Source organism: Balaenoptera borealis (assembly GCF_965194805.1).
Source record: "Balaenoptera borealis genome assembly, chromosome: 2".
Taxonomy (NCBI): domain Eukaryota; kingdom Metazoa; phylum Chordata; class Mammalia; order Artiodactyla; family Balaenopteridae; genus Balaenoptera; species Balaenoptera borealis.
The window spans coordinates 9315642-9570464 of NC_138867.1; the positions used below are offsets into that span (position 1 = coordinate 9315642).

Genomic DNA, 254823 nt, shown 5'->3' on the forward strand with positions numbered 1-254823 from the left:
TAGTGGAAAACAATGCCACTCTTCTTTTTTTGTTTTGGAAAATACAAAAAGTGTACATTAACGTGTGTTCATTATTATTTTAAAATAAATATTTGCCTTAATTTTTTAGTTTTATTTTCTAACACACTAAATGCCAACAGGTGTAACTGACAAAAACATAAGCTCTTGGGAGGAGGGGGAGGGTCCTCAGTAAGTTTTTTTTAATTATTAGCACCTTTAATTATTATTTATTTATTTATTTATTTATTTATTTATTTTTATGGCTGTGTTGGGTCTTTGTTTCTGTGCGAGGGCTTTCTCTAGTTGCGGCACGCGGGGGCCACTCTTCATTGTGGTGCGCGGGCCTCTCACTATCACAGCCTCTCTTGTTGCAGAGCACAGGCTCCAGACGCGCAGGCTCAGTAGCTGTGGCTCACGGGCCTAGTTGCTCCGCGGCATGTGGGATCCTCCCAGACCAGGGCTCGAACCCGTGTCCCCTGCATTGGCAGGCAGATTCTCAACCACTGTGCCACCAGGGAAGCCCTCAGTAAGTTTTTCAGCGCATACAGGGATCTTGAGATGAAAACGTTTGAGAATTACTACATTAGCACCTTAAATCCTCATGATAATGCCGGTCATTGCCAAGAGACGCTGCATAGTTTGCACCATTCACTCATTGAAATAAACTCAAGTTTATACAGTGCTGAAAATCTGCACTTACCAAGACCTATCGTATGATCTTGACCCGTTTCAAGGACAGTTGAAGCTGATAGTGTGGACTTCCAGCTTCTGTCTCCCACCTGTGGCCACCTTGGCAGCCCATCCATCCCCCTCCCTGTGGCAGGCAGGATTCCAAACCAGGGTTCAGTCTGGTTATGCACTCATCCAATCAGATGCTGATCTAGGTGCTGCTGTGAAGGGACTTTGCAGACGGCATGAAGTACTAGTCAGCTGACCTTAAGAGAGGGAGGTGATGCAGCTGAGCCCCGTATCATCACAGGAGCCCTTCATGGTCACAGAAGGGAGGTGCAGGTGAGAAGGACTGGATACCCCCCTGCTGGCCCTGAGATGCAGGGACCGTGTGCAGTCCCTGAAGACAGGCCTGAAGGGGCCGAGGAAGGAAACGGGGCCTCGGTCCCGAACTGCAAGGGACAGCTGTGGCAAAAACTGGGGTGCACACTTGGTCCTTGAACAATATGGGTTAGGGGCGCTGCCCACCTGCGCAGGTGAAGACCCTGAGTGACTTACAGCCGGCCCTTTGGCCCTCCACACACTCGGTTCCACATCCGAGGATTCAACCAGCCGTGAATCGTGTAGCGCTGCAGTGTTTACTGTTGGAAGATATCCACCTGCAAGTGGACGCACGCAGTCCAGGCCTGTTGTTCAAGGGTCAGCTGTATCTGGAAGTGGATCCTTCCCAGACCTCCTGAAGGGAGACTAACGAGCCAGCAGCTGGACTTTGGCCTTGTGAGACCCAGAGCAGAAAAAACAGCTGAGCCGACCTGGCTTCCCATCTACAGAACTGTGGAATAATACGTTTGTCTTTAAGCCACAAAGTTTGTGATCATCTGTCACAGCAGCAGTAGGAAACTCATACACTCCTGTCGTGTGTGTGTGTGTGTGTGTGTGTGTGTGTGTGTGTGTGTGGCGTTACCCTAGATTCCATCTCCTCTCAAGCTTGCTTCCTCAGTTCCCCATCTCGGGTAGCCATGAGTGAGCCTCGCCAACACGTGGCCCTTTCTGGGCACCCGACAGGATCACGCTTCCAGGTTCTGTGACCAGCAGGGCCGTGTGAGCAGCTCAGGCCCGTGAGGGGAGAGAAGCATCGTTTCCAGGCCAGAGCGTTGACTAGCCGTGCAGGGCCCTCCAGGGTGCTCTCCTCTCAGCACAGCCAGGTGCATTATTCCAGGGCGGCCGCTCCAGCCTGGCCGCCTGCAGTGACAGTGATGGGAGCCCCCTCCAGCAGCCGTGGGCTTGGAGCAGGAGTGAGTCAGGGCCCTGGGACAGGTTCACCGTGAGAGCTGAGGTCCCCCTGCCTGACAGAACCTCTCCACTGCACCTTCAACCCCCTCGCACCTGCCACCAAGTAGCTCCCCTTAAAACGCAGAACAAGCCAAGCCCCTCTGGGCCCTGAGGCCTGGGCTCCTCCCTCGTGCCTCTCATTCTCTCCGCAGCCAGCCTGGTTCCCCGCGCCCTCTCACCTCCTCTCCTCTCCTCGCCCACCGCTGCCCGGCCTCTGGCCCCTGGCCCGGCCCTTCCTTCACAGGGAGCTCTGGCCCCTGCTGACTCCCAGGGATGACTTCTCTTGTTCCACACACACCGTGGACTTCTCCCTTCTTTTATTTTTAATTTTTTTAAATTTTTCCCTCCTTTTTGGAACTCTTCCCGACTTTCCTGAACATTCTTTTTTCTCGTTGTCCTCTCACCCCCCCAGCTCCTCACCCCTGCCCTCCCTAGCTCCCTGCTAAGGTTGAGACGGACATTCAGAAACGACTGCAGTTCGCTCCCCACCCTTACCTGATGACACGCCCGCATGAGACCGGGCTGCTTTCGTCCAACTGCAAACTGATGTCATTTCTCCATCTGGTAGACTTCACACTGAGGAAGACCGAGGGTCAGAGCACTGGGGTGAGCTGCCCAAAGCCGCACGGCTGGCTCGACTTGCTGGGGCCTGGGCGCTGGGCCCCTTCCCCGCTTCCCGCCTCCCAGGCTCTTTCCTTGTCCCGCTCTTGCTCCACAGCCCCTCCGCCCACGCCGGCAAGGCCACCTGGCAGTGGGCTCCCGAATCTCTAGGTCCACGTGGGGCTCCTCTAGTGCCCACCCGCCAGGCCTGCACGCCCCTCCTTCACTGGGCCGGCACCGGGCTGAGTCGGGGGCCGATGAGTCCCGGCCGCGGAGCCCCTCGGCTGAGGCTCACTCGGCCTCCTTCGCGGCACGTGCAGGGAAGCCGGTTGGGGGGTTCTGGGAGAGGTCCCTCCCCAACAGAGATCGAGAGGAACGGGAAGAGCGCCCTTCCCTCCCTTCCTGCGTGGCTGGTGCGTTGTGAGGCCAAGACCCAGAGGAGAGGGCCCGGGATGGCGGGCACCTACCACGTCCTCACACAGTGAGGCCCTGAGCCGCTCCTGATCCACTGAAGGGTGTTCGGGAGAGACTTCAACCTTATTCCCTTAGCTCCTGTTCGTCGGGGTTTCACTTACTTGCGGCCCAAGAAAACCTAACTAACTGATCTTCCAGGCTGGGCCCAAACCAAACTCTGTTCCCCACAGCCGCACTTGTCTTGCAGTATTTCCGCTCTGGACCATTCACCGTGTCCTCCCAGCTCGCCTCCAGGTGCTCTGGGGCCCTCCTCTCCCCCCTGTCAGGCCCGCATCCCTGCGCCCTGGCCCCCTGCGCCCTCCCTCTCCAGGGCGGCATCTTGTCCCTCGTGGGCTCTCACAGGAAAAACGACCATCAGCCCGCACCCCTTCCCGGGGCCTCTGCAGGCCCAGCGACCACGGAAGATGAGGGGCGGCTCCCTGAGGCTGCCGGGATCTCCTTGCTCCCCGGCTTCCAGACGAGAAATGTCCCCGATGTCCCTCCCGGAGCCCCAGCCCTGACAAGAAACGGCCCCCAGTCAGCCATGCACGTTGGGCTGAAAGCCCACCCTCCAGCCAGGACCCAAGCCGGCCCCCTCCCTGCAGCCCCACCGGGTGAGGAGCCTCCTGCAGGGCCGGCCCGGTGGGGAGAAAGGCAGCCCTTCAGCGTCTGCAGGGCCTGCGGGCCAGCGGGAGGGACGGCTACCTGCTCTAGTCGTGAGCACTTGGCCAGGTAGAGAGATCCTCTGGGCCGGGACTGAGAAGGACAACCGCTGGGCTGTCACGTGGGGGATGACGGGGTTAGCTGAGCATCAGCAGGATGCAGCTACAGCACGTGAAGTGGCTTGACCAGTGCAGACAAGCACGCCCCATGCGGTTCCCACCCGCCACCCTTGGTTACTGAGGGCTTGACTTGTGAGGGCTGCCGAGGAGCTGGGGCTTTGATTTGATTTGATTTTAATTAATTTAAATGTAAAAACTGAAACTTTACCCTTGACACCACCCTTCTGGTTGAACACAGGAGAGATTTGTGATGCCACCCCAGCCCCAGGGAGCGGAAAATGTCAGTGTCTGAAACACCACTGCCTAGGAGACAGCTGGATGGCAACTCTCAGCCATCGTTTTTTATTAGCTTTTAGAAAAAGCCACAAATTCAAAAACTCAAAAATTAAGTCTTTAGCTTGATATGATTAGGTCAGTCATTAAAACCCTATTTTAATCTCAAAATTTCTCATAGTGCAATATGTGAACATGACAAATTCATCTGTATTAAGACAGAGATAAAAGTCCAGTTGGGCTTCCCTGGTGGAGCAGTGGTTAAGAATCCGCCTGCCAATGCAGGGGACACAGGTTCAAGCCCTGGTCCGGGAAGATCCCACATGCTGCGGAGCAACTAAGCCCGTGCGCCACAACTACTGAGCCTGCACTCTAGAGCCCGCGAGCCACAACTGCTAAGCCCGCGTGCTACAACTACTGAAGCCCGTGCGCCTAGAGCCCGTGCTCCACAACAAGAGAAGCCACCGCAATGAGAAGCCTGCGCACCGCAACAAAGAGTAGCTCCCGCTCGCCGCAACTAGAGAAAGCCCACGCGCAGCAACAAAGACCCAATGCAGCCAATAAATAAATAAATAATTAATTAATTTTTAAAAAAAAAAGTCCAATTAAGGTGGGCTTTACCTGAGTTTACATTTCATGCTCTTCACGGTTTTGCCAAATTATTCGTTTTAGAGGATGTGCTCAATTCAAGGCCGGGAAGGCCATACCCGAGCTGTGAGTTGGTCCCTGGATAGCTCTAGGTTTTTACTCATAGTTAGGACATTACTCTACCATCCAAATTCTTCAGGTCCTGACCTGTTGTTAAAATTTTTATTTATGCACATGTTAAAGGTTAAAGTATTTTATACATTAACTTTTCCTTCTGAATTTGTGTTTCAGATGAATTTCAGGATTCCTTGATTCATCTTCTGTAAAGTGAACATGAAATCAAATGATCTAAGCATTTCAAAGCAAATTTCTGGATGCGAGCTATTTTGAGAAAGTTTGCCCTTGGCCTTGGCTACACGTACTTGTGCAGCCACTCGAGCAAGCTCCTTCTCGCCTCATCAATATAGGGCTTGTCTTCAGGCGAACAATCTTCTCTCTTGCGATGCACGAACCCATGCGTTTGCCCAGAAAACGTTTTAATTTGATATTCCACTTTGCAGTTTTCTTTCAACTTCTGAGTCAGCAAAGAGACCTGGTTGGCAAAAGATTTCATGATGATAGGACTTTAACCCTCTAGCAATATTTTCCATTCTCCAAATCTTCCCTGAATGCTCATCAAAGAGCTTTAACATTTGTGCTTTAAATTAAGTTGCATAGCTATCATGAATTTTTCACTTGTAATTTTACAACCGGCACAGTCCTCACCTCTGGCAAAGGAGAGAATTCAGAGCGATATAAAAATGATACATCAGGGGACTTCCCTGGTGGTGCAGTGGTTAAGACTCCGCGCTCCCAATGCAGGGGGCCCGGGTTCAATCCCTGGTCAGGGAACTAGATCCCACATGCGTGCTGCAACTAAGGAGCCCACGTGCCGCAACTAAGACCCGGTGCAACCAAATAAGTAAAAATAAAATAAATATTTTTTAAAAAGATACATCATCAATTATTTGAAATTGTATTAATATATTTATATATTATTCAATATATACGTCAATCTATTTGCATATACCATATTCAATGTATTCAATATGTAATTCAATAGATTCAAATATAAGTTGTTTAAAACTTATATCAATAAAATGTATCAGTTATGAATAACAACAGTAATTTCTAAACAACTGCTTTTGAACCACAGTTTCCGTCTGCTTTTTCCTTATCAACATACTGGATTTAACATAGCTGTGTCTTCACTACTATATATAAAATAGATAACCAACAAGGACCTACTGTATAGCACAGGGAACTATACTCCATATTTTGTAATAACCTATAAGGGAAAAGAATCTGAAAAAGAAGAGATATGTACATATACGTATATATGTATATATATATATATATATTTTATGTATAACCGAATCACTGTGCCGTACACCTGAAACTAACACCACATGGTAAATCAACTATACTTCGATAAAAAAATGTTTTAATTAAAAAAACAAACAAACAGAGCTGTGTCTTTAAGGACAGAGATCTTATGATAACTCATGGGTTCCACGCGGAGGGGGCACGGGCAGGGAAGTAACCAGCCATCCAGCCATGGCAGGAGCACTTAGAGGGTAACAGTACCCCTCAAAGTCCCTGATAAAACACACCTTTAAAATTTTAATGTTGAAACATATTTGGAGCAACAAATGAATCCTTCGGATGTTTTCCCCAAAATGTCAAGTCGTGCTATTAAACACAGAGACGAGAAGAGTCAAGACGCCAACTTACCTGCTCAAGAGGAATCACAGCATCGTTTTCAGCAAAAATGAACAACGTGGGGTTCTTTAAACTGTACACGTCTTCAGAGTCTTTGATGATGCCTGGAGAATGGGGCGGGACAGGGACACAGGGTATGACCCCCGTACATGTGCCACAGAAAACGACGTGAGTTAGATTTTTCAAAGAAAAACATGTGCTTTGGGGGTTTTCTGTGTCTTCTTTTTAGCAATTGCACAAAAGTGTCCTGGTCTATAAAACTGGCTCAAAGAGAAAGTTACTGAGCCTGAGCTCCCTTCTCTCCACCTCACTCACCAGGAATCAGGCCATTAAATGATGGCTGTAGACCTGGCCGGCTGCTTGGCAGGTAAAGATACGGAGCAGCCTGAAAAATGCTCCCTCTTGGGACACGCCTTCATTTACCAAGAGGTGATAACTTTCTAATCTGGACCATCTGACCACCGCTGTTCTAGAAGTTTCTCACGGTTTACTCAAGCCCCAAGGTTCTGATGTCAGTGTTTGATGGGGTATTTGTGCTCAGAGGAGACCACGTGTGTGAAGTCCCTGGGCACGGCAGCGGGTCCCAGCAGGTCATTCATAATAATTAGCTTTCATCCTTCTAAAGTGCCTTCAGAATTTTAGAGATCATTTAGTCAAAAGCATGTTCAACTTTGGGGATTCAGACAACTTTGAGTGTGCCCGCTCCTATAGGAAAATAAGTAAAAGTTTCAAACTCCATTGTCATTCTGAGATGAGAGGAGTTCTAAAGAAAAGATTATTCTGGGCTTCCCTGGTGGGGCAGTGGTTAAGAATCCGCCTGCCAATGCAGGGGACACGGGTTCAAGCCCTGGTCCGGGAAGATCCCACATGCTGCGGAGCAGCTAAGCCCGTGCACCACAACTACTGAGCCTGCACTCTAGAGCGTGCGAGCCACAACTACTGAGCCCACATGCCACAACTACTGAGCCCACGCGCCACAACTACTGAAGCCCGCGCGCCTAGAGCCCGTGCTCCGCAGCAAGAGAAGCCACCGCAATGAGAAGCCCGCGCACCACAACGAAGAGTAGCCCCCACTCGCCGCAACTAGAGGAAGCCTGCGCTCAGCAACGAAGACCCAATGCAGCCAAAAATAAATAAATAAAATAAATAAATTTATTAAAAAAAAAGAAAAGATTATTCTGACACTTGTCAAAGATGGTAAGGAAGGGAGGGAGATGCAAGAGGGAGGAGATATGGAGATATATGTATGTGTATAGCTGATTCACTTTGTTATAAAGCAGAAACTAACACACCATTGTAAAGCAATTATACTCCAATAAAGATGTTAAAAAAAAAAAAAAGACGGTAAGCAAGATTTTATTCGAGGAGACCACGGCAATGAGGGTTTGCAGTGAGGGAGGGACACCAGACTCAACCCCAAATGCGAGGACAAGTGGGATTTACTGCCAAGGAGCAGGATGGGGGCCGGTGGATGGAAAATTACTAAGGAATCATCGGGGTACGGGGATTCTGGCCAGACAATATTTGACAAAGCCTTTGCTGAAGGCAGGCCAGAGTGACAAGGCATCGAGGGGGGGGACATGAGGACTTTGATCACATATCAAGGGTGGGGAGTTCTCGCTAAACTGACCCAGTGGGCCAAGCAGAGAGCCCAAGGTCGGGACCTCCTCAGAAGGAAGACTCACAGCGGAGCCGGACTCCAGGGTGGTCACAGAGAATCCCAGTCAGTACGGAGGGGAAAAAATTGTTTTCCACTTCCTGTTGGCAGCATAGCAAAGCCAAGTAGCCCGGAGAGCCTCCCCTTAGCTGTAACTCCTCTCTAGCATGCAGGGAGCCACGGGAGAGAGGGCCACGCTTTCCGCCCTATTCTGTGAAGGCCACGTTAGGTGGCTGCACAGCGCTTTGAGGCCCCTGGGCTCCAAGTCCCGCCCGGCTCTGCAGTCGCGCACTGCGCAGCGGCGGCCACGAGGGGGCGCCGGCGAGCAGTCCACTCCGGAGCGCCTTGTGCTAATTCACACAAAGGCGCCGCGAGGGCTGCCAGCCCCGTTGTGCACAGCGGCAACTGGCAGCTTGCTACTGCCTTTGAGTGAGTAAACAGGTAAAGGTTTTTTTAATGCTAAAAGTAAGCGAAAATACCACAGTGAGGAATCATTAAGCCAAATAAGAATCATTAGTATAACTGTTGGATATACTATCACGAAAGAAAGCCGAGGTCGGATGCTTCCATATCCTCACTTAGTAACCATTTCTATACACAGATATAATGTTCTTATGTCACTGGTGTGATACATTTGGTTTGTTTGGATGAAATGTTTATGTTGCTATTTACATTTTAGAGTGGGTTTTCCCTTTCCCTCTTTTCATATATATACACATATGTGCATGTGTATATACATAGTGTGTGTGTGTGTGTGTGTATGTGTGTGTGTGTGTGTGTGTGTGTGTGTGTGTGTGTGTGTGCAGGACTGCACGCATGCATGAGTAGTTGAGAATTAGTCATATCTTGGAAAAATCTTTTCATAGCCGTTGCTCATAAAAATATTGCTTGATATTAACCATTATCACAGAAAGAAAGCTATCCCCTTCATCCTAGGTAAAGAAATTGAGACCTCGGATTAGGGGATTCTCCCAAAGGCACACCGTCAGGACCCGGGTTCCCTCTGGTTAGATCTTACATACTTCCGCCTCTACCTTCAGATTTTTAAAACCAATTCCTTAAGATAGGCCGGCTCTGCTCCACTGGGGTTTGTGTTACACCAGGACCCTCAGTTTGGGAAGAGGCTCGTGGCCTTTGTCACTCAACCCCTCCTCCAGTTTTCATTGTGTAAAAATGCACAAGGCAGATTTACCGTAGATGGACACCCCTGCCCTGAATTCTGGGTATTTCATCATCACGTGATGGACAGCAACTCCACCCCAGCAGAATCCCACGACGCCAATTTTCTTGGCATGACAACGTTGTTTCAGATACTTCAAGACCGCGTCAACTTCTCTAGAATGAAAGAAAAGTTATTCAAGGGGAATTCCCTGGTAGTCCAGTGGTTAGGACTCCGCACTTTCACTGCCGGAGCCCGGGTTCAATCCCTGGTGGGGGAACTAAGATCCAGCAAGCTTCGTGGCACAGCCAAAAAAAAAAAAAAAAACGAGGTATTTTGTGGCCCCTTGAAAGTGCACTGGGCAGCAAGCACCAGTGGTAACAGGGCTTTCTCAGCAGCTGTTCCTTGAGGTTCTGAGATTCCTACTTTCAGAGCTCCGTCCTCACCACCTCCTGCCCGGGGGACGAGTAACAAGTGATATCTCTCCCCGGCAAGTCTCCCTGCCAAGCCCAGCCTCTTCCAACCATCTGACAGGGCGGTACAAGTTAGACCATCTTGAGCAACAGCCTTCCACAGCCTCAGGATAGATCAAGGCCCAAGGCCACAGCACGGCTCTAGGGCTTCATCCCAAGATCCGGCCCCAGGGAGCTCCTCCATCTCCTCTCTCTCAACAGGGACCAGCCTCAACCAGGAGGCAGCTCCTCAGCTCTGTCTGACTCAGCACATTCCATCCCCCTGCCCGACACCCTAACTCTGCATCGCCTGTTTCCTCCCATGCCCAAAGAGCACAACAGTATTTGGAAAGCCACCAGGAAGAGGCAAGCCCGAGGAGACGGGGAACAGTGGCTCTGGCCTTGCAAATTGTTCATTTGCAAATTGGTTGTCTGGAACTCATACAGCTTCTGCAACTAGAAGCACGATGCCAAAATGGAGGTAGTGCTGCAAGGCCGGCCCAGAAAGTTCTGCTGGATCTGATAAGGAAGAAACTCTGTCTGTTTGCAATTAAGAAAAAAAAAAAAGGAGAAAGCAATTCTATTGCACGTTCTTTTTCTTTTAATCGTAAGATATCTTTGAACACATTTAAACATATGTATCATACCATTCTGTGTGCAAGTAGTTACTTTCATAGTGTTAGAAGAGCTGTAATTAAGTAATTCTGCAAAATAAAATGGAGTAAGGAATAGTTTTTGTCATTCTGGTTTTTCAGTTTTTCTCGAATGCTTTGATCTTAAGAATAACTGCCATAATTGGAGGGGACAAGAAGGAAGAGGGCATTTCTATAAACGTTCTTTAACTGACTCGAGTGAACCTATCTTGGCTTTTGTTGCTGAGTATATTCCCCACTTTCCTGGGAACACCAGAACTTAGCTTTGGATGAACCTCCCTTCCCCATGCTCGGTCCATATACTTTGGGGGGCTCAGTTCCAGGAGGGGAGTACGTGGCTCTGGCCTGGCCAATCACAGCATAGCAATCTCTAGCCACAACGATTGGTTCAAGGATGGACTTGTGACCCAGTCATAACCATCAGGACAAAACGAGAATTTTGCTGGGTTGCTGGGAAAGGAGCCAATGGGAGGCTGGAGCTGCTGCAGCCATCTTGCCACCCAGAGGCAGCGTTCTGCCTGACAATGGAGCCAGCATCAGACAAGGGTGCTGCGGGATGTTGGGAGGTCGAATCCTGGGGATACCTTCTGAGCTATAGACCAACCTCTGCTTGAAGCCAGAAATTACCTCTTTTCAGTACTATAAGCCAATAAGTTCCATGACTGCTTAAGCAGTAAGCATTCAAGATGGGTTTTCTTTCAAACAAAAGACACTTGACTAGACACAAGGACTTCAGTCTAATTTCCAAGTTAGTGTCTCCATTTTATGTCTCATTTTGATTTAAAATGTGTGGCTCTCCTTATCCCCTGTGGAGAGGTACCTCTGGGCTGCTCTAATGCCCGCCAGAAAGGATCACCCTGATTTGCGCTCACAAGTAGAAGGCAGCCCCACAAGGCTTTTCCTCAAAATGTCCTAACTATTCCCCTCCATGCAAAGCTGAATTTCATATTCACATCACAGGCTCTCTGGTTCTCTTTGTGTTTCTACTTGTATTTTACTCGTAACTTCTTGCTTCATTTTGTTTTTCCAGGGCTTGCAGTCTGAGTCCCTGGGAGGGAGGCCTGGAAATGGATCAAGGTGCGTGAAGTTGGGTCCCCAGTAATCTCAGAGCCCACCCTGGGGAAGGGAAGGGAGGAAGCAGGGCAGAGAGAGAAGCTGGGCTGTGGTGCGGTCTCCACAAAAGCCTCAACCGGGGAACTTGGAGCTGGGGCGGCCCCCGACTGGGGGTGAAGGAGCCGGGCCTCCACACCCCTGCCGTGAGACTCCCCAGGGTGGGACTTAAGACAAGGCGCTTCGCACCCTAGAGGCCACTCCAAAGAGGGCCGCTGCCCTGGTCTCCCGCCGCCGGCAAGGCCCCGAGGTTCCTACCTGCTGACTGCCCGGCCAGCTGGGAGCCCCCAGGGCAGCCTCCGGCGTCTCCCGGGTCTGCGGGACTGTGCAGAGCCCCGCGGGAGAGCCCGGCCTGCGCCGCGGCGCACTGTCGCTCCGCACAGGCCCGCAGAGAGAGAGTGGCCAGAGCGCGGGGGAGTCTGGCCCGGGGCGCACGCGGACGCAGGTGAGGCCGAGGAGCCGGGAGCCGCGCTCGGCGGCAGAGGCCCCTGCGGGCCGTGGACAGAGGCCCGCCCGGGGACCGCCAGCTCAGGAGCAGGAGGGGCGAGCAGCCCTGGCGTCAGCTCTGGAGGAGCAGAGAGTTCCGGGGACCAAGGGGCCACAGGCAGAGGGCCGTGTTAGCAGCAGCGGCCCCAACCTGGGCTCGGGGGACAGCTTACCAAACACGAGGCTCACGTGCGTGACGCGAGGACATCCGACGATGGGAGAGGACAGCGTCCGGGAGGGTGCCTGGTCAAGGTGAGTCGGGGGCTAGGGCTGGGGGACCCCTTTGCCCTGGGCTCAGGTTTACTTGTTCAGGAGGAGCTTGGCACTGGAGAACATCCCTGCCTCTTTCCCCGCTCCATCCTTGTTCCTCCAGACAAAGCAGAGGGGATCTGAGCGGCACTGAGCCCTCCGGTGCTTGCTTCTGGCCTGGGTGGAGCCACTTTAATAAAAGGCTGCAATCCTGGAGGATCCGCCCTTTTCTTCCCACAGTTCCCTGGACCCTGGCAAGACCGCAGTCCTGGTCTGGTGGGTCTGGTCTAAAGACCCGGTTTCCCCGAGGCGGGGGGTGGGAGGGTGGGTTTTGGGGGGAGGGGCTGGCACTTGGGGCCTCAGTTTCCAATCAGCGGAGTGGAAGTGGGACTGACGTGTTCTCTAGTCTCTCTTCTCTGCCTGTTGTTTCAACTGGTTCTGCAACCAGAGGGGAAGGAGGGAGTGTTGATCTATGGACCCCTATAGCCCAACTGTCAAGGAAAATGGGACCCCCAGGTACTTCAAGGAAGCTCTCTCAGCATCGGTGCCACGAAGCATTTCCCAGAGAGGAAAGCAAGTGAACTTACTGGCCAGCAGGGTACTTGCTGGTTTCTAACCAACCCTCCGCTGCAAAGACTGTGCTAAACGAAATCGGTTTCCTTTACGCCTCAGGAAGCACTCTGCGAGCCGTGGCCTCTGTGGTCATACACGGCGGGAGGGCGGGCAGGTGGGTGACCGTGGAAGCCGGACCCTCCTCTCCCTCCTGCCTCTTGCTCCCGGGGCCCTGGGGCGCCACCAAGACAGCCACGCTGGCTGGTAACGTCCTCGGAACTTACTTATCGATCCTTCTGGCATCTCTTGTCTTCAACCACTCCGGGAAGGTGGACCAGTCCCCTGAGGGGTGCCACGGCTCCTGCCCTACAAAGAAGTCTGGAACAATGGTTCTGTAAAATAGGGACATTCATCCTTCTTAGTTTCGGAGCTGTTGGGACTCCATATTTGCTTATGTTCATTAAGAACTTGTCACGTTGGCGGTTCTGGACCACAGGAGAAGAAAGGTAGTGGTCACAGGGCCAGCTGTGATCGCAGCAAAGAGGCCAACTGGCTCCAGGCCAGAGCATCTCGGATTTCACAACCGAAGGTGCAGGGCCTCTGGCAGCCGGCCGAGAGCCCAGCGCATCTGAAATGCCGAGGCCTGGGTCGTGCACACTCCCCGCTAGCTGTGACGCCCAGGACAAGGATTCCCGGGCGGCGAGGGCCTGGGCGGGTGGACACAGGCTCCCCTCCTGCCCCTGAGGAGTCGCACCTCTCAGCTGGCCTTTCGCATTAGCCTCAGGCCAGAGGGCACACCTGGTGAGCGGCCCAGTCACCATGACCAAGCGATTTCCCAGCCTCCGCCCAGGATGCCAACAGGGCACAGTGTCCTGCCCGGAGGGTTTGGTCTCACGCAGGCTCTAAAAGGCGCCGCGGAGCAGACAAGGCAGCTTGCGGGGTCCGTGTCAACCTTCCTTCCGCATCAACCCCGGGGTGGGGCAACGCGGTCCCGGCCAGAGAGCCGGTTCCTGAAGTAAAGGTCACGGCCATGGACGGAGGAACACAGCCTCTCCTGCAGGGGTGGGGGGAAGAACACTGAAATCTGGGTCAGAAGAATCTAAGTTCAGGGCCCAGTATTGCCCCGTCCTGCCCTGAAACCTTACCAAGTCACTTAATCACTTTTAGCCTCTTTTTCTTGATGATCTAACAGAGCCGTGCACCCTCAGAGGATTATTCTGAAGGCAAAATACTTAGATAAGGGTGAGAGGCTTTGTAAGTCACAGGCATCTTTACTCATTTTTATGTTCTGTCTCCAGCTAATGGACCCACTCAAGACAACAGAAGCCACCGTCCCATCCAGTCTCCTCGCTGCAGCGGGTGACCTGGGGCAACTGAGACCTCTGCCTTCATGCCCCGGTTTCCTGACCATCAAAATGGGAACAGTGACAGCCGCGCCTTGTCGGGGTTGTTGGAAGGATGAAGGGCAATAACCCTGGGAACGCCCTAGTGCCGGGTCTGGCGGAGCCAGAAAGCAATCAGGGCTGGCTATTGTTTTATTACTGGTATTGCCCCTGGAAAGTTAAGTTGCCTCATCTACAAGAAGAAACGTGAGGGCGTGAAAAAGGGAAAACTCAAGTGGACTTCCTCTTTCCAGTCAACAGGAAATTGCATCACACGGCAGTGGGTGTGCTTCCTTTAAATGGGTTTCTCTTTGTAGGAAAATGAGATAGGTGCACCCTTTGGTTTTCAGCTCCTCTTTTTAAGAAAACAAAGGGAATTGGGGTGCACCACACTCGGGGCTCGCTGAGTGTTACGCTTAGTGAAGCCGGAGTGGAAGGAATGGTCCCTCCTCTCTCTCCTCCCTGCTTTACTGAAGCTGCTACCAACACCACAGCGGTGAGAAGCAAACAGGTGACAGCATTCACCAGAGGTGGCCATGGTCACACAATGTGACAAAGAGATAGCCTTTGGGAACTGAGTGAGGTCTCACTCTGCCAGTTCTGGAAGCCAGTCTAATTCAGATCAGGCCACGTAACCATGTGTGCCCTGTGTGTGAAAGCTGACCCCAGGCAGAGATGCTTCAAGGGCCAAGTAATGGATCCATTTCAGAGCTGGCGAGTTCTGCCCCAGGCGTCCTGTACCAGTGTCTGCGCAGGGCCTCACATCGGGAAATAACTCTCTCAATGTCCAACACGTCTACAGGGCTAGCATCCTAGGAGGACCTGAAGCCCAGACATTGGGTTGGGAGCAGTTGGCTTCCACTGGCCACTGACTGTCGTATATGACACTCTCCACTTACCTGCACCCCAGTGAGATAAGAAAACAGATAATGTACATCAGAATATACTCAGGGTTTTTTGGTTTCATTTCCTTTGAAGGGAACAAAATACAGAAATTTACATGAATTTAAGCAAAAAACAAAAAAAAGAAGAATTTTATACGTACGTGTATCCATTTCCTGCAATCATGTCCGCCATATACCTGGTATTGGGCAATTGCCAGCCGAATATATCTTGAATGACGATCACAGCTTTGCCAGCGTCAACGGGGGATTTGGTGAGATAAGCCTTGATGTGCTCAACTTGAACTTCATGCCCCAACCCTCCGTACTCTATTCTATGGCCAATGTCACATGGACAAGGACGAGCTTCGTTAGCCATTGGAGATGTTTATGTCGGGCTACAGAGAGAGACACGTGCATTATACTCTGAGTGGTGCACATCCAAAGATTATAAACAATGAGCAAACTAAAATCAGGAGTACAGGAAAAAATTAATTTTAACTATACTTATAGTGTATTCATGCAAGAAATCAATGATAACTTCTGGTTCTGGGTAATAAGATTAAGCTAATAAGAATCCATTCCCTTTACAAACAGTAGAAATACCAGAATGAATGCAACCAACAAATAAAAATTAAAATGGTGGAGCTCAGAGGAAAAAGGAAGCAACCCCCATCCCCGGGTGAGAGAGGAAACTGGAGGTCAGGGTCAGGGTGGCAGGAGCAGATGTGAGGGAGCCAGGATGCTGGGGACAGGGCCAGACCCAGAGACAGGCTCTCACCTAACCAGTGCTTAGGACTCTGTGTCCAGTGAGGCCTTGGGACCCCTTGAGACAGGGATTTGTAACTGAGACTTTCCCACACAAGGTCTGAGCCCTCCAAGGTTCATATTTAGTGGAGAAAATTAAAAACAAACAACACAAGAAAAAAGGAAAAAGAAAAACTCTGCCAACCAGGTCTAGGAATATGGTAAGGAAGCCCAGGAAAGGAAAAAAGAAACCATAAAAAATAAAATAATAAAATAAAGCCGGAAAATAAATGAATGTAAAGTCTTCAGCGACAACAACAAAAAAACCAATCCCCCAAATTTGCACCATCCTTTTGAAGTAGGAATACCTAGGCTGAGAAACTGACGGAACAGTGGACCCTGGGCAGTGAAATCCCTGGGCACCTGGCAGAAACAAATGCAAGACTTTCACAATCCAGGCCGAAAAATGCTTCCCACTGAAGAGATGCTTACTACAAATAGCTTCACAGGAGGAAGTGCTCCAAATAAACACTCATCAGGAAGACTGATGGTGGGAATGGGGTAGAAATGAGGAAGAGACCCAAACACACTTGACCAAACAAACAGCAGGAAAGGAGAAGAAAAAGAACAGTAAACCTATCAACCATAAAGCAAAAAATAATGTGGGCTGAAATAAATCCAAACAAACATAAATATATTAAATTCACTGTTTGAGACAGATTCTCTAATTAAATTTTTGTTTTTAATTCAAAGAGGTTTCCTTGGAAAGGAAAAACTAGGAAGGCTGAACCCAAAGATAGAGATCTCTTCATTAGCAATTAGAGAATATACAGTCTTTTCAAGCAGATGTGAACAGCTACCAAACTGCCCACATATTAACCCACAACACAAGTCAGCAAAAATTTTATATAAAACGTGCTATATTAGCACAATGAAGAAATTATAATAAACATTCAAAAGGTTTAGAACCGAATTACAATGAAAACACTCTGTAGCAAAAAGTTGAAAAAACACACTGGTACTTAGAGAAATATTGACACCCTAGATTGCAGTCAGAGAGAAAAACACTTTCCCCTACCCTCTTAGGTTCAGCAACTGAGGGCCTGTGAACTTAACCAACAAAAGTCAGATTAACAGGAGAAAAAGCATACACGTTATTAATATTTTTAATTTTTAGCACACAGGGGTTTTGCAGAAAAGAAGTGAAAACCCAAGAAGCAGTTAGACACATGGTTTATACAGCATTTTAACAAAGGGTGATAAATTGTGGAGACATGACTGGGAAATATATGGGGAATCTGGTGATAAGAGTTGCTCCCCTCATGGGGGAGAGGGAATTTATGCCCTAATTTTAGGCAGAAAGGGGGAGGGAGAAAAACTCTTTTTGCATCTGCTTTTTCCTAATTGCCTTCAGCTCAAAATAATCAATATGCCAAAGTGCCATATTTGAGATGGCATCCTTTGATCCTCTTCAACTGCATGTGTTAGACAAAAGGGAAGAATGGAAATAAGTTAAGCATTCAATTCAAGTGAGGGGAAAAATTAGAATAAACCCAAAAGGAGAAAATAATGAGATGAAAATAAACAATGGAGAAACAGAAAGTGATTAAAATCTGATTTTTGAAGTTATAAAATAGGTATATCTCCAGCAAACCCGATCAATAAAAAGGAAAGGATGATAAAGACATAACAACAACAACAACAGCATAACAATATGTGGAATGAAAAAGGTGATTTAAGTACAGATTTTTCCCTTTAAAAAAAATCACAAAAAAATTAGTATAAACAACTTTATGCTAATAAATTTAGAAACAGAAAAAACTGACAAATATGCAGAATGAAAGAGAGGAAAAAATTCCTGGGCTTCCCTGGTGGCGCAGTGGTTGGGAGTCTGCCTGCCGATGCAGGGGACACGGGTTCGAGCCCTGGTCTGGGAAGACCCCACATGCCACGGAGCAGCTGGGCCCGTGAGCCACAACTACTGAGCCTGCGCATGTAGAGCCTGTGCTCCGCAACGAGAGAAGCCACGACAATGAGAAGCCCGCGCACCGCGATGAAGAGTAGCCCCCGCTTGCCGCAACTAGAGAAAGCCCTCGCACAGAAACGAAGACCCAACACAGCCATAAATTAATTAATTAATTAATTTTTAAAAAAATTCCTAATTTCAAAAATCAATATAAAAGAAAAAAAAAGGTGATGAGACAGCTCGAGATTAAAAGAGATTAAAGAGAAATGAAAGCAAATGCACCGTGTGAATCTTGACTACATCCTGGTTCCAAGTTAAGAACTGCTATAAGAGACACTTGGGGAACAAGTGAGGAAGTGCCTATGGATGATAGTTGATATTACGAATTAATATTAATTTTCTACGGTGTGGTAATAGAAGTTATGTAGGAGAATGTTCTTATTTTTAAAATATGTGTGCTCAAGTAAGGGATGAAGTATCAACATCTGCAATTTACCCTCAAATCATTATAAAACACACATGCACAGACATACATAAACATAAAGCAATTATGGCAAATTGCAAACAACTGTTGAATCTAGGTGATCACAAGTGTTCACTTTCTTCCGGTTTTTGAGGAACAACAAGGAACAGTGTAGTTGGAACAGAAGTATCAGGGAGAGAGAGTGGTGGGGAACCCTGCTTTTCCCAGAATCCTCCAGCGGCTTCCATCTCACACCGAAAAAGCCAAATTCTTGCCATGAGAACGGTAATGGTGAAAAGAGCGAGAAAGGTCAGGGTCTAGATAGATTTTTCAGGTGCAGCCAATTGGTTCTGCTGACAGATGGCACCCATGGGATATTTAACAAAAAGGAGTCAGTGGTGACTAGGTCTTTTGCTTGAGCAACAACTGGAAAAGGATGGAATGTCTAAATGAAAAGGGGAGAGTGCCGAAAGAGCAGGTTTGAGGAGACCAGGACTTCAGGCTGTGGCATAAGCAGTTTGAAATGTCTATGAGACATTCATATTCATGTCCAGCGGCCAGCTGGATGACAACACACAAGTTCAGGGCAGGGGTCCAAGCTGAGGATATGCATTTGGGAGTGATCAGCGTACACAGTCGAACCTCACTATTTGCACATTCTGTATTCATGAATTTGCCTACTTGCTAAATTTATTCGTAACTCCAAAATCAATTCTTGCCGGGCTTTTGCATCATCCACAAATCTGTGTAGAGCCACAAAAAATCTGAGTCACTGAGATGCACGTTCCCAGTCAAGGTCGAACAAGGCTGTGCTCTGTCTTCCTGTTTCAGCTCTCATGCTGTAAACAAGTGTCCTTCTCATGGTCTATTTAGTGCCACACCTTTGGTAATTTTGTGCTTTTTGTTGGTGATTTCATGGGCAGCGCTAAAGTGCCATCTAGTGATCTAAGTGCAAGAAGGCTGTGATGTGCCTTATGGAGAAAATACGTGTTAGACAAGCTTTGTTCAGGTGTGAGTCACACTGCTGTTGGCCATGAGTCAATGTTAATGAATCAACAATATATAGTAAATATACATTGTGTTTCTTCATACAGAAACACAAACAAAACAAGGTTAAGTATTGATGAGTTGATGGAAACGTGACCAGAAGCTCGCAGGAACTGACCGCATTTCCCTGTGGTCCACTAGCAGTTAGTTCAGCGTTCACAGCAACTTTACCGAACATAACTTCTGTGAATAATGAGAATCAGCTGAACACAGTATTTACAACCTTGAGAGTGAATCACATCATTCAGGGAATAACAATAAAGAAGAATGCAGAAGGTGGAGCCCTGGGGTCCTTCAGTACTTAAGACTTCCTTTGGGGAGGTAAAAAGGGACTAGTGACTGTGTCTGAGAAGGATGGGCCAGTGAGAGAGGAGGAAACCCCAGGTGTGGTGTCCAGGAGCCAAGCCAAGGAAGGGCTTCAAGAACGGGAGAGTGTAAGCATAATGGAATCACTTTGCTGTACACCTGAAACTAACACAATATTGTAAATCCACTATACTTGAAAAAAAAGAAAAGAAAAAACGTGTATGCACCAAAAATAATTAATTTTTATGAAAAAGAAAGAAAGGGAGAGTGTAGACCGTGCAACATTCTGCAGGAAGACCCGAGGGTGCAGACAGGGTTGCCCACCACGCTCTGCACGGTGGAAGTCAGGCTGAGGGCGTCCAGAACAGGTTTGCAGGAGCGGGGAGGGCGGGACTGCCGGGGGCTGAGACAGAAGAGAGACGGGGAGACAGGAAATACAGAAAGCTCTCTCTAGACTGTTGCCAGCCCTAAAAAAGAGAGTGAGCAAAAGATGGAGGGAAGATGTGGAAACAAGTCTTCTTTTTTTCTTTTTCTTCACGGAAGAAATGTCAGCATATTGGCTTGTGGATGAGAATGTACCACGGAGAGGGAACCACTGGTCTCTGGAGAGAGGGGTGAGGCCAGCACAGCAGAGGAGGCACTGGGCAGGTCCTCCCACAGCCCTGGGAGGGAAGGCAGAGGGTGAGGACACAGACCCAGGTGGGTGGGTGATGCCAGGAGGGAGGTTGCGGATGTTCCCACTTGCATCTGTTTGCTCAGAGAACTAAGAAGCAGAGTCAACAGATCAGGGTAGAAGAAGGAGGAGGTTGGAGGGGAGAAGAGAAGTGGAAAATGAGGGTCCGGGACATAGGCAGGGTCAGCGAGGCCGTGTCCCCCAGCCAGGTCCAGCTGCAGGGCGCAGGCAGGGAGAGGCCGGCAAAGAGACGGGGCTCTGCCGGGTCATGACAGGGGCAGGAGGGCTCTGTGGCTCCTCGGGAGGTGGGATGGACACCAAGCAACCCAGGTGAGAAAACAAACCCCTGTGAGTCACTGCCTATCACACAGAGCGATCCTGTCAGCCTCCTTTAAAGGCATGAATCCCATTATGGGGGCCCCACCCTCAGGACCTCATCTAAACCTAATTGCCTCCCAAAGGCCCCACCTCCCAATACCATCTTCAACGTGTAAATTTAGGGGACACAATTCAGTCCATAGCAGTAGCCAACTGTAAAAAACACTTATAAGAAAATTGGGGAAAATTGAACTGACTGGATATTGAGAATCATTTTAATGGGGGGGGACAGGGAAGGAGGAATAATGTTATAACAGTGATGGTTTTTTTTAACAAGTCCTTATCTTTTATAGCTACATGCTGATGTATGTACTGGGACTTTCCCAGTAGGCTGTGGAGATTGTGGGAGAGTGTCTAAGTACTGACAGTGCTGGAATTGGGTGGTTCAGGAGTGTCCATTGTACTAGTCTCTCGACTTTCTTTTCCTTTTTTTTTTAAATTTATTTATTTATTTTTGGCTGTGTTGGGTCTTCATTGCTGCACGTGGGCTTTCTCCAGTTCCGGCGAGCGGGGGCTACTCTTCGTTACGGTGCATGGTTTCTTACTGTGGTGGCTTCTCTTCCTGTGGAGTATGGGCTCTAGGCGCACGGGCTTCAGTAGTTGCAGCATTCAGGCTCAGTAGTTGTGGCTCGCGGGCTCTAGAGCGCAGGCTCAGTAGTTGTGGCGCACGGGCTTAGCTGCTCTGCGGCATGTGGGATCTTCCCGGACCAGGGATTGAACCCGTGTCCCCTGCGTTGGCAGGTGGATTCTCAACCACTGTGCCACCAGGGAAGCCCCTCTGGACTTTCATACATGCTTGAGATTTCCCACAACAAAAAGCTTTCAAACTTTTATTAAATTTTAAACACTGTAAGATAAAAGTCTCCGTAAAGAAATTGAGAAAACAAGATACAGACTAAAAGAAGAAATTATCTTCAAAGCAGAGGCCGTAGTATCCAGATAAAATATATGAAGAATTCTTAGAAATTAACAAAAAAAGACAGCCCCAATAGAAAATGCTCCAAAGATATGAGGCAATTCACAAAAGGATACACAAAAGGATACACCGTAAACATATGAAAAGATACTCAACCTCACTGGTATTTAAGGAAATTATAACAAGAACAACAACAAGATACCATTTTACCTCTTGCAGATTGGCAATAAGTCTATTAACAACAAGAGATGGTGCCCAAGTACGGAAACGGAAGGGAGTGTAAACTGATACACACTCTGGGAAGCAGTTCAGCAAAGGCAATGATGAACACACCCTGCAACCCAGAAATCCCCCCACTGGTGTATTCCCTAGAGAATTTCACACTCGTGTGTGTGTGTGTTTGTGTGTGTGTGTACACACAGACACATGCAGTGGGTATGCAAGGCTGTTCTTGCCACCAAAATGTGGCAACAATTGCAAGCAATATTACGACCATCAGGAGAATGAGATACGTTGCCATTTAGAATGAGATACGTTGCCATTTATTCATTGTCGTGGGTTGAGCTGTGTCCCCCAAAAAAGATACTGTTCAAGTCCTAACCCACAGAACCTGTGAATGTGGCCTTATTTGGAAATAGGGACTTTGCAGAGGAATCAGGTTAAGACAAGGCCATCCTGATGAAGGTAGGTGCTAATCTAATTAATGGCTGGTGTCCTTAGAAGAAGAGAGAGAAATTTGGATACAGACACAGACACACATGGAGAGATAGCCATGGAAGACACAGGCAGAGTTTGGAGGGGATGCATCTACAAGCCAAGGAATGCCAAGGATTGCCAGCAACCACCAGAAGCCAGGAGAGAGACAAGAAAAAACTCTCCTCTGCAGGTTTCAGGAAGAGCATGGCCCTGCCAACACCTTCATTTCGGATTTCTGGCCTCCAGACAGTGAGAGAATAAATTTCTATTGTCTTAAGTCACCCAGTTTGCGGTAATTTGTTACAGCTAATACATTCCTAAAAAGAACATTACATAGCAGTTCAATGAGCAAATTCCATATATATTTATCAATATGGTAAATCTCAAAAACATAATGCTATATAAAGAGACAATGAAAGAAATGAGATTGAGTTATTTGTAGTGAGGTGAATGGACCTAGAGTCTGTCATACAGAGTGAAGTAAGTCAGAAAGAGAAAAACAAATACCGTATGCTAACACATATATATATATATGGAATCTTAAATAGTGGTTCTGATGAACCTAGGGGCAGGACAGGAATAAAGACGCAGATGTAAAGAACGGACTTGAGGACACGGGGCGGGGGAAGGGTAAGCTGGGACAAAGTGAGAGAGTGGCATGGACATATATACACTACCAAATGTAAAATAGATAGCTAGTGGGAAGCAGCCGCATAGCACAGGGAGATCTGCTCGGTGCTTTGTGTCCACCTAGAGGGGTGGGATAGGGAGGGTGGGAGGGAGACGCAAGAGGGAGGAGATACAGGGATATATGTATATGTATAGCTGATTCACTTTGTTATACAGCAGAAACTAACACAACAATGTAAAGCAATTATACTCCAATAAAGATGTTAAAAAAAGAGAGAGACAATGGTTTTTTGATGCTAAGTAAATACTAAAACCCCCGAATAATACATATTTTTAAATTTATTTATTTATTTATTTTATTTATTTTTGGCTGTGTTGGGTCTTTGTTGCTGCGCGCCAGCTTTCTCTAGTTGCGGTGAGCAGGGGCTGCTCTTCGTTGTGGTGCATGGGCTTCTCATTGTGGTGGCTTCTCTTGTTGCGGAGCAGGGGCTCTAGGCGCGTGGGCTTCAATAGTTGTGGCACGTGGGCTCAGTAGTTGTGGCACGCAGGCTCAGCAGTTGTGGCTCACGGACTCTAGAGCACAGGCTCAGTAGTTGTGGCGCACAGGCTTAGTTGCTCCGCGGCATGTGGGATCTTCCCGGATCAGGGCTCGAACCCGTGTCCCCTGCATTGGCAGGCAGATTCTTAACCACTGCGCCACCAGGGAAGCCCAGGACAAAATGTTAATATCTTTTTTTTAAATAAGTCTGCATCATGTGACTATAGGTGGCTATTACATTATATCCTGTACTTTCCAGAATGTTCTAAATGTTCATAACTAGAAATAACTAAATTGTAAGGAAAGAGAAATTAAGAGCTAGTCATTTGATCAAAGAAAAATTTGACAGTATTTTTCATAGTTTTGTTTCCATAAACTACATTATAGAACTATTATAAGAGAAGTCAGAACAATCCAGTATCAATAGCAGTAAACTTTAGGTCCCACTGCATATTACTTGTTGAGAACCTATTCCTCAGGCTGATTTCTTACCTGGGCTGTCCTATGAGGATGGGAGACCACAGAAAATAAGCAGCCTTGAATCCGAATCTTTTTACTTACCTTCGATTGCTATCCACTTTCCAAAAGGAATGTTTACAGCCAAGACAGCCACTCTCTGAACTGATCCTGAAAGGCTTTTCTCCCTCAGAAAGGGGTGCTGGCTGGGGAGGCCTGGATGTGCCACACAGGAAGGCTGGACTCCTGCCAGACACTTCACGGGGCACAGCAGCCAAGCCCAGCCAGTGTGTCCCGGGCCAAGGCCGCAGTGGGCAGGGCAGACAGTCTCTCTGTGGGCAAGAGCCTTGGGAAACATACCCTTGACACTCTACTGATTGTACTATACGTAAACTTTCTGTGTATATATTTCAAGATTTGGGCTCTTTTCCCTCCCAAATGACACATTTGTTAAAACACAATTTTCAGAAAAAGAAGTAAAACTATGACTCCTATACAGTTACCAAAATGAATTCACATTAAGGATTGTATTTTACTCATATGACAGGAGGAAATAAGGCAGATGTTACAACTGGTTCTAAGGAAATAAGAAAAGAGCACTAATTTATATGGAGTAGAGGGGTGTTGAGATGAATTGTAAATGGAGACAAAACCAATTTTTCCACAGTAGGGGAGGAAGCCAATTAATTCTCCACCAGACAGGACAGAATTTACAAACCTATCAGTTACCCCCAACTTTCACAGAGCTGCAAAACAGCTCAAATACAATGAACAGGGCTAGAATCAGACAGCCCGGAAGGGTGGGCTATAGTGTATGGGTACTTTTGCATTGAAACACAGAGTTTCTTCTATGACATTATAAGGTCACAGTGAGGGATAAGATTTCCTCCTGTAAGGGGATGGGACTGTGGGTCTGACATGTATGGTGGGGTCCTCATAAAATGTACCAAGAAGGGCTTTTCTGTATCACGTCAGGTGGACTTGGCAACACGCTCCAGCCACCCTGAGATCAGATCTGTGGTTTCCACCAGTAACGCCTCCAGAAGTCAGGGTTCTCTTTATGACACGAGGGATGGCCAGGACATGCTCCAGCAGAGGAGACCCTGATGGGCACATTCTTTGTCAATGCCACCCAGGATGCAGCACTAAAGTACATGATTCCCCCATAACACCCATGCAAGATCCCACATAATTGTGAATGACTGTGAGACCCATCCCCTACAGACTGACTTTTCTGGTCCCTTGACAAAGATTCTCTCCTTGACCGAACTCTAGTCAGGATCCTCTGAACTCTCTTCTCAACTAGGCCCTGACTTTTGGGCTTTGTCCAGTTTTAGTAAGAATCCTGCTAAGTCGGTTTAGCAGAACCCCCCAGCCTCCTACCTGATTCGCTTCCTCATCCTCCATCATCCCCCAGGTGATGTCCGATCACCCTGGCTTGTCTTCTGCAAGAATCCTGTTAGGTCAGCTTAGCTGGAATCCCTTTATTTCCATCCATGGACCCTCTACTCTGCCCCTTGGCTGGAAACTCCCACTTTTCCTTATATTCAGAGTTGAGCCCAGTGTCTCTCTCCTACTGCAAGATCCCCCTGGAGTGGTCCCTATCCCTATCACGATGGTCCTGAATAAGGTCTGCCTTACGGTTTTTTTAACAAGTGTCACGAATGAATAATTTTTTCTTTGACACCCTCCTGTTCTCCTTCACGCAGCAAATGCCTCCACAAAATTGTAAGTCAAGACCTATGGGGATCACTGGTGCATGTCTGATCTGCAAATTCCAAGGGGCTGCTGTGCCCTCCCCCCTTTCCTAAGATGTACCATCCAGAGGCATTCTTCTACTCCAAACAAATTTGTGCTTCTTGACTTCTTTTTCTGAACCAGTCATAAGATCTGCCTGGTCCCCTCTTTAATGAATAAAATAGAATCTTTAACACATGCTCATTTTTCTATCTGTATTAGTCATGATTTTGCCTTTCGCTGAAAATTATCTTTTAACTGTGTAATTGAACATTCCCCTTTTCTCACTGGAGGGCAGAAGGCGAGAAATGGGTGGTAAAGTATGGTTGAGCTAGTCTGGTTTCCTGCTTTCATACCCCCAAGGATTTAAATAACTCAGAAGTCACACCTCCCAAAGCAATGAAGATCTCCAAAAGAAATAGGGAAGCAGATTTTGATAAGTGAAGGGGATTGGTGTTGATGGGAATGCAACAAGCAAAGAAGTCTAGGAATAAAATGCTGGCAGCCTCAGATATTTAGAAATGGGAACACCTGAAAGGGCATCGAAAACAACACTAAGAAATAATAATACAGGACCTCGAAGGTGCCTGCAGGGGAAGGCTGGGGGTTTCCTTTACTGGGTAAACACGGTAACTTGCATGGCAATTGATCTTCAATCTTGCAGCAGGGAAGGCAGGGCCCCTCCTTATCCTTAGATGGTTGTGTGAACATCAACTCCTTCAATTATTTTTATTTTTCAGTAATCATGGTTGTGTTTTCCAAAGGGTACACGGTCTTGACAGCATTAATTAGAAAACTAGGTGGGATGAAGCTAGATTGGCCTGTGAACTGCCAATCAGGCAGCTGCCTCTGGCCTTTTCTTGGACAGTTGTGAGGCCTGGATGGCATTCCCCCAGATACCCACAGGGCTCACTTCTGACCACCTTACTTTAAATGGGCTTTGAAAACAACAGGTGGCATTTCCATCAGCAAGTAGCCCTAAATCACAGTGCCCAGTGTCAGCAAGGCCTGGGAGAGGCCACCGCTTCACCTCCTGACCCACATGGCCGAGTGGGAACGGTACAGTCTCTCCTGGCAACACGGACCCAGCATCCAGGACACTACACGCCTAGACGGGACCCTCCTCTCTTAACACCCGTCCTTAATAAATGCTGCAAAATGGGGAGAATGAGCTGGATGCAGATACACTCATTTTTCCCCCATCCTTTCGTATCAGTAGTAAGAACTATACGACCAAACTGTTCAGCTGTAGGAAAACGGTTACAAAGAGTTTTTAATGGCACGGAGGAAAGGATCATGACATAGTGTTAAATGGAAAAAAAGGAAGACAAGTTTATATACAGTATGATTTCCACTATCTATTCAAAATGTATGGCTAAACAATACAGGAAAATATGCCAAAGTAGGAAGGCGGGGTTGCTTTTCTGCAGTGACAATGTACTGCTTTGATAAAAGCAGGTGTTGAAATGGACTTTAATAGGTTCATTACCTGTGCACACAGCAAAGACCTACTTTGCCTCAAGCAAACGCACGCGCAGGTTAGAGCAGAGCGGACCTGCAGCGCGTTCCCGGGCTCGCGAAGCGCACGTACCTCGTCCAACTGCCTGAAGGACGCTGTCCTTACGCGCGGAGGAGGCCGGACCGGAGCGGGCAACGCCGCAGCCCCGCGGGACACAGGGGAGACGGTCAGGGGCAAGCCGAGGGGGAGGCGCCTCCTTCGGGGACGGAAGTGGACGCGGTGACGGAGGGCGGTGGGATCCCGACGGACCAGTGGCTGTCCTGGATTCCCAGCCTCCGGGGAAGGCTGGAGCCGGAGGGAGGGGCAGGGAGGGGAGGTCGGGAGGAAGAGGGAAGGAGGGTAGGAGGGGGAGAGGGAGAGGGGAGGAGAGGGGAGGGAGACGAGGACGGGGGGGAGGGAGACCGGGAGGAGGAAGACAGGCCGCCTATGAAATTTACATGTGCGCCTGGCTCCTGAGACCTGTGACTTCTTTACTGTAAATCAAAATTAGGCTATTTTAAACGGTAGATGACTACATACTCATACTTGACCTCCCTCCCTCCTCCGCCACTCCATATTTTGTCTGGTCACCTAAGATTGTGATAACCAATTCAATTGGCTACAGAGGAGGGTTAAGAAAGAAAACCGGAAGAAATGTTGATTAGGAAAATAAGTGACAGAGGGAAAAGTAGCAGCAGCTTCTTGACGCCACAAGAATTTCACCAAAGATCTCCTGACCCGTGAGATAGAGCCTTACTAATTAAGACGCTTCCAGTTGGAAAAGGTATGAATTCTGATTGAGGGTGACTTTTTCTTAAGAGATCTTTTCTGCAGAGGGATGGCAAATCAATAATATAAAAAGCCTCGAGGGGTAAGGTTTGTGAGACTTAATCTGATTGTTAAAGGGCAATTTTCAGAAAAAGGTAAAATCATGATGCTCACGCAGATATAAAAATGACCTGTGTTGAAAACTTTACAGTACTCATCAATTAATGAGAAAACCAGGCAGATGTTAAAACTAGTTCAAAAGAAAGTTTCTAAAAAGTGCACACATATGGAGTAAAGGAATGGTGAAAGGAAAATGCAGACAGAGGCAAACTGGCTTTTTTTCCACAGGATGGGGAAGGAGGTCAATTTGCTTGTCTATCATCTACCTACAACTTACAGAATTGTAAAGCAGCTACCAGACATTGGAAGACAAGAATCAGATAGCCTGGAGGGTGACCTCTAGGCAAGCATAGGTTTCCATCGAAACACAAAATTGTTTCTATTAGACTGTTTCTAAGCATCTTCCAGCATCTTGGAAGTACCAGTTACATGGAAAGACTAGATGTGACTGATTACACATCATTTTTCTCTATTTGCTAAATTTAGCTCTCCAAGCATCATTCCTGACATTAATTAACACTTATTAACATGAGGGATTTCATATTCGCAACTCTATGCCTTGCCAAAATTTGCCAACTCAGTGTTAAACTTATGCACGTACTTAAAAGTAATTTTTTAAAAATTGCCTCCAAATCAGTCTCAATTGGCAAAGTTGTGCAGTGGATTCCAATATTACGAGACAGCGCTATATTATAAAGTACACCTCTGCTACAACATTCAAAAACAATTTCTATCTACTGTTTTCCCACCTATTTTCCTAAAACTATCTCCCAGATCCCTCCCACAGTCTTCTCTTTGTCTTAACTTGCACCTTCCCCCTGAACCTGGCTGGAATCTTCCTTGTCCTTCCTCTTCCTCCCTGTGGTTTTCCCACTTTGGGGAGAGGGCCGCCCTCTCTCTTTCCATTTATGCAAATCCTTTCCAGCTTTCAGAATTCTTCTTCATGAAGCTTGCTTAAGTGCCACAACTCTTGATTTTCCCTAATCTACACTCCTAAAAAAAAAAAAAATGATTCCTTTGGCATTTTGTACTACAAACTGGGTCACTGGAGCATGTAACATCTTCTAGTTGATGAAAACCTTGCTTTCACAAGTGTAGTAACCTGAGGTTTCTCAAGACAGGCTGTGAGTGTTCTCTGCTCAAAACACCTGAGTGCAAGGAGAGAATGCCTCCTGTGTCCATCTCGTTGCATTAAACCAAAGATGTGTCCCTTCTCCTTAGACTCGTTTTCCTTAACTATGAAATGAGGGATTAGACTAGATTTGGTTCTCAAACTTTAGCACGCATCAGAATCCCCTGGAGGGTTTATTAAATCACAGAGTGCTGGGCTGCAAACAGAGCCTCTGATTCAGGAGGTCCAGGTGGGACCTCAGGAATCTGTGGGTCCAACAAGATTCTGGGTGATGATGCTGGCGCTCCTGGTCCAAGGACCACACTTTGAGAATCACAGTGACTAGCAAACCCACTTGGCTGACCATCAAAACCATCTAGGGAACTTGTAAAATTCAGATGTCCTGGGCTCAGACCTACTGAACCAGAATCTTACAGGGTGGCACTGGGGAAAGCATATTTCAAAAAATCTCCCCAGATGACTCTTACAATGGACCAACTTTAGGACCCAATTGAACTACATAATCTGTATAGGCCATGCCATTGTCAACCTTCCATGATTTTATGTTATAGGTTCAGCAAGGAAAGCCTGGCTGGAGGAAGGCAGGTGCAACTCTCAGGATAAAATAAATCTTATAGCTCCATCAAACTAGAAACATACAAGAAAAGGGAATGCTGGGAAACACAGATCAGCTTAGCCCAGTGGGCACATCGACAAACCATCACACCATGGCTGGGCACCCTTCCAGTCCTCCGCAAGGCAAAGGTGATATCCTGCTAGAGATACACTGGTTTACCATTAAACAGAACCTTTCACGTGCCAGTTTGAAACATCTGCAACTGAATTGCTTCACTGCCTTGGGATTTCTCTAAAATAATGTGTAGGTAATTTTTAAATATCTGAATAAGTCAAAGAAGTCACCAAAGTGTTATCACCCAGAACCAATTGAGGGTGGGCCCTAAACATAAATTCTTGCTTCTATCTTAAAACGAACAAACTGCTTGCAACACCCCAAATGGCATTTTTTTCACCTTCACCAGTTTTAGTTCCAAACTCCTCTGGAGAATTCATCACAAGTTAATATTTAACTCTAAAAAAAAAATTTTTAAAGCTCTATTCTTACAGAAACTCTTAGCATAAGTGAACATTGGGATTTCACAGAGTTCCTTAATAAAGAGCTGTGACTCAGCAGTCACAGCTGGTTATCCCTCCAAAGTTATTTTATTTATTATTATGAAATAAGGAACTAAATTCCAGGAACTGAGTGAACCCAAGCTGAATTAACAAACCAGGCAAAGACTGCAGACTCTGCTAAAGCCCCGTGATGAACACTGACCTTGAAGGCAAGGTCAGGAAAAGAATTCCATGGAACTGCTCCTCTAAAGAAATTTTGGAACAAAATCAGAAGAAGTGCTGGTGTGTTTGAGAACATCTCCCAGCAATACCTGGGGGAGAGTGTATTGTAGTTCATCTGTTCCCAGCCCCACCCCTTGAATGCAGCTGCAGGTAGCCAGCTGGGAAAGCACTGAGTCCTGTGTGCAAGGCAGGCATTGCTGCTGAAGGCAGGTCGGAAGCCTGGGTAGAAAAGAAAGCTGGTTTCTAGACGATTCTTGAGCCATTAAGCCATCTTGTCACCCCCAGACAGAAAGCCTAAATTAGCTTTTTTTCCCACTTTTTACTATGAAACTGTACAAATATGCAGAAAAGTAGAAAGAAAAGCTCAGTAAAGTCCCACATACCCCTGATTTAGATATAATTATTGTGACTATTTTTGCAGTTTACTTCATTTCTTTTTTTTTTTTTTTTGGCTGAAGTATATAGGTTATAGACAACATGACATTTCGCCCCTAAATAACTGTGTGGTTGTCAGCCTCCAAGATGACCCAAAATGCTCCCAGCCTCTGGGATTTCACACCCTCCTACAGTCTCTTTCCACATTGTACAGGGTTGGTCCAGTAGAATACAGAAGTAGTGATGGCCTCTCTTGTCTGGAATTAAGTTACAAAAGACACGTGGCTGCTCCCATCTTGCTTTCTCTCTCTCCCTCTCCCTCTTATCACTTGCTCTGGGGGAAGTCAGCTGCCATGTTGCTAGTAGCCCCATGGAGAGGCCCATGTGGCAAAGAAAGCCTCGTGGACACAGATCCTCAAGCCCCAGTCAAGTGTCAGATGACCGCAAACCCCACCACATCTAGATGGGAGCCTCCTGAGAGACCCTGCGTCAGAACCGCCGGCTAAGCCAGTCCCAGATTCCTGACCCTCAGAAACGGTGCAAGATAATAATTTCTATTGCTTTAAGCTGCTAAATTTGGGGCTAAATTGGTAGTACAGATAGAACACATTTGGATACATTTGCAGGCGGGGTACTGTGACAGAAACCCAAAATGTGGGAGTGGCTTTGGCACCAGGCAGGTGGGCTTTGTTGAGAGCATTGGTGAATGCCTGGAGCACCTTGAAGAAGCTGTGAATAAAAGAGTCAAGGTCGTTAAAGATTCAGGTCAGGGCTTGCAGGAAAGTGAGGGAAATGCTGTCCGAAACTGGAGGAAGGGGTCCTGGCGATGCTGTTGCCTGCAGTCACGTGGACCGAGGAAAATGCACCCAGTGAACTCGTGATCTAGTCGAGGAGATCTGGAGCCAAAGCGTGGCCAGTGCTGCCTGCTTTCTGCTAGTTGCTTATAGTAAGATGCCAGAGGAGAGAGAGAAATGAACGGAAGGGTCGTTAAGCAGAAAGGAGCTGGGACTGGAAGGTTTTCAGCCGGGCCAGAGGACAAATTATGCTAGAATCAAGGAATGGCTTCCAAGCAAAAGTCCACATTCAGGGCCCTGCCAGAAAACCTGTGGTCCAGAGATAGACCCTAGGCTGTGCCTGTAAATCATTTTTAAAAGATTTCAGAAAGATATAAAGCCATACCCCATAGTACTTTTGTCAGACAAAAGGCCGTCTAAGGAGATTAAAGGTGTGCCTCACTGCTGTGGCCCGAATGCTTGTGAGATTAAAGGTGCACCACACATGTGAGGTCACAAGAAGTCGGCAACCTGGAGGAGGGCCCTCACCAGAACCCAACCATGCTGGCACCCTGGTCTCAGAATTCCAGCCTCCAGAACTGTGAGAAATAGATTTCTGTTGTTTATAAATTGCCCAGTCTGTGGTGTTTTGTCACAGCAGCGCCAATGGACTAAGACACTCACAGACCCTCTCAATCAAAGGATAGTGCCCCTAGGACTTCCCTGGCGGTCTAGTGGTTAGGACTCCACCCTTCCACTGCAGGGGGCCTGGGTTCGATCCCTGGTCAGGGGACTAAGATCCTGCATGCCAGCAGCGCGGCCAAAAAAAATAATAGTGCTCCTAGAAGCTTCGGATCATTGCCCCTCAGCTGTCTGCAGAAGCCCCATCTATGTGGAGAAGGTCTCATCTCAAAGAGATTTGGGGGTATTGCCTTTGCCTAATGGAGTAGGTCCCATGGAGATTCGCAGGAAATCCATAAAGTTTTTATGAGAATTATATGTACAGAATCATTACCAACTTGGACTGAAAGGGACAGAGCCAGTACAAAATAAAAAGAGGTCTTTGGACCCTCTAAGTTCTACTGGCAGGAAGCAGGCTGAGAATATTACTCAGCTGCTAACACATGATACCTTTCCTGTTACAGCATGATACCTTTCCTCTCATGAAAAAGGAAGGATGACTCACAGGGAAAAACCAAGAGCCCAGAGGGCGGTCCAAAGCCTTGGAGTATGGTTCCCAAGACTTGAGACATAATTAAGGAACTTAGGACGTTTGCTTGGCTTGGAATCTATATGGACCAGCAACTTCTTCATGCTCTCATCTTATCCCTTTTTGAGCAAGAGTGTCTAGAGTGGTTATTCTGTCTGGCCCCTTGTATGTTCAGTAGGAGAGGGTTTACGAACTGAATATTCATGTCCCCTTAAAGTTCATGTTGAAGCCCTAACCCCCAATGTGATGGTATTTGGAGGTGGAGATTTTGGAGGTAATTAGGTTTAGATGAGGCCATGGGGGTGGGGTCCTCATGATGGGATTCGTACCCTTGTAAAGAGACCAGAGAGCTAGTTCTGTCTGTCTCTCTTCCATGTGAGGATACAGTAAGAAGTCAGCCAAAAAAAAAAAAAAAAAAAAAAAAAGTCAGCCAGATCCAAGCCAGGAAGAGAGTCCTCACCAGAACTCAACCATGTGGGTACACTGATCTTGGACTTCCAGGCTCCAGAAATGGGAGAAATCAATGTCTGTTGTTTAAGCCCCCAAGTCTGTGGTATTTTGGTATAGCAGCCTGAGCTGACTAATACAGAGGGGGTGGGGTGGAGCAGATAACTTGTCAAGAAGAACTGTACTGGAGAAACTGGATTTAAGGAACTATAATAACACCCGGACCTGATTTACATTATGAGGTTCTGGACATTGAGCAGATGCTATAATAGGATGAGACTTCTGGGGACTCTGGAAGGCGTTGACTGTATTCTGCATCTGGGAAGGATATGAACTTTCGGTGGACCGTGGTGGTCTGCAAATTGGCCCACAGTGAACCCCGCCTCCTGGTATTCATACTCTGTGCAGCCCTTTCCCCCACAATGGACCATCGTTAGTCTGTCTGACCAATAGCATACGGCAGAAGTGATGGTATGTCACTTTTGATACTTATTTATTTTTATAAGTGTGGCTTAACTCTCTCACTCACTGTCAGATCACTTGCTCTGGGAGAAGCCAGCCGCCCTCTGAAGAGGCCCACTTGGTGAGGAGCTGAGGCTGCTGGCCAAAGTCAGCAAGGAAGTCTCTTCCAACAGAGAGAAAACAAGATGCCTGGGCCATCTTGGACGCAGAACCTCTGGCCCCAGTCAAGTTTCAGATGACCGCGGTCTGGCCAGCAACTGGATGTTAACCTCCTGAGAGACCCTGAGCCAGAGCCACCTGGCAAAGCCACTCCCAGATTCCTGACTCTCGGAAACTGTATGAAATACTAAATTTTTTAAACTCGCTATGTGTATTAACCATGCGTTTCTGATGTTTTGATCTATGGGGCCTGGAAAGACTGTCCCTCCCAGGGCTAGCCAATTCCCAGGGATAGAACATGACTTTCACAGGCACACATGAAAAGATGCTCAACACTGCTAATCATCAGGGAAATGCAAATCAAAACCACAATGAGATATCACCTGACACCTGTCAGAACAGCTATCATCAAAAAGACCACAAATAGGGGGCTTCCCTGGTGGCTCAGTGGTTGAGAATCTGCCTGCCAATGCAGGGGACACGGGTTCGAGCCCTGGTCTGGGAAGATCCCACATGCCGCGGAGCAACTAGGCCCGTGAGCCACAATTACTGAGCCTGCGCGTCTGGAGCCTGTGCTCCACAACAAGAGAGGCCGTGATAGTGAGAGGCCCGCGCACCGCGATGAAGAGTGGCCCCCACTTGCCACAACTGGAGAAAGCCCTCGCACAGAAACGAAGACCCAACACAGCCATAAATATAAAAATAAATAAATAAATAAAAATTAAAAAAAAAAAAAGACCACAAATAACAAATATCAGCAAGGATGGGGAGAAAAGGGAACACTTGTACACTGTTGATGGGAATGTAAATTGGTGCAGCCACTGTGAAAAACAGCATGGAGTTTCTGAAAAAATTAAAAATAGAGTTACCATATGACCCAGCAATTCCACTCCTGGATATACATCCAAAAAAAGCAAAAACACTAATTCAAAAAGATACATGCACTCCAGTGTTCATAGCAGCATTATTTACAATTGCCAAGATATGGAAGCAACCTAAGTATCCATCAACAGATAAATGGATAAAGAAGATGTGGTATACATACAATGGAATACTACTCAGCCATAAAATTTTGCCATTTGCAGCAACATGGATGGATTTGGAGGGCATTGTGCTAAATCAAATAAGTCAGACAGAGAAAGACAAATACTATATGATATTATTTATACGTAGGATCTAAAAAATACAACAAACTAGTGAATATAATAAAAGGAAGCAGACTCACAGATATAGAGAACAAACTAGTGGTTACCAGTAGGGAGGGGAGGAGGGGCAATATAGGAATGGAGGAGTGGGAGATGCAAACTATTGGGTGTAAAACAGGCTACAAGGATGTATTGTGCAACATAGGGAATATAGTCAGTATTTTGTAATAACTGTAAATGGAGTTTAACCTTTAAAAATTGTACAAAACATTAAAAATTAAAAAAGAGAATATACCTTTCATAAGCAAACCAGCTAATCCAGAGCCCACACCCCAACCACCTCCTCCATCGGGCTCTCACACTCTGGGCCACTATCTACTTGCACCAGTGACCGCATAGCCAGGGACCAGACAACTAGAGATAGCCCCCGTGCCCCAGAGCCCACTGAAATTATTCAGACTAGACAATCCTAAGCCTGCTTTCCCTGCCTTGCCTGTTCCTTCCCATAGAAACCACAACAAAGTCTCATGCCCACATGTTCCCCTCAGTCCCTCTGCCTCCAGACTGACCCAGGTGCTTCCCCATGTAGCTCACCTGTGGTGTGGTGTGGTGTGCTCCCTTCTCTTGGGATGTAGGAGTATAGAAAACTATATTTTCAGTGGCACTCATATTCTGATCTATTGGCCTTGCCATACGTAAATAATAATAAAACCTACATTTTAAAATAGCATAATTTGGGGTAATTTGTTACACAGCACTAGATAACTCATACACTTAAATATATATATATAGATAGATATAATCTTTTCCTTCGTACCACAATGCCATCTTTACACCTAACAAAATTATCACGTATTCCTTAATATCATCTAATACTTAGACCATCTTGTAAATGTCCTCCATCTCCCTAAAAATGTCTTTAAACTGGTTTGTTAGAGAACAGGATCTAAACAAGGTCCCCCTATTGCATTTGGTGTTATGTTTTTCAAGTCTCTTTTCAACGTAGAATTTTTAAAAAGGCAAAACCTAAGTCACCTATAAACATAAAGGAACTAGGTATTAATATTTAATTAACTCAGTAATAAGGGAAGCAGCAAGATAATTAAGTTGGTTAAAAGAAACTTTGAGAAACTGAGGCATCAGAAAATGATTGCTAATTTAGATTTTCTTTGTAAAACTGGTTAACAACCTCCAAGAAAATAAAAATTAAACTCAAAATCTTTTTGATGATCTTTGCTACCAAGTAGAAATCATTTGCATCTTTACCAGACAAAATTAATCCCAGTTGCTATCAGATAAGAATCATCTGCATCACTCTCTCTGTTTTATACATGTTATCATCTTTACTCACAGAACTGTGAAATACCTTCATTAATCTTAAATAGCCTGAAATGAAGGTGCACGCCCCTAGCATGTTAGGCAATGCCCCAGCGTGACATTGAAAAAACAGGACACTAAACTATCACTTTTTTATTTCCAAGTTTTGAGATTTTCTTTTTTCTTAACATTCTTTTATCTAGAATAGTCTCCCCATTGGGTTGTTATCCTGTAGAACAGGGGTCCCCAACCCCTGGGCTGCAGACTGGCACTGGTCCATGGCCTGTTAGGAACCAGGCCACACAGCAGGAGGTGAGCGGCGGGGTGAGCAAGCGAAGCTTCATCTGCCGTTCCCCATCGCTCCCCATTGCTCACATTACAGCCTGAACCATCCCCCCATCGCTTGTATTACTGCCTGAATTCCCCTCCCCCCCATCCATGGAAAAATTGTCTTCCACGAAACCAGTCCCTGGTGCCAAAAAAGTTGGGGACCGCTGCTGTAGAAGGTCCCACATTCTGACTTTATCTACTTGCTTCTAATGTACTTCAATAAAATGTGATTTTTAGATCAGTATCTAGTTGCTAAAAATAATACCACATGTTATTAAATGGATAAAATGTTTTGGTGTCAATAAGAGTTATTAAATCATTATGGGATGTTGAAATAATGTTTTATTAACTTATTTTACTATTAACCTCAAATCCTATATGTAGGATTCCCTTTGAGTATTCTAAAGTAGGGGATGTAGGCTTCTTTTGAAGATGTTACCCGAAAACTTGGTTCGCCTCTTGGAGAATGCCAAGTCACAAAACACAACCAAGCCAAAGAACAGAGAAACGTAGGATTTATTACTTGCATCAAGTATGGAAAACACTGGGGATATTTCCCAATGCAGTGTCTCCCCAAGAGCAAAATTGGGGAAGTTTTAAGCTAAGGTTATATGCATATTCACAAGGGAGCTTGGGCAGAGGAGAATTCAGCCTAGAATGGGGGAAAAGGTTGACAGAGTCCAGGTTCTAGTTGATTGAAGTCTCGAGGGTCAGCAGAGGTCAGCATCATCATTCCCTAGGTTCCAGTTAGTCTGGTGGTTGAGTGCTCAAGGGGGTTTGGATCCTGCAAGATGGCTCAAGAGTGAGCTTCAGGCTAATCCCTACCTTCAAACAGAACTGGGAGTCTTTATAACTGATTTATTGTCTCTGATATGATTAAGTTATTTCCCTGGCCTGGTCAAAGGCAGGCATTGTAGACAGGCTTAGATCACAAAATGGCTTAGGCCTAAACTGGCCTCCTCAACCTTTTTGGCACCAGGGACTGATTTCGTGGAAGACAATTTTTCCACGGACTGGGGAGGGGGGGATGGTTTCTGGATGATTCAAGCGCATTACATTTATTGTGCACTTTATTTCTATTATTACTACATTTTAATATATAATGAAATAATTATACAACTCACCATAATTCAGAATCAGTGGGAGTCCTGAGGTTGTTTTCACTTGCCACTCACTGATAGGGTTTTGATATGAGTCTGCAAGCAACTGATTTATTACGGTCTCTGTGCAGTCAGACTTCTCTGCTAATGATAATCTGTATTTGCAGCCGCTCCCCCGCGCTAGCATCACCGCCTCAGCTCCACCTCAGATCATCAGGCATTAGATTCTCATAAGGAGTGCACAGCCTAGATCCCTCACATGCACAGTTCACAGTAGCGTTCACGCTCCTTTGAGAATCTAATGCCACCGCTGATCTGACAGGAGGCGGAGCTCAGGCGGTAATGCGAGCAATGGGGAGCGGCTGTAAACACAGATGAAGCTTTGCTCACTCGCCCGTCGCTCACCTCCTGCTGTGCAGACTGGTACCCGTCCGTAGCCCAGGGGTTGGGGACCGCTGTGTTAGAAAGTATGTCTCGTTCTCTTCTTCCGTGGACGCCCATCCTATCTGCCTACAGAGGCATAAACCTGAGACCTTCGTTTGTTGACCTCAAACACTATTCTCCCCTCCTTTTCTTCCAGAGTCTCTCAGTGTCTAACAGAGGCTTCTTGGTGGTTTTCTTTGAAATCCTGGGCTGGAAGTTTGAGGTGGCTCTCCTTCCCCACCTCCACTCTTCCTTCTCAGACTTTCACGGAAGGCCCTGGAACTTCTGCTTTTTGTAAAGTACACCGGCTTTTCTCCTTGACATCAATTTCTGCTTGGCTCTGCTTCTCCTGTGTGTCTATAATGTCTTCAAAGTGGTTTTGTTGCCTGGTTTTGCAGACGGAGCCCCACATATACACCAGGGATTTCTTCCTGTGTCTTTTACAGGAAGAGAGTTCCTTGAAGCTAATGTGGTACCTACTTGCCAGGAATATTAGACAAAAGAAGAGCATTTACTAAAAGCAGAGGGTCTCCTTTTCCTTCTGGCAAACCAAGGATGACAACCTAATTCCTCAGTCTTGAATTTGAGAAACTCACCCCTAATTTGACACCAAACTATCCTAATATATTTACCTATTTTTATTTTGAAAAATTTTGAAAGTATGAAAAAGTCAAAAATCAGTACAATGAATAATTTGTACTCTCTACTGAGATTCAAGTGTTAAAACTTTGTCTCATTTGCTTTATCTCTCTTTTTTTTCTGATCTGTTTAAAAACAGGTTGCAGACTTCATGACATTTCATTGCTAAATACTTCTGTGTGCTTCTCTAAGAATAAAAATCTTCTTCCACATCACCACAATGCCACTGTCATATCTATGAAAATTATTAATAATTCCTTAATTCATCTAATATTTGTTTCATATTCAAGTTTTCCAGTTGTTCTCAAAATGACTTTTATGGCTTTTTTCCTTTTCTTTTTGCAATCTATAAATGTTTGTTAGATCAAACTGGTCAATAATGCTATTCAAATCTTCTATACATTTACCAATTTTTGTTTACTTCTTTTTTTAGCAGATAAACATACAGAGAGAGGGATGTTTGTCTCAATCTCACTGTGGATTTGTTTATTTCTCCTTTCAATACTGTCAGTGTTTACTTTGTGTATTTGAAGCTCTTTTTATTAGACGCACACACACTTAGGATTTTTATGTTTTTCTATTGACAATCTTTTGATCATAATAAAATAGTTCTCTTTATCTCAGACAAAACTCTTTGTCTTGAAGTCTACTTGAGTAATATTAATATAGTAACACCAGTTTTTTAAGCTTACATGAGCAAGGTGCATATATTCCTTCCCATTACTTTCAACCATCTTTGTGTTTTTATATCTAAAGTGAGTCTTTTGTAGACAACATATCATTGTGTCTTACTTTTTCTTAATTGAGGTAAAGTTGATTTACAATATTACTTAAGTTTCAGGTGTACAACATAGTGACTGACAATTTTTAAAGATTATACTCCATTTATACTTATTATAAAATACTGGTTATATTCCCTGTGCTGTACAGTGTATCCTTGTAGCTTATTTATTTTATACATAGTAGTTGTTACCTCTTAATCCCCTTCCTCTAATCTTGCCCCTTCCCCTTCTCTCTCCCAACTGGTAACCACTAGTTTGTTCTCTATATCTGCGAGTCTGTTTCTTTTTTGTTATATTCACTAGTTTGTTTTATCTTTTTAGATTCCACATATAAGTGAGAGTATGCAGTATTTATATTTTTCTGTCTGACTTGTTTCACTAAGCATGATTGTCCTCAAAATGACTTTTATGACTTTTTTAAAAATCCAGGATCCAATCAGGATTCACACATTTCTTCTGGTTTCTTTATCTTTTTTAAACTAAAATAACCCCTGTGGTGATTTTAAAATATGTTCACAAATTCTTTGATTCTCCAGATTCAAAAGATGGAACTTCCCCTTGAGTGTGGGCTGTCCTTATTGACTCACTTTTAATAAATGGAATATGGCAGAAGTGACCGCTTGTGCCTTCTGAGACTAGTTCATATGAGGCATTGGGGCTTTCTCCTTGCCTTCTCTTGGACCACTGTGTGAGATACTGTTCATTGTTGTTTAAGTAGCTTAGGTCTGGGGTAATTAGTTACTCAGCAATAGCTAACTAATACAGTGTCCATTTAACTACCCTCCCCTGTATTTCCTGTGAACTGGAAGGTAAGTTTAAAGGGTTGATGTGGTTCAGGTTAAACATTTTTGGCAAGAGTCTTCATAGGTTGTTTGAAGAACTTCATGTTCTAGGACATCAGGAGGAACATAACATTAGGTGTCCCACTGTGAGTCATGTTAAGTTTGATCACTTGGCTCCTTTACTAAAAATCTTGTTCCACGTGGTACAATGAAGTATGGGGAAGTTTGTGTTTGATTAGAGATCACAGTATGTATCAAAAGAACTAGGGGGGCTTCCCTGGTGGCGCAGTGGTTGAGAGTCTGCCTGCGAATGCAGGGGACATGGGTTCGAGCCCTGGTCTGGGAAGATCCCACATGCCACGGAGCAACTGTGCCCGTGAGCCACAACTACTGAGCCTGCGCGTCTGGAGCCTGTGCTCCACAACAAGAGAGGCCGCGATACTGAGAGGCCCACGCACCGCGATGAAGAGTAGCCCCCGCTTGCCGCAACTAGAGAAAGCCCTAGCACAGAAACGAAGACCCAACATAGCAACCAATCAATCAATTAAATAAATAAATCTTTAAAAAAAAAAAAAAAAAAAGAACTAGGGCTTGAGTCCTGATCCTACCCAAACTGTTTCAGCTTCCTGCCCTTGGTTGAGTCATTTATCAATTTGCAGACTTTTGACAGCAGGGTGGGGTGGGAGCAGGGCTGGCACCCCCAACCCCCATGATGTTCAAGGGTCAATTGTATTGAATTATCACAAAACAGTTGTAGAAAGGGCTGTGCATGACTGTCAGGCAGAGATTTCTATTCCATTCTAAATGTCTGCAGCATCAGGACTCACGTTTGTCTGAAGTCCCCAGCCTGAGTAGCCTCAGTTAACTGGAATGGTAACCATCCTTTCCTCCGGGTAAATACATTTTAGTAGGGGAAGATTTAGAATTAAATATCAAAACTTTATGAAAGTCAAAGCCATAGTATTAACATGAAATTTGTTAGGTAGGATTTGTGCATATTTGGTATTTTATGTTCTTGGAATATTTAATAGAATTTGACCAATTAGAAGGTCAGCCATTTATCACCAATTTAAAATGTGTAACTAAATAGTTAATTTAGATTTGTGATTCAAGGATGGAGTCTTAGTAGGTTGATTCACCATATTGAAAGGATTAAGAGAACTTAAGCTTTGCTTCTTTTGTAAATTAATTTATTAGATTTCCTATAATTATTTAGTATTCAGGAATCTTTTTTGTTGTTAATTCGGGCAACAAAAGTACTTTAAAGGGAAATCAGTTACATTACATGTATAAATGTAGTTTAAAAGAGTTGAAGATGGTTCATTAACTTAGTAAATCCAAAAACCTCTTTCAACTGATGCCTCAGGTTTACTAGATGTATAATAAGAAAAATGAGATCTGTAACCTAAACTTTAATAACTAATAAGAGAATAAGGATTTAGGATTTGTAACTTTCATATATGGGAAATTAAAATGTAAAGCTGGGGGCTTCCCTGGTGGCGCAGTGGTTGAGAGTCTGCCTGCCAAAGCAGGGGACATGGGTTCGAGCCCTCGTCTGGGAGGATCCCACATGCCACGGAGCAACTTAGGCCCGTGAGCCACAACTACTGAGCCTGCGCGTCTGGAGCCTGTGCTCCGCAACAAGAGAGGCCCGCGCACCGCGATGAAGAGTGGCCCCCGCTCGCCGCAACTAGAGAAAGCCCTTGCACAGAAACGAAGACCCAACACAGCCAAAACTAAATAAATAAATAAATAGTTATTTAAAAAAAAAAAAATGTAAAGCTAAAATAAACATCCACACAGTTCTTTCTGTACCCAAAACTACCCTCAAGGATGCCAAAAACTTATCCACAAATCCATGCCTTCCCTTATCCATTTCTGGCTGCCAATATATTGAATACTTTCTAAGATCCAACCGAAGTGCATCAAATTTTTAAAAATTTTAACTTCTATCTCTCCATCTTCAGATCATGTGTAAAACTGCCCTGCTCCAAACCACCACTTTACTTTATTTGTATCCATTATATGGACTTGATCTTTGCCTTGAGTTGTCATGATTTGTGGGGACATAGTAAGTCATGGTAGTTATTTAATAATCTATATTTATGTAATAAAAGTGAATACAGGGCTTCCCTGGTGGCGCAGTGGTTGGGAGTCCACCTGCCAATGCAGGGGACACGGGTTCGTGTCCCGGTCCGGGAAGATCCCACATGCCGCGGAGCGGCTGGGCCCGTGAGCCACAACTACTGAGCCTGCGCGTCTGGAGCCTGTGCTCTGCAATGGGAGAGGCCGCGACGGTGAGAGGCCCGCGCACCGCGATGAAGAGTGGCCCCCGCTCGCCGCAACTGGAGAAAGCCCTCGCACAGAAACGAAGACCCAACACAGCCAAAATAAATAAATAAATAAATATATTTAAAAAAAAAAAAAAAAAAAGTGAATACAAGAGAAATGTTAATTTACCCCCCAAATTACTAGAATAAACACTTTAAATAAAACTAAAGTGTCATAAACTACAGTTTAATATTTCTGCTGATAAGTAGTTTTGAAATAAATAGCATTACAGTTAATGAATTTAAATAAAGTCATTTATAGCAGCTCTACTCTACTCATAATTGCCCCAAACTGGTAACAACCCAAATATCTTTTTATTTTATTTTATTTATTTTTATTTTTATTTTTATTTTTTGTCTGCATTGGGTCTTAGTTGTGGCACGTGGGATCTTTTGTTGCGGTGCGTGGGCTTCTCTCTAGTTGTGACATGCAGGCTCAGTAGATGCGGCATGCAGGCTTAGTTGCCCCCCGGCATATGGGATCTTAGCTCCCTGACCAGGGATCTAACCCACGTCTCCTGTGTTGGAAGGCAAATTCTTAACCACTGGACCACCAGGGAAGTCCCCCAAATATCTTTCAATGAGTGAACAGATAAACAAACAATGGTACGTTTATACAATGGAATACTACTCACATAGAAAAAGGAACAAATTATTTATACACCTTGCAAAGGGTTCCTGGACCAATTCCAACGTGTGTGTGGTGCACGTCTGTGTATGGATGCTTCCCCATATCAACAAGCAATTCCTGGGTGCCAGTAGGGTGTCCAAGAATCCAACTAAATCTACCTGGAGAAGGAACCAGATTCCACAGGTAAAGGGCTCAATCTCACAAGACCACTCTCCACTTCAGATGCCAGTGGAAGCCTGTGCTTCTGACCAACTGGCTACAAATTGGAGGTTCCAACGACCCCCTCCAATTCAGGATGCCAACCCCAAGTCCAGGTTGCATCCTGTACTTCTGAACAACTGGCTATAAATCAGGGGTTTCCATGACCCCCTCCTTGGGTTCCATTAATTTGCTAGAGCAGCTCACAAAACTCAGGAAAACCCATTTACTCACAAGATTACTGGCTTGTTAGAAATCAACGGTCAAATGGAGTGATACATAGGGCAAGGCACGGGGAAAGGCACGGAGCTTCCATGCTCCAGGCCCTCTCCCCAACCTCCACGTGTTCACCAACCCAAAAGCTCTCTGAATCCTGTCCTTTTGGGTGTTTATGGAGGCTTCATTACATAGGCATGATTGATTAAACCATTGGCTGTTGGCTAATGGTTGACCCTCCAGCCCCTTCTCCCCTCCCTGGAGGTTGGGGGGTGGTGGTGATGAAAGTTCCAACCTTCTAATCCCTTAATTGATTCTCCTGGTATCAAGGCCCCAATCTTGGGTGGGACTCAAAAGTCACCTTCTCTGAAGAATTTCAGGAACTGAGGATAAGAAACCAATTATTATTCCCTTGCTCTTTTTTTCCCCCCTTGCTCTTACGACTCAGGAAATTCTAAGGATTTTGGGAGCTGTAAGCCAGGAACTATGGAAGAAGCCCAAATATATACATGAGAAATTTATATTTGGTCATCTGGGTGACCAAATATATATAAATTACAATATTGCACACTCAAAAACATGAATGGGTGAGTGAAAGAAGCCAGTTTCAAAAAGTTACATAGTACATGATTCCATTATTACAACATTCTGGAAAGGCAAAACTGTAGGAAGGGAGAACAGGCCAGTGGTTGCCAGGGGCTGGGGATTGGGAGAGGGGTTGACAACAAAAGAGCATGCAAAAGAATTTTCTGGGGTGTTGGAATTGTTCTTTATCCTGATTGTAGTGGATACGCATATCTACACGTATGTTAAAATGCACAGAGATGTGTACCAAAATCAAATGTGTATTTTACAGCATGTACATTTAAAATAATTTAAAATATGTAAAGAGACAAATATAAAAAAGGATGAACAGTAATTCCGTACCTGGATCTTTTTCTCTAGGTATTTGTTGCCCAGTATTCTGGTGAAAAAGGGAATAAATCCTGTTATAAAATTCCTTAACTTCAAGAGAACCCCATGAAAGGAGTATTGTCATCATGTGTTTCTTTTTCAGTGAAAGAGCAAAGAGGTCCTTCCTGAAATCCTGAAACTGAGGGCAGAAGTCTTCACTTATATCCCTTATACTGTAACTTGCTTAATGAGTAATATTCTGTAACCTGTCTTCACCGACTTAGATCACTTTAATTGTTCTTGCAAACCACATTCCCCCCAAGCTTCATGTAGCTTAGACAATATATCACAAGTTGACGACACCTCTGACCTATGGGGTCGCTATGGTAATGGTTGCTTAAGTTGTTTTTCAGAAATTGGACAGTTCTCCAAATTCGATCAGGATAACACTGCTATTTTCTGAACATGCATCCCATAGAAGCATGTAACTCAGATACACCTTCATAGAACACCTATTACTTCACCTTTTCCTTGGCCTTGATCCTCTTTCCCCACACCTCAGGCCACTCTGATCATTTATCCCATAAAAATCTCAAGCCCTTCGCCTCTGGGGAGGCAGATTTGAGACTTTTTCTCCCATCTCCTCGCGTGGCTGTCTTGTGAATAAACACTTTCTGTGCTGCAAGCCTCTGCATCTCAGCATTTGTGCATCTGGCACATGAACCTGGTATTGGAAGATGCATTTTAATTCAAATGCCTGCAAGTGAGAAAGGTCATGATGTCAGGGGGAGAGATACAGTGTATGTATTGCGGTGAGAGTTGCTATGAAGGAGGTATCAGCAAGGAAAGAGGGCAGAAAGGGAGAGCACAATTTTGCTAATTCAGCGTCAGGTGCTAGGAGGGCAGGTTCCAACTCCTTCGAGTTGGAAGCCAACAAAGCACTGACCAGGACAAATGAGAGGCAATCATGGAACCCATTTATCAATTTCTTTTTCTTTCTCCCTAACGAGCTCTTAGTCTGAATAATAAAACTTAATTTTTAAAAAAATGGATAAATATTATTATATTTTGGCTTTCAAACCTAAACGCACAGACTTTCCTGAACAACCCTGCTTTCTTTCTTTTTCTTTCTTTCTTTCTTTTTTTCTTTCTTTCTTTCTTTCGTTCTTTCTTTCTTTCAAGGTGAAAACTCTACCGTACCCTTCCAGAAAGTGAGGAAATGTCTCATTTGTTTTTAGGAATGAGGTCTATTTTTATAGGAAAGGACTCCATTCTGCCACCATTTAGGATACGAGTTATATTTGTTATCTCTTGTGCGTAACAAATGTCCCTAAACTTTAGTGGCTTAAAACAACAAGGTATTGTTTCTCAAGTTTCTGCTGGTCTCTCCAGGTCAGACCGCTGGTGGAGATACTGAGGCTGGAGTCAAAGGTAGCCTCATTCACATCCTGGGACCTTGTTTGGGCTGCTGGTGGGGCTTCTCTCTCCACATGGTCTCTGGCTGCTCCAAGACGTTGAAAATGAAATCTTCAATACCTCTGAAGACCTAGTCTCCGAGGTTGCACAGTGTCACTTCTGCTGCATTCTATCGGCCAAAGCAAGTCAGGAGGCCAGCCCAGAGTCAAGGGGTGGAGAGACAGGTCTCACCTCTTGATTTAGGAAAGAGCAGCAAAGTCACACTGCAAGGGAATGAGGACACAGGACACCATTTGTGGGGGCCATGACTGTCACAATGCACCACACTATTGTTAATAACGTTTAAAGCTCATATAAACATTAATTAAATTAGCTCTTGGCTCTGAGACTGTAACCTGGATGAAATTAGACTAGAGGTCTATTTTGGATCAGAAGCTTGTATTCATTCCAGCTTTGATGCAGTTAATCCTTACTTAAAACTATCAGAAACCACTTATAGATGAGTCAGAGAAATCTGACCCTGCAGTTTTTATGGGGATTTTAACCATCAACTAAGAGAAAAGTAATGCGAATCCATCAGCTATTTTTAAATGTACTATTATTATCTAATTGTATGTCAAGTCCCTTAGGTTTCCTGATGTCTAAACATTTCACAATGTTGTAGAATTATGAAAAGATCCAATTGCCAAGAGGATGCGGGCAAAGCTGAACATGCATGTGACCGGGGCTGTAATGCTGGTAGGTCCCTGCAGCAGGAGGCACAGAGAAGGCCAGGGTAACCCTTGTGCCTGCAGCTCAGACTTGGCCCTCTTGTCACGGCAGGCTGCCAAACCTGTCACACTCTGGCAACAAGGAGCAACAGTTGGATGAGGACCAGGGCTACACCGACATCTGACCACCTCTGCGGTCTGGGCTGATTCCAAAAATTCCCTGGGAAGAAAGTGGCATGCAAGAATATCAAAGTTGGGAACTGCTTCCACACCTGCCCCCGTTATTCACCCTCACCAAGTTCATCATGCTTTCTTCCACTTCAAAGCCTTTGCACTAGCAGTCCTCCCTGACCTCAGACTTGACCCCCAAGGGTAAGTAATGAAGCGTGCTGTGAATCTTACCAGGAACTTCAGCACCCTGGAAGTGCTTTGGCTTGCTCCTCTGTTGCCCCCAGCCCAGATTTTCTGCCCGCACGCATCCTTAGGGAATGCTTTTTTCCTCTGATCCCTTGAGCCAGGGGCTCTTTCTGCAACCCTCAGCCTGTACCTGAGCCTTAGTGCTGGCGGAGAAGCCACACCCCCCTGGGAACGGGCCCTGCAGAGACACTGGGCAGCTGGAGTTCTGAGTTCTTACAGAAGAACAGGGGAGTAGAGAGAAGAGGCACAGAAACAGAGAAACAAGGAAAGAAGGAAGAAAAAGAATGGCTTCTGGAGACAAGTATTTCCTTTTCACACTTCTGATGCCCCTAAGGTGGCCCTTAAATAGCCATCTAGGAGGAGCCCGGAGGGGTTTGCAGAAGCGGGGCTGGGCTGGGGGGTTGGTGCGTTGTGTGTGCCAGGGCAGGGGGCATGTAATGGGCAGCTCCACCCCACTCCATGGGGACGGATAGTGAAGGCTTTCTCCCGAACCCAAAGAAGCTGCGTTTTCATCTGAAGCTGTTTCCTTATTGGAGCTCAGTGGGAAGAAACACACAGGAAAAGCGTTTAGCAACTGTATATGCCCTGGGCGCGGTCCAGGTGTAGCCATTCTTTCTCCCTGGAAGAAAGGACTAAACCTTTATGACTGCGGCGGCTCTCCCTCTCCCTGACCACCTCCCACCTTCCCGCAGTCCTGTGAGGGTTCCCATATGCCTCCTCCTCCCTTTCCCCACCCTCACGTCCGGTCCTGGCCCCGACATTTTCCTGATCTCTCTCCTATGGCAGCCTCCACCCAGACCCCCAGCTTCAGGCCTCCTTCCCTCCCCTCCTCCAAAAGCTTGGCTCCAGGTCATGGGCTGACCACCCTTCCCAGCCCCAAGTCCTGGGTGGCTCCCAGGGCCTAAAGGTTCAAGTCCAAACTCCCTAGCGTGAAATCGAAGTCAGGCTTCAGTTTGCCCTCCTGGGCCTGTCTGCCCCACTCCTGTCCTCCTTTTATCATGGCCAAGTGCATCAAGCGCGCTCACATGGCTGGGCTTTAACCCACGCTGCTCCCCGTCTCTGCTGCAAAGCCTCTTGGAGATGGACACAGATGTTAGCTCAGCTGTAAAGCCGCCCTCTCCCCACACCCTCACCACCCCAAACAGCCACCGCTGGGCGTTCCCCTGGATTTCTGCCCTCTCCGCGTGAAAGGGTGACCGCTGGGAGTTGGGATGTCTGTCTCCGTCTCCATCACCGGGAGGAGGAAGTCCTCACTGGACCGAGCCCTCTCTGAGCTGGTCTTACTCCGCTCGGCATAGTGAGAATTCCTCTCGTAGGTCTCCACAGGGTAGGCTTTCCGTACAGAAGGCTCTCTGTCATCAGCTGGGAGGTAGTTATCCTGTGCTGCTGCAGGCCTCTTTGGTTGCTTTTTGACCTAGCCCCACCTCCCTCTTTCCCAAATAGCTAAAATTAGGTCTTTGACGGTTCCTTGAAATGTCAGAGTCACCATATAGCCCCGCCATCCCACTCCCAGGAATATAGCCAAGAGAACTGAAAGCATATGTCCACACAAAAATGTATACATAAATGTTCACAGCAGCATTATTCATAATAGCCAAAAAGTGGAAACGATCCAAATGTCTATCAACTAATGAATGGAGAAATAAAATGCTCTGTATCTACACAGTGGAATATTACTTGGTGATAAAAAGGAAGGAAGTACTCTTCCATGCTACAACATCGATGGACCTTGATAACATTATGCTACGTGACAGAAGGCAGCCACAAAAGATTACATAGTATAATGATTTCCTTTACATGAAAGGTCCAGAATAGTCAAATCTATAGGCACAGAAATTGGATTAGAGGTTGCCAGGGGCTGGGGGGAGAGGAGGAATGGGGAGCCACTGCTCATGGGAATAGTTTTCTTTTTACAGCAAGGAAAATGCTGTAAAACTGATTGTGGTGGTGATGGCACAACCCTGTGAACGTGTAAACCGTGGAAGCGTACACTTTGGATGAATGGCATGGTAATGTGAGTTATATCTCAATAAAGAGGTTAAAAATAATTGTCCTTTGAGCACTGAGTATGGGTATGCTAGTCCTTAGAGGGATGGATATGGTATGCCATTTCTGTCCTAAGTGCAAGAAGATCGCCTGGGAAACAGCCTCCTGCTCTTGGCCCCTGCCACCTTTTCAGCAAGGCTCCCTTTCCCCTTTCCCCTCTTCCCGCTCGGATGCTGTGGGATGGGGGTAGGGGCGGCAGAGAGTGGGTGAGGAGTCTCTAGCTGCACCCCCAAGGGGCGCGCTACCCGCGAGACCGGCCTGCAGGCGCGCACGTGCTGCCAGGCGGGGCCCCGGGGGGCCCTCCACCCCTGCCCCGCCCCAGGGGCTGAGGTCCGAGGCAAAGGGTGGCACGCGACACTAACAAAGGTGTTCGACTCCAGGAGCAATCCCAGCCGTCCCAGGAGACCCCGAAACCAACCAAAACCGCACCCCCAGCCCAGAAAGGGCTTCTCAAGGGGCGCGGGTTGCGGCGGCACCCCTGGATCCTGTCCCTCCGGGGTCGCCGCCGGGCCCGAGAGGGGCGGTGTCCTTGGGTGGGCGCGAGGTCCCGCAAGGGCCGCCGGGGGCTCGAGCAGGGAGCGGAGGGCCCGCAGGGAAAGGGGCGCCGAGTCGGCGGAATCCATCCTGACTCTCCCAGCGAGACCTGGCTCAGAATCTAAGGGACTGCAGGGGGCGGGAGGTTCGTAAAAGGGCAATATTTGTGTTACGGAGGAAAGCAAACAGGAGTGTCCAGAGAAGTAGGGATTGGGGGCCGCGGAGAAAGCAGAAGAGAAGCGGCTAGGAGCTAGAGCGGGGGCGGGGCGGGGCGCGGGGGTCCGGGATCACGTGGGACCCCTGCCGGGCCGGGTGGGCACAGTTCGCAGGGCAGGCTGGGCCCGGGCTAGCAAGCCGAGGGGTTGCGAAGGAAGACGGCCGTGCGGACGCTTCCTGCAGGAAATGCACGGAGACAAGCTAAACTCCACCATCGCGTGATTGCAATCCAGCCACTCAAATGGAAACCGAGTCCCAGGCGCCCCACAGTGTCCTGAGTTTGCCTCTAAAATGCACGCCAGCCTGAGGAATCTCAGAGACCTGAAAAGAGGGGACGTCTCGCCCGGGGAGCTGGGGGTTGGAAGGAGAGCCCCTACCGAGTCCGGAGCCATTCACCTGGGCGGTGACCCTGGAGCTTTGCCTTTGGGGCCGGCTTGGGCCACCCTGTCACCAGTTCCTGTCTCTGCTGCCCTCTGGCCAAAGTGGAGGGATGCTTCAGGAGCTGGAGGCAGATGCCATCAAGAGTGGCAGGGGTGAGCAAGAGGGCAGCTGTCCCTTTGGCCCTTCTTTCTTACAACGTTTTTATTACCACAGTAATTTGTGTTCATTATTTAATAATAGATAAAATACACTGAATAGAATAATGGGCCTCCAAAGATGTCCGCCCACAACCTGTACATATGTTAAAGCCCACCCCCCCCCCAAAAAAAAAGAAAAAAAAAACTAAGAGACTTTGCAGGCGTGATTAAGTTAAGGATCTTGAGAAGGTGATTATCCTGCATCATCCAGTGGGGAACAGTGCAACCACAGAGGCCCTCAGAATAGGGAAGCAGGAGAGTCAGGGTCACAGGACATGTGAGGACAGAAGCACAGGTCAGAGCGATGCAATTGCTGGCTTTCAGGATGGAGGAAGGGGACGCTAGCCTGGAATGCAAATGGCTTCTAGAAGGTGGAAAAGGCAAAGAAACAAGAGTTTCCCCTAGAGCCTCCAGAAGGAACCTAGGCCTGCAGACACCTTGATTGCAGGCCAGTGAAACCCATTCAGACTTCTGACCTCCACAACTATAAGATCATAAATGTGTGTCGTTTTAAGCCACTAAATTTGTGGTAGTTTGTTACAGTAGCAAGGGGACATGAATATATACATCTTTAAAATGAAGGGACTTCCCTGGCGGCCCAGTGGTTAAGACTCTGCTCCCAATGCAGGGGTCGCGGGTTGGATCCCTGGTCTGTGAACTAAGATCCTGCAAGCCACATGACATGCCAAAAAAAAAAAAAAACAAAGAAGAAGAAAATCAGTCACTTGTAATCCACCTCCCAGAACAAACACATGATTTTTCATATCTGTAGCTTAGCAGTCAACTGAGAACCAGAACTGGTGTGAGAACGCACTGGTGTAAAGGCTGAAGTGCCACACAGCTAATGCTGGTGTGCCCCATTCTATCCACTAAGATGGTCTTGACGCTCACCCAGCGCCCAGATCTGGGCGTTCCAAATGTCATTCTCCACTAAAAGGCACCAGAGCTCCACAGAGAAATGGCCAGTTTCACGGTTCAGGTAGGAAAGATACAAGATGTGCCCCAAACATATTATTCTGCCAGACAGTGAGGAAGTGCTCAAAGAATCATAGGAACATATCAAAAGGACAAAAGATACTTAGCTTGAGCAGGCTCCCACTGGACAAATCTAAGATAATGATATTATTGAATTATAACTATTCTTACTTTATTCTATTATAATGATAGCCTAAAGTAAGAATCCACAAGTGCTTATGGATATAATTATGTAAATAAAAAAAATAAATACATAGGGAGAAGGGAAAGCTCTTCCTTATGATAGAATATCGACTAATGAATGTAGAAGGGATAATGGAATTAGAAAGTACCATTTGGAGCCACCATAGTAATAATCGTGTCAGGGAGAATCATCAATGGATGCTAAAACAGTGGGTGAAAGTTTAATGAGACGCAGGATTTGTATATGGTCTCAAGCTCTTTCCCCACAGGATACTACAAAAGGGAAAACAGTAACTTCACAGTGGAGAAACCTGGCCACCATCTTAACCAAGTGATCAAAGTTAATGTGACCGCTAATGGACAAATTGACAACAGGTGGCTCTGATATGATGCAACACAAGGGCACAACACGCCCAAAATGCATAACCTGAATTTCATTGTGAGGAAATATCAAACAAGTCAAATCGAGAGACGTTTTACAAAACAACTGGCCTGCACCCTACAAAAATGTCCACATCATGAACAACAAAGAAAGACTAAGGCATTGTTCCTTATTAAAGGGGACTAAAGAGGCATGACAACTGAATGCAATATGGACTCTGGATTGGATCCTGCCCAGGAAGAAACATTTTTTCCTTATAAAGGACATTAGTCATGCTACGGCATGGATTGACCTTGAGGACATTATGCTTAGTGAAATAATCCAGTCAAAAAAAGACAAATATTGTGGGATTCCACTTTCATGAAGTACTTAGAATGGTCAAGTTCATAGAGACAGAACAGATAGTGGTTACCAGGGGCTGGGTGGCAGGGCGGACGGGGAGTCATTGTTCAATAAGTACAGAGTGTCAGTTTGGGATGATGAGCAAGTACTAGAAATGGATAGTGGTTGCTATAGACTGTTGTGTCCCCCCAGAGTCACATATTAAAGCCTAATCCCCAATTTGATGGTATTGGGAGATGGGGCCTTTGAGAAGTGATTAGGTTATGAGAGGGATTAGTGTTCTTATAAAAGGGACCCCAGAGAGCTCCCTTGCTTCTTCTGTCCTGTGAGGACACGGTGAGAAGATGGCGGTCTGTGAAACAGGAAGCAGGTTCTCACCAGACACCCAATCTGCCAGCTCCCTGATCATGGACTTCCAGCCTCTAGATCTGTGAGAAGTAATTTCCGTTTCTAGCCACCCAACCAGCCTATGGTATTTTTATTGTAGCATCCCAAACAGACTAAGACAGTGGTGATGGTTGCATAACGTTGTGAATGTACTTAATGCTGCAAATTTAATGTTATATATATTTTACCACAATAAAAATAATTTAAAAAAACGGCAACTTAAAAAAAAGAACATTTGTAAATGATTGGCAAAATGTGCGTAAGGTCTGTACATTATATAACAATGGTGTGCCAATGTTAATCTTCTCATTTTGATGAATGTTCTGTGGTTATGTAAGAAAGTGTCCCTTTTTCCAAAAAAAAGAAATATATGGTGAAGTATTTAGGGGCAAAGAGGCAACACGTTTACAATCTACTCTCAAACAGTTTAGAAACATTAATATATACAAATTACCCATGTCTGGATAGAGAGAATGGCAAAGCAAATGTTAACATTTGGGGAATGTGGGTGTAATGTGTATGAGAATTTGTACTATTATTGCAACTTTTCTGTAAGTCTAAAATTATTTCAGAATAAGCAGTTTTTAAAATTAGAAGAGGAAATTAATTGGAAAGAAGTGAAATACTGTCTGGGGGAAACAGAATTCTAATGCCTGAGGCTGAGATGCAGTGACTGTCTGAGCCTCCCTGCTCTGGGATGCCCTAACTCTCAGGCTTAGGATCAAGGGATGCAGGGTTTCGGTGGCACTGACTGGTGGAGAAGAAATAAGGCAGATGGAGAAAGACAAATACTGTATGATTTCATTCATATGTGGAATCTTAAAAAAAAACACAACCAAACAAACGAAACAAAAACAAGCCCATAGATACAGAATCAGATTAGTGGTAGCCAGAGTGGAAGTGGGTTGGGGGTGGGAGAAATGGGTGACAGGGGTCAACTGTATGGTGATGGATGGTAACTAGACTCGTAGTGGTGACCACCTCGTAGTGTATACAAGTTATAAAATGTCGAATTGAAATGCCGTGCACCTGAAACATAGAAGAAGAAGAAGAAGAGAAGGAGGAGAAGGGGAAGAAGAAGACAACAGGCAGAACAAATCGATGGTGATGGCAGTCACACCCAGGTACGGGGGAGTGGGTCTTGATTATCGGGAGCGCAGGAGGGAATTCTGTGCGGTCCTGAAAATATTCTATGTCTTGATCTGAGTGCTAGTTACAAGTTTCCAAGACGTGCACTCAAGCTCTGTGCCCTTTTTGCTGTATGTGTTAATCCTCCACTTGAAAAGGGTTAGACCGTCTCCACCCCCAGGTTGACGCTGCGCACTGAGATTGCGTCCATGCAAACGAGGCGTTCACTGAGACTTGAGGGAGACTCGATTTACGTTGTTTGTTCTTTCGTTGCTAAGCAACACAGGCTAAGCGGCACAACCAAGGGACGCCAACCTTTAACAGCCAACCCAGGGGATGCGCTAAGCCAAGGCTCCAAGAAGGATCCACACGGACAGTCCCCACTCCCAGCCCTTTTGTGTTCGGGGGTGGGGGCGGGGAGGAGGTGAGAATGGGAGTTGAGCAGCTCAGACGCCGCGGAAGGCCTGGCCCCTTCCGGCGTGGGCTGGCTGCGGTGAGCCGCTCTCCCGCCCGCCCGCTGCATCTATCGCTATGGCAACTGCTTCCTCAGGTCTGGGGCTAAAATGAGGCTCTGTGGGTGTCAATCCGTGCTTGAGGTCTCACCTGCCATGGAAATCGTGTGGCCCGATGAGGAAATTGATGAGTCACTGCAGGAAAAGCCTGACGCTTGTTAGACTGGTTCATTCTTGCAGAAATGGGGCAGGTTCGAGACTGGGGGACAGGCCTGAGAGAGAGAGAGGGGTGAAGGTTATCTGAAGGGCAGAGGTGGTCAGGGCATCAAGAGAAAGAGGTAAGGGCCAGTTAAAACTAAAGAGAGGTGGAAATAAGCAAAGATCACCCACATGAGAAAAACAAAGGCTGTTTACGCAGAGCTTGCTGTTCAAAGAGTCAGCAGCCCTCCTGAGTTTGGCAGAGACTCAAAGACCGGGGAGGCGTGGGAAAGCTGCTAACAGAAAAAGGGAAGGCTGCAGGTGTGCACTGATCCGAGGCTGTTGTCCTGGGGAAGCTGGAGGCGGGCGGGAGGCGGGGTCGTCCTGTGTGATTGGCGAGGGTGGCTTATTTGGCTTTCTCTGATTGGTCCTGAATTGGAAGCAGGGCTAAAAATTAGGGAAGCTGACAGTTATTGATGTGCTGACCGTTCTGGGTTGCTTGCTGCAGTGGTTGTGGTTTGGCTTCCTGGGCTGGTCGCAGCAGATTGTGGGTCAGAGTTCTATTGTCATATATGGCCTGGCTGTTGTCCGTTCGTATATTCAGTCTCTCAATGAATACCCAGAAGTTAAGACAGTCAAGAGAGTAGTCCTCATGGTCCTATTAGCAACGAAGTGAGGCACTGAGCGGTGTAGAGAGGCAGCTGTGAGGACCACCCCAGGGGAGGTGGGCCGTGGAGCATCACAGGGAGGAAAGTGAGGGAGGTGGGTGAGGTTAAACACCCATCTGATCTCAGAAATACAGGGTGCAGGGGCACCTCTGATGGAGACTCTCAGAGTCCCTTGTGAGTTGGGGATGTGTTCCTGGCACAGGCCCTAGACGCGGAGTGAGGCCCCTTCGGAGGTGTGGGATGTGGGCAACTCACTGAACCTGAGTGCTCCCTTCAGCTCCGGCCTCATCAAACTGCTGAGAATTATTGAGTTAATGTGCGTCAAGTTCACTGGACTGTGCCCAGCACTTGGCAAGTGCTCAACGTTAGATATTATTTTGCTTCAGAATAATTGGTCAAAAACTGAAATTAAATATATTGTTAGGATTGATGTCAAATTGTGTTAATGTAACTGTCAGCTGAAGTGTCGGAAACCTGGCCTCAGAGTAGGGTAGAGAAGGGTGGTGAGTGGATTGAAGGGGCCAGTAGTAGAAACACATCATTCGTGGGCACCAAGAGGGTATATGTTTGGTCCAGCCTAGACTGCATGCCCTTCCCAGGGATGGAGGAGCAAGAGAGGCAGAGGCCAGTGGAAAGCCTGGCAGGTCCCCTAAAATTCTGTGTTTGGAGTGAGGGAGGATCCGTTCTCTGAAAGAGAGGCAGATCTTGTTGCCAGGAGAAGGGGGGATGGAGAGATTTACAAACAGAAATAACACGTATGTGTACTCATATGCTTAAAGTTTGTGCAAAAAGAAGACTTCAACCTAAGAAATCTAGAAATTCTAGTTAGGTTCCAGAGTTACACCTAAACAGTCAGAATGCTAATCATTACATGGGTTCTCCAAGTGAGGTTGTAAAAATGATTCTTTCGCAATAAAACTAGATAGTCATCCCTAATTCAGTGGTAACCTTTGAAGACAGGAATCAGGTCTTAGACATACCTGACCTGCTTATCTTTGGGGTCTAACAGCATATTCCACAAAATAAGTGCTCAGTAACTGTTTAAAGATAATGAAGGCATACAAGAAGGTAACAAAAGAAATTCAGCTTCAGAGCTTAATGGTTTCCATAGGTACAGGAGTGAAGGTGCCAGATAATCCCTAAAGGTTCCTCTGGGTTCCACAAGATAAAATTTCTAGGAAGAACTTCGCTTAAGGGCAACTACACAATTTCAGGTTAGAATCCGAAATATCGGATGAAAATGTTTATTTCAACAGACTCATTGGTTAAAGAGATCCTCCCTTGGGGCCCCGGGAGCTGCCTCCGGACACTGCATGTAACCATGTGTGGCAGAGGGGGTTGACCCTTGCTGGCTCTACAGCCTCTGGAGCCAGCAAGTCAATATTGAGGTTCAGATTGGTGGGGAAGCGTGAGTATTAGTTTGACTGCTGTAACAAATTGCCACAGACTGGGTGGCTTAAAACAACAGAAATTTCTCTCTCACAGTTCTGGAGTCGAGAAGTCTGAAATCAAGGTGTTAGCAGGGCAACATTTCCTACAGAGGCTCTGAGGAGAATACATTCCTTGCTTCTTTCAACTTCTGGTGGTTGCTGGCGTTCCTTGACCTGTGACTGCATCACTCCAATCTTTGCTTTCATCTTCACATGGTCTTCTCCTCTGTGTGTCTCAAATCTCCCTCTGCCTCACTCTTATAAGGACACCTGTCATTGGATTTATGGTCCACCTGGATAATCCAAGATGACCTCATCACAAAATCCTTAATTACATCTGTAAGGACTGTTTTTCTAAATAAGGTAACATTCACAGGTTCCAGGGATTAGGGCGTGGATGTGTTTTGGAGGGCCACCATCTGGCCCATGACACTGATCTCCCAAGGCAAGAACATTAAAAAGTTCATAGTTCACTCCTGAAAATGCTTGTTGATGGCCACGGAGCTCCCAAGACATTCTGGAGCTGAGCCAATGAGCTCACGTGGGACAGCCCATCATCCATCCACCCTTGGAGATGGCATTTATTGCCAGCCTGCAGCAATCTGACATAGCTGGGATAGCCAACAGAGCTTAAAGAAATTCCTGGGCTAAAGGATCCTCTGCATGTGGAAGTTTTCACAGCCAACGTAGATACTTTTCTAATCGCAAGGGTGGACCTCTTGGTCCATTTATCCTTGGGGTCCTTGGGGCTTGTATAGTTTAGCATTTTTCAGAGTGCATGCCCAGGCACTCCAGCTGTGTGAGATGGCCTCTGAGAAAAGAGTTCAGTGACCAAGGACATGCGAACAACACTGGGGACCATATTCCCTCTTGTGGATGCTCAACACATTTTAATAGATTAAAGGCACCCAGAAATCCTATGGTAGAGAAGCCCAGTATTTCCCAACTTGCCTGCAACTCTTTACAACTCATAAATCATACTTGGCTTTGGAAGGGAAATCTATTGGAAAGGAAATGTATGAGCGTGTGTTTGCACTGTGTCTTCTGTGTTGGCAGAATGAGGGAATGTCAGATTATGCCTCCTTTCTGACCTTATTTGCAATCTCAGAGCTTGTGCCAACCACTGACTCTAATGGGCTCTGGTCTCTGCTCAGCACCAGCTCCTCTGCTGACACGTTGCTTCATCCCAGGATTCAGCTGTGTTTGCCCAGGACTTACTGACTTGCTTGATGTTACAGCAGAGAGCACAGAACTCTCTGTTATGCCAAGTCCTCTGAGGCCCTCCTCACATTCTGCTCCTTTACCATAGTTGAGGGACATGTGGGTGAGCTTTGTGTACATGGCACCGAATAAAGCATCTTCTTTATCTGCTTCATTGAGTAATAAGTTCAGATGTGGCAACTCAATCTAAATTTGTGTGGCTTAAGCCCAACTTCTCTTTTTCTTCCTTTGGTCTCTTCAGAAGGAACTCTCAAGGCCCAGTTATATCACATGGACAGTCAGGACGCTGTCACTTGGGAAGAAACAGCAGGCATCAGCCGTGATTTGCCTTTCTCTTTCTCCTTTCTTTCCTTCCTTCCTTCCTCCCTCTCTCCCTCCCTCTTCTTTCCTTTCCTCCCTCCTTTCTTCCTTCCTTTCTCTTCTTTCCTTCTCTCCTTTTCTTTCCTCTCTTTTCTTTCTTTCCTTCCTCCCTCCCTCTCTCCCTCCCTCTTCGTTCCTTCCCTCCCTCCTTTCTTCCTTCCTTCCTTCCTTTCCCCTTCCTTCCTTCCTTCCTTCCTTTCTTTTTCTTTCCTCTCTTTCTTTCCAAGAATTAGGAGATTGACACAAACAGAACAAGGTTTTATTTCATTGGAAAAATTACAGGAGACTTTTCTTTTTCTTAATGGCCATACCACACGGCATGTGGGATCTTAGTTCCCCGACCAGGGATCAAACCTGCAACCCCTGCATTGGAAGTGTGGAGTCTTAACCACTGGACTGCCAGGAAAGTCCAAAAATTACAGGAGAAGTTTTTAATAAAGAGCTTAGAAGGTTTTGTAAAATACACTTGTCATTACGAATATCAACAAGAATGTTTTTAATGATAGCATGCACTTTCAAATTTAAGAATAATTTAAAATTTTGGCTGTCCTACTTTGTGAAAAAGATATAAATGAAAGAATATGAAGGACTGTGGCTTTCATGTTTTACTCCACAGATTTTTTTTTTTTTTACTTAAAAAAATGTGTTTTTTTTGGCCATGCCACAGGAATCTTAGTTCCCTGACCAGGGATCAAACCCAGGCCCCCTGCAATGGAAGCATGGAGTCTTAACCAATGGACCACCAGGAAAGTCTCTACTCCATGTGTGATTAATGAATGGTGAGACTCAGTAGCCAACACTTTAACCAAGTGATCAAACTCGGCATCAGTAGTCATGGTCCTACCTGACATTTTGGCCTCCTGATTTGCTACCATATGAAAAACACATCATCTATGAAATATTCTTGCTAAAAAATGTTTAACTTGAGTCATATCAAGCCTCTAGGCTAACTTCCAGTTTATAGGAAATACAGGGGTTAAAGGAACAGTTAAATGACACCAGGACAAATCAATCAGACAAATCTAGAATGAAGGACATTGTATAAAACAACTGTCCTGTGATTTTCCAACAGGGATAGTCATTGAAAAATGAAACGTACAAGGACTGTTTTAGATTAAGGGAGACTATGTAGGCTTAAACCAGTGGCAATGCATGAAGGTCAATTGAACGCTTGTTCAAAAAAAATTCAAAACAAAACTATAAAAGACATTCTTGGGACAATTATAGAAACTTTAAATTCTAGATATTGTTATGGTGTGGCAATGGGTTTAAAGGACATTATTCTAACCGTAGGAGATACATGCTAAAATGCTTAGAGGGAAAGTTGTTCAGACACATACTTTCAAATGACACAGAAAAAAAACTATAGTTAAAATACATATGGCTAAATCTTAATATGTTGAATCTAGGTTGAGGGCATATAGGTGTTCATTGTACTATTCCTTCAACTTTTCTGTATATTTGAAAATGTTCATAATAAAATGTGCAGAAGAAAACTGGTCTTGAAGGCCTTCATCTCAGTAACATTTTGGCTTAAATTGCAAGTAATTTTTGTTTGAATATTGTATCTGAATATGTTAGGGATAAGAAACACTTGGTACTTTGTTTTGATGATTTGATTTGATTCAATGTAGCTCCTTGTTGAGACTATCTGCCTGAAGCATTGAAATTGAATTCATTATAACTGAGAAGTGCAGATGTAGAAGTACAGACACACCAAACCTTATATATCACTGTTGCTCAATTGATATTTCAGCTACCTTATGAATGTGTCTCTTGCTAAGAAAGGCATTCATACACATGTTGCTATTTCAGCAACAAAAAGTATCTCCTGGAAAATTTTGCTTTGTTTATTCAGCCAATATTTATTGACTTACTACTACATGTCCAGGCCTGTGTTGGCCTAAGGGAAACATCAGTAAATGAAAGGGGGCCACGGCCGTTGAAGATCCACAGTCACTGACTTCCAAGTGCGCAAGGACAGATGTAGCCTCATTCATGCTAATGCAGAATTCTCTAAAGATTTTGCTTGTGTACACCCTAAAAAATTATTACCTTCATTTCTTTTTTTTTTTTTTTATATTTCACTGCCTGCAGTGTTGGTTTATTTTTTTTTTAATTTTTTAAAATTTATTTATTTAAATTTTATTCATTTATTTATTTATGGCTGTGTTGGGTCTTCGTTTCTGTGCGAGGGCTTTCTCTAGTTGCGGTGAGCGGGGGCCACTCTTCATCGCGGTGCGCGGGCCTCTCACTGTCGCGGCCTCTCTTGTTGCGGAGCACAGGCTCCAGACGCGCAGGCTCAGCACCTGTGGCTCACGGGCCCAGTCGCTCCGCGGCATGTGGGATCTTCCCAGACCAGGGCTCGAACCCATGTCCCCTGCATTGGCAGGCAGACTCTCAACCACTGCGCCACCAGGGAAGCCCTACCTTCATTTCTTGATAAAAATTTTTCATTGTATGTTTAAATGGCAGCAAAGATGTAATTCTGGCATAAAATTGATATTTTAAAATTGTTTCATCACTTTTTTTAAAAAAGGGTCCTAGTAAGTATAATTTCTTTATAATCTTTGTCTGGTAATCCCATATATGAAGTCTTTGTAGGATGGTTTCTGTTATCTGTTGTCTGTAAGTTCTTGTTTATATACATATATATATATATATATATATATATATATATATATATATATATATATATATATATATATATCCCAGATATGGGATTACCATATTGTATCTGACAGGTACTTAGGGGTCCCAGTAGTTCAGGATCATTTTGAACTAAATTTATTGCTTGAGATTATTTGGTTACTGGCGTGTCATGAGTTTGAGGTGCAATCCATGCCAGGGTTGGTTCCTGGGTATAATTTAATAAGGCTCAGCAAAACCAAATTTTCCTTAAAGTTTCAGAGAGGGGTCTACTTTTGGTTCACATTTGGTTCACTATTCCTCCTGAGATCGCAGTTCTGGAGGCCCTGGGGGAGAATCCTGGTAGAAGGTCTCTTAATAGATGTTTCACCGTGGGCAGGCTCTGGGCTTTGATAGTTGTTATTCTTGCCCCTGGAAGCCGTCAAAATTCAGGTTCAAAGTTTGCCTGTAATCAGCAGAGCAAAAGCAACTGCCATGTTCCATTTATATCCCGTCCTTAGATTCTGGCCTGCTAGTTGCTTTACTATTTTTGTCAACTCTTCAGTGGTTTTACAAATATGTTTTTAATATTTTATCAAGTATTTTCAACTGTTGGTCTAAATAACCTAGCCTGCTATATTCTTGGAAAGGGAAGTAAACATCATCATTTTTCTCAATACTTTAAATGAGAAGCTCTTTTAACCTGAGGTTTCTGCCTGGACTTGAAGGCAACCATGAACTCCTGGAAATTGTATGCAACATTTTGTGTTTATGCAGTTTTTCTGGGAAAAAAGCCCACAGATTTTATCAGATAGTCAAAGGTGCTAATGACTGAGACTCCCCAGATCTGAGAACCACTGCTTTATAGTTCCATTAGCACGTAGCAATTTTAATTTTAAAAAATGATTTCAGAATAATTTCAGACTCACAGAAGAGTTGCAAGTACAGTCCAAAAAAACTCTGATATTGCCTTCACCCAGATTCACCAACTTTTAACTTCTCTCTCTCACACACACACACACACACACACACTGAGTCTTTTTCTGAACCATTTCACTACAAGCTTCAGACCTGATTCTACATCACCTCTAAATACTCTAATGTGCATTTCCCTAAACAAGGACCTCCCAAGAAGTCAGGAAATCAACACCGATACAACACTACCATTCAAAGAACCTATTCAAATTTTAATTTTGCCAACTGTCCCACAGATGTCTAGTTTTCAGGTCTAGGATTCCTTCATACATTGCATTTAGTTGTCACGTCTCTTTGGCCTCCTCCAATCTGGAACAGTTCCTCAGTCATTCTGTCTATCATGTCCTTGAGAGTTTAAGAGAATACAGCCCTTATATTCCGTAGGCTGACACTCAACTTGATTCCACTGGATGTTTCCTCATGCCCAGACTCAGGCATGCATTCCTGACAAACTTCAATTTTCTCGTTATGTCAATCTGTCCCATCACTGGTGATGTTGACCTTGATCATCTACTCATGTTGATGTCTTCACTGTAAAACTACTATTTTTCTTTTTAACTGTTGGAAAATGTTCCAATAATATGCTAAAATCCTGTTCCTCATTGAAACTTCACCCATTCTTAGCCTCCATTGACAACTCCAGTCTGAACCACTGTCAGGTTGGTAAGTGATTTTCTGTTTATATCATTCCTTTTACATTTATTGGTTGGAATTATACTGCAAAGTGATTTTCTGTTTTTATCATTCCTTTTACATTTATCGGTTGGCATTATACTGCAAAGGAAGAGCTTTTTTCTCTCCCTACTGATTTATATCATGGTGAGCTCATGAATTCCTATTTTACTTAATAGGTTATAATCTGTTACTGTAATATTTATTTTCATGCTCAAATTGTCCTCAGCATGGCCAACGGGAGCCTCTTTGAGCCAGTTTCTTTATCCTTTTAGCATGGCCCTATCAGTTTTTGAGCCTTTCCTTAATTTCTGCACAAGATGTTCTAGGCTTATCTTGTAGTTTTCCTGCTCCAGCCCTAAAATCTGACATTTCTTCAGAGAGTCTTGGTTCCTCTTTTTTTCCCATATAAATATTTTTTGAAAATTTTGAACTTTATTTTGTTTTAGAGCAGTTTAAGTTTCACAGCAAAAGTGAGAGGGAGGTACAGAGATTTCCATATACCCCTACATAGGCTCCCCCATTATTAACATCCCCCATGGTATATTTGCTACAATTGATAGAATTGACACATCATGATCACCCAAAGTCCATAGTTTGCATTACAGTTCACTCTTGGTCTTGTACATTCTATGGGTTTGGACAAATGTCTGATGACATGTGTCTATCATTATGGATCATACAGTCTTGGTTCCTTTTAGTGGAGCATGGTATTAGAAACCAAAATCTGTATACTCAGTGTGCTCATAGCTACTGAGATATCACTGCATGTCTATCCTCTCAGAGGACAGAACTAGGAAATGTATATAACGTACACATAATATTAAATAATATATATTTCCTAGCGTATATATTTAATATCTGATATATATTATATATGATATCTACAGACATACATATATAGTTGAGCCTTGAACAACACTGGTTTGAACTGCATGGGTCCACTTATACTCAGATATTTTTTCAATAAATACGTACTACAGTACTACACCTTCTGAGGTTGGTTGAATCCAAGGACGTGGGACCACAGATATGACGGCTGACTATAAAGTTATACTCAGCTTTTCAACTGAGCAGTGGGTCAGTGCCTCTAATCCCCACATTTTTCAAGGGTCAACTATATATATTTCTATATTTGTTTACATTTTAAAAAATGAGTTCCTAATGATACCTATATTTCCAATCCAACACCTCAGGGTTTTTTCTAGCCTTCCCCTTTTCCATGTTAGTATTTTCTCCAACAGTGGGAAATCTGGTCATCATTATTCAACATAATCAATTGTCCAACCACACCAGTCTTCTCTCTCTGCCACCTGCATGTCTCTCCCTTCAGCATCCATGTTCTTGCCCACATTACTGTTGTGTCTCATAGCAGGAAGGGAGGAGAAATGGAATAGAAAAATGGAAGGGAAGGGAAGATGAGATGAGAGGGAAAGGAAGATAGTAAGGAAGGAAAGAGTTTAATGTTAAGATAATGCCATAAACTGCCTTCAATAATTTATAGACGTTAACGTTAAGCTTATAGTAAGGCACTTTACTTAATTATCATATGTATACTTGGTAAGCAGCAATTCTGTGCAACTTCTGTGCAACTGTTGTAAACTCTTGGGCTTCTATCTAAACATGGGCTCATGGTAAAAAGTTGAGAGTTTAGTGGCAGTGTTAAGAGTGTGGCTGCTGAGGCTTCCCTGGTGGCGCAGTGGTTGAGAATCTGCCTGCCAATGCAGGGGACACGGGTTCGAGCCCTGGTCTGGGAAGATCCCACATGCCGCGGAGCAACTAGGCCCATGAGCCACAACTACTGAGCCCGCGCGTCTGGAGCCTGTGCTCCGCAACAAGAGAGGCCACGATAGTGAAAGGTCCGCGCACCGCGATGAAGAGTGGCCCCCACTTGCCGCAACTAGAGAAAGCCCTCGTATAGAAGCGAAGACCCAACACAGCCAAAAATAAATAAATAAATAAATAAATTAAAAAAAAAAAAAAAAGAGAATAAGGGTAGGAATTTAAAAAAAGAGGGTGGCTGCAAATGGTAAACAGGTGAGGTTTAAAAATTAGAGGTCTGGAGTCAGACAGACCTGTGCTTTAATTTTGGTTCCTCTTCTACATATGGCCAAAAGCAAGTTACTTATCAGCTGTCTCAGATTCCTCATCTGTGAAATGGCTACAATATTTGCTTTGCAAGATTGCTATTAACGTTCATTGGACATAATAGGGAGTTAAGTTAATTATTGTTATTGTTAGTTTGTTAGAGTTGGTGCTCAAAAAATTATACTGTTGTCTTCCCACACATCCCCTGTTGCTCCTTTGATTGCTATATGGAAACCCAGAATTACTAAGCTATAGTATCCTCGTGGCACAGTGCGCGCGCGCGCACACACACACACACACACACACACACACACACAGGCTGGAACCACGTGTATGCTATACCTTTAAGTGTCTCTTTTGATCAAAATAACTTTTTCTCAGGTTGAAATTCTGTATGAATTCTAACTGGTTTCCTTGGATAAGTTCGGCGAATAAAAATATTTCTATACAATCTTGGTGTCCTTGTTTGAAAACAACGAGAATTCTAATTATAATGCATATCTATTGTTTTGTCCTCCCTTTTCTTGTGGGACATGTTCTTTCTGCACTTCAGTAATGTAGTTCAATGGCGGTGTACACGTTATGTTCTTACAGACCTTCATCATTTGGTTCAGGGATGGGCACCTAGCTGGACCAATGAACTGTCCTTCCCTAGGAATTGTTGACTTGAGACCTGAGATCGTCACCCTTGGCCTGTCTGATGGTGAGGCTGAAGATATGACCTTGAGAGCTATCAGGGGCCTTGTCCCCAGCCATGTGGAGGAAGCTGGTGTGACAACAAGAAGCTGATGTGCAGAGAGAAGCAGAGCAGAGGAATGGGGGCAGAGAGGGGACTCTGGTTCCAGCAATTCCTGAGGCCCACTGGACCACTACCCTTGTCACAGTTTGTTCATGTCGACAGTCCATTCCTCCCTTTTGTCTACTAGCTTAGTTGGTAACCAAGAGACGTCTGACTGCCTTATGTATCTCAAAGGGTTTGTTGTGAGGACCAATGCCTGGCACATACTAGGGACTCAACAAATATTGGTTGATTACTCTTAGGTTTAACCTCCAAAGGCTGAATGAAAAAAGGTTGGGGCAATTCTCAACTCTAGAAGTAACCTTCCTTTGAGCATCACAAAGGAAGACACAGAAAGACAAAAGGAGGGAGCCCTCCACCCGCACCGCATACACCCACATCCCTCCAATCCTAACCCAGGTCTACCGCCTGGAGGTTCACATACCTGCCCGGAAAGACCACTGGCACTTCCTTCAGTAAATCTCGAAGTCTACCTCTCAGAATCCTTCCCGCTTTTGCTGTACAACCCGAGGCTGGGTCTGGTGGTCCTGAACTGTGACCCTGGTCTGAGTTGAGTGCTGTGCCACAGGCCTTACAGGGGATGTGAGTGCTTGTCCGGTTGGGCGGGAGGGGTGGGGACTGGGGTATGAGCCTCCTTCAGATTCCATTTCTTGGGAGATAATATAGTCTAAACATATTTAAGAAAAAGCTTAAATATGCTCAGTTCTCAAGGTCAGCCCTTGAAATCAGCGGGCCTCCATTATCGTGTCAAGACTTTGAATTCTCTCCTACCTTGGGTAACATGAGTGACTCTGGTCAAATCGGTGACATTAGTCTTCAAGGGCTGCTCTCTCTACAGAGGATTCCACTTCATTATTTTTTTTTCTTTTTTTTTCATTTTAACAGTTTTTAATGAAAGTTGTATACAAGATTACTTCATTCCTGCATCTTCTCAATTGTTTCTTCCTTATATTTGCCCTTTTCCTTTCCTACTTGGCGAGATTTGGCTTTATGTTCGAGGATCTTTTTGTGGTCTTTGTCCAGTTTTAGTCTGGTGATAACCACCTTGCTGGGGTGAATGCCCACATGGACAGTCGTGCCATTAGCCTTCTCCCGCTGCGCTCGTTCAATGTAGACGACATACTTCTTCCTGTAAACCTGGACTACTTTGCCATTTGCTGCCCTTTGTAGTGCCCTCGTACAACCTGAACTTCATCGTCCTTCCAGATGGGCATGGATCGGACATTGTACTTCTGTCTCAGCTCTTTAGAAAGAGGGGAAGACATAATCTTCCTGCGAATGTAGGAAGGCGCATTGAAATGCCTTTTCGGGTTCTTGCTTCGGTCAGAAGTCACAAAGGGATTGAACTTCATTTCGGCCGCTGGCGGTTCAGCGACGGCCACAAAAGGGAAGAGGGCCCACTTCGTTATTTTTATTCTAAGTCTCATTCTGATTGATGAGGCTTGGGGGAGGGCGTCTTCCCAACTCCTTCACTCACACAGATGGAAAAGAGATTGCTAGCATTCCTGAATGTATCATATATCTAATCTATATGCAAGTCATTTGCATATTCTTTAAAATAGATTTCCTTCGGATTAGAGACACTTTTAGTTCTACTCAGGTGATTCTAAAAGTGGTGACCTTTCTAACTTGTTATTTTCTACATAGTTCTTCTTTGAGACAACAAGCCAGGGATTACGGTGAGGAAAGGTGCTGTACTGATGGAAGCAGAGCTCAGTCCGAAGCAATTTAGCTCCGGCCAGGTAAGCGTCCGACACGCAGTGTTATCAAGCCCTGTCCGTATCTGAACCGATTTCCCTTACAGGAGGGTGTTGCAGCCTCCAGCCTAAGCAGGTTATTGAAGCAGTCCTTCCAGGCAAATGAAGTTTCCCTGGGAGGGATTGTGGTAGAGTTAGAGCTTGCCTTTTTAATTTAAGTGACATTTCAGTACTTCCTCAAAACGTGCATCAGAAGTGCCCGCGTGCGGAACAAAAATGCATATCCCTGGGCCGACTCCAAACACGCGGCACCAGAATCTCGGGGCGGGAGGGAGGGGGGCGCCGAACTTGTATTTTCACAGGCGCCCAGGTAACTCTTCAGCTCTGAGACCCGCCTTAGTCTGCACCGCGCCCGGGCCAGCGCTGGGCTCGCCACCTCGCCGTCAGGCGCTCGCTCCCGCTGCTCTCCTCCCTCAGCTCCGCGCCTTCTGTGTCGCCTCCCTCGGGGTCATTAGAACTCAGCTCCTTCTAAGGTTTCAGCCCCATTGCCCCGCGCAGCCCTGGGGACAAACCCCCTGTGGTCCGCCGCCCACGAGAGTAACCACCCGCTATCCGCGAAGGGCGCCGCAACGCCCCCGCGGCCGCCGCCGGAAGTGACGGCACTTGTCGTTGACGCGCCCCGCCCCTTCCGCCTCCGCGCCCCGCCCAGGCCTCTCCCCTCCGCTTTCCCCGCCCCTCCCCCTCCCCTCTCTCGCCCGTTTTATGTCAGCCTTTCTCCCTCTCCCTGTCCCCCTCTCTCCTTCCTCTAGCTTCCTCTTTCGCACCTGAGCAACGCACCTGCCCGGGCCCGGCTCCGCTCCCTCCTCCCTCCTCCCCTTCCCTTTCCCCCGCCCCGGCCGGAAGGCTCAGGCCTCCGCCGCGGGAGCTTGGCGGCTGCGTCACCGCCGCCCCCCCGCCCCAGACAAGATGGACACCGCCGAGGAAGGTAAGTCGGCGGCGCCCGCGCCCTTGCTCTGGCGCCCGGGTGCGGGCCGGGCCCGCGCCCGGTCCGCGGCGCTCGAGGCGGGCGGCGAGGCCCGGGCGGAGCGGCGGGGGCGCCTCGGCTCGGGGCGGGGGCGCGCGGTGACGGCGGCGGGACCCGGCGGGCGGGATCGCGGCTGGGCCGGCGCCGGGGCCGTTTGTCCGCCGAGCGGCGGGCTCGAGGGGCGGCAGGGAGCAGGAGGTGACCCCTCGGCGCCCCCCGCCGTTTCCCGCGCGCGCGCGCGGAGGGCAGGACCCCTGCCCGGGCCGGGGGCGTCGGGCTGCGGCGGCCGCGGCCGGCGTGGCTCCCCGCCCCCTCTGTCCCACCAGTCCTGGGTTGGGGGTGACGGCGCCGTGGTCGCTGCACGAAGTTTGGGGGCGTTTTCCACGCCCTTCCCCCACTTGGTTTTGTCTTTCTTTATGTCGCTTTGCCCCTCGCTCTCCGGGCCCGACCCTTTCACGATAAAACTTCTTTGTTGACTGAAACTTCGCGAAAAATACCCCGCCAGGTGACGGCCTGGTGGAGTGAACTGACCTCGTATTTAAAAACCTTGCCCTCTGCTTGCGTGGCCCCTAGTAGTTTGTTTACTAAGCGAGGCAGAGGCAGGGCCACCGAGGTTATTCGAATCAGGAAGGCTCTTTGTTTCGGTGTAGTTTATTTTGTGTTTAGTCTCTGGCACCAATAAGCAGAGTTTTGTGTGTGTGTTTTGCTTTGTGAGTGCGTGTGTTTTGGATGTGGCTGTTCTGGAACAAGCTGACTCTTGTGAACTGAATACAGAAGTGAAGACATGACTGAACATCTGTGACTAGTGAAACGCATTTGCTAACCCGTAGAAGGTAGTTAGGTTGTTTTTAAGCAGTTTTATCTTTTTAGAGTTTATCGAATAATTTCGTGAGTCTGTAGAGGAAATTACTAATCGCTTTCCTGTTGTTGCGGTTATCGGTGAAGATACATTTATGCTTTGGGTTTATTATGTGGGGATATAAGCGTCTTGCAACCTTACGGGTTGCGATTTTGATGATTTTAAATGAAGATCGTTAGGGACTGTCGTGGTGTGCAGTAATGGGTGATGAAAAGTTTGATGTTGTCTGTATATGTGATGCGTGGAGGGGATCAATTTATCATTTTTTTTAAAGAAGTCTTTCGATAGGAAAACCTCAACTGTAATGACATTTGCATGTTATACTTGACAGTTTACAAAGCATAGTTACATGCCTTCACATTTGATCTAAGATCCCTATGGAGTAGGTAGGTATTATTATCTTTTATAGGTGTGGAAGTTAGTTATTTTAATAGTTTGTCCAAGTTTCACACCCTAGTAAGAGAAAGATTTGAACCTAGGTATCCTGATTACACAGTTTTCCTTTCATTATGCCTGAGTTGTTTTTATTATATGCCGTGAGTGAAAGGTAATCACCACAGGAGACTCCTTTGGAAAAAATAGTAAAGTGAAACTGCTGAGGAGGTTAGGAATTACTTTCTTTTGACAGGTGGTCTTAGTGTGTAAATTTCCATCTACATCCATACATCCTTTTGGATTCAAATTTTAATGACTCACTCTAGTAATGAATGTGTTTATTGATTTATCAATTGATATATACTGGCATGTTTTATTAAATTCCCATTCTTTGAGCTTAAGCACTTAGTACTTGCATACACTTACCGTATGATAGTGGTGATTCAGGAATTGCAGAATCGCAAAGGTGGACTCATGAAAGAAATATTTTCCGAGTGCTTCTAATGCACTGCCCACCCCCCTCAGTCGGGGTAAAGTACAAATGATATTTATCTACTGACTTGAACACTGTTCTCTATTGAAATAACTGACATTTACTGAGGACTTGATGGATGGCATGTACTTCACTAAACATTTTATACACATCTCATTTAACGCTCTTAAGACTTTTAGGTAGGCACCATTCCCTTTTTACAGATGAGGAAACTGAGGGTTAGTATGATTAAGTAACTTGCCCAAGGTCATACAGGTAACAGATGTCAGAGGCAAGATTCCAACTCAGGTCTGACAGACTCCGTGGTTAAATTTATAAGTGGATACCCAGTGTCCAGTGTTGAGATGACTGTATTTTTGTCACTCCCTTTATAAGATGAATTATCTACATAATTTGACAAAGCTTTACCTTGCATTTGTTTTATGACACTGTTAGTCATGAAATGAAAGTGAATCTTAATACTGCTCATGCCTAATTTTGCATAATTCCAAATTGGAAGTCTTCTGAAATTTTCAAAGTTAGTGTAAATTTAACTTGAAAAAATGCTGGAAGGAAAAGGAGGATTACAGAAGATTTCAGGATAAAAATGACAAAGTGAAGACACCAAAAAGCTTGGAGACAACTTCTGTTTGCTGAATGAGTTATTACAGGTTATTTCTTAAATTAAAAAAATGCAATTGGGTTTTTATTTGATTATAAAAGAAACATTTTTTTTTTTTTTGGTAGGAGACTTGGAAAATATGGCTAAACATAAAGAAAATAAAAATTTTTTAAATCTTTAAATTTTATCACTCGTTAAAAACACTGTTGATGTTCTTCACTTATCTATTTTTTAATATGTTAATCTGAGCAAACAGAAATCTGAAATGCCAACCTGCAAAGAGATTGTTAAGCTCTTCCATCTCTTTTAAAAGTTGCATGTTGCTTTCCTTCTCATGGTACCATATATGATGTTATAATGCTCAGAATGTTTCATATTTGTAGTAAACAAGACTGAATTCTATTAGAAAATGGGTTGTTTGCCAGATGGATTTTGACCCTTCATATTATGTGTTTGCTAGGTATTAAAGATCTCTAAAGTGTTCAGTGTATTAAGTTTTATTTTTGTAAAATCAACAGTTTTATAATCCATTCTTATAATACAGCCATGCCTTGTTTTATTGTGTTCACTTTATTGAGCTTTGCAGATATTAATTTTTTTTACAAATTGAGAGTTTGTGGCAACCCTGCATTAAGTCTATAGGTGCCATTTTTCCTGAAGCATTTGCCCACTTCATGTCTCTGTGTCACATCTTAGTAATTCTTTCAAATATTTCAAATTTTTTCATTATTATTATATTTGCTATGGTGATCTATGATTTACTGTTGTAATTGTTTTGGGACACCATGAACTGTGCCCACAAAGACAGTGAACTTAATAGGTAAATGTGTGTATTCTCACTGCTCCACCAACTGCTGTTCCCGTTTCTTTTTTTCTCCTTGGGGCCTCCCTATTCCCTGAGGCCCAACAATATTGAAATTAGGCCATTAATAACTCTGTAATGAACTCTAAGTATTCAAGTGAAAGGAAGAGTCGCATGTCTCTCACTTTAAATCAAAAGTTAGAGATAGGTTAAGATTAGTGAGGAAAGCATGTTGAAATCCGAGATAGGCTGAAAGCTAGGCCTCTTGTACCAGTTAGCCAAGTTGTGAATGTAAAGGAAGAGTTCTTGAAGAAAGTTAAAAGTGTTCCTGCAGTGAACAAATGGGTGATAAGAAACATCCATATTGCTTACGTAGAGAAAGCTTTAGTTGTCTGGAGAGAAGATCAAACCAGCCACGACAGTCCCTAAAGCCAAAGCCTAATCTAGAGCAAGGCTCTAGCGCTCTTCAATTCTGTGAAGGCTGAGAAAGTTGAGGAAGCTGCAGAAGAAAAGTTTAAAGCTAGCAGAGTTTGGTTCATGAGGTTTAAGGAAAGAAGTTGTCTCCATAACACCAGAGTGCAAAGTGAAGCAGCAAGTACTGACGCAGAAGCTGCAGCAGGTTATCCAGAAGATCCAGCTGAGATAATTCTTGAAGGTGGTCACGCTGAAAAACAGATTTTCAGTGTAGATGAAACAACCTTATCTTTGAAGCAGATGCCACCTAGGACTTTCATAGCTAGAGGGGAGACGTCAATGCCTGGCTTCAGAGCGTCAAAGGACAGGCTGATTCTTGCTGGGGCTAATGTAGCTGGTGACTTGAAGCTGAAGCCATTGCTCATTTACCATTCCAAAAATCCTAGGGCGCTTAAGAATTATGCTTAATCTACTCTGCCTGTGTTCTGTAGATGGAACAACAAAGGCTAGATGACAGCACATCTGTTTACAACATGGTTTACTGAATATCTTAAACCCACTGTTGAGACCTACTGCTCAGAAAAAAAGAAGGTTCCTTTCAAAATATCGCTTATTGACAATGTACCTGGTCACCCAAGAGCTCTGATGGAGATGTACAACAATATGAGTGTTGTTTTCATGCCTGCAAACGCAACACCCATTCTGTAGCCCATGGATCAGGAAGTAATTTCAACTTTCAAGTCTTATTATTTAGGAAATACATTTCATAAGGCTATAGCTGCCATGGATAATGATTCCTCTGATGGATCTGGACAAAGTAAATTGAAAACATTCTGGAAAGGATTCACTATGCTAGATGCCATTAAGAACATTTGTGGGGGCTTCCCTGGTGGCGTAGTGGTTGAGAATCTGCCTGCCAATGCAGGGGACACGGGTTCGAGCCCTGGTCTGGGAAGATCCCGCATGCCGCGGATCAACTAGGCCCGTGAGCCACAATTACTGAGCCTGCGCGTCCGGAGCCTGTGCTCCGCAACAAGAGAGGCCGCGATAGTGAGAGGCCCGCACACCGCGATGAGGAGTGGCCCCCACTTGCCGCAACTGGAGAAAGCCCTCACACAGAAACGAAGACCCAACACAGCCAAAAATAAATAAATAAATAAATAAAAAAGTTAAAAAAGAATATCAGTTTCTTAAAAAAAAAACATTTGTGATTCTAACACAACATTGTAAATCAATTATACTTCAATAAAAAAAAATAAAATTTAAAAAAACATTTGTGATTCATGGGAAGAGGCAAAAATATCAACACTAATAGGGGTTTGGAAGAAGTTGATTCCAACCCTCATGGATGATTTTGAGGGGTTCAGGACTTCAGTGGAGGAAGTAACTGCAGGTGTGGTGCAAATAGCAAGAAAAATAGAATTAGAAGTGGAGCCTGAAGATGTGACTGAATTCTGTAATCTCATGATAAAATTTTAACAGATGAGGAGTTGCTTTTTATGGTTGAGCAAAGAAAGTGGTTTCTTGAGACAGAATCTACTCCTAGTGAAGGTGAAATGAAAAGTTGTTGAAATGACAACAAAGCATTTAGAATATTAGGTAAACTTAGTTGGTAGGGCAGGGGCAGGGTGTAAGAGGATTGACTCCTATTTTGAAAGAAGTTCTGTTAGGTAAACTGCTCTCTATCATCAAATATTTGAACTTCAGAGCTTGAGGAGATCTTAGATCTTCCTCATTTTATCGATTAGGAGTCTGATCCTGCAAAGCACTGATATTTTTCAGTTTCAAAAAAAAAAATCTGTTCTTTGCTCAAGGATATACATATTTTAAAAGTAAAAGCACTGCAACATTGGAATAAATGTTGCAAGTATTGATGTATGAAACTCTCATTAAGATATTAAACATTTTGCCATAGTAGTGTGCTCTCAGTTCAGCCCAGTGATATATAGAGCTGACGTTTTTCTTTTTCATTTTTCTAAATTACTGCTCACACTAGCAGAATGTAATATAAAATCTCATCAGCCTATTTTTATGGACTGCCAAAACAATTGTTTTTTATGCTTTATGAATTATATTCATTGGGAAGGGATGAAGCTGAACTTTATCATAATTGATCATGTTCTGTATCTATTATGGTAAAACCTTGAGGTGACTTAGATTTGGAAGTAATGGGTTAAAAGGATAGGAAGTTGTCAGAACCAGACAGCTAGTTACTGTCTTTCTAGAACCACATGGTCTTTCACCTCTGCTTCCAGTAATGCCTGCTTCATTCTTCTTGCCACAGATCAACTTTCACTGCTTTGGCATGCTTATGGGCAAGCATACATGCACTTATTTGACAAGTGTTTATTGAGCACCTGTTACGAGCCAGGCACTATTTTATGTACTTGGGCTAGGCTGGTAACAAAATAGACAAAATCCCTTCTTTCATAGAGCCTATGTTCTTGTTTTTGGCTTGGTAGAGGAGCAGGGGAGGACAGAAAATAAACATGTAATAAATTATATGGCATGACTAGATGGTTATACGTGCTGCGGAGAACAGTTAGTTGGGAGGGAACAAGATGGGTGAGAGAAGGATGAGATGAAGCTGGATTACAAAGGAGCATGAGTTAATTTTGGTGGTGATGGATATGTTCATTATCTTGATTGTGGTGACAGTTTTACCAGTGTCAAGCGTTATCAAGTGATATCCTCTAAGTAAGCGTATTTTATTGGCTGTCCGTTATTCCTCAGTAAAACTTTTTAAAAATCCATTGTTTTTTACTCATGCATGGCTTTGTAACCTCATGTATTGATCATTTGGTAGCTGTTGAATCAAGTTATGCAAATCTTCCAAAGCTTGACACATTTTCCTGTGTAACATAAAAGTCACATTCATTAACGTCACCACTTATCTCAGAAGGGCTTTAGGTATTGGAGAAGCTGTCGTTCTTATTGTGGTGGATATAGGTTTTCTAAAATCCTAATATTTGCTTGGAAGTTTTATTTTTGTCATTGGCAGCAAATATTGTCAGTGTTTTCCTTGGTTCTTAGGCTCCCTTCATTCTTTTGTGACACAATGCCTGCCGAATACCCAAATCTGTCTGAATAATTGTCATTTTGTTGTTGTTGTTTTGTTTTGTTTTGTTTATAGTAAAAATGGTGTTTCGTGGGAGGTGGAGGTGGGGAAGCAGTTCAGCTGGTAACTCCAAAGAATAATACAAGTGCTTTTTCTTGAGACAACCACTGCTGTTGAGCCTGAGTCCAGGAGTGAGTCCACACTGTCTGTATTTTTCACTTCTAAAATTTCCACTTGGTTCTTCTTTAAATCTTCTTTTTCCTTTGCACTTTGGATCCAGTGAGGAGGCAGAAAACACAGTAACTTAACTAGAGAAAGTTGAAAGAATTATTAACCTATGATAAGAGAATAATTATAAAGATGTAAGGACTACGGTAAAAGGTACCCTGGGCCTGAGGGAAAATGTCCAAGTAGGGACAGACTGGGGAGGGGTGAGGGCCCCTCCTCACAGCTGTGGTTCAGACCTCATTGGAGGAGTATGGAGTTGTCCAAGCCAGAGCTCGTGCACAGTTTCCGGGCGAGCAGGAAACAACCCTCCAGGGTGCATGCAGGAGACTCAAGGTTGACGGGGAGGCATGCAGACAGAGTTAGGGTACCACTGTGCGCGCAAGGCCTGGAGTGTGTTGAGCTGATGTCAGTGGGGCTGTGAGAAGTTGGTTACTAAAGCAAACCTGACAGTGCAGCGGGAGCAAGGAGTGCTCCAGTCCTCCTGTGTTGTTCCTCCAGCACCCTCTACCGACAAATTTATTTTTAAAAACTGTTTAAAACAGTCCAGTTTCTTATCACTGAACAGGTGGTACTGAAGGATAAATTTGGAGCTGAGAGGAAATATTCAATACATTGATACTTGGCACACTCCTGCTAAAACTTGGGAGTTATTGCCTGTGCTGCTGAATTTGCATTTGTCCACTGCTGGCAAAATCCTTACCACGAACTCTGTAACTACTGCAGGAGTCCACAGTACCTGCAGTTAGCTGCCACTGCTGTTTTTAGAGCCAGAAGTAGGAAATGGCTTTACTCCTTCCCTCCATCTTATGATCCCACAGAAGAGCTTCTCATTGACAGCATGTAACTCAAGCCTAATCAGCAAGGCAGATGTAGTTTTCAGGCTCCCAGGAGCAATAGTATAGGTGAATGTTAGTTTTGTAATGATCAGTAATCTGGAGAGATAAGAAATAACTAAGCTTTGGGATATATGGAGAATTGGAATTTAAATGTATGCTTTCAAGGCCTAATTACCAAATCCACATTTAAAAAAAATAGGTATACTTTCACAGTCAAAAAGGAAGTGTTTTTCCACAGAATTTTAGCAGTTAAAAATTTCTTTTTCTTGTAATTGTAGAAGTAGCAATGAAACAGTAGAAACCGGGAAAATGGGAAGAAAATCACCCGTGTTCTCATCTAACCAATATAATGGCTATCATTTTTTTGTATTTTCTTTTTTAGGCTGTTTTGGGTTTTTTCCCTAGTTGTAAGAACAGTGTGTATTCATTTTTTCATTCCTGCTTTGCTTACTTAACATTATGCATACTTCCATATTGTCATATAACTGCTATTTTTTTTTTTATTTTTTTTTATTTTTTTATTTTTGGCTGTGCTGGGTCCTCGTTTCCGTGCGAGAGCCCTCTCCAGTTGCGGAGAGCAGGGGCCACTCTTCATCATGGTGCGCGGGCCTCTCACCGTCGCGGCCTCTCCCGCCGCGGAGCACAGGCTCCAGACGCGCAAGCTCAGCAGCCGTGGCTCACGGGCTTAGTTGCTCCGCGGCATGTGGGATCCTCCCAGACCAGGGCTCGAACCCGTGTCCCCTGCATTTGCAGGCAGATTCTTAATCACTGCGCCACCAGGGAAGCCCAACTGCTATTTTTAAGGGGCTATAGACATTCGTGTAGTGAATGTACCACAATTTATGTAGTCACACTTCTGGTTTTAGCTATATAGGTTATCCACAGATATTTTGAATACTGTTTTTTAATGTATTTTTAATATTTGTTTACTGTAATCGTAGCTACTAATTATAAAATTTTTGTTGATAATTAGCTATTAAAAATCCTTTGTTACTACAACCAGGTGAATCAAGGTCAACATTAACAGTCATAAAAATCATGTTGATAATGTACCGTTCATATTCTGTGATGAGATGGCACTTTGTCTATGTGATTTTCCTCCCCAGAACCCACAGCCCCACTCTAATCATGAGCAAAAACATCAGACCAATTCTGGGGACTTCCCTGATGGTGCAGTTGTTAAGAATCTGCCTGCCAATGCAGGGGACAGGGGTTCGAGCCCTGGTCTGGAAGGATCCCACATGCCGCGGAGCAACTAAGCCTGTGCGCCACAACTACTGAGCCTGCGCTCTAGAGCCTGTGAGCCACAACTACTGAGCCCGCATGCCACAACTACTGAAGCCTGTGCGCCTAGAGCCCGTGCTCTGCAACAAAGATAAACCACCACACTGAGAAGCCTGCACACCGCAACAAAGAGTAACCCGTGCTCACTGCAACTAGAGAAAGCCTGCGTGCAGCAACGAAGATGCAATGCACACAAAAAATAAATTAATTAGTTTAAAAAAAATCGAAGTCATCAAAAACAAGGGAAGTGTGAGAAACTGCCAGAGCCAAGAGACGCCTAAGGAGACATGACAATTAAATGTAATGTGGATTCTGGGATAGAAAATGACATTAGGTAAAGATCAAGGAAATCTGAATAAACTGTTGAGTTAGGTAATGATAATGTGTCAATATGGGTTCATTAAGTGTAATAGAACTACCATCCTAATGTAGGATGCTAATAAGAGGGGATACTGGGTACTGTGTACGGGGGAGCATTGTCCTGTCTCCTTATATTTTCTGTAAATGTAATCTGTTCTAAAAAAGTGTATTAAACCCTTTGTTTATTAAATTATCACTAGTTTATCACCAGAAGGAAAGTGGAAACATTTTGAAATCTTATGTGAAAGAACTTTCAGGGTAGAGATTGGCTTAAGAGTTAAGATGTACCCAAAACTTTAAGAGTTGTTTTGCATTTTTTCTCATAGTAGATACTTAGAATATGTTTGGATTGTTGGCTAAAAAAACTAATGGGATGGGCTAGCCTTGAATGGGTGTTGACTTCCACAGCTGGCACCAACTTGATAACCTCGCACACTATTGGGTGTTCCCCCTCCCTTTCATCTCATGGGCTGTCTCCATATTCAGTCACTAAGGACTTGAAGGTTTTGTTCAAAAAAAACTTTACTGAGCTAGGTTCTGTGCTAGGAACTTCTAAAAGGTATGCTTTGTGAAGATATTAAGTATTCAAATAAAGCAACAAAAGTTGCCATAGGATTTAACAGAAGAAATTTGCCCTTTAAAACCAGGAAGAGCTTTGTTTTATTGTTCTAGGTAAGTTTGCATTCATAACCAGCAGAGTGCATTGATTTTACTTTGGCCTGAGCAAGATTTGTAATTTTACTGCATGTTAACTTGGTGGAGCCTTACTCCACCACAGAACATTATTTCATTTTTAGTGAAGGGCCTCAGGCTGCACCTTTTGTAGACTGCACTCTCCTTTTGTAGCCTTGGCCTTGTTATTCTCTTGAGGTTTTGGGTGGTGGGATTGATCCTAGTAAACAAAATAGATAATTTTTTCTTTGACTCCTCCCCCCCCCCTTTTCCCCATTGAGGCATTTTATTTGCACATTGTTACATACTCCTAGGAAAAAAATTCCAGGATTTCTCTCCTATGTGTTTTTGTCTTGTTTCTTCATGGTCCTCATGCCAGCTGAGGTTGTGAGTACAGTGAAACCAAGCTAGCAGAATGGAAGTAGGTTATTTTGACATTTTTCTAGATTTTTGAGTTGCACTCCAAATCTGGGCCTGATCACTCCATGCTTGTTTAACTTGCCTGTGAGGTTCACAATAATTTTCCCAGCTCTGTGATCATCTGTGATTTGAAATTTGCCAATGTAAGCATGCTTCATCATTACAGTTAGAAACCAGATGATTTTGGAGCATGGCCTGACAAGAACCTGGCATTTGTCTCTCTTTTCAGCATTGTTAATGCTCTTGAGAGCATCAGCCAGGTCATTCATGCACACCATTGCCGTAGCACGGAAAGATGGTGAAAAGAGTTTTCTTTGACTTTCTGTGTTGGTGGTGGTTGTTGCTTGTTTTAGTTTTAGTTTTGTGAAGCAGCTAAGATCCTTTATAAAACAGGATGGACTGATTTATGTCTTAGTCACAAACTTCCCCCAAACCTGAGCAACAGAGGGTTGCGTTAAGTTTCTCACTGACATCACGTCCAGTGTGGCTGGGGAGAGATCCTCCTGCTAATAATGCTGGTCACTTGGAGATCTAGATTGGAGACCGTGGCTTAGCACATGATTCCACAGTTGTTGAGGCAAGAAAATGCAGTGTGATGGATTGTGTTCATTGGTGCCCAAAGACTTCTATGCAGAAGTGATGCACATCACTATAACTCACATTTCATTGACTAAAGCAAGTCACATGTTCAGGTATAATTTCAGAGGTGACAGGGAAGTGCAGTACTGCCACATACCCAGAAAGCAGAGTGCCAGAAATATTTGATGACCAATGCTGATGATTTCCACAGCCCCTAGCAACATTAATTCCTACCTGGTCGGATGAAATAAATGTGCTCATTGGGATACATTTCAATCTACAACTTCATTAGAACACATTTTAGAGAGGGAACTAATTTTTTTTCATGTCGTTACCTTTTCTCATTTGTTCTTTTTTCCTACATCTGTTTAGACACCAGTACTGTAGAAAACTTTTTGATTTTATTAAAATTAAAGTGTATTTAAAGTTTTCGTTACTTAATGTCTGTGAGTTTTTGACAAATGCAGATAGTCATGTAGCCACCACAATCAAGATATAGTTCTTTCACTCCCCAAAATAACTTCGTGTCTTTTTATGGTCAGCTCCACCCCCGGACCCTGGCAACCACTGATCTGTTTTTGTCTGTATAGTTTTGTCTTTTCCAGAACATCATAAGTGGAATTAAACAGTATGTAGCTGTTTGAGTCTGGCTTCTTACAGCTTAACATAATGCATTTGAGATGTAGTCACATTGTTGCCTGTATCAGCAGTTTGCTCCTTTTTATTGCTGAGTAGTATTCTGTTGTAGGGATGTGCCACAGTTATCCATTCCCCAGTTGTGGAATGCTTGGGTTGGTTGTTTCCAGTCTGGGAGAATTATGAATGAAATTCACATAGGTTTTTGTGCAAACACAAGTTTTCATTTTACTAGGTTAAATACCTAGGATAGGATTGCTGGATGTATGGTAAGAGTATATATGTTTTTATTTTTATTTTAATAGGTATGTAGTGGTAATCTTACTGTGGTTTAAACTTTGTTGTTAATGTAAAAAATACATAACAAAATTTACTATTCTAACCATCTTTAAGTGTCTAATTCAGTGGCATTAAATATAAGCCCATTGTTGTACAGTCATTAGCATCTTAACTGTGTTTTTAATTTGCATTCCTTAATGAGTCAGCATTGTTTTCACTTGTAGACCTTCTTTGCTGAAGTATCTGTTCAAATCCTTTGCTGAATTTTTTTGGACTCTTCTTATTGTTAAGACCCTAATTAGTAAGCTGGACGAAGAATTTGAATATATAGTTCACAAAGAGAACGTGGCAAAATGTGGAAATATCCAGCTTCACTAGTAATAAAACTACTTCTTAAAATTAGCTGTTGTACTAGTTATTTTTACCCTTATATTTCAGTAATGTGTTTCATTAGAGGGAGCAAATCTACTGTTCAAAAGGAAGAAAATTATAAATTTGGAGCGGTAGATATATGTAGGATATTGACATTAAATTATGAAAAAATAAAACATTCAAGAAAACTTGATCACATAACCAGGGTGTGTATGATAAAGTCAAAAAGTTGTCTTTTGGAATTGCGGGTTAGGTTTTAAATCCTCATTTCCTCATTAACTTGCTTGATAATATAGTTGGGCTAGGATTAGAAATAGAGTTTGCTAATCTTAAATCTACTCCCCACTTGTTCTTGACTGTCAGAGGTGGTGGTAGGGTCGAATTTTTTTCTTGTACTGTTTGGCTGGGGTACAGCAGCAGTTACTATCTATAAAGTTTTCTGTCTTGCTGAGTTGCCCTTTCCTGGTCCTTTGGCTAGAGAGAGCAAGCTTTGGGGGGAATTTTTTTGTCTGTTCTCATTGGTGTTTCTAGCTTGCCAGCTTCTCCACCTCAGGCTCCAGTCCAGGATACTTGAGGCAGAACACAAATCCAGAGAACTCACTGCCTTGTGGTTCCTTGGCGTCCCAGCTTCTTTTGCTGATCTGCCTTCTCTTCACCTTTTCGAGTTTTCTTATGTTTGTTTTGTATATGATATCCTGGGTTTTTAGCTGTCCTTGGCAGGAGGAGTAGGCAGAAAACTACTATTTCATCTTGATCTAGAATCTTCATTCGTTTTCTAGTCTTTATTGCTGCCTTTCTCTAGAGCGAACCTTTATCCTTATTTTCTAGATGATATGTGTTTTACATGTTTTTGAATTTTTTTACATGTGGAATTGTATAGGAGTAGGTACTCTTTGTGTCTGGGGTTCTTTATCACTCAGCATCATTTTGTGAGATAAATCCAAATTGTGGTTTGTGGTTTTGGTTGGTTTATTCTTTTTGCCATGAAGTATTATCTTAAATTATATGAATATACCAAAATTTATCCAAATTTATTTGCCAAATTTAGGCAATTTGGGTAGTTTCCATTTTGGAGGCATTATTACGAATAGAGCTGCTATGAACATTCTTGTACATGCTTTTGGACATAAGTATATAGGGAACTATTAATTTTAAGTAAGATATTAGCAAAATACTACACGAATATATACAGTTGATACTTGAACAACACTGGTTTGAGCTACTTGGGTCCACTTATATGTGGATTTTTTCCAGTACTTATATGGTATTGGCCCCCGCCCCATTCGTGGGTGTCATATCTGTAAATTCAACCAACTGCAGATCAGAATTTTCATCTGAATTTGCTTGAATCCGTGGATGTGGAGAGAACCTGCAGATGCGGAGGGCCAACTATGGGACTTGAGTGCCCTGGAGTTTTGGGATACAGGGGGCTCTTGGAAGCAGTCCATGGATGCCGAGGTACGCCTGCACCATAGGCAACATACACTTATAAAATAAGGAAAGAACTTATTTCCCCCAACCCTGATCCCCCCAGAGTAGCAACTGTTAATAGTTTCTTACGTGTTCTTCCAGAATGAATGTTTAGCTATGACCTTTATATACCTGTGCCTTGTGTCAGATTTTTCTCCTGGAATATAGATTGGCAGGGAAGAACCTTTCATTGCTTCTACTCCATGCACACGGACTAGCTAAGGAAATTGAGTTGAGGATATAGAGCAATGGCAGCTGCAGCCTATCTCTTAGGTAGCTTTTCCTGGCCTCCATTTCCCTGATAAGGGGTGGGTAAGCCACTGCGAATCAGGTGTGGCTCGGGGCCTGCTAAACAGCTAAGTGTTTGCCTTGAAGAGTTTTATAGCTGAGGCTTATCGCCATTCTGGTTGATTTATAGCAACAATCTTTGCCTTTCCATTTAGGGAAATATTTATTCATAAAGTACTCTTGAGCAAAACTCAGTCACAACTTCATCATGTGGGGAAAAACAAGAGTCAGTACTGCAAAAGAGATTTGTGATGTTGTTTCTTGGACCAAATTCTGTATTAGAGTCATTTAGATGAAATGGTTTTAAGTTAGAAATGGGTTGTTGGTTGCATAGTACTAGGCTTTTAGGAATGTTGAGACAGATTATTTAGATTTTATTTTGCCTTCTTTCCCTGATGAAGATAATAGCCAGTGAAAGCTTTAACACATTTTAAAAAACATGGTCAGTGAAATAGGAAAATTGCTAACATGAGTTTTCACATTTGTGTGTGTATGTTAAATAAACCACATGCAAAGACCTCCCGCTAAAGAACTTCACTGATAAAATTGGACTTGGTGGGCTTCCCTGGTGGCGCAGTGGTTAAGAATCCACCTGCCAGTGCAGGGGACACAGGTTCGAGCCCTGGTCTGGGAAGATCCCACATGCCGCCGAGCAACTAAGCCCGTGCGTCACAACTACTGAGCCTGCGCTCTAGAGCCCATGCTCCACAGCAAGAGAAGCCACCGCAGTGAGAAGCCCGCGCACCGCAACGAAGAGTAGCCCCCACTCGCCGCAGCTAGAGAAAGACTGCGTGCAGCAACGAAGACCCAACGCAGCCATAAATAAATAAATAGATAGATAGATAGACAGATAGGACTTGGTAGTGTTAGTAAAGTTCAGCTATTATATTTACAAATTGCATGTTAACCTTTGATTGTTTTTTTTAAAGTTTCATTATACAAAATTTCAAACTCACAAATAGATTAATGTAATAAACTTCCGTATAACCAGCATCTAGATTCAACAGATACAAGCATATGGTTGATAATTCTTTTATCTCAACCCTTTCCCTCTTGCCTCCCCACACTTCTGCTGGATTGTTTTAAAGGAAATCCCAGATACGATATCTTTTCATCCATGAATACTTACGTATTCTAAGAGATAATTTTTTTAAAACAAATAACCGCAGTACCAGTATCATACTTATTGTCTTTATCCTCCAAGTTTTAAAGTAACTATCAATGTTATTACTATTAACATGATGATTATTGAATTCTCTTTAGGATTTCTTTATAGTTCCTTCTGTCTTTGGATATAGCCTACTTGGGGATATATGATCATGTTTTAAAGTCTAAAGTAATTATTTTCTGTGATTAAGCTTGATATACACAGGTTTATTTGATTTGTTTTTGGTTTATTTTGCATTTGGATTATTATATGATTTCCACTTTTATTATTATGTAAAAGATTTCTATGGTTCTAAAACAAAGTGATTCAGAAGTCTAATGTTCCCTTCCCTTTCCTTGTTCTTATATAATCAGTGGAGCTTGTGAAGTCCCTGATACAATAATGATAATTTTATGCATATGTGTATTTTGAGAGAGCCATAGTTATTCTCTGATTTTTTTCACATGTTCCATGAGCAAAATCTATGTCTATCTATCTATCAGCATACCTAAACATACCACTACGATAGAGCAGTGGTTCTCAAACTTTTTTGGTCTCAGGATCCCTGTAAATTCTTCTAAAAGATTCAGAAGAGCTTTTATTTGCCGTATAAGAGAATTAAAAAATTTAGAAATATTTATTCGTTTAACACACCCATTATGTGTTAATATAAAATTTTTTTAATGAAAATAACTATATATTCTAAATCCAAAATACTGGTGAGAAGAGTGGATTTGTTTTATATTTACGTACCTTTTAAATGTCTGGTTTAATGGGAGGCAGTTGCATTCAAACAGGTGTCTCATGTAGCCTCTGGAAAACTCCACTGTACAATGGCAAGACAATGAGAGTAAAACACTCTTAGTGTTACGGCAAAAATAGTTTTGACCTTGCAGGGCAATGTGAGTCCAGTCCTGTACTTTAGACTGTCGAGCAGAGCTCCGGGCCTTGATTTAGATTTGTTGTGTTTGCTTAGTTTTCTGTTTATTGGTTCATCCTTCAGAAGGATGGAGTCTACTGAAGATCGGTGTCTGGTCGTATTCACGTGTTTCTCTGTCCTGCTAGTGGAGGTGCTGTCTCTCCAGTCCCACCCCACTCAACCCCACCCGCCCCTCGCAGTCGTGCTGTGGGAGTGTGGGGAGACATGGTGCCTCCTGTGGGTGGGCACATCCCTCAGTCTCCTGCTGTGACGTCCTTGCCGCGGCTCCCTGCGCCACACAGGTCACCTTGTGGGGCTGGTCCCTGTCTAGGAGGCGCCCGACTGGCGATCAGCCGTTCACACCCGTGTTGATACTGTTTCCGGTGTTTGTCCCTGCGTCCCGCTAGCCGAGGTGTGCCCACAAAGGCTGTCCCTGCCCCACCCCAGCCCATCCCCGTATAACTGGTGGCTGACCAGCCACCATGTTGGTGGAGGGTGACGTGGCGACCCTCGTGGTGACCCTCGTTCGTGTAAGCCCAGCGGTGTCTCTTGCTGCTTCCCTCTGCACTGTGTCTTGCTTATGGGACACCCCTTGCCGCGCTGTGGCTACTGCGCCCTACTTTCTACTCCCGCAGCTGCCTGAGAGCTCGCCGGGGAGACAGGATGAGGTGGAACCACTTTGCCCTATGACTGCACCTGTCTCCTCACACTCGCACTCAAACCCACCCTGAGTGGTTGATCCTGCAGTAGCCCTTGCCTGTCACTAAAGTTAATTCACAGGCGTCTAAGCGCTTCTGGCTTCGATACCCTGATGTTGAGAATGACTTTGAGTGCTTGTTTGGCTCCTACCTACAGAACTGTGGTAATTCTAGAACTAATCCATGCTCATGGGCATCAGCGGCTCTGCTCTGATGATTCTAGATGACCAGGATTGCACGTTCTGTGGCCCTATTAAGGAGTCGTTTTGCGTACCATGGCAACCACCGTGACTGGGAATTCGGGTGATGGGAAATCCGGATTCGATTCCATAGAGAAGCCTGGTAATCTGCTACTCCAGCGTAGGAAGGTAGCAGATTTGCCACTCACGACCCGAGGGTGGGGAGGCAGTGATGAAAAACAACACTGGACACTTTCGAGGTCCAGTAATTGGAATGAGTCCACTTAAAATCCTTTAAGGCAGATTCATTGTGTGGCAAATCTGGTACCGGCAGCTGAGGTAATCCCCAGCTTCAGTGGCAGGGTATTGAATTCGGTGCAGTTAAAATGCTGTATGATCTGCCGCGCGGGTTTGTGGATGGGGAGCCTCCGTTCCCCATCCCTACCCCCTGCTTCTCGGCGCCCTCCTGGCTCCTAGTCGAGTTTCTGTGGGCTGAAGTGTGCACTTGAAGAAATTGAAGTACTCAAAGCAGGCGCGAGCTGCCTGCACACTGTTGCTGGAAATCCTGGAATGGGAGCGTGGTTCTATTTTGTTTGTGTTGGAGGTTGATTGTGGAGGCCGATTGGACGGAATGGCTGGGGTGCTCGTACTGCACCGCTAGAGCTCAGTCTTATTGATGCAGGACCGACCACAGTGAAAGCTTTTGCCGTGGATGTTTTCATTACCTAAGGATGAAGGTGAAAATGGGAGGTTTGAAGAGATTCTGATTCCATGTTGTTCTGACCATGAACAATGCCGACTGCCCTCCTTATTTCCGGTAATGTGCCGGTAGCTTATTGCTGGCAGCTTATGGGAAACCGAAGTCCTTCGGATGGTGGTAGCTGGAGTGTCTGGTTCCAGAGCTGAAACTTGAAGGCACAGTGGTGTGCTCTGCGCTTAATTTGACTCAACCTGGACAACCCTACGTGACTCCATCACAGACAGGATTGGCACTTTGATAGCTCTTACGTGGGTGGTGGTGCGCGGCCTTTCTGTGTTGCTGGAGCGATCTGTCTGGCTTATTGATAACCGGGGAGACTAGTGTGCTCACCACTTAGGTTACCCCCAGTGCTTGATATCCCTAACTTCGACAAATATTGCTTAGCCACCCAGGATTGAGCATGCACAAGTCTGTGCTGCTCTTAAGGGGCCGTAACTGCGCCACACTTCCCAACATGTGCGTATCCCAGTCTGACGGGTGCTGGGGATTCATTATTAAATCCATTAGTGCTGGGCTCTGGGTTGCAATTATTCCTCATTCATAAGGAATTCCCTGTAAGAGAGTAGATCAGAAGCTTGCATTAAGTCCTTGCCCGTTGTTCATACTGCCCATTGCCCCTCAGATTGCCCACTTGGGGTTGGCATTTGGTCTTGGTGGATCACCGAGAAGATGGTCTAAATGAAAATCACAACCAGGTTTCGGTAGGTGGTCCTGCGGAAAGACCGCGTTAAGGACCGAGCAAGCGAGCTTGAGGGATAGCTTTCGGCCATCTGTATGTCACCCGCCACCCCAGGCAAGACTGACAGTAGTGCCATGAGAATCACTTGGGGCGGGGGTGGAGGGAGTGAAGGAAGAGCTGCTGCCCTTTGGTGGCCGACCCGTAGCCCTGAGCTTCTGTAGTTTCTGCTTAAGGTGGCCTCTGGCTCGCCTTTCTCTGGCCTTCGTGGTCTTGGGATGCCCCCTCCACACTCTATTGTGTGTGTGTCTGTTCCTGTCTGTCTCTCCCTCTAGGGCCGCTCTGCTGTTTCGATGTGTTTTTGTGAAGTTTAAACTTAGGACCGGACTTAGGACTTTAGACTTTAAACTGTTAGGACAGGAATGGTGAAGTGATTTTGCATATTTCTATCTATAATCTGTTGGTTATGAGGAAGTACGGTTTCAAAGAAAACCACGGTTTCCGTTATTTTCAATTTTGATTTATTTACAGAGCTCTCATACAAAGGAACAATTGACCTTTTTACATAAAAGAAAATTTTTAAGTTTCAGATATACTAGATTATCATCCTGATCACACTTTTTAGTTCTCCATGATGTTGATTAATGTTTTACCTAGTGATAGAGTCTTGCTTTAACATGCAATATTTTAGTTTTTGGTGGCCTATTATTTTTTTAAAAGTTATAACCAAAGATAATTCAATTTTTTTTTCATTAATAGATATATGTAGAGTGTGTCGGTCAGAAGGAACACCTGAGAAACCTCTTTATCATCCTTGTGTGTGTACTGGCAGTATTAAGTTTATCCATCAAGAATGGTGAGTCATCCTTTTAGAAAATTTTTATGTCTGAGCTTTACTGTCATCTGTATAATAAGGGAGACTGTTTCAATGAACTTTCTCTGTAACTAGTTATTTCTTTAAAATTTTTATTGTGAAAATTTGGAAATTACCCATATTTCTTATTACCATGCCGTGTCATTTTGGTATATTGTCTTTCAGATGCACGTGAGTACCCATTTGTTTATTTCTACCATGGAGAGCTAATGTTCATGGGAAGTGTTATGGTGTTCTAGTTTTGCTTGGCATGATTACAGTTTACATTTAGGAAATGCTTTGTGTAAGGTAGTAACTCTTTGCTTGTATACATTTTAACTCATTTAATCCTTAAAACTGCAAGGTGGAGTATAATTATGATTTTATGATTATTCAGATGAGGGAACTGAAGCATTGAAAGGTTAAGTAACTTGTTCTAGGTCACACAGCCAGCCAATTAGTGATAGATCTAGCCACCAGGTAGCAGTATCATTAGACCAATATTAGAACTGATGTTGATGCTTGGAGATTCTTCTATATTCAGTTCTCTTTGAGGAGGTTACAATTTACTTTGATTAGTTAATTGTTCAGTTAATTGAAACTGCTTTTTAATAGAGGAAATACATGTCGTTTTTATCTTTATCTGTTATAATTCTGTACTCAGAGGGCATCAGTGATAAAAAGTTAATTGTAAAAGTTCTGTGATTTGTAAAATTTTAGTAAAGCAATATTAGTTTTCAATGAAACCTTAAAAGTTTGTTTGTTATAAACACTATACTTATGAATGTATTTGTAATTGCAGCTTAGTTCAGTGGCTGAAACACAGTCGAAAAGAATACTGTGAATTATGCAAGCACAGATTTGCTTTCACACCAAGTAAGTTCTTTTGAAGTTTTCACTGCATTTCTAGGTTATAACTGGCCACATAGAGGTGTTTAAACAGTTTTAAAGCAACTGTGTTCAGCTTAATTTGTTTTTTATGGTAATAGAAAGTATTGCTATAACATTTTGGAAAATATTTTTAAAAACTACACGTCAGCTTTTAACACACCACACGTCAGCTTTTAACACACCACACACAGGTGATTTAATTTGTGGGATATTTTTTCTTCTGGACAAGTTCAAACGTGTACAAAGTTATAATGAGCCTGTATGTATCCATCACTCAGTTTCATCCATTTTCAACTCATAGCCTTTACATGTCATTCCCTTTGCTCTTGTTCGCACCTCTCCATCCTTATTAAAGCAAATCCCATCATTTATGATTTCATCTGTACATATTTTAGCATGTATCTCTAAAGAGTAATGTTTTTTTAAAAAAAATATAGCTATAATACCATTATTTACCCAGAAAAATTATTGATGCCTTGAATTTGTCGAATATCCCATCCCTGTTCAAATTTGGGATATCTTTTGAGTTTAAATTATGTTGGTTGGAATAATAATAAAGACAAATACTTAATTCACTTTTTTAAAATAAGACTTTTTAAGCTCAGTATTTTGTAGGCTTATGGTAAATATTTTGCAGATCTTTAAAATTCTAATTATAACTCCTTTACCTATTGATTGATATTTAATATTGTTCATCTTAAATAAGTAGAGGTTTATACTGGCAAGTTATCAAGAATTTGAAGCACATTTTCATTCTGGGATCCTAGTATATTGCTCTCCCCTTCCCCCAAAGATTTTTTTATGCTTTAGTTTTTGTTTTAAGCATCTTGAGCTGCTGAGTGTAAATTCTATAAATTAGTGTTAGTTTTACTTTGTCTTTATGTGATGAGTGTATATAATTAAAATCATTACAGTTTCACTTTTGAAGCTTTGTATTCATTGTGCTCAAAAAATGTCAATTCTGTTATTTTGTAGTCTTTATTTTCTGTAGGGCATAAAAACTGTACAGCTTAAGGTTTATTGCAAACTGCAAGACTAAATAATTGAATATCATCATGAAGTTTGATTGATAAGAAATACTCATGTGAGCTTCTTTATTCTGAGGCCAATAAAAGCTTGTGTTTGTACCTTTTAGTTTTCATTTGACGGTCATGTGCTCTGTTTATCTTTTTCAAAAACTCTGTTTACTGGTTTAATGACTTGCTCCTGTGTATCAAATATCCTCTTAAAGTACCGGTCTTTGTAGGTGTGTTGTAAAAAGTTGCTGTTTGTTACTTGTTCACTCCTTTGTGTCTATAGCTGTGAACAGTTTTGTAATAGTGCTCTCATAAATTTCAGATCACTGATTTTAAAACTTTATTTATCATAGCTCTTTGTTTTGGCCTTACTGGAGAAAGAGGCCTTTGTTCCTTCTGTATGTTCTTTCTGAGAAACCTGTGGTAGAGCAGTGGTTTTCACTGGAACCATTTACAAAGGAAATCTTTCTAAAACGTGTGTACATAGGTTCTGGTACCAATTCCAACACGTGTGTGGGGTGGTTTTCCCTACACCAGTAAGCAGTTCTGCAGGACACCAGCTGGGTGTCCTACAATTTAACTCAATTCTGATACTGTCTACTCCAAGATAACATTCGATTCCACAGGTTGAGGGCTCAGTCCTTAAAGGACTGGGGTCCCTCAACCCCCTGCATATGCTAGTCGCAAACCCAGGCTGTTAGTTTTGCTTTTGACTTTCTGACCAACTGACTTAAAATCAGGGGTTCCCAATGACCCCTTCCTTGATTTGATTAATTTGCTAGAGTGGCTCATAGAACTCAGAGAAACATTTTACTTATTAGATCATCAGTTTATTGTAAAAGGATATAATTCAGGAACAGCCAGATTGAAGAGATGCATAAAGTAGGGTATGTGGGAAGGGAAACTGCACCATTTTCCCCAGATCTACTTGTTTTCACCAGCTGGGAAGCTCTCCGTACCTGAGGCCTTTCGGGTTTTTATGAAGGCCTCATTACATAGGCGTGATTGATTAAATCATTGATTGTTGGCGATTGGTTCTACCTTCAGTCCCTCGCTCCTCCCCAGAGGTCTGAAGGGTGGAGCTGAAAGTTCCAACCCTCTAATTACTTGGTTGGCTCCCTTGGAAAACCCGTGCCATACTCTTTCTCCCCACCCCCGCCCCAGACAGGTTCAAAAGTCATCTCATTAACATAACAAAAGACACCTTTATGGCTTACGTTGCTTAGAAAATTCCTAGGGTTTCAGGAGCTGTGAGCCAGGAACTGTGGACGAAGACCAAATGTATATGAGAAATATATTTTGGTCATCTGAACGACCAGATATGTATTTTTTATAAATCACAATATTACCTGTGGCAGAACCTCTTTTTCTGAGTATTGAACCACACTTTGCAGAGAAGTGGGAAGACCTTAATTTACCATTTGGAATGTTGATTATTGTGCTAAAATGGGGTGGGGAGTGGCTAACAGACGTCAGTGGCCTGTTTGCTCTTACAGCAAGTGGGTCTGCTGCAGATTGTTGTGCATTTTGAGTGCTATTTCTGAGGCTGGCATGGGGGGAGGGTTCTTTCTTGATGACATCTGTCAGCTTCACCTTTTGCTCCTGTTTGCTTTATGTGATCTTTTATAATTTGAGAAACCAGATAATTATCGTGTTTGAATGCTGAAATATGTGTAAATTAGCCTTACATAAAGTTCCTGGCTATGAGTGAGGGATGTGTACTTCTCTTGAATCTTTTTTCCTGCTCAGGGGCCTGTTTCGTTGGCTTCTACATTTCTTATGTGATTTGCTCTCATAAATGACTTTTGGGTAAATGTAGTATTTTATTGTGATTATTTGGTTCATTTTTCTTATAGGAAAAAATATTTAAGTACAATTGCAAATGTTGAAAGTTAAGATAGTGCTACCTGCCTAGAAAATAACCTATTTGAATCTTCATGAAATTATGTGAACTTTTCCCCCCTTATAGTTTATTCCCCAGATATGCCTTCGCGGCTTCCAATCCAAGACATATTTGCTGGACTGGTTACAAGTATTGGCACTGCAATACGATACTGGTTTCATTATACACTTGTGGCCTTTGCATGGTTGGGAGTTGTTCCTCTTACAGCATGTGAGTATTCATTCTTCTGTGGCTGGAGTTATTGAAACATTGCACAACTATTTAATATTATAAAGTAATATGGCATCATAGTTTTGTTCGAATGATATTTGATTATTTGATATTATAATGTCATGTATTAGGAAAACTTCATTTAGGAAACATTATTCACCTGAATTAAAAACCATTTTTTAACAGGTCAGTTTCTTGAATGAATATGGGAAAGAAAAACACAGCATACAGAGGCTAATAATGAAAGTTCATGAAAGAATTGAAAAAGCAAAATCAAACCATAATTAGAAGGAAATTATATTTTATTCCTTGAAGTTTATTAGAGCTCTCAAGGATGACAAAAGATGGGTTCTTTTGAGATTTTTTTTTTTTAAACCTCTTTTAAAAAACACATATCTAATGGTGCTGAATAATTGGGAAGCATATCTTTCAAATATAGGAGGCTCTTTGGGAGATTGGTATACTAACTCTTAGTTGATTCTTTTTAGGTTCTTTGTGTTCTTAAAGACATGGAGAGGGGTCGATAGTATATGGTGCCAGAGTATATAGATAGGATTCTTTAGAGTTAACCGCAAACAAGATTTTTAAATAAGTATAATAATATCCTCATGTCTCCTTAAAATAAAGTAAAATAAACTTGATCAGTTATAAAAATGAAAATCTTATGAAAGCAGAATAGGTACTGTTCACTTGAAGAGTGAATTAGTGAGCTAGAAGATTGAGCAACGAGTTCTCCAGGATGTAACTCAGAGACAAGAAGTTGCAAGTATGAGGGAAAAAATTTGAGAGATGGAGGCTACATCCGATTGTGTCAGTATCTGTCTAGTAAGTAGTTCCAGAGGGTAAGAGATTGAAAGAGAGAGAGCTGACTGTGATAAAGGAAAAAGACAATCCTAGACACATTCTGAAGTTTTCCAGTGCTGAATAGGGTGGTGTATAGATGTTATGCTTTCAGATTATCCTACAAAATCATGAAAATCAGACTGGCATCAGACTTAAAATCAGCAACATTGAATGTTAGAAGACAGCAGAATAGTCAACATGTGGCAAAATTTTTGAACCCAAAATCTTATTATTCTCAGATAGAAGGACAAAATACAGACATTTCAATAGATGCAAGGACGTGGAAAGCTTACTACCTCAAATTATTTATGAAAAAAGTGTTTGAGAATATATTTTACTAAAACGAGCAAGGAAACAAAGACAGGGAAAGGTGTGAGCTCCAGAGAAAAAGAAACAAGTGCTTCTTACAGCTAAGTCATAATTGTTGTTAGTCTACAATAATTAATAATTTTTTAGGTATCAACTGGAAACTAAAATTCTAGATGATCTTAACGAGAGAAATTGTGAGGGGAGTATAGAATTGAGAGCTTTTTAGGCTGTCTTATTTGTGGTGAAATTTTAGATGCTTTAGATAAAACAGGAAAATACAGTGTAATTATGCATTAAAAATACAGGAGTAACCAAGTAGAGTCCAGAACTAGCAAAGGTGATTAACAGCAAAGGTGCCACTGCTGTTCAGGGGAGGAAAGATGGTCTTTTCAATAAATGGTACAGCATCAGCTGGACGGGCATGTGGAGCTAATGACCCACACCATTACCTCCCACCTGACACAACTTAATTTTAGACGGTCATAAACCTGAATGTGAACATTAAAACCAAAAAACTTCTAAAATAAAGTATAGGAGAACAACCGTAAAAGAAAATACTGAGAAATTTGACTTAATTAAAATTAAGAACTTTAATTCATGCTCAGATACCTTTGAGAGAGAAAGGCAAGCTACAGAGTGGGAGACAGTATTTGTAATACACATATCCAGCAAAGGACTTGTATCCAGGATATATAAAGAACTATATAAATCAGTAAGAAAAAGGAAGACAAGCCAATTAAAAAGTGAACAGCAGATTTGAACAGGTGTTTCTGGAAAGAAGATTAAATAGCCAATAAACATGTGAAAAGGTGCTCAGTATCATTAGTCATCAGGGAAATGCACAAGAAGATGCTGCTACATACTCAGAAGAATGGCTGAAATTAAAAGACAAGACAGTGCCAAATCCTTCTTAGGATGTGGAGCATCTGCAAAACGCATGCATTGATAGTAAGAGTATATAAAGTATAGCCACTTTGGAAAGCTGTTTGATGTTATCTGTCAGTGGTAAATATTATAAGTACCTTATGATCCAGTGGTTCTGTCTCTGGGAATGTTGCTAACAGGTATAAGAGCCTTGTGTCCACTAAAAGACATGTGTGTAAGAGTGTCGTCACTGCAGCTTTGATAATAGTAGTCTAAAACTGGAACCAACCAAACAACTATCAACAGTAGAATGGTTACAGTGTGGCTTATCCCTATAATGGAATACTACATAGTGGTGAAAAAGGAGCTGGCTGGCGCGACATAGAATAACATGGATCAACGTCACTTCTTTGAGAAAAGGAAGCCAGGCACAAAAGAGTATGGACTGTAGGATTGCATTTATGTGAAATTTTAAAATAGGCCAAATTGATCTATGGTGATAGAGATCAGAATAGTGGTTACCTTTTGCTGGAGATATTGACTGAAAAGGGACTTGAAGGAGCCTTCTGGGGAGCTAGAAATGTTGAGAATCTTATCTGGGTGGCAGTTACTTGGATATATACTAATATAAAAACTCACCCAGACACACTTAATATTTATATAAATTTTATCTTAATAAAAAAGTAACAAAACTTAAATTTAAGTAACTGTTAGGAGAACAGAAATAAGATGATGAGTTTTCATCCTAGGGAGCGGGAATAGGAAACAGTAAAATTTGTAAAGTCTGACAAAAGACAGGAAAGACAAGAAGGGAGGGCTGAGGAAGGGGAGTAAAAGAGAAGAAAAGATAAGATTGCAATATCTGTGATCATAGGGTTTAGATAGCGCCTCATAATTGTGTATGTATGAAAGTGTTCCACTACAAGAGATAAGTACGAAACAGCCCAGGTTAATGCTAGAGGGATTTGTTAACAAAGGCTGACAAAACGCAGGAACAGTATTCACCAGCCAGATATTATTCAAGATGAAACACTTTAAATGAGGAACAGCATTTTATTTCATATTAATAAAAGGCATAGTCCACTAAGAAAACTTAAGAATTTCTATGCACCAGCAAACAGGACTTAGAAATATGTAAAACATTCATAGTTGTAGTGGAAGACTAACACTTCTCTGAAATCAGTAGATCAAGTAGTCAAAAATTAAGTAAGGACTTTGAGGATTTAAGTAACAGGTAACAAGCTTGATTTCTGTTCTGACTTGTTTACACACACTCACACACAATTAAAATCTAAATTATGTCACCCATTACACATTCTGTAACTTCTTCCTTTAAGTTAGCAATGTACCCATGGCTGTCTTTTCCTGTAGGAATGTGTTGAGCTACCTTATTTTTAAGCACGCTAGTAAGGAGGCCTTTAATTAATGAGTCCGTTTTCTTATCTACAGACAATTGGCTGTTTGTCACTTTTACTTGTTACAAGCATACTTGCTTTGAATGTTTTATACATATATGTAAGTAATTTCTGTTACAGAAAATCTTTTCCTGTCTTTCCATTTTGACTTGGCATTTGAAAACAGCCATTGAAGTCACTAAATTTTTGGTACAAGACTATAGGAAATGCTTAAACTAATACACAAGTACTGGTTTGAAAGGAAACCTCAGCTTTTGGGCCTCATTTCCAAATCTGTTTCTGCCTTTTCTGACTAAGAGGGTAAGGGGATGGCTGTGTATTTGCCCTTACTTCATCTTTTCCCTTCATGGCCAGATTTAAGATTTTGTCCTTTTGAGGACCCTTGGATCTGTTTGTCAAAAACTGGTTGTTAGTTTGCTATTCATAGCATTGAAGCATGTACTCTACTGAAAAGTCCTCTTAATGTCAAAAATGTGTACCCCCAAAACTTTATTTTCATGAGCAGACTCAATGAATTTTAGAATTCTAGGTTCAAGAAAATACTGTGTATTATCATTTTGGAGATCTTTTCTGGAGATTGGTTCCCTCCCCGCCTTCAAACATCTAAGCTCATTTAATAAAAACAAGTAAATCTAGAGAGAATCAAAACTTTAAACATTATTGTGTAACATTTATTCTTTACTGTCACTATTTTTAATGCTTGACATTTTTTTTCTTAACTTTAGTATTATGAGGCTCAACCTTGCAAAGACTAAATGTTTATTTCAGTGGCATTCGCAGTGTTCCACATTACCTCTGTTTAGTTGAGCGACTGTATGAGTTATGATGAGAGTTGTGACTATATGCCATCATGCCCTTTCTTGGTAGGCCGCATCTACAAGTGCTTGTTTACTGGCTCTGTGAGCTCCCTACTGACACTGCCACTAGACATGCTGTCCACGTAAGTATTGAACCTCGTGGTGGTAGAAGGCTGCACGTTGTGAATGGTGCTCATTTTTTCTTCTGCATACTTGTGTTTGTTGTAATTTGAAAAGTCCTCCTATTCCAAGGACAAATAATACCTTATGTTACCTATTCTAACGTTACAGCTACAGTGGAAATAGCTGACATATATAAATGTTTTAAAACATACCCATCTTAAAGGACTGTTTGGTAACGGTGGGACAGCTAGTTAAATAAGCTGTCGTGTAGTGCAAGAAATGTACTGTTCCATATAGTGATATGCTGGGGGTTCATTTAAACATGTGTTTTTAACAACACAGACATTTGAAGTCAAATTTCTTTTTTAAATGTTTTTTGTGATTGTTAGGAGGTGGACTGTAAAAACTTGTTCACTGTGGTGGTTTTACTGTATTTTAATTTGACATAAAGCTTTGTAATTGCAGTTTCTTGGGAAAGACATATATGTGTTTTCAAAATTATTTATGTTAGAAATGCTGTAAATCATTAACTGTATCAAGGTCATTAGAATATTAAGTTTGCAAAAGATTGCACCTCTGTTTGCTAAAATCTTCTTTTGTACCCAGTTGACCTTAGGTTTCTGATCCCTATGTCAGTAAAGGCAAAGAACAATATAAGACTGTCTTTTAGAACAGAAGCATGCGGAATATATTATAAAAATAAGCCAAATGGCAATAGAAGAGAGCAGGAGAGCATGTTACATTTCTGATAGAAAAGAAATCGAGGAGGTCTTTTAAGTTGCTTGTGTCTGCATCATTGTTTTGAATCGTGGCTGAAAATACTTAGAAATATTAGATGTGTTTGCAACTTGGTTTTCCTACTTGCTAGTTTTACCTTTTTTGGATAGAACAGGCAAGTTATTTAATTTATGTGTTTCTTTGGCAGTATAGGGAATAGATAAGATAAAAGGTTTTGAACTTGAACTTTCTTTACATTACAACAGCCTTCGAAGTAATGTTTATAAGTAGACAAGGATCTTGAAAATAGGGCACTAATAGCTGTGGCCCTCATAAAAAGGAGAAGCAGTAATTTGACGCACTTGAGAATTTAGAAATAGTATAATAAGGTAACCCTTTGTATGAAAATATTGACCTTCTGTGAAGTGATTCAGTGAAACAAATAGGACAGCGTTACTATTTCTGGACATCAGATTTTTATATCAGCCATCCAGAACACAGTCTTAGTATAGAGACAAGAAAAATCAATCTTGGCTGAAGTGTCATTCATATGTCTCCACGTATATGATGTAGCTCACCTCCGGCTTTCATTTAGGAATCGTATACAAAATAAAGGCCCATATTAGAAGTAGCGAGGGAGGTCAGAAAAAAGCAAGGGGTGACTGCTAAGCGTGATGGAAGTTATATTTTAATATCTATGAACTAATAAAAGAACCGTCTCAAACAGGGCAGTCTTGTTCCATTTAGCGTGAGGCTAGAGTTGTATTTATCATTGTAATTTTTGAGAGAACAGTGTAGCGGCCAGTCATATCTCAGTTGTTTAGAAGAGGTGACTTGAGGTCCCATCTGTGCTGTTCAGTAAAGTGGGGGTGTGTTACTTCTTTAATGGTTTCTGTTTTATGTGGCTAAATATGTTAATGTTTACCAAAGCTTAAATTGGTAGGCTTTGGCTTTGTGAAAAACAGGTGTTTATGGAAGCCATGTCAGTGAAAATTTAGTATTTTAGTCTCAAATAAGGCAGTATTTTACTTGCCTACCACCTTTACTTCTTGTTGGCGGAACCATTAAACATCTGGTTGTTTGGCAAGTGTGATCACTTAGGTGATGCAAAGAGGTAGCTGGTTGTAACAGAAGGAACCCTGACATTGGAATTAAAACGTTGCTGCATCTGCAACTTTTTGGTGACCTTGGGCAAATCATTGGACAGTTCTGAGCCCCTGTTTCCTCATCTGTAAAATGAGGAAGATTATGCCTCAGGGATTTGGGTGGGCTGTTCAAAGATTAAATTCACAAACACATGTAAAAACTGTATGTGAATTTTGAGCACTGTGTTAATACATAGCAAAATTATCACCCAAACTCAGAGCTGTTGCTTGCCTTCTGTTGGCAGGCTCTCCTTTTCTCTGTGACCTGATTGGTTAGTGGGCCACACCTGAGTTGCCTTCATGAGCTTCCTCATTGACATGGGAAGAATGCTGAAAGCTTGGTGGGGATAGTGGAAAGAAATTGTAAGCGTGGTTTGCTTTTATAATCTCATGGTGCCTTTTAGAATTTGAAGAATTGAGCCAGTTTTTCTGAAAGCACTTATAAGTAAATCACTTATTTTTTCTGAGTAATGTTTCATTTTTCTCTGTAGAATCCATTTTCTGAAATTTTACTTAAAATTTCTTAATATCTTAGCAGCTGCTACATATTCTGTAGCTCAGTTCCTCAGCTTCTCTAGGCGCAGCCTATCAGTTAACTATTGCTGCAAAACATGCTGTCCCTAAAACTTAGTGGCTTAAAACAACAAACATTTTATTTGCTCATAATTCTGGGGGTTAGCAGTTTGGGCTGGGCTCAGCTGATCCGTTTATCTGTTGGGCTTGCCTCCGTTACGCATGTGTGTCACTGGGGTGGGGTGGTCTCAGATGGGGTACCTTGGTTCTTCCATATGGCCTCTTCAGAAGGCTAGTGGGGCTTCTTTACACGGTGGTCTCAGGGCAGCATTCTAAGCGGGTGAGAGTGGAAGCCCGAAAGCTCTCTTCTAGGCTTCAGAACTCAGGACATTGGCTTCCGGTTCAGACAGTTCACAAATCAGCCCAGGTTCAAGGTGCGAGGGAAAAGAAAAGGGTTCTGCAAAGAGTTTGTCACCATTTAAAAATCTACAATAAAATCTGCAATGAGCAGTTGCTGTTCTTATTGCTGATGACAAGGAAGGAGTAGAAAAGGGGGTATTTTAGTCCCAACCTATCAAAATTTTAATGGTCTGGAGGGGTCCTTAGCAAGGGGGTGATCAGTATTCCTCTTTTGATTAAGGTATATTCCAGATAACATCTGAGGGCCACATTAGTTCAGTTTGGAGCTACCAGGCCGAGGTCTCCCAAATTGACCCTTCCTTAAGTTCTCCATGGAGGGAAAAACGTCCATTATGGTAGTGAATTTTCCAAAGGCTACCAAGATTCTTGAGTTACCTTTGAATTACTCTGAACTCAGACATAGACCAGGGAAGGATATGCTCCTTCAGAGAGGAAAAGAACAAAGAGGTGTTCAGTATTATTATACTCTGTGTATTTTCACGTGAACCATACTTGATCTGTCTGGATTTGTTGAGAAACTAATATACTTTTGGTATATTTGCAGTTGGCGTCAAAATTTAATCTGCGTTCTAAATGAGGCATTTGTAAAGTGTACCACAGGCTTCTTTGCCTCACGCATTGTGTACTGTGTATCTCTCAGCCTTCCTTTATGTTGTCTTTAGGCCTTTCTAGAGGCCCTTCTCCGCCTTGCTGATTTGCTGATTCTGTTCATTTTCATGGGTTTTTAAGTATCAGCTAAGTTGGTTAAACTTGTGTATAAAATAAGGATAAGGATATTCTTAGTAAGGGTTGGACAGAGTCATGTATCGTTAGGAAATTACATATATTTAATATTTGACCTTTGTCAAGTATTTGGCTACTTTCGGTTTTTTGCTTGCTGCCTTCCTTTTTCTCAGCTATGTTCAAAGAGAGGCTGGATAGCCGATTTATGTAGTTCTGATGTTATTCTTTGCTTTCTAAAATATGAACACATAGTAATACAAATATATAAATAAACATATTTGGCCAGCTTGTAAGATAGATAAATTGCCACCATCCTCAGAAATAATTTTTTTGAGAGACTGATTTTTCACCAGAAAGTTATGACTGACTTTTCTTGTTCTTTTTGAGATTTCTATGTAAAGTGAATGTCGTTACCTTTGGTTTCTTAATTTTAAGTGTTGTTTGGAGTAATTCTGTGTACTTTTTTTTTTTTTTCTAATAGGGACAATTTGTTGGCGGATTGTTTGCAGGGTTGTTTTGTGGTGACGTGCACCTTGTGTGCGTTCATCAGCCTGGTGTGGCTGCGAGAGCAGATAGTCCACGGGGGCGCCCCGATCTGGCTGGAGCACGCCGCTCCGCCCTTCAACGCTGCTGGGCACCACCAAAATGAGGTAACGCCCTCTGTCCCCAAATTCATTGTATTTGGGTAGGACATAAGAATTATTGTCACCCTCTAAGACCCAAACCCTTGACTCCCGTGTCCCTCGTTGCAAAGCAGGACAGTGACAGCGTTTGGGGGAAGATGGAGATGTGAGAAATCAGGAGAGTGCTGTTGTTACCCGGGAACAACACTGGGGGTATACTTCATGCGCTTTCATTCCCTTGGCCTGGGTTAACAGGTTCCCGCCGGCCTGGTGGTTAATATACAGACCTCCCGCATGGGCTTCTGACGTGCTGCATAACATTAAGGAAGCCCCCTTACCCTCTTTGTTCATTAGTTTCTTCATGTGTAAAATGCCTCACCTTTGTTGCTTTTAGTAGAAACATTACCAAAAGTAGAAAAATTGGAGTACTGTTGATAACAGTCTTGTACACTTTTACTTTTTATTTATGAGATGACAGGCTTAGATACAAGAGCGTCTGCTAGAGGCATTAAGAAGAGGAAGATATGATAAATGATTTTTAGTATCTTGTTTACTGAGAAATTATAGGGCTGAAAATGTAAAAAAAAAAAAAACTGGCTACTTACAATACAAAAACAATTTGCCCTTTGTAAAATTTTATTATGAAAAAATTGACTATAAAATTAACTCAAAGTAATACTTAACGATACTTAACGACTTAATTTTTCATTTAAGGCCCTTTGGCTTTTTTTAGTGTGAAGACTGATTTCATCAAATTCTGCCATACCCTTTTTTCTACAGAATTAAGAGTACAACTTCTCCTTTGAAAACCACACGTATGAAAAATGGGACTATTCAGCAAGGGCGCTGTTTTTAACCTAGTGTTAATACTTTCATCATCGTACCTCATATTTTGAAGCATTTTAATACAGTTCTTTTAGAATCTTCATTAACTCCATAGGAGTTCAGTGTTTTAATTAACTACAACTAGGTCTTTGCATTTGGTGGGTAGCAGAATTCAGGAAGAGCCAGAGAAGCGTGCTTGTGGAAACTGATAAAGTTCATATGGACAGGCTTACCCTCCTCAGCAGAAATGAGAAACCTTTCCTCAACTGTGAACTGATAACTGAGAATTAAGTTATATATCAGTATGTGTGTAAACAGATACATAAATATATTTTCATCCCTGAAGTGGTCAGTAAAGATAAGAGATGCCTTATAAAGAAGGATTATGGAATGATGTATTCAAGATAGCCAGATTTGTTAACCTGTTTTCTGTAATGCTTTGTGAAATGTTAATCTCTAAATTATATTGAATGAATATATACACTGTTAAATGAGTTTATGTTCTTACATACCAAGTTGATCCAAATTCAGATACATTTAGAAGAAATGCCCTTGAGAGGTGGGTTTTTTTTGGAATTTTAATGGAGTTTGTGTCTGTTTTCTAGTTTTGTTTATTTTAGAAGGGAGGGTGCTATTTGAAAATAGAGCAAAACTGAGACAAGTTAGCCAAGTTTCTGGTCTCCTCTGTCATTTTAGGCTCCAGCAGGAGGAAATGGTGCTGAAAATGTTGCCCCCGACCAGCCTGCTAACCCACCAGCTGAGAACGCAGTGGTGGGGGAAAACCCTGCAGCCCAGGATGACCAGGCGGAAGAGGAGGAGGAGGAGAATGAGGAGGAAGATGACGCGGGCGGGGAAGATGCAGCTGATGCCAACAATGGGGCGCAGGGTAATGGCCGCCGGCCTGTGCTCACCCTTCCCCCGTGACCATGAGTCCACTCCCAGCTCACCTTGGGGAGGACTGGGGTTTTCAAAATTTAATGGGTTTGAAGTTCTATTTCTAACCTGTTTTTACTTTATTTTGGCAGACTTGCATTTATGGATATACATATGCATACTTTTTTTTTCTATGAAGCAGGGCACATTTTGTGTTTTACAGTTGTACTTTAGGGACTTCCCTGGCTGTCCAGTGGTTAAGACTCCAAGCTTCCACTGCAGGGGGCACGGGTTCAATCCCTGTTTGGGGAACTGAGATCCCACAGTGCCACGCGGTGTGGCCATAAAATAAAATAAGATTAGATGAGATAAAAGTAAAATAAAATTTTGCTTTACACAGGACTTTTTATAGGATGGATAGGAAGAAATTATTTGTAAGTTAGAATAGATCCTGTTTTTTTAAAATGGAACTTGATACAGTTTTATCTTATTCCTTTGCCATTTGCATTGAGTCAGTGCAACTTTTATTATCAAAGAAGAATTGTTGAAGTGTACTCTGCAGGCCAGATAGCACCCAAAGAAACCAGTTTCTCATTTTCTGGCGGTATAACTCCAGAGGGGTAAAGAACTTCTGAGACCAGCCTGCCAGTCAGCTGTCAGTAGGTCACCACCTTCTTTTCTTTCCTCTGGCCCCAGAGTTTTCCTGTCAAGCGCTGCGCTGTCTCTGGGTCCACTTATCACTGCTGATACCTGAGTGTTTCTTGTGTGCCAGGCACTCAAACACCAGGTCCCTGCCTTCATGGAGTTTCTGGTCTAGTGACGAAGCGGAAATATCCAAGTGAACAAGTTTGTTATGACACATTGTGGTAAATGTGCACGTTGCTCTGAGGGTGCTACTGAGGAGAGACCTACTTTAAATAAGGTTCCCCAGGTAGCTCAGATTCAGTGATACTCGAGCTGAGACGTGAAGGATGAGGAGAAGCCAGTTGTGTAATGGGAGCAAGGGGCCTTTGCAGGGAGAGGTGGGTATATGTTCAAAGGCTCTGAGAACGCGGCTCCTGTACCCTAGTGCTGGCCCTTGTTTCCTTCTGTTTGTCTAATGCAGTAGGTCCTGCCTGGTCTTCCTTCTTCCATTCTTGCTCCACTGTATTAGTGTTTGTACAGCTCTCTGCCCTTCAGATCTGTCAGTGATTTCCCCATTGTGTTAAAGAACAAAATAAAATTTGGCTTCACATTCCTCTTGTATGATCTGACCCCTGTCTGTCTGTCATACTGCATCTTCTGCCACCCTCCTCCTCACCCAGAGAATTCTGGTCCCCTGGCTTCTTCACTTTTCTCAAATCCACCGTATTCATTCTTGATTCAGAGCTGTGGAATTCCTCTGTTTCACGTAACCCTGCTTATTTCCTTTCTAGCACTTACCACAATCTAGAATCATCTTATTTTGTATGTTGTATTTATTTATGTTTTTAAAAAATTGCCTAATAAGCAGATACTCAGTTTGGAAAACTTTTAAGTGTGGTTTACCTTCTCAACAACAGTTATAAAACACCAAATTAAAAGAGTATATTTATTATTTATAATTCAAGTTCTATCAGTAATCTTTAAACTACAATTATATTTCCAGATGACATGAACTGGAATGCTTTAGAGTGGGACCGAGCTGCAGAAGAGCTTACATGGGAAAGAGTGAGTAAGACTTCTTTCTATCAAGTATCCTAGTGTTTTAATCCTAACATATCTTAAAGTTGGCCATATTTAGATGTATACACTAATTTTCCAGTTACATTTAGTGAAAACAATTACCAGAACTTTAATTTCTAGGGAAAATTAAGTAATGTATTATTTGTGATGAAAATATTAAAAATATTATGATAAAGGTCTGTTGATACCTTTTTCTGTCTTCTGGCCTTTAATACAAACCTTGCTCCACTTACAAAATCTTTAACTTGAAATTGTGGACTTTTGAAAATGAAGTAACAATTTAAATTTAAGTATTATTCTGATGCTTCAGTTGACAGAGTAATACTGTTGTATCATGAAATCTTGACTGGCTCCATATCTAATGAGTTGGAACCCAAGATGGAAAATGTTAACTTTATAATCATATGATTTGGATTAAAAGAAGATCCAAAATATGAAACTCCCATGAACAGAAGTTTTTCCTTCTCTGAAAATGATAGGCTGTATTGGAAAGTAGTGGGTAAATATTATGTTTAAAAATATTGAAAGGAAAATGACCTTTTTTCATAAATAGAATAAAAAATCCTGTTGCATCTTGAATTAATGCATATTATTTATTTTAGATGCTAGGACTTGATGGATCACTCGTTTTTCTAGTAAGTAAAGCTAATTTTTTTTTAAAATTTATTTATTTATTTATTTATTTTTGGCTGCGTTGGATCTTCATTGCTGTGCGTGGGCTTTCTCTAGTTGCAACGAGCAGGGGCTGCTCTTCGTTGCGGTGTGTGGGCTGCTCACTGCGGTGGCTTCTCTGGTTGCAGAGCATGGGGTCTAGGCATGAGGGCTTCAGTAGTTGTGGCACGCGGGCTCTAGAGCGCAGGCTCAGTAGTTGTGGTGCACGGGCTTAGTCGCTCTGCGGCATGTGGGATCTTCCCGGACCAGGGCTCAAACCTGTGTCCCCTGCATTGGCAGGCAGATTCTTAACCACTGCGCCACCAGGGAAGTCCAAGCTAATGTTTTTTAATAACAGAATTGCGACTTAATTATTTGTCTTAGTGATTCAGTGATTGCAGATTTACAATATGTTCTGGCTTTTTATATTAAAAGTCAAAATGCCCTGTGATTTTTGATGACTTGATATGTTGAAGAAAGTCTGTTTTGTGCATTGAAAATAACTGGCAAAGCATAAAAGTAATATTATTTACAAAGGAAATTATTAAACATATTTGATTTTTAGAAAATGAAATTCAAAGTTGATGGTAGTTAAGAATACTTGGCCTTCTTTTGAAGTCCCACCTTGTGGGACTTCCCTGGTGGCACCGTGGTTAAGAATCCACCTGCCATTGCAGGGGACACAGGTTCAATTCCTGGTCCGGGAAGATCTCACATGCCGTGGAGCAGCTAAGCCCGTGTGCCACAACTACTGAGCCTGCACTCTAGAGTCCATGAGCCACAACTACTGAGCCCGTGTGCCACAACTACTGAAGCCTGCATGCCTAGAGCCCATGCTCTGCAACAAGAGAAGCCTACACACCGCAACGAAGAGTAGCCCCCACTCGCCACAACTAGAGAAAGCCCTCGCACAGCAACGAAGACCCAATGCAGCCAAAAATAAATAAATAAAATAAATAATAAAATTTTTAAAAAAATGATTAAAAAAAAAAAGTCCCACCTTGCAGTGTTTAATGCCTGAACTGGTGACAGGTAGCCAAACCCCAGCCGACCAAACCAATAACACAGGAGGAAGTCCAGAGGAAGGATGGGCTTCAGGTGTGCTTGATCCAGGGGCTCAGCAATGTCATTGAAGAGTCAGATAATTTCCATCTGTCTCCTCTGCTGTCCACAGTGTTGGCTTTCTCTTCAAGGCCAGAATAGGAAGTTGAGGTTAGTAGTGTGAGGATTTTGAGGAATGTATCTGATGATAATTCACAGATTAGTAAGAAGGTGATATTAGTGAGCTCCTATTCAAGGCTTGAGTATGGTCAGTATAGAAGGTATTATGTGGCTACATACTCATTTCTGTCCTTTACTTTATCAGTCCCTCATAGATGAGTGATAGAAGTCGTTGAGGCAGTGGTGTTAACTCAAGTCCATTCTAATTTTTAGAAAAAAACCACAGGACGACTTCATGCATTTGTTGAAAATTATTTAATATGTACCATGTGCCGGCTGTGATACTTATTGGATGATTCAGAAATGAATGAAATAGGGTACCTGTTCTCAAAGACTCTTTATAGTTTAGTAGAGAGAAATGAACATGTAAACAAGGAACTTTAGGTAAAGACTCTGACAAACGGTGTGTATAGGACACGAGAGGCATAGAAGAGGGCTTAGTCAGGCCTTCTTAGCAGAGGGGAGTTGTCAGCAGGGAGTTTTTATAGAAGATAACTAGAGGTTGAGGCACAAAAGATGTTGAGGATAAGGACAGTTTGGGAGCCCTGAAGGCAGAGAAGCTGAAACATTCAAGTGATATGAGCCCACATGCTAAGTAGGAATGTACAGTAGTAGTCCTCTCTTAAACTTATCATCTTCTTGCCACTTGGATTTGTGGCAAGTTGGGAACTGATTAGAATCATCTTTCTAAAAAGAAAATCTTACCATGTTAAGATTCGTGAAAATCTCTCCATGGCCCCCTTGGAAGGATCATTTAACTTGATGGTGGGGGGAGGTAGTGGGCCTGGGCAAACGGGCTTGGGTGTCCCGATCGTCAGCGTGGTGCGTGACTGAGCACACGCGGAGGAATGGGTGGGCCTCATCTTGGACGCGGTAGTACATAAGCGTGGAGTGTGTCAGTGGCCAGGTGAGAGCGCATATTCTGAGACTTGAACAAAGAAAGCCGTGGGGACAGAAGGGACCAGAGAAGAGCAAGTGACCTTAAAGAAGGCAGGAGAACACACTGGACACTGAAAGAAGTGCTGTGCAGTTTACATTGATACGTTGTTCAGAAATAATGTGGTTTTCAAATTTTTCTTTATTTAGAATTTTTTAGTGTCATATGACTTAAATGAAACCTGGCGATTATTTATGAGAATCTGTGTAGTTTGTGGTAGATTATTAATTTCTGAAGAGGAAATGTTTATGGATTGATTTCTTTGATTTTTTTTTCATGTAGACATTATGAACTTTAAGTTTCATTAGGTTTAGTTTTATGAGCTATCTAATGAAAAATGAAAAGTTACACATAATTTCTGAACAAAATCTCAAAATTATAGTAAAAATTTCAGTCTTCTAACTAAATAAATGGATTAAACATAAATCAAAAAGGATATGAATATGTTTTATTAATGCTCTTTTCCTTTAGGAACATGTCTTCTGGGTGGTGTCTTTAAACACACTGTTCATTCTTGTTTTTGGTAAGTGGCGTTTATGCTTTTATTTATGGTATTATGGTAGAAGTTTAATTTTCTAGGAGTCTTGTTACAAGTTTTGTTTTGTTTTTAAACTTAGGAATATATGAAACAGTTTTAGACAGTCATCTGGTATAGGAAGACCCCAGGTATACAGTTACTTTCTTTCCTAAGCAACATTGACTACAGTTATTTACCAACTTTGCTTCTGTTGGGCACTTCTGTCTCTCTTTGTAGAAGCCAGTTTTAGACTGACTTGAGGATATATAATATTCCACATCTGGAATTAATTTTGTGCTGATTATCTGTGTGTTCTTCCCTATGGCAGAAGATCTTGTTTTCATCTGTTAAAATCCTGACCAAGGCCTTACCAGAGACCTTGGCTCGGGATCTGTCGCAGAGATGGATATAGGAGGCTTGAGGAAAGTGTAATTCCCTTCAGAACCAGATTCCAGCAAAGTTTACTTCCAAACACTTTTAACAACTGTAGCTATGCGGATTCTGTGACAGCACTAAGAGTCCCTCCCATTGGGAGTCATGAGAGTAAGGAAGGCAGGGTTGAGATATAGCTGACAGGTTTTTCTGCTTTGGGGAAAGGTAAGGGAAACAGTTGAGTAAACCAAGGTTTTAGAATTCAGTTCCTCAAGGTGGAGTCTGATAGAATTGGGTTATTGTTAGACTGTACTATTGGTGTCTCATAGGGAGACCTCAGACTGCAGATCTCTGTATAGGGAATATCTTTGAGAAATTCCTTCCTTAGTGCATATGAGTTACTCCTAAGAAGGAGGAATATTTTCCAAGTTTCTTCCACTAAATTCCAAGTTATTTGCTCTGTGTTAGGGACTAGAAAGCGGTGTTTTCATCAGGAAACAGTTGTCTTCAATAGGAAGCCATATGGTCAAAAAAGACACTGAATAAGTAGATCAAGGATGAGACAAAAAAATTGTTTTCTGAATATTATCTGTAAAAGAGCAAAAGAAATTTATCTGTATCTTGTTGAAACATAGTATCTTTTAAAAGTTCCATTCATTCTTAATTTTTAGTAGATATTTAAGATGGTGCAAATTAACAGGAAGCCCATTCTTTGTTGTTTTCCCTTGCATATGGGGGTGAAAATGTGTCTGCAGATTATTCTGCATTTATTTCTCATTATGTAAATTAATTGATATATAGAGAGTGTGAAACTCTTTTGATCTTGACCAAATTTTCTTTGAGAGGAAAAAATCTATATAGACTTTAGTCTTTGTTCTTGCAAGAAAAGCTTAGTGCTAAATTAATGTTTAAAAGAACAAGTCACCTTTAAAGCATGAATTATAGAAATAAGAACTCTTGTTTATATAAAGCAAATCTCAACTAAGTAAATGTTTTTCTAATCCAACTTCCTAAGCTTATACTGTGAAAAAAAATTTTTTTGTCTTAGTATACACATTATACTTAAGATCTTTTGAAAGGAAACAAGAAGTTGTCCTCTATTTAGGAATATGCTTTTCCTTTTCGATGAGCATAGTCATTGGGATTAAGCAACACTCTTGTTTCTTTCTGACTTGGGTTGCTTTACTGCAGTTCCTACTGGCATTTTTGGACCTTTGTGGTCATGTATTATATACTTTGCAGAAATAAAACCTTGCAGTGCCGCTGTCTCAGTAGAAGGGAACAGTCCTAAGAAACTGATCTTAATTTCAGGGTACCTATCTAGTAGTTTCTGCGTAATGGGGTAGAAATTGATTGTTAAAATTGGTGCTTTAGGTTAATATTTATATATATAAATAGAGTTGAAATTTGAAGGTTTGCCTTTCCCAGGGGCCTGCTTGAGTCGTCCTCAGAGTTGGGTGTGAGAATAAAATAGGAAAAATTCTGCATATAGTTATTTCGCACGCTTTAAAATTTTCTTGTGCTTTATAATACACATAATATATTAATAAAATAGTATATGTGTGTAATTTATAAAGAAATTTAAGTGTATTGGGAATACCTGTTAAAATTTCTACTTACTAATACTTGGTCAAAAAGGTTTGGCAGCCAGATCCCTATAGATTCACTCTGACTTTTGTCTTTATGATTGAGTCTCTCTCTCCCCTTTCCTAATAATCTATACTGTTCAATTATTTTTGCCATAAAAAAAAAGATAATTAAATTTTATTACTGAGAATGAATTACAGTTATATTAACATGGCAAGAAAGACTTGAGGAAAAGAGACTATCAAAATTCTTAATATGAAAATTTTAAGGCTATTTTCTTTTTTTTTAAAACATCTTTATTGGAGTATAATTGGTTTACATTGCTGTGTTAGTTTCTGCTGTATAACAAAGTGAATCAGCTATACATATACATATATCCCCATATCCCCTCCCTCTTGTGTCTCCCTCCCACCCTCCCTATCCCACCCCTCTAGGTGGACACAAAGCACCGAGCTGATCTCCCTGTGCTATGTGGCTGCTTCCCACTAGCTATCTATTTTACATTTGGTAGTGTATTTATGTCCATGCCACTCTCTCACTTCGTTCCAGCTTACCCTTCCCCCTCCCCGTGTCCTCAAGTCCATTCTCTACATCTGCGTCTTTATTCCTGTCTTAAGGCTATTTTCTTATTTAACCAGAATATCATCACACTTTACAAAATTACCAGAATTTAATATTACCTAATAATAGATCATATTAAAAATTTTAGATTGTCTCCTTAAATATCATTTTATAGTTGCTTTATTTGAATGAGAATTCAAATAAGGTCTACCTGTTACCTTTTTTTTTCAGTTTTGGACAAAAAAAAATTCATTAAATTGCGCTAAAGTTCATCTATTTTTAAGACATAGCTGAGAATAGTCAAGGAGATTTTGAAAGAAGTATATTGAGGGAGGTTTACCTTACCCAGATATTGAAATTTTTTTAAACCTACAGTAATTAAAAAAAATTTTTTATTGTTTTACAATTTTTAAAGGTTACTTTCCATTTACAATTATTACAAAATATTGGCTGTATTCCCCTTGTTGTACAGTACATCCGTGAGCCTGTCTTACACCCGGTAGTTTACTGTTACTTTTGGTTGTTAAATCTTAAGTTTTTCTGATCTAGAATATTTTTTATTTGCTCCCCTCATCTACCCCCACCCTATTTTGCCATTGATTTGTTGATGACACTAGGTCAGCTGTCTTCTACATGTCTCACTTTCTACTATCTTCCGATGACTTCCTGTTGATTCTGCTACCTTGTTCCTTTGTCTCCGTATTTCCTTTAAACTGGAAGTTAAATCTGAGGCCTGATTAGATTCAGGTTCAGTAGTTCTGGGACAAAATTTTCACTGGTCATGCTATGCCTATTACTATGACATATCAGGAGGTACATGATGTCTGGTTATCCACCTTTGTCTGTGGTTCAGGTGATAGTATCTTGAAGCCTCTATTGTTAGGTTTCATTTTTCCTTTAAACATCAGAAAGTAATCTGTGGGAGGTGGTATTTTAGTATTATGCAAATACCTAGCGTTCCATCAACATTTTACCAAATACGTTTATTATCCATTGATACTTGCCTGAATTAATTTATTTTTATTAGGCATTACAGAATGGTGATTTTCAAATTCTGTCATTTTTATGCATTTATTGGCTGGCTTTTCTGTAAAGAAGAGCTTGATCTTATCAGCTAGAACTATTTAGTTAACCTGAATTTGTTTGTTTGGAAGAAGCAGGACAGATGTGCAGTTCTTTTCCTTTAATTATTAGTTTTCAGGATAAGGAATTGATGTTATAACTACTTCCCTTAGTGATAAGTGTTTTCTATTATGTTGCTTTTTTCCTTTTGTGGTTTTCGTTTCTGGCTTTCCCTTTTTTGAGTATTATGAACTCATGAATTTGTATGTATTCAGTGTGTTTTCATCAGTTTTGGTTTTTTTTGTTTTTTGGATGCTCATATCATCTTCACTGTATGTATTCAGTGTGTTTTCATCAGTTTTGGTTTTGTTTTTTTTTTTGGATGCTCATATCGTCTTCTCTTCTCACAGGCCTGTGAGTCTGTTTTCACAATAGTTCTTGTGTCCTTTCACCATGAGTGTATTAGGAGCTTGGTAACTTTTTTGTTCTCTGGTTGTAGAGAATGTCACAGACAGTACATTTTTGGTTCTGGGATCTTCCATTTCTCCAAGAAGCCTTTGTTCCTTTTAGTGGGGTTGGTAGTAGGACTGTTCGTTGTTTTGATTTTGAAGTTTTCATTGAGTTTTCCCCCCCTTTTAGCATTTTGCCCTTACCACATTGGCCACTTCTCCCTTGTTGGTTTGGGATTTGAAGAACACGTGAGTATGATACTTTTGCAAACTTAATTTTATTAATTACCCCAAATTTGATATATGTTGACTAAGTAATAATATTGTAAAGAGTTACTTCATTTCTCAGTCTGCCTTATACGAAGGAATAGTTTTCCAACACCATCTCGTTCACCTCTTCTAAGCCAGAAGTGGCCTAAGACGTAGTAGGACATGTTGCCAGCTGTGGAAGATGTTCTCTGAGCCCCATGATGCACTGTCTTCCTTCCCATTGGGCAGGCCAGAGACATACTGTGGGAAAGTTTTCTTACAGGCTGATTTTTGACCTGCTCCGTTAGCCTGTGTGCTCCTTTCTCTCCCTTTTCCCTAGTTGCCCCATAGTGAATTCAGAAAGGTAATGATATATTAATCAATTTTTTAAAATGTTGATCTGTGTTGGAATGATGGACTGTGGTATTTTCTAAAGAAATTTGCTTTAATTTTGACATTTTATTGCTGTTTTTCAGAATTAGATAAATATTTGGATGGACAACTACTACTATTTTGGGGGGTCCCCAGAAAGATTTAGTCTTTTAAGAAAAGCTGACATAGCTGGAATATTCTGGGCAATTTGTATATGTGAATCCTGAGAGATCACATTCTGAAGTTTCTGAAGTGGCAAAGAGACATGTTCTGATATTGAATACAGCTCTCCAAATTCTCACTAGTTGAATGCAAGAACTTGGGCAGTTCAGATAAATGCTTTGATAAATTTTGACTTTGTAAACTATCACCACTTGCTACCTGAAATTCAGGAACCAAAAGGTGATGGTATCTTGGGCAGTATATGTCACTATCCAAACTCTTAACTCTTTGTAAGTTGATAATGAAACAGATTTGGCGAGCAAGGGAACCTGAAACATTGTGGTTAGGAGATAGGGTGGCTAAGATGTACCTGGCCAGAGGACGGCTTGGACACTGTGCTGCTGTTCTCAGCGCTCAGCCTTTAGCAGGTCCACTTCAGAATGGACTGGAGTGCAGACGATTACAACTTTTTTCTTATTTTTGTAAAATTTAATTCACTCTACTCTTATTATTTTGTCTGCTTGAGTAAAGTGTTATTCTTTAATTTTTCCTCATCTTTTCGTAATAAATAGCAGTCCATGGGAGAATCTGGTTTGCAGAGGTGTCATCCAGAGGGGATTTTATAGTTGTTTTTTAGTTACAAATTCCTGAGATAGTTCACATTTAGTCTACTTGGATTGTTTAAATTAAACTGGGGTGTAGACCATGTGGTGAAATTACATTTTGTTTATTTATTTTCTTATTTCTAGGTCCAAGCATCCCATTTTGAAGGCCTAATCACGACCATAGTTGGGTATATACTTCTAGCAATAACACTGATAATTTGTCATGTATCCTTTAATGAACCAACTTAGTGTTCAGTAATGTTATTATGCTTACCCAAAGGTTGTTCTTATTAATGACAAAACTATTTCTCTCCACTTGTCCTTTTAGTAGAAGTTGTAGGTATTTGTAGTGAGGATGAGAGCTGAAAAAATATGGAATAAATAAATTTTGTCTGTCAAATAATATTAACTATTACCTAAATAGTTACCTGTTTCACTGTACCTTTTTTTAATTAAAAAAATTTTTTTATTGAAGTATAGTTGATTTACAATGTTGTGTTCATTTCTGCTGTACAGCAGAGTGATTCAGTTATACATATATATACATTCTTTTTTTTAATATTCTTTTCCATTATGGTTTATCATAGGATATTGAATATGTTTCTCTGTGCTATATACAGTAGGACCTTGTTGTTTTTCTGTATCTTTCTTTAAATGTTCAGGTTTTCCTTGACTACATGCTGTAGGGCTTGGCAACTCTTGTTAAATTTCATAGGTCTCGTCGCTTGCTGGGAGTCTGCTATATTGTTGTGAAGGTAATTCCTGTTATAACTTAAGACTGGAAACGATTTCTCCCCATTTGGGTGATATTGATGACCTTTGTTTTTACTTAAGGTCTCTTTGTTAGTGGTGGTAGAAATTGGAGTGTTCCCTCTCATTTGCGGCTGGTGGCTGGATATCTGTTCCCTGGTGAGTTTATTATTCATTGTCATACAGTCTAATAATTTAAAGGCTTTTTAAAAAGTGGTCTTTAGGGTGGGTTCCTTTAATGTAAAGTCAGTATTTGATAATAGTTTGTTTTTTCTGAGAATGTATCATTGTAGAGTCTTAATGTTGCAAATTTTTCCTGAGTACCTGATTTTTGTGAGGCTCTGTGCACATTTCTGATGTTAGAGTATTTTGACTGGAACCTTCCTGATAACCAGTGGAGAGTTCTCTTCCTCGTTTAACTCTTTTGAGTTTTATGAAGATGCCAAGATGTTGTGTATAAAAAGAGTAATTTGAGGGAGGTCCTGGTGGTCTACTGGTTAGGACTGGGTGCTTTCACTGTTGTGGCCTGAGTTCAGTCCTTGGTCGGGGAACTCCCGCAGGCAGCACCATGCGGTGCAAAAAAAACCGAAAAAGAGTAATCTGAAAAGAAGACTGCCTTTGTAGTAATTAATTCAACCTAACCATTTGTTTTAACTATGGTGTTCAGTCTTGATTAAAATCTTTAATGACTGTCAGTGATCATCAGTTTTTTCTTTCCTTTTTTAATTTATTTATTTTATTTATTTATTTTTGGCTGCATTGGGTCTTCATTGCTGCGTGTGGGCTTTTCTCTCGTTGCAGAGAGTGATGCTACTCTTGGTTGTGGTGCACGGGTTTCTCATTGTGGTGGCTTCTCTTGTTGCGCAGCACGGGCTCTAGGCCCGTGGGCTTCAGTAGTTGTGGCACGCGGGCTCAGTAGTTGTGGCACGCGGGCTCAGTAGTTGCAGAGCGCAGGCTCTGTCCGTAGTTGCGGCGCACGGGTTTAGTTACTCCGTGGCATGTGGGATCTTCCCGGACCAGGGATCGAACCTGTGTCCCCTGCATTGGCAGGTGGATTCTTAACCAGTGTGCCACCAGGGAAGTCCAGTTTTTTACTTTTCAAAAAAATTTGAATGTAGAAAAGCTGCCTTTGGTTCTGAGATAACATTTTCTCCCATACCTTTCTATTAAAACTTGTCATGAATTCAGACCTGTAACCAAGAAAGGAAAGTATTATGTTAACCAAAAATGGTTCTTTCACAATAGCAATATTGGTAAAGTTCTTATTCACCAACGGGTTTATCAGTATTGCCTCTGTAAAATTTCTGAAGTGTCATATACATCTTTGAAATGGTATCCAACCTATATCATTTGTATTTCTGTGATACCGTGAAATGGCTTTAAGAGAACTGTAATTCTAGAAACATCAGAACCTACATGCATAGTGATTCATTCACTTCCTAGAATATGAAGATACTAATTCAGCAGATGTAAGCAGTCTCTCACGTGTACTGTTTTGATTTAGGAAATGTTTGATGCTACTCTGAAAGATCGAGAACTGAGCTTTCAGTCGGCTCCAGGTACTACCATGTTTCTGCATTGGCTGGTGGGAATGGTATATGTGTTCTACTTTGCCTCCTTCATTCTGTTACTGAGAGAGGTAAGTTCTACAGGGAAGTTGCAACACTGTACATTTATGAAAAGGACTTTTGCCTTAAGCACAAGTCATGCCTTAAAGGCTATGATGATTTCCTAGCTAAATCATTTTCTCTGTTATTTTATTCTAAGAGGGAACAGCTAATAGCCTAGTTTGGCTCAATTGCTTTAAAATGTTTTTTAGTAATTTGTCTCAAAAATTGACAAGTTTTATTACTTCTGTCTAATTAGTTTTGAGTTTGAAAGATGAATAGACTGAGGGATAAAAATTAAATAAAAACACTTGTTTTACTTGGTATATATTTTCACCATCCTCAAATACATATTCTTGGAACTTTATGTGGTGTGAGCCTGTCTTGGACTTCATTCAGGGACATTTAATGCTGGAAATACCCAAAGGGTATGGTTTTGCAGGATCAAATATGTAAAATGGTCTTGAAGCAGACACCTAAAGTATAGAATTATAGTGAGGGTCCTTTATGATTCTGGTTCACTCACCAGATGGGTACTTTTACTAATCCTGTTTTCAGAATACAGTCCTTACTGATCTGGGGGCAGTGAAAACAGGGTCAGTATTTGACTAGTATACATCTCATGCTTAGTCATCTGGTGCAAAATGAAGTATAAAACTTGAGTAATTCTGGTAAGTGTACTTTCCTCTGTGCATTCTTTCCCCAAATAGTACTGCATGCTCGCTCTATGCCAAACACTGTGCTGTATGCTGGGGTGACAGTGAGAAACAGAGACACAGTCTCCACTGTCCTTGATTTTTGCATCCTGGGAAGGGATACAGCCATGGAACAAGGCGGCTTACTCCATTGAGAGTGGTGATGGAGATGTGCAGGGCCTAAAGGAGCAGGCTGACGACTAATCCAGTGTGAATGGAATACAGAAGCACAAAGGCTTAATGCAGTTCTTGGTTACTTTGCTCTTTGAGAGATTTGAGGAGTTGGGGGTGAGCCTGGGGGCCAAAATATTCTCCTGAATCATATAGTATAAGTTCAGTAAATTCTGTTTGCAAACAAAGCTTATATCCTTGTTTTGAAATTAGTGATTGAGACTACATTAATAATGTGTTTTTTAAATTGTAATTATACCTGACCTCTAAATTGTATTGTTCAGTGATTAAGTATTTTATACTGAATGTTTTCATTTTATCAGTGTGGTGGTTTTTTGTTGATACAGAATCCTAGTATTTTAGAGTTAGATTGAACCTTAAAGGTCACATAAGAACCCCTTTGTTTGGAAGGTGAAGAAATAGAATTTGGGCAGATGAGATGCTTTATACAGGGTGGCTCAGGGAGTGTGAGCCACCCAGAACTAATCCCCAGACCCATTCATTGCCCATTACCCATAGCCTCTAGGATTGATGATTCCTACTGAGCAAGGGGAAAAGATGTAGATGGTAAAATGAAGATACTGAGAAACTGAAGGTTTTTTAATTAATATAACTCTTTTCGGGAAGTGTGAGACTGAAATCACATCTTCTGTTTAGTACACTTATAAATTGTAACCTAATCCTTTCCAGATTATACAATATAGTGATAATTTTTATAAAAATACTTATTTTTCGAGACTTCCCTGGCGGTCCAGTGGTTAAGACTCTGTGCTGCCACTGCAGGAGGCATAGGTTCGATCCCTGATGAGGGAACTAAGATCCCTCTTGCCACGTGGCGAGGCCAAAAAACCAAACAAACAAACAAACAAAACTTATTTTTCATCTTGGAGATCTAGATTTCTTGACAAATTGTACTTAAATTTTTCCACTGAATGATTAAAAGCATCAAAGGACATCAAACACAGGATAGTTTTAATAAAGATTCTGATTTAGGAACTTCTTTTCCCAGGAAAACTATATGAATTTTCTAGGGCCCATTTTGTAAGATGCCAAAATAATTTTAAGAGCTTATTTCTCTATTAATGTTTTAGCTCATATACAGAGCTTGAAGACATTGGTAAGTATTTATAGCATTTAAAATATATTTGCAGGTACTTCGACCTGGTGTCTTATGGTTTTTAAGGAATTTGAATGATCCAGATTTTAATCCAGTACAAGAAATGATTCACTTGCCTATTTATAGGCATCTCCGAAGATTTATTTTGTCAGTGGTAAGCATACTTTTTTATTGTTTTTGAAGTAAAATGGGCTACCCTTTAGATTTTTTTTTTTTGGTCGGGAGGACTGGTAGAGTGGATTGAATTAAGTTTATCTAAGCCTGTGGAAGTTGGTTATCAAATAGCTGTTCTATTGGTTACTTTGATAAAAATAAAATGTTAGTAGACAAAAATGCCTTTTGGTTCTTTAGTAGTATAATTGATTGCCAAATTATGGGTCTCTGAATTACATTTAATTTGCATTGAAGCAGTGGAGACTTGTTAATAGCTTCTAAATTAAACTCTTAACAGAAGCCTGGAAGAAGAAATTACCTAGTCTAAGTTTTTCCAAGATAAAATTCTAAAAGCAATGATGTGTGTCCTTTGGAAACTTTTGTAGCCATTAGTATGGGTCATGTCTTATTGTTCCAGGTGGTTTATTAAGATGCAGGCAATTTTGATCCTTCATTATGAGTTTCTAGCTCTCTTTTCACATACCATGCAGTGATTATCCTTTGTGGCTCCTGTCTGAGCCTTCGTGTCCTAGAGAGAGAGAGGAGCAGCTGTCCCAGGAATGCAGTCTCCGCATAGAGTGAGCCAAGTATAGTGTGCTGAACGAGAGCACTCAGCGGCCTGGGCGCATGTAGCCTTGGATTGTGTGTTGGATGAGCGCGTTCAGAAGTCTGCCTGTCTCTCAGGCTGACAGTGATTGCAGTGGCGCCTGCCCTTTTTCTTACTGCAGATTGTCTTCGGCTCCATTGTACTCCTGATGCTTTGGCTGCCTATACGGATAATTAAGAGTCTGCTGCCTAATTTTCTTCCGTACAATGTCATGCTCTATAGGTAAGTTGTTGCAATTCAGAAGCTTTACTAATTTAGCTCTGGTAGGGATTTGATATTCAGAGTACATTTATTTAAAACATTCATTTCTTATAGACATTAGAAATCATCTGATAACTAAATTTTGCCATGTTCTAAATCACATAAATGTTAGTTTAGCAGTTCCATGTTCCAAAGAAGGACTGACTTTTCTGCAACTGAAGTGTACCTTTGTTTAGCATTGAAATGTTTAACATTCCTAATGAGAGATACCTAGTAGCATCATCTTTGTATGAAAAGCACATCATAAGTAATGTAGCCATAGATATACATCTAATTGTAGATTAAAATAGGCTATATGGCTTATAAATGGAAAATCTTTTTTTGATTTAAAGACTTAAGTAACCTGGAAACCTAGTCTCCACCATTCCTCCTATAATCCCTTTTTCAGTGATTTGCCTCATCCCTTCCGTCACCTAAATATGCCAGGCAAATTGGATTTCTTCCTCAAATTTACTTGTAATTAGTCTTTAAATCTTGTCAGTTCTAATTCTGTACAGTCTCTTATCTAATTTAACGTGATTTACCACTTAATACCTTAGTTTAGGCCTTCCTGTTTTTTTCCCATTTAGAATCCATCCTTAACACACCTGTCTCTTCCTCCATAATGTACACGATAATATCTGGGTCATTTACAATGACATCCAAGGCTCGGCATCTCACACTGCCTTTTGAGCATCTTGTCCAGCATTATCTGACTTGAATTCTCCTCTCCAGCCACGCTCAGCCTCCACTGAGTCTCCCCATAAATGCCTAGCTGCTCCTGGTCTTTCCTTCTCTGTTTGGAATGACCTTCTTCCCCATGTTTGCCTGGCATGCTTCTGCTGTCTTTCGTCAAAATCCAAATCGAGATTTTATTCTCTGAGTTTTTCCCTACCTAGAGAAAGTCGGTTCTCCCTCCTTATGTATTTGGGTTGTCACAGTGAGAACCAGGAAGCACAGTTTCTGGCTTTATATATTGTTGGAGTAGACCCATTTTTTGGTAGTTCTTTATACCTAGAATTTTAGCTAAGTTTTTGTAGCAGTGTTTAGTCTGTTCTTCCATTTGGCAAAATTGAGGGCCCATTATATAACAGGTTCTTTTCTGTGTACAAGGGATTAACAGTGAACAAAACAGAATCAAGAAAAATCTGTGCCCTTGTGGAGCTTATATTTCAGTTGGGGAGACAGCCAATAAAATAGATAAAATACATAATATGTCAAAGAGTCATAAGTGCTATGGGAAAAAAACGAAGCAAGGAAGTGACTAGTGAAGACCTGAGGAGGTGACAGGTGAGGAAGGCCCTGAAGGAGGAGGGGATGAGGGAGTGAGCCGTGTAAATCCCTGAAGGCAGAGTGTCCTTGCAGGGGAGACGGGCACATGCAGTGGCCTGAGGTCCATTGAGGAGCAGCAGGGAGACCAGTTCGGCTGCAGTAAATGAAGGAGGAAAGTAGTTGGCTGTGAGGTCAGAGAGGTCATGGAAAGCCAGGTCCTAGAGAGCCTTGTAAGCCATTGTAAGTAAGCACTTTGGCTTTAACTTGAGTGATTTGGGGGGTTCTTGGAAAGGTTGAGCAGAGGAGTGGTCTGACAGAGGTTTCACAGGGATCACTCTGGAGGCTGTGACAAGAGCCAGGGTTGGGATGGCCAGGGCCGGAGCAGGAGGGCACCTAGGGGTAATGCCGTGATCCCCGTGGGAGGCGAGGGTGGCTGAGATGGAGGAAGTGGCAGTGGAGGTCATGAGAAGTGGTTAGATTCAGGGTATTAGGGTACAGTCAGTAGGATTCTCTGACTTGTTTGAATGTGGGGTGAAGAAAGGCAGTCAAGGATCTAGTATCTGTCCTGAGCACCTGGAAGGATGATGTTGCCATTTACTAGGATGAGGAAGATTGTGGAACAGCAGGATTTAAGGGGAAGAGTGGGAATTTGATATTGAACATGATCGATTTAAGATGTGTGTACTGTGAAACGTTGAGTTGGTACTTTGTATGTATAAGTTAGGAATTAGAGAATATGTCTGAGCAGTATATAGAAATTTACAGAAAGGTGCTATTCGAAGCTACAGGAGGTCACATTCAGCGACCTTGGAAAGGTGTTGGAAAGATGTTCATGGAGAAAGTGTTTTGAGGAGCAATGAGCGACCATTTGTGTAATACGCTACTAATACAGCACATGCGGTGAGGACCAAGACCTGACCGTCACTTTAACAACACGAAGGTCATTGGCAACCCTTGTCGGGAACAGTTTTGGTGATGTTTGAGGGATGTTCCTTGTTCTTCAGGGAAGAATGGATATGAGGTGATAAAGACAGTGAGTTCATTTGACTCTTCAAGGAGTTTTGCTGTCATTCCATTAAATGTCTAATATGATACAGTTATAAGGGAAAATCGAATTCACATTGTAAATTATGGCTTTTCATAACTCTCAGTGATGCTCCAGTGAGTGAACTGTCCCTTGAGCTGCTTCTGCTTCAAGTTGTCTTACCAGCGTTACTTGAACAGGGACACACGCGGCAGTGGCTGAAGGGACTGGTGCGAGCGTGGACTGTTACTGCTGGATACTTGCTGTAAGTACAGGCAGGTGAATCGTACGTGTGTCATTTGTGTCAGTTTAATAACCTTTCTGAAAAAGTATGCACCACTCAGGAAAAGTTAGTTTTAATAAGAGACAATTTAGTGTTCTCTGCAGGTGTATTGTTTAAAGCTTATTAAAGTTATAAATTTTTCTTATTTTTCTAATCATTGTGTATCCTTTTATGGAGAAATGTGTACATGTTTTTACCCTCTCACAGAGGGTTGCTGCTGGCCCAGCTTCTTTCATTTCATTACACAGGTAAAAATAAAATACTTTTCAGTGCATTAAAAACAAACCAAGTTACCCTTATTTTAGAAGTCCCTAGCCTGATAAGTGAGCTCTTCTCAGATTTGGTTTCTCAGTCATTTAGTCAGCATGATGCATTTATGTTTTTTCAAGCTTCATATACTATATACTTATTTAGAAGTTTAATCTCGGTAGTTTAAACATTTTTTCAGAAAATATGTGACATCCTGTAGATACCTTAATGTGAAATATAGGCATACTTTCTTTTATTGTGCTTCACAGATACTGTATTTTTTACAAATTGAAGGTTTGTGGCAACCCTGCATTGTCAGATAATTGTTAGCATTTTTTAGCAATAAAGTATTTTTAAATTAAGGCATATACATTGTTTTTAAAGACATAATGCTACTGCACACTTAATAGATGACAGTATAGTGTAAACATAACTCTTGTATGCACTCAGAAACCACAAAACTTGATTGCTTTACTGCAATACTCGCTTTATTGCAGTGGTCTGGAACTAGACCCACAGTATCTCCAAGGGGTGCCTGTATGCATTTGGTTGTATTTGAACGTTTATCCTTCTCTAACCGCTCAATGCCCTACCGTGAGCCCCCTCCTTCCCCCATCTCATTTGTGCCTTAACTGATTTGTGGCTTGATGTTTTAGTTGAGCTGCATGTCACAGCAGACACAGTAGTCATCTACAGAGAAGCAACGAAGTTGATAGTTTTTTCCCTAAAATTCTTCACATAGAGTATCTTGGACATTGCACACTTTTTTTTTTTTCAGTTACTGATTTCTTCTCAGATACTGGCTGAAGAAAACATAAAATAGATTGAATGGGTATTCTGTATGTTAATTAAGTTTAGGAAGGTCTAATTTAAAGCACGCAGCAACATTTAGAGCTGATTGAGATAATAGTAGTGCTGTGCATAGATTCTACTCGTACATTTTCTCCCCTAAGTAATAATTATCAAGAAAGTAAGTCTCGCGTCTGCTGTTTTATTCTGATCTGAGGTGAGCATTTTCACTGATGCAATTTTTACACAGGGATCTTCATTCCTATTTGTTGGGAGACCAGGAAGAAAATGAGAACAGTGCAAACCAACAAGCTAACAATAACCAGCACGCTCGAAATAACAACGCCCTCCCCGTGGTGGGGGAGGGCCTGCATGCGGCCCACCAAGCCATCCTGCAGCAGGGCGGGCCTGTTGGCTTCCAGCCTTACCGCCGGCCCCCGCAGTTCCCGCTCAGGGTAGGTGCTGCCCCGACTTAGCAGGGGTCGAGCTTTCCAACTTCTGTTGAGGAGTTTTGCTGCTGTTATCGGCGCTGTTAGTATATGGTCCTCTGTGTAGATGCATCTTGCAGTCTCCTGACAAGAACCCACATTTCAGGCCTTCATTCTGCAACACATAATATATGTAAATGTCGGATAAGCTGATCGAATTTTAGATGTAAGCCGTGGAGTCGGGAGTCCATGTGCTCTTGGTCCCTGCTGTTGGAAAGGAACAAGATAGAAGACCCTAGATCAAATAGGAGTTGCCATTCCTGATTCATTTCACCTGTGTGTCAGGAAGTGGCGTGGGCATTTTAGTGTTTTCCTCTCTCTAATCCTTGTAGTATTAATCCCAGTGCTGCAAGGTATGAGTAGTAATCTCTGGTTTACATCTGATAAAACTGAAGACCAGACTGGTTAAGGAAGTACCTGGCTCAGCAAGATTTACCCCCAAACTCCACAAAACTGTTCCTGTCAGGGGTCACTAGTGACCTTCATGGGGTTAAATTCAATGGTCAGGTGTTAGTCCTCACCTCACTTGCTATATTAGTAGCATGTCATATGATTGCTCACTTCTTGCTCCGCAAAACACTTTTTTGAAAGTTGTTCAGGAAGCTTCGTGGAGGAGTTGATAGCTTTAAGTCTTTAAAGTTTGGGGTCAGGCAGATTAAAAAATGGGAAGTGGCAAGGGCATTCCAGGCCTGTGTCAGGACAAGAGGCAGGTTAGCCATGGTAGGTATGGAACTGCAGGGAGGTGAATGTGTGGAGTGGGGGGTGGGAGGTGCAGGCGAGCTGCAAGAGCTGGGGAGGGAGCTCTCAGAGATGGGGGTGGAGCTGTGAGACTTGAGGCTTTCCGACTGACAAAAGGTATTTTCTAAGCAGAAGGTACTTCTGGCCTACATTAGAGAGAGAATCACTAAGGGGTTTCTCAGGCGGCGAAAGCTGACCAAGGCTCCAGCCCCCTCTTGGAGTGCTGTCGTCAGTGCTTTCCAGTCTTCCTGCTGGAGCGCTGCCCTTTGGGCTTAGTCAGGTCGAGGCAAGCAGCACTCTGTCCTTCTGTCCAGGGTAGCCGCTTCCCTCTTGTCTCAGTGTGTTTCCTTTTTATCTGCACTTCTCAGTATAGGAGCCACCAGCTATAGCTACAACGGCTGTTTCCTTTTAAACTTAATTAAAAATAAATAGTTTGTAAATATGTGGGGTGATGGATGTGTTAATTACCTTGATGGTGGGAATCCCTTCACGGTGTATACATATATCAAATCACATTGAACACTTTAAATATGTTACAATTTTATTTGTCATTTATACCTCAATGAAACTGAAAAAAGAAAAGAAGGTACATTTCTTGTAGACGACACACACACTCAAAGTAAATAGAATTTAAAATTCCTTTACTCATTCACGGTGACCCCATGTCAAGTGCTTAGTGGCCACTCGTGCCAGTGGCTCCTGTGTCGGGCAGTGCGGGAGTAGACATGTCCATTATCACAGAAAGTTCTAATTGGATAGCACTGTTAGGAAATAAGCTTTCCTTTCATGTGAAGTTGTTTTTGAGAATTTGATAAAAATAAGCAAATATTGTTAGTTTTAATTAATAGTGAGGGAAAATTTAAGCTGATCATGTTTTATTTTTGTGCTCTCTGATTCAAAATATATTGGTACTTGCTGATGTATCTGATTATATGAAAGTGGGCACAGTTTCCTTTCAGCCAAAATTATAGTTAATATTACCTAAAATGAAAATTTCCTTTTTATGTGAAATGGAAGTAATCCTGGAAATAACAAATATAGGCAGATGGTTTTTACTGGGAGAATTGTGTTGATTCTTTGAGGGATGTCATAAAATGCATTGAGCACAGATGAATCCTGTTTATGCACTGCTGTGTTTTGCCTTGCAGATATTTTTTTTGATTGTCTTCATGTGTATAACCTTACTGATCGCCAGCCTCATCTGCCTTACTCTACCAGGTATGAGGTTATCCTAGCTCTCCGCTAATGACATCATGAAAAGATGCTTTGTTTTAAAAGGGTATGTCTTGCTGACATGTGATCTTTCATCACATATAAACTTGAAGAAGTTATCCCCTCATTTTTATTGAATATGGGATACTGTCCTATATAGGGCTCTACATTTCATTGGACTCATTTGTATTGGAGCAGAGGGGGACAGAGTCAATATATAATTTATGATTCATTTTTGGAAGTAAAGTACTTGTGGTCACTCATTTTATATGGACATTTTCTTATTGCAGTATGGGTTCTCAAATAGTCATCTGTGTGGCTTGAGTCATTTATTTCAAGCCAGTGTTTTGATGTTGATTATGTTTGCCTTCATTGTGTAATTATCTTTCCAGTCCACTGCATGCTGTTGCTAGAGACCTTTATGAAGCCAGGCTGCTTCCCTTTATCGCCTGGTGATCATAAATACTAATCACTAAATTTCAGCTAAGCAGAGTTTCTTCATCTAACAAGTAAGAAGCTGTCGATGAATATAGTAGTTTGTCATCTTCTGCAGAGGTCAGGGGTAATTGGGGGTGGAGTCCAAAGCCAGTGACAAAGTGTCAGAAACAGCTTGCTGCCCCCCGGCCTCCTTAGTTAGTGTTTCTAGCAAGCCAGAAAATTCTGAATCATACTGATACGTTAGCCACTTAAATAATCATTAAGTGGAAGATAATTTTCAGGTCTTATCAAGCCTGTACATGTTATTGAGTTAGTGTCTTGATTATAGCACTAACTCAGTATAACTTTATAAATCAAATTTGTATTAAATACTTGAGTTTTCCCATGAGGGCTAAGGCTGGGGAAGAGCAACTAGTTAATTTAATTTCAACTGAGGTTTCTTAAAAAAAAAAGAATATTTTCTAATTTGTAAGAGTTGTGATTCACCTTAAACTGGTAAAAATAAAGTTGTTTTGTTTTGTTTTTCACTGTTTCTGCACAATGATTTTTGACCGTTAGAACTTTGCTCTTAAGTTCACTACTCAGACCTCAGCTGTTAAAATTACAAAGTCTAGTTAACCATTGGGTGCAGTGTAGTAAACATATTGTTGAGAAACTTAGCTTTTGAACTTTGGACAGCTTTACATTTGTGGTTTTTATGTTCCATTTTCATGTTTTTATCAGAAATATTAAAAAGTTAACAAAAGAAGGAAACTTAGTTTTAGTGCTTGAATTTGGCAATACAAGTACTTTAATTTCATTAAAGATCGTTAAGTAAGTATTTCCCTGTTAATCCAGTCCCAGCATCTAGTGGAAGGAAGGAATGCAGTTATGTTTAATCATAGAAATGCTTTTGTCACAGTACACATTTAAGGTGGTGAGGATGCTGTTTTCCCCATAGGTTACTTTCTTGTAGCTGCATTTTAGCTAACATTAAGTTACTGCAAACTAGAAACTAACCCTGACCTCTCAAAAACACTTTAGAAGTATGTGAAGTATGGAATGAAAAGCAGCCTTTAAATTTTCTTTTTTTCTATTTTATTTTTGGCTGCGTTGCGTCTTCATTGCTGCGCACAGGCTTTTCTCTGGTTGCGGCGAGGGGGAGCTTCTCTTCGTCGCGATGCGCAGGCTTCTAATTGCAGTGGCCTCTCTTGTTGCAGAGCACGGGCTCCAGTAGTTGTGGTGCACGGGCTTCGTTGCTCCACGGCATGTGGGATCTTCCCGGACCAGGGCTCGAACCCATGTCCCCTGCATTGGCAGGCAGATTCCCAACCACTGCACCACCAGGGAAGCCCTAAATTTTTTTTTTTTTTCTTTCCTAAATTTTTTAAAACCAACCAAAAGGGCTTCCCTGGTGGCGCAGTGGTTGGGAATCCGCCTGCCAATGCAGGGAACATGGGTTTGAGCCCTGGGCTGCGAAGATCCCACATGCCGCGGAGCAACTAGGCCCGTGAGCCACAACTACTGAGCCTGCGCGTCTGGAGCTTGTGCTCCGCAACAAGAGAGGCTGCGACAATGAGAGGCCCGCGCACTGCGATGAAGAGTGGCCCCCGCTTGCCGCAACTAGAGAAAGCTCTCGCACAGAAACGAAGACCCAACACAGCCAAAATTAAATAGATAAATTAACTAAAAAAAAAAAAAAAAAAAAACCAACCAAAAAAGAACAACAAAAAACCTTGGAGTAGAAATATGTATATATAGAATGCTAGACATTTTTACCGAATTATCAGTGATATTTTGATATCTTTAACATGCACGTGTGTTTATTTCACGTAGATAAATACTTACATGTATTTGTCTTCAGAAAATGAGTTATCTTCATATCCGAGCTGTTTGAGATTGCAAAGAAGTCTGTAACGTTATCAGCATTGTGGCTTGTAAACGTGACTGTTGAGGTGGTTTAGTTTGACTGGAGGCAGTGTGGGTCAGTGGTCAAGAGCATGAGCTCTGTCATGTAGACATGAGTTCACATTCAGCCTCCACCCTTGTGTGACCTTGGTTGGGCAAGGTTCTGTTGCTGAGCCTCGGTTTCTTAGTCTTCAGAGTGGAGGCCATTGCTGCTTGCAGGGTTGTTGGGAGGATTAATGAGAAAATGTATGGAACATGTTCAGCACAGCCACTAGCTCCTTTTAGACATTCAAAGATAACAGATAAGTACTGTATTAAGGAGAAAAAGACACCGGAAATGGGGTCTTCCTCTTTTCTCCAGCCTTATTAAGATAAGTAACCATGTAAAGAAAGTTACTATATAAATGATCTTGCCTGATAGTTAGATTTTTGTGGGTACATTGTGGAGTTTATTTGTAATAACTCTTTGTGTGAGGCAGTCCCTTAGACAACTTTCACATGTTTCCTAAGTTTTATTATATTTAGATCTTAATTTTTTTCCTAAGAAAATTAGTGTGGTATTCTTTGTTAATGTGCCCACTTCTGATTAAAATAAACTTAGTTTTCTATCTTAATGAATGACCCAATTGAAAGAAAGTTACTCTAAATTATTTGTAATGTTCCTAAATGTTAAAAGTATTGACAGCACAAATAATAGAAAGTAAATTTTCCATTTTTGCCCTGTTATGTGCATAATGATTTCATTTGATGATACAGACAATAAAAATAACACCCCCCTCAAGTCATTTCAGTCCCCAAAGAACAAGTAATTGGCCTGGCAAGTCAGAATGCATGTCACAGGAGAGCTCATCCCCATTGACTTACTGTGGTCTGGTTGTATCTTAGTCAAATAATTACATTCTTTTGAATTTGGGGGGTTTTGTTTTTATTTTGTTTGTTTGCTTTTTACAAAGACACTGATATGTCAAAATGTGATGTCTTTTTAATAATCACTTAAAATGACTGAAGTTTTTGAAAATACTAGTAGTATGACATTGACATCAAGATTAGAGTTCTCGGGCTTCCCTGGTGGCGCAGTGGTTGAGAATCTGCCTGCTAATGCAGTGGACACGGGTTCGAGCCCTGGTCTGGGAAGATCCCACATGCCACAGAGCAACTAGGCCCGTGAGCCACAACTGCTGAGCCTGCGCGTCTGGAGCCTGTGCTCCGCAACAAGAGAGGCCGCGACAGTGAGAGGCCCGCGCACCTCGATGAAGAGTGGCCCCCGCTCGCCGCAGCTGGAGGAAGCCCTCGCACAGAAACGAAGACCCAACACAGCCAAAAATAAATAAATAAATAAAATTAAAAAAAAAAAAAAGATTAGAGTTCTCTTTACATGACTACATGTCTCATATATCAGCTTTTCTATTTTCAGTGTTTGCTGGCCGTTGGTTAATGTCATTTTGGACGGGGACTGCCAAAATCCATGAGCTCTACACAGCTGCTTGTGGTCTCTATGTTTGCTGGCTAACCATCAGGGCGGTGACAGTGCTGGTGGCATGGATGCCACAGGGACGCAGAGTGATCTTCCAGAAGGTTAAGGAGTGGTCCCTTATGGTAGGTTTTTCTAATAAAGACTGATCTTGTCTGACAGGAGTAGTGAATATTTTTCCAGTAATTTCTTTTAATCTTTTCACTTTTGTTTCTTCACTGTGTTGATAGGGTCAAGAGAGTTGATTTTTTTGAATTAGAAAAGAGTATTCATTTAAGACAGTAGTTTTCTGGTTCATTCTGAGAAACATAGTCAGATGTATTTGAGGGTTAAAAGAAAATCATGCTATTAAATGATCCAGTAAGACCCTTGAGTAATAAGATATTCTGTAGAATTTAGAATCAATTTGTTTAAGTAGAAATTTCCTATAATGCTATTTTTTCTAAAATCTGATTGAAAAAAAATTTTTTAATACATAAACTCTTGACTTCAGGATTAAGTCAGTGTTTTTCATATAAATGGGATTCCTTTAATTATAGTCTATTGTTATTCAAGAATGTCCTGGCTAGTGTGAAAGTATAGTAAGTAATGGGAATTATTACTCTCAATAAAGAACTTAATTGTCACAAAGGTGGGGAAAAAATGTCACTGTAAGATGATTGTCCAGGTGTGGTAATTTACTGATTGATCATAATGTTGGCTATGACTGGTAAATATGTTTAGGTCACTGCTTTATGCCTTTTCATTTGTATAGTCAACTCTGGTTTTGTATCTGAATTTATATCTTGATTTCACTGAAAGTTTAATAGCTGTTTAATATTAGTGTTGAAAGAAAAACATAGGAGATGCATTGTATATTAAGAATGGAGGGATTTGATTGCTGTGTGATCCATAAGATGAGACACTTACCTATATTTAAAATACAGAAACTAACTAGTACCACTTTTCATTTGATATTCTTCCATATCATATTGCCACGTAAAGAAGTAGGTACTGCGTCTTAATGCACACCATTTTAATCTCTTGCTGTTGAAATGGATGTACTCACTGAGGCTACCTTAAGAAAAAGGGACATCAAGGCCACTTTAAAAACTGATTTCTTTGTCAGGATTTCGTAGTGGCTCTTGCATGTTATCTCTTCTCTTTGTGTCTACTTTATTTTCATTTTGCCACTTTGTCCAAATTCTAGAGCTGTGTTAATAGAGTAGCCCTGTGGCTAATGGCTACCATATTGCACAACACAGATACAGGGCATTTCTGTCATCGTAGTAAGTTCTGTTGGACTGAGCTGTTCTCAGGGGAGCTAATTTGATCAGCTTGGTTAATTACCTTAACTGGGGTTATGCAGAGCCCTTCAGCTATACCAGTCCACCTCAGGGGTCACACACAGGTCAGCCCGTGGGTGGACCACCACCGAGTCAGGGGCCTGGGACAACCAGTAGCTTTTCATGGACAAACAAAAGCCTACTCCTGAGACTGAGACTGAGAAAAACAGCAAAGCCACCTGATTAATATATGTAATAAAACGAATTTCTATAATTTTGTAGCAACAATGCATAGTAATCTCATGTTTTTGTTATAGCTTGAGTTTTTATAGTTACACATTCAAATTTCATTTAAACATGTAACATAAGATATAAGTTGTTTAAGGTATATATTCGTTCTGTTAGGCATCAGGTCAAAGAAGAAGAGTAAATTTCCACATGAGGTAAAGAGCTTGGCTTAAAAGTCATAGAGTCTCTACTGACAAGGCTTTTCATTCCCTGATAGATAATGAAGACCGTGATAGTTGCGGTGCTGCTGGCTGGAGTCGTCCCGCTTCTTCTGGGGCTTCTGTTTGAGCTGGTTATTGTTGCCCCCCTGAGGGTTCCTTTGGATCAGACTCCTCTTTTTTACCCATGGCAGGTGAGTGTGTGTCTTTTGCTCATGATATTTCTTTATGTATTTGGAATCAGAAAAATTCTTAATTGTTTAAAGTGATTTTAAGCAGTTTGTTTAGGAAGACTCCTTAATTTTTTCTATTGTAGGAACTCTTATAAAATCGATTAGATAATGCATTTTAGCTTCTGAAATATGCAGGTCATGCAACACCCTTAAAATACCTTGCTTTATAGGTTTAAAATGTCACTGTAGGCTTCACCAGTATTTAAAGATACAAACTAACATGTTGAACTTTTCACTTTTAGTTAGGGTGAGATATCTTGCTCCTTTTGGCTTTGAGACTTGAAGCAATAACTTACCCTTTTGAAAAATTACAGCATTTTTTCCTACAAAGTCACAGGCTTATTAAAAAGAGCATTCTGAGGGAATCTATGCAGGTCACACCAAAGGCCTTAAAATGCTCACGGAAAAAGAAATTTAACTTTTCTGTCATACTTAGATCCTGAAGTTAACGTCATAGACCTCAAGTTTTTAAGAGGTATTAGGGGAAAGAGCTAGGTATTGACTTCAGTCGTTCAAAGGCTTTTCAGCCTTGTTTTAAAAATCTCCTTTTAGTAGATTATGATGAATTTTTCAGAAGTGAAAATTATCCTCTACTTTCCAGATGAAGAACCGCCATAAACTTCATCTAACAGCAAATATTTACTTGAATGCTTTAATGTACATCCAAACCCTGTACTGTATAACTGAGATGGAAATGAGGCTAATGCAGGAACTTCTCGGGGACCTTAAAGGCTGGTGGGAAAGATGGTAGACTGTGCTGTGATTGGGGCAAGCACGAGGAGTGCAGCATCATGTGGGAGAGGTATTTACCCAGCTTAGGGGGCTTCAGGTACGGTCTTCTGTAGGAGATAATGTCTAGGACAGCATAATAGAGTGCAGAGGAGTGGGTGAGAAAGGAAGAAGTGTACTCCAGGAGGGAGTGAGTGGGCAGACCTTGAAGTGAGACAGAGCATACGATATAGGGGACCTCCTCTCATCCGGTGTGCTCATAGATTAGAATCAGAGTGAACGGGAGCGAGAAAGGGAAATCGTTAAGCATATATGATGCCTTTCTGTAGGAGCTGCATTGCAGTGTAGTCTAATAGCATCAGTGATTGAAGTAAGGCTAATTTTTCACAGAATAATGCCAGCAATAAAGGTAGAAGAATTAACAGAATTAGTTAGGAAAGTTACTGTTTTGCAATAATTAACAAAATAATTGATTCTAAGGATTGTCAGTGGATTCTGAACCCATCAGGTGAAAGTTGATGGGTCTTTAGCTACTGTGCTGCGATAGCAAGTTACCTTGCAGCTCCAGCTTACTGGCATAAAACCACCATTTATTTTGTCCACAGAGTCTGTGGATCAGACATTAAGACAGGGTATATTGGCTTGTGTCTGTTTCATGTTATCTGGGGTCTCATCTGGGAAGGCTCAGTGGCTGAGTGTGATTTGACAGCCTTATTAGCTGGCATCATTTGGAGACGTCATCAGTCATGTGTGAGGGTTGGTGCTGGTTATTGGTTGCACCTTATCTGGGCTATTGGCTGGAGCCCCTGGATGTACTTGAGCTTTTTTACAGCTTGGTAGCCTCAAGGCACTTGGGCTTCTTAGAAACAAGGCAGACGCTGCATCACTTTTTATGACCTCTTCTCAGAAGTCCTGCAGCGTTGCTCTTCACTACGTTCTGCTGGGTATGAGCAAGTCACAGGTTGGCCTGGATTTAAGGGAAGGGGATGTAGACCCCTACCACTCCATGGGAGACGGATTTGCAGTCATGTTTTGATGCCACTACAATGCAGAAGTGGTTGTTTGCATGGTGACAAATTGTCACCTTACAGATTACTTGCTACCTCAAAGGGAAACACAACTTGATAGGGGAGGGGTCAGGCAGATGCTACCGTAACCCAAGTGATCACTGCAGATGTGGCAAACAGATGGTATATGCCTCCTGAGGTTGTGCAGTACGCGGCACTGAAAAAGAGCAAAACAGCCCCTGAGGTCCAGGAGCTAGGCCTCCTGCTGAATGTGAACAATTGACGGAACATCAGCATCACACAAGGCCACTCTGTGACCATGATGGATCAAGACAAACTCAAGACCCCTCCATAATCATGTCTGAACGCAGGCAAAGCATGAGTATTGACCAAACCACAAAAATGCCCAAACATGCCAGTACCCTGGCTGACATGATTGGCTGCTCCTTTGTTTCCAACTACAGTTTGATTAGCCTCAGCCTGTCCCTTCTTCTGGATAAGATTTATTAAGATACCCAAATATAGATTACCTGTACTTTCTAAATAGCATCTGGAATAGAGCAAAGCCCTGCTTCCTTAAATCCTCCCCAAATCACCTCACACAAGCCAGGAAACTGTAATAAGCCTTTTCTAACACTTGTACTGAGGGCTCCAACTTCCCCATGCTGTTTGTTCTCCCTCACTGCATTGAGTGTTGATGCAGCTTGTTCACTTACACTTGTGTTCCTGGTGGTCTTGACGGTGCCCAACATTGTGACCTTGGAGGATTATTTGAAATTATTCAGTTTTAAGAGTGCTTATATGTTATGACCCATCAGCTTTCACTTTTCAGAATATCCTGCAAAGAAACATTTACATGTGTGCAGGAGACATGAACAGGGTTGTTCTGCTATTATATAATTTTTTACCGTGTCAGAAAAGTTAGAAGCAACCCAGATGTCCATCAATAGAGAATGACTAAATAAAATGTGATATCTTTGCTTTTGAATCCAGTGCAGCAATTAAAAAGAAGGAAGTAGAGCTGTGTGTTTCTTTGCTTGTTTGTATTTTTGTTTTGCTATATGTTTTGATATAGATAGCTCTCAGACGTGTTTTTGAGTAGGGGAAAAACACAAGTTGCAAACAGAGTGTGCAGCATGGTATCCTTAGTATTCTGGATAAAATCCCAAAGTTTGAGAGAACAACTTGCTTTTTGTCCATCCCTGACTCTAAGCTGCTTGCCTTTCCTGCGTCAAGTGACTACAGACCTCTGGGAGGCTGGGCTCTTCTTTAATTCTAGCAGAGGAGCTAGTGTGGTATGTCTTTTTTTGTGGGAAAGGACTGGAAAGCAGTGGATCTTGAACGAGCTGGAACCTCAGTGATCTGTGGACCTCCTCAGGCGAACATTAACCTCACTTGGTGCCTTCTGGACTCCCAAAGGCCAAGAGAAAGCTGAGTTGGTGGGTTGAATCTTCCCTGCTTGTGAGCCTGGAAGGATAGAGAAAAAGCAAGGAGGCTTTCTCCATGTTATTTGGGAATTGTTGGCTTGCTATAAACAGAGGTCTAACAGGCTAAAAGATCCTTTTGCAGCCCTTTAGGATATTCTCAATCTGAGCCTCAAACCACATTGAGCCAACAGAGAAAAATAACACATGTTTTATGTAAGGGGGCCCAGCAGCCACAGAAAGGAAGGCCAGGCAGAACCATCAGAACACATGCCCGGTGACGGAGAACGGCTTGCAGAGCCGTGAGCATCCAAATAGAAGAATAAAAACGCAGGGGTATGTGGGCATGCACGCACAACAGCAGCCATAAAACAGAGTGAAATCGTCGGGATGTTACATAGCGTGGATTTCAGACAAATTCAGTAAATGAATTAAAAGATGTGGCTAGTCAGATTGGAGGCCCGGAAGACTGATGCACAGAGCAAAACTGAAGAATAGGAAATTGAGGGGAAAGGAGGAGTCTTGGAAAACATGAGGCAACACTGAAACAAAAGTAGTCGGAGACAACATTGAAACAAAAATAGGAGACTTTTTTAACTGAATTGAAGAAAGAACTGATCTGTAGGTTGAAGGACCTCATCAGGTTTGGTGAAAAGAAAACTGATGAGAAAAACACATATTTGGGCACATCTTGGTAAAATTTCTGAATTAAATCACAAGCTTCAAAAAAAAGCATACTGGCAGTGGACTTTGTAGCACTGAAACCATAAGGTAGAAGGACATTTAGAGACCATTGAGATAAAAGGGACAAAACCCAACCTTCTTATACCTAGAAAAAATGTCATTCAGCCATTCGTCTGTCAGGATGAAGAGTGATGTTTGAGGTTATGCAAGAATTCAGTGCATGCATCAACCTCCCACCCTATTTGAAGATGTTTTGGAAGACCAACCAACCAAACCAGAAAATCGGAACAGAACAGTATGAGCAAAATCCATATAAAACTGATACTACATATTTCCTATGGGACATACATGTATAGACATAGATCAGTGCATAAGGAAACAAACGTGGAAGGTACATACCAAATGTTAGCAGTGGTTATTGCTGGGAAGGGATCAGGATTTGGGCTGGTGGTCACAGAGGACTCCGGCCTTCTCTGGAAAGGTTTCAGTTTAATGTAAGAATAGATTTAAATGTCACTTGATACTTTTAAAACATACATGTATATATATTTTTTAAGATAAACAGAACAGGTTATGAAGGACGTTGTGTGCCGTGTTCAGGGTTGTAAGCAGGGAGGTCTCCTTAAATGATCTGACTTGCACTTTAAGAGATCACTTGGGCAGTGGGAGTGGTGATCCCTTCGGCCGCCTGGTGGGTAGCGGGGTGGGCAGGCCAGAGGCACAGTGAGGAGCTTGGTGTGACTGGGGAGGTCCTAGTAACAGCTCAGCAGAACTGCGAATGCACCCGGCTAGAAGCGCTCTGAGCCTTCAGGAGCCCAAACCAGTAACGGCCCAAGGACGGTTGGATGAAATAAAATCAGGGCACTATTTTATTTATTTGCTTGTTGAGATCTCCATTAAACACTTTTCTTAGTTCTCTTGGGAAAATAATGTAGATTTTTTTTTTTTGGAAAGACACAAGAATGAGTTTTGATAGAAACATTGAACTTGAGCTGTTGGGGGAAAAATTCCCTGGATTTTCCAGCGTATTTACTCTTCTGTAAAATTGTTACTAATCCAACAGAACTTTTGTTTTGAAGTTAATAATGCAAGAAAATTGTATAGCCTCTGTGCTGGGTTTATTGCTAAAAACAAACAAAAATCTGTTAAATGATTTTTATTACCCTAGGACTGGGCACTTGGAGTCCTGCATGCCAAAATCATTGCAGCTATAACATTGATGGGTCCTCAGTGGTGGCTGAAAACTGTAATTGAGCAGGTAAGCAAGTTCGGCTTATGGGACTCTTATTTTCCACGTTCCCACTTTCCTAAGTTTTATACATTTTCTTTAATGAGCATATGTAACTTTTTTTTTTTTTTTAAGGAGAAAGGCAGTTTACTCTTATCACCATGAATTTTCATCAGCTACTCTTAAAACTTCCCTTATCTGAAAGTTAACCAGTAGCTTAAAGTACCTAGAACCCTGACTAAAGTAAAGGCAAAATTTAGCATATGTGCTTTTTCTTGTTCTGATGAAGGCTTGGTAGTTGGTTTTGTAAGCCTGTAGTAAGGAAAAGAGTTTATTGTTCAAGGCAATAAATAAAGAAAATGGCAGGAAAAAATAGATTTAAAAAAGCAGAGCTCTTTGGGGATATTTTTAGCTACCTACACCTAAGACAGTTTTGTGTTATGGAGCTATCACAAAATTTGGTCATTGAGGTGATAACCTTGAAAAAGATAGATGGTGCTTCTGTACTTTGATAATAAGGCTAGGAAGTAGGATAATTCATTTTAGGAAGATTTCTTCCAAAGTAACCAACATAGTAGATTTTGGTACTTTTAAGTTTTAGTTACCTAGAGAATGGACTTACGGACAGCCCTCTTGTCCTTAGGGCAGCATCAAATTAATAAGGTGTTACAGTTTTGTAGCACTGAAGGTATACCTCCTTTTGATGTACAGGAAATAAAGACAGTAGTTCTCAGCCCAGTATGCACAAGAAGCTCATCCAGAAGTTTCTGTACCTGGAGATGTGTGAGGGTGGGGAGAGCCAGGGCATTGGGGTGCGTTTGCACGCATCTCTCAACTGCGGGCTGCGAGGCAGCATGTGCACCCACGGTAGGAGAACAGACCAGTCCGGCCTGGAGCGTCCAGGTGAGACTCCGACCCTTGTGGAGAGTCAGCATGTAGTGACAGCTGGGGGCTGTGAAACACTGTTGATCTCTATGATAGTTTGCTCTCTGATGCATTCTTTCTCATACACTTGTCTAAGTTTAAGTAAAATGATTGAGAAACACCGGGATGCCTTGCTGCATTAATTTAAATGCATTTGGGTTAAAAGGATTTTGGGGGGTCAGAAGGGGACCTGTGGAGCAGTAAGCCTGTTTGTCATTCACATTGAAATGCTCTGGCCCACTTCCGAGGGACCCGGGGATTGGAGTTGCACCACACTGTGTGACTGGGGGCCAGGAGAGGTTGAAGTGCTGGGGGAAAAACACAAACAACGCTCTGCTGTTTTGTCTCCTTCTGTATACCATCTTTATTTTCCATTATTCCCAAGATTTCCCCACTTCCATCCATTCTTTCCTCTGCAATACTATCCCGTAGAACTTTCTAGATGAGATGAAATATTTTAGAAATTCTTGAATTAAAAAAAAAAAATTCACTGTAGAATTCTTTCATACTAAATTGTTCCATAAAATACCTTTTGATTTGTTGAAATTTGATTTATACAGGCTTTTTAGAAACATGCTTCCTGTTTATAATATATTCTTATATTCAGATAAAATGAATGCAATCTTGAGTAGTAACACAGGTCACTCTTACACAGTTTATGTATGAAGTTACTTCAAGTTATGTAGTCTTCAACTAATATTATTGGATGCCATCTGGTATCGTATAGCACAAGGCCAGTGTAATTATTATTCTAGATTAGCATCTTATTATTTTATCTCTTAGCAGAGTTAACTGCGAAGTGTAAGGAACACCATACTTATGTTTGTGTTCCAGAATTTGCCTTGACTTCTGAAAAAATAACAAGTTTGAACCTTTTGGGCTGGTAGATCCAGCTCCCTGTGCTTGAATTCAGCAGAGATTGCTCTATTAACCTGGAGAAATTTGTCTTGTATCCTTATTCTCATTTTTTACCCCTATGTTTCAGGTTTACGCAAATGGCATCCGGAACATTGACCTTCAGTATATCATTCGGAAACTGGCAGCGCCAGTGATCTCTGTGCTCTTGCTTTCCCTGTGTGTACCTTATGTCATCGCGTCCGGCGTCGTTCCTTTACTTGGTGGGTAATGCTGGCTGAGAGCTTGAGAGAGCACCTTTATTCACATCACTACATTCTTGTCACTTACGGTATCAGAGGTTGCCTGGCTCCAAATGCTTTATTGTAAATATAAATGCAGCTAAAACAATGATTTTAAAAGACTGTTTTTCTTAGATTTCACTAGTTAGGGCAAGATGAGGATCATAAAACGCTTTGGTACAGTATTTTTCCCTAGGCAGGTGAGAAAGTATTGACATTTAAAAAATGTCCTTTAGTGTAAAAGAAAAACCAAAGAGGAGATGCTAATTTGTGACACTTTAACATCTAGACATTATCAGCTGTGTACTGAAGAATTCTCACACGACCTTAAAGCCAGCAATATGTTCAGAATTATAAGCACAGAGTTTTCCCCTCCAAATCTTTTGCTTCTGTTGAATTCCTTCTGTCAGTTACTAGCATTATCATACAACAAGTTGTATAAGTCAGAAACCTTGAAGGTCATCCGTGTCACCTGAGGCTCTCTGCTTTTCATACTCAGCTGGGTTCCAGGTCCCTCTTATCTGACCTCTGGAACCCATTCTCTCATCTTTGGAGCCCTTGCCCGCAGCTCACGTTGAGATGAACCTCAGCTCTCACCTTAACCTCAACCTCAGCAGCCTCTTGTCTGGTTTCCTTGTTTTGAACTCTCCACCACTAATTCATTCTCCACACTGCGGCCACAGTGACCTTTCGGAAGAATAAATCTCGCTGTTCTCACCTTTGTGGTGAACATCCTTTTGTTGGTTCCTGTGTGCCTTGAGAACACAGTCCAGCTCCTGGGGTAGCTCGCAAGGCTCCTCCTCTAGCTGGGACTGGCTCCAGCTTGACGGCACTCCTCGCCTCACTCCATTCGTACAGGATGAGTTTCCGTTAAGCGCCCCTCCCCTCTTCTTAGGAAAAGGACATACTTTCACTTCACTGTCATCCTTTATACACTTAGAGTTTTTCTTTTTTGGTTTTCCAGGTGTTACTGCGGAAATGCAAAATTTGGTCCACCGGCGGATTTATCCATTTTTACTGATGGTCGTGGTGTTGATGGGAATCTTGTCCTTCCAGGTCCGCCAGTTTAAGCGCCTTTATGAACATATTAAAAATGACAAGTAAGTCTAGCTTCATTTGTCTAGCTGCTTTTTGTTAAGATGTTTCATTTCTTAATTACTGTGTCTAATGTGATAAATCACAGGAGGGAAAAGTGCTCAGATTCTGGATGTATTTTGAGGTAGAATTGACAGGATTTGCTAACAGATTGGATGTAGAATGTGAAAAAGGGGGTTATCAGGACTTGCTTGGGTCAAGCAACTGGAAATATGGAGTTGTCATTTATGGAGATGAAAAAGACTGGGAGAAACCGGTTTGGGGAGGAAGAGTTTTTAATGTCCATTTGACATAATTTTCAGTCTGTTTTCAAATGTTTTGGTCTGACAATATATTAAATAGTTTTAGATAAAAATAAGAAGCCTGCTTTAGGAATTAGCAGTGCCTGCCTAAGCCCTTCTTGCAGCCAAGGGCCATTGGGTTACTCTGACCATTGCTGAGAGGAGCTGTGAGGTTACTGCAGAAGCGTTGTGGCGCCCTCTGTTTTGAGGAAACTCTGCGACCTGACCTCTGAGAAATTGAGAACAGCCAAGGAAAACACCTTCTGGGGTAGCAGCCATTTGACCCTCCATGTCCTAATGGAAGGCTGAGTCCTCTTCTGCTTTAATGGCGCCTCACAGAGGAAGTAAGTTTGTAACTACCCATCCTGGTTTGCCCGGGAGAGTCCCAGTTTACACAGGCTGCCTGCGTGTCATTACTAACAGTGCCCCCTTTTACTCATGAGTGCCGGCTTTGGGCGACAGATTATACAGTCACCTCGTTTACTCTGAGGGCTCTTTAAGAGTAATATTTCTAAGAATGAAATTTACAGAGTGTTCAGTCAGGGCTTCTCCAAAGCACTTACTGATGGTAATAAACACTAGAATGCTTAGGCAGGCAGAGTATTAAGTTCTGTCAGCCACGAAAGAATGGGGAGGGGCTTTCAGCGATGAAAGTCAGTTTCCCTCACTTCGCTTGTTTTGGCGGCGCAGTCAGTCCGGCAACAGCGCAAAAGAGACACACCCTCGGGAGCTGCCTGCAGCCCAGTGCACGCTATTGTCTTTCCCCACTGTTGCTTCGTGCAGAAAACCCTTGAACTCGGGCTCGACAGAGGGCATGTCTTGTTCACCGTTATACGTCCACAGCATATCTGCCATGGGGCTTGATCCCAAGGAGGTGCCGAGTGTGCGTGTGTGCGTGTGCGCTGGGGGCACGAGAGGCTGCTGGGGTACTAGAACTGGCTATGGGTTCAGAGTCTCGTTTTTCTGCCCCTGAGTTACTTTTCGGTCTGGGGCAAGTTTACCTTGCTTTTCTCTCTGTGTTTGATATCTTGATGTGGTTTGTGATTACGTGTGTGTCAGGTAGTGCCATGTGTACTATCATGTCAGATGTTGCTCAGTTGTCATTGTTCACAGCGTTTACAGAATCCTCACAAGTTGAAAAAACACCGGTTGGTTGGGGGACAGTGGGATAAGGAATGATTAACTTCAGGAAGAGAATCAGGAAGACAGAAAGACAAGGGATGAAACTGAGAGCTCGTGAAGAAGAAGCAGTAGGGTTAGTGGAATGTTTTAAGAAGTGAAATGTTAAGCTACTTGGCGTAAACTGCCAGAGTACCTCATGAGACCTGTATGTCGCCAGAAAAGTGAGAGATGGAAGTTAGGGTGGAGGAAATCACGGTGAAAACTAAAAGTTGCCACCCGGAGCCCTCCACACATGCCAGGCCTTTGTTACCGAGGCTTTGCCTGCTTTCTGTTTCTTACAGCAATCATAGGACTGTTGTTCTCGTTTTACTGAAGAGCAGACTGGGCCTCAGACCCCAGCTCCCTGGCAGCCCTGTCACATGCTGGCCCCCCTCCTCCTCTTACTCAGATGTGTGAGGTCCTGCTGGGCACGTCGTGGTCTGCACTGCTGCCCCAAGTGGGTGGGTCCCCGTGCCCGCGTGAGACCGTCACCCACACCGCCCCCGCCCCCCGCAGCTTGTTGCCGGCAGCGTTGTCGCCCACTGTTCCCCCGGGTCAGCCTCCGGGCCCTTCCCCCACGGTCAGCGCGGCCCAGCACTGCTGCTCCCCCAGCTCCTGCTGGCGTCACGGGGACGCCGTGTTCTGGTGGAGGACCCCCCGCCCTGTCGTCCCATCCACAGGCACTTCTGTCTCCGTTTCTGCAGTCCTGCTCCCGTTACCATCACCTCTCATAGGTTAGGAACACTTAATACTCTTTCTTGGACCATAACCTCCTACCTTCTGTCAGTCACTTGCATACAATCATTTCTGTGCCATCTCCCTTTGACCTCCTTGAAATCTTTGTCCTTTGATTTCTCCTTTTCTTTAGAACTAGAGCTTTTCAGGTTTTACTCTCCTCCCTACCCAGCTTTCTGATTATCATATTTCCAGTCCATTTCTTCAGATCTGTCCACTTACCTGATTTGTAAAATATGATCCATAACAGATAAATCCCCTGAATAAGTTTACTCTACCTTACCTACCTCTGGCCTCCAAGAGTCAGTTTATGAGGGCCGCTCACCTGTGGACCAGAGCCTGTACTCCACTGCACAGCATCTGAGGCCTTCTGACCTGTGCTGCTCTCATGTCTTCCCATAAACCCATACCTTTGCTATGAGATGCCTGCTTTTGTGCTGTTTGCCGGTATTCATTCTAGACTCCCGTTCTACCTACCTAACTATTGAAGGGTTTTAAGTGGGAGTGAAGTGATCTGATTTACATTTTTAAAAATGTATCACTGGCTGCTCTAAGGAAGAATGTTTTAGTAAGTAAGATCACATAGAGAGTAACCACCCTGTTTTTAACAACCTAGGTACCTTGTGGGCCAACGCCTCGTGAACTATGAACGGAAATCTGGCAAACAAGGCACATCGCCACCGCCTCCACAGTCGTCCCAAGAATAAAGTGGTTGTCTCAACTACCTTGACCTTCCCCTGCCTTTACGTGTCCTTTTTTTGTGGACTTCTCTCTTTGGAGATTTTCCCCAGTGATCTCTCAGCGTTGTTTTTAAGTTAAGGGTGTTTGACTTGGGTTTTCAGCATTCAGCAAGCAGCAGTGCGAGGCTCTGCTGCCCTTCCTGCATCTTCTGACACCATTGCTGTCTGAGGTCTGTGTATGTGTAAATAGAAGCTCCTGGATACCCTGAAACCTTGGATTAAACAGAATGTGCATTGTACATCTTCAAACAAAATGTATATTAATTTATTAAATCTAGTTGTCACTTTATTTTGGACCTGCTGTGATCCTGACAAGAAATGTGCCACAGAGCCATAGTGCAGAGGCAAGACTTTTTAATGACGTCTTTTGGAATGCAATGTCCTGGTGTTCCTAGCAGTTCTTATGAAGTGAACTGTACATTCTGTCTTGGCTGTTCAGACCTTACCAAGAACGTAAAAGGAAACAAGTAGAAATCAACAGTGGAGTGTCTGTTGTAAGAAAACATGAACTTGTGCTTCACTGTCAATCGTTTTTGGAAGTTATTTTGTATAACACCAAAGCTGTTGTACATTTTCTACTGCTTGATTTTTTTTCATGTGTCTGTGTTTGTAATATTGTATAGTATCTTGTGCTAGGTGAGGAAATTATTTTTAATTTTGATAATTTAATATTCCTAGTGATCAGCATTGGGAGTTGGGTTTTTGTGCTTGTTAGGGGCATGTCTGTACTTAGAGAAAAGAAAAAGTCCAAAAGAAGATTTTTCCTCCAGCCCCCTTTTCCCACACACAGCTGTCTTTTCGTCAGCAGTGGCCAAAAGTCATGCAAGATCATAAATCTTAGAGAATAACATCACCAGTGATACTGCATCTTCCTGGAATAAGGACATACTGAAATGTTTGTCAAATGTAGGTGGGGTTTGTGGTCTTAGATTGACAGCATTAGAGAAGACGGGTTAGAACCCCTGGTCCTGCTGGTTAGTGCATCATTGGGTGAGGATTAGGGGCAGTGCATTTCTCCAGAGTTTCCAAAGCTTTTTGTTTACAGAATAAAACTATAAATAAAACCAACTTGATTTTATTTCACCAGAAGGAAGCTGGCTGAGCTGGCCTTTTAACATAGGAGTACAGAATGTATTTCATTGGAAACATGCTGTAAAATCTCAGAAAGCAGAACACTTAGAAACTTGGTTTTCTTTTATAACCAAAGCTTCAAGTTAGAAGTTTAGAGAAATAGAATGGTTGGGCACGTGATCCAAGTGTTTAATGGTGATGGAATATTGTAAGGGTAGTGTTTGTTTTTGAATGATAACTTAGTTCTCAGAGAAAATGGACAGCATAGATCTTAAGAAACCATAAAAGAATTTCCATATAGTATTAAAACCCATAGGCTTAAATCTGAGGATTTTTAAAATATGAGAGTCAGCCAAACATAAGTTACCAAAATCAAAAGCAACACGTTCTGGTTGTTTTATATTTCAACAATTTTTCCTGAAGTGGTAAGTAAGTACTTTAAAACATCAGTATCAAAAAAAAAAAAAGCTCGACATAGGATTCAGTGTTACAGTTTTTGGCACTTTGTAGTAGCCCTTTCTCATATTTGAAATAAGGTCTTTGCTAGCCCTACCTTTACTTAGAAATTTAGTCCTACTGTAAAAATTAGCATTTTAAACATAATGCCACCTGTCATGGTGTATGTCTATATCAATTGTTCTCTTTGGGAGAAAAATATTATGAAATTGGGCATATAACTTGATCGTGTTAATTTAAGTTTCTTTTTTAATTTTTCAGAGATTTGTAGATCTTGATATAAAATTACTGGAACACATTTATCTGTTACCAGAAAGAGATCTAGGCAGATATCACAAAAGATTAAAAATTGTTACTCTACAAAATTTTAAGTGAACCTTATCAGATATTTTGTAAAAAAAACAAAAAACAACATATAATATACATATGTGTGTGTGTGTGTGTGTGTGTGTATATATATGTGTGTATATATATATATACACATATATATATATGAATGGCCAAAAAGTTGCCCTCCATTTCACTGGCAGATAACTTTATCTTGTCTTACTTAAGGATTTCCCCTGGTTTTTCAGTTGTGCTTTGTCCTGTTTTTTTCAATAAGGTGAATACTTTCATAAGGAAAGCATTTGCTGGCATACTATTTACTTGGGTAGCATCAAGATTTTATTATTAACCAACAGTCTTATAAATATTTAAAACGTCTAGTTCAGCAAGTGCTAGTATTGCTGCCCTTCTTCATGTAGAATTAAAAAAAAATAATAGTGTAGTTTTGCTTCATTTTACATTGGGCTAAGACTGTCTTCAAGGAAGGTAATTAGGAAAGAAGACCTTTTTGCTTTATTTTTACTATTTATAAATTGAAGACAAATCAACATTTGGGGTTAGTTTTACATGACCAGTTATCAAATGGTCATAGTATGAAGTATGCACTTGTTCATTATTAGCAAATTCTGTTTGATTTTTAAACTATTAAGTACTAATAGTTGAGATGAAAACTGAAGAAAAATGCCAATGTGAAGTTTGTGTATAGCTAGCCTTAAAGAAGCTCCATGTTTTTAGGTGATTTTTTTTCCTGTTCTCTGGAGAAACAGTGGAGATTGGACATCTCAATTCCAGATGTAAATGAAAAGTAATTTTTATTTCAACATTTAATATAACTTATTACTGTGGATTCTTGTCTTGTGTTTTTTCTTTCCCTTATTCAAGTAATAGAGAAGAACTTTTTCTCAAATGATTTATCTTAGATGATATGTCCTTTCTGTATTGGCAAAATGCTACTATTAAAGTGTAATTCTTGAATTTAGGTTGAATTGATGACTTTTAAGACAAAACAGTGAAGCACTGGACATTTCTACATTGTATTGCGTTTGGAAACACACACACACACACACACACACACTCAACTCACCCACTCACTCACTCTGAAGAATGTTGCACCAGTATAAGAACACTGGCACTTTTTTAAACGTTGCAAGTGAGCTGCTTACTCTTCATTTTCAGGATTGAGTATTTTAAGCTCTCTACTTACTGTGATAAGTTTTTTATATTGTAAAATTAAATGATTATGTTTAAAATACTCCTTTAGAATGTTACCTATCAGTTGCCATCAAGAAGAAAACAAATGTCCTACCACAAAGGTATTACTGGAAGCCTCACTTGTGGAGATGCTCTAACTTCCTTGTATCTACTTAATTAACGTGCCCCTCAATCAGATGTTTTCCTTTCAGTCCATTACTGCCCTGTGTCATTTTTTAAATCAATAAAACAGCCATCACGAGTAAGGGCTTCTTTCAGGTAATCCCCAGCAATATCTTTGGCATTTAATACAACATAAAGATAAGACAGGATGCATCTGTTTTCATTCCCATCTATTTTGTATGAGTGCTTCATTTTGTAGTCATGAAATTAATATAGTACCTTAAATGAAAATGTAATGACCATAAGGCCTAGAAATGACTGTTGTAGAAGCTCAATAAATAGAACATTTACTTAGTTGGGATGTTAGTTTTCTATTAAACACCTTAGATCCCCAGACCAACTTTATGTGTATATATTCTAAAGAGCTCCCTTTTTTATGTGGTGGTTTGTTGCCTTCTGAGTTGAGAGAAAAATTGAATAAAAACGTTAGTTGTAGCCTAGTTTTTTTGGTTTGTTTATTTTTGCTTTGTTGCAAGATTGCTTCAGAATTATGAAATGTGCATTATTAGTTGGCATAGGCAGATAATCCAGATTGTTAAAAGTATAATAATTATGGAAGAAAATACTCAAGTTGCATATGATTATAGCCCCTCCATTCTAAGTAGGAACTTGAAAGTATAGTTGCAGAAGACGCACCTTCCCCCTCTCTCCCTCCATTGTGGTTACAGCCCATCCTCACTGGGAAGAGCGAAGCCCTTCTTGTGCCACAGGCAGTATGCCACCCAGCTCTGCGCCTCCACTGCAAGATCTGAGCATAAAATTTCACCAGGTTGTCTTTTAGATGGAGATTTGGATAGAGTAAAAGTCCACTTCACATACTGATCATATGTATCAGAGAAGAAGGAAAGGATTGCTTGAGGTTTTTAAAGTGCCCTTTGTGAAGAGATCCTTTTGTTTCTAATTTTTGTTTATAGGTTCAAAGCTTTTTCTGTGATTTTTTAAAAATCAAGTGCATTTTTATTTATTTCAAATGCAGTGGTGGTGGTAGGTGAAATGCTATTTGATCCATAGGGCATGTGTAACCTGTGAAGTTGAACTTTATAGCAAAGGAAATTGTACGGTGAATCTCAGAAAGTGGCCATGAATTCCCTCCTCCCACCGTGCAGTTTGCAGCCACTCTTGTTGGGAACAGAGCCAACATCACGAGTGAAATGAGGGTCTGAGGAGGTGATTTCCCCCCAGCCCCACCCTCATTTTTTTTTGGTGTCTCTTTTGTTTCCAGCACTATACTTGGTACTGTAGTAGAATGAGGTATGGGGTTTGCCTTCAGGGAGCCCAGGTGGAATGGAAAAGAACAGAAAAATGAGCAAAAGCTTCCACTGTAGGTATGAGTAAAATGCCACAAGGACCACAGAGAAAGGACCCACTGTGGGCGAGTCTGTGATGACCTGGTGGTGCTCAAGTCCTGTTCTGTGTATCCAGGCGCCCCTCCCACACACCCACACCACGGTTCCTCTTTCACCCTCTTGCAGTCTGCTTCTGCTCAGTCCCACACGGCACTACAACTGTCCGTATGTCAACAGCAGTAACCCACTTTACGTTGTCAAATCATCTTTTGGAAATTTCTTCCTTTACATATATAACAGTGCCGGGTCTTTCTGCTCCTCCATGTTTGTTCAGTAACTTTTCTCTAGGACGAGAAGCTTCATACCCGAGAACCCCACTCATTCACTCCTTTCTTTGCTTAAATGGAGCAGTCCCTTCTGCTAGCTGCCCAAATCCAAAGGTGTGATGGAGCAGAATAGAGAGTCCAGAAATAGACCTACACATATATAGATGGCTGCTTTTTGACAAAGGTGCAAAAGTCAAATAGTGCTGGAGTAATTGGACCTCCAGATACAAGATTAAAAACTGATCCATATCTCAACAGTTGTAAAAATTAACTCATGGATTACAGTCCTGAATGTTAAAACCGCAAACTATGTAACTTCTAGAAGAAGAAAAGGGGGAAAATACTCAACCTTGGGTTATAACCCCAAAAGCACAATCCACAGAAGAAAATTTTGATGAATTGGGTTTTATCAAAATTGAGACCGTCTGCTCTTTGAAATACAGCGTTTAGAGAGCAAAAAAGACAAGCCATGGAGTTGCAGAAAATATTTACAAAACATTTCTGATAAAGAAAATGCATTCGAAATTGAAAAGTCTCTAAACTCAGTAGTGAGAAAACCTATTTGCCCATTTTAAAAATGGGCAAAATATTTAACATACTTCACTGAAGAGGAGATAGATATATATATATATATATGGCAAATTACATGAGAAGATGGTCAACAGAATTAGCCATAAGTAAAGTGCAAATTAAAACCACAATGACATACCCGTTCATACCCATTAGAATGGCTAAAACTAAAAATACCATAGCACGTGGTGGTGAGGATGTGGAGGAACTGGAACTCGCATACCCCGCTGGAGGGAATGTAAAATGGTACAACTACTTTGGGAAACAGCTGGGCAGTTCTTAAAAGGTTAAAATCTGTTTACTTACCACTCCTAGTTCTTTACCGAAAGAAAACGTGTAAGTCCGTATGAAGACTTAAACACGTGCTTGTTCATAGTAGCTTTATTTGTACTAACCCAAAGCTGGAAACAATCCTCGTGCCCGTCAACTGATGAATGGATAAATGATTATCCATATAATGAGATACTGCTCAGCAACAGAAAGCAATTCACTATCCGTATATACAGCTTGGACAAATCTCAAAGTGATGCTGAGTGGAAGTAAACTGAAAGTGTACTGTGTGCTTTTCATTTATATAGAATTCTAGAAAACACAAAGTAACCTACAGCAATCTAGAAAGCATATCAGTGCGGGTAGGGGTTGGCAAGGAGGGACGTGGGGGGATTTCACAGGCATGTGAAGAGACGGGGCGGGGAGGACGCATGTGTGTGACGGATGTGTTCACTATCTTATGGAGCTCTGGTTTGAAGTGTCAGGGTTTACCAAACTGTACAGTTTAAATTTGTGCAATTTACTGAATGTTAATTACACCTCAATTTTAAAAAGTAATATGTTCATACATTGTCTTTAACTGACCGTTTCACACCTTCTCTTCCTCAAAGTGCCACCTTCTCCACCTTCCTGACTTTTGGCTGATGATTTTTATTCCTATTTCACTTGATAGAAGCAATCAGAACAGAACTTTTCACAAGTTCACACCCTCTGCCCCATCACCCCCTGTGTTTATTGTGCTCCAGGCAGCCTCCCCTTTTCCACAACAGGTCAAACCTCAGGGCTTTTGCATATGCTGTTTGCCATGCCTTAATATTCTTCCTCCAAGCTCTCCCCAACCTCCTCGTTTCTATACTAAAATGTCTTTCTTAGGGAGGCTTATCTGAAATTGTAGCTACTTGGGCATTCCTGTCTCCTGCTATATTTTTCTCTTTCATATTAACGTACTGTACAGTTTACCTATCTTGTTTATATTTGCATGTTTTTCCTTCACTTGAATGTAAGCTCCAGAGATTGAAAAAAAAAAAAAAAACGATTTGGGGATTACTACTGTATTCCAAAACAGTCCTGGGACATATTGGGCATTCTATAGATATTGTTGGGTAAGTAAATGAATGAATCAGAATCAAAATAATGTATATATGGTTAAAATAAAACCTGAAAGCCATCCTCCAGAGGTGAGCACTGTCAGCTTGGTGTTTGCGTCCAGACCGTGCTCTGCATAAGCATTCGTTCACTGATGCTCTTATCAACACGGGTGGTACGTGCCCTGGGCTGCTCTGCAGGGGGCTTCTTTGACTTTATATTTCTGAGCATCTTTTTATGTCAGTACATAAGTAGCTATCCCATTTAAAACTTTTAGCTGTACTGTATTCCATTGTGTGGATAAGATTATGATGAAAGTTTTCTGAAAGGCAATTGGTTTACCCATTTTATTACATGCTATAGTAAACATTTTTGTCCATATTACTTTACTAGTATTTCTGTAGGATAAATTCCTAGAAGTAAGACTGCTAAATCATCAAACATATTTAAAGTGCCAAATTGCCCCCAAATGTAATAATTAACACTCCTCTCATCAGTGTATGAGATTCCTCGTTTTCCCATATCGTCATCAACATTAAATAGTGCCCATTTTCAGTTTTGCTAATGCTGTTAATTTGGAAACGTGTGTGTCTTCATTTGGTAGGCAAGTTGCCCACTAGAGAAGTTGTGTTTGGGGCTTGATACCTCTGGGGAAGGAAGGAGGGCTTGTCACTGGCCCCTCCTGGAGACAGCTCATTCTAGTACTTCACCTTCGTGTCTAGAGGTGAGCAAGGGGAGGTGGGTCTCAGGGCCTGTTTCATTCAGTGTGGGTGTGAAGGGCAGCTGCAGCAACCAGCCAGGAGACCCCTAAACCAGGTAGGATTCACACGTACGCGGCCCTGGTCAGCATCCACCATAATGGAACAGTTTCTCCTACCCTTGGACCCAAAACTATTGTATCGGAAAAGGTAGCTTATTTTCTCCTAGACCCAATTAGATTGGCTCAACCGTCCTATCTTACTTTGGAAAACAAGTTAAACAGAATCTTCTTTTAGCTGGAAACTGCCCACTGTCTAAACTCTTAAGTGGCTTTTGAACTGCCAACTGAAGAATGAGTTCACTAAGTGGTGCCGATTGGGCCACGGGAGCAGCGCGTGCGAAGGCGTCGAGGTCAGACACGCCTAGGACAGACGGACAGGGGCGTGTGCAGGATGAAGGAAGCAGTCTGGGAAGGCAGGGCCCAGATGCCTTCAGGGAGGCCCGTGCTGCGCGCAGACCAGCCTCCAGGACTTTAACGGCTTCCTACCTTGGAGGACACGAGGCATCTCGTTCCAGAGCTTCACGGAGGCCGTGCAAAGGAAAGGGGGGGGGGGTCCTTTGTGAATTCGCCGCTCACATTTGGCAGTCGATCAAAAGGCCCTTTCCTAACGGAAATGTTCCGCTCGTGCAGCTGTGAGCTATCTGTTAAATGCAAAGGGGGCGCCGAAGCCACACTGCTCAGGCGCGTTCGGCCCCCTCCTCCAGCACCGTCCAGAGGCCGGCTTCGGCTTGGGGCCTGTGCGCGTGCGCGACGCCAGAGGGGCGGGGCCCGCGCGTGTCTCGGTTGCCTGGATACCGCCGCGAAGCAGTAGCGGCGGCTTGCGCGCCAGTTGCCGGGTCGCGGCCGTTGCTAGAATTGGCGGTCCGTCCTCATTTTCCGAGGAGCCCGAGGAGGAGCGGGTAAGAGCCCTCGTCGGCCATCCGCGCCTCACGAAGCCGGCCTGTCGGGCCAACCCCAAACCTAAGCTTCCGGCCGGGCCCTGGCCCCGGCCCCACCCCAAACCCGGGGAAAGGCGGGCGGCCCGGCCTGGCCCCGTTTAAACCCGGAACCCCGACCTGGTTCGGGATCCCGGACCTCGGTCCCGCCCCAGACCCCTGTCCCCGGCCAGGCTCCAAACTCGGGACCCGGGACCCCGGCCCCGGAGCCCCGTGGCCGCCGCGTCTCCCCCGCGCCCCAGGCTGACCAACCCGCCCTTTCTCGCGCCGCAGCACACCTTGATTCTTCCCAGCTTGGTCCTGGTCTGCGGAGAGCGATGCCGCTTCCCGACACCATGTTCTGCGCGCAGCAGATCCACATTCCCCCGGAACTGCCGGACATCCTGAAGCAGTTCACCAAGGCTGCGATCCGCACCCAGCCCGCCGACGTGCTGCAGTGGTCCGCGGGGTAAGCGCCCCAGGGCCAGCGCCTGGGAGAGCCGGCCCGTCCCCGTGCCCAGTCGTGCCTAGTGAACCCTCCTTCCTGGACCAGTGGTCCAACGCTCGGGACACTCAGGGTACCGGCAAGACTTTCACTTTAGCATTGGTGGTATCTACACCGAAGTATCTATCTAGGAAACATCATGGTTTATTGACCACGAGACCAGAAATTACTGCAAAATGCTCATTTACCTACAAAGCAATGACAGCTCCATTGTTGGAGAGTGGTATTTATGCAGGTAGACTAAAATTTATAAAGCAGTTACCCTGGGTAAAAGTTTCTGCATTGTGTTATAAAGTCAAACTATCACAGTTTCTTTATTTGTGAAATGATTTTTTACAAGGAGGAATCTTATGATTATGTTCCTTGTCTTCAGAGAATCCTCCAGGATTAGGTACCTGTTGAGTTTATTGGAACCAGAAGGACCGGTTCATGTTGGGGTAACCATCCCAAGGCTGCTATAAGGTTAAACTCTGCCCAGCTTAGTTCACAACACATGAGCCTTTGCAGTTTCTTGCAGCAAACATTCTAACCATTTCCAGGAACAGACATTAATACTTTAAAAGTCACAACTCAACAGACCTTAGAACCATTAAAATAAACCCTGTTGATTTCATAGGAAAGCTCTTTGTCCTTTTTCAGTAAACAGATTCAGACTCGGAAACTCAATTTTGTGGTCCCAAGAATCAGTATAAATTTAACTTAATTTTTTTTAGTAACTAGTGTGTCAAATTTTGCTGACCTTCCCTAAACTGTATGATCAAAGTGAATTCGTTTCCTATGACTGCTGTTAACAGATAACCACCAAACATGTTGGCTTAAAACAAGAAACGTTTATTCTCTTACAGTTCTGGAAGCCAAAAGTCCAAAATCAGTTTCCCCAGGCTACAGTCAAGATACTGGTGGGACTTTGCTCTCTCTGGAGGCTCTAGGGAGAGTCTGATCCCTCCCCTTGCCTTTTCCAGCTTCTAGAGCTGCATTCCTTGCATTGTTTGGCTCATGGCATACCTCCATCGCCAGTACTGTGGCATCCTCACATCTACCTCTGCCTCCCTCTTCTAGGGACACTTGTGATTGCATTTAGGAACCATCCAGATAATCCAGGATGATTTTCCCATCTCAAAATCCTCACTCACATCTGCAAACTCCCTGTTACCGTGTAAAAGAAGATCCACAGCTTCCAGGATTAGGACCAGGATATCTTTGGGGCCCTTATTGCACCTACCACAAGAGGCTACTGGTTAATCCAGCACTTTGCCTTCTGACAAATGCTTCTGTCTATTGCTTCGGAAAGACTCTCTCAAGGTTCTTGCCCAAAATTGTGGCCTCTAGTATTAACCATTATTCAAGCCTAAATAAGAGATATAACTGATTCATAAGAGTTTATTTGTTCTCTATCAAACATTCTTAGATTTAATCTTTTTTTTTTCCTTGGAACATTATGTTTGGTAACACTTTAGAGACAACTATTTTAAGCTTCACTTTAATTTAAAAGGCTTAATCAAGAAATTTCTGAATGTTCCATGCAGCTAATTTCTCTTAAGAGCAGTTTTGGAGTTTAGGAGAAAAAGCAAGCATTAGCCATGTGTCCCAACTCTCTCAGAACAGAATCTGTTAGGGAGAGATGTCGTTCAGAAGAGGGTGAATTGGGCTTTGAAAGATTTCGTAGCGATTGGTGTTAAGACAAGGCAGAAGAGGAAACAGCATATAACACGAGGGCCACGACAGGAAGGGAAAAGCAGCGGAAAGCACAGCGGAAAGCCAGGGTGCATCTGGAAGTGACTGCTGTGGAAGGTTCCAGCAAGCATTCAGTGGAGGGTTCTTCTCAGACGAGCCTCACCCCCAGCCTCTGCCACGACGCGGCGGCTAATTGGCTGTACATGATTATGTCATTGAGTCCTGAAGGCTTGGGCTCACGTGCGCCTTATACTCGAGGGCATGTGACACAAGTTGGCCTGGCCACTCAGGCAGGCTTCCTCCGCCTCGGCTCTATTGCTGCTTTGGAGCGACAGCTCTTTGGGGGCTGTGGGGCTGTCCTGTGGATTAGAGGCTCCTTAGCGGCCTGCTGGCCCGCACCCACCAGGTGCCGCAAGCACCATCCGCCCCAGCTTGTGGCAACAGGAGTGCCTCCAGATGCTGCCAGTGCCTTCCTGGGGAGGGGGCGCTGCTCTAGAGGCTGGGCCGAGCCTGGTGATTGGCTTGACGGGTGACGAGGAGTAAAGTCCGCGAAATCGTTGAAAACCCTGATTAGGAACAACATGGCAAAGTGAAGCACCCCCCACCGCCTGGCCCTTTAGGTCTTCAGGCCCACGTTTGTCTAACTGCCTGCCTTGTAGCTTTCTCTCAGACTATTAAATTCATGAAATATGACTGGACTTGTCCTAAAAGCATGAAAACAAAGTCGAATTTGAGGTGTGGAGAGAGAAGGGGATGAGATATAAAATTTCTGTTAGCTTAACAAATACCTATTTATCTACATTTTGTTACATCAGAGATGTTTCTATTTACTCATATCTTTTTAAAAAATTTTATTGGAGTAGAACTGATTTACAGTGTTGTGTTAGTTTCTGCTGTACAGCAAAGTGATTCAGTTCTACATATACATGTATGCATTCTTTTTCAGATTCTTTACCCATATAGGTTATTACAGAATATTGAGCAGAGTTCCCTGTGCTCTACAGTAGGTCTTTGTTGGTTATCTGTTTTACATAGAGTAGTGTGTATGTTCATCCCAAGCTCCTAGTTTATCTCCCCCCCCATTTCCCCTTTGGTAACCATCATTACTCATATCTTTTAAATTATTACCTGTGGCCTTGGATGATTTAGTGTTTTGTTTTCCTGGATATGTCATTTCTTTGATGGAGGTAAAGTCATGGGGGCAGCAAATGATGTGGCTTCAGCCGCCGGCCCCAGCTGACACGTGCCCAAGGGGAGTGAGTTTCGCAGAAGGACCTTGCCTGGCACCCTGCCCCACTCCAGCCAGAGCCCAGGTGTACACCCCCTCCCGACTTGTTGCCCCAAACTGTCTCTGTGCCCCAGCTTATTCCCAATTTAAGCAGTAATATCCGTGTCCCAGAAAGGAACAATTAAGGGAGAAAATACTAAAAAACAAAACAAACAAAAAAAAAACAGACAGGAAAAGTGAAGGGTAGGGGGAGGTTGGCACCTGACTTAGCCAAACAGTGATTTCCCTGCTCCGGGCGCCTTAGAGCTGAATAGGCGCAGAGATGCTTGAAATCAAGCCCCTCAAAAAGCAGGGCCAAGCCCCCCAACTGTCAAAGTGGCATGACGGACCATGACCTTGCACTCGGGTCATGCGGGGCCCTGACCTCCACCTCCTCCGGCAGTCTCAGGACTCTGATGGCGTTCGCTGAATAAGTGTAGCACCTGTTACGGGAGCCCCAGGAGCGCCGTTGGGGGGGGGGGCCCTGAGACCGGGGCTGCCATTGTCCACGCTGTGCAGACAGAGAAACTGAGGCACGGGTGGAGGTGAAGTCGGAGAGCTGAGTGGAGGGGCCGGGACACGAGCTGGGCCAGGGGACCCAGCTCTGTCCTCCCTCATCACTGTCGCCCTCTGGGTTCATTGACAGAAGGGCATGAATTCAGGGGCTGGTTGTGTGCTGATGAGCCTTCAGAGATGTCTGTCGTCGTTATTAGGTATTTTTCAGCTTTGTCAAGAGGAGATCCACTTCCTGTAAAAGACAGAATCGAAATGCCCATGGCCACTCAGAAGACAGACACAGGCCTGACTCAAGGACTCCTTAAAGTTTTGCACAAGCAGGTATAAGAGTTTGCTATCAGTCAGCTGAACGTGAGATAAATAAAGCGCCGCAGAAAGCTCCACGATCATCCATGCAAGCCCTGCCTCCCTGCAGTAAACCTTCAAGGTTTATTCCGAGAAGGAATCTTGGATTCAGGGCCTTTCTCTGGTTTAAAGAACCCAAGATAGCTATTCATGATTATATAGAAATATAATTTCTTTTAAATACCGAATTAAGATGCAAGAGGCTGCTAGACTAAAAAAAAGATCTGAAAATACGAAATTTTAGACATGGGAGTTGCAAGATCCTTCTTGAAATATGTGTTTATAAAAACGATGCTAACGTGATAATCCGCTACCTTCTTCATCTGAAAGACAGATTGCCCTCGGGCATCTGGCTTCCAGCCCTCCTGAGAGCCCTTGAGACCCACCATCTCACTTGAAAGTTCATAGAAAGTGTATTTTATCTGAATGATTGGCTGTGTTGCTAAAAACAACATCAGTGGTATAACCCTGAGTTTTAAAGCGACTCGTCCCCATTATTACATCTCGAAGTCCTGTGTTCCTGTTCGGGGTGCGGTGACTTCTGGAGACGAGATTTTCCTATTTTAGTTTTTCTAGATTTTCCCATGTCTAGTTTAAGGGAAAACGAATAACCACGGCAAGGGGTAGTTTGGGAAAAGACACGCTAAAGTTGCTCAAACCTCTTTCACGCAGAATATTGCTAGCAGATCACAGGAGTTACCAATTTTCATAAAGTTGTCTAAAAGTAGAAGGAATAAATTTATTTTCAGTGTTGAGATTTACCCCATTTAACTGTTAGCATGTTTCAGGGTTGGATTTTATTTGATTTATTGAAGTTTTATTTGTATTGTGAAGTATTTCAGGCAGACAATAGAGAATCATGCACCCCATGTCTGTGTGCCCATTTTATTAAGTCATAACATTATGCCATGTTTGTTTCCCAGTCCTTTTTTCTCTTGAGAAGTAACTTGTTGCCAGTCTCTAGTTCCCAGCCCCCTTCTCTGCCTGTGCACCCCCTGTCCCCAGACACACACATCCCCCCCTCCCCTCCCCAGGGCTAATGGTGCAGTGAATTCAGAGTTCATCTTTGAAAGGGGATGGGTGCTCTGTTTAAGCCTTCAACAGCGTTATATTATTACTTCTTGGGGCTTTTAAACTTACGTAGATTGTGTCATGCTGTGTTTTCTAAACAGTGTAGCCACAAGGAATATGTGGAATTAGCAGATCTTGAGCAGAAATGGAAAAATCTGTGCCTGCCAGTAGAAAAATTCAGAGCTCTCTTGCAGTTGGATCCTTGTGAAAACAAAATCGAGGGGATAAAATTTTTAGCGCTTGGATGCAGCATGCTTGGTGGGGTACGTACCTATAAATAGCATATTAATAATTCTGTGTGATCATAGGCCTGGCTTAAAAATAATTTAGGTGTTTCAGTAACTGAAGGAACACTTTCATTACTTTAGTAATCTTGTCTTAGAAAGGCAATTTTGTTCAGATGTTTATTGTATTTTAGGCTTATAGTTACTTTAGTTTACAGAAGTTAAGTACTTATGAATGCCTCAATTTAAAAGATGTTAACAGTAGACAAACCATATAGATACTGTTAAAAGGTGTTTAGTTTTTAGAAGAGAATGCATCAGTGACTTTTACTAAACTACATGTCACTTGGTAAGTGATAATATCTGTTTCCCTCATCTGTGCAAAGAGGCATACAATTATTTTCTATTTTAGTTAAAATCTGTTATTAGTAACTAATACTGTAGATACCTTGCTGATGTTAAAAAGTATAACTCATACAACTTAGGAGTGAAGACACAGGGACTTCCCTGGAGGTCCGGTGGTTAAGACTCCACACTTCCACTGCAGGGTGCGTGGGTTTGATCCCTGGCTGGGGAACTATGATCATCCCCACAAGCCAGGTGGCTCGGCCAAAAAAAAAAAAAAGAAGACGAAGAAGAAAAAGGAATGAAGACACAGACGTTCCTCAAGTTTGTGAACTAAGGGAGGCAGGTGTGGTAGGGAGGGAGTGGAAGTCTAGAACCTCTCTTTAGCCCTAGTATTTGAGTCACCCTGTGAGACACAGGGGTCAAGTGCAGGGAAAGTCACCACTCTAAGTTTGTGAAGAAAGGGGTTGAGAAAAGAGAGCTAGCTCCCTTTACTGCAGAGACGAGCAAAGTTTGCTACCGTCTCCCTTCAGTCTTTGGACCCCAGAGCACATAACTGGCTAACTCTTAGTCCTCACTTCATGGGGTGCCCTCATCTCGGGTCCACACATCAGCCTCCTCAATTCTGTTTTAACTTTTAAGAATTACTTTGTGTAACACTACCTCGCATGACCACTAACACAACTAACCACCTGCAACTAACCTCCAACCCGTCCTCCTGCCGCCCACACCTGAAGCATCAGCTCCCCTGATCTCACGCTTCCCATTGATCCCATATGGACCCCAAGAAATACATCATTTAATTTTAGTTGGTTTTAACTTTACGTTGTTACTAATCTTCTGGAACTTTTTTTTCATTCCCAAGTAGATTTCTCTTTATTCATCTGTATCATTACAGAGGCTGTGGTTCATTCATCTCCTCTGCTTGTGTGAATATAGTGCAATTTACTGGTTCTGTTAATGGTCCCAGCGAGAACCTCTGAAACCCCAGTAAAGTCGGGTGTTAGGCTGGTTGCTCCCTTTTGCTGTGTACCTGCCCACAGGCGGTGTTTCTGGTCAGCCATAGAGAGAGCGGTCAGCCTTGGGCTGGACATCTCAGACCAAGTTCCCTCCTCTAGGTTCAGAGGCCACCGGGGAGAATCCCAGCGGGGTTTTATTGGAGGAAATTTTTTTAAAAATAAATTTATTTATTTTTGGCTCTGTTGGGTCTTCGTTGATGCACGCGGACTTTCTCTAGTTGCAGTGATCGGGGGCTACTCTTCATTGTGGTGCGCAGGCTTCTCATGGCGGTGGCTTCTCTTGTTGCGGAGCATGGGCTCTAGGTGCACGGGCTTCAGTAGTTGTGGCACGCAGACTCAGTAGTTATGGCTCATGGGCTCAGTAGTTGTGGCACACGGGCTCAGTAGTTGTGACGCACGGGCTTAGCTGCTCTGCGGCATGTGGGATCTTCCCGGACCAGGGCTTGAACCCGTGTCCCCTGCACTGACAGGCGGATTCTCAACCACTGTGCCACCAGGGAAGCCCTATTGGAGGAAATTTTATGTTGCTTCATCTGGAACTCTGGAAGCAAGATTTTAATAATATAAAATTAATAACTAATATTTGATTTTATGGTTTGCTCCTCTAAACTTAGTTGTGAAATTTAGATTTTTATAATGATGAGAAATTAGACTATTTCATATTTGGGGATCCATCTTTGTAATTTCTACCTCCCTAATCAGGAGGATCAGCCACTAGATTTCAAACCAAACCAAGCCTGTTTTGCAAGATAAGACCTCTTACCATGTGTGGGGTGTGACACTAGATGGAGACATTTGTTAAGGATGGAGCTTCCTTTCTGAAGTGACTACTGGGGAAGGGACAGGGAAACAGCACTCGCGCTTCTCTATTTTTCCTATGACGTGTCACTTATCCCCGTCAGCCAGCGTGGGGCCCTGCCCTGTCCCCTGAGTAAGCCACCTCTGCCGGGAGTCTTTGCTGTTGACCTTTGACTCTCTCCTGGTGCCAGTGGCCCCCTTCTCACTGTGGAAAGCGGGGAACCTTTCATACTTTCATATCCAGGCGAAGTTCACAGCCTGAGGTGCCAGCTCTGCCCTGGCCTGCCCACCGCCCCCCCACCCCAAGCGCAGGGCTAACAGCCGTGCTCTGGGTCCACGGGGGCCAGGAGGAGCCAGGCCCAAGGCGACCCTTGCTTTGTTGATGCACCGAGTGCCCGCCTTGGCGGGGTAGCTTGGAGATGCCCCCGGAGCACAGTGCTGTGACTTCTGGGAGACGCTTCTTCATGTAGTTTGGCATCTTAGCATTTGTCTTTATGCTTAAAAAAGAAAACCTTCAAAAAGGAGCAGATGAAGAAGTGAAGCGAGATGAGGAGGAGGGGTTTCTTGTGGATCACGGCTGTCCACCTCGTCGCACATAGGATTGCTGTGAAATTGGACTCTGGTCGCTGTGCCTGGACGTGTCGTCGCGACTCCTGCTGCCCCGTCCACTCCACGGCGTCTCACGGCTTGTGGATCTTCCGTTGGTCTTCAGAGTCACTCTACTCAGATGAACCGAGTTCTCTGCAAAGACTGGAACCCCAGATGTCTGAGCCACACGCGTCGTTCGCCCTTCGTTCCTTCCACGGACGTTTGTCGGTGTGGCTTCGTGGGGGCCTCGCCCTGAGCGCTGAGCATCCCGACACCCCCTGCCCGTGGAGGGACGTCTGGTACATCCTCGAAGCCCCGAGCGCGGCTCTGGGTCTCACATCGAAGCCGCAAACGGGGTGGGGGAGCGTCGGGGGCTGGCCGTGTCTGTGGGCGCCTCTCCCAGGGTGCTAGTGCTTGCCGGGCGAAGCGAAAACAAGTCTGTGTTGTGACCTTCACCTTAGGTTTCCGCAGCCCCATCAGTGATCCTAAGCGGTAAAGAGGTGGATCAACATTTTTCGTCTGTTTTTTTAAGTATGGAGATCTGTTTTGTAATGTAAAAACGTTGTGGCCCGAGTCCCCCCTTGCGCCCACACACGACTGACAAAGCCCGTAACGACAGACTACCCACCTGCCTCTGGTTCGGGTTTGAAAAGCCTTTGCACTTCATCATTCACGAGAGCGTCCCTCCGTGTGTACAGCTGCAGACATACGCGCGTGTCGTGTAATTTCCCATCAGAACGTACTGCTTACGAACGGCCAGCGTTGCCAGGGTTCTCACCACGTGCGGGAATGCGGAGCCCTTTGTCTGTTTTCTCTTTAGTCCTCCCAGCGGCCCTTGGAGGAGAGTCGTGTTCTCCGAATCGCAGGGTGGCGAGCTGTGGGGAGAGGCTCGGCGCCGCAGGTGGAGGTGGTCGGGCAGGATTCGGACTCAGACCGCGGGCTCCGGAGATGCCGCTACCGGTAGCCGCGGGGGACGGAGGGGCCCCTGAGGACGCCCCTGTCGCCCGGGGAGTGCGCCGCCCTCAGGCTGGGACACCACGTCAGAGTAACGACTCCTAGGCCTTCCCACTGATACCGTTTTATATCCTCACGTGATCCGCACCCCAAAACTCTTTGTGTCAGCCTCCCAACAGCTCCGGCTCTGGAGATCTCAGACCGGCACCCGCGCCCAGCTGGAGTCTGGTCGCTCTGCCTGCACGTGCCGGACCGACTCCTGCTGCCCCGTCCACAGCACGGCGTCCACTCCGCCCGTTGGGTCTGGTGTCTGTGACCCGTCGAGATGCCCTGTGCGCTGCAGGCAGCACCTGGCTCGCTCCCGGCCGCTCTCCCTGGGGCCCCCCCGTTCAGGTTCCCGCTGGGCCGCTCGAGCCCATTCTGAGATGCCCACCCCTGCGGCCAGTGCAGAGATGTGGCCCTGACGAGAGTGCAGGCGTCCAGCCGCAGGCACGTTTAGTAACTGCCTCTGCTGACGAGGCAGCTGATCGTGGGCCCCCGGGCTCACTGCCCCCCAGGCTGAGCGTCTCCTCTGTGGGGACGGGGGTTGGGGTCGGCGGATGCTGGGCCTGGTAGCCCCTCCGTCCCTTCATCCTGATGGACTGGCTTCACTCCAGCACCATGTCCGGCCAACTGGAGAATGTGTGTCTCCATCCCGCACCGGCCATAAGCCCCAGGACCACGTTGTGAATTAGGAAAGCTGCGAGGATAAGGAAACGAAAAGGGTCACAGGCGTTTTATTCTTTGGTTTTTTTTACATCTTCATTGGAGTATAATTGCTTTACAATGGTGTGTTAGTTTCTGCTGTATAACAAAGTGAATCAGCTATACATATATATATATATCCCCATGTCCCCTCCCTCTTGCGTCTCCCTCCCACCCTCCCTATCCCACCCCTCAAGGTGGTCTCAAAGCACCGAGCTGATCTCCCTGTGCTATGCAGCTGCTTCCCACTAGCTATCTATTTTACATTTGGTAGTGTATAAATGTCCATGCCACTCTCTCATTTCGTCCCAGCTTACCCTTCGCACTCCCCGTGTCCTCAAGTCCATTCTCTACGTCTGCGTCTTTATTCCTGTCCTGCCCCTAGGTTCTTCAGAACCTTTTTTTTTTCAGATTCCATATATATATGTGTTAGCATATGGTATTTGTTTTTCTCTTTCTGACTTACTTCACTCTGTATGACAGACTCTTGATCCATCCACCTCACTACAAATAATTCAATTTCGTTTCTTTTTGTGGCCGAGTAATATTCCATTGTATATATGTGCCACATCTTCTTTATCCATTCATCTGTCGATGGACACTCATGTTGCTTCCATGTCCTGGCTATTGTAAATAGGGCTGCAATGAATATTGTGGTACATGACTCTTTTTGAATTATGGTTTTCTCAGGGTATATGCCCAGTAGTGGGATTGCTGGGTCATATGGCAGTTCTATTTTTAGTTTTTTAAGGAACCTCCATACTGTTTTCCATAGTGGCTGTATCAATTTACATTCCCACCAACAGTGCAAGAGGGTTCCCTTTTCTCCACACTCTCTCCAGCATTTACTGTTTGTAGATTTTTTGATGATGTGGCCATTCTGACCGGTGTAAGGTGATACCTCATTGTAGTTTTGATTTGCATTTCTCTAATGATTAGTGATGTTGAGCGTCCTTTCATGTGTTTGTTGGCAATCTGTATATCTTCTTTAGAGAAATGTCTATTTAGGTCTTCTGCCCATTTTTGGATTGGGTTGTTTGTTTTTTTGATATTGAGCTCATGAACTGCTTGTATATTTTAGAGATTAATCCTTTGTCACTTGCTTCATTTGCAAATATTTTCTCCCATTCTGAGGGTTGTCTTTTCCTCTTGTTTATGGTTTCCTTTGCTGTGCAAAAGCTTTTAAGTTTCCTTAGGTCCGATTTGTTTATTTTTCTTTTTATTTCCATTTCTCTAGGAGGTGGGTCAAAAAGGATCTTGCTGTGATTTATGTCATAGAGTGTTCTGCCTATGTTTTCCTCTAAGAGCTTTATAGTGTCTGGCCTTACATTTAGGTCTTTAATCCATTTTGAGTTTATTTTTGTGTATGGTGTTAGGGAGTGTTCTAATTTCATTCTTTTACATGTAGCTGTCCAGTTTTCCCAGCACCACTTATTGAAGAGGCTGTCTTTTCTCCACTGTATATTCTTGCCTCCTTTATCAAAGGTAAGGTGACCATATGTGTGTGGGTTTATCTCTGGGCTTTCTATCCTGCTCCATTGATCTATATTTCTGTTTTTGTGCCAGTACCATACTGTCTTGATTACTGTAGCTTTGTAGCATAGTCTGAAGTCAGGGAGCCTGATTCCTCCAGCTCTGTTTCTCATTCTCAAGATTGCTTTGGCTATTTGGGGCCTTTTGTGTTTCCATACAAATTGTGAAATTTTTTGTTCTAGTTCTGTGAAAAATGCCATTGGTAGTTTGATAGGGATTGCATTGAATCTGTAGATTGCTTTGGGTAGTAGAGTCATTTTCACAATGTGGATTCTTCCAATCCAAGAATATGGTATATCTCTCCATCTGTTTGTATTGTCTTTAATTTCTTTCATCAGTGTCTTATAGTTTTCTGCATACAGTTCTTTTGTCTCCCTAGGTAGGTTTATTCCTAGGTATTTTATTCTTTTTGTTGCAGTGGTAAATGGGAGTGTTTCCTTAATTTCTCTTTCAGATTTTTCATCATTAGTATATAGGAATGCAGGAGATTTCTGTGCATTAATTTTGTATCCTGCTACTTTACCAAATTCATTGATTGGCTCTAGTAGTTTTCTGGTGGCATCTTTAGGGTTCTCTACGTATAGTATCAAGTCATCTGCAAAGAGTGACAGCTTTACTTCTTCTTTTCTGATTTGGATTCCTTTTATTTCTTTTTCATCTCTGATTGCTGTGGCTAAAACTTCCAAAACTATGTTGAATAATAGTGGTGAGAGTGGGAAACCTTGTCTTGTTCCCGATCTTAGTGGAAATGGTTTCAGTTTTTCACCATTGAGAATGATGTTGGCTGTGGGTTTGTTATAAAAGGCCTTTATTATGTTGAGGTAAGTTCCCTCTATGCCTCCTTTCTGGAGAGTTTTTATCATAAATGGGTGTTGAATTTTGTTGAAAGCTTTTTCTGCATCTATTGAGATGATCATATGGTTTTTATCCTTCAATTTGTTAATATGGTGTATCACATTGATTGATTTGCATATACTGAAGAATCCTTGCATTCCTGGGGTAAACGCCACTTGATCATGGTGTATGATCCTTTTAATGTGCTGCTGGATTCTGTTTGCTAGTATTTTGTTGAGGATTTTTGCATCTGTGTTCATCAGTGATATTGGCCTATAGTTTTCATTTTTTGTAACATCTTTGTCTGGTTTTGGTATCAGCGTGATGGTGGCCTCGTAGAATGAGTTTGGGAGTGTCTCTCCCTCTGCTGTATTTTGGAAGATTTTGAGAAGGATAGGTGTTAGCTCTTCTCTAAATGTTTGATAGAATTCACCTGTGAGGCCATCTGGCCCTGGGCTTTTGTTTGTTGGAGGATTTTTAATCACAGTTTCAATTTCAATGCTTGTGATTAGTCTGTTTATATTTTCTATTTCTTCCTGGTTCAGTCTTGGAAGGTTGTGCTTTTCTAAGAATTTGTCCATTTCTTCCAGGTTGTCCATTTTATTGGCATAGAGTTGCTTGTGGTAATCTCTCATGATCCTCTGTATTTCTGCAGTGTCAGCTGTTACTTCTTTTTCATTTTAATTCTGTGTCGCAGGCTTTTAAAAACTGAGGTTTGGAGTCAGTGCCGCTGTGCGACCCTGAGCTCAGGCCACAGGGCGGGAGAGAGACCCCCACGGTCCTGACTCTATTCAAAGGGTCAGTCAGGATATTGTCAATTTTCCTGCAGCTAAAAGGGATGTGGTGGGAGCTGTGAGGTGGCTCATGGTGTCGTCACGAGAGCAGCTGTAATTCTGAAACTGGAAAAACCCACAGAACTGGTGCTGGAGATGTTCAGGAGGCCGCAGCGCCCGTGTTTCTCACGCGTCTCCACTTGGATTTGAGATCCAGCTCAGGCGTGCACGCTGGGCTGCGGACACTGTAGCCACCTCCTCCTGGACGAATTTCCAACCAGAGAATAATGGGCAGGCGGTTGGAGAAGGGGGCGCTGGCCAGGGAGGGGTCCGTCCTTGTGGCTGGTGAGCAAGTAGCCTGACAACCCGCCACCCTTGGAAGTGAGAAATCTGTTGTAGGAAACAGAGTCTCCAAACCAGGCAAGGTGCCTCATGAATCCTTTTGGGTGTAAAAATTGCTGCAAATCTTTTTGTCAGAAACGTCAACACTGGTAATGTCATCTCGCCTTTGCAGAGGGAAGTGATGGCAGAACACTTTGATGTGTTTTTTCCTTAAATAGCTCTTCCTCGGAAGCGCTGGAACGTCAGTCACCCAGCGCTCCTGTGCAGGCTCCTCGCCAGCTGCCTCCCCCCACCGCCCCAGGCCCCGCGGTCCCACCCTCGTGACGACTGCCCCCCCCGCCGTGTGGGCTAAAACAGCAGCATCTAATGTAGCAACGCGTCCCTGAGACGTTTCAAGCAAGGAGCCAGTAAAATACACAATTTTGTTTTCACCAAGTCCTCCCTCGGGACAGCCTTTTGGGGGCCCGGCGTGGGCAGTGGTCCTTGGAGAAATGAATGCCATCATTTTTCTAACTAGAGCATCGTTCTGCCCGCAGAGCTGGGCTAATGTCAGGACTGCACCATTGCCCCACCCCCACCCCGGTGCATTCTGTCTCAGCAGGGCCATCGGTCAGGGTGGGGCATGGCTGGTAGCTTTGCAGATGCCCCGAGTGCCAGCTGATGGCAATGGGGGAGATGTGCTCCTATGGTCCAGCTGAACACCTGGAATCCAGGCACGTGTAAGCCCTGTCACTCGCTCCCAGAGCCAGCCCAGTGACTGTTGGCGGTGGTGGAATGTGGTGGTCACAGCCGAGCCCAGGAGGTCAGCTGCCTGCGTCCCGTCCCAGCTGGCTTACCTGGGACAAGTTACTCAGCCTTTCTGGGCCCCCTTGGCCTCATCTCACGAGGTTACCGTGACGAGTAAATGAGATGCCAAGTCAGGCTCTCAGAGGGTCCCTGGAACATGAAGGGTGCCAGCCATTCGCAACTTCTGTGCGAGAACCTCATTTCGGTCCCCCTGCCTTTCCCCTCCCGCTGCCGGAAGCACACGTGATTTTTCTCTGATATTGACCATGAGAACCTGGTCCAGCTCCTGGCGCTCGAAGAAGCAAGCTGCTGTGTTGTAAGAGGACCTCAGGGAGACCCCCGTGTCGGGAACTGCAGGCAGCCTTTCAGAGCTCAGGGGGGTCTCCGGCCAACAGACGGCAAGAGGCCAGCCCCCTTCCAGTCCTACAGCCCCAGAGAGTGAGATCTGCCCTTCCCTAAGGGCGGCCGCAAGTGGATCCCTCACCAGTCGAACCTCTGCATGAGAACCAAACCCTGGCTGCTACCTGATTGGAGCCTCACAGAGGGCCTGGCGAAGCAGTGCCAAGGCTCCTGACCCGCAGCAACTGAGAGAGAATGAATGTGTGGTTTAAAATTTACACAGAGCTGGCTCCAGCCATTTGCGTGTACTTCCCCCACAGTCACTGTTCTGGTCAAGCAGGTCTGCGTGCGACTTTCCCTAAACCTGCACCTTTCCCCTGGGGACTGTCCTCTGTAGCCATCCCACTGGTTTTTTCTTGCTCTTTCTCCTTGTGAGTGCAGCCCAGATTCACTCCCACGGGAGCTTCTCTGGAGGGTGCTAGTCTGTCTCCTAGGCTTGCTGTCTGAGCTCTGTCCTCCCGACAGGGGCAGCCGCTCGAAGTTAGCGCCACCAGGGACGTCCCAAGTCATTCGCATTTTTTAAAAAAATTTAAGAATTCTTTTAATTTTTTTCCCATTAGATTTTTTTCTATTAAGGTATAGTTGATTTACAGTGTTGTGTTAATTTCTGCTGTAAGAGTCATTCGCATTTAACATAAAATAAAATCTGGGGGCTTCCCTGGTGGCGCAGTGGTTGAGAATCCGCCTGCCAATGCAGGAGACATGGGTTCAATCCTTGGTCTGGGAAGATCCCACATGCCGCACAGCAACTAAGCCCGTGCACTGCAAGTACTGAGCCTGCGCTCTAGAGCCCATGAGCCACAACTACTGAGCCTACGTGCCAAGAGCCCATGCTCTGCAATGAGAGAAGCCACCGCAATGAGAAGCCCGCGCACTGCAATGAAGAGTAGCCCCCGCTCGCCGCAACTAGAGAAAGCCTGTGCTCAGCAACGAAGACCCAATGCAGCCAAAAATAAATAAATAAAATAAATAACTCTATTTAAAAAATAAATACATAAAATAAAATCTGGGCATCAAATTTTTTTCAGGCCAATTACAATATATCCCAATCAACCCTTTTCTTTTTCTTTCTTAAGGCAATTATAAATTCCCCTAGTTCTTAATTCAGACCAAGAACGTACTTTTGAGAGAGCGTCTGTAAAATGTACTCAGGTGTTTATTCTGCTGCTGTCTTTCCTTTCAGTTTAGTGAATCCCGGTAGTAACCGTTTCTTCACCTGGTTTGTGGTGTTTCTAGTCATTGAACACTGCGATGAAGCACCTGTGTGAGATCCTGACCGCTGACCCCGAGGGGGGGCCTGCGCGCATCCCCTTTGAGACTTTCTCCTACGTCTACCGTTACCTGTCGGGACTCGACTCGGATATACCTGCATCGGACACGGAGTCCTACCTCTCCTCTCTGAAGGACAGCGTGTAAGTGCTCGCGGGCCCAGGAACGCAGGTGTCTCGGTGGTGGGACGACTTCCTTCTTCCCACTCTTCTCTGCTCTCATATAACGTGGCACCCGCGAATCCGGCCTTTTGTAGAAGGGAAGGCGGCACACGCTGTGCCCCGAGGTGTCACTTAGTGAAGCCGAGGATACCCGGGCCTCGGGACCCTGTGCCGGTCTCTGCAGACTTCAGAGGGAGACAGCTTATCCCGTCCTTAAGAAACACGTATCCAAAACGCATCTTGATTCTTAAACACGGGGTGTCACATGGTTTAAAACCGGGGCATGTTCAAAAGTAAGAATTCATTTCTCTACAGTGAAACACCGAATGGGTCCCTGCAGGTGGAGGGCGTGAGTGAGGAGCGACCCCGTGCCCTCCCCCGCCCCGTGCTGTGCTGCCTGTGTGTGTGTGGGGGGGGGGACGCGGGGGGAGGGCCGCCCCTCTGAGGGTGGCGACGGTGCTGCTCCGGGCAAGCCGAGCGGGAGGAGGAGGCGCGTGATGAGAGCAGCTCCCCAGGCTGCCAGGCCTCCGGTGCCGCCTCTGTGCCGGGATGTAGTCAGGGGGTCAGATCACGAGAGAGCCAGGCCTGGGAGCTGGTGACGGTGACGGTGACAGCCCCGCCGCCTGGCCCCTGAGAGCCCACGCCCGGCAGGCCCGTCACCACCTCCCAGGCTCGGTCCCCTCCTCCGTCCCCAACCGCCCACGTCTGGGGCGCCCCGGAGCCGACCTCTCGGCCCTCCCTGTCCCTGCCTCCAAACCCCTTCCTCCCCTCCCCCCTTCAGAAGCGCAGCCCCTTGAGGACCCCGCCACCGGACTGGGCCTCCAGACCCCGTCCTCCCATTTTTCTTCCCTCTTGTCCGTCATCCACCGACTTGGCAACCTCTCCCCTCCTCCTTGAAGCTGCGGCGCCTCGGTCTCTCTCCTCCTCTCCACGCACCCTCGGCCGGCCCCGCACTCTGGCCTCTCGGACCTCCATCTGGCGGCCGCGTTCCTTCGTCCTCCTGGGCCTCCCCGTCTCCCCAGACACCACGACTCCCTGGCCCTCTCCTCGCCCGTCCCAGGGGACTCTGCCCGCCGCCAGCGGTCGCCCCTCCCTGAGCCTCCTCTTTCCTGAGCCCCCACCCCCACCCCGTGCCGCCCGCTCACCGATGACAAGCCCGAGGAGGGGGCCTGGCGTCCTGCTAAAGCCGCCTGACCTGGGGACCGTCCCCTGCTCCTGCTTCCTTCCCCATCAGGCCCCAGAGCGGCTCCCACTCACACACTGACCAGAGCGCTCCTGTCCCCCTCCCTCTGGCCAGCCTCCGAGCCTGGCCCTCCGTTCCCCTCTCCTGTCCCCTTCCCGCGGGGACCCCAGCCCCTCCTGGCACGCGGCCTCTGACCTCCACACTCGGATGTCACAGCGCCCGCTCGCCCTCTCCTCGGCCGTGTAGGCGGGTCCGCTGCACACGTCAGGCTTATTAACACGTCCCAAGAGAACTCCACGTCCCCCCGGACCTTCCCCTCCGCAGTTCCGCTCCCCCGCTCGTGGACCGCGTCACCGTCCCCACACTAGGTCAGGACAAGACGTGGGTGACCCTCGACGGAAGCCCCTTCCCCCGACCCCTCCCCCCGGGACCCGCTGCTGCCCCTGGTTCTGGCCCCACCGGCCCTCCCGCCTGCACCTCCCCAGCTCGGCCGTTCCCCAGACGGCGGCCACCGTCCTCGGGAATGATGACTCGAGTCACGTCCCCGCCACGCCTTCCCGGCCTCTCGGCCGCCCGCAGGGGCTGATCCCTGCCCGCCCCGCCCCGCGTTTGCCTGCTGAGCGCTGCCTGTGCGTCGCTCCCGCCCGCGGCACTTCAGCCACGCGCCGCCCTGGGTCTGGAGAAGACAAACCTCGCCCGACTCCAGGCCTTTGCCCTGGTCTCAGACGCCCCGCCCATCTGCACGGCTGCCGAGGGTCCTCAGCTCGGCGAGGCCTCCCCTGAGGGGCTCTGCCCATAAGGCAGCACCTTCCGCCGCCGGTCCCTCCGTGAAGCCGTCTTCCGTGCGGTGCGTGGAGCACAGCCGTGCGGCGGGTTCAGCAGCCTCGGGTGGCGTCTGCACGCGGAGCGGTGCTGGGGGGGCATGGGTGGATGCACCCCACGGGTGGTGATGGAGGGACACGGGGCGCTCTAAGGAGTTCGGGTTATGTCTGGTGGCACCAGGGAGCCATAGAAGGTCTTAGGGAGCGTGGTGGTGAATTTTGGTTAGAAGACCCCTTGAGCAGCAGATGTAAGGAGACTAGCTAGGAGGCTTCTGCGAAGGTCCGGAAAAGAGCTGACAAAGAAGGGAGAGGCTTTTTAGTGCTGCTTGGATTTGGTGGCTGACTGGAGGTGAGGAGTGAGGGGAGAGAGCCTTCCAGGACTGCCCAAGTGGCTCCCGCCCGAGTGGACGCTTGTGTCTCTCCCAGGAAGGACCCGGGGGCGGCAGGACTTGTGAGCTGATGGGCCTGTGGCGGGGTCGGGGCGGGGGGCCGCAGGGCGTGTCAGGGAGCTCAGACCCGGGCTGGGGTCCTCCCAGGGGGACGCCGGGCGTCCCAGTGTGAGGAGAGCACCAAGGGTGGGGCAGCGGGAGTCCAGCCTTTTGGAGGCGGGGGCAGTGAGTAAGGGGGACCTGAAGCAGGAAGAGTGAAGCGGGGGAAGTGATGCCAGGAAAGGCTTGGGGGGGTCGGGCAGTGAGGGGCCTTGTCCAGAGCGGCAGACCCCAAAGCTGTCCCTTACGCTGGCCACAGAGGTCACTGTGCCCCTGGCACCGGTGATTTCCGAGGAGTGATGGGGACAGAGGAGCTGAAGTGTGGGCGGGGTACAGCTCACACTCCCAGGGACCGGGAGGTAGGCTCGACCTCCACAGGGAGGGGCTGAAGGTAAAAAGAAGGGCATTTAACTGCCGGCTGGGAGGTCGGGGTTTATAACCTGGTGTTTGAAATACAAAGACAGTAACCGGATTCCCCTGCTGCGGAGCAGAGGTTCGGCTCCCGGCAGCGGGGGTGGGGGGGATGGGGGGGGATGGGGGGGGCACCCGCCCCCAGGAGGGCAGGTGCTCAGGGAGATGGTCCACTCCCCATCCTCCCCATCGCCAAGCGGCCACAGTGGGAGGCTCTCCCACAGGTGTGGTTCCCCTGGGCCCGTAAGAGGTGGTTCCTTTTTACGGTAAAATATGTTTTGGAACCACTAACTTGCGTTCCTTTTGCTTTAAAATATGAGCTCTCAAGACAGTTCTCATTTTCCCACTGAGGTCGGAAATCAACATTGTTACAGTTCAGTGTTTTTACATCTACTAAGTTGCTAGTAGAAATTTACTAATGTTCACCATCTTTTATCTATAGATAAAAAGTCAAAAGATACACTGTTATCAGTGCCAAAGTTTCATAGACTTAAGACAGTCCTTTGAGTTTTACTGGACCAACGCTTAAAATAGAAAGATACTTTTGTAATACAAGTGACTAAAATTTGAGTTGTCAAGAAAGAAAAAACTGCAAACATAGTACTGAGTTTTTCACCTAGAAAGATATGTGCGTTTTTTGTAAAAGAGAATAGAATGCTTTATTTTTAGAGGTAAGAATTACTGATTTGAGACCATGAATGATCAATTTTTTAAGGTAAAACTTATAAATTATACTGTATTCCATAAAAATTGTATTGTGTGCAGTAAGAAATTACTACTAAGTGTCTTTATCTGTTTCCAATTTAGAGTCTCTAGAAAGAATGGCATGATAGGACTTTCAGATTTTCTTCGTCCTAAAGAGGAAAATTTAGAAAACCTCGAAAAGAAAACTCAGAAGACATAGGCCATTAATACAGAGAAGAACACATTTTAATGTCAAAATAGTGCTTTTAAAAACCTTGGCATCAAATACAACTTGTCATTAACCACATGCATATGTAGTGTGAGTTTTTCTTGTAATGGAATGTGACCAGTGCATCATGGGGCCCTATTTAATGATTATTCTTCACCGTGTTCTCCTAAGAACCTTAAATGCACAACATTCATAGCAGTGAAATGATCTGAGGAAAACAATGTTTGGATGCTGCAGAGTAGGGAGGGGAATGGGCAGTTTAAAATCAGCTGTATCTCTTCTTCTTTCAAAACTCCTCAGCATCCGGAAGGCAGATGCCCTCTGCTCCCTGGCGGCCACACCTAAGGCTCCCTGGGAGGAGAGTCTTCCGCTGAAGCTGGGTCTTCTCTGTAACAGGAGGGCCTGGAGGACTCACCGGCTGGAAGAGCATCCATGGCTGGGAAGCAAACTGGACCATCAACTTGGACCAGCACTTGGTCCACTGGACAGAGAGAAGCATTGAGATCCTTTATTTGCTTTCTTGATATAAAGTCTTCAAAATGACAGTGTCAATGAATACATCTCAGATTGTTTTTCTGAGAACTTGGGAATGGTTTGGCTTGTTGGCTCTCTGCAGATTTGTTACCATGCTAGCAAATTTCATCGGTGTTCAAAGACTTGTGAAAACCCAAAGTTAGGAGATGCAGTTGTTATCTAAAGAAGTGTGTCATTTTTTGCACTGAAAGGTGTGAAGCATATTTTTCATCTGGACACTAAGCTACTGTATGTGAGATGATCTTTTTCCTGGACTTACAGTCACCCTTGCAGTGAACAGACGATATAGAGAGACTATTCGTAAAATTACAAGAAACTTTTCAGAGTTGGCATTTTAAGAGCTTTTGCAATTTTTGAGTTGCTTTAAACCTTCTCAAAGTTTGATTTCCCCAAAGAATTTAAGTATTTTTCTCCTTCTAATCATAAAGCCTCCATGCACGGGGTCAAGTGGAAAGACACCTTAGGTTCTGTATGAGTGCAGTGGTAAGTCGTGTGGAGTGACCAGATGTGTGCAGGGGAAGTACTGCAGCAGGAAGGGGCATGCAAAGGAAGCGGTGTGCAAAGGAAGACACACAAACGGTGCTTGGACATCCCGTGCACCTGACACAGACCCGACAAAGGCGCAGAGGGTTTTGTGTTTTTTTAAGCCAGACAATCAGCCACCTCAGGAGGCACACGTGAGGCAAGAGAGCACAGGACATTTGCATGTGACAAAGAGAAGAGATGTTGGCCTGCTATCAGGGGACAGAAAAGGGACAACTTAATACGATGGATCCATAGCCGCTCCTCAGAGGGCACCACGAACGGATGGAGGACTTGGGAGAGGCTCCCCACCCGAACTGGGGTGGGGACAGCTCTGGAGAGTGACCTGCCTGCAGGGTTTGCAGGGACTGAGCTGCCTGGAGTGTCACTGGACCCATTGGAGGTCGGCAGGGTACCCGGGTGAACAAACTGCTAGACTGCCGTCCAAGTTGGGCGTGGAACTGACAAGGAGCGTTGAGGTATAAAGGCCGCAAAGTAGCATCCTCAGGGAATATTGTTCCAATGAACCCTTCCTGAGGAAGCTGCTAGAGAGTTTCAGACAAAGAGATTGGAGAGGTCAACGTAAGGACCAGTGTATACGGAATGTATATTTCTCCATAGAACTGAGACTAAATGATGGTGATAAAGGATGTGCTATCGTGTATAATGGCTGTGCGTGCTGACAACATAGGGACATATCATCTATCGAATATCGGAGACTGGGGGGTCTATGTGAAAAGAATCAGCTGATTGATTGTCATATAATTATTAACCAGAAGTAAGCCAACATTCATATCAGATATCTGGGGGATGGAGAGGGAAGAAGAGTTTTCTAGCCAATTTCAATACTGATCATTGTAGAGAACCAACACACATAGCCTGAAAAGAAAAGACTAAGGATATTATCTAGAGATACCTATGGTAATCATTACAGCAGAAATACAAGCCTTCCTAAATACCAATATAAATAGACAGGTAGGTAGGTAAAAAGAGAGAATCTCTGAAAGCTGAACCAAAAAATAAAAAATGTTTACGTATAGGAGGGAGGCCGGGAGGGAACAGATGGAGGAGGCTTGAAGCTGGTCTTCTCTGAAAGTCCCTTTTTGTTGATTTTGGAATCCTGTAAGTATTTTACATAATTATAAAACAAAATTACATTTTAAAAAATCCCTGAAAATTGAAAGTAAAATGAAACCAATGAACTTGACTGTGTATCAAGTCGGTGGTGTAACCACAGGAACTATTCCAAGTGACTTTACAACAAGTCACTTGAACATTCCTAGTGGAATATACAGTAACAAACAAAAGTTACAAAACAGTTAAAAATCCCAAATTGTTTTCAGTGATCAGTGTTGGTAGTAATGGGATAAGTGAGTATTTCGGTGTCAGTAAGAACCTGGATTTTTGTCCAGGAATGGAGGAATGAAGAAAGAAAGATAAGGTTAAGTCAAAATCCTGTGGTCCTGAGTTAGAACTGGAGCATCTGCATGAAATCATCATCCCTGTGCACTGGAAAGGCCTAGAAGCAGCGATGCATCCAGTCATCGGGGAGTACACCCAACAGCCAGCTGTGGTCCTTAAACCCCTCTATCCACGGAAAGGAGCTGGGGCTCCTTGAAGCAGAACTGATCCGGGTCTTGGGTAGGGAATGTTCGAGGTGAAGCCCAGGACAAAGTGTCGTACTAGCGACAAGCTGTAATGGACTTTCGGGTTCGTGTCCAAAGTCAAGTTGAATGAACTTGCGCTTGCCCTCCTCTTCAGGGATCCATCCCTATGACCGTCCTCCAGCAACACAGAAGATTCCTTGCCACTTGCCAATGGTTACACCATTTTCTCCATTTCCCTCTAAAAATGTGCTCTCTGGAGTGGACCGTGAGTCTCTAAACAGACCCCACGTCAGAGAGGAGAGGGCCCCTCCCGTGCGGTCGCTCCCCAGGAGCCAGGCCTGCTGCTTCCCGGAGGACCCTGCCGCCTGGCCCAGCGGGAAGGCAGGTGCTCAGCCATCAGAATGGCACCAAGTTGGCCTCAGAGCTGCTTAAACAAGGTGCCCTTCTAGGGGCCTGAGGACCAAGAGTGGGCCCCTCCCAAGCCTACAGGGGCAGCGCCCATGACTACTTTGGGGCCTGTTTGCTAACAAGTGTCTGTCCATTGGGCAGAATTTGGGGTGAGACTTGCTTTCACTGTAAGTGTCTAGTGGTGGGGGGCTACGTGGGGATGTAGAGCCCGCACCTCCTCTTGTCGCTGGAGGCCACCCCCCTTCACCAAGAGAGCCTCATCAGATTGCTGACCAGCCAAACTGGCTTAGGTCAAGAAGATACATTTGGGTGGAATTTTATAAGACTGAGAATAGATGAATATTGCCGTAAATAAACTTGCTAATGGGGACATCTGAACTCAAAAAACATAAATCAGGGGATACTGTTTCACTTTACAAAAAATCATGTGTTAACACAACACTGTAAAGCAATTATACTCCAATAAAGATGTTTAAAAAAAATCATGCGTTTCAGTAATGAAAGAGAATGAAGTGGGTAAACGGATAAATAAACTATGGTACATCCAGACGATGGAATATTATTCAGCTCTAAAAAGAAATGAACTATTAAGCCATGAAAAGACATGAAGGAACATTAAGTGCATATCACTAAGTGAAAGAAGCCTATCTGCAAAGGCTACATGCTGTATGTGGGACATTCTGGAAAAGGCAAACTATGGAGACAGTAAAAAAACATCAGTGGCTGCCGGCGGGGCGGGGAGGAGGGGGGCGGCGATGAATCGGTGGCGCACAGAGGATTTTTAGGGCAGTGAGAATCCTCTGTATGATACTATAATGATGGCTACACGTCCAAACCCATAGACTGTACACCACCAAGACTGACTCTAAGGTAAGCTATAGCCTCTGGGTGATGAGGATGTGTCGGTGGAACAAACGGACCTTGGTGTGGAAATGGATGGTGCAGGAGGGTCTGCGTGCGTCTGTGCAGGGGGCACATGGAATGAAGTACTGACTCCTGCTGCGGCGTGGGTGCGCATAAACCATCCTGCTGGCAAACAGGCTCTGGGGTTTGTCCCTGGTCTTAAAAAGCAGATCTTTCTTAAGAATGACTTTGTCGTGGAACTGGAAATGGCGTTCCCTCAAAAAATTTTCAGTCCCCGAAATCGTTTTGGTCAGAGTTAAGGCTCTGTCAGGGCCCTAAGGTTCAAACAAAAAGAAGTTGACCCAGAAATATGAACTTGCCTTTGTCTCGTTGACGCCACCTGAACACATAGGTCATCTGCTGGGGGCGGGGGTGGGTGGGGAAGGGGGTGCCGGGAGGGGAGTTTTGCGACCAAAATGCAAGTTCTGTTTCTGAGGGTAAAGGCACATCTCAATAGCCAGACCCAAGCTGGGTTTCCAGAATGTTCTTTAGAGTTGACTCTGGATCAGCAGAGTTGAAGGTGGATATCCCTCTAATGATGGTCCATAGGATGTCCCAGCAAAGGATACTGAAGCCGATCCCACAACTGGACGATGGTGCTGTGCCCCTGTCCCTCCACCATCAGGCTGTAGGGTCTTACTCTGGGTCACTCTCAGCTCGGCTCCAGCCCCTCAGAGGCTGGGCCCCTCGGTTGCCTGCTGCCGCTGGGGTCCCAACTGCCCAGAAAGGCTGGGCCCCATCAAGGTGGAGGGTGAACTAACTTTGCAATTAACAAAGCATAAGGGGAAGCCACTTTTCTGTCCCATTTTTGCCGAGAGCCTCAAGTATCATGTTCCAGCACCTAATCCAGCCACGTGCTGCTGGGCTTCCACTCGGAATGGTCTGCTCCTCGGCGCCCAGCTTCCTGGCGTCCAGACAGCCCGCCTCAGCTCATTTCCTGTCCTCGGGCTGATGTGGACTCTTAACTATGACACAGCTGAATCATCGTTGTTCTCCTTCATGCCCTGCAGTTATTTCTTTTTTAAAATAGCCGTAGGAAGATTAGCTTTCAATCAGATTGTCTTTGGAGGGCTCACTCAGATGGTTTAATTAATAACTACAAGCTTTGTTGCAAGTACCGTTATGTGTTGGATAAAATAAACTCTTCAAGCCACTGGAATTTTTGAACTAAGGAGCTCTAGACAGAGAAGGAGCCTGGGCTGCGGTCCAGGAGGGCCCAGACTGTGAGGGGCTGAGGGATAAGGAGGCAGATGGCCCCGTCTGGATTCAGCCCCTCGAGAGACAGAGAAGATGTTTCCAATTAAAGTCACTTAGAAAAGAGACTTTGACCATGATGGAGACGCAGCATTCAGAAAAAAACAACAATCCCTGGCATTTGTGAGCTGTGGGTTTGCAAAAAACCTGCTCTCCCTTGATTTCAAGGGAGTGGCTTGGGGGAAAACAGGATTGGAAAAGCCTCAGATTCAAATCAGCCAAAGGTGACTCTGGCCTTAGGACTTCCAAACTGTCTGTCCCATTGAAACGCATGTCCCTGTAGTGCAACTGGCGAACTACTTGGTTTTCAACCTATTTGCCGGCTTCTGTATTTTTCACCTTTAAAGAAACTGGGTTTGTTTGGTTTGATTTTCTTTCGGGTGGTATTCATGATGTATAAGAAAGAGAAAAGGTGGAAGTAGAGAAGATTCTGGAAATAGGCGGTCACCTGGCAGGATGGAGTTCCCAGGCCGTTGGGCAGGACCAGTGATTTTGTTCTTAAAATGATTTAGCTTCAGGAGTTCCCTGGTGGCCTAGTGGTTAGGACTCTGGGCTTTCACTGCCATGGCCTGGGTTCAATCCCTGGTCTCAGAACTGAGATTCTGCAAGCTGTGCAGCGTGGCCAAAAAAAAAAAAAGATTTAACTACAAATCACTCATTTAACTTACGATTAGCTGTTTATTTCCTGGCAGTCACTGACATACTTGTGAATTCTTGTAACGTGAGAAAATCTAGCTTTACAAATGGTTTTCAAATGTAGCGAGAATTTGATGTATACTCAATTTAACAATTAATGAAGAGTGAATATATAAATTAATCATTTGTTGAGTTTGATTTTTCTATTTCCATAATTTGCAGCCTCTAACTTTTTTCAAGACTTAAACGTTTTCAAAGGTCCTTGAAACCCTGGTTACCTGAGGCTCTGTGCCTCAGCGTCTGGAATGAAAGCTGTTCAGACACTCCCTAAGGAAAATCCCAACTCCATTATGTCACTTTGCAGAATTCATTCTCCTTGGTTATGAAGCCCATGAGGTGGGCTGCAAAAATATAATTAACCCCTTTTCTAGGGGACTGAACCCTAGAACTAAGAGGCCAGGGTCATCCCAGGTCCTCCCCCTGCCCCCCTCTCTCAGGCCCACCCACCTAACCTCACACTTCTGTCTCTCTCGACTTTTCCCACATCAACCAGCATTTCTAATATCTGCCCCATTTCCCTGGTGCTGGCTTTCCATGAGGTCAGAAGACTCAACAGGAAAAGTAAACTGAAAAGTTTTCCCCAGCATGGCTGGGTCCTTCCAGAAGCCTCGTGGACAGCTGGTATGTAAGCCCATTGAGATGGGGCAGGGGTCCCTTACTTTCCTGCGTGGAGATGGAGGCACTGACCCGGGATGGAGAATGTCTCCCCTCTGGGCACACGTTCCACTCAGTTACCATCCCAAACCCAGCCCGAGTTTGAATCAACGTGACCAGGATGGCCAGACAGGACATGAAGAACCCTGGCAAAGGCTGTCCAGTGGGGCCTCAGGGACATTTGGGTTGGGGTAAAACCTGGCTTAGATGAGAAAGCATTTAACCAGCACCTACTAAGTGCTGGACCCTGTGCTAACGGGTTTTTTTCACAGCTCAGTGAATTCTCACACCAACTGCAGGAAGTGGGTACTTACCATTGCCCGTGTTTCACAGGTGAGGACAGTACCTTGCCCAGAGTGACTCAGGTAGAAAGTGGCAGAGCTGTGACTAAACCCTGGCAGTCTGACTTCAGAGTCTGGGGAACCCCTACTCTAAATAAAATGTGAAGGGGAATGTGGCTCTTGGGGAGGGGACAGTAAGGGGGGGAGAATTCGTTTCTTGATTTTCTATTGGAAAAGTGTGTAGAGCACGCCATCTGATAGGGATACACAAAGAGGGTTGGAGAGGAAGGCTTCACAGAAGACTGTTTACCAGTGCAGGGAGGGTTTAGGGGAACCCACAGGGGAGGGTGCAGGGCCCTGGGCCAGCCATGGTGGCGGCTTTATGTGGTAGAGGGGCAGCTTGCCTCTGGGGCACAGAGAGATGGCAGGAGCTGTGGATTTAGTAGAGGGGTAGCCATGCCTTGGGACCCCACAGGGTGGCAGCTGGGGGAATAAATATCCCCTTCTCTATTTGCCTCCCACCCTCTGATCTTCTGCCAGGGCCTTAAGTTGGCCAAGCACAACCAGAAGCAGGGGCAAGGAAGGCCCCAGGCCACAGAAATCAGTGTCTCTGGCTCCAGAAAAGGGCAAAGTGATGAGAGGAATTCTCAAGGTCAAAGAAGTGGAAAACATCCAGCACACAATCATTCGTGTGAAAAACAGATGTGAGAGATTTGTATCTATATCTCTATGCATTCATATGCTTGCTTATAGATATGCATGAATTAATTTTGGAATGTTAACACACACAAAAGGCATTGGTAGAAACTTCTGAGAAGAAGTGGCCTACTTTCCATGGTGTAACTTTACCTACTGTTTGGTTTTTATCCTGTGTGTTTATTATATATTCAATCCATCCATCCACCAATCATTAACAAGAATTGATGTTTTGGGGCTTGGGATGCAGCCAATAGGGGCATGCCTGTGACCTATGCTAGACCAATCATAACACCCCACCAAGGCCACGGTGATTCGTGGAAGGAGTTGGCACATGACCCAAGCTCAGCCAATCAGAGCCTCCCATGAGCTTTTCATCCTGGAGCTGGGCAGGAGAGGTCCCTTTCCTTTCCTGTGGTTGCAGAGTCATCAGCAGGTGGGTCTAGAGCTGTAGGTGGTAATAGTAGCTAACAGTTACATGATACTTATATTGCATTGAAACCTGCAAGTTACAGATGATAGGCTCCATTTTTCATCCCCGAATGGCAGTTTCAGCTAGTTTAACCTGGTACACGCCGGGCCCTCCAGGAGAGGGGGCTCTGCAGGGCAGGTTCACCAGCATAGTGCGAATTTTGGAGCCGATTAGAATTCTGCCTACTCTACCTACACTGACTCATTTACTCTTCATAACAACACGCCCATAAAGTGGGTGTTACCGTTATTAACCTCATCCTATGGGTGTGACGGCTGAGGAGGAGAGAGGCTGGACATCTCATGTGAGGCTGCAGAGGACGCTGGTGCTTTCCTGCCTTCCCTCTGCTGGGGCCCCAGTGTGGAGGAGCCTCTCTGCACTGCGGGCTGGGGTGCAGAGGACAGGCAGAGCGGCAGCGTCCCAAGCGGTTAGGATCCTGGCCCTATGCCTCTCCAGGGGCACACCACCTCGGCTAGGCTCTTAATTCCATTAAACTCACCAATCAAGGCACCTGCCACGCTCCAGCAAGACCAAGGGGAATATCTGGTCCTTGCAATTGACATAACCGGACTTCTAAATCAGTTTCCCCATGCAATTGGTTGAATAGTGGCCCTCCAAAAAGATATGTCCATGTCTTAACCCTGGAAGGTGTGAATGTGGCCTTGTTTGGCAAAAGGGCCTTTGCACATGTAGCTAAGAATCTTGAGATGAGATCATCCCTGGTTTAGGGTGGGCCCTAAATCCAATGACTGGGGTTTTTATAAGAGAAAGACAGAGGGAGATTTGAGACACAGGAAAGACCTGTGAAGGTGGAGGCAGAGACTGGAGTGATGCAGCCACAAGCCAAGAATGCCTGGGGCCACCAGGAGCTGGGAGAGGTGAGGAAGGAACTCCCCCAGAGGCTTTAGTGGGAGCACGGTCCTGCCAGCACTTTGATTTTAGACCTCCAGCTTCCAGAACTGTGAGAGAATAAATTATTGTTGTTTTGAGCCCCCCAGGGTATGGTTATTTGATACAACAGCCTTGGGAAGCTAATACGCCCCATGACCTCTTTTCTTGCCAGCTGTGTCCAGAGGGGGTGTCAGAAATGGAGCAGAGCTCTGGGATGGTCCAAAGCGAGATCTGGATTTGGTTTTCTACTGACCCCTGAAGAAAGCGGTCAGTAGATCCCTTTTTTTCTGCTGAAGAAAGCCCTTTAAGGATTCCAGAGGTGGGGAGGGGTTGAGGATAGGGGAAGTTGAAGAGTAGTGAGGGAATCTTGGCTCATTTAGAAGATCAGAGAGATTTCTAGAATGCAGAGAAGCTAGTTTTGCTCTAGATAATTTTCTGATTTTCTCAGACTTTCTATGAGTCTCCATGGCAGGCAGAATTCTGAGACGGCTTCCAAGATTCCCACACCCACCCCCGTATGTACTCGCCGTATAATCTATAATCTCTGTATAGTCTCATGTCCTTGAGTGTGGGTAGACCTGTGAATACAATCGGATAGTTATTCCCTTGGTTCTGTTACATTATATAAGACTCAGAGGTAGCTGACTAGAGAGAGATTCCCCTGCTGGCTTTCAGATGTTAGTTGTCATTACGAGAGGGCCTGGTGTTCAGGACCTGAGGGTGGCCTCTGGGAGCTGAGAGCAACCTCCTGCTGACAGCCAGTAAAGAACTGGGGACCTCAGCCCTCTGACCGCAAGGAACTGAATTCTGTCAATGACCCTGATGGTTTGGAAGTGAGCCCCGAAGTGAGCCCCGCGCGTCAGACAAGACAGCGGCCTCAGCCCACACCTCGACGAGGTGTCTCTGCCAGGTGAGCAGAGACTCAGCCAGCCTGTGCTGGGACTCTCAACCCTTGAAACCAGCATGATAATGAACGTGGACCGTTTGAAGCCACTAACTTTGCGACCATGGGTGATGCGCAATAGAAAACGAACGCGGTTTCTGACCAAAGTTCCTCCCGAATTGTAAATGAATGAACGCTGCTGAGCCTTGATTTTGTGGGTTTTTAAAATGATCCCATATTAAAACTGGATGTATATTTTTAAGCTGTATTTTTAGATGAATCACACATTCGTTAAAAAAAAAAAAATTGAGGGCTTCCCTGGTGGCCCAGTGGTTGGGAGTCCGCCTGCCAATGCAGGGGACACGGGTTCGGACCCTGGTCCGGGAAGATCCCACGTGCCGTGGAGCAACTGGGCCCGTGCACCACAACTAATGAGCCTACACTCTAGAGCCCACGAGCCACAACTGCTGAGCCCGTGTGCCACAACTACTGAGGCCTGTGCGCGTAGAGCGTGTGCTCCATGGCGGGGGGCCACCGCAATGAGGGGCCCGTGCACCGCAATGAGGGGCCCGCGCACCGCAACGGGGAGTGCCCCCGCTCGACGCCACTAGAGGGAGCCCGCGTGCAGCAATGGGGACCCAGCGCAGCGAAAGATAGATAGGTAAATTAAAAAAAAAAAAAAAAAACTAAACTAAAAGTCTCTAAAGAAAATAGAAAAAGATGAGCAACAGATAATCATTGCTTATTCATAAATGTGCTCTAAATGTCCATGGCAGTTGCCTCTCATCAGCCTCTGTGTGGCCAGCAGCTTCCCCCAAAGCCCCTCGGGTGGTTTCAGAGCAGGGAGGTGTCTCCCATGAACAGCTTTCCCCGATTCCCCAGAGGGCTCGTGTCTGGCAGGTTCTTCCAGCACAGAACCACAGCCACTTTTCTGCCATTCCATCAGCCACAGCCGACGAGACCTGGATCTCAGCCCTGGCGGTGGGAAGGGGAACGCTTTTCCTTGAGGGCCCCATCCCAGTCCTGGGGGTCATGAACGCTCCTTACACTTGCTATTCATATATTCTTTAGAGTTCTCTTTACTTCTTTCCAGCCAGTTGCTCATACCCACCCCTGTCATAGTGCCTGATTCTTATATTGCACTTTACCTGTAGTTTGTGGATTCTTACACTGACTGACCCTGTCGTTTCTCTCTCTTGATTGGACCCAGACTGACGCACCGTTCTCCAGCAGCACGTGGGCACCATGTGCCAACAACTGGGTGGCTTCATTCCGAGGCCTGAGGTGACATGGTCCTGTCTCCGAAGAGCAAACATAATGCCCATGTTAAGTGGACAGAGCACAGGGCTGCACATTAAGAGATTGGTTCCAGACCTGGTTCTGCAGCTAAGTGTGGGGCTGGAGAAGGTGGGGGGGATCATCCAATCACTCAGTTTCCTCCTCTGTCTCTGTAGCCTGAAGGTAGTGGGCTGCAGGGCCTTTGTGTTAGGGTAAAAGCTAAGCTGCTGTGACAAAGTGACTTAAAGAACACAGACATTTATTCTCTCTCAAATAAGTCCTTCCATGAGGCGTCCAAGGTGGTAGGGCTGCTCTGCCCCACGTGATCACTCAGGGACCTGGCTTCTGTCCATCTCGTTGCTTCATCATCACTTAGGGAACCATCCTCATCTGCGTGCGTGCAGTTCTCGGGATGGTGGAGAGCGTGGAGGGGCAGACTCAGAAGTGTGCTGTCACCTCCATCTGCATCCCAGTGGGGCGCACTTGGTCACATGACCATGCGGACCTGCACAGGAGGTTGGGAAATGGAGCTTCCAATGGAGCGGCCGTGGGTCCAGCCACAACCCGATTACACAGAAGATGGGGGATGACCATCAATGCCCACCTCCTCTGTTCCAGCTGTTCCAGACTCCTCCACGTGTCACCCAGCCACTGACAGTGAAAGAGGGAAAACATCCTGTCCACACGGGAAATCCATGCCTCATCATTCTGTGTTGCTAATAAAGTCAAGATTTGTCAAGAGCTTGCAAGAATGTCCTTTATTACTGAAGAGTAAGGAAGTGGCAGGTGTGCCTAACAAAGCATTCCTGTGCATCTGCTGGGGAATACTGATTTTTTTCCTCCAATGTGACAAATGAGAACCCAGCTGGTATTGAGAAGTCTGAGCTAAGGTTTCCTGGATCTGTCTGCATATGGAGCAATAATGAAAAGTGAAGGAAATGAAGAAAAGGGAAGAAAACGATGAGTTTAAAGAACCCCCCTGTGTCAAGTAAAACGAAGGCTTGGGAATTTTTATTCATTTTACTCTGGTGTAGGATGGTATAGGATTTAGGGAGAGGGAGGATTAAAATGGAGACCTGAAAGTAACTTAACCCTTCTATAGCACCTCTCTGTGCCAGGCACTGTTCTAAGACCTTAGAGTGATAATTCATCTAATCCTCACAATAATATTTTGAAATAAGAACTTGTTGCCCATCTTAGAGATGTGGAAATGAGAGCAGAGAGAGGAGAAATAACTTGCCCCAAATCACACAGCTAGGAAACAGTGGAACTAGGATTTAAAGTTAGATAATTTGGCTCCAGAGTCCACGCCAGGGACCAGCAAACTTCTTCTGTAAAGCATCAGCTAGTAAATATTTTAAGCCCTGCCAGTCACGCAGTCTCTGTCACAACTACTCAAGTCTGCTGCTGACGAGTGAAGGCTGCCACAGACATGCAGAGACAAATCAGCATGGCCGTGTTCCAATAAGACTTCACCTATGGACACTGTTGAATTTCATGTAATTTTCACATGTCACGAAATATTCTTCTTCTCTAATTTGCTTTCAGCTGTTTATAAATGTAACAACGATTCTTAGCTCAGGCCCTGTTTTGCCCCCCACTGGCCTGTGCAATTGATCTTGACCTACTGAATCTTAACGATGTGAAGCATTTCCCGAGTGCTGGCAGCACCAGGCACTGTGCAAAGGGCTTTCCGTGCCCTGTTCCCTGTTCCAGGAACTTGCTGCCTTCAAGGCAGCAGTGAGGAAGGACCCATTACCGTCTTTCACACTTTATAGCTGAAGAAAGCGAAGAGTCCCTAGATAAGGCGGAGGAGGATGTACAGCCAATGAGGACCGGTGTGGAGACCTGATCACGGCACGGCAGGAAGGGCTCGGACTGGCAATCAAGGCACTCACAGGATCTGAAAACAATGGTGAACAGTTCTTTTGATCAGTCTCGTTGGAGTGAGAGGAAAGGGAGAGCATACATGCAGAAGAATGGGCGGAAGGGACACGTACCTAATCGTCTCGATCATCTCCTGTGGGAAGAAGGCACAGCTGAAGGAGGCGGTGGTCCGAAGTGAGCGCTGGAGAACATACGGGCCTTTCGCTGATTGGTCAGATGAAGCTCCTCCTCCCACTGGTACAAGCAGAGGTGTGTGTGCGAGAGGAGGGTCTGGCCGGTCGGGATGGGCCGGCAGAGAGGATTGGCATCAAGCTGGCTTTGTGGCTGCATTTTCTTGGTCCCCATAGCATTTGTTTCCTAGATGGATCAGCGGGGACCAGAGGGGCCCTGAGCCTCCTCCAGGTGCCTGAGTGGCAGCCCCAGAGCATTCTCGAAGCCTCCATGAGCTCCCTTCTGGGCTTTCTGGCTCCCAGGTCCTGGTCCCCCTTCCTTGTTAGTTTCCTAGGGCTGACGTAACACAGTACCACAGTCTGGAGGGCTTAAAACAAATACAAGCAAATGTACAAATACAAACAAAATGTGTTTTCTCACAGTTCTGGAGGCAGGAAGTTCTAATCAAGGTATTTGCAGGGCTGTGCTCCCAAGACTCTAGGGAGGAATCTTTCTTTGTCTCTTCCAGGGTCTGGTGGCTGCGGGCAGTCCTTAGGGTTCACTGGCTTTGCGGCTGCATCACAGCCTCTGCCTCCCTCTGCACATGGCCTTCTCCTCTGTGTGTATTAGTGTGTCTCCTTCTGTTCTCATTAGGACAGCAGTCATTGGTCACTCTACTCAAGGATGACCTCATCTTAACTAATCATCTCTGCACAGACCCTATTTCCAAATAAGGTCACATTCAGAGGTTCTGGCTGGACATGCATTTTGGGAGGGGACATTATTCAATTCACTACAGTTCCTTACCCCAATATTGCTGGATTCTCATGTCTAAAAAAAGTATTAGTTGGAGAAAATAAGAATAGTTTTTCCCCTTCTCGCAGGAGTGAGGAAAGATGGTAAAATGACTGTCAGTTTTGGAAAGAATACGCAGTGCATTGGAAAGATGTGTGATGATACAATGACGATGTTTTCATATATTAGCCGCCTGCCGTCCTCGCAGAGGCATTAAGAAGATTAATGCCTTGGAAATCTCCTATGTTCCAGCGCTGTACTATTACTGTTATTATTATGATTATCCCACTGGTCCCATTTTTGAGGCGGCTGCTGTAATTATGGTAACCGGTTTGGGTATTTTAGAAAGATATCACGAATGATTAAGCTATGCATTAGTCACTTGGACTGTGCAGTAGCTCTTCCAAGTTCCAGGAGTATAACTGCGTGGGGGTGAGGGAGCTATAATTGTTATTCCCACGTCATCACAGAGAAACGGAGACCCACAGAGTTCAAAGACTTGCCCAAGTCCTTGGCGTGGTCAGCGTTAGACAACTCTGGAGCCCAGCACGCCCGTTGCAATGACTATCCTCTTTCAAATATTTTTACACGCTTAGAATGGGGGTTCAGGGACTTCCCTGGTGGTCCAGTGGTTAAGACTCCACGCTCCCAATGCAGGGGGCATTGGTCGGGGAACTAAGATCCCGCATGCTGCACGGCGTGGCCAGAAAAATAAATGAATAGAAGAAAATAAACAGGAGAAAAGTTTTTTTTAAAAAAAAGGAATTAAAAAAGTATTAGAAAAAGAACGGGGGTTCATCGCGGCTCACACGCCCCAAATTTTTCAGCGAGTGGCTTATAAACAGCCATTTGGTCCAGTGTGCTTGGCCGAGATGCAAATGCAGGGAGGAGGCTCCAGAATTAACACCTTCTCTCTGGAAGTGGAAAGAGAACAGGCGGGGCGGAGGAGGGCCCTTCATACCTGACTCCCTGGAATCTTCAGAGAGCAGAGAGTCCACAAAGGCCGGAGGAGCTGGCACTTTTGCTGGAAGGCTGCTTTGGGGACAGCCCTGTGACACTTCCCGGCCACTTCTGTCCGCCTTTCTTGCCTTGTGAATGTTTAAAATTTTTTTTTTTTTATTGAATGAAAGCTTCTTTAAATTCTACAGTGGTTTACAATTTTCAGATGCCTTGTGAATATTTCCTGGGGGCTGGGTGGACCTCATCCTGAGCTGCTGCCCCACTGTTTCCCCCTGTTGAATGCAGGACATGACTCTGCAGTTGACAGGCTGAGAGCTGTCAACTTTTTAAGAGAGCTCTAGGGAAAAAGAAAAATCCACGCTTGTGCCTGGGAGGTGCTAAAAATAGGAAATTTCTAGCTTCCTGAAGAGCAGATCAATGAATAAATAGGCCATAAACAAATGTGGTTATTTCTGCCGGAAGTTTTCTTTTCTTTCAATTGTTCCCAGGAGCTACACAAACACAGATTGATAGGTTTGTTTTCATTAATTCAAAAAACATTTCTTGGACCCCATCTATGTGCAGGGTGACACAGCAGCCGGATTTCTGAGAGGTTGGAGGTTGCCTGAGGCGAATCCTCCTGGGGATGTTAGGAGAGGATGGAGGTCAGGGCCATGCTGAGAACCCCCTCTTCTGTTCCAGAAAGTTCCTAAGATCCTCTGGGAGCCGCAGCCTCCAGCGCCCCACTGTGGTTGCTGAATTAATCCACACGTTGGAATTGAGGCTGTGTGTGCCGGGGTGGGCTGGGGGACAGCAGGACTCAACGTGGGACGGTGGTGCAGGCGGTGGGCCTGAGAAAGTCCTCCGCGCTGAATCCTCCAGGCGCACCTGTAAACGCGGTCTTCGTGTTGGGTGTGTCCATACGGCCCTGCCTCCGAGTGTGCTCCCAGCATTGGCATCCCTGGGAGCTTGCAGAATCTCACGCCCTTGCCCAGACCTCTGGGACCAGAGCTGCATTGTCACAAGCCCCCTGGGGGATTAGAGCCTCAGAGGACTTGCTCTGGAACTTCATAGCTGGGACTGGCAAATCCCCTCTGGCCTCAAACCTCCCTCCACCTTCTGGAGGAGCTGGAGAAGCCGTTTCCTTTGCCTCCAGATCTTCTAGTTCTTCCTTCCAACACCACAGCTCTTAGGAAACCCATCGCACGAAGTGCAGGCCTGGGTCTTGTCAGGACTGTGAAGGGCCTGAGATTTTGCCTACTTCCAGGCTCACAAGGCAGCCTGTCAGTTTCATGGAGGCTGCCAGATGACAGATGCCAGATGACACAAGATTCCTGGGTCGGGGACAGAGGGCTTTATTACTCGTAGCATAGCAAGGAGCACAAGATTGTAAAATATAGTGTATTAATAGAATATCTGAGACAGAGCAAGGCCCACAGATTGGGAAACCACGGCCACTGAAAAGACAGTTTGTTACTCACAGTTCCCAAGAGGAGGGGGCACACACCACACCTTGGGGGCCACATGGGGAGGCACCAGGGTTGATCGGGGCAGAGGGAGTGAGGGGAACATGGGCAGAAGGCTTTGCTCCACAGGAAGGAACGAGTGAGGCAGGGTAGCAGCTTGGGATTCGCTGGTTTGAATAACTTCCATGGGCTCTGGGTGTAGGGGTGACCCTAGTGGTCTGGTACCTGGCCCTGGGTGATTAGGGCAGGGGACAGTGGCCTGGTGCACGAGGGCCCCATAAAAGAGGCGGTCAGGGTGTGGATTCTGGATTGCTTGGTTTGTATTTGAAAACCACACTCACAGGACAGTCACCACATGTAGGAACTGGTTCTGCCTGGGAGGGCACAGTCCCTCCGGGGTCAGCAAGGCCCCAGATGTCAAAGCATCAGAATCCTGACAATATAAGACACAGTTAGTACAAGCTTAGTGTTGGCACTGGTTCTTTGTGGGTCCCACAGGGGCGACACGGAGGGCTCAGGGGGGTGCTGCCATGCGGTGGGTCTGCACCACGGCTGGGGGCCCTGTGCTCAGGGAACGTGCATGTTTTATAATCGGCAGTAAAGAAACACACCCAGCCTGCGCCCCAGGGGTGACGTTATCTTACTGGACAATAACCAAGCCACCCTTCCCTCTGCAGGGAGACACCTCCTCCCCCTCCCCCTCCCCCCTCCCCCCTCCTCCCTCCCCCTCCTCCCTCCCCCTCCCCTCCTCCCCTCCCCCTCCTCCCCCTCCTCCCCTCCCCCTCCCCCTCCTCCAAGGCCGTTGGCTGTACAAACATCCTTGACAGATGGCCTGCAACGAAAAAGCAGTCCGTGCCTCTGCTCACAGGATGCAGGTACGTGAGAAATACCCCCTACCAATCAGCTTATGCTCTCACCCTCCTTCAGTTCATTTCTTGTCAAGAAATACCCACTGAGCGCCTGCGGTATGCGGTGCACTTTCTTACCGTTGGAAACACTGCTGTTAACAGGACAGATGAGCTCTCTGCTCTCAGGGGTTTACGTGAAGGAAGTGAAGGAAGGTGAGGAGGGAAACAAGTGAACCGGAGACACAGCGCATTCGGAGAGTGATGTGTGCTGTGAAGGAAACGTGACAGGTGATGTGATGGAGTGGTGGGGGTACAGTCTAGATTGGTGGTGGGGAAGGCCTCGCTGGTGACCGCGAGCTTTCCTGAAGTCCAGTGATCCTCAGAGAGTGGTCCCTGGACCCGCAGCATCGGCATCACCTGGAAATACTCTCAAAAGGTAGATTCCTGGGCTGCCCCAGACCTGCTGAATCAGAGGCTCTGGGGGTGAGGCCAGCGCTCTGTGTTTACATGCCCTCCAGGGATTCTGGTTCGCACTCAAGTTGAGAACCACTGGTATAAGCCTTTCTCCACGCAGTGGCCTGGTGATGGTTTAAAGGCCTCCCTAAACCCGCGGTCAGGCTTGACCCGCTCTGGCTCCTGCCCACCCTTCAGGCCTCTTTCCTGCTGGGCTGGCCCTTCTCCAGGAAGCATGCCTCAGCCTCTGCCGTCACTCTCCCCCCAGGGATGCTCCCTGTCTGCACCCAGACCTCTCCGACCCTTTGGGCTTCAGCTCAAATGTCTCTCCCAGAGAGGCCCACCCCGACCCCATCTACCTTGGACCCCCCCGCCCCCCAGGCACTGTCCGCATCACTGTCCTGCCTGTTCCCTGTGCATCAGCTGCCAGGCTTCACGCTTGCCTTGTTTACTTCCCAAGTACTGTCTTATTGGCCATCTCTGAGAGGGTGTGTCAGATGTCTCCAGCACGGAAGTCAGCCCCTGAGATTTGATACAGGAACAAATGAATGATGTTTCATCCTCCCTGTGACGCCCACATCCTTCACCCGTGAGCAATTCAGACGCTCTGAGTCTCCAGGTGAACACAGTGAACGTGGGTGAGTTGAGGGCCGAGTACCAACCCCTGCTCTCTGGGGCAGGAGGACCAAATCCTGTCCACCATCTGCTGTTATGAATAAAGTTTTATTGACACACAGTCACAGCCACTCATTCACATCGTCCTCTGGCGGCTTTCCTGCAGTGGCTGTGACAGAAATGGTATGGTTCCGGCAGCCAAAAATATGTGCTATCTTTACAGAAAAAGTTTGCTGTCCCCTGTCCTGGGCCTTAGAGTCCTCTAGGGAAGCGAGGGTAGGGATGGAAGAGCAGGGATACCCACTTCCTCCCTGAGGGGGGACTACGTCACTTCCGCTCGCATTCCACAGGCCCCACCCCTCCGCAAGGGTTGCTGGGAAATGCAGCCCCTGGCCCGAAAGCGCCGTCTGGCAGCGTCCCTGCTCCGCGGACGAGGAAGTGTATTTGGAGCCACGCCTCTTCATCGCGCTTCTGGTCCCTCCTTCCGAGACGAAAGGAACCGTCCCTCCGTTCTGAGCCCTCAGAGTAGACCTCACCCCCTCAGAGCCAGCTGGGTGGGCTTCAGTGAAATCCAGCGCCCCCTCGGTCTTTAGAGATGCGGAAGCAGAGAGTCAGAGCACGGAGGGGGGGTCCCCGAGGCCCCCCGGGAGCGCGGGTCGGAGGGCGCTGGGGGAGGCGAACAAAACGCCAGTGATGAAAGTTGTGTTATTCATCCTCGTAAACTGACACAAAACTGACATTTTGCTCAACGTTTGCACAGTTCCGGAAAGACTTGGTTGCCAAAAATGTTCTGTCTGCTCATTCAGCAGTTCTTGGGCTCTGCCTGGGGGAGATGGGGCCTCCTTTTCCTCCAGAAATCTGGGCTTCACCGGAAGCGCAGGGGCATGGGTGGCTGGACTGTCCAGCCTGCTGTGGTTCTGGCCGGGGACCCGCCAGGGCCACGCGGCATCCGGACTCCTCCTGTGCTCGACAGCCTCCCGTGGAAACAAGCACTGCTTACAACTGTCGGCCCTTCTGCACCGAAGAAGGCTTAAGAGCTCTTCCAGTGAGCTTCCCGTTACCCCTGAAGTCAGTCGAAGCTTTGTCTTTCAACGTCTCCTTGATTGCTTTTGCCAGTAATTCTGTAAATTGCACATTTGCTATGTGTAGGGGTTTTTTTTATTTTTCCTTTTGTAAGATTCGAAACTGATGCGTCACCTTTCCTTTAGTAAGATATTAAAAAAAAAGTTCTAGAATTCCCTGCCCACGGAGGTCAGCCTGGCGTGGTAGTCAAGAGCACAGGTTTTAGAAGGTTAGAGCTGGATGTGAATCCAGGCTCTTGGCGAGAATTCACGGTTTAATTCTCTGAATGCTGTTCCTATGTCTACAAAACAGAGAAATAGGAATACCTGCTACAGGGTTGTTGTGAGGACTGACTAGATAAAGGGCGCTCCGCAGAACCTGCCACCCAGCAGCGGCCAGTGAAGAGCGGCTGTGGTTCCCCGCCCCCATCATCATGTCCTCCTCCCAGGCGCTGGTCTCCTGGCTCCACGATTGGGCAGCCCTGACTTCCTGGGGTTGTCTGTTACTTAAGCCCCTGCCCAGGGGGACCATCCTCTCATGTCTCCGCATGTCCAAACGCTCAGTTCCCTGTGGGTTCTGTGAAATGCCGCCTTCCCTGGATCCTGGTGAGAGGTCACTGCCAGCTCCTCAGGGCACCCAGAGACCAGTTTGTTCTCAGTCCAGGCTGCCCTATGTGGACCTGGAGCTTGGGGTGCAGGACTCACCATGCTGGCATCCCCGGAGCTCGAGGCACACAGAAGAAGTGGGTGCCCCTCACACCTGTGAAGATGGCCACTGTGAAAAAAGCAGAAAATAAGTGATGACGAGGGTGTAGAGAAATTGGAACCCTTGGGCACTATTGGTGGGAATGTAAAATGGTGCAACCACTGTGGAAAATAGTTTTGTTGTTTCTCAAAAAAGCAAACATAGAATTACTATATGATCCAGCAGTCCCACATCTGGGTATATACCCAGAAGTACAGAAAGCAGGATCTCAAAGAGATCTTTATACACCCACGTTCTTTGCAGCGTTATTCACAACAGCCAGCAGGTGGAAGCAACCCAAGTGTCCATCAGTGGATGAATGGTTAAACAAAATGTGGTCTCGCCATACGATGGAATGTCAGCCTTAAAAAAGGACATTTTGACACAGGGTACAACATGGATGAACCTTGAGGACATTATACTAAGTGAAATAAGCCAGTCACAAAAGGGCAAATGAGATATGGTTCCACTTACATAAGGCCCCCTAGAGGAGTTCTTAGAAACAGAAGGTAGAATGTGGTTGCCAGGGGTTGGGTGGGGTTGGGGGATGGGAAGTTATTGTTTAATGGGTATAGAATTTCGGTTTGGGATGATGAAAAAAAATTTCGGTTTTGGATAGTGGTGATGGCTGTAAAGCAGTGTGAATAGACTTAATGCTACTGCATAAACTGGTTAAAATGGTTAAAATGGTAAAATTTATGTGTATGTTACCACAATTAAAAATCAAAACAAAACAAAACCCCTAAAAGGCAGACCTTTTCAAATGCTTCTTTTCTTTACTATAAACAGTTACTCTTTCTGCTGTATTAAAGACCCGCTTCAAAGGGGAAACAAAAAAGCAGCAGGTGTCACATCCAAAGTGTATTATGTACACTTCTTTCCCATAAATTCTGGGAATTTTAAAGTAGTTTATAGGAGCCCTTGGAATAGAAGATCAGATTTTTGAGGCACAGTGACCCTGGACCTTACCGACTTGACTGCCGGGGCCCTCGGGGCATGAAGACAAAGGCTGGGGACGGTGGGACCAGGTTCCTGGGGGCACAGGAAGGAATGGCGCATTGTAGTGGTTTGAATTGTTTCCCCTCAGAATTCAGGCTCACCTGGAAGCTGTGAATGTGACATTATTTGGAAATAGGGTCTTTGCAGATATAATTAGTGAAGGATCTGGATTTGAAATCATGTTCCTATAAGAAGAGGAGAGAACACAGAGACACACACAGGGGAGAAGGTGATGTGAAGACAGACACAGAGATTGGAGTGATGCGGCCACAAGCCAAGGAACGCCTGGAGCCACCAGGAAGAGGCAGGAAGGATTCTCCCTGGAGCCTTCAGAGGGAGTGTGGCCCTGCCGACACTTGGATTTTGCACTTCTGGCCTCCAGAACTGTGAGAGAATAGATTCCTGCTGTTTTAAGCCACCGGTCTGTGGTAATTTGCTACAGCAGCCCTAGGAGGCTAACACAGACATGCAGGCAGGCTGGGATCCTGGGGGAATAGGAAGGAATGAAGAGGGGAAGGGATGTAGTTAGGGTCTCCTTGTTAGGAAATTCCAGCCTAACCCGTTGTGCAAAAACAAGAATTTATTGGTTCCTGTACTTGAAACAACCAGCAGGTGTCAGCTTCAGAAGCGGCTGGATCAGATCATTCAGAAAAAGTCACCTAGAACCTTCCTTTCTCCATCTCTTGACTTGGCTGGAGATTTTGGCAAGCTCAGGGGACCTGCCCATCCAGGCTGATCACAGCAGCGGGGAGGTGGGCCTTCTGAGTGCCCAGGCCTGGGTCCCACTCAACCCTTGGACCCACACAGGGACAGGGGGCCTCCCCAAGGAAATTGGGTTGCAGACAGGGATACAGACAGGCAAAAATAACAGAAACATGCGACCCAGAGGTCCTCTGCATCTCTGCTGCTATGTCCCTCCTGATGGCAGCTCTTTCATCCACGAGTGACAGCACAGAGTGTGGTTTTGAGTGCTCAGTGTGGCGGGATTCAGCTGAATGATCCAGCTGTGAAGAAGCAACATTCTAGATGTGCTGTCTGTTGCTGACTTCGGGGGTCCACCAGGGAAGGCCCCCTCCCTGCCTGATGCCCTGATTCTGGGGTCCAGGGCTGTCCACTCAGATGACAATTTAATGATCTGCCTTGGCCTCTCAGAGAGTAAATCCAGATGGTCGGCACTGACTACTCAAATGTTAAATTTACTAAGTGACTCTGGCTTGGGGGATACAGTCATCGGAGAGGAAAGTTATTGTGCAGAAGAAAATGCATCTTTTCACTTTTCAAGGGATCTTCCTCTGGGGCCGGGAGAGCATCCTGGAGCCAGCGCCGATGGCTTTGGACATCGTGGCTGCCGCAGGTCTTAGGCCTGCTGAGCCCAGGAGATAAACCGAGGATTATGTCTGGAGGATGAGGACTTCGGCGCCCTGGGTCACCTGGCCGGAAGTAGGCTCTAAATTGGGGGTGGTGAGGGGGGATGGAATGAAGCAAACAGAATGGAGTCAGGGGTCCCTTTTTCTATTTAGGGGACATCTCAGCAGATCTCAGCTGCTGGACAGCCAGCCCCAAGCATTTCCCATGTCAGGGGCGGGTGCCAGTGGTACCCAGTAACCCCTCTGCTGAGAGACAGGGAACAGGGGGTGAAGAAATGACAGGAGAAGACGAGGAGAAGGTGAGAGAAAGGAAGAGGAAGTGGATGGGGAGAAGATGTAAATAATACAATTTAATCCTCTGAGATGCTTCCTGGAGGCCAGACACCATCCTAAATGCTTCATGGGCACCAGGATATAGGAGCTCCTGACAGGCCCATGATGTAGGAGCCATGATTTCCCCCTTTTTACAGGTGCGGAGTCTGCAGCACAGAGGGAGTTTGTGGCCTTTCTGACTGTACGGTTGTCCCCCCTTATCCACCGGGGTAAGGTCCAAGACCGCCAGTGGATGCCTGAAACTGTGGACAATCCCAAATCCTATAGGTACTAAGTTTTTTCCTATACATATGTATCTATGATAGAGTTTAATTTGTAAATTAGGCACAATAAGAGATTAACAATAACAACTAATAATAAAATAGAACAATTAAAATAATATGCTATAGTGAAAGTTATGTGAATATGGTTTTTCTTTCTCTCCCTCTCTCTCAAAATACCTTATCATACAGATTTAATGCTTTTTCCATATTAACTAAGCATTTATGATGCACTGTGGCTGTAACTTTTGTAGCTTGAGATTCCACAGCAAAACTAGCAGGAATTTTTTTTTTCCTTCACAATTTCACAGATGGAAGATAGGCTCTTATCATAGATCTCAGCAACCTCAGCATATGATATTTTTTCTTTCCTAATTAAGTCAAGAACTTTCACCTTTTCACTTAAAGGAAGCAGCTTATGGCGTCTCTTTGGCAGATCCAAATGGCAGCATCTCTACCCTTGTACTCTGGGGCCATTATGAAGTAAAATAAGGGCTACTTTGAACACAAGCACTGCGATACCACGACAGTTGATCTGGTAACTGAGACGGCTACTAAGTGACTGACAGGCGGGACACAATGGACAAAGGGGCACTTCATGTTCCGGGCAGGACAGAGTGGGATGGCTCGAGATTTCAACATGCTACTCAGATTGGCTCACAGTTGAAAACTTAAGAATTATTTCTGGAATTTTCCATTTAATGTTTCTGGGCTGTGGTTGACCACAGGTAACTGAAACTATGAAAAGTGAAACCTCGGATAAGGGGGAACTAACTCAGTTTATGAACATTCACTGACACAGAGTTCAAAAGCCACATGGAGTGGAGTGGGGTTTGGATGTCTGTCCACAGTATTGTCTAAGCATGTTCTATGATTCTGGAATCCACTTATCCCAGGGCTGCAAGGCCGAGTGTACCTCTAGGATGCTCACAGCCTAACGAGGGGAAACGCAGATGCAGATTATTGCAGTGCAATGCGATGCTGCTGTTGTCCAGGCGCAGACACGGAAATATTGGGAGGAAGCAAAGGGCCTGGAATTTCCCTGCAGGTGCCCACACCTTTGAAGAGGTCTGAGTGCAGGGGCTGAGTATCTATGGGAGTGAGTGACGGACCCGGATTAGACTGGGAGGGTCTCTCCATGCCAACGTGAGGTGTGCGACCCTGTCCCCTGGCGTGGCAGCCACGGAAAGCTTTCAGGATGCGAAGGCGCTAGTTAGGACTTTTCAGTTGCAAAGGACAGAAACCACATTCAAACTAGTTTAGGTGGGAAAAGGGACGTGGTAGAAGGACTCGGGGGAAGTGGCTCTAATGTCCTCAGGACTAGAAGGGGGCTTCGGCGTGGAGCCAGGAATCCCTCTTCGGTTCGACTCTGATCTAGGCTTCTCTGTGCCTGGCGCAATTCCTTCCGCTGCAGATGGGCATTCTCCATGTGGCAGGGAACCTCTGTAGGGCAGGGCACCACGAGGCAGGTGTATCCATGTGGTTGGGTGCCATGCGACAGGTACAGTCAGCCCTCTGTATACGTGGGTTCTGCGTCCACGGATTCAACCAGCCTTGGATCAAAAACATTTTTTTATTATTTTTTAATTAACTAATTAATTTGGTTTTGGCCATGCTGTGCAGCTAGCAGGATCTCAGTTCTCCGACCAGGGATTGAACCCGGGCCCCCGGCAGTGAAAGCACCGAGTCCTAACCACTGGACCGCCAGGGAATTCCCCAGAAATATTTTTTAAAAATTCCAGAAAGTTCCAAAAAACAAAACTCGAATTTGCTGTGCACTGGCAACTATTTATCAATTCATAGCATGTACATTGTATTAAGTGTTATAAGTAATCTAGAGGGGATTTAAAGTATAAAGGAGGATGTGTGTAGGTTACATGCAAATACTACATCATTTTATACGAAGGACTTGAGCATCCCCTGATGTCGGTATCTGCGGTGAGTCCTGGAACCAGGCCCCTGCGGATACTGAGGGATGACTGTACCTTCACGTGGCAGGCAGCTGTAAGGGAGTATCCTGGTGCAGTCATACTCACTGACATCATTCCAGTTTAGAAATCCCTCAAGAACAGAGAGAGACTGTTTCCCAGCTTCAGTATGAAAGGCCCCTGGGAAGAACTCTGGTCTAGTTTCAATCACATGACCAACATTGGACCAATCCTTGTGGCCAGAGGCACAGAGTACGGAGGGAGATGTGAGTCATGTGATTACCATGTAACTTGGGTCATGTGACACGTGAAGGGAGGGAAGTGAGCCTGCCATGATTGGCTGCCCTCTCCCACAGGAGGAGACCTTTGCTGAAGGAAAGGGAGAAGGTGCTGGCGGACAGACGACAGATGTTCTCGGCAGGCAGGGCCTGAATCGGATTGCTTTTAGGGATTACCGGGCAGGTGGCCATGGGGCTGCTGCTCTGAGAGCCTGGATGTGGGCTGCCAGGAGAAACGTCTTTCAGCTTGGTTAAACACAAGAGCACCTGCCCCACTTCTCTATAAGAATAACAACCCAAGCCAAGCTGTAGGATGTTATTTGAAATTCAAAATAGATTAAGTCTCAGGAAGATAAATAAACCAAGTGCCCGCTGCTTTGCTTCCAAACCACTCCCCTTCCCTAGGGAGCCAGGTGGCCACACTGTCCTGCTAGGAAGGAAAAGGCAGCAACTTGAATGGGGCGAGCTTTTGTGTTGGTGAGAAGGGCCCATCCCAGAGGTGTTTAGACCCGTGCTCCTCTCACTGTAATGGGCCCGGGAATCCCCTGGGGATCACGTTAGAATGCAGATTCTGATCCAGGAGGTCTGGCGCAGGGCCCGAGATCCTGCTCCTCCAACGAGCTCGCAGGTGACGGTGATCCTCTGGCTCCCACACCCCGCTTAGAGCCGTGAGGACCCAGAGCGTAGACTCTTCGGGACAGGATGAGAATTGGATGAAGCTGTGAGCGGGCTGCCATGGAAACCACCAAGTCGGCCGGCTGGTGCTTCATCTCCGACAGGCAGAGTTGAGGTGCTGCAGCCATGCGGATGGACTGACCTTCTCTGCCCGCACCCGTCTGAGCTCCCTGGGCCACTCAGACCCGCTCCTGGACAGACGGAGAACTTGGGAGAGCCAGCGGGGAAGGAGGAGTAGAGCCTCGGGGGGAAGCCCTGTCCAGCCACAAGTCAGGACACCCCAGAGCCTCTTCCCAACAGCATGAAGGTGAGCTTTGGCTCGGAAGAGACGGTGGCGGAGAGGAGGGAGGGCTTTACCAGCCCCAGGGAGGCTGTGTTCATTTCCCACGGCTGCTGCACCAAGTACCACAAACTGGGTGGCTCATGACGACAGATACATGTTCTCTCACTGTTCTGGAGGCCAGAAATCTGAAATAAAGTGTCCGAGGGCCGATCTCTCTCCAGAGGCTCTGGGTGAGAGCCTGTCCTTGCCTGCTCCAGCTTCAGGTGGCCCCCTGCTTCCTGTTGGCCTGGCCCTCTGCCACCTGCCATCTGCCATGGCCAGGCCCCCAGGTGGTGACCCTCTTTCGTCCTTGACACTCACAACACCCTTCCTGTCCTGTGTCTGAAAATGGGTGACCACTGTTGGAAATGGGGTGAAGGCAGGTATTAGACAAAGGGAACTTGATGACTAGGAACCTGCTTTATGACAGAACCACTATTTTTTTGCATGAAGCTTTTGATTTTATTATTTGATTTTATTATTTTATTTTATAGAGGTATAGTTGATTTACAATATTATATGTTTCAGGTGTACAACATAGTGATTCACAATTTTTAAAAGTTATACTCCATTTATAGTTATTATAAAATATTGGCTATATTCCCAGTGCTGTGCAATATATACAGCATACAATATAATACAATATATCCTTATAGCTTATTTATTTGATACATAATAGTTTGTACCTCTTAATCCCCTACCCCTGTCTTGCCCTCTCCCAGTGGTAACCACTAGTTTGTTTTCTATATATGTGAGTCTGCTTCTTTTTGTTATATTCATTAGTTTGTTGTATTTTGTAGATTCCACATGTAAGTGATATCATACAGTGTTTGTCTTTCTCTGTCTGTTTTATGTCACTAAACATAATACCCCCCCAAGTCCATCCATGTTGTTGCAAATGGTGAAATTTCCTTTTTTCATGGCTGAGTAATATTCCATTGCATATCTATACACCACATCTTCTTTATCCATTCATCTATTGATGAACACATAGGTTGCTTCCATATCTTGGAAATTGTAAATAATGCTGCTATGACTATTGGGGTGCATATATCTTTTCAAATTAGTGTTTTTATTTTCTTCAGATAAATACCTGGGAGTGAAATTGCTGGATCATATGGTAGTTCTGTTTTTAGTTTTCTGAGCACCCTCCATACTGTTTTCCACAGTGGCTGCACCAGTTACTTTCCCACCAACAGTGTAGGAGTGTTTCCTTTCTCTACATCCTCACCAGCATTTGTTATCTATGGTCTTTTTGATGATGGCCATTCTGACAGGTGTGAGATAATGTCCCATTGTGGTTTTGATTTGCATTCCCCTGATGATTAGCAATGCTGAACATCTTTTCATGTGCCTGTTGGCCATCTGTATGTATTCTTTGGAAGAATATCTATTTAGTTCTTCTGCCCATCCTTTAATCAGGTTGGGTTTTTTTTTTATGTTGAATTGTAAGAGCTATTTATATATTTTGGATTTTAACCACTTATGGGTCATTTCATTCACAAGTATTTTCTCCCATTCAGTAGGTCTGACAGAAGCCCTTTTGAGCAGCTCCAAGCTTTCCCCCGTGCTGCTGTCCTTGCTTAAACCCGTGTTGGGACTGTCGTAAGGTGCTGTCTTAGAACCATGTGACAATGCGCACGAAGAAGCCAGGAATGTCACGTTGTGGCCACAGTGTGGATTTACCTCCTAAAATGGAGCTGAGTTTGGTCACCACCTCAATCACCTGGTTCTGATTGACTTTTGGCTGTTTCCAAAAATCAACTCCAGACTGGGAAGGTGAAGGCTTTCCTTTAAGAAGACATGTAGACAGAGGTCACATTCCTCTGACCACTCACCTCAGGGCTACCTCTTCTGACTTATCAGCTTTGTCCTGCAGCAGTCTGTGGCTTAGAAGTAGAGGAAATTGCATTTCCTTTTGGTTAATGCCTTTCTCTTATTTTATGGTCTCACCACGAGGCTGAAAGTAGCCCATCCTGAGAGAGGCAAAGGAAGTTTTATCCCCGGGCATGGGCTAAATTCCTGGTTATTCTTCCAGCAGGAATGATCCAAAATTTCCCACCAAGCTTCCCCTCCACTGTGTTTCTTGAGTCGCCACACCTGCAGGCGCCCAGTTATTAGATCTTTTTCATCAAAGAGCCAGTGAAAAATGCACCTTGTTTCTGTCCTATTTTTGTATTTTACTAATCCCTACTTCTGCTCTCTTCTTTCTCCATTGTTGGGTTTTGTTTGGTTTTGTACCTGAATTAAATGTAAGAGGAGAAGGACATTTTATATGTTGCCTGAAATCATAATAAATGAAAAAAAATAAATGGTCTTTACTGAGGTCATCAAATGATGGAAAGAAGACATTTGGATGGCAGCCCAGCACGAGTTCCTAGGACTTTCTGTATTAAGTAGCTGTGGCGCCCTGTGTCCTGCCCCTGTCCTCTCTGGACCTCATTTCCCATCAGCAAATAAAGGCTTTAGGTTGGAGCAAACAGTCTCAAACTTGAACATGTACTTGACTCACCTGGGCCTGGTTAAAATGCAGATTCTGATTCGTAGGTCCTGGGTGGGGCCTGAGATTCTGAAGGTCTAACTGGCTCCCAGCGGATAACCATCCAAGGACCACACTTTGCTCCAAGCCCTGGAACTTGCCCAATATGCAGAATCTCAGGCACACCCCAACCTCCTGACTCAGAACTTGCATTTTCCCCAGATCCCTGGACCATCTGAATGCACATGAGAATGTGGGGCACTGTGCTTCATCACAGAGGGGGGAGCTGGCTGCACAAAGGCATCGCTGAAAATCCTGGGGTCCTGATTTAATTGGTGGGAGTGGCCTGGTCATCAGGAACTGTCCCAGCTCGCAGGTGACTCTGATGCACAGTGTTGCTTGAGAACCACTGGATTGGAAAGTCCTTAGGTTCCAACCACGATGCCATCGATTTTATTCAGGTGATTCTGCTGAGCCACATGAGGCCAGGAAAGGCACCTGAGCAGCGCAGAAGTGTCTATGGGATACTGCTCCTGAATTGTCCCAGCTCCCTCTAAACGGGACCTGGCTAATAGCCGATAAAGGGCCAACCCTTGGCAGCATAATGAGATACACATGCACTCAAACTCCCCCGTTTCCTCTGTCTGTGCTTCCCTTCAGCCTTCAGGGGTCCAGGAACCCCTACCCTGTGCTCTAGCCTGACCTCATGAAACCCCCCAGAAGGAGAGGCTCTCACATCATCATTTATTTACACCAGAGTGAAAGTAAGTCAATAGTTTTCTCTCTTCTGGGGCATCCGCATTTTATTGTCCCTAATTGCAGAATGAAGGAGGGCAGACGGGGGCGAGTGGGCTCTGGAATCCCGGTGGGATTCTCAGCTCGGATGATGATGAGTTGAGTGGTCCTGAGTATGTCACATCGACCCAGCGAGAGTCAGTGTCCTTATGAATAATGCCAGCCGCGTGGCTTTGGGGAGGAGGGACTGAGCGGATAGCAGGTGCTTAGGAATATCTGCTTCGTTCGGGCCCCGACACTGCTTTAGACTCGTTCTGGCTTCAAAGCACCGGAAACAGGTGTCCTGGCAGGAAACAAGGTTTGCTGAAACCATTTTTCTGAGAGAGAAACGAGGGCTTGATTGGTTCCCAGCAGCAAACACATTAATCATGGGAATGAACTTTGAGGATGGGAGTGTCTTAATTCAGAAGACTGCTTCAACCTATAGCATCTTTTTTTTTTTTTTTAAGAGTTTAATTTCTGGTGTTATAACCACTGTTTCCAAGAAAAGCCTTTGCGGGTCCACAGTGAATGCTTTCCTTACTATGTTATAGAGCTACTGAGTGAGATGAGTCTGGAAACTTTGAGGGCAGTGGTACTCAACCCGGGTGATTTGGGTTTGTCTGGGGACATTTTTGGTTGTCTCACTGGAAGGAGAGGCTGTGCTGGCGTCTGGTGGGTGGAGGCAGGGATGCTATAAGGCACAGGACAGCCCCACCACGAAGAATTATCCAGTCCAAAAGGTCCATAGTGCTGAGAACCCTACTTTAGACCCAGGGCAAGGTGCTTATATTTGTTTGTTTACATCTGCTCTTGTAGCCATTCAATCAGGATTTATTCAATCACGAGGGATCTCTGAGACTCCACAGGCCCGTGAAATCCTAGCAGAGATGCACGGGGATGTCGACTGACCACGTGGGAGGGCCCCAGCCATGCCCTGGGTGACCAACAGCTCGTGCTCTCAGGCAGTGGTCTTCAGAAAGGGTGCACACTCCCTAGGGGCTGGGCAACAGTCATGGTATAGAAGGAAAATATTAGAACTTTCCTTGATTAGGGTTCGAGCAAGCTCTAGGCTCTTCCACCCCCTCCTGCCCAACGCTTTCCCCCTAAGCGTTCAAGAGAAGGAGGCTGCTCCAAATGGACCAGCTCAGAGGAACTCCAGGACGTCTTGCTGGCGGAGGAAGTGAGGTGCAGGACAGGGCCTGCGGGGTTCCCGCTGAGTAAGCAGTAGTGGGGGGAGGGGACCAGCAGAGTGTGTCCTTCCCAGGATGCCCAGGAAACTGGGATGGCAGGTGACTCCGGAGATGGAGGCGGGGCTTGGAAACAAGTCACAGGTGGACAAGAAATGGAGGTGAATCTGCGCTCAGAGTATGTGTGCGACAGAGAGAGGGAGAGCGGGAGAGCGGGAGAGAGAACGAGAACGATGCCTCCGTGATGCCGGCCTCTGCCTGTCAGTCCAGCCCCGCAGGTCAGGAGACGGTCCTGCATCCTTCTCCAGGCCAGCGTTCTCCCCTCTTTGTCTAAGCAGATCGGTGAAGGTTGATTTTTTTAACTGATGCCCCCGTCTTGAAGACACACCCACTGGAAGGTTGCTAGATAGAGTACAGGACATCCAGTCAAATTTGAATTCTAGATAAATGATATTATGCTTAGTATAAGTATATCTCAAATACTGTATGGGGCACACACAAAAGTTATTCATTGTTGGTCTGAAATTCCCATTTAACAGGGCGTCCTGTATTTCTAGCTGCTAAATCTCCTCCACCTGCCTTACCCACAAACCCTCCCCGCCAGGCTGCCCAAGTCCCAGACACGCAAACAAGGGAAGAGGGAAGAATGGTGCCTGCACGAGCGGCTGGTGCCTGGGCAGGCTCCGGGGGCCCTGGCATAGCAGCTGTGTCAGGTCTGCCCACTGAAGTCGCAGGCGCGGGGGTGGCCTGTGGTCTGGTGGGAACCACAGCATCTGTTTAGTTGAGTGCTGGGAGGTGCTTCCTATTTCCCTTCCAGTTTTCCAGTCTCTGTCGAGTGGGAAACATGGCTTAATCCTGAAAAGGGCAAGCCTGGAACACAAACGATCTGATTTCCAGCAGCAGAAAAAAACACATGATGGTGATGACACAGGTGTCTAATCACTTATCCACAATTCTGAAATCCAAAAAGCCCTAAAACAGACGTTTTTGGTGAGTTTGGAGACACAACCCATATTTGGAGGCAAAACTGATCTGAACCAGTGTGGGGTTACGTTTAGCTTTTCTGTATCCCCCGTGGTGTGAATAGTGCCACCTGTTTATCGTCAGGCATGATCCCATCCCGCTGAGGGTGATAAATGAGATTCAGGATATGCCCCATCTACCTGAGGCCCCCCAAAGTGAATGCCAAAAACCCCAAAGTACATTGTTGCATAAGGGATTGTACAACTGAAACAGCAGATATATTCTGAGCGCTCAGATTGTGGGAGCAGCATGCTAAATGCTTTATACGTCCTCTCTCACCTAATCCCTACCATCCACAAAATGGGTACATTTATTTCCATTTTTGGCAAACTTAAAAAAAAATTAAAGTATAATATCTGCACGAAAAGCACAGACATCAAGTGCACAGCTGGAAGAATTATTACAAAGTGAGGGCATGACTGTAAAACCACCGCTCAGCTACATCTGTCACCTGCCCCCCAGAGCCCCCTCATGCCCCACCTCGGTTATAACTGCACAAAGGTGACAGCTATCCGTCCATCATCAAAGATTGATTTGCCAAGTTAAAAAAAAAATGCTGTTATTTATTGAGCAATTACTATGAGCCAGGAACTATACTTACACTGGTTCTCACGTTGATTCTATCAGAGTGAGAGTAACTCTGATAATTTCATTTTTTTAAAAATTTATTTTATTTTATTTATTTATTTTTGGCTGCGTTGGGTCTTCGTTGCTGCACGTGGGCTTTCTCTAGTTGTGGCCAGCGGGGGCTACTCTTCGTTCAGGTGCACAGGCTTCTCATTGCGGTGGCTTCTCTTGTTGCGGAGCACAGGCTCTAGGCACGCAGGCTTCAGTAGTTGTGGCACGTGGGCTCAGTAGTTGTGGCTCGTGGACTCCAGAGCGCAGGCTTAGTAGTTGTGGCGCACGGGCTTAGTTGCTCTGTGGCATGTGGGATCTTCCCGGACCAGGGCTCAAACCTGTGTCCCCTGCATTGGCAGGCGGATTCTTAACCACTGCACCACCAGGGAAGTCCCTGATAATTTCATTTTACAAGTGAAAAGAAACCAGAGCTCAGAGAAGTTTGTCCCTAAATAACTGTGCTAGTAGTTAATAGAGATGGGGTACATTTTTCTTAATTAAACTTTCCGTGGAGCATAATATTTTTACAAAAAATGTATGTCTTTAAAAAAGTACATATCTTGTGAATTCAGCTCAATGAATTTCACAAGCTGACCACACCCTTGCAACAAGCACCGAGACGGAGAAACAGAACGTCGTCAGAAACAGAAATAGCTCCCCCAATCCCACGGGCCCCTGGTTCTCCCACCAAGGGTAACCACTCTCCTGACCCTGACACCTTTGCCTGGCTTTGAACTGTATGTAAATGGAATGAAACGGTATGTTCTCTTTGGTGTCTGAGTTTTCCTGCTGACATTAAGTTCATCAGGTCTCTCTGTATTGCTGTGTGAGGCAATTGCTTTTTACTGCTGAGAATTCCATGGATTGAGGCCACCACCATTTAGTCACCCACCCCCCCTGGTGGGCACTGGGGACGTTGTCAAGTCTTGGCAATTAGCAATAGTGCTGCTGTCTAAACCCCGGCACCTGTGTTTGGTGAACACACGCACGCATTTCTGTTCAGCATGATCTTGGAGTGGGTTTGGGAATCACAGAGTGAGTCTGTATTTAGCCTTTTAAAAACTTTCAAAACAGTTTTCCAAAGTGGTACCAAGTATACTTTTATACCCCCCATTTTACCGTTACCTATATTACACCCCCTTGACGCAAACCCAATATGTTAAGGTACAGGTTTTAACAAAAATAATTCGTATGGGGTGTCTTGGGTTGCATTGTGTTCCCTCCACCTTGCTGCCGAATTCCTATGTTGAAATCCTAACCCCCAGCACCTCAGAGTGTCACGTAATCAATAGGGTCGCTGCAGATGTAATTAGTGAATCTGAGTTCACACTGGATAGAGTGGGCCTTAATGCAATATGGCTGGTGTCCTTATACAAAGTGGAAACTTGGACACAGGTACACAGGCCATGAGAAGTTTGGGGGGATGCATCCACAAGCCAAGGAACGCCAAAGATCGCCAGTAAACCCCCCGAAGCCAGAAGAGAGGCCTCGAACAGCTTCTCTGGAGGAATCAACACCGCCGACACCTTGATCTTGGCCTCCTAGCCTCAAGACCCGTGAGACACTAAATTTCTGTTGTTTCAGCCACTCAGTCTATAGTACTTCGTTACTGCAGCCCTAGCAAACTAGTACATGGAGTGATCAGTCCCTTTTGGGAAGATGCCTGTTTGGTAAAGAATGCTCGTCACAGCATCCTCGAGGTAGCCTGATTAGCTATTGTGCTTACAATATGTTTTGCCTTTTAATTTGATTCAGGAAGCCATGTAATGCGTAATTTGTTACATTTCTGAATGCTCGAAGTGAACATAAGACATGACTCGGATGATAATGGAAAGCGAGCTGATTCTGGTCAGCAAGCCTCGATACACGTGGCCTGGGCTGATGAATGGGCACCCACCCAGCGGGTCAGGCTTTAGGAATAGCTGACGAGAGTGTCTGGCCTTTCAGGGTGCTCATCTACCAGACCGCCTTCTCCCTCTCACCCCTCGGCACAGACCCCTCGGAGGATGGCCATCTTCAAGGGCGATTAGGCCTCGGCTGGTAGCCGTGTTTTCCCTTAGCAGAGAGCTTGTCTGCCCTGAAGTCCCCCAGCAGCCCGACCCCAGGGGGGTTTCTCTGGAAGGTTGAGAGGAGGAGGGGTCTCTTCCCTGGGGTCCGAGCTCACAGCCTCCAGCTGGAAGCGCAGGCTTGGGATGCTCTCTTCCTCAGAGCGCATGGCCCAGAACTGGGCTAAAAATAGCGCAATTTCTTAAAGTCACGCAACGCGGTGATTACAGAGTCTGTGAGTTTCCTGTGGCTGCCGTAACAAAGTGCCACAATCTGGGGGTCTTAAAACAGCAAACATTTTTTTCTGACACAGTCCTGGAGGTGAGAAGTCCCAAACTGACAGAGACACATTCCCTCTGCCGTCTCTTGGGAAGGATCCTCCCTTCCCTCTGCGAATCCTGGCGACAGCCAGCCATCCTCGGTGCTCCTTGATTTAAGCCACGTCACTCCAATCTCGGCTTTTGTTTTCATAAGGCCTTCTCCTCTGTGTGTGTGTCTCTGTGTCCAAATTTTCCCTCTTTTCATAAGGATACCACCCTCACCCAGGATGACATCAACTAACTGGATCCCATCTGCAAAGACCCTGTTTCCAAATAAGGTCCCATTCAAGGTTCCGAGCAGGCCTGAATTTGGGGAGACACCATTCAACCCTGAACAAAGAATATTCCCTGCTTTGAAGTAAATTTTTTGCTCAATTAAATGTGCTTTTTTTTTTTTTTTTTTTTTTTTTGGCCAAGCCACACAGCTTGCAGAATCTTTCAGTTCCCTGACCAGGGGTTGAACCCGGGCCACAGTGAAAGCACCAAGGGAATTCCCTATATCTGCTACATTTAAGAATCTCTTGGGCTTCCCTGGTGGCGCAGTGGTTGGGAATCCACCTGCCAATGCAGGGAACATGGGTTTGAGCCCTGGGCTGCGAAGATCCCACATGCCGCGGAGCAACTAGGCCCGTGCGCCACAATTACTGAGCCTGCGCGTCTGGAGCCTGTGCTCCGCAACAAGAGAGACCGCGATAGTGAGCGGCCCGTGCACCGCGATGAAGAGTGGCCCCTACTTGCCGCAACTAGAGAAAGCCCTCGCACAGAAACGAAGACCCAACACAGCCATAAATAAATAAGTAAATAAAATTAAAAAAAAAAAAAAAAGAATCTCTTGCTCCAGTGCCTTGAACTTGGATAGTTTAGAAATTCAGAGAACATTTGCATATCAGAGTGACCGCTGTCTGCTAGTGGCTTTACGTCATGTAAGTCTATTTCTCACTCATGTGAAGTTCAGAATGAATGACCCTGATGAACAGGTGGTGTCCGCCTGAGCAGGATTTGGGGACCCCAGGTCCTTCCGTTTCCACTTCGGTTCCAAGGTTCCCCACGCTCGCCCGCTTCCAGCCGCTGAGGGAAGGGCCTGGGCACATGGGGGCTGTTACACTGGGCCAGGCCTGGGCGTGTTGCCCACCACGTCCCTGCCCATCCTGCGGGCACAGGCCACACCGAGGAGCAAAGGAAGCCGGGAAGTGTCACGTGGCCATGGGCTGTGAGGAAGAGGGGAGGGCAGGGGAGGACCACAGCCGCACTGGCAACTCAGGGTGGCTCCTGAGGGCAGGTGCTCCCAGATGGAATTTTCCTTCCACTTCTTCCCCTCGTTCTTCTCTCCATTTTTTGAAGCACCGGCTGCTCTCTAGTCAGCGCTCGAGTCTCCCTACTGTGTAATATTAGCCTCTCGGACACCAAGATGCAAAGAGCAAAGGAGCATCTCCCTTGTAAAGGGGGCTCTGAGTGGATCAAACCCTAAAGAAGCATGTGCTGGACACGGCCTGAGTGACTCTGGACAGCCCAGACCGGCAGGCACCTGTGGGCCCGGCGATGATCTCCATGTGCTTCACAGTAACTCTGCCACCAGTGCCCACTGGGAGCTCCAGGACCCTGCGCCTCCGGTGTTCCAGGGAGAAGCCGGTGCGAGGGAGCCGGGGCCCAGGTAACCCAGAGTGCTCAGGACCACACCTGGGCAGGGCTGCCCCGAGTAAACTCACTCTCTCGCTTGCCTTGCTGGTGGACTTCAGACTGCCACGCAAGGCCAAGTTGAAACCAGCCCTTAAAAATGGAACAAAATAGAACCGAATAGAAAAACACTAGGGTGCATAGAACATAGTACAAGAAAGCATCGTTTCAGGAAACTTCTATACATATCCGTTCCAGGTCGTGATGTAAAACATTTCTTACCAGGTGTTGCAATCAAAACCATTTGAAAGCCCGGGGTCTGTGTAGAAGAATTTGAATGTAGATGATGAAAACACACACCAGGGATGTAATAATGATTTTCTAGACTTTAGAAATGCTTTGTGCGGCCCGGCAGGAGGGGTGGCGTGATGTGGAGGAGGAGCCTGGCCTAGTTTGAATTGTGGCAGGACCACTCCACCCGCAGGAGCTGCTTGTGAGGGTTACTTCATTTCCCTGAGCCTCCATCTTCTCATCTGTAAAATGGGCTAAATAACTACCTCGATGAGGAGGAGGAGGTGAATGAAATAGCTACTCACGTTTATTGAGTGCTTCCTGTCCCAGGCCTTGTTCGGAGCATCTTACGTGTGTAACCTCAGCCCTTCTTTACAACAGTCCTCTGATTAAGTACTAGTACAGTGAGGTCTATTGGTACAGACAAGGAAACTGCGGCACAGACAGGCCAAGTACCTTGCCCGAATGAGTTGCTGTACATAAAAATGCCTGATACAGTGGTTGGCACATGGTAATGAACACATTTTAATTTCCTTACTGTTAAGTTTGTTCTAAATGCTTTAAGGGATCCTTAAATATAGTCAGATGGACAAGCTGGTGGAATGCAGTGTGAGATGCTGGCTAGAAACTGCCAGGAAGCCGCTCTAAGAGGGCCCTGGAGGTGTGAGGTTAGACCTCTCTCTCCGTGAGGCATTTGAAACTACGGCTGCTGGGTCAGGAGGACAGAGGGTCCCTGTCGCCCTGTTGGGAAACCTGACTTTTCATCATCAGAGGGACCGGATGGAGAATTGGGAGGAGGGGGCCTCCCTTCTGCCCCTTAGGGGAAGACTCAGCAGTGACTCCTAGAAGGAAAGATAATGATGAGCATGGTTGCCAATAAACAGTTATTAGAGGCTTTGAAAGATTAGAGACCCAGGAACCCCCAGCCCTACTCCGTACCCATCACCTGAAATCCACACTGCCTCTAAGAAAAAGCTTGTGATACAAACGCAGCTGCATAAGGCCCTGTCTCCCGCCCACATGGCCACCCCCTGCCCTTCCAGGGGACAGAAGAGTTGAGTCCCTCCACGGGAGTCAGACAAGTCATTAGACCAAACTGCAAGAGGCAATTACATCTTTGTTTCTCAGAATCTGTAAACAGAGAGCAGCAGAGGGTTGCACATCACACCGCCCTGGGGGCACCGGGACATTTGCTCTGAACACAAAAGCAGGGTGTGTTAAGTTGGAGTGGAAATGCTTCATCCACGGTTAGTGGTGGCGGTCGGGAAGAAGCCTTGCCCAGCGAGATGCTTCCACTCAGACTGGCCCCTCCTGGCCCTGGTCCAACACAGGCTTGTACCAAACAATCTGTCTACATCATCTTAATGACATAAGGTACTTCATGCCGTATTTTAGCATAGTTGTTTTTATAGACCCCATGACTTGTTTTGATTTCATCAACAAAACGCAATCATTTACCCCTTGCACGGTGCCCGACACGTACTGGGCATGAAATGAACGTGGGATAAAAAGATGACTTCAATAACATACGCAATTATATAATAATAAAAATCATAAGGTCGGAGCTAACTTGTTAGAGAACCTTCTTCTGCTCCCTGCTGTGCCCGTGGAAACACCCCAGCGGGTACTCCTATCTTGAGAGGGCTGCCTCCCCAGTTGACCTGGAAAGAGTGTCACCGCAAAGATTACACTCTGGTCCTCAGGGCAGGTGGGGGCAGAGGCTGGGTCAGAGGAGGAGAAATCAAGGACCCTCCTGCATGCGCCCTGAGCCTGCATCCCAGCAAAGGGATGCTCCAAGGTGCTGGACCCTGGGCCCCCATCTTCTCCCCACCCCAGCCGGAGCAGGTTTGCTCCTAGCCCAAGTGCCCAGCTGGACTCAGCTGCAGCAGAAACGCAGCTCCAGAGCTCGTAGGTGGGTTTGGGGTCCAGAGTCCCCAGAATGTGGGGCGTCAGTGGACACACTTATCTCTGAGGGGAGTGGGCAGGTCAGAGGGGCCCAGGCTGGGCTGAGGTTGCAGGGGAATCAGCTCTCCCTGACTGCTCACTGGGGGTGACACCCCCGTTCTGGCTGTGACTGTCCCCCAGCCTCAGCCTCATCTACCCTCAGATGGGAGCAGAGGCTGCGTGCAAAGAGCTCTTCCCACGACCTCACTCCCTGTCGAGAAGCCTGTGCAACAGGAGGCCCCATGTCTGGATGCAGCTGGCTTCTCACATCCTATGGGCAGTTTTGCTGCAGAGCCAGTTCCCTAGACCCTCAGGGAGCAGGAGAAGAACAAAGAACGAGGCTACGGGGCCAGGTGAGAGCTGGGAACTGTCTTTCTATCCATTTCAGGAGGCATTTTAGTTTGCTCGGGCTGCCAGAACAGAATACCATGGACTGGGGAGTTTAAACAACATGAATTTATTTCGCACAGTCTGGAGGTTGGAAGTCCAAGGTCAAGGTGTCGGCAGGGTTGGTTTCTCCAAAGGACTCTCTCCTTCACTTGCAGATGGCCACCTTCTCTCTGTGGCCTCAAGTGGCCTTTCCTCTGTGCATGTGTATCCCTGGTGTCTCTTCCTCTTCTTAAAAAGATTCCAGGGCTTCCCTGGTGGCGCAGTGGTTGAGAGTCTGCCTGCCAGTGCAGGGGACGCGGGTTCGTGCCCTGGTCTGGGAAGATCCCACATGCCGCGGAGCAACTGGGCCCATGAGCCACAACTACTGAACCTGCGCGTCTGGAGCCTGTGCTCCGCAACAAGAGAGGCCGCGACAGTGAGAGGCCCGCGCACCGTGATGAAGAGTGGCCCCCGCTCACCGCAACTAGAGAAAGCCCTCGCACAGAAACGAAGACCCAACACAGCCAAAAATAAATAAATAAATAAATAAATAAAGCCAGAAAACATCTTAAAAAAAAAAAAAAGATTCCAGTCATGTTGGATTAGGGCCCCTTCTTTATGACCTCATTTAATCTTAATTATTTCCTTAAAGGCCCCATCTTCAAATGCAGTCCCATTGGTTTTAGGGCTTCAACACATGAATTGTGGGGGCACACAATTCAGTCCATAATGAGAGGAAAATAACTTCCAAGTGGTTCCCAAAGGCTTTTGGGCTGTGTTTTGGGTAGAATGTCCAAACGCCATCGCATGCTACGTGGCGCATGCATTTGAATCAGGAGGTATGGCAGGAGCACATCTTTCACCTGTTCGGGCCTTTAGTGACCAAGAAAACTTCACTCCTGGCACTGCTGCTTTCTTTGCCAAATCAGCCCCTGCCTCACCCTGGGCTGGGGCTAGAGCTCACGGTGGTGGGTCCCGTGCCTGATGCCCAGGGGCTCACTGCCATGCCAGGCACGGTCCATGCTTGTCTTCCACCCGGGAGGGCTCTAGACAGGAGCGCGATGGAAGGCTGTGACCCCTGCATGCTGCTAACAAGGCCCGCTCAGCCCTTCCCCCTCCATTCTTTCATGTGCATAATTCCTATGTAAAGTGCTGTGCAGACTGTTTCCCACTTCTTCCAAAGGGACCACTGTGTTGGGGGTAGTCCCCAAGTCCACCCTTAGGTCCAATATTCACTAGAAGGGCTCACAGGACTAAGAAAAGCTATTATATTTATGCTTGTGGTTTATTACAGTGAAAACACAGATGAAAATCAGCAAAGGGAAAAGGCACGTAGCACAGAATCCAGGAGAGAGCAGGGACGTGCCTCCAGCCATCCTCTCCCTTGGAGTTACATGCACAGTGCTTAATTCCCCCAGCAATGCAGTGTGACAACACTCACCAAGCATTGTCAATTCCCCCAGCAATCCAGTGTGACTACGCTCACCAAGCGTTGTTAACCAGAGAAGCTCACCTGAGCCTTGGGGTCTTGGGTTTTTATTGGGGTCAGTCATGTAGGCATGCTGTGCTCCATGACTGACCCAGCTCCTCAAACCCCAGCCCACCAGAGGTTAAACTGATAAAGCATAGCCCGCAGCCCCAGGCATAAAATAACAGGTGTTCACAGTAAGTCACGCCGTTAGCATAAATCATTTGGCAGGGCCCAGGGCCTCAGACATACAAAGGCACTGTTATTGGGAAGGATATTCTAAGGGCTCAGAGGTCATCTCCCAGGAGCCGATCAAGAGCCACGTGCGGGGTTTGGGCAAGCCGGGTCTGCTGAGTCACTCCTTTACTGCAGGGGTCCCCAACCCCGGGGCCGTGGACCGTTACCGGTCAGCAGCCTGTTAGGAACAGGGCTGCACAGCAGGAGGTGAGCGGCGGGCGAGCAAGTGAAGCTGCATCTGCCGCTCCCCATCACTCTCATGGCTCGCACTACCACCTGAACACCCTCTCCTCCCCGCGTCCGTCTGCCGCTCCCCATCGCTCTCATGGCTCGCGTTACCACCTGAACACCCTCTCCTCCCCGCGTCCGTCTGCCGCTCCCCATCGCTCTCATGGCTCGCGTTACCACCTGAACACCCTCTCCTCCCCGCGTCCGTGGAAAGATCGTCTTCCACGAAACCAGAACCTGGTTCCAAAGATGTTGGGGACCTCTGCTTTACTGCACAGCCAGCATCCCTAAATCCCTCTGGCTGGGAGATTTAGGAGCTGCTACCGTCAGTGCCAGAGGTTATCAATCTGATTCATTTCTGCCAGTATGATTTGGGAAAAATTATATGTTTTTATCCTAATTTTAATTTGTTTGATTATCAGTGAAGCAGGTCAACTCTCTACGCATTTCATTGCCATTTGGATTTCTTCTGTACTTTGCTTAGTTATTTAATTATGTATGTGTATGTTGGGTCATTTATATTTTTTCTTTATAGGAGCCCTGATGCATTGTGCATATTAGCTTTCTGTCACATGTTGAAAAGAAATAGTTTTCTTTTAACTTTTTTTTGGCGAACTGCACGGAAATATATAATTTTTAGGTAGTCAGTTGATCAATCATTTCTTTCATAATTTTAGACCTTAGTGGTGGGATGAGAAAGGCTTTCTTCTCCCTGCACTATTCACCCTCCATCATTTCTTCTCATGCTTTATTTTTAAACACTTAACTATTTGACCTTTTGGAATATTTTATTGTATATGATGTTAATTTCCTAGGGCTGCTGTAATAAATTACCACAAACTGGTTGGCTCAAAACAATAACAAATTTATTCTTTCACAGTTCTGGTTGCTAGGAGGGTGACTCAAGGGGTCGGTCGGCAGGGCTGTGCTTTTCCTGAAGGCTCTGGGGGAGAATCTATTCCACACCGCTCTCCCAGCTTCCAGTGTTGTGGGCAATCCTTGGCCTCCCTTGGCTTGTAGACGCATCACTCCAATCTTTGCCTCCATCTTCCTGTGTGTTTCTGTCTGTGTCTCTTCTCTTCTTACAAGGACATTGGTCCTATTGGATTAGAGCTCACCCTAGTGATCTCATCTTAACTTGATTCCATCTGCAAAGACCCTATTCCAAATAAGATCGCACTCACAAGTTCCAGGGGTTAGGACTTCAACGTATGTTTTTAGGAAACACAATTCAAACCATAATATGGTGTCATATCAGGATCTTTTCCCAACACTTACCTAATTGTCCCAATGCCATTCACTGAACAATACATCCTTTCTCCATGGATCTATTTCAAGCCCCTTTATTCTGTTCTAGCAGTGTATTGGTCAATTTCTACTGAGGTCTTATACTGCTTAACAAGGCATTCGTGTATAACTGCCCAGGATAAAGGATTTTAATTGTAAATTGGTTAAAAAAAAAAAGCAGTTAACCTCCCATTGTTAGTATATTGGGCTACTTAGTCATTCACTCTGTAATGGGGTATCTGTCTGAAGATACTTTCGCTTCTTCCAATTTTCACACCCTTGTTTGGTCTTGGACAGCTATAGCTCCTGCTTTATAGCTGGTTGTGTTTGACACACACACTGAAAGCAACTTTTTTTTTTTTTACCTCTTAGCCACTGCACTACTAATAGGATTTGAGTATTAAAAATATATTAATAAGGGAGATGCAAGAGGGAAGAGATATGGGAACATATTGTATATGTATAACTGATTCACTTTGTTATAAAGCAGAAGCTAACACACCATTGTAAGGCAATTATACTTCAATAAAGATGTTTAAAAAATATATATATATATATATATTAATAAAAAAAAATCTCCACAATGCATTCCTCCAACGCAGGAGTTTATAAATTCTGACACAACACTCCAGAGCTATAAGGAATCAGACCAATACAAGGGCTTAATGGCCGAGAGATACTCATTCAGTCAGTCAACATGTATTTACTGAGTGCCAGGCACTGTTCTGGGCACAGGTGCTACAGCAACAAACAAGACAGACAGACTCTCTGTTTCCATTAAGCTTGTATTTCAGTGGGGAGTGGGAGGGGGGAGGCAACAGTTAGACAAGTAAACCTAAAGAGGTACAGAATGCCCCCTCTAAAAACAAAGGAAAGGCTCACCGACTTGAATTTCAGGGCAGAATCAAACACTCTGCTAAGGTTTATCTTTCTTGGTGAAATATAGATTATTGGTGACATCCTCATTTTTCAGATAAGAAAACAGAGTCACAGAAGTGAAAAACATGGGCAAAATGGCATACATCAATAGTAGCAGAGCTGACACTTGAGTCAATAGACCTACTTAACAACGATCTCCCATTGGCAGCTTAGTTCATTAGTTTAAAAAATAGCTTCAGGGACTTCCCTGGTGGCACAGTGGTTAAGAATCCGCCTGCCAATGCAGGGGACATGGGTTCGAGCCCTGGTCTGGGAAGATCCCACATGTTGTGGAGCAACTAAGCCCGTGCGCCACAACTACTGAGTCTGCGCTCTGGAGCCCGTGTGCCACAACTACTGAAGCTCGCGCGCCTAGAGCCCGTGCTCTGCAACAAGAGAAGCCACCGAAATGAGAAGCCCACGCACCACAATGAAGAGTAGCCCCTGCTCGCCCATGCACAGAAATGAAGACCCAATGCAGCCAAAAACAAATAAATAAAAAATAAATAAATTTATTAAAAAAAAAAAAAGGCTTCATTCCCGTTTGTAAGAAGGGGAAACTGAGGCTCAGAAAGAGTACCTGATTATTTGGTTGTCTGCAAGGATAATGCTTATTTAGCAGTTCCTCAAGAAAGCCATCAGAGTCCTTCAATATACAATAGATGCACAATAAATGCTGAATTATGCTGTAGACACCTGAGTTGGTATCAATAATTGGTTGGGTCCCTCTGCATGGGACTATGAGGTGAAGGACCTGGATGCACACAGGTAACATATTTTCTGATTTCTTTCATTATTTGTGCCAAGAAATCTACATTCCCATGGATATTTTTAACATTTTATTTCAAAATAATTTTAGACAGCGAAATTTGCAAAAAATAATACCCTTCACTATTTCATGTAATGTTGTTAGTTTACATACTATGGTGCAGTGCTCAACCCCAAGGAGATCAACCTTGGTACAAGACTATTAACTAAGCTATAGACTTATTTGAATTTCACCTGGTTTTTCCCCTGCATAGTAGAGGGTTAGCTCCGCAGGCTTGGAGGTGTTCATGTCCTGAATATTCTGGAGAAGGGATGGGTGCTTGACCAGGATAAAACGGTCTTCAGTAGCCCCCATCCCGCCCCTCTCACACACACCAAATCTTCCTACAAGCTAGTACCCCCACTTCCCCAGGCTCTTCTTGGAGGACCAGCTCTTCATCCCTCTTTACTACTCAGTTGGGCAGTCAAATCTTGGATGAAACCTCCTGGGTAGCCACTTGGGAGAGAGAAGCGCTCATGCTTCCCATTAACAGAGGGCCTTGTGCACGTGGCTGTCATGGCACTCCTCACTTTGCATCCAACTCTCTCCCCAGGTAGGCTGAGAGGTTCCTGGAGCAGGGCTGTGGTGGGCATTGCTCTTGGTCTGCTGAGGGTAGGATCTAACCTTCTCCTGGGATGTGTGCTTTCTCTCCACTATAAACCACAAGGTGCCATGATCTTACAGACCCCACCCACATGACCACCACTGATTGGTTGGAGTTGGGCACCCGACCCCAGCTGGGCCAATCAGAACCCTTCCCTGAGATTCCTGAACTTGGGAGGGAGCAGCAGATGCAGTCACCCTCTGGTGGTGAGCACCCAGCATCCTTGCTGGAGGAAGAGCCTGCCTTGGGGTAGGAGAAAGTGAAGTCAGAGGCTGAGATAAACCCTGGAGAGAGTCAGCTTAGTCCCAGACACCTCGGAGGCCCTATGCCTTCCCTGGAGGACATAAGCCTTCCCTCAGGTTTCTTTTACATTCAGCCAAAAGCGTTCACTAATATAAAGACCATATTTCATCCTTTCTGCATCTCCAACGGGTGGCAAAAGGCCAGGCACACACTACATCTCACGTGATTATTGCGTGAATGAAATAGAGGAGTTCCAAGGGCTATGTTGGCTACATCACAGTGTTCCTCAGGGCCATTCCTGTCTTTCTGTTCCCATATATGGAACTTGATGGACCAGACCCAATCCCAAGCTCTTCCTTGTGGGTCCTTACAAACATGTTGAACAGCATTCATTTTACAGGCACCTTCAAGAGACTGTCTAGGTGATTTGCAAAAACAGAGGTGACATGATGTGAAATCAGTCTGTCTGGTTTTACAGCCTAATGAAATCAGAAGAGCCAGTGTTTTCCATCCTAAACTTGGGGATTAAGAGGAAAAGCCGGTGTAAGCAGGGCGCAGGGGTTAGCACAGCTGTGAAGGTGCGGAAAGCAGATTGCCCAGCTCAGCACGGCCTGCGTCAGGGAAAGTCAGCCAGGACGCAACCCCAGGTGACAGAAAGAGAAGAAGAAAAGGAAGTCCAGATTTTATTTCCCAAACATCTTAATTTTCTTCCCTAGCTCATCTTAAAATCGATGAATAATTCAAGACAGAATGAACTGGTTAGACAACGATGGTATTTCTACTCGGTGGCTACGTCCACAGTAGGGGTAGAAAGAGGAAACTGGTGCATATTTTGGGTAAATAAGAATCTCTTTTCTGTTCATTTAAGATAAAACTTTTTTCTTCCTCTTACAAAGCAGACAAGTCCATTTGCAGAAGAGTATAAAGTGCCCAGGGCTGGGGCAGGGGAGGGGAGTCAGACTCGACTGGCACCCACCCCTGTGGGAGGGTGGAAGGGTGGTTGGGGGGCTCCCGGGAAGGAACACGCCCCAGGGAAGACAGCCTCATACAAGAGGCTGGTCCTTAATTTCTCTGTCACTGGAGCAGGGGACTGGCCGAGCCTTCAGAGCACAGGGCAGCAAGACATCCCTCCTGGGAGGCAGAGGGCGCCCTGCTGGGACCTCGCTCTGCTTTGGTGGGAGCCTGGGCTGCCCTCATGGTGGCAGTGGCCTCAGCGGACAGAGCCGGGGCAGGGGTTGTTCTAGATGATCACCCAGCTTCGATACCTTGAGGCTCTGGCCTTGGCTTCCACAGCATCAGCCTTGGAGTCCCAGACTCTGGTGGCCCCGAAAGGCAGGGTCTGTCCCAGGGGATGGTTCTGTGGGGACACTGGAGGCGGTGGCTTTGGTGGGGCAGTTCCGTGCTGTGTGAAGCCCTCCGTTGGCCGCCAAGGCTTGATATGGTCACTGCCATTCTTGTCAAACTTACGAAAAACAGTTCCTTTTAGTCTGCGTTTTTCTTATAACTAGTCAGGTTGAACATCTTTTTATATACATTTATGTAGACGTTTGTAACTCTCCTTTGTGACTTGCCTCCTTATATCCTGCCCATTATTTTTACTTTTTTTTTTAACTTGACTTTAGGAACTCTGTATATATTCTGGATAGTAATCTTTGTCAGTAATATAAGGTGCAAAATTTTTCCCAGCACTATGTTGAAATTTTAACTTTATTTATGATTTATTTCGTTTTAGGGAGGCTTTAGTTTGTATGAAATAAAACCTGTCAGTCTTTTCCTTTGGAAAAAATTTTAAAAAGCCCTCTGTTGGATGCCTCACAGCTCTGACAATTCAAAAGAATAATTAACTGTGAAGTTCATTGTTTAGTATCTGTCTCAGCAATAGGGTGACCAATTGTCTGCTAAATAGGGTGACCAACCTGTCTAGTTTGTCCAGGATTTCCTCAATGTTAGCATTGAAAACGCTGCATCCCAGGAACCCCCCAGTCCTTTGCAGACCAGGACAGTTGGTCACCCTAGTTAGCAGACAGATGGAAATCTCCATAAGCAGGGTCCCCGAGTCTGTAATCCACTGTATCTCCTGTATCCCTACTCGGACACGGTGCCTTGCCCAGAGTGTGCCTCCTGTAAATAGTCACCGAACAAAAAGGATTATTATTACTGGAAATGCTCTGCAAATATTTGCTGAATGAATGCCCCCCGCTAGTAAATGAATTCTTTTCAATATTATAATATATTACCAAAATGGGACACACTGGGTTTACACACTTGTTTAAAAAGGAATAGAGATTTTTGTACAAGTAGAGAGTGCCAAGGGGGGTAAGTTTAGAGGAGCTAAATCCTCTAGGAGCAGATCAGCAAATGACCTCTAGAGGCTTGATTTCTTGAATCAGTCTTAAGTGGAGATTATGGATTTCCAGATCCTCTCAGATATGAGGGCCCAAAGCAGGACAGATAGATGTTGGACAAATGTGACAATTAGGAAGAATAAGAACTTATTACGCAGAAGGTCACCTAACATAGCAATTTCACAAACATTGCCTTGGATGGGACGCATAGGACTGTGGGCCTGGAGAGGTGACATGATGTGAAATCAGGCTGTCTGGTTTTACAGCACATTCTCCCACTTCACCTTGACCGGGGACACAGTGATGGAGCCAATGGCCCCATGGTTTCCTGAGGCTATCCAAGCCCCAAGCCTCTAGACGCATCTGTAACTGTAGGCTGATGACCATGTAACAGTGTTAAAATGTTGGAAAGACCCAGCACAACCAGCGCTGGTTGCTTGTTCCTTGCGTGTCTCCAAGGAAACCTGGAGCCATGACCAATCCTTGGCCCATCCTTGAGAACATGGTCTTGGGAGGTCTGTGAGGTCAGTGATTGATGATGTTGTGTACACCTGGAGCAGTGGACCATGTCCTGCCAGCGTGTCAGGATGGCTTTGCACAAACGCCAAGACTGATGATACACACCTGGTTTCACGGTTGGAGTCCTGAGTTCTGGTTGCTGCGGCTGATTGATAGCAGGATGTGTCTATGGGACCGACCCCCCCCCATTAACACCTGGACCCTGAGACGTGCATGGGTTTCCCTGGGCAGGGGGCTTCCACGCGTGACCCCGTAGTTCTCTGCTGGAGAAAAAGCACGTCCCGAGTGGGCTCAGAGAAGGAGGCGTGGCCGGGGAGCCTGTGCTGGACGTCTGGGGATTCCACCAACACCCAGCTTTCCCTGCTACTTCTGCTCTGCGTCCTCTGCTGCACCAAATCTCAGCCCTGAGTGCAAGTCACACTGTAGAGTCCTGTCAGTCCTTCTAGCAAGTCATCAGCCATAAGGAGATGTAGGCCCCCCAGCACAGAACAGGAAACAGCGGAGCCCCGTTCCTCTTTATTCTGCCTGATGCCGCCCAACCCTGAGACCCAGGCCATGCACACTCTCACCCAGCCCTACCCCTTCCAGCTTTGAATGCAGGTGGTGAGGAACAAGGGGCACAATAGTTACAGGCAGAGCAGGAGCTCCAACCATAATCCCCCGGAGGGGTCCTCTTTGGCTCAGAGCCCCAGCGTGCACCCACCTGGGAAGTGCAGGAGGAAACGTAAGGCCCAGGCAGAAGGGGTATGGAGGGTGGAGGTCCCTGGGAGGCAGATTTCAAGGTTCATTGCCTTTTGGAATCTCTGGGATTTCTGGACTCCAGTTAATTTACATAACTGGAGTCAAAGCCACAAGGGCTGCCCTGGACCTCTGTTACTTATTACGGTTCAGCCAGGCAAGCACTTTGGGTCAAAGTATCCTCCAGCCCTGCAGATCCCTCTCCATGTGTGCATATCTCTGTTTCACAGTCCAGAAGCACATAGCAAATCCATTCTCTCTCTCTTTTTATCTATCTATATCTATCTATCTATCTTTAGTATTTTTATATGTATAAACTGAAGAAGCACACTTCAAATCCATTCTCTCTCTTTTTATCTATTTATCTACCTATATCTATTTGTCTGCTTGTTCACCTATAATATGTTCATATGTATAAACTAATGAGCACAATCACAGATGCAAATAACAATTAAACATTTAAAGAGTAAGGTAACTGAACAATTACAAAATACACTTGCTAGTCAAAAAATCCCAGCATTTATTTTGCATCCAAAATGAATGCTAATCCAGAATAGCCAAAATAACCTTGTAAAAGAAGAACAGAGTAGGAGGACTTATACTTCCTGATTACAAAACATACGTCAAAGCAACGGTAATCAAGACAGTGGTACTTGCATAGGAAAAACGTAGAGACCAATAAAATAGAATTATAGAGTTCAGAAATAGACCCATGTGTCAAATGATTTTCAGCAAGGGTCCCAAGAGCATTCAATGGGAGAAAGAATGTCTTTTCAGCGACTGGAACAGCCACATGCAAAAGAATGAATTTTGACCTTTACCTCAGACCTATACCAAAATTAACTTAAATGGACCAAAGATTTATATGTAAGAGCTAAAACTATAAAACTTAGAAGAAAACATATAAGAAAACCTTTATGATTCTGGATTTGACAATAGTTTCTTAGATATGACACCAAAAGTACAAGCAACAAAGGAAAAACATAGATAAGCTGCACTTGATCATGATGAAAACAACATCATCTAAAAAAAAGTGAAAAGACAACCCACAGAATCGGAGAAAATATTTACAAACCATATGTCAGAGAAGAGTCCAGTATCCAGAATATATGAAGAACTCTTACAACTCAACAACAAGACAAACAACCCAATTTAAAAATGAGCAAAGGACTTGCATACACATTTTCTCAAAGACATATATATAAATAGCCAACAAGCACATTAAAAAATGAGGCTTAAACTTAAGTCAACATAATCAGTAAAAGGACAAAATTTACATCATGTGCCTCCAGTTGGGAGGCACTGAGAAGGTCCCTTAAGTATATATTCTAACCAAAAATACATCTGAAACCTCAGATAAACCCACAGGGCATCTCGGTGAAGGGTACATGAGAGTTTTTGATACTAATCTCTTACAACTCTCCAGGAACAATTTTTATGTCCTTTTATGTCCTTCAAATATATCATTGTCATTCAAGACAAAAAGAAGGCTAACAAAAAATGTCAGATTAAAAGAGAACAAAGAGAATTGGCAACTAAATATAATGTGTGATCCTGGTTTGGACCCTGGACTGGGAGAAAAACGCTGTAGAGACAGCATTGGGGCACTGGGTAATTAGGAATAGTTTCTATCAGTGATAAATTCCCCCACTCTGATAACTGCACTGTGGGTACATGAGAGAATGTCATTGTTCCTAGGAGATACATGTGGGAATATTTAGGGGTGAAGGGGCATGATGTCTGCAACCTACTCTTGAATAGATCAGGGAAAAATTATATATATATTTATCTACAAAAAGAGGGATGATGTGGGAAAATTGGGCAAAATGTTAATAGTGGTTGTGCATCTGGGTGAAGGGTATGTGGGAATTTTTTGTACTGTTCTTGCAACTCCTCTGTAAGCTGGCAATTATTTAAAGACAAGAAGTTAAAATAAATTAATATATTAGAATAAAAATAAGTAAAAATCTTATCCGAAAAATATTTATAGGGACTTCCCTGGTGGCGCAGTGGTTAAGAATCCACCTGCCAATGCAGAGGACGCGGGTTTGAGCCCTGGTCCGGGAAGATCCCACATGCCGCGGCGCAGCTAAGCCCGTGCGCCACAACTACTGAGCCTGCGCTCTAGAGCCCGCGTGCCACAACTACTGAGTCCGCGTGCCACAACTACTGAAGCCCACGTGCCTAGAGCCCGTGCTCCGCAACGAGAGAAGCCACCGCAATGAGAAGCCCACACGCAGCAATGAAGACCCAACACAGCCAAAAATAAATAAATAAATAAATAAATTTATTAAATATATATATATATATTTATAATACAAAGTTAGAAAAGCAAGCGTCTCTGCCGTAAAAACTCTGGGGATGAAATCACCTCCAGCCCCTAGGAGGCAGTGCAGCCCCCCTTGTCGCTCAGCCCGGGCGGGTGGGCTGCGAACGGAGCAAACTTCCAACTTGGCACGGACACCAGCGGAGAGTCCCGGAGGCCTGGAGTTTGCCCTCGAGAGAAGAGCATCATTTCCTGGCAGAAGGTGAGGAGGAGGAGAAAATCACTTCTGAGACTACAGAAGCTTCTAGAAGAATCCAAGAGTCCAGAGGCTTCACATTGTCCTTAGTGTCAGAGGCCAGGTGTGACTTTCCAAGGCTGCTCCTTCCTGCCCCAGGTGATCAGAGTCACGTTACCTCAAGCCAAGGTGCACGGGTTGAGCACCTACTGTGTGTGGAAGCCTGTGGGAGTGAGGAGGCCACCAGGGGCGGCGTGTGTGTGTGTGTGTGTGTGTGTGTGTGTGTGCATGTGTGTGTGTGTGTGTGTGTGTGTGTGTGTGTGTGTGGAAACCCCGCAGAGCTTTGCAGCAGTGCTGTGTATGGGTTATGACTAGTCTGGGGTGGTGTGCTTGCAAACTCATTCCGCTGAGGAAACCATGTCCCGGCCATGACCATTTCAACACAGTGGGATGATGATGAAAACTTCACAGCGCTTACGCTGTGCCAGGGAACGTTTGAATATTTCACCTGCGTTAACTCCTAACCCTCGCAGCAACCCCAGGGGGCAAGGGTCACTATTGACTCTTATTTTACAGATGAGAGGTCAAGTAATTTGCCCAAGGCCACTCCACCAGGGACAGCTGCTACCAAGACCTGAGGTTCTTAATCAAAACTGAGGTGGCCTTGGGACTTCCCAGGTGGTCCAGTGGCTAAGACTCTAAGCTCCCAACACAGGGGGCCTGGGTTCCATCCCTGGTCGGAGAACTAGATCTCGCATGTGGCAACTAACGATCCCTCGTGCCACAATGAAGATCCTACGTGCCACAACTAAGATCTGGCGCAGCTACACAAATAAATTAAAATTTAAAAAAAAACACAAAAGACTGAGGTGGCCTCCCTAGCACGGGAACACGCATCTCACTCTTTTTTGATCCCGTCCTGGGACATAAGTTGAAGTGCCTGTAGGAAGCAGCTCTAAGGGAACACGAGGACATTCTCGCTCCGGGAGACAAGTCCACAGTTTTGCAATATGGTGTGTTTGTATACAGAAGGAGTTATTGCCCCAGCCCCACTTGGGCAATGGGCTTCTCTTGGCATGGTTTTGTTGCTCAGTTATGAATAAATTGCTTAAATTGACCTTTGTGAGTTTCACATCAAATTGGAAAAAAAAAAGATTGGTTCAGCCAGTTGGCATTTTAGGAGTATGCAAAATATTTCAATGTACTAGCTCAGGCTTTTGTGCATTCCCATTAAAAAAAAAAAGTTTCCTGCCAAACATATTTTGAGCATCATTTGTGAAGTTACCCTGCCTGCACTGCCCCAGACCAGGGAAAGGCAAGTTTATAGGGAGACTCCTTCTGTCTCCCGCCGGAGGGTCATTTTTTAAGGCGAGTAGTCCTTTGGGAAATGCTCTTGGCCCTTGTTCTTGAGTTATGATAAAGAATTATAGCCATAGGGTGAGCCTGCATCTCAGTTCTTTGTCACCACAAAGGAACACAGTAGCTAAACAAGTTGAATCTGCACCATTTTTTTTTCAGCACCGATAGTAATGTGTCCTTGGTCAATGGGCAGGTGACAACCTGGGCACCCAAATTCTTTAAAAAGAGTACGTTGTGTCTAGCAGCCAGTGAAGGTATCACGTACCCACTTGGCTTCTTGAGGTGGAAGGTGGTCTAGCCCAAAGGTCACAAAGGTCTTCATCTAATGCAGGTGTTTTCAGACTGGGGGGCACAATGGCATTACCCGGGGACCCTGTAAAAAAACCACCAATGCTACCTGATCCCAGACTATTTCAACCAGATCCTGTGAGTGGGCTCCTGGGTGGGAACTGTTCTCAACAAGCTCCTTAAGCAACAGAAATTGGAGGATGGATTTGGGTCAGAAATGTGCGGAGTTGATGAACCAGCAGTACTGTTGTCTTCTATCACCCAACTCTCAGGAAACACTCCAGGACACCACGAACAAGAGGCCATTGTCAGGAGCAGTTGGGTCTCCCTGATCAGGTCTCACTTTTGTTCCCAGTATTTCCCCTAGATAACCTAGTTCACCAAGAGATGCTCGTATGCTGCCCATCATTGCTGGTTTCCCATTCACAGGGTCAACAAGAACACAGAAGTGGGAAGTTAGTAGCTTGGGACCAGAGGGTGAACTATAATTGGGACAAAAAAGTTTTTGGAGGAGGGAGGCCTGGGCTAGGCAGGTGTGTGGCAGGCTGTGTTTTCCAAAGATGCTCCCAATGTTCTCTCCCCTCTCTCACGTTTTTCTGCGATGTGACCTTGGCACTCTCCCATCAAGAAGCGGAGTCTCCTTCTCCATCTCCTGGGACCTGGGCAGCCTGTGGCGGAATTGATGCTGTGTGACTCCAAGGCTAGGTCAGAACGGGTCCGAAGCTTCTGCCCAGGTCTCTTGGAAAGTTCCTCCTGGGAAGGCTCCTGCTCAGATCCCAGCTGCCATGCTACAAGAAGCCCAAGCCTCAGACAGAAGCCACGTGCAGAAGCTGCTTGCAGGCGCCCATCCGCTGTCTCAGCTGAACCCGCTCTCAAGTCATCCCACCTCAGGTACTAAGTGTAAAGAAGCCTCCAGGTGACCCCAGCCCCAAACCATTCATGTCTTCCCTGCTGAGGCTTCAAACCATCCCGCCTCCACCTGTCTGAATTCCTGACCCACAGAATCCCTGAGCATGATAAAAATGGTTCTTGTCTGATGCCATTGTATTTGGGATGCTTGTTACACAGCATGGGTCACTGGAACAGCAGGGCATATCTGGTGTCAGGGGGTGATGGCGTGATGGAGGCCTGAGGACGAGGACCCTCGGTGAGGCAAGGCCCTCCAGGCTCTGGTTAAGAGAGTGGGCTCTAGGGCTGTCTGGGTTTGAATCCAGTTTCTGCCACTCACCAGCTCTGTGACCTCAGGAAGTTTACTTAATATCTCTGGGGAGTGAGATAGTAATAGTCCCCCAGCGAGCAGGTTGCTATGTGGACGAGACGTGTTACGGTATGAACAGCGCCTGGCTCATGGGAACGCCCCGTTAAGCGTTGGCAATCATTTCCAACTTGCACAGGCCTCGGCCCGAAAGCCATCACGGGAGGATTTAGTTCTGGTCTAGAAGGCACTTATGCTTGGAAAGCAATTCTATCTCTGTCTCAGAGCCTGATGGGGGAAGAAAGACAGGCTAGCTGCTCTCATTGTCTGTGTTCTGGGAACTCGAGGCATAAAGAAAGATGCTGTGTTCTGAGGGGGAGGGCCTGGCGGGATCCTAGGGAAAAGCACGCTAGAATTGAGAATAAAGTCAGGCAGGAGACAGGCAGGTGAAGAAACTGGAGAGAAAGAGAGCTGGGCCTGGGCCAGTGGGTGGTGGTGTTTTAGTGGTGTGTGCATGTGTGTGAGTGTGTGTGTGGAGGGGGTCACCCCAGGGAACAGTGGGAGGAGGCCCCGGGGATGTGATCCAAGGTGAGACAGTGAAGGGCCATGCAGGACATGCTGCAGGTTAGGGGTGCGCTCTGGAGTTGAGGAGTAAAGGGATTTTAAGTGAGGCTGTGGCTGGAATCCTGATGCGAAGTCCCGCTAGGAAGGGTCTCTGGCAGCAGGGTCGGGGAGACCCGGGAAGGGCCTAGAACCCGGCAGAGGCAGGACACCCCAGCTGGTTCCACATCTTCTGCCCTCACCGGGAGAACCCTCTCCCATGTCCTCTAAGACGCAGCGACAGAATCCAATTCTGTGCACTTGAATATACACAGACACGGGTCCCAGTTCCTGGGTTAATTTTTCTCTTGGCCTCTCTCCTCCTTGGTGAGTGAGCCGGCTTCACTTTTGCTGGTCGCCAAATGATAACAGTTCCCTCGAAGCCAGGTCCCCCTTTCACACCTGCTGAGGGCTGACTGCGTTGGACAGAAAGCAAACGTTATTCAGGTGTGTGAACCGCTGTCCCCAGGGGACCTGTTACAATCGTTTCAAATTACTTTGATGAAAGTGATACTTAAACTCCTATCACGCCCGCAAATCTGTGTGTGCCATCTGCCTTTATTAAAGACGATGATTTGACGGTTTTCCCATAAAGGATCCCAGCCGCTGCTCTTGGGCTCAGCCAGAGAAGGAGATTTATGTTATAACCACTTTGGGTTCCCAAACGGTTGAGTGTCATTGCGCCAGTAGTGGGCACGCAGTGGGTACTTAATAAATGTGTGTGGGATGAGAGTGAATGTGTAATGGAATAAAAGACACTGGCAGTGATGATGACCTAATTAAAATCTCGCTAATTTAAAAATCCCAGCCTGGAGCAGCTGTGGTTTCTAGTACCACCCATGCAAGGGGCATGCTTGCTCAGTGCCTGGATTTTACAAACAGGACGGAAACAACCAGAACAAGGGGGAGAGGAATGCCTCCTGCCCCCTCAGCAATGGGACCAGCCTGTCCTGGCAGCATCTGCCACCCGGGCCCCGCTCAGCGTCCTTACTGCCAGGTCCCCCACGGGTGGGCCAGGGGCTCCCGCATCTCGGAATGTGATAGTGGAACAACTCGTTCCCCTGGAAACAGCACAAAAGTGGCTGAGTTGGCCTGTTGGGGACAATTCTGAGGATGACCTTACCCTGGCAGCTCCAGACAACAGATGTGCCCCGGCGCCCAGCCGGGGATGGCTCGCCCAGTTTAGCGGGTTAGTGCATCATTCTCCATCTCAACCCGTTCCAGGACCCAGCCTGCCCCTCACTTCTTGCGATTTGCATTTGGGAATTCTCTTGAGCCTCAAGACACCGGTTCGTCCTCTGCGTGCTTCTCCTGTGGGAGCGCCGACTCCACAGGACGGCCGGCCCCGGGCAGGTGCGTAGAGCCTCGTCCGCAGCCCGGGAGGATGCGTCACGGCCACGCAGCAGGTTCCTCGCCGCCTGCACGAGCCGGGACCTCAACAGGGGCCACCGTGGGAAGCGACAGGCATATTTCAGCGTCTCTAACACTTGAACTGCTTTCAAATCTTGTGGCAAATTGTCTAAAATATATTCTTATTAAAAACAACCACACAGGGCTTCCCTGGTGGCGCAGTGGTTGAGAATCCGCCTGCCAACGCAGGGAACACGGGTTCGAGCCCTGGTCTGGGAAGATCCCACATGCCGCGGAGCAACTAGGCCCGTGAGCCACAACTACTGAGCCTGCGTGTCTGGAGCCTCTGCTCCACAACAAGAGAGGCCGCGATAGTGAGAGGCCCGCGCACCGCGATGAAGAGTGGCCCCCGCTCGCCGCAACTAGAGAAAGCCCTCGCACAGCAACGAAGACCCAACACAGCCATAAATAAATAAATAATTAAAAAAAAAAACAAAAAAACAACCACACAACTTCAAATGCTGAGGGTTGATCTGAATTCTAGAAAAAGGCGAGTCATTCAGAGCAGAGCCTGGGGAGGAAGGGGAGTGATCACATTTGGATAAATAAGGCATTTTTAGGTGAGAAATGAGGACTGCTTTTAAAGCAATCAAACTGGTTTTGCATATGTGACTCTTAACCTGGATTTTGTAAGCATCAGGTAGATGTCTTGTCAAAGGCAGCTGTATTATTTAAAAGTATCAGGGAGCCCACGACAACCGCCATTTAGATGGGCAAATCTAGGCATGTTTTTCAAAAACTAGTCTCATTCATTTATTGGGACAAGCACTGTTTACAAAACAGATATGAATGTACCAGAATGATCAAGGCAATGCCTCCCCGCAAAACATTAGACCATATTGTAAAAATGTCCTTGCTTTAAAAAGTAACAGATTTTAGTGTGTGTGTATATGCTGATCATTTCCCGCTTTCTTTTCTTTCCGTCTTCACAAAAATAACAGAGGCCCCTGAGTAGCAAGGCTCCTAGTACGGGACTAGCCTTAGTTCCTGTCATCCCAGAAAGGCACCCAGTTCGGTTGTTTACCAGCCTCGCTCCTAAATGGCTGCACTCAGAACGTTCTGAGTTTCTATGGCAGACCCATTAGCAATCCATCCAAAATCCAACCCTCCCCTCTGCCTTGTTAGCAGAGAACCACCGCTTGACCCAGCTGAATACATGCCCTTGCAGGGGGAGGGCCACTGAACAAAAGCAGAAGTCACCTGGCTTTTGCAACATCTTTGGCTTTCCTGATAAAAGACACAGACATGGCCAGAGCCTCCTCTTCTCCTGCTTCTTGCTGTCTTGAAGGAAGACATGATGTCTAGAGCTGCAGCAGCCCTTTTGAAACCAAGAGGCAACAAGACTGAGGATGAAAAGCCAACCAGACAAGACAAGGATAAGCCTGGTTCCCTGATGGCCTCGGCCAATAGCAGGAGCAAGGCCAGCAGTCTTAGACATCTGGGCTTCTCAGCACACGGGAACAACAAGGCCATCTGCTCCGGTGGTCAGGTTCTCTGCTCCCAGCCGCAGACGCAGCCCGACCTCCACACCGGCCTCTCCTTTACTTAAGGAACACATGGCAAGCACAGCTGTGCGGCCAGCAGGGAGGTAGGAAGGCATGGGCATCAGAAGCATTGCCAAACCTGAGCTGAGTCTGTTTGTTTACAGGAAGGGTGAGAAGAACCACAGATCTTCAAGGCTGATAATTCTTGTCTTGACAGAATTCTGGAATCAATAGTTCTAACATAATTATCAGGTTCTCATTTAAAATATATTATAGCAGTTGTACATTAACATTTTATATTTGCAAGTGACTCATGTGCTTGGGAGGCCGTACTTTTCTTGTGGGTAACAGGGAGGGGCAAACAAAAGGGAACTGGTGTTTAGAGCGTGCTTGTTTTCTGCCCACATTGCCATGCAAGAGACTCCACCTACACCACTTCATTTAATTCCCACACCCACCATGACAAGGAGGTCTTATTCCCTCTTTTTTATACATGTTGAACACAAGTCTCAGAGAGGCTGAGTAATTTGCCCAAAGTCACACAGCTGGTGGAACAGATCTCTCCCACAGCCCAACCTCATGCATCATGCCCAACTAGATTTGAGTCACAAGTTTTTGATGGAAATCTATCAGAGAAGAGCCCAGTCCCAGACTCAGAAGCATACGATTTCTCTGGGGGGGCAGGTGGGGAGCAGGGGGCAAAACTGATAACTTTAGAGGCTCCTGAATTTCTCCTTTGGTGTATTAGCTTAAGAAAATTACTGTGTTGCTCTCTGGAATATTTATGGAGAATGTGAATTAGGAACTGTTGAAAGAGACATTAATAGATGTGAGGTTTTTATCGTGATTAAACTAATGCTATGTTCATAAGGAAGAGACATAAGGAACAGAAGGGGCCATCTGTCTAATCCTCCTCTCTTCTTGAGAGGGTTTAGCAGAATTAGGATTAAGTAACACCAAAGGCAGTTACACCATAGTCTTTCTCATGTCAGATGTGTGGAAAGATAGCTCAAGGCTGGAGTCTCAAGTGTGGTATAGAAATATCCATTACCTTAAAGTTTTTTTAATTAGCTTCATTTCTACCAAAAGAATCACGAAAGGGCTTCCCTGGTGGCACAGTGGTTGGGAATCTGCCTGCCAATGCAGGGGACATGGGTTCGAGCCCTGATCTGGGAGGATCCCATATGCTGTGGAGCGTCTGGGCCCGTGAGCCACAACTACTGAGCCTGTGCTCTGGAGCCCAAGAGCCACAACTGCTGAGCCTGCGTACTACAACTACTGAGGCCCGCGAGCCTAGAGCCTGTGCTCCTCAACGGAGAGAAGACACCGCAAGGAGAGGCCCGCGCACCGCAGCAAGGAGTGGCCCCTGCTCGCTGCAACTAGAGAGAGCCGACATGCAACAACAAAGACCCAATGCAGCCAAAAGGAAAAAAAAAAAAGAATCATGAAAGCTGTATTGTGGCCCAGTGAATGGATTTAGGGTATTTGTAAGAAAGTTGGTGAACAGATAAGAGGTGAGCAAGTCTACACAGGCGTCTTCTGTGTCATTGTCTCAAATGGCCCAGCCAGGAGGGAATAGCAGAGGAGAAAGAAGGTGAGATGCCCCATGCTATGGCCTGAATTGCGCCCCCCGTCCCAAATTCATACATTGAGGTCCTAACCTCCAGTACCCGAGAATGTGACTTTATTCAGAGATAGGGCTGTTGCAGATGTGATTAGTTAAGATGAGCTGATACTGGAGTAGGGTGGGTCCCTAATCCAATAAGACCGGTGCCCTTACGAAAAGGGGAAATCTGGACACAGACACACACGTGGGGAGAATGTCATGTGAACGTGAAGACAGATATTGGGGCGAAGTGTCTACAAGCCAAGGAACACCAAAATGGCCAGCAAACCTCCAGAAGCCAGGAGAGAGACATGGACCAGATTCTCCCTCACAGCCTCAGAAGGAACCAGCCCTGCCCACTGCTGGATCTTGGACTTCTGCCTCCAGACTTGGAAGATGATACATTTCTGTTGTTCAAGTCATCCAGTCTCTGGTGTTTTGTTACAGCAGCACGAGTCAACTAACATACCCCATGAGGAAACAGGTCTTGATAACTAAGATGTCACAAGTTTTCTAAGTCTGAGATATGTTTGCTCATTTCTTCACCTTCATTGAAGAACAGTCACTGGGCCCTTTGTGCAAGTCGGGCACCTTGCTGAGACCTTTAGGAAACTGATCATGGCTTCCCTGCCCCCAGAAGTCCTTATTCTTGGGGAGAGAAAGAGCCCCCAAACCCGATGTGCCATTAAGGCTGCCTCCATGCTGAGTGTTGGGTGATTGGAGAAGCGTGTGTGTGTGTATGTGTATACATGTGCAAGTGTGTATGGGGGAGCAGATGAGTATATGCAGGTGTATAAGTGTGTCCGTTTGTATGTTTGTGTGTGCACATATGTGTGACTGTGCGTGTGAGCAGTGAGAATGGTGTGTGAGTGTGCCTGTGTGTGTGTGAATATGTGTGTTAGCATGTGTGCGTGTGAGAGCATGAGAGTGTCATGTGTGCGAATATGTATGCCCGTGTGAATGTGTATGTGTGTGTGTGGGAATGTGTGCCAGTGAGTCGAGTGGCGGCTCTCACAGCGAATCTGTCGCAGGTTTTGTCCCTGTCACTCTAGAAATTGAGGCTGAGTTCACCATTGAAGAAAAAGAAACTCACAGAAGGGTCTCTGGGCTGCGCTCAGCCGGGGCTGGGGTCTTATTCTCTCTGGAGAAGGTCTGGGTCTGCAGAGGGGTGGAGTGTTTCTGAGGCCTCTGCAGCCTGACCCCTGGGGCCTGCTGACGAGGGTGGTCCTTGGGGACGGACCCCCCAGGACATGCACCGTGAAGGAAGGGGAGAGGCTGGTTAATGCATTTCTGTAAGAAAAACATCGAAAATGACCTCATTGTTCCACAACTGGGGATAGTTTAATTAACTGCTGTATGTCCATATAATGGAATATTATGCAGCCACTGGAAGTTCCATTCTGAGGAATTTTTAACGCCTGGGGAAGCTGCCTGTGATGGGTGGGAGACACCAGGGTGCAAACAGTGGCTGTGGTGTCGTGAGGCTTGGCCGCCTTCTTGGGGTTAAATTCAGCCTCGCCATTTGCTGGCTGTGTGACCCTGGCAGGCACCTCGGTTTCTTCCTCTGTAACACGGGAACAGCAGATCACCAACCCCACCGGAAGTTGCGTGAGGTTAAGGGGCTCTTGATACAAGGAGCCCTGATCTGTGGCATTTGCTGATTCCCATGGAGGTAAATACTTCTGTGATGACCAATTTCAAGCTCCCGATGGTTTAATAACTGACACAAAATTCCTGAGAACTTAACGATCACCCTCACAAGCCAGTCGGTGTGACGGGGTGCTGGTCGAACATACCACGGCCGGGGTTACCATGGGGATTACATGAATATGTGCACGAAACACTTGGAGCGATGCCCAACACAAAAGACAAACATTAGCAATCATTGCCATGCTGTTATATTTTGAGACACATGACAAAAATAAAGTTGCAAAAGCAACTCATGATGATGATGTGTGATGAACCAAGGGTGATGATTAACTCAACTCTGTACATTCGAGGTCCAAAAAATAATTTTTTTATTTTTAATTTTAATATTTTATTGAAGTATAGTTGATTTATAATGTCCTGTTAATTTCTGCTGTACAGCAAAGTGATTCAGTTATACATATGTATATACATTTTTTAATTAATTTATTTAATTTATTGATTTTTGGCTGCGTTGGGTCTTCATTGCTGTCCGCGGGCTTTCTCTAGTTGCGGCGAGTGGGGGCTACTCTTTCTTGTGGTGCATGGACTTCTCATTGCGGTGGCTTCTCTTTTTGTGGAGCGTGGGCTCTAGGTGCACAGGCTTCAGTAGTTGTGGCACACGGGCTCAGTAGTTGCAGTGCACAGGCTCAGTAGCTGTGGAGCGTGGGCTCTAGAGCACAGGCTCTGTCTGTAGTTGTGGCGCACGGGCTTAGTTGCTCCACGGCATGTGGGATTTTCCCAGACCAGGGCTCGAACCCGTGTCCCCTGCATTGGCAGGCAGATTCCCAACCACTGCGCCACCAGGGAAGCCCCCATATATATATATTCTTTTTCATGTTCTTTTCCATTATGGCTTATCCCAGGATACTGAATATAGTTTCTGGTGCTATACAGTAGGACCTTGTCGTTTATCCATTCTATGTATATGAGTTTGCATCTGCTAATCCCAAACTCCCACTCCTTCCCTCCCCTCCCCGCCTTGGCAGCCACAAGTCTGTCTTCTTCTTCTTTTTTTTTTTTTTTAAATTTTTATTTATTTATTTATTTATATTTATTTTTGGCTGTGTTGGGTCTTCGTTTCTGTGCAAGGGCTTTCTCTAGTTGCAGTGAGCGGGCGCCACTCTTCATCGTGGTGCCCGGGCCTCTCACTGTCATGGCCTCTCTTGTTGCAGAGCACAAGCTCCAGACGCGCAGGCTCAGTAGTTGTAGCGCACGGGCTTAGTTGCTCCGCAGCATGTGGGATCTTCCCAGACCAGGGCTCGAACCCGTGTTCCCTGCATTGGCAGGCAGATTCTCAACCACTGCACCACCAGGGAAGCCCAAGTCTGTCTTCTATGTCTGTGAGTCTGCTTCTGTTTTGTAGATAGGTTCATTTGCATCGTACCAAAAAATAATTTTAAAATATGTATGTGGCTAAAATGGAGCTCACCAAAATGCTGAGTGGTGGGGTTGCAGGCTATGTGTGGAGGTTTGAGAATTTCTCCAAGCTTTGCCCAATGAGCACATAGAATGATGCAATCGTTTCAGTTAATTTAAAGGTGGGAGGAGTTCTGAAGATGCGGATGCCATCTCTTGGGAGGCGGGACAGGGAATAGAGCCCGAGGGTGTTGGGGAGGCCCGGTCAGAGGAGGGAGGGCTGCCCAGGGTGAGGGACCTTGGCGGCTGGAGCGCCCGGCCCCTGACACTGGCCTTTAGGCGGCTCAGCTTTCATGACGCCTCCATCTCCTCGGATCTCAAGGGGAGACTTTCTCTGGGCACATCCTGCCTCTGGGACACATCCTGCAAAAGGAGACCAGCCACCTTTCTGTCTGGGGCTGTGGGTGTTCTGCTGGGTGTACGGAGTTGAATAATGTCCTCCCTACCCGACTTCATGTCCGCTTGGAACCTCAGAATGTTACCTTATTTGGAAATAGAGTCTTTGCAGATGTAATTAAGTTGAGATCGTAGGAGGTCGTGCTGAATTAGGGAGGGCCCCTCACCCAATATGACCAGTGTCTTTGTAAGAAGATGGCCAGGGCTTCCCTGGTGGCGCAGTGGTTGAGAATCTGCCTGCCAATGCAGGGGACACGGGTTCGAGCCCTGGTCTGGGAAGATCCCACATGCCGCGGGGCAACTGGGCCCGTGAGCCACAACTACTGAGCCTACGCGTCTGGAGCCTGTGCTCTGCAACAAGAGAGGCCGCGACGGTGAGAGGCCCACGCACCACGATGAAGAGTGGTCCCTGCTCGCCACAACTAGAGAAAGCCCTCGCACAGAAACAAAGACCCAACACAGCCAAAAATAAATAAATTAATTAAAAAAAAGGAAAAAGAAGATGGCCCTGTGAAGACAGAGCCACACAGAAGAGAAGGCCATGTGATGATGGAGGCCGAGATTGGGGTGATGCAGCTGCAAGCCCGGGAACCCCAAGGATTGCCGGCAGCCACCAGAGGCCAGGAAAGAGTCAGGGAACATGTTCTCCTTCAGAGCCTCCGAAGGGAATCAACCCTGCCGACATCTTCATCTTGGGCTTCTGGCCTCCAGAACTATGAGAATTCACTTCTCTTCTTTTAAGCCACCCAGTTTGTGGCACTTTGTTACAGCGCTTGGGAAACGAATACACTGGGCCAAGGCCGAGGAAGCTCCCATGTGGGCGCTGGTCCTGGCCTGGCCCCCAGGGCGGCGCTGGAGAGCAGCGGCCCCAGCTCAAGGGTGCCCTGAAGCAGCCCTGTGAGTGCACCCGAGGCCCGGGCAGGGGTGGACCACAGCTTTCTGAGAACAGTATCACTTTCTTCAGAAACCTGCTGATCTGCATGGAAAATGAATCCTTCCTGACCAACGCGATGCCCTGCCTGCTTGATCCTAGGTGATCCCCCAACGATGCACAAAAGAGAAAGAGAAGAAGGAAAGATGCCTCAGCGTGAGGACCACGATGCTGACTCAGCAGGTCTTTCCCTGGGACAGCGAGGGGATGGGGCTCAGGGTGCGCTGGAGCCCAGGCTGGTGGCTGGCAGTGCCTGGCCCAGGCCACCCCCTTCGGCCGCGCCTTTCCGGCTCCCACGGGCTCCTCAGAGGCGGGGTGGCACCTCCCTAAGCTCCGGCCCATACCCCACCCCTTCCCTTCCTCCCCCTGCTCATCAGGGATGATCGTCCTAACACAGCAGCTTAATAGTCACTTCAGAACTAGACCGGTGGAAGATTAAGGGTTGCTAAGTTGGAACCAGGGACTGATGTTCTATAAAAAGCAGAGGCTTTGGGATCTGTTTAGTTTTTTAAAAGTAAGCCATTTTAGAAACTCTTCCTACACAAAAATGATGAAGTCAGTGGAATTTGTCCCTTTCCACACCCGCTTCTTCTTCTGTGCACCCGCCTCTTTTCCAGCTTCTCCAACCCCTTTACATCCCCCCCCATGCCCCTGCCCCAAGCCCTGCCCTCCACACACACCCAGGCCCCTCCAAACAGGGTCAGCGCCTTTAAAGAGATGCGCCACATCCTTCCAGGAGTCTAGGGTCAGACAGGAAGAGATGGGAGGAGGGGACCCCCGACCGTGCTGGGGTAGGGGGACAGTTGACAGAGGGGGTGACGGTCCCAAGGGTGGTGTGACTCACGAAGGCCCTGCCAGGAGTGGCTGCATTTCAGAAAAGCGCCGCAGGGAGAGGAACACTCGGGAATGAGTTGATCCTGTTGAGCCCAGATGAACCGTGCGGGGAAGCGGAGGCCTTCCCTGACCCCTTGGATTAGCTGTAGGTCCTGGGAAATCGCCCTGAGTACCTGCTCAGGGCTGGCACGAGTCATATGTTTCTCCACGCTGATGCCGGGGTGAGCGGGGACAGGAAGCCATCACAGCCTCTTGTCTCTCTGCCTGCCACCCGCATCTAAAGGCGAGGCAGCTCTGTGTTGCAAAAATGAAGAATGTTGAAGCTGGCTAGGAAAAGGAACTTGACTTACTTTTTTATCTCTATGCATTAGAGAGCAACTGGGCAAGCAAAGTAACTGCAGAGCAGCTGTGTGAACACACACACACACACACACACACACACCCTGAACAGAAAATTTCTGGTTTCCTCAGCTCCACAGTGAGCAAATTATGTAGAATCTGGGAGCCTTGAGTGAACCAATTTCAGCTCCACTCTGGGGGCAGAAAATATGTAGTCCTTTTTTTTTTTTTTTTGGCTGTGCTGTGTGACATACAGGATCTCAGTGGATCTTAGTTCCCCAGAAAAGGATTGACCCCGCGCCCCCTGCAGTGGAAGCTCAGAGTCTTAACCACTGGACCACCAGGGAAGACTGGCTTTTTATTTTTGAGATTCACCCCCAACTTGTTTTTCTGCCCCATCATAAGCCTTTTAATGCATCGGCCAAGCGGGTCCTCCCTGGAAAGCTCACTCACTGCCAGGAGGCCTCCACTTTCTCCGTGGTAAATTCCAGGACATTCGTTTGGGGGCATAACACCTGCTGTGTAGCTACTGAGTAAAATTATGATGTTATGAAAAGCCCTTAGGGCAGGAGGAAACAGTGACAGAGCGAGAGAAGCAGAGGTACAGAATTGCCCACAGGCCTGGCCATGATTAGCCGTCCACATCATAATTAGGAGCTGGGACTCCTGGGCTGGGGGAGCCTCTTTGCCTGAAGACCTCCTTGTGGAGGAAACACAGCCTCGGGACAGCCCTGCCCCTGGTCAGCGGAGACTTGAGGCCGCTCTGTCCTCTCAGACACAGGCCTGGGAGGGTCCCCAGCCAGGGGGGAACAGGAGGGGACAGAACCAGATGGACACCTTGGCCGGGGAGACACTTGAGGGTATGGTTTTATTCCAACATCCTTTTATTCCAACTGGGGGGGGGGTCAAGTTGTCCAGAGGCAAGTGCAGCACTAACGCAGATCGTGTGGGTGGGTAGACAGGCGGCAGCTCCACCATGAGCGACTCTCCCTCCGCTTCTGATGTTTTCTTTTTCTAAGGCAGTTCGTTGAAGTGTAAAACCATTTCTACTTTACAGAATATAATTTATAGAATTATATAATATTATAATTGTTTTGTCTATGCTGTCATAATTATCTAGTATAATTTATAAATACATAACACATATTTATATACAGTATTTTACAGAGTAAAATGTTATTTATAATATTAGGTCATTTATACCACATAGTGGTCAATGATTTTTGACAAATGTGTAAAATTATGTAATGACCATCACAGTCAAGATACAACACAGAACCATCACTCCCTGCATAATGATGCCCCTTGGGAGGGTGGCCTTCCCTGACCCTCAGGACCTCACAACCCCCATCTGTCTTCTGCCCCATCCCGACGTCCTCCCAAGTCTGGCTTCCCTCAGAGCCGTTGTTGAAGACGCTGAGTCACTGGAACTCCGTGTGCAGGTTTCTCAGGGATCCTATCACCACCCCCCCCCCCCACTGCTGGTTTTTGAAGCTTAAATATATTATTTATACCCAAACCAGACTTTATTTTAATTTTGCTTTCCAGACTTTAAGGGAAGCAAATGCAGCCATAATATTTGAAAATATACTTCTTAGCTTATCTCGTTTTCAGCTGGGAGAATTGCCATGATTGAAAACCAGTCAAGACCTAGTGATGATCTTGAATCGTTTTTAATTCACTGCAGCTTTCTGAAACGTGCTTTGCAGGACCTCGCTGCGGCTGGCATGATTAAAAACAAAACAAACACAAAATAAATAAAAAAATACAACATAAAACAAAACAAAACAAAAATATCGACGTCCACTTCCAGATTTAGATCCGATCACCCTAAGCAAAATTCCTGCAGTGTCTGTTGTCTTTTCATCCTACACCTGACCTGGAACCAGCACTATTACTGAACGGCTCCCCTCCCCGGAGAAGGGCCCCTCAACCACGTGGCCGATGCTGGCGTCTGAAAGGAATGAGGCTCTCATTACTGCTAATTAAAGATTTCACGTGTTCCACCGAACCGTAGCCGGAAAGCCTGACGCATCCATCCCTGCTGGTGCCTCTCTCCTTGACTTTTTTAAGCAAACGCTTACATAACGCAGCGCTGGCTCTGCTCACACACGGCCCCCATCAGAGGAGCCGGGTGACGGCTCCCTGAGGCTCCACGAGGGACAGAGGAAGGCAAACATCTCTGGAAGGACGCCTGGCCGCCAGCTACTGCGGTCCCCTCCAACGGTCCCAGCAGGAAGTTCTCCTTTTAGTCCCGTGGAAGTCTCCTCCTGGGCACCCCCCTTCCCGCTGCCCCCAGGCCTGGGGGAGTTAACAGTTTTAGGGTGAAGCCAAGTCCCTCCCCTTAAGGAGGCCCCAGCCCGGGCTATATTTCCAGGGGTTCTGGAGCCAGCAGGGTGCAGAGGGGGTCCTGGGGGACCCCGGTCTCCGGCTCTGTGCTGCTGCTCTAGGTGAGGATGCCCGCATCCTGGGGACTGTCCCTGAGCCCCTCCCACAGCGCCACCCCCCATCCCTCCTAGAGGTCCTACTGTCCTTTGCAATGAAACACGTGCAAAGCTGGGCTCAGCCTCCTCTGCCCCCTCCGCGCCCGCACTGGGCGGTGTGGTCTGGGCTCAGAGGAGGGTGGGATTTGGGGCAGCCGAGCCTAGAAGGAGAAAATTCAAGGTGAGAGGAAGGGCACACACCGGGGCGGGAAGAAGAGAGAGGTGTTCAGATGCTTGTGACTCAGGAAGCTTGGCTGCGGCAGCATCGCATCGTGAGGAGAAGGAAGGGGGAGCAGCTTTGGGGGGGGATGGGGGCGAGGGAGCAGTGGGGAGAGGAGGGAGGGAGGGGGAGGGGAGGGGGTGAATGGGGAGGGGGAGGGGAGAGAGGGGAGTGGTGGGAGGGAGGGGAGGGAAGGGCTGAAGTGGGGAGAGGAGGGGTGGCCGGCCTGGTAGCTGGGCCAGGTTGGAGGAGGTCTGAGGCCCAGCTGAGGCGCTGGGGGGGTGACCACGTGTGTCCCCGCCTCCCGTCCCTTCCTTGCGTCCTGGCCGCCTGAGGACTAGATGAAGATTTCAGGATGGGGGAGGGGAGGGGGAGGGGAGGGGGGGAGGGGGAGGGGGGAGGGAGTACGGACTCCCAGCCCCGCCCGCGAGGAAGCGCTGGTTCTAAGACGGGCATAAAGTACTTTCTCGAAGAACGCGCTGTGAGAGTGGAAAGGAGCAAACCGGCGCTCCCACGCGGCCGCCCGCGCCCCGGGGCTGCAGGCGGGGAAGGGGGCTGAGGCCGCGCCGAGGCCGAGCCAGGCTGGGGAAGCCGGTCCCGCAGGGCCCTGCTTGCTCTTCATCAATGTGGCTGCTTATTACTGTTTACGTCGTGCTGGTTCCAAGGAGTCTCTGTAAACATTAGCGTCAGGATTGCTTTCTGTGCCCCGCTCCCCCCGCCCGCCTTAACACACACAAACATGCCAAGCGGCTCTTTTAAACACAGACTGAGAAAATCCGGTCTGGAGGAGTCCGCCGCTGACAGCTTAGGTGGATCGTATAAAAGCAGATTCTGGTGACATAGGTTGAACCCAGGCTAACTCGGCACGGGGAGAGTTGAGGGGGGATGGTGCCCAGAGTGGAGGCGCTTGTGGGCGGGGCCTCCTCCTGGACCGCCGTGCTGGCTGCCCCCGACCCTTCCAACTTCTCTAGATGGTTCTGAAACCTTCCTGGTTTCAGCTGCAAATTAGGCCAGGCTGTTTCCAGGTCTCTGGAGGACGTGCAAGCCCGGCCGCTGGGCACCCCCGGCCCTGTCTTGGGGTGCTTGCCCGCCTCCCAAGCCCTGCTGGCCGCCTTCTGGGCCTCAGCTGAGTTGGCCAAGGGTGAGTGGGCTTCTGACCCAAGAGGAATCCCTACGGCGGCCTGCAAAAGGCCCGGCACAGAGAGCCTTGACAGTGAGGAGAGCCCTGGGCCCATCAGCTTCCTGGTTTCTGGAATCCACCGGGCAGGAGCTAAAGGTCAAGCTAAAGGCATCATGGGCTGGTGGAGCAGGGGCCACGGTGGTCCCAGGCCCATCAGAGTGCTGTGAGTGGGGTGATGGGATGACCAGAGAAGGATGGGGGGTGCAGGGTAAGGAAGCCAGCACTGCGGACAGCGATGGGGGGACGGGACAGAGGTGGCCTGACGGGACAGAGGTGGCCTGACCTGTGGCAGACACCCCCCAAGTCCAGTTCCGGTGAAGCCAAGGCCCAGCCCAGCACAGGTCCTGGCCTTGGACTTTCAGAAGATCCTATTGACATAGAACCTCTATGACAATAAACTCCACCCCCTGACTTGAGGGCCCTGAGAGAGCCTCCACCCCTTGGGGAAAGAAAATAAGTAAAACCCATGTACCTAAATCAGCCTCTTCCAAGTAGGTTGTTTAAATGCAGGATGGAACGGGGTCAGTCAAGATCAGAGCCCCGGCACCTGGCCACTCCTGTGCGTGCGTATTCACCGGCCAAGCCGATCTCAGCTCCTGCAGCTCTTACCCTCACACGCCTACCAGCACCCCCTGAGTGGTTTTTCTTAACTCTCAGGTGAAACCCAATTCTACTCCAAGCCTTGAAAGGTTCATCAAGCGCCTACTGTGTGCAGGGCACTGGGCGGGGCCTGTGAGGGCTGTACGGGTGATGGAGCTATGGTACTAACCTTCCCTCGGGAGAAGCGCAGGAAGGAGGTTGCAGGGGACACAGGCAGCCGGGGGTCCCTGAAGGCTGTGTTCGCGATCACGGCACATTATCACTGACAGTTCTCTGATCTCTGGAAACAGACTGTATAAGAACCATGTGGTGCAGAGTGGAAAGGGGAAAAGGGGAAGAGTAACATTACAGTAGAAAAACTTGACAGATGCTTCCTTGGCCAAACAACCAAGGTCCACATCAACAGGGATAAATCATGTTGAGAGTGTGGATCTTTGGATGTAATGAAAATGGAATTTACCTCTATAGCCTTCTTCCCCAAACCCATCCTCCCTGTCTAATCATGAGGAAAACATCAGGCCAATTCTGATAAGAGAGCATCCTACAGTATGCCTGATGAATTCCTCAAAACTGTCAAGGTCATCAACAGCAAGGAAAGTCTGAGAAACTGTCAGAGCCAAGAGGAGCCTGAGGAGATGTGGCAACTCAATGCAATGTGGAATCCTGGATGGGATTTTTCATTTTTTTTTTTAAGGTAGTTTTTATTTTTAAATTTTATTTATTTTTTGGCTGCATTGGGTCTTCCTTGCTGTGCGCAGGCTTTCTCTAGTTGCAGCAAGCCGGAGCTACTCTTTGTTGCGGTGGGCGGGCTTCTCATCGTGGTGGCTTCTCTTGTTGCAGAACACGGGCTCTAGGCGCATGGGCTTCAGCAGTTGCAGCACGTGGGCTCAGTAGTTGTGGTGCGCAGGCTCATTAGTTGTGGCTCGTGGACTCTAGAGCGCAGGCTCAGTAGTTGTGGTGCATGGGCTTAGTTGCTCCACGGCATGTGGGATCTTCCTGGACCAGGGATTGAACCTGTGTCCCCTACGTTGGCAGGCGGATTCTTAATCACTGTGCCAACAGAAAGTGAATATTAGGTAAAAACTTCAGAAATCTGAATAATCTACAGTCATCAGTTAATAATAAGGTATCAATATCGGTTCATTATTTGTAAGAAATGTACCACATTAATGTTAGATTTTATTAATAGGGAAATGGTGCAGGGCTTATAGGAACTCTATACTTTCTGCTCAGCATTTCTATAGATCTAAAACTGTTCTAAAAAATAAAGTCTATTAAAAAGAACCCTGCAGGAATGAGGTTTGGGATGGCCAGTCTGTGAACCAGGATCTCTGCTGTCCAGGCATTTTGGTGAGCTATTCAGTGTCTTTTAATAAAGCCCTTTTCTGCTTAAAGTAGCTGCAGTGGGAGTTTGGTTGTTTGCAACCAACAACCTAGAATAATACACACGTTTACCTACTTACGGCATTTAAGAAAAGAGCTGCAGGAGATTTGGTGTCATTTTCCATTTTGAGTTTGACAGTCATTTTACAAAGGCAGGTTAATGTGCATAAGGTGTCTGGGGATAGAATCGGGACTAATGAGCTCATATTTGCAAGATGCTTTGAGCTCCCTGGAGCTACTGAAAGGCAAGGTACAGGTATTATCATCATGAGAAAAAAACAAGCTTTGAGAACTTTGGCAGGGAGGTGGCTATAAGTGGAAATCAGTTCAATTACTCTCTCCTTTTAAAATAGACAAGTTCTATAAAAGTTAAAGATAAGTGATTTTTTTTTTTTTTGGTAAATCAAATTCCTCCTGACTTCTTCAGTCAAACATTGCTGCCTGTTCTATGATCTTTCAATTATTTTTGGTTTTGGGCTCCCTCTGACAATATATGCAAGCAGCTTGAGTTTCTCTGCTTCTAGATTCTCCAGGAGAATATTCTCAAACTTCAAAACCTAGCTCCGTTTTGAGGGGAAAAAAATCATATGCTTTCCTTTAATGTTATTGGAAATTTCAAGACAAATAACATGATAAAAAAAAAACCAACCAATATCAATGGTAATAGTAGAAGAAAATTATATATTTTTTTAAAATTTATTTTTATTTATTTATTTTTGGCTGCGTTGGGTCTTTGTTGCTGTGCGTAGGCTTTCTCTAGTTGTGGCGAGCGGTGGCTTCTCTTGTTGCAGAGCACAGGCTGTAGGCGCGTGGGCTTCAGTAATTGTGGCATGCAGGCTCATTAGTTGTGGCTCATGGGCTCTAGAGCGCAGGCTCAGTAATTGTGGCTCACGGGCTTAGTTGCTCCGCGGCATGTGGGATCTTCCCAGACCAGGGCTCAAACCCGTGTCCCCTGCATTGGCAGGCAGATTCTTAACCACTGCATACCTAGGGAAGCCGAAAATGATATTTTTGTCTCTAAAGATACATTTTAAAAATTGTCGGCTCTTATAAACATTGCAGTTTTTGTGCCTCCTACAGAAGAGGAGCCCGGAGCTCAGCATGGCCCTTTCGACATCAGGTCTGTTGTGTTGTTTTGTTTTTAAAGTCCATAGTAAGGAAAAAAATCAGATACATGTGGGTAAAAAGTGAGATCTCAATAGAAATGTTTTCTCCCTTTTTTTTAAGGAGAGGTATTTTACCTCCAAATGTTCAAAGTCATCATGTCAGTGAAGACTGTCATGATTAACAGGGATTATTGGCTCTCATTCCTCCTCGGCCACCTTCAACCCAAGTTGTGATTCTTGTTTTTGTTTTTCCTTTTAAAACCTTACAAGAGGCTATGAAAATTGGCCAACACATTCCAGAACATTCCCTACCAAGTTCCCTGATACTATCTTGGTGGACACATGGCCTGTTTCCCAAGATGTAAATGAAGACAGTTTAACCATTTTGCAAACATGTAGCAAGAGCTGCTAGTTTCAAAACTGGGCAAAAGACGGCTGCACCCTTCTCCAGGCAGTTTTGGTGTCTTAAGGTTTCTTGATTTGCCACATCTGCCTCCTGGCACGAGATTCAGATTTAGCAAAGATTCCTTATGTGACAAGTAATTAGAAATCCAACTCAAGCGACAAAGGGGATTCTGTGGCTCCCATAATGGAAGTCCGGAGGTGGGCAGATTTCCCTGAAGGTTGATGTGGTGACTCAGGACGTGATGTGGGAACCCCAGCTGTCTTCCTCTCCTAGAGACAGTTTTATCCTGAGGCCTGTCCCCCTTGTGGACCTGTAGAAGTCCAAGCCAGCTACTTTCTCCTTCATGTCCAGTAGGAGACAGAGTGGGTCTGTCTGCAAACCCCCAAGAAGTCAGAGGGTCACGTGATTGGACAGTTTCCATTGTATGATCATTGATGGACCCATGATGTGACCAGGATACTGTGCTGTGCTGATGGGCAGAAGTCTACCACAGCCCAACCCCTGGAACTAGAAATGGTACCCACACCCTACCCAACACTGGGCTTCCCCAGGGCAGAGGGCGTGCACCTGAATGAAATCTGTTGCCCTTAGAAAGGAGGAAATGTCAACGGCTGCTCTCAGCAGGCCCCCTGAAAGGACCTCTGTTGTGATTTTCTGGAAATTACCTTTGGCAAAAGCTGGAACTTCAAAATTTCTTCTTGGAGATGTTTTCCAGCACAGATGGTATATTAGGGGAAAAGGGAGTTTCTTGATAAGCTCTGAAATGAGATTTTTTCAGCCATGACATCTAGAAAGTAGATTCTGAATTCAGCATATATATGTAGTAGATACACATTCATTTTTTTCATGGAATGCTTTTCAATAACCTTGTCTTTGAAAGTTTTAGGTTGAAAAAGTATAAAAAGATAGTTTTAGCAATGATTCTCAGCATCCATGACTTGGTTTGGGCGCTAAGTGATTTCATAAGGGGAAGTTTATATTCAAACTTTCAAGTATAATTGTCAAATAGGACAAGTTTTGCTGAAAGATAATCATTTTAAGAAGTTTACAGCTGTATGTTTTTACCCTAGTATTCCACAAATACGACACCTCCCCCTCCAGCATGTAAAAATGTTTATTTCCCTTTGCCAATCATCAAACCCCAGTGGAGAACTTTCTGACTGACATTCAGATCTCTTCATACAGAGCAAAGCGAATCATATGAGGCAACCCTCAGATGCATAGCTTTTCATGTAGTTGATTACCGTTGGTTGAGGTTTTCTTATCAATCCCCGGGCAGAATTTTGAAAGTTAACACTGATGATGCATGATACAGCACATTCCAGAAATGAGTGTTTTCCTTTGATTTTTGCTCGGTATCTGCAAATCCCAGCATTTCAGGAGCATCACCAGGGAAGAACACCATTAATGTTTTTTTTCTATTTGACTAATTTACTTTGAAGAATTTTCACATGGCTTCAAAACTGTCATCAGCTTTCACGACGATCTGTAAGACCTGAGAAAACCACATTTCTCTTCCAACAGTATCTTGAGCCATTGTGCCTAATGAAATTATTAAGCTCAATTTCCTCTATTGGCTTATTCAGCACACATAGGGAAAAGAGGGGCATTAAATCAGTCTTTTGCAAAACTTGAAGTTTGATGTCCTAAGCTAATTCAGTTAATGATTATTTGATTGAAAAATTGGACTGGCTTGAACAGCAATCTGAATTTTTTTCTTTGATTCTTCTCCAAAGGAAACTTGAGCAGCTGTCAGAATGCAAATTTTCACATGAGTTTCTCCACTATGAAAGGTTGGCTTTTGTTGTTATTGTTGTTTTAATCTTAGTAATGGAAAAAGCTGAATCATACAAAACCTTCCGCACTTTGTTGATTCCTGATATTATGTTCTAGTTCTGTCCAATCTTATGTGCAGCCGAAAATTCTCCTTTGCAGGAAAAGCAAATTTATAAACATAAATGTCCTCTTAAAATATTTTGGCTGAAATATCATTTAAATCAATAATTTCTGTCAGGGACTTTCCTGGTGGCACAGTGGTTAAGAATCCGCCTGCCAATGCAGGGGACATGGGTTCGAGCCCTGGTCTGGGAAGATCCCACATGCTGCGGAGCAACTAAGCCCATGAGCCACAGCTACTGAGCCTGTGCTCTAGAGCCCGCGAGCCACAACTACTGAGCCCGCGTGCCACAACTACTGAGCCCACGTGCCACAACTACTGAAGCCCACGCGCCTAGAGCCCGTGCTCCGCTACAGGAGAAGCCACAGCAATGAGAAGCCCGCACACCGCAACGAAGAGTAGCCCCCGCTCGCCACAACTAGAGAAAGCCCGCACGCAGCAACAAAGACCCAACGCAGCCAAAAATAAATAAATTAAATAGATTTTAAAAATATTAAATGTGTTGGCATCTCTTAAAAAAAAAAAAAGAATTTCTGTCATAGTTACACAACAATTCTGGAACTCCAACATACTGGAAAAAAAGTACTCCATCCTGCGTGAATCCATATATGACAATAAACATTGCCACAAATTGTTGATGCCATCTTCAGCCACCCAAAGAAAAAAGAAGAGTAAGCAAATATGAAAGGTTTTGATGGAAATACCTGGTCCCATACTTGTAGAGTGATGAGGGGTATCCAGTGGTGGCGGGTCCAGACACCCAGGCATGTCTGAAGTTTGGAATGCCGAGACCACTTTCAGGTTCCAAGACTGTGTCCTTGGTCTAAGCCCACCACATTTAATGGCTCCATGGCAAGATTTAAATAATCTTTCTGGACAGTAGTCTAATGTTGCCCACTCAAGTTCAAGGATAAGCGCTAACTTATACAAACAAAAGACGGTCCCAGAATCTACTTTTATACTTTATTACAGTATCTATAAAATCCAATGTTATTTTAAAAATATATGCATACTTATATTTAAACAGCAAGCTCACATACTGTGCAGTAGGAAGCAGCAGAAAAAATAGGATTTTATAATCCAGGTGAATAGGACACATTGTGTTAACACGTGAGCTTCCTCTAAAGCCTTTCTTGCTTTATTTTCTGCCTATATGCACCATTCAGGGGACTTATTTGTTCTCTGTAGTTTGTATTATAAAATAAATATATGTTTTTAATTTTCCAAGTATAACATTAAAATGCTTAATATGTTTCCCCAGATTTCCCATACCTGCTGGCCATATTCTGCCGGACCCCACTCCTACTAAATACTTCCAGAGAAAGAGTGCTTGGGAATTCCCTGGCGATCCAGTGGTTAGGACCCTATGCCTCCATTGCCGGGGGCCGGGTTCGATCCCTGGTCGGGGAGCTAAGATCCCATGAGCCCTGTGGCAAAGCCAAAAAAAGAGTGCTTAACATGGAATGACCCAGCAATGAATCCCAGAGGAGCAAGAGTTATTTTGTGAATCTCAACTACTCTGATTTGTTTATATGGACATAAAACCAAATTTTAAAGTAGGCAGCCCTCAGGTTAGGAACAGAGATGTGTATTAAAATGCTATTTGTCAGGCTTTTTTTTGGCATGGAGAATTATGCCTCCATTAAACAAAATGTTATAAAGTGTGCCTCACCAGTGTCCTATATCCATGGGAAATGAATTATAATAATCAAGGACTTAGGACACATATGGACTCAGGTAGATGAAAAGCGGGCCCTCCACAGGTTTAGATGCTGAGGGCAAGATTTAATGAGGTGTAGGAAAACATTGTCTACCAACAGTGCAACCTTCCAGGCTGTCTGATTCTAGTCTTTCATTGGCTTTGAGCTGTTTTCTGTCTCAGTAAGTTGTAGGTACCTGTGTTAATTTCTTAGGGCTTGGTAACAAAGTGCCGCCAGCTAAGTGGTTTAGAACAGAAATGGATTGTCTCACAGCTCTGGAGGCTAGAAATCTGAAGTCAAGGTGTCAGCAGGTCCATTCTCTCTCTGAAGGCTCTGGGGGATCCCTCCCCACCTCTTCCAGCTTCTCATTCCCACCGCTAGCCACGTTTGGGCTTCTTGGTTCCTAGACGCATCACTACAATCTCCACTCTTGTCTTCATATGATGTTCTCCCCGTGCGTGTGTCTGTGTCCAAACTTCCGTCTTCTTCTAAGGATATCAGTCGTATTGGATTTGGGGCTCACCCTCATCCAGGACGACCTCATCTTAACTTGATTACATTGCAAAGACCATATTTCCCAGTAAGGTCCCGTTCACAGGTTCTTGGATGGATGTGAATTTTCGGTGGGCGTTATTCAACCAGGTACAGTAACTAATAGCAATGCAAAGGATTCATGTTTATAGACATGCACAGTCTGTCCTGTTCAGGAGAGGTGTAGTTGCCTTCTCTCTCTCCCAGCACCTGGAACAACCAGTGTTGCCTTCATTTGCACGTTCACTTAAATATTCCTGATCTGTAAGTGGGTCTGCCCTTTGGAGTCTCTTTTAAACAGATTGGCATGTGTGCCTGGTTCCTTCATTTGTTGAATAAAATCTTTAACAAGCATTTATTTTTATATGTATGTGAGAGTCATGATTTTACCTTTTTTAAAAAACTACTTTTTAACAGTGAAAAGAGGAGGAAAAGGAAAGCACAAGGGAATTCCCTTCCCCTTCCGTGGACCCTACTCTAGCCCTGAGCCAAATGCTGAAGTAGGTCAAGGCTGCCTTGACCCCCCTCTATCTTCCACTCAGCACCTGCTCCAGCGTCCCGGAGATGTCTCCTCGGGTTCTCTGTCCTGCATCCCAAGTGGGTGGAGCCCTCACCTGGAGCCCGAGCACCTGATGCCAATGCTTCCTCCTGAATCCAACCCACCGAGCCCCATCCAAAGGCCCTGTCCTCAGCGGTTCCCTTGTGAATTGCAACTGGGAGAAGCTGACCCCCTTTCCCTACTGAACTCCCACCTTTTAAAAAGACAGTGCTTGTTGACCCATTTTCACCAATATTCAGCCTGATTTCAAAGAATGTAATTGAGATTCTGATCCTACTTTCCCCAGTTTCTTCTTCTTTTGCCTCCGAATTCACAAAACGTCTAAATCTTCTTCTTTTTAAAATTTACAATTGCGTCCTATGGCATAGCAATGTGTAGATAGCTAGCAAATCAGCTGTTATAAATTGAGGAAGTCTTCAGATACGTTTATTTTTATTTTTAAATTGTTATTTTGGGGGAAATTGGCAGTTTGTTTAGAATTGTTCTTATTTATACATTTTTCTGTTTACCTCTTTGGGAGGTGATTTGGTCTAAATATATTTATGGTTGGAGCCAGAGAGGTGGATTTGGGGTCTGGAAGGTTTCAAAGATGTAAATACTCACTAGAGACTGGGGACTATCTGTGGTTGTACCTTGGGTGGCTTTTCCATCTTCAGGGTTGGGAAGCAGCCCCTCCGGTGGGAAAGATGAGGTTTGACCCAGGAAGGGATTGGCGGGGGCTGGAAGAATGTTCTAGGAGACCAATGTGCCCCAGTAAAAGCCAAGAGTAGGAATTCAGTGGGACTTCTGGGTTTCACGGTTGAAGGGAGCTGGTAACTCCAGATCAGGCCTGTGGTTGCAGAAGTCTGTAAGGTTCTGGAAGCTTTTCCATGTTATTTCTGTACTCCTGTCCTGGGCCACAAGGAGAGAAGGCAGGCAGACTGGAGGTGACTGTGTCCCACTGCACAGCTGTGGAAGGGCAACTAGGGTTGTGTTAAAGAGGGAACTGCTTAAAGAAGGTGACACTGCTGCCACAGATGCTGGGATGCTGGGTGGTGGCCATGGGCTCCCTGGAGATGTAATAGGGAAGAACCTTTGGATTTGGGGGGTTTTTTGGGCTGCTCCACGCAGCTTGTGGGATCTTCGTTCCCCAACCAAGGATTGAACCCATGCCTTCGGCAGTGAAAGCACAGAGTCCTAACCACTGGACAACCAGGGAATTCCTGGGAAGAACCTTTGTATTCTATTACAAGTTAATCACTAAAGGGATATTACCTGTAAGCTTAAGTTATACATAATGGACTATCTCTGGGAACCCTGCCTCCCAGGTAATGAGTGTTAAGCTAAAATACCTTTGTTTAGCTCACAGGAAACAACATGACCAGGCCCACCTGTGAATGACTGCAGGAAGGAAGAAATGAACACATCCCCTCTGGAGGCTGACCAGAACCAGGAAATGTTTGACTTTGTTCCCTCCCCTTTTAGTATAAAAGAAGCCTGAATTCTAACTCAGGGAAGATGGTTCTTTGGGACATAAGTCCACCATCTTCTTGGTTTCCTAGCTTTCCGAATAAAGTCACCATTCCTTGCCCCAGTGACTTGTCTCCCGGTTTACTGGCCTGTTGTGCAGCAAGCAGTACGAGCTTGGACTCAGTAACAGAGATGGCCCAAGATGGGTCCACCTTGATTTTGTGGCACCTGATGGCACTGGAGGTTTGGAGAGTATGACAATGACATCCCTGCCTATTCTCTTAACCATATTTCACTGCTTCCATTTTCAATCTTCCCTAATTATACCTGGGTCTCGGGTGGCTGGTACCCTCGGCAAGCTCCACTCTGCTTCTCCAATTCCTTCTTCTGGAATCTGGTATAACTGGAGGTATTTGGAGCAGAGGAAGACCACAGCTTTCCCTTCAGGACAGTTAAACTGGAGGAACCATGTGCTTGTGTTCTAAAGAACAACAACAGTAATCCCAGTACTAACATATGTAAAGCTTATTATGTGCCAGGTACTGTTTTAAGCATTTTACATAAATTAGCTCATTTAATCCTCATTAACAAAACTATGAAGAAGCTGCTATTACTATTCCCATCTTTACAGACAGAGAAACTGAAGCATAAAGAGGTTAAACAGTAGCTGAAAGACTATCCTACTTGCCAAGGGAAGCTCATTGCTTCCTTAGGTGGGGTGTTAATATCCCCCTAACAAGCCTGATCTTGAAGAACAGTGTTTATTTCTAGTGGGCTTGTTGGGGATTGGCAGCTACTGGGCACATTCTTCATCCTCAGTGTTATTTTGGGGTTAAAATGAGCAGCAGTAGGTCCAAGGGACACACAGAGTGAGCGTCCCCCCATCACTGATCTGGCCACGGGGAGTTTGGGGTAAACAATGATATGAGTAATGGTTAAGCTTCCAAGCCAAAGAGAAATGCCTGAACCATGAGTAGTACTAGAAACAGTCCTGAATTCCAGATCCCCAGAAGACCTGGAGCTGGGAGAGCTCCTCCTCACACCAGGGAGTGGGGTGGAAGCAGGAATTCCATTCTCAGCGGGGGGCTAGAGGCAGGTGGGCTCACCCCAGAGGGTTCCTAGGAGGCCTTCTGTAGAGGCACAGCCTCCAGCTACAGGGATAAAAGGAATTTCTGGGGTGGGGAGAGAGCTGGGGCTCTGGGTTTATCCTTCCTTTCACAAACCTTTACTGAGTGCTAATAATAATATTAGCTAACATTAATGCAGTGCTCATTCAGTTGCACTTTGCATGTTAAACCTTTTCCATGTATTGGTTTTCTCAGTTTTCTCTTACAACCTTGTAAGGGAGGTGTTACTACCTGTAGAGAGGGATATTTAGCCCTACAGCGTTTAAATAACTTGCCCAAGCCAAAAAGAGCTGAGCTTTTAGAAAATTTACTGAGGTATAGTGTACATTTGGAAAAACCCTAAGTGTATAGATTGCTCAGTTATCTCAAAGTGAACCCATCTGTGCAACCACCTCTCAGGATCACAAACAGGACATGACATTCCAAGGGCCCCAAACACCTCTCTGTACCCTTCCCAGCCACTACCCCGCCTCCTCCCCAAAGGTAAACACTATCCACATTTCATACAACAGAGATTAGTTTTGCCTGATTTTAAGCTTTCTATAAATGGATCATATGGCATGTGCTCTTTTTTGTGTTTGCCTTCTTTTTGGCCAACATCATGTCGGTGATATTCACCCATGTTGTTGAGAGCAGCAGAGTTCATCCATGTTCACTGCAGTATAGTGTTCCATTGTATGAATACACCACAACAAATTTATCCAGTCTCCTGTTGGCAAACATTTGTTTTCTTCTGGTTCTTGTTGTTTTGTTTCTTGCCTCCTTCTCCTCCTTCCTCCTCTTTCCCACGATGAAGGAAGCTACCGTGAAGAACCCAGTCCTTGTCTTATTGGAAATATGTACACATTTGTGCTGGGTACGTAACCAGGAGAGGAATTACTGAGTCACAGGGTTGATGCTAAGTAGGATTTTGAACACTGACGTGCCCACTCTCAACTTAACAACCATGCCATATGCCCCCATGTGCAATGGACAGTACCAGGCTGGGGATATGGACCTATAACCCCAGACAGGTGTCCTGAGGAGACATCTGATGTGGCCGGGGACACAGAGGGAGGGGTGGGGAGCACAAGCAATGCTAGGGGAGGTCTGGAAGTCAGGAGGAGGACTGAGGCTCTGGCTTGGGTTTCTGGGCAGGCGGTGGTGTCATTAAACGTAAGAAGAGCAGAAGGAGAGCCAATCTGTGGGAGAAGAGTATGAGTTCAGTCTGGCCCAGGAAGAGTCCTAAGACGCCTAAGGGACCTCCAGGAGGTGCTACCCAGAGTACATCAGGCTCTGTGTGTTCGTAAAGCTTACCTCAGGAGCCCTGTGTATGGGGGAAAGCCAGGGAGAAGGTGCGATTGCCCAGGGAAGATGGGCACGGAGTGAAGAGCTTTGTGGACCACTGACGTTGGAGAGCCAGGGTGCCTGCTAAGACCAAGCGGGGGAGAAAGTGGTGAGTGTCTAGAGTGGCAAGAACCAAGAATGCACACAGAATTGTTGAGGGGCTCGAAGACTGGCCCCCACTCAGTGTGCAGACCACACCCACATTGTCAGGACCTCTGATGGGTGCGGTACTCAACAGCCTCGGTGATGTTCCAGCAGGGGGGTGGTAGGCATGACCCCAGGGAAGGGGTTCTCTTGTTGTGGGTGGTGGAAGGTCAAGGGTAAGTTCTGGAGGCAGAGTCTGATATGAGAAGAATTTAGGTGAGACCTCGTAGAATTAACCTGCTAGAATTAACCTGCGACAGGGAAAGAAGAAAGAGCAGGAATGAGGGTGTGGTGCTGAGTGATCGAAGAAGGGGTTGGAGGGTTCTGGGATGTGGCAAGGCCTAGCAACAAGGTCCTTGCAGAGCAGGACCGTGCTGAGATGTTTTCTGTCCCACCCATTCCAGCAATGCTTACTTAAGAAATGCTGTCAAGGAGAATGTTTGTGAGGGGTGGGAGGGGAAGAGAGAGGTCTGTGCTAACAGAGAAGAAACCAGAAACCAGGTCTCAAAGGGGAGCTGGCCCCTAGAGCATCCTTGCAGTCTGGCAAGGGGGACTCAGAAGCCAGCTGCCGCTGCGGGGAGTGTGGGCGTGAGTCAGCAGCAGGGAGGATCCCGTGGAGGCATCCGTGGTACAGCGTGCAAACTGAGGTGCTGATAATGCATCTGCTTCCTCCAGGACACCAGGTGACTGAATAACTGCACATTAGGAGGGGGAAGAACAGGATTTGGGGGTTTTTATCATCGTAAACTGGGGATATCTCTGGTCCAAGAATAAAATGCCAAAATGTTCTGGTGAATTCTTGAGACAATCTATGCCATGGGGCCAGAGGCAATCGTAGTCAAGTGTAAAAATGTGCCAAAAAAAAAAGTTATAACTGTCGGCTCCGCCACAGTTAATGTTGTAAGGGGTGCGTGTAGATCCCACAATCTTTGTACCCGGGTTGTTTGTCTTTGGAATTGATGAGCTACTCTTCCGGGTTGGGTAGGACACTCCAGGTTGGGCAGGGTGAGTGGGCTGCTGTAGGTTTAGGATCTCGAGAAAGCTGGGATTGCTCAGCCATCTCTTTTATGTCTTCAATCAGGAACGTTTCCTGAGCATTGTCTGGGCCACGTGCTGCTTTAGGATACAGCTGGACTGGTCTCTGTTCTTGAAATTCGCAATCTGGTTCACACCCCTTCAGCCTTGCCCCTCTGCAGGCCCACGTGGGCAAAACTCCCACCTCCTTCCCATTCCTGGAGCCTCAGGAAGGACAGGGGTTTGGAATATGGTGCGGGGGAGGCTTCTCACTTCCCAGCTTTGGCCTGGAGAGCTGGGTGACTACCGTGAGAGCAGCCAGAGTGAGTCCAAGCGACGGCGTCTGTGTCTGCTGTAGATGGTCACCGTTCAGGCAGAGTATGGGGCTCGTGCTGATGTCAGGCTTGGGTCAGGCTGGGAATGCCCATTGAATTTAAAAGAAAAGAAGCCCCTGCAGGACCCTTGGAAAAGGAGAGGAGGGGCAGAAGCACATGACAGTGATTCAAATAGTAACAGGGAGAACAGGGACGGGAGACATTGTCTTCACTTTATACACTCCGAGTGTTGGGGGTGGCGGCGTGGAGTGTTTCCAAAAAGCACATACTACTTTTGCAATTTGCAAAGAAACATATATATATATTTTAATGAGTAAATAAAAGATGAAAAGTGGAGCTTGTTGAAGGAGATCTCTCTTGCAGAAGGTTTGGCTGGGACGGTGAGGCAGGCGGGGCTGAGGGGGGTGGAGAAGGGTTGGGGGAGGAAGCAGAGTCTGGTTTAAGATGCAGAGCTGAGCGGGGTTGTGGATTGCAGAGGACAGTTGCCACAGGATGACAGGAGGATCATCGGGGGTGGGTGGTGGTGGTATCCAGAATCACCAGGGAGGAAGGCTCCAGGTTTAGCTGTAGGGGAGAAGTCTTTTCCACCGGAAACTGAGATGTGACAAAGGTCAGGAATGCAGATAAATCTCAGCTGGGAGAGGGGGGTCTGGGGCGCTCTGTCTGGAAGAGATTGTTCCCGTTTCTCTGTAGAGCAGGAGGTGAGAGCTTTGGAGGAGGGTCGTGGCTTAGGCTTTGGGGAAGTCGGGGAAGATCTGAGGCCACCGTGGGGACTGAAGGAAGGATAGGGTGGTGGGTCCAGCACCCTGGGGAGCACAAATGGCTGGAGCCGGGATTGGGGCGGGGACAGGACGAGGCTCGAAGCTCCTGGAGCGGGGAGGACAGGGATTACAGGGCCCTCCCCGAGGGGAGGGACATGCAGACAGGAGGCAGGGATGTATGGGGACCCCACCACCTGCATGGCTCACTCCCCCACTTCCGTTAAGTCTTAGTTCCAAAGCCCCTTCCACAGCGGGACCTTCTCTAGCCCTCTCAACTAAAGCTCTAAATCCAGGATCCTTCCCATTCTCTTTCCCTGCTTTATCTTTGTTTCTTGGCACGTAATACTATTTCACATGCAGTGCGTTTCATGTATTTATGTTGTTTATCATATGTATCCCCAATAGAATGGAAGCCCTCCAAGGGCAGGGGTTATGGATTGAAATGTGTACCCCTAAAATTCATATGTTGAAGTCCTAATCCCCCAGAACCTCAGAATGTGACCTTACTTAAAAATATTGTTGTGGCAGATGTAATTAGTTAAGATGAGGTCATTTGGGTGGGCCCTAATCCAGTATGAGTGGTGTCCGAAAAAAAAGGGGAGATTTGGATACAGAGACACACACAGATGGAGGTAGAGATGGGGTGATGCTTCCACAAGCCAAAGAAAGCCAAAGACGTCCAGCAAATCAACAGAAGACAGGGGAAAGAGCATGGACCAGATTCTTTCTCACAGCCTCAAAAGAAACTAACCCTGGTGACACCTTGATCTCAGACCTCTAGCCTCCTGAATTGTGAGAGAACACATTCCTAGTGTTTAAGCCACCCACTTTGTGATGTTTTGTTACAACAGTACTAGTAAACTAATATGGCAGGGAATTAATTTTTACTTCATTTTTAAAATATTTGCCCAGTGATTCTCTCATCATGCATGGCATGTTCAGCCCAAATTCTCTCTGCCCTTAGCTTTGACTCCCTGAGCACATTTTGGCATGAAATCCAGCCAAGAGAATTTGGCCAAGAATAGGTGTAAGCCAAACTGAATGATTCATCATAGTAATTTTAAAATTCTGATTTAGTCTTTGCTTTGATTACTGAATTTATGCTGAGTTAGGGAGAGTGATGGGGTCTAAAGGCCCTGCCCTAAGGACACGTGGGTCCAGGCTGAGAGCAGTGTGTGTCACCCTATCTGTCCTGTTTCACAAGATGCCCCTCTAGAAGCAGGACCACCAGCACTGGGTGAGACCCGAGTCTCCTTCGTGTGTGCCCCCAGCAGTCTGATTGGTGGTTACACATGGCAAGGTATTAATCCGGCTTTATAGGGAACCATTGATGGTCAGAAGCTGGTACAGAATGCAGACATCCCCAGGGTCCTATGTCTTCCTACCTTTGATAATGTGTTTTCTTTTTTCTTTTCTTTTGTTTGTTTTTAATTCCTGAAGATCCAAAGACTTAGACGTGCAAGTGGCTAAAGAAAGTTCAGTTTCCTGATCTGTGCTTGATCTTGTCTAAACTCAGAAGGTCCTGAGAGACAGCTGGGGCCTGGTTTAGGATGCCATATCTTTTCTTTCATTTAATAGGGATCTACTGAGCATCAGTCGAGATGGTGAGACACCCTCTTAGATGCTGGAGATTAAATAAATTAATAATAAGCAACAAGGTCCTACTGTATAGCACAGGGAGCTATATTCAATAACCTGTGATAAACCATAATGGAAAAGAATATTAAAAATAATGTATATATATATATATATATATATATATATATATATATATATATATATAACTGAATCACTTTGTAGTACAGTAGAAATTAACACAACACTGCAAATCAACTATACCTCAATTAAAAAAAAAAATCCCCAAAACCAATAAGACCTGGTCCTTGAATTTGGTGAATTCTCAGTTTATGAGAAGGAAAATCTTTTGGCAAAAATTTGTTGGAAAACAGGGTAATAGGAGCCATTATAGGTGCATGAACAGAAGGGCGGTAATGGGGAAAAAGAGTGTTTGCCCTGTACCAGGGTGGGAGGCCAGGGTGGGTCGTGGAGAAGCCTTCTGTTCAGTAGGTCCTTTAATAGCTTTTCACATCACCTATGACTTCCTAAATTGGCCTTAAAAATCCAACCACTTTTATTCAGATGAGGATCCAAGGCCTTTTGTCCTTGGAGTAAACACGGCTTCCCTAGTGATACCCTTTTATCGCTAATTCCCATCAAGAGCAGGAAAAAGGCGGAAGAACTGGCAGTTAGGTGCACACATGCATATACTTCTTCCAAATATTTAACCACGAAGGCAGAAATCCTCCCTAAAAGAAAATGAAGTTCTTAAATGTTTACTCCAATCCAGATCACAATGGGAGGGATCTGCCCACTGTAGCTGTCCACTGAATGGAGTTAGCACCGAATGGCAGCTAATCTCTTTAACAGGGAGACCCAGAAATACACAGGAGACTTTTCCTTGTATTTCTAAGTAGGTCAGAAGGGTAATCTGGCCCAGCCATTCTGTAGATGGACTTCAGGACGCTCTTAATTTACTTCTATTTACTACAAAAAACTCAAGGAAATTTGCAAAAATTCCCAACCAAATAATTTTGGTTTGCTTAAATTGTTTTTTTAAAAAAGAGTGACTAAGAAAAGTCCCATCCGCAGTGCACTTCTTCTTCTCACGTGGGCAGGGGGAAAGCGGGAGGGGCCTGCTGCCAACTTCAGGAGGTAATGAGCTTCTCTGAAGTCCATCCTTGAAGATGATTTATGAGAGGAAGGTGAGAGCAAGAAAGTAGAGCGTCTCAGCCTTCAAGCTTAGGGTCTCCCCAAACCCCCATTTTCTTCCTTGACACCAACCCCAGGCACTGAGCTAGTTTTCTTTGCTTATAACTGCAGCCGTCACTCAGTCCAGACCCCAAGCCTGCCTGGGGTGCCCTCGTCCACAGCCACTGAAACCGAGCAGGACCCTGTGGGGTTCCTGCGTACGGAAGTCTTTCTGTCCCCCGTTTTCTCATTTATAGGGAACGGACCCCAACCTCCGTGACCTTCCGTGAGTTCCAAAGGGCAGATCCAACAGTTGCTAATCAAGGGAGGAGCAGCAAAGAAACCAACTGAGGCTACATTAAAAGAACCAGAGAAGCTCATCAAGAAGATTACCTGAGGCCAGGTAATTAGAGGAGTGCAGGCCCTGCACACACCTTAATCTTATCAGCAACCCCACCCTTGAACCTTTGCTATAAAACTCTTCATCAAATCCTTCTGGGTTGGGACACATAGTTTTTTCGGGGCAGGAGCCCACTGTGTCCTCCTTTGCCTGGCAAAGCAATAAACCTATTCTTTTCTACTTCACCCAAAATTCTGTCTCTGAGATTTGATTCGGCACCAGTGCACAGAGGCCCAGCCTTCAGCATCACCACCCAAAGCAAGAAACAGCCGTTTTCATTTTGGCAAGCTATATTGCCACTCACCAGAGGACAACAGGGTTAACAAAATGGATAGATAGGCCCAGTGCTTTCTTCTTGAT

At 45.1% G+C, this 254823-nt stretch overlaps 3 protein-coding genes, 2 long non-coding RNA genes and 2 pseudogenes across 14 annotated transcripts; 3 read left to right on the forward strand and 4 right to left on the reverse strand.

The window, feature by feature from the left end:
• Nucleotides 1–215: 215 nt before the first annotated feature.
• On the reverse strand, nt 216–1594 carry LOC309624508. The gene is made up of 2 exons (XR_014241980.1): nt 1228–1594; nt 216–935 (listed from the first exon to the last, which is right to left on the reverse strand). It is a non-coding gene; the product is annotated as an uncharacterized lncRNA (long non-coding RNA).
• A 3108-nt stretch (nt 1595–4702) lies between these two features.
• Nucleotides 4703–27453, reverse strand: CMBL (carboxymethylenebutenolidase homolog). Of its 3 annotated transcripts, XM_082382623.1 has the most exons (7): nt 27184–27447; nt 24396–24432; nt 15204–15437; nt 13061–13168; nt 9308–9450; nt 6471–6562; nt 4703–5289 (listed from the first exon to the last, which is right to left on the reverse strand). In XM_082382623.1, the coding sequence occupies exons 3-7, from the start codon at nt 15416–15418 to the stop codon at nt 5110–5112; spliced, it is 738 nt and encodes a 245-aa protein (XP_082238749.1). In that variant the 5' UTR covers nt 15419–15437; nt 24396–24432; nt 27184–27447; the 3' UTR covers nt 4703–5109. The 3 variants fall into 3 exon arrangements, with proteins under 3 accessions (XP_082238749.1, XP_082238748.1, XP_082238750.1); XM_082382622.1 differs by lacking the exon at nt 24396–24432 and having other exon boundaries at nt 27184–27445; XM_082382624.1 differs by lacking the exons at nt 13061–13168; nt 24396–24432 and having other exon boundaries at nt 27184–27453.
• LOC309624507 lies at nt 27162–51292 on the forward strand. Of its 4 annotated transcripts, none has more exons than XR_014241977.1 (7): nt 27162–27277; nt 27716–27874; nt 29662–29973; nt 33886–34048; nt 46739–46812; nt 46897–47156; nt 47299–51292. It is a non-coding gene; the product is annotated as an uncharacterized lncRNA (long non-coding RNA). The 4 variants fall into 4 exon arrangements; XR_014241978.1 differs by having other exon boundaries at nt 47325–51292; XR_014241976.1 differs by having other exon boundaries at nt 46897–51292.
• LOC309624506 (small ribosomal subunit protein uS8 pseudogene) lies at nt 51143–87341 on the reverse strand (annotated as a pseudogene). Its single transcript, XR_014249904.1, has 3 exons — nt 68716–87341; nt 54576–54696; nt 51143–51241 (listed from the first exon to the last, which is right to left on the reverse strand). The product of XR_014249904.1 is annotated as a small ribosomal subunit protein uS8 pseudogene (transcript).
• Nucleotides 66316–67782, reverse strand: LOC309624502 (large ribosomal subunit protein uL24 pseudogene; annotated as a pseudogene). The gene has a single exon. The product of its transcript is annotated as a large ribosomal subunit protein uL24 pseudogene (transcript).
• On the forward strand, nt 67984–144048 carry MARCHF6 (membrane associated ring-CH-type finger 6). 2 transcript variants are annotated; one of them, XM_082382607.1, is made up of 26 exons: nt 67984–68145; nt 87349–87445; nt 88245–88318; nt 91319–91462; nt 95761–95833; nt 99813–99981; nt 101476–101665; nt 103280–103341; nt 103959–103991; nt 106637–106688; nt 110904–110962; nt 112246–112326; nt 112788–112856; nt 112936–113010; nt 114356–114490; nt 116476–116595; nt 117323–117423; nt 119865–120002; nt 121309–121513; nt 123433–123502; nt 127236–127417; nt 129063–129197; nt 134249–134338; nt 136218–136350; nt 137333–137468; nt 140257–144048. In XM_082382607.1, the coding sequence occupies exons 1-26, from the start codon at nt 68127–68129 to the stop codon at nt 140345–140347; spliced, it is 2733 nt and encodes a 910-aa protein (XP_082238733.1). In that variant the 5' UTR covers nt 67984–68126; the 3' UTR covers nt 140348–144048. The 2 variants fall into 2 exon arrangements, 1 of the variants encoding a protein (XP_082238733.1); XR_014241971.1 differs by lacking the exon at nt 136218–136350.
• A 126-nt stretch (nt 144049–144174) lies between these two features.
• Nucleotides 144175–176037, forward strand: ROPN1L (rhophilin associated tail protein 1 like). 2 transcript variants are annotated; one of them, XM_082382625.1, is made up of 6 exons: nt 144175–148805; nt 149115–149289; nt 152980–153103; nt 154300–154461; nt 164774–164949; nt 169180–176037. In XM_082382625.1, the coding sequence occupies exons 2-6, from the start codon at nt 149159–149161 to the stop codon at nt 169283–169285; spliced, it is 699 nt and encodes a 232-aa protein (XP_082238751.1). In that variant the 5' UTR covers nt 144175–148805; nt 149115–149158; the 3' UTR covers nt 169286–176037. The 2 variants fall into 2 exon arrangements, with proteins under 2 accessions (XP_082238751.1, XP_082238752.1); XM_082382626.1 differs by lacking the exon at nt 169180–176037 and adding an exon at nt 168678–168861.
• Nucleotides 176038–254823: the final 78786 nt, after the last annotated feature.

Excerpts from the sequence above, each read along its gene's own strand:
- CMBL (XM_082382623.1), bottom strand. The coding sequence starts at position 15,418 with ATGGCTAACGAAGCTCGTCCTTGTCCATGTGACATTGGCCATAGAATA. Across the intron at positions 6,563-9,307 it reads GGCAGGGGTGTCCATCTACG|GCATCATCAAAGACTCTGAA; the intron begins GTAAATCTGCCT and ends CCCATTCTCCAG. Across the intron at positions 5,290-6,470 it reads CTGTGATTCCTCTTGAGCAG|GTCTCTTTGCTGACTCAGAA; the intron begins GTAAGTTGGCGT and ends TTTGCCAACCAG.
- MARCHF6 (XM_082382607.1), top strand. Across the intron at positions 95,834-99,812 it reads CCACTAGACATGCTGTCCAC|GGACAATTTGTTGGCGGATT; the intron begins GTAAGTATTGAA and ends TTTTTCTAATAG. Across the intron at positions 112,327-112,787 it reads TAACACTGATAATTTGTCAT|GGCTTGGCAACTCTTGTTAA; the intron begins GTATCCTTTAAT and ends TACATGCTGTAG.
- ROPN1L (XM_082382625.1), top strand. The coding sequence starts at position 149,159 with ATGCCGCTTCCCGACACCATGTTCTGCGCGCAGCAGATCCACATTCCC. Across the intron at positions 154,462-164,773 it reads GATGCAGCATGCTTGGTGGG|TCATTGAACACTGCGATGAA; the intron begins GTACGTACCTAT and ends TGGTGTTTCTAG. Across the intron at positions 164,950-169,179 it reads TCCTCTCTGAAGGACAGCGT|GAGGGCCTGGAGGACTCACC; the intron begins GTAAGTGCTCGC and ends TCTCTGTAACAG.